This window comes from Aythya fuligula, chromosome 3 (assembly GCF_009819795.1).
Source record: "Aythya fuligula isolate bAytFul2 chromosome 3, bAytFul2.pri, whole genome shotgun sequence".
NCBI lineage: Eukaryota > Metazoa > Chordata > Aves > Anseriformes > Anatidae > Aythya > Aythya fuligula.
The window spans coordinates 54,860,684-55,149,041 of NC_045561.1; the positions used below are offsets into that span (position 1 = coordinate 54,860,684).

The 288,358-nt window shown below is 40.4% G+C and overlaps 5 protein-coding genes across 10 annotated transcripts in view; 4 read left to right on the forward strand and 1 right to left on the reverse strand.

Moving 5' to 3' along the window:
- The first annotated feature begins 20,838 nt into the window (after nucleotides 1-20,838).
- Nucleotides 20,839-79,484, forward strand: SNX9 (sorting nexin 9). 2 transcript variants are annotated; one of them, XM_032184066.1, is made up of 18 exons: nucleotides 20,839-20,987; nucleotides 36,989-37,075; nucleotides 39,424-39,498; nucleotides 40,451-40,573; nucleotides 52,139-52,322; nucleotides 53,097-53,250; nucleotides 54,649-54,733; nucleotides 55,633-55,758; nucleotides 56,031-56,148; nucleotides 58,772-58,902; nucleotides 60,263-60,366; nucleotides 64,167-64,270; nucleotides 66,943-67,020; nucleotides 72,158-72,234; nucleotides 73,264-73,353; nucleotides 74,728-74,842; nucleotides 76,248-76,339; nucleotides 77,811-79,484. In XM_032184066.1, exons 1-18 carry the CDS (start codon nucleotides 20,976-20,978, stop codon nucleotides 77,856-77,858), a joined length of 1,803 nt encoding a protein of 600 aa, XP_032039957.1. In that variant the 5' UTR covers nucleotides 20,839-20,975; the 3' UTR covers nucleotides 77,859-79,484. The 2 variants fall into 2 exon arrangements, with proteins under 2 accessions (XP_032039957.1, XP_032039958.1); XM_032184067.1 differs by having other exon boundaries at nucleotides 53,100-53,250.
- A 15,497-nt stretch (nucleotides 79,485-94,981) lies between these two features.
- Nucleotides 94,982-157,621, forward strand: SYNJ2 (synaptojanin 2). Of its 3 annotated transcripts, XM_032183936.1 has the most exons (27): nucleotides 94,982-95,254; nucleotides 103,009-103,095; nucleotides 111,350-111,620; nucleotides 113,730-113,955; nucleotides 122,364-122,447; nucleotides 124,176-124,237; nucleotides 127,061-127,157; nucleotides 130,719-130,891; nucleotides 131,298-131,379; nucleotides 131,596-131,745; nucleotides 131,849-132,014; nucleotides 132,607-132,798; nucleotides 135,138-135,222; nucleotides 135,863-136,003; nucleotides 138,558-138,750; nucleotides 140,350-140,508; nucleotides 140,760-140,916; nucleotides 142,960-143,077; nucleotides 144,865-145,083; nucleotides 146,248-146,326; nucleotides 147,540-147,708; nucleotides 148,062-148,214; nucleotides 150,767-150,901; nucleotides 151,998-152,110; nucleotides 152,858-152,966; nucleotides 154,324-154,526; nucleotides 156,459-157,621. In XM_032183936.1, the coding sequence occupies exons 1-27, from the start codon at nucleotides 95,134-95,136 to the stop codon at nucleotides 157,251-157,253; spliced, it is 4,539 nt and encodes a 1,512-aa protein (XP_032039827.1). In that variant the 5' UTR covers nucleotides 94,982-95,133; the 3' UTR covers nucleotides 157,254-157,621. The 3 variants fall into 3 exon arrangements, with proteins under 3 accessions (XP_032039827.1, XP_032039828.1, XP_032039829.1); XM_032183937.1 differs by lacking the exon at nucleotides 94,982-95,254 and having other exon boundaries at nucleotides 103,035-103,095; nucleotides 111,460-111,620; XM_032183938.1 differs by lacking the exons at nucleotides 94,982-95,254; nucleotides 103,009-103,095; nucleotides 111,350-111,620; ... (1 more) ...; nucleotides 122,364-122,447; nucleotides 124,176-124,237 and adding an exon at nucleotides 124,251-124,512.
- Nucleotides 157,622-160,480: 2,859 nt separating this feature from the next.
- On the reverse strand, nucleotides 160,481-182,036 carry SERAC1 (serine active site containing 1). Of its 2 annotated transcripts, none has more exons than XM_032185218.1 (17): nucleotides 182,015-182,036; nucleotides 180,802-180,890; nucleotides 179,421-179,457; nucleotides 178,979-179,115; nucleotides 178,604-178,693; nucleotides 177,247-177,378; nucleotides 176,619-176,740; nucleotides 174,497-174,625; nucleotides 173,239-173,352; nucleotides 172,485-172,647; nucleotides 169,417-169,567; nucleotides 168,421-168,562; nucleotides 167,466-167,566; nucleotides 165,325-165,422; nucleotides 164,544-164,726; nucleotides 163,962-164,105; nucleotides 160,481-162,401 (listed from the first exon to the last, which is right to left on the reverse strand). In XM_032185218.1, the coding sequence occupies exons 2-17, from the start codon at nucleotides 180,887-180,889 to the stop codon at nucleotides 162,265-162,267; spliced, it is 1,968 nt and encodes a 655-aa protein (XP_032041109.1). In that variant the 5' UTR covers nucleotide 180,890; nucleotides 182,015-182,036; the 3' UTR covers nucleotides 160,481-162,264. The 2 variants fall into 2 exon arrangements, with proteins under 2 accessions (XP_032041109.1, XP_032041108.1); XM_032185217.1 differs by lacking the exon at nucleotides 182,015-182,036 and adding an exon at nucleotides 181,621-181,981.
- Nucleotides 182,037-182,097: 61 nt separating this feature from the next.
- GTF2H5 (general transcription factor IIH subunit 5) lies at nucleotides 182,098-185,523 on the forward strand. Its single transcript, XM_032185293.1, has 3 exons — nucleotides 182,098-182,154; nucleotides 182,303-182,399; nucleotides 185,129-185,523. Exons 2-3 carry the CDS (start codon nucleotides 182,365-182,367, stop codon nucleotides 185,307-185,309), a joined length of 216 nt encoding a protein of 71 aa, XP_032041184.1. The 5' UTR covers nucleotides 182,098-182,154; nucleotides 182,303-182,364; the 3' UTR covers nucleotides 185,310-185,523.
- Nucleotides 185,524-199,580: 14,057 nt separating this feature from the next.
- Nucleotides 199,581-288,358, forward strand: part of TULP4 (TUB like protein 4) — a 147,016-nt gene continuing 58,238 nt past the window's right edge. The window contains exons 1-2 of one of the 2 annotated variants that reach the window (XM_032184291.1): nucleotides 199,581-199,645; nucleotides 226,408-228,699. In XM_032184291.1, the coding sequence (XP_032040182.1) occupies nucleotides 228,448-228,699 (252 nt within the window). In that variant the 5' untranslated portion in view covers nucleotides 199,581-199,645; nucleotides 226,408-228,447. Of the gene's footprint in view, nucleotides 199,646-206,116; nucleotides 206,167-226,407; nucleotides 228,700-288,358 lie in introns of those variants that run through there. The other variant, XM_032184292.1, reaches the window with a different exon arrangement.

Here is a 288,358-nt window from a genome sequence, read left to right on the forward strand (position 1 = left end):
GAGCAACTCACGAGCACAAAGTTAGAAGACAAGGAGAAGAAAATATCTATTGAATTAATACTGCAATATGAAATAGCTCCTTTAAAAGTGCTGCATGCTTTGGTTCATATTATTAATATTATGAATCCAGAAGGTCTGATGCCAGATTTTTCAGTCCAGATTGGAGCATTTACAGCTGAGATCAATCCTCTCAATGAGGGAGTTGCTCATGGAAAGAGCAATAGACCTCAAATGTGGTGAATGGCAATGTTTGGAAACTCACTTTTCTGAAGTGTTACTTTATGTGCAGATAAAATGCAAAAACATGATCGCTTTACATATTTAACATATGACTAATTTAAATCAGAATAATCTGTCAGATTCTTGATCTAAATAAAGCTGGGTTGTTTGTATTCTTGGTTCTGGCCATACGAGGTGACTAAAAGGTTATTTGTTTATCCTCCTGCCTTTTTCTTCCAAGACACTTTTGACTGTTTCCTGGTTTTGTTTAGTAGAAGCATCCAGTCCTGTCACTGAGCTAGCAGTCACGGACGGGTGTCATGCTATATTTATGCTTTACGCAATATTCATGTCAAAAAGTCTCAGTCTGGGCAGACCCAATGTCAGGAGAAGATGACCCTGAAATAAATGGAGAAGTCCCAGAAAGCTGATCTTTCCCAAAAGTGAGTAATGTCATGCAAATGGAAAATGCTGGTCTTAAACAACTCAAATCCAGCTGAGTGAATCTGATTAAAAACATCAATTTCTGGACATATAAACTAAATAGAATATGAAACATTTTGATTAAGCAAAGAATCAGAGGAAAACTGTTACTGCCTTATTATGTCTTTAAATGCATCGGTATCAATTATCTGATGTTTTTCAGTATCTACTTAAATGGACTGCAGTATTCAGAAATATGTTCTAGAACTTCTATCCAAAATTACTTTTTGCTTGAATCCAAGCTGGAAATTCCATCCCTCTTGACTGTCCATCTCAAGATCAAATACAGCGTTTTTCCTGCAACTCTATTTCTCCTGTCCAGCTGGCTTTCTGTACTGCTTGTTTTTTCTGATCTTGTATAGGTCCATCTGTAGTGTTGTGACTATACATTGCACTCTACATAATCACAGGAGAGTGGCTCTCCAAATCTTTTTATGTTTGTAGTAAAGTATAAAGTCTGAGGTTATCTGAGGACACAGCTAGAGGAGAAAAAGGCAAAAGAAGGAAAACAAGTAATTTCAAACACAAGATATGATTACCAGTATATCTTAATTCAATTCATGTCATTGTGGATATACAATTTTGGAAAGAGCTGAAAATGCTTCTTGTATATAGGGTACCATTCTTCTTTGGATTTAGGGTACCCTTACTCCAGTATCTTCAGTATTTGTGTGCCCTCTGTCATTCTGTACCTGCTTCTCAGTGTTACACTGTTAAACAAAAAAACATACTTAGTTCTTCCACTGAAAACAAATGCTAATCATTAAGGTGTATTCTCCACTTATTTAACATATCAATAATTGTAATCATCTGCTTCTGAAAATGTATATAGTATTTACAGCCAAACTATTGGATATGGGGAGTGACACCAGCTGCAGCACAAATTATTTCAGAAAAGATTGGACACTCTTTCACAAATAACACAAACCTGCAATATTGATAGCACATTTTCAGGAAGCAGAGCTGCATAAACTACTCTGCTCTGCTAAAATTTGGGCAGGTGGCCTGACAGGGGATTCTGTGAAGCATGCAAGAGGCCAATGTTCTTTCTAGTCATGATGCATTCTGACAAGAAAGATAAAAAATTTGATTTAGGAACCAGTTTTCAGGAAATTCAGTCTCTGGTGTGCAGGTTGGGATACAGAGCAGAAGAGTACAGCAAATCAAAGCAGTATGAAATGTTACATGCTAATACCTATGTGTGGGTTTTAATAATTTATGTTAAAAGCATTAGTGAGAGAGCAGAGAGGGTTTGCTCCTGGATCCATCATGAAGTGGTTTCACAACTCTCCTGAAGAAAGAATAAGAGCTACTTCAGCCCTGACTTCTGTCCAATACTTTTCTGGGGGCAATAGTGAGGTGGTCCATCACACACAGGGCAAGGGAATGTCCTCAGCTGTTTCAGAGGATGGTGGAGGGGAAAAAGTTGCCTCTGACCAAATCTATCTAAATTCATCTGTACTTACTGTCTCCATAGTAAGTTTTACAATCTCTGTAACAATGTAGAGATAACAGTTCAGTCCTAATCCCTCTGGCATATTTACCCTAAGGCAGACAAGGAGATTAACCTAAATCTAGCATGATATGATTAAAAAAATAACTATATCTCTCCTTTATTTATATATTTATTTCCACAAGTAAGAAATACAGTTCTGATGAGTGGAGAAGGTAGGAAAAGGAAATTCTTTTTATAAAAAATAGAGGTCTGTTAATTGCAGGATGTCATCCATCTTCTCAGGATGTGTCTGACACTGAATTTCCTTTACTGACTTGTGAAAAGAAATACCTTATCAAACATCCTGAAGTTTGCTCCTGCTTGGTCTAATTATGTAATTTGCTAGTAAGGGTGATTCTGTGATAGATAATTAAATATGCAAAGGTTATGAAACCCCTTGAAGATCTTTTACAAAATAAGTTTGTAATTATACATAAAAAGAGTTTGAAACAGATGCATACAGATACAGCACGGAAGGTTGATTAAAGGTATGTAAATCATTATGGTGAGATTCAAGATTTGTTAGAGATTGAGTTGCGTTGGTTCATATTCTCACTGCCTCTACTGGATGCGACCTTGCTAGTTGCAGGAAAAAAAAAAAAAAAAAGCCCAAGTATCTGTGTTAAATATATTCCTTCTGATGAAAATCTAATTATAATCTAAATTATATAAATTCTTGTTGTGTATAATAATTTCTGCTCCCTGCAAAGTATTTGGCCAGCATCATATCAGATATCAAAGGATGGCTTTTTTAAGATTTCTATGCACAGAGTGCAAAATGCTTTTGAAACCTTTTGTTTGCTTGTTTGTTTGTTTTGGTTACTGCTTACATAAAAGTTGAACCCCTTTGAAAATCTAAGTTTGGGTATATTTGAATAGTTTATGCTACGCTAGAAAAAAATGATCAAATACTTCCCGTAGATAATCTGCATGGAGTCAACTCTGCTTTACTCATGTTTATTGGATCATCTTCAGCACGAGTTTATGAGGACCTTACTGCAAGAATAGGGGACAGCTGACACTGTTCTGTAGATGAAGATCAGCACTGGAAACCCAAGGGACACCAGACCTGCACGTTTGCATTACTCCAGTATGCTCTGCCTCTCAGAGATAGGATCTTTCACTATGTTTTTCAGGCTCCTTCTGGCGTTCTTATCACATTGTCCTCATTTGTGGCTAGAGTTAATAGACTGTTTTGTCTGATAGTGGTGGAGGAAAGATTTGGCAGAGCAGTGTGATTCGCTCCATGAAGAAATTTGTCCAGCAAGTCATTAAATCACTCTCACACACACCCCTAGAAGAAAACATGTGATGCCCCCAGAGCCAAATATCTAGGGAGGATATGTAAATAACAAGCAGTGGAGAATCAATTAAGTGACTGCTGGCCCATCAGAGGTAAACAACCAAGAAAAGGAAGTTGCCTACAACTCAGAGCAAAGCATGTGATGAAATAGCAGCAGGCTCATGACTTAGGAATCCCTGAGCGGGTAATTTCAGCCTTTCCAGGCTGCAGGGGTGAATCACCAAATGTTTGTCTGGGTGGGAGCCTTCAGGTGACTGGAGGATGTTGGCTGGAGTAGAAGTGACCTCAACAAAGAGCTAGCTGGCACAGAGCAGGGGTGTTCCTAAACCAGCTAACCTGGTCAAAGGAGTATGGACAGGGCAACACCCTGCACACAGCTAGGCCTTAATTGCGGCTGCAAGGTTAGAACTAAGGAAACGTTTGTCAAGCCTTAGGAACGCAGCTCTATTACATGTCTGAGGCTAGACAGGCGCTGTTAGCATCCACCTCAACAAATAATAATTATATATGCTGCCTGCAATAGCAAAGTAATTTAAACTGGGATGAAACAAAGTTTTACCTGCAGCAGTGACTGGGTATGAACCATGAGGGGATTTTCACTTCTTTGCCATACTAAAGTCCTAATTGTGAGACATTCTTTTTTTTTTTTTCTTTTTTTTTTTTTTTTTTAAGCTTATGATCAAATTTAGTACCATCTCAAAATCAATAGAGTTGCACTAAGGATAGATTCAGTTGCCTTTGATGACAGAATGCTGTATCCTTCTTAAAACTGTAACATTTGAACAAAAGGTTGAGAAAGTTTGACATGCTCCAGAGTCTTTAAAATTAATATATATACATTTATTTAAATACCTTCAACAATAAGCTGTTGAAAAAGCAGATAAACAGCTAGCAGCTAATCAATCTATAACCTACATGAACTACATGAAGCTCAGAAGAATATTCTGAGCTCCAGGAGAATAGGCATCCCTATGGCAAGCAGGGAGAGGACTTGCTCCTTAATGGATTCTTGAGCCCTTCAAGACCTTGTTGCAGAGAGAAGTTCCTGTTGTCTGGGCAGAGCCGCTGCTCATGTGGCACGCCAGCTCTCTTGACAAAGAGGTCTAAGTGAGAAGGACAATGAGGAGAAACTGTGTTAATACATGACAAATCACTGCTCTCACTCACTCTTACAGGAACTGTAAGAAGTCGGAAAACATGGGATTTATTCCTATATATCTCCTACAGAGCCATGTAGAAGAGGAGGGTCCACAGACAGCTAAAGCCTAGCTCTGCAGCCTTCTGCAAAACTGGTTGTTCTGAAGGGCAATCGATTTAAATTTTATAAAAGGATGTCTCTGTCTGTTGACAGGCAATGACTGCCTGCTTGCTGTACCGAGACGTGCTCCCCACAACTAAGAGAGGCGGATCCATCCATCCAGCAGCAGCTCTGACTTGTGGTTCACATCAGGCTTGATCCAAAGGTTATCTACAGTCAGTAAGGTTGCGTGTGTCAGGAACATGACAATTATTTTTACTGATGAAATATTCGAATTAACTAATACTTTATTAAAAGACTTTCACAAGGGGGAGGGTATTTTCTTCTTGTGCCCAAGAAAATATATCATTTACAGACCTTAACCTTTCCCTGTTTGTAAAATTAGGCAGCACAGTGTGACCTCTATACGCGAATCAAGCTTTACTGAGAGGAAATCTATATGAGATTTCCCAGTGTCAGAGAAAATCTGTGCAAGGCCTTTTTGGCTACAGAAAGGCCCACATAATGTTTAAGCTTTAGAAATCAACATGAAGAGTGCAGACTTGAGCAGAGTGTGGTTTAAAAGTGTCTGAGCGGTGTCAGTGCCAGTACACCAGTGAATGGAGTTAATTCAAGGATTCCTTTCCTCACCAGGCCCTAACAAACATAGCCTCTATAAACAAACACTTAATGTTTCAGCTCTATTTATGCTGTCATGAAAAGATGGAAAATTAAACATAGGGGGAAAAAAAAGCACAAAGAAGCATTTTACAATTTCCTGAAATTTGAGAAAATGTAAGAAGCTTTATTTTGTCTTCAACTGCTGTTTAAGTGCAAAAAAAAGTAATTTTTTGTAGTCAGAAATTCTCTCTGCTTTAGTAAATCCCAATATACACATTCCAGCAGCTCAGGGAAAGCCAAAAGTGTTTGAAACTTGGCAGAAGGTTTTCCTAATGAACAATTAGCATTTATCTCACAAATAATATTGCTTTGTTTCAGTCTTATATAGGGCAAAAACAAGTCTGAGTTTTGAAAGCCTCCTCAAGAAATCATTACTGTAAACTTGAAAACATCCTTTGCACTTGAGAACAGGGAAAATAGTGTGGGGTGTGCTGGCTGTGCCCCCCTGTAATTCTCCCTCTCTCAGATGACCCTAGACAAAATGATGCTGCCTCCTAACCCAGCACCTACCCTAGCATTTTTCAGTGGCAAGAGATGAGCAGATCCAGTCTGAGTCCCTAATCTCTTGTGGGGACAAGTTATCTGCCAAAAGCCAAAAAGAGGTGACTGGAAGAGCGGAGCCAATACAGGGCACTTTGCAAAGTTGCTGCAATGCCATGGCTGAGCCACTCTCAGTCTTTTAGCACTTTGAATTTAAATACCACTATCACCTTCACAATTTTTTTCTTCCACTTACAAATTTTGCCATCCCTGAGTACATGAAGCCCCACAGAAGCTTTTTGTTTGGGAAGTATATCTATCCAACAGTATCATAAAGTATTACATGTGCATTAGAATATGTTTCCTTCACAGAGCTGGTTCATGATTTTCCTAGGTTAGAACCAAGGACCTTGATTTAGAGGTAGACTCCATCCACCTGCATTGACACTCATCAAATCCAGGTAGATATCTGGCTTCACTCTGGTCCACTGACATCTGTTGTGAAAGGTCTTGCTCTGGCTGTTGGATAGCAAAAAATAGTTTGTGGGATCAGATCCTCTACCCAATAAAACCCTTAATGCCACAGAGAAGACTTTGCAGACTGAATTGTGATTTCCTACAGGGGGGTCTGCAATTATGGGTGAAGCTTATTCACAGGTCCCCCCGCCCCCTTTTTTTTTATTTTAACTCTTTCATTCATTCGCTCCTTCTTGCAACTAAATTATACACCAGGAATTGATTTGATATTTTAACATTGTTGAACTTTTTCCTGTTTGATCAGCAGAAATACTGAAATCAGGAGGCTACCGATGGCCATCCCACATAGGTTCCATGTAACAGTATGTACCAGGCATTTGGGCTGGGCAGTATCACCCTTACTCATATTAATGAGCAGTTAAAACACTGACTGGGATGCCTGAGACATGAGCACGTGATCACTGACCTTAGGAAAGGTTGTGAAATCTCTTCTCTGCACCTGGATTAACTAGCAGGAAACTATTATTTAACTCCCCTGCTGAGCAGAGCAAGTTAAAACATCTTAGCAGTTTGAGAGGAAAGGTACTGTGGAGGGACAGTGGACTGCCAGGATAAAGTTATTAGGTTCCTCATCTTGTGCTGTGGTGTTCTGCAGCCCCAGGAAGGCTCTCTCTAACCCCAGAACAGGAGGCTTCCTCTCAGATGAGAGAAATTCTGAGTCAAGGTCTAATTACTTCTTTCTTTCTTACCTAGTTTCCTGTGGAGCTTTTCCCTCAGATCAAGCATTCTTAAAGCTCATTAATTATTTTTCTTTGGAATATATTACGAAAAAGCTTGCCTGGAAACCATTCACAATACATCCATTTCCCACAAAAAATAACCATTTGCTTGATATGTTTTCGCGTGTTTTTTTTTTTTTTTTGTCAGTTTCCCTTTGGAAATCAAAACAAACAAACAAACAAAACCTTTACCAACCAAAAAAACACCACCACAACAAAAATTCTCTGTCCAGCTTGGGAAAACAGGTCAGATGTGGGTTAACATATCCTTAACACCCCCAAACAACCTAATTTTCAATGCTATTTGAAACAGGTTTAACCTATCTCGGAGATCAGGATCAGTCTTTGTGTCTACCCTAGCTAGCTTGCTTTTAAATGTGACCTCCTTTTCTCATCTAGACACACATGCTCTTTGTCTGCTGGGACCACTCTGCTGTAAACCCATCCTGACAGCTACCTTGCTTCCCAGTCTCTCCCAGAGGACCAAGACTCTTCCAACTGGTTTCCTCGGACTGAAAAGACTATAATTAGCTGCTTCCCCCTTTTTCCTCTGTTTAAAACTGGCATTATACATTCTTCCTATCTACAGCAATCTCCTCTCCCATCCTGTCCTGCTTAGGAATATATGTGAAAGGAAACACTATGCTGTGGGAGTAAAAGTGCATTGTTTAATGAAGACAAAAATAGCAAATTTTATAGTAAAGAATCAATATTTTCTTCCTTTCCCATTAGGCTGTAACTTACCCTTCTGTTACCCAAAATGCATATTACCCTCTTGTTTCTGAAATATTACTTTCTCCACGTTTTTCTAGATATTAATTCCTTGTTTGCTTTTGTAAGTTGAATGTAAGCTCTCCTTTATTGCTGTAGTATATTGCTCTCTCCTATAGCTAAGTACTCACGTATCAAGTTTTCCTCTCTGTTCCTGTCAGTGGAGTGTCTTTTGAAAATGTAGATCCAGAAGCAATACTCCCACATTCAAAGATTTCAGCTAAGACTGTGTTTTAAAAGAGCTCTGTGGGCAATTCTGGGGTCTTATAATGGATTTGAAGCTGAGAAGTCTCCAAACTCTTATAAGCAAAGAAACTCTCTTACAAGAGTCCATGTCAATGTCAGAGATATCAATGTTTGTTTAGTGGAAATAATGTCGGTATTTAGTTTTAAGCTTCCCCCAGAAGAAAATACATTTGCTAAAAACATGCTACAAATTTATGAAACTCATCTTAGTTAAAACAAATTATGCAGCAGCTTTTTAGATTTTCCCTGCTCAAATATGCAAGTCTTAAAGCGTTCAACTCACCAAAAAATGACTGAAAAGCTATTTTAAGTTATTTCACTTGTCAGTTTATCCAAGTCAAGCTTTGTAATCAAAATGTGACAATTATCAGCATTCTTTTGTGATTCAGTACAAATGTACTCCTTTGTGATTTATTATAAATTTATTCCTTTGTAATTACTACAAAGGAGGAAATCTTTACAAAATAATTTTCTAGCTTTTTGTATAGGCTTTGGCAAGTACACTGTGTTTGAAAATAAATGTGCAGCAGTTCAAATAGCAATTCTGAATTACCATGAAAGCATAGCTGTTACTATGTGGGTTTTTTGGTGTTTTTTGTTTTTGTTCTTTATCTGTCTAGCTTGGGATATTTTGTAGGACATGTGTTCACTCTGCTAATGAAAGCAAAAGCCCAAGCAGAATACTGCAGTTTGAGATTTCAAAACAGGAAGGGGGTGAAATAGGAAAAAATCAGTGAAATTCCAGACCTTGGAATAGACCAGAGAGAACATTTTCCAAAACGTCTATGATCTAGATACTTGCAAAAGCATCTTTGAATAATTGAAGACTAGAGGATGGGAATTTTCTTCAGAAGAAAATGTTTCCTCTTTAATAAGTTATAAGATGCTGAAATTTTTCATGAGAGAATCTGGGCTGAGTTCATTTCATAGAAAGTAGATTTAAAATAAATAAAACTGTCAATCGTTCAAAAAATCCAATGTTTTCATTTAAAAACAACAGGCTTCCATTATCATAATCCTAAAACCAGAAACTATATAATTGCAGTCACATCTGAGTGATTTGGGCCTCGTGTCCTATGTCCAGAAGTGACTCCAGGTCACTACTCCACTGCAGGCACCTGAAATATGTGAATCCCTTCTGAACTTAGGGCCTACACAATGATAGTCCTGTGTCAGTCTTAGCCTTGAGAACCCCTAAATATTACTGTTCATTTCCACGCTTCCTTCCTGTTGGTTATACTTTTTGGTCAGCAAATCTGAAGTCTTCCATTTGCTGAATACCTTTCCACCTAGTCCAAAAAGGATTCTGAATATTTATATACGCTGATTTCCAAGTTAATTTCCCTATCAGAACCACAGAATAAACACCCATTTAAAGTTTTCTCTTTCAAACTACACAGAAGATCACATGCCAAACAAATCTTACTTATATCCTATCTACTGTGCCGCAGGAAATCTGGTTCCATCTTTTCTGCTGAGACTTTTGCCCTGACAGAGTCTTCAGTCAAACGTGAACTGGCCCAAATACACAGAGATACAGAAGCTGAATTTAAGCCACTTACAAGACAATGGGATGCCTGAGGAACATCATGGTGAATAAATAATGACTGTTTTAACCTTAGATAACTCTGGGAAGGCTTTGTTTGCCTACTGGCTACATTCACAATGTTCCAGGCAGCAGGCTAAAAAGGTGGGAGAGGTGGAGAAGGGCAATTGAGCAATCAATCAAGGACTTGGATAAAACACTGTCATATGAAGACAGCGAAAAGGTGAGGAATGTTTTCCTCAGCAAATGAGATAGTGGATAAGCATTTCCATATGCTGATGGAAAGATGTCCATCGGGGAATGAATATGGAAAAAGAGAATCTCCCTATATCATAATCCCAAAAATAAAGTGGATAGCTGGTGAGATTCAGATATCAAAGAACAAAGGTGATAAGGTTGCAAAGAACAGTCACCTTCTTGGTGAAAGAAAGGAAGTGTTGCAAAATAAACAATGTGGCTTCCCAAATAAAATTAATGGAGGGATTTAATTAATTAATGGATGCATTTAAGGAATAACTCTTCAACAGGAGATCATCTAGGATGTGAGCATTTTCATACAGTCTTTTGCCAAACTCAGGGACTATTCAGGGACTATACAGGTCATTTTTTTTACTCATTATCTAAACCCAAGCTTATTCCTGAGTTTTGATGGTCAGGCTCTCTGGTATTGTACCCTATATATACTAGTAAGCTATGTGTATTCTCTGTATACCCTAGGAAATTAAGTGCTGCTGGGAATGTCCCCAGACACTGGGGCTAATTGGCATGGCATAGCTCTCATCCATGCTCATACATACTCTTAGCCTTCACAGGAACGTGGCAGCCTGCAAAATGCCTGTTATGAATGGTCTCTGTAATATTATAATTTTCAAACTCTATCCACAAGTAGATTAGGAGAGTATTTATTAGCTAAGGGCAAAATTGAGCCAGGGAACAAGCTACTTGTTTACCAGTGTAAATGTCTGCATTTAACCTGCTAGTATGGACAGTCACAGAAGACCAGAGAACCTCTCTGACCTGTGATGATAAAAGGAGCACTGCAGAGGTTTGGTTCTGTTTAATTACTATTGGAACAGCCATATCCTGCAGTGAGTGATGCTCAGAGCGAGAACATGGGTCCAGATCCACAGATTTTGTGACTGTAGTTAGTGTTGTAGTGAGTGAGCATCATAGGGAGCGCTTCCGATGAAGTTATGGGGAACCCCCATGAGCTGTTCTGCCATAAGAACTGCAGAGTAAAATGATTTTCTTCTTGCTTGTCTGATGAGACACCTATTTGATTTAAACAGGAATACACATGACATCATTTTTAGTGAAGAAAACTTTTTGTGCAAGAGGTATATCAAGAGCAGCCAAATTGTGGTACAGGAACACAAAGCTGACATCAACAAGCAGAAAAGGCAACTTTCAACTTTTATTTTTAAATGACCTTCAGCCCTTAGTGCAGCCAGGGCACTTCCCCGTGTACTTCTGCCACAGACAGCTGATAATAAGCCTTAGAGAGCAAATTGCAGCAGCAGCATCCCTGCCAGGGCCCAGCCCTGTGCTGATTCAGGTCGTCACTGTGCCAGCAGGAATTTTCATCACATAGCCATTAATCTACTGATGCTTCCAAACACAACAGCATCTTCCCTCCTCACTTGAGCGAGCGGCTTACTGAAAGCCAGCAGCAGAATCTGCTGGTTTAGCTTTCTCACAGGACAGGACCATTCACATTACTTTGATGCTATGAAACCTGGACTCTGCTAAGCGGGTAGGAAAAAGAAATGCCCGTTAGGTTACTCTGAACCGTCTGTTGGCATTCATGTCCCAGAAGCCAACGAGTAAGGACAACAAATATAAAGGGCTGGTTATTTTGGAAACAAAATACATTGGTTCATGGGGGTACCTGAAGGAGGCATGCTGTCAGATGAGTGTAGTTGGAAACAGCCTGAAGTGTCCCTTCTCGCATCCTTCAGTTAAAGGTAACAAAAGTCAAGACTTCTTTTGAGACAAAACACCCATAGAAAGGACTTACAGGAAAAGAAATGAGAAAACTATCCCAGCATACCACAGCCAAGGCTGTAGCACACCCAGAGGCTTCTGACCAAGCACAGGAGCCAGCAGTGACTGCTGCAGGGCAGGCCACTGCAGCCCCAGCTGCAGCCATCCTGGCAGTCAGCTGAAGCAAGGGGAACAACAGCATCTACGTGGGCTGGAGTCACTGCTGCTGGTTCAGACCAGCACCTTCCTGCTGCTAAATTAAAGAAGCAAGCCTCTCCATGTGAAGGAAACATGTCTGCCTGTCACATACACAGGGACTGATCTGTCTGTGTCAGGGAACAGCTCTGGAGCCCAGAGGAACAACTTTTCAGCCCATGTTCCTCTCCACCTGTTCTTCATCCTCCTCCAGATCACACGACTGAGAGCCTGGAGAGTTCAAGCATACAAATCATCTGGCCTGGAGGAGAAGCCTGCAGTTATAGCTGCTTTTGTACAAGGAGGCTTCTGAGCAGCTGTAGCCTGAGGGAAAAACAACAAATGGTTGCTGCCAGCTGGGTCAGAGCCGCAGCTCAGCAGGGCCTGGCTGGGGCCGGCCCGGGAGAGGCGGTGGGAGAAGTGACCTGGAGGATGTGGCCACAGGTGGGTTTCTGTGTGGGGGACAAAACAGCTCAGCAGGTTAGAAACCCTGTGCAGACCAGCAAGGGAAGGCCCTGATTTTTGTCCTGCAGTACCATGCCAAGGCTTTGACTTGCATGCACAGTAATGATCTCAGTTGCAACCAACCCAGCTGCTGAAGTAATATAATGAGGAAAACTTCTCTTGCTATCTGGGAATGAAATAACCAAATACATTCCTTCAGCCTGAAGTACCCAAAATGCCTAGATAAAAATGCAGACAAAGAAGTGTAGCAATGTGATTCATTTAGTGGACGGGGCACAGCCAGGTAGAGAGCTTGTGGTCACGCTGCTCCAAAGCATCTGTCTGGATCATGGGGGAAAAAAATAAAGTGAATGCTACAAGTTCATGCTGGAAATCAAAGCCTGGAAATAGAAGATTCACAAGCAAAATTCCAAATAACAGTAGATTCCATGCCTCACTGCAGTGCTCAAAGGTTTGTTTGTTTTGTGTGTGTGTGTGTTTTTTTCTTTTTTTAAATGTCAGATTCCAGGCCCATTTCCTCTTTCATTTGTTATAATAACTTTAAAGGAGCATCCTTTCCACTTAACCCTTCTATGAAAACTTGGTCTGTAGCAACACGATTTTAATGTCGCAAAATCTTGGACTGACATGGCAATGACAGGCAAAAGACAGAAAACTTGTGATAAAGAACCCCTTTTGGGTAAGCACGTTATGGTAGACAAACAACGATGTGTTACAGTGAAAAATGTACAGGTGGGCTCAAGCAAATTAGAAAGGGTGCTTTGTGGTACAGCGGGTCCTTTTCATCACCAACATTTCTTAGATAAATTCATAGTGGTGGGCTCAAAATTTCATCTGTTAGCTGGATAGCATACAGACTTTATATATCTATTTTTAATATCTATTTGTATATTTATATTTAATAGATAAATTTATATAATAGATAATATTTATATAGATATTTTTATATCTATTTTTTTATGTCGAGACCAGCTGTGTTCAGTCTTTCTTCTTTTAAACAACACCAAAAAAAAAAAAAAAAAAGAGTAGAGCTTAGCTCTGAAAAAATTGGCTTTGTGTGGCTAACCACAAGCAAGGCACATGACTGAGTGCTACATCTGGTATGTCCCCCTCAAGTTCAAAAACCTTGGACAAGAATATTCTGTAAACTTAAAGAGGAAGTCTCGTTTTACAGAATGCATTTCTTGCTCCTCATTGAAGTAGATGTCAGATTTTTACTACCTACACCCCAAAAATTAGAAACTCTGCAAAAGAAAGCTGCAGAATTTCTCCGTCTCCTTTCTTTAGCCTCATTTTAAGAGTCAGATTTCCAGGAAATTTTTGTAGATTTTTGGACACCTGCCTTTAGAGGGTAGGAAAAAATACTTCTAGGGCTGGTTTTATTAATTTGAAGAAAAGAACTGTCAGCTAGTGTGAACATCTTGATATTCACATACAGAAAGATATGAAGCACTTAAATCCCTAGGGTATCATTTTTATTTTAGCACTGGTAATAAATGAACTGCTTGACTAGACTTGCTACTAATAGTGGATTTTCAAAAGGATTTGAAAACCTGTTTCTAAAATGTGTCTTGGAAGTGCCAACTGCAAGTTTGATTCTCCTTCTAATGAACTGTCATGTGCCCTGCAACCAGAGAAATTCTTAATTCTTTTTTTGCAAACCCAAATCTGAGGCACTGATTATAAACAATTACTTAGATATTTAAAATTTTCTGATCTGCCCACAGTCACATAATTCCTCAGTAAAAATGTAAGGTATGCAGCCTACAAAGCCTGTTTTGTAGACGATCATCCACAGGCTTTGCTTTTTCCTCTGTTGTACAATATCTTTACTAGGGTAATGTGGTTTTATTGGCTATAACTTGCAAGACCAATTCACAAAAAGTAGGGTAAAAAGGGACTTCAGCATTCCAAGCTCATTCCTTAAGACAGGAAAAACACCTAGTTATACAATAATGAAATTCATGAAGCCCTTAGTTTATCCCTTTTCTTTATTCCTTTTTGGGGTTGTCTGAGAAGACAGTTTATGCACTGGAGATCGAACGTGGGCTGATGTAAGAGAGAAATATATGGGCACTAGAAAGAGGCTTCATAACTCTTCCTCTAGCTGCAGGACACCTTAACCCTACTAGAGAAAGCACAGATCGCTCCTGACAATTAACATTAGTATGCATTTGCTTTCTTTTCTTCTTGACTTGTGTTCGTTAAATATGGGCATGAATCCTGGGGGTGTACTGATCAAGAATTTCATTGTCAATTATTTCTCAAGGAAACAACAGGTTACAGCAAGATTTAAGGGGCAATGGACACTAAGGCCTGGTCCAGTTTTTTAGTGATCTCACCATAAAAATGCCACAGCACTGAATTTTCTGTGTATGGAAACACAATAGTCTAGAGACCCTGAAATCTTCCAAATTTCCATAATGAAAGCACAAAAAAAATGTAATGAAGTAATAAATCTCTTAGGATTGGAAAGACACAGGCAGTCTGAAAACTCAGAATCACATTACCACAAAATGTCTGTCTGTGTCACAGGAAAAGAAGCATGAAGGCTGCATGCTGGCAGACTGGAGAACAAGTATTAAACGAAGGAAAAACTACATTCAAGACCCATGTATGTCATGTAGGCAAAATGCTAATTCTTATTTTTATAAAGGAGAACACCTAAATTAGTTTATTTATAGTAAAAAAAAAAAAAAAAAAAAACAAACATACTAATGACAAACACTTTTCCATAGGGTGTGCAGCTTTGTTGATTACTATCACACTGCAGAGCAAAGCGATCCTTACTTTGGTTTGATACGTACTGTCTAGTTAAATTGGGCATAAATGAAACACATATTGAGGTCCCCTAGGCCTGTGTTTGGTGAGCTTCCTACTTTTATGCTCTCTTGCAACCTGCAGCCTGGTGCTACGCTGGCAGGCTCATGGTGTGCCACTGCTGCCCGCTGTGAGAGCTCAGAAACCAGAGCAAGAGGGCTTGGATCTCTAACGTTAGTCCTGTGACCTTCTGCAGCTTTCTCCTCTATATCTGTAGTACAACTGGCAGCCTGTGCCTGTGTTGGAAGACAATCTGGGTGCCATCTTTGGCTTTTTAAAGTTAACGGGACCTTTAGATGTCCTCGCAGTCAGTAGGAGCACGGAACAGAACATGGTCCTCTCCTATCACTTTGCTAGTTGAGCTGCAGGTCTCTGATGTTCCACAGACTTTCCAACATGACAGGAAAAATACGGAAATAGGCCGCAGGCAGTCAGCATTTCTGATAGAGGGAGTCTGTACTGGTAAAGAGCGGTAGCCCTGCTGGTTCCTCACTTTTCATAAAGCTAGCAAACAGCAAATAGGAAACAATGTGTTTGTACACTTTGAATATTCTCTTTACCAAGCTGTATTCAAGTTTTTTGAAAAGCTGAGTCCAAAACCTATTGAACTCGCCAGTCATTGCGTTGAGACCCAAATGAATACAAAATATTAACAAAAAATCCAAATGCAGACCAAATGAAGTGTGTGATATGTGCACATGTATATATACGTAATATACTAACAATCAGTGTGTAGGCCATAAAGGAGTGCAGAAAGTAAGATTGATATTAGTGTTAGATGTTTCAGGTTACTTCATCTGTTCTGGCTTGCAGAAGAAACCATGACTTTTTAATATTTTTTTCAAAGCTTATACTGCTAAATATATATATATATATCACTGATTATTCTGCTACAAGGGCAGAAAAAGAGTAATAGAGCTGTAAAAAAATTTACTAAGTTTACAAAAAAAAAGAAAAAGAGAAAAAAAAAATGTTTTGCACACTGTTATCTAAAGGAGTAGATTGTCATGACCAAGCAAATGCAAAACCGTTGCAGTCATTGTCACCCATAAAGACCATGACCTTTGTGAGCAGCTTCTCCACCCTCCAAGAACAAAAAAAATCAAGCAATTGACAGTGTCCAAAAGCATATTGCAACAGCATTTTATCTCTGGAACACCCCCCCTTTTTTTATTTTTCAGTGTTTTCAGTGTAACTTTTTCACATCTTCAATAGTCAGCAGTTTTTACAATGGGTTTTTGAAAGGGAAAATTGAGTCCAGGAAGTCCAGCATGATTTAAAACTGTTGGTTTTCACAAAAATGTGTTTAAAAAAAAAAAAAAAAAAAAACACCCTCAGAGCACAGGATTTTAGCCTAGCATAGCTTAGTGTTTTCCCTCCAGCGTAAAGAAAATAGTATATTCATACACAATACAAAACCAGTCCTGGCTGTGAATTTATTAAAAATATAACTATGTCAAATCTAAACATAATACAGAAATGACCACATAGCATGCCAGAGTTCAAATAATAATGGTGCTCAATTGCCAGCTCTAAGGATACAAAACCTTAAAGTCCAAAGCAAATGCACAAAACACATTATTTTTTTTCAGAACTGCTTATTCAGAGAAAATTTTGAGACTGAAAAACTCAGAGGAATTTGGATACGATTCTGGGTGAATTCATCTAAAGCAGCATTTATGAGCTGGGGAATTCTTAACCTAACATCCTATGGTATTTCAAGATTGGCTGGCTTGCTGGTTTGATAGTGATTTTTCAGCATCAGCTGCAGAGTATGATTTAAAAGTGTGTCTGCAATTTCTGGAGCGTTGTTTCAAATGGGCACAGAATTCTGGCTGAGAGGCAGTAGTGCTTTGGTGCAGATATACTATATGATTCGAGAGTTTGGAGCCTTTCTGGCCAAAGACTCACAACAGAAAACAAATGAAAATGATCATATCTTTCCTTCAATTGTTTCATTAGATATATTTTTTCATATAAAATGTGCAGAGGATGCCACATTGTACAGATCAATGCACACAGGGTTCACCAGCTATGATTAGGTTTCATGTATATTTCTGTCCAGTTTCGGGGAGGGGAGGAGAGGGAAGATAGGAGGAAGCAGTATTTGATCCATATTGCTCTCTGGCAAACTTCTCAGAAATACCAAGGAAATAGTGTTAACCCAACTCCGAAACAGAAACTCTGGTCAACTGAGAGGAAACACAAGGATGCTCGAAGAACCTCCTGGGTCAGGTAGGTGAAAAAGTGTGCGTGGCTTCTGGAGATGAAAAATATCGCACTGTTATTTCTGATTTATAAATTAAGTCATTGTCTAAAGAGTTCATTTCAAGGCTTTGGGGATTTGAAATCTGTACCCCTTTTTAAAACAAAAACAAACAAGAGATGTATCAGGTGATTAAGGTAAACACCACAATTAAGAAGGAGTGCAAAAAGTTTGAAGTCTTTTTTAATTAATCCCTAGTCACTGTTAGGTTTTCCCAATCAACATAGTTAGAACTGGTTTTCATTCTTGAGTGAACAGCACATAGTGTGGAACTGATTTTATTGTCCACATCCCATTGATAGCCTCTCAACCAGGAAAGAAGAAAAATCACTTCTCACTTCATGAAGCACCTTTGAAAATGAAGGGCTGGAACAATATAGTCTCATGTGTTTCTTGCAAAGACTTTGACAGTATGTGTGTTTGACACCCTGCTCCATTTGCAAAGTTGATGCCACTTATTCATCCAAAGATAATTAAATTGTTCCATAAAATGAACACTGAAGAGTGTGAATTTGTCAGTGTCACCTGTCCTCCTGGGGGTCATACTCAATGCATTGTCCGGGTGATTGTAAGGGCACAGCCTGCAGCAGGGAGAAATCTAAGGTGCACTACCTCACGGCACCCTTGAGGCCAGTAGATCAGAGACACACAGACCATAGTTCTTTCTCCAGATGGTTTCAGCTTGAAGTTTATCAGAATAACACTATTTTTTCTCTTTATCATTCCCTACCAAGCTTGCATAAGTCAGCAGCTATGAGGACACTGACTTGCAGTGTTCTTGAGGCTACGGGCAGGCCTTGTCCAGCAGAGAACAGTGTTTGGCAAACATTCTCCGTATCCTTTCCCAGAGTCCATCTTTAATTAAAGAAATTTGCATACCACTGTTGGTAGGAGCTTTTTACTTCATTAGGGTCTGCAGCAGATCACTTCCACTGAACTCTGCAGCAGCAGTTGTTCCTGGAAATTGCTGCAGACAAGTTAACCACAAAAATACAGACTTAGTAGAAAATTATAGAGGGAATAGTAACAAATAAATAAGTAAATTAGGCTCTTGGTAAAGGATCTTCTTGTGTTGTTGATGTATTTTTTTCTGAGGTGCAGATATTTAACTATTAAAGCGTACTTTAGGGCTTTACTGCAAAGTGCATAATGAGCCAACTGTGTTTGCAAGCTGATAAGCTCCATGCAGAGCGCTCTGTTTCCAGCCTACAAAAATGCTTATGCATCTGAGCAACCCAGCTGAAGTCACCAAGGTTTCTTGTATGTCCAGAGCTAAGCAAACATCTAGCCTTAGTTACCTAGGACTCAGCCTGGTAGCAGAAAATTAGCAAATTTAGAAAGTTTTGGAAATACTAAGTGACCATTGTTGGCATTTCATTGTTATTTGGCCCGTTCCATTAAGCAATAATAAAATTTGCAGCTAGGAAGAGATGCATTTATTCGCAATCCAAAATGATTCCTAAGAATGTCTTTGTTAATGCAAGAATTAAGGGCAATTAATTGCAAACAGTGCAGGAAAGAAAACATCAAAATAATATTCTCAGAGCATTCTTTCACCCTGAACTTCAAACTTGTCAAGCAAGAATTATTTTTATGAGCAATTCACAGTGGAAAACTGTAAACTGGAGATTTCAGGCACATAGAGAGACTGAATAAATCATGGCTTTGTTCTTTATTCCCCAGAAAGGCAAGCAGTGCTCTGTTAAAACACACTGGTTAGCGGCCGTCAACCAAGCTTTTCTGGCAGTTATCCCGACCACAGGTGAAGAATGACACAGGCCCCAAAAGGTGCAAAAGCCACACGTTTTTTATAAATCACATACCAAAACATAGCATCTGGTAAATGGATAGAGGGTGCCTCACACACCTGTATCAGTTGGGGAACCCTAAATAAGAAGGAAGATGTCGGGCCTCTTGATTTCACACCTCCATCATTTTATAGGATTCAAGGTTCCCTTAACTACATACCGGTCCTTCTTGGACCTGCAGCCTGCTGCCACACCTTATGCCTGTGACCCTTCTCCATATCAGGTTTGGCCCATTTCTTGGTCTCTTCTTTCCTTGCTAGCACTATGGAGATAGCTATGCTTCCTTTAAACTCTGTGGCAAATTTAGATGTCACTCCTGTCTAGGATCTCTGTCCCAACAGCTCATACTATGAAGAAGGCCTCCCTCCAAGCAGACATAAGCAGTAAATTCTGCTCTTTTACCCAGAAGCTTCTTTTTTTCTGGCCCTAAAAATGCTGGAGACAAAATAAATCTGTAATTTCCACTGAACTTGTACTGAGCCCTGCAAAAATCCTCACCAGGTCACCACCAGGACCAACTTCACAATGTGCAATGCTGAAAAGATTGTTAGCAAGAAAGTGGAAGGGTCCCTAAGCGTAAAAAGGAAGCAGGGCTCCAGAGAGGTTTGCCCATGAAGAGATGCTGAAGTGGATGAAACATCAGGCTGGGAGGGACCACACAGCAAAACCGGTCCTCAATGCCATACCTTATATTAAAGGCTGCATCATAAAAGGTCTTTTGTGGTCCACAGGCAAAGGTTTTAATTTAGATACTGCTGTCATAAGGAATAAAAGGTTGGAACCATTGTACGCATTTAAATGAATTCTGAAAAAGTTAAATGAATTCTGAAAAAGAACAGAAGAAATCGGTTAATTAATTGGTTCAATAGTTTGAAAAGTAGTGGCGACCACTCTGGATTCTTCTCAATTCCCTATCCATGGATCTCTTGATGCTCTTTTCCACTGCCAGCAGCTGCTGCACACCAAGGCCCGGCCACACTGGGGGTCCTGGGTGAAGCACCTCTCAGTGACAGCTGCAGAGGGACAGTCACTGTCCTCACTGATGCTTCGCCAGGGGAGTTTTAGGTTGGATGTTAGGAAGAACTTCTTTACTGAAAGGGTTGTTAGACATTGGAAGGGGCTGCCCAGGGAAGTGGTGGAGTCACCATCCCTGGAGGTCTTTAAAAGACGTTTAGATGTAGAGCTTAGGGATATGGTTTAGTGGGGACTGTTAGTGTTAGGTTAGAGGTTGGACTCGATGATCTTGAGGTCTCTTCCAACCTAGAAATTCTGTGATTCTGAAAAATTTTTTATTCTTCGACATTTTTACTCAGAAGCCACCGAGGCACGACGACCCCACGGTCAGAAGCTTCCCGCGGCCCCTGACGGCCGGAGCGCCACCGGGCTTTGAGGCCAAATCCCACAGAAACGGCCAAAGCCTGCCTCCCCCGGCCGAGGGGGCGGCATCCCGGGAGCCCTCCCCTCCCCTCCCCTCCCGGCGCCGGGGCGGCTCCCTGCGGGGCCAGGCCGGGCACAGCCCCCGCCTCGCCCAGCGCCGGGGCCGGCTGCTCCGCCGCCCTGCGGCCCCCAGGCGGCGGCGGCTGCTGCTGCTGGGGGACGCCGAGGAGGAGCCGCCTGCGCGGCCCAGCGGCGGGCGGGCCGGACACGCCGGGCGAGGCTGAGGGGAGGCGAGGCTGAGGGGAGCAGCCGCGGGCCGCGGCGGTGACGGGGGAGCGGCGGCCATGGCCACCAAGGTGAGCGGGACCCGGCGCGGGAAGGGGGGGCCGTGAGGGGCGGCGGGCGGGGGGTGGCGGCCGCGGCCGGGCGGCGCTGTCCGGGGAGAGGCCTGGGGTAGGCCGCGGGGCTGGCCCGTGGAGGGGCTGCGCGGCTCGGTCGCTGCCCGGGCCGGGGAGGGAGCTGCGGGGGTGCTGCTGAAAGAGCCCTGGGTGTGCGGCGGGGTTTGGGGGTTCGGCCGGGTCCCTGCCCGCACGGACTCGGGTCCCACACAGCGCACTCTTTATGCTGTGTCTGGCCGTCTGAGTAGATGGCTGGGTGTGTTTTGGTGAACTTTCAGATGTGCAGAAGCTGGTCTGGGCTCAAAATCACGCAGTTAATTTTAAAAAGTATTAATACAGCGCAATTCTTGTTTTACACAGGCTCTAAGATATCGTTCATGTGTTTGTTTAGGATATTCTTAGAGTTCTATCATTGGTAATATCCACTGACTTGTGGGATGTGAGCGTGAATAACACGTAAACACCCTTAACCTACCTACAGCAGGTAGCACCAAAACACCCAGCAATATATATATATGTAACACACAGCACCCTGATATATATATATATATATATAACACACAGCACCCTGAGCAGACACGGTGCTAAAACGGCTCACAGTTCTTTCACCTGGCTCTGAGGTGCTGCATCCTCACGGGATCACACGAAGCCGTTTTGCCCTGATATTTGAAAGCTTTCGCTTTGCTTTTCACGGAATAAATTCTTGTGGTCTTCACGGCCTCGCAATAAAAGGTGCGTCATTTCTTACTTATGAACTGGGGCTGTATGGAAATCGGGTGGTGCGAGGCTTTTTCGTTCCACGTTTTGCAAGTTACAGCAATTTACTTGAGCTTGCGTGTTAAAATTGGGAAGTGATAGTCAAGACTTGGTATTTTTTTTAATGTTGATACACTGGTAACTGAGAGCATTGCTGGAGAGAAGCTTGCTTTATTTTCTGCAGGTTTCACCCAGGACTTAGATCCCTCTCAGCTGCTGTGGGTTTTACTTTGCTGAATTTGTTGGAATGTCAGCTATAATAAAGGATACATTTTTGCAGCAGTGTAAGGGGGTGACTGGCTCAATGAATAGCCTTTAGAAACTCTGCCAAGTAACAAGTTACCATTTCACTTGGAAATTAAGTTTTGCTTTTTAAATTGTAAACAAACTTGCCACCTTCTACTTGCTCTCCTTCCAAAATATCTTTGGAATTTAAAAGAAAAAGCTTATTGGAAATGCACAAGGAAATGTTAACAACATTAAATTGTAACTAGTCACCTGGAGTCTGAGTTTCTGAAACTTTTACCAGCATTAAAAACTATAAAAGCTTGTAGGGATAACCAACAATCAGACTGCAGAGGCTATTAGTGCTTCCTGAATTAATTCCTGTTTAAACTAGAATATACTTTCTAAGAAGGAGGGGGAGAATTTAGTCTTAATTTGAACGCTTCCCGTGCTGTAAAGTCCAGCCCTTTTTTTTTTTTTTTTTTTTTTTTTTTAAACCATCAACTCTCTTGCTGTTGACACTGCTTGTTTTGAAGCTAAACCTGCCTAGCTTCTGTTTCCAGTTTTATCCATTTTTATTTATGCCTGCTTGGTTTACAAAGTCTCTTATCAGTGTTGGCGTTTCTGGGGATGGGCAAGGAGAAACTGGGGGTTTCTTTCGTAACTTGTTTGTAAACTCCAGCTAGTTTTCTTGCCTCTCTCCTTGATAAACCATGTCAGTTGAGTTCCTAGAGTGCTCCAGTCTGATGTACTCTAGGAACTGAAGCACTGATGTGATTTAATCTCCTTGTCTCCTGCTCCTTCCCTGTGCGAGGAAGGGTCGTAGGCCCCACGTCCTCTGAAGGCCGTAGAGGTTGTTGCTGCTGTGAGCTGACCCAGCAGTCCCCACAGCTCCTTCTCCTTCCCTGCACTAGTCCCGTGCTCTCTGTGCAGGAGGTGACTCCAGCAAGGTGACTTGTCAGGCCTGTCCTCGAGCTGTTATAAGTTGCTAAAACAGCAAAAGATTACCTGAAGGAGAGCAGCGAGACAGTTTCATCCAGTTCCAGCAAGTAAAGTAGCTAAAAGTTTGCTCAGAGCTGATTAAAAGGTTTGGTGGTGTAAGGTATGTGTGGAGCGGGGCAGATTTTCATGGCGAAGGCTGCAAGTATAGCTGGAAAGTAAGAAACAGAGGATCTGAGGCTTCTCGTGGCAGTTCTTACATCAGCTGGAGCTTTACTGTAACTTACTTGGCAGTGGCCTTTCTGATTCCCTAAAGTCTTTCACAAGGTCACATGCTCTAAAAGCTGAAGCGTGTTTAAAGAAAAAAAGGGATTGTTTAGGAGATCCTAACTTCCACAGTTTTACAGTAATGTAACTGAACCTGACTTTAGAGGTAGGCCATTTCATATCCATGCTTAAGAACTGATGCATCAAGTTGCATGTGTTATTTTGGATGCTTCTGTCAGAAATGGAGCTGAGCTTACAAATTCCTTACTTTTAACTGTGTAATTGAAAGGTGAAAAGTTTCTGAGCTTTAAAGTATGTAATGAAGCTGAAACCTTTTTCAAAACTCAGTCACAATGAAAATGCAATACCATAAACGTGTTTCTCTGATATTTGCTTGGAGAAGTTGCGTTCTGAATGCTTCTGTTTTCCTTCTTGCCTTCCCTGGACTTTCCTCTTTCCCCAGCAGAATTAGCAAAGTCCCAACTCTTACTCACGTCCTTTCTTTTGGTTTTGAGATTCATTGCATAGGGAGAGCTAGAAATCTCAGGAAGCATTCTGCTGACTTTTAAATAACATGCTCCCTACCTTGGTCTATTTTTAGAGGCATTTGTTTAAAAGTGCAGGCAAGTCCATTTCTTGATAAGGCCGAAGTTTTGCCCTTTGAGAGGCTGGCGTTTCAGGAGCGGGCACAGGTATCAAAGGAAGCTGGCAGGTGAGTGCACTTTGGTGGTCAGGACAGCTCTTCTGGAACCTGTGCCACTAATTAATGTGCAGTAAGAGGTTTAATCTCAAAGCTGGAGATGAAATAAGAGCTGATGACCTCTAATTTCTAGGAGTTGTGCTGTCGAAGCAGGTGACATTGCTTCCATAAGATTGCCATTTCACCTGGAGCAATACACCTGTATCCCACCGTGATGCTCTTGGCTGTTCAGTGGTCTGTACTTCAGGAACTCAGTTTTGTCTGGTTCTGGTTATAGGACTGGGCCCTTTTTCGTGGGAAGAAATCTCTTGAGGTGAAAGCTATTAAGCGGGATATTCTGTTCTTAAAAGAAGATGTAGCTTAGCATTTTTTTAATACATAATATTTTATTGTTTAAGGCTTTTTGTCCATCTACTGACCTTGGAATAGCTTTTGTGAATGTCATTAACCAGGTATACTTGAATTTAGCATGGTTCTTTTAATTGTCTTGAGGGGAGCTCACTTTACATATGAGAATTTCAGATAGAAATAAATATCAGTATTTTAGACTTCAGTAATAGGAAGGGTTATCTTTAATTTTTCCATTCCTGTACTCATGTGAGGCTCACCAAAAGAAGCCTCACATTTTCATTTGTGCTGTCGTGAAGCTGTCTGTTTGTTTACTTTATGAATCAGGCAGAAACAATTCTTTGTTCTGATTTGCAGCTGGGAAGTGAAATATCCCTCTGCGCCCAGTGCTCCAAAATACCCAAACTTTGTGCTGTGCAAGTCTGCCTTCTGTGTTGTTGTAACTTTGACAGCAGTAAGTCTCTCCTAGGAAACTGTATTTTGGGAAAATGTTCAGTTAATCAATCTTAACGCTATCTGTGAGTTGGAAAGAACTTAAACTGCGCAGATCACTTCCTACCCTAGCCAGCATGTTCCACTGCTCAAATTCAGCAAAGTAAGACTTGATCAACCGCAATTTCATTCTGTGTATTTACAAGTGTGGGCTGTGACGGAACAAAACTGATTAGGTTAAATAGTCATTTCAGTTTAATGGTCTTACTCACATTAGAAGTTGTGGGTTTTGTTGTTTTTTTCTGCTAAGCTATAATTAAATAGGTATAAAAATATTTCATTTTATTTTTTTTTTTAGGGGCAATGAGAGTATGAGAGTGGGTGAAAATGCTTGGTAATGCAAATTTACTTTAAATACCTGATCTGTTGATATAGTGAGGTGTTAGGATGAGGTCAATCACACAAGAACTGACACTAAGACATTTTAAGATGCAATTTTTCTGTTCTTTTGCCTTCTGATCTTTTAAAAGTTCAGTGATAAGTGGGTTACTTTACATCCCAGCAATTATTAGTGCAAGGCTTCTTGTTTGACAGCCGGCTGTTGGTCTAGGAAGCTGGCGAGTTGATGGGGCTCTGTATGATGCTATGCTTGGGTAATGATTCCTCTGACTCAATTTTTCAAAGTTATTTTAAGCACCTGGGCATTGAGTCATCAGAGGCTCATTACCAGAGGTCGTCACTTTAGAGTATGATTACAGTAGTGAAGGAGGAGGAAATCTGGTATCAGATGCTATCGTGTTTCATGGTTCATCTGGTTTATATGCTCAGTGATTCAGATTTTCACGCTGGTCGAATTTTTCCATGTACCAGTAATGTTTGAGCAATAAGTCCTTAAAGTTAACTGGGGCTTGGTGATGAAGTTTATTTGACTCCATTGTTTCAACGTTTTTCTTTGGGAGCTGTCATCTCTTTGTTTTTAAACCTTTGTTTTTAAAGTCTTTGAAAATCTGCTTAAATTAGAACATCCGCACATTCTTCTGTCTATGAAAACTTCCTTATTTGATTAGGGTATCTGGCAAATTTCAAAAATCGAAGTTTACAGAGAGGCAAAGGGAACATATATGGGAATTTTGCTGTTTTAAGGATATCACTTCCGTCCTATATTGTATTTACCCTCAATTGCAACATTGCTGTTGGAAGCAGGCTTGCAAAAGATTGCAAAAGCAGGTAGCAGAGCCTGTAAAATAGTGGGAGTGATTTGTTTCAGCCAGCACTGCAGTAAAACAGATTAAATAATCCTGGATATCTAAACGTTAAAGTGAATAATCATTGCAGTGATCTGCATTTAAAGCTGCGAATTTTCTATGTCAAAGCACGTTTTGCAATTAGAAGGTCTTTTACCTTCTCTTTCAACTTTTCTCAAAGGGGCAAAAATCAAAGCTTGTGCTTTTACCTTCTTTAGATGTATTCCAGCTTTCTCAGCAATTTGCGATGAAAAAGGAGCTTCCCAAGTAACAGAGTTCAAATAGCGAGGCGTTCTTGTAGTAACTCAACAAGCAAAGCTCAAGTGCTACTGAGGAGAAAGATCTCAGCATCCTGCTCACTGGAAAATTGAATCGGAGCTCTGAGCCTTATTTTTTCCAAAACAGTAAGAGGAAAAGGGCACGAGGCACAAATTTTCTTGTAGGGAGTTGCCTTCGTGCAGGCTGCTCCAGCTGTTCGGTGGCCAAGAGGGGACCTTCAGGACTTTGCGTGGCGTGAAGGTCACACGAGCAGTCCTGGCCACTGCTCGTAAGAGGGTGTGTGCTCCTCGCAGGTCAGAGCAGTGCCTCTGTGAGCAGAGGTTTTGTTTTGCTAAGTTGGTTAGTGAAACTTGTATTTTCCTCCTGTATTTCAGAGCAGCTCTTCAGAAGGAGGCAAAGGGCAGAGCTTCCCCTGCCAATAAAAGCAGCTGCTTTACAGGAGGGTTTTCCAGTATGCAAAATGCGGCTGGAAGGAGGAGGGGGCCGCAGGGAGGTGCTGGGCCCTGCACCTTAGGGCAGGTCCCAGGGGAGTCTGAGCAAAACAGCTGCTGGTGGGGACGGGCAGCGGTGCCTGACCTGGGGTTTCTGCAACGGGACTTGCCCGGGTGAAATCATTCAGGCCCCTCTCTTGTAAAATGTGGGACTTTTGCAGCCTGGTGATAGGTGTTTTCTCCCGACTTATCTCTGGGTTGCTGACTTCTGCTCTGACTTGCCATCTGCGCCTCCTTGGCGAAGGAACTGTTGTGCTTGTATTTTGTGCCTTCGCGCGGTATCTCTGTTTATACACAGCAGGTTTTGAACTTGCTCTCCTTTTCCCAGCACTTAGAGACTGCAGTTCGCAATGTTCAGAGCAAAAATAGCCTGGCCTCTTCGTTCTAGTTAAACTCAAACGAAATGTTTGATTTCCTGGCTGGTAGATAAAAATGGCTAATTTTCAAGTAAAAAAAAAAAAAAAAAGCTATAAAAATTCTCTTAGGATGTCTGGTTCTCTCCTCTGTATGAGAGTTTTTCCCCTTTGTCACACAGGCAGGCGATGAGACCATCACATTTTTTGTCTCTGCCGGTTCTGGCATTCCACGAAGAGCCCGCACAATCGACCTTTCTGCAGCGCTGGGGCCATGACTGATGAGGCAATTCATTTTGTCCCAGAGCTTGATCAGAATCGGATCTGAGAATTAAGCTTACGTGTTTTGTCTCTTCTGCTGGATTAAACATCATTTTTCTTTTTTTTTTTTTTTTTTTAGCGACACAATTCTTTTAGCAGTACTGTCACTTCCTCCCTTAACAGCCCTGTATTTGTCTTCTGGAAATGGAACATGAAATGAAGCATCTTTCTCACTGCAGATACCTAGACCAGATTTCTGGAAGTTTGTGTACAGGAGCGGAATTGTAACTGCTCTATCAACAGCTCTGCCACCTTCTGTCAAGCTTCCAGGTTTTCTAGAAACTTGTAAGGAAGGAGCAGTTTAAGCTTTCTTTTCTGACCTTTTTTCATTTCTTTTACCAGTAACCTTTATAGTGACAGACACAGAGTTTCTGGGGTGTCCACTTCAAATCCATTCCTAGATAATGGAATGAAGTAGGTGAGCAATGTCTGCTTTCAGCACTGGCTGTTCTCCAGCTGGGCCTGGTGACTGAGCTGTGCGCACGTGAGCTGCTGCTGAAGGTGACAGGTTCGTAACTCCTGGGCTTTTCTGCAGTGTCAACAGAAAAGCCTAAAATAGCCATAAGCTGGGGGTATGTTAGAACCCATAAAACCCGATTTTATTTATTTTTTGCTTTTTTTGCTTCTTGAAGGGCTAAGAGATCACACAACATGTAGTGTCTTGATTAATGTTGGTTACTGAATTAATTTAGCAGAACTTCCACGCTGAGGATCTGCTTTGCTGCATTTTAATTTTTTTTCTCGGATGTCTTCAACTAGAATATTCCCGAGCACTGGTTTCCCAGTTGGTGTTATCAGTGTCTGGCCTTTTGGAGTTGTAAGGCTGTTCCATTCTGTGATTTACCTGGAAGTCGAGTTGTATTTGGAGTAGCATCATTTTAGCATGCAGGTTGGGTGCTCTGCAAGTTCTTCATTCGCATCGAGGTTGGCCTGTGCAGCTGGTGCATGGAGATGCACGACCTGTAATAGTGTGGTGAGTCTGCAAAGGCTTGGAGTTCATTAGCCTGCCTTGGTGAAACTTTGTGTCTCTCTAATTATTGGGATAATTACAGTTCTATAATCTCCCCTCACAGAGGAAGCACTCTTGTGTGACAACAGGCTGTCTTCGTGAGTAGGTCAGGACGTGACAGATTTACTCGTGAATGCTGCAGGCTTCTCCTCAAAACCTTTGCCTCTTCCTAGCTTTGTTCTTCAGGGATGGGGTGGCAAGGGTTTAATGCCGACTTCCACGGTCTCAGACTAACACCAGGAGTCACCATGGCAGGCTCCTGAAATACACAGTTAAACTTTGGGTCAGCAAACAGCTGCAAGAGACAGGGTAGTGATTGAATCTGGGCAGAGATTGTAATCACCCTTGAGATAAATGTATCCTGCCTAACATCCGTGAAACAAAGCCGTGCTGCACTCAGTCTGGTTGAGCGTGCTGGTGTAAATGGCATTAATCTTCTCAGATTGGCAGTTGTTTAGTTGGGGACCTGTTACAGGTCTGTATTCAGAAAGGAGAAGACGAGGCAGTGTGGGCATGTGGAACAGGGCACAGAATTGGTTTTGAGAAATGTCTTCTGACAGAGTTGGAGCTCCTCACTCGTGGTTAAAGTATTGCAATGCATTGTTACTTGATAACTGGCTTGTAACTAATGTTTTAAACTAGTGTGTTTTTTTTTGTCCTTGTTCAAGTGCTTAACCCAATAGAAGGCTCGGGTGTGCTGAACAGGAGTACCTAAGTCAGTATTTGAAAACATCTGTAAATCACATGGGTGTGATTCATGTATTTCTGCACTTGCGTTTCCCTTGCATCTGTGCTGCCCGGGTGCGTGCAGATCCTGCTGTCTGGTTCCCCAGTGCCCCATCAGTACATCAGTATGGGCACTGCAAAAGGTAACTGAGAGCTCCTTTTAAACGAATTTTGTGGTTAAAACTTCAAAGTGCATGGTGGCTCTTTTGCAAGTACCCCATCTTAATGCTGCTTTTAAAACTACTGAACTGCTTGTAAGCGATCCACAAGCTTGAAAATCCTGAAGCTTGGTCACGAGCGTGCAAATAAAACCCGCTGTGTTTTGCATTATTGCTGCTCGTGGCAGTGGTTTTCTACCCACCTGTGTTGCCAACTGCGGGGAAAGGAGCTATAATTCCCTTCAGCAGATCTTAAAATCTTCAAGTCTTACATTCCAACACTTGTTCGGAGATCTTTAGTCTGATACCTTTAAGTCCTTACAGTGCCTCAGAAGCTTTTAGCCCCAGATGCTTGGGCTGAGCAGTGGGATCCCTGAGGTGTAGGAATCCACCTGAGCTCTCAGCGGGAGCGCTGCCTGTCATGCTGGCCAGCAGCCTGGTCGTGTTGGCACCGGGTGTGCCGATGTTTGCTCATGGGTAAACAGCCATAAAGAAGTCCAGGGTCTGTACATCAAGAGTGAGGTATGTAACCAGAAGCAAGCAGGACTCATTTAACTGAATGCCTGTCTTCCCCTCTCTCTGAGAGCTGCTTGGAGTATTTGGAGGGGCTCCTCGGGTCCCTTGCCCTCCTGGCCTTCCAAGCTCAGCTATGGCATCCCTAAATTTTGGCTCTGCCAAAGCTGCATGCACTTAGCTTGGTCCTTTCACAGAACTAGTGCTCACTGCAAGGAGTTAAGTGGTCTCCCTGCCTTGTTTTTCTCATTGGGAAATGCCCTTGGATGTAAATAATCAGTTTTCCTCGGAAAGAACCCGTGCCAAGAGCCACGAGGAGCTTCCAGGGGTTATCAGCCGTGGGTGTGCCTGGGGAGGTTCATACAGCAAGCAAAGAGCCCTCTTTAGGAGCTCGCTCTTCCTTGGGTCTGAAGAGCCAGTCTGTCCTCACGCAAGGAAGGCATGAGTTGCTGAAGAAGGTTAATAAGCTGTTGTCCTTAAGACTAAAGAAAATGTTTTTCAAGTCTTTCTAGCACTTGTAATCTTGCCTAGTCATTTGTTTCTCACAGAAGAACATCAAGAAGTGGCTGTAAGGTATGCATATCGAGCCTTTATTCTAATCCTAAAGAGTTGTTGGTTTAAGCCAGGTGCATTTTGGTGGGAATGAAGTATTTCAGTACTGTCCCTTACCTCATAAACACTTCAAACTTTGCACCTTGTACCTTTTGGAACCTCTTTATGCTCTGTTAACCTTTCCCTTGGTTTACGAGGTAGGTCTTTTAATCCAGTGCCATTATTTAATTATGTATCTGCCTGAAGTCCTGGAGGCACGTGCAGCTTCTGAGGGCGAAGCAGAGTTCCCTGCCCTCTCCTCTGTCTGCAAGCATGTTTTATTAGCAGGATGAAATGATGCAAGTCCTCGTTTCTTTGCTTTTTATCTGTGTTTAATTTGCTCCTAATGTGATTATAGTCAGCGTTGTTACCTCCAAATGACTAGCTGCGGGCTACTGGACTATTTCAGAGTTGAAAAATTGCTCAGAAGAAAGCGAGCCAGCAGGCCGAGAGAACACTTTTCAGTCTGGATTTGCAGAGTAATGGGAGGATCCTGCAGCTGCTGAGGGGACTTAGGGTAACGATAGCAGAAGGCTGTGATCCCTGCTGGTCCAGAAGTGGAGCTCTTCACTAAACGATGTTTCACTTTTTGGATGAGTTTGTTTTAATTCTGATGTTGTTGAAAGCAAAAAGCCAATTGTGTGAGTAAAGAATTGTAGTGCTCAAGGGAGCTTTTTATTGAACAAGTGAATTTTAGCTTTTAGTTGCTCTTTAATAAAATTATAGTATGAAACAAATTTGAAGTTTAGTATGTAGTTTAGTTTCTTCAGCCTGGGTAAGTGGTGAGCACACCTACAAGAACAGCGATGCCTCATATTACACAAGCAATACGCATTTTCTCAGTCTCTGTATTAGTTTACATGTTAAAATGATCCTAATCTTTTATTTTCTCTCCTGTAGCCAAGACAGAGAGTAGCTACCTTTCCAGGCTGAGAGGCATAAGCACTTTCAGAGCCATTTGAGGTTTCTGCTTAGGCTGTCCAAATATCCACTTAACCCAGCAGTCTGATACAATTGTGATGGATGGACCAACATGAAGAGGCAATTTTGTTAAATCATGGCGCCAGGTGTTGCAGTTGCTGCAGTAACAAACTGCTCGGTCCTGGAGTACTCGGGGGCTTTTGGGTGAGCCTGGGTTTTAGGGAAAGAAAAGGGGGGAGAAGGTTAAATACAGCTAAACGATAGCCACTGTTGGAAGTACACTGAGGTGGGAAAAAGGGACATCTCCTACTTCATGTTCCTAAAGCATTTTTCTTGTTCCTGCGCTCTTCGGACACTAGTTGTTTTAATTCTTCACCTGCTGAACCTCATTAGGTTCACGTGGGCCCATTTCTCAAGCTTGTCCAGGTCCCTTTGGATGTCATCCCTTCCTTCTGCTGTACTGACTGCACCCCTCAGCTTGGTGTCATCTGCAGACTTGCCGAGGGTGCACTCGATCCCATTGTGCATGTCACTGCTGAAGACATCAAACAGCACCAGTCCCAAGATGGACCCCTGAGGGACACTACTCATCACCAGCCTCCACCTGGACATGAAGCTTTTTTTTTTTTTCTAGAAACAGCATTGATGGGAAAAGCAATTCTGAAAACATACCTTTTACTTTCAGCTGGTTTGGGATTTTTAAAGCGTTTTGCTTAAATTAGTAATAAAACTAATCTGCTACTTGCCAACATATTTATTAAAAAGGCTTTCTGTATGCTAATATCTAGTTAAGCTTTATCTCTGATCTCAATTCTTAAATCTGAGATTTATATTAATCTTTCTGTGCAACTGAATAAATGAGTTACTGCTTACAGCTGCTGAATCAGGAGTAGTCTTCGTCTTTTTGCAAGTTTGATGCGAGAAATTCTAGAGAAGGATTGGAAATGAAGAAGCATAGGAAAGAGAAGGAGCCAGTTTATTGGATCTTCTGTGCTTCAAGTCTGCCCACTATCATGGTTATTTAAAATTTAAGGAGTTTAGTTGAGAAGAAGAGTCCTAGCTCAAAAAAAAAAAAAGTCAATGCTTCTTTGAAGACATTTTGCTGGGCTTCCCAATTCATGATTTCTGCTTCTCTAGTGGGTTGCAGATTTCTTTGAAAAGATATATCTGCCCCAGTTACTTTCCAGAAAAGAAATAGGGAATTTTTCTATGAATCTGGGAACTGCTGCTACCAGCAGCATAGAAAGTAGGACACAACACTGGAGAGCAAGCATGAAACTGAAACCTATTGCTCCCATTGCTACTGTGAGGCTTTAAGACAAGTGGCACCCAGCAGGCTGAACTTGTGAATCCCTGTCCCTTGAGAAGTGCAATACCGAATGGCTGAAGCTCCGAATCATGTGCTATCTGCTAAAAGGAAGGCATGCGTTTATTAGAGGAATTTCATGCTTTGAACCTTTTATGGATATTTTCTTTGCACTGTGTGCTGCTGCCAGCTATCCTAGAGAAGATGTCATCTTGTGGTGTGAGTTTCTTAAACATTAACACGTGGCTGAAAACCATGACTGGCATAACAAGATCTCCTCCTAATAGAATGAAATCCTATCCGTGGGGAAACTGTTTTCAAAGATTAGTTCAAATTTTGTGTGGGTATCACTGACGTGCTCCAGTTTTGATGCTGTTCTCAAACTTGTGCTGCCGGTGGACTGTGCCTGTGCGCATCAGGATTGTCAGACCTGGGGGTAAGCCGCTCTTCTGCCTGAGCTCTTCTCACTGCTGATGCACCTTAGAAAAGGCAGAAAGCTTCCTCTTAGGAGAAATAGGAGCAACTGTTCCCACTCCTCCTCCGAGGTGCTGGTTCACTGGGATGCCTGTGGAGATCTCAAACTCACATAGGGCAGTGATAACGCGCTCCTTTGTTAGAATTTCATCTTAATGTATCTTGGAGCCAAATTCCCCCGTAATTGATGCTAAGCATCCTGACAGGCTGCCAGCTGCAGTTTCCTAGCCTTATGTCTGTTTGCAGAAATCAGTTGGCAAGTGGTCGTGGTTATTTTTTTTCTCTTGGAAAGCAAGGGGGTGGGAGGAGCAGAAGGTGTGCAAGTCCGACAGATGTAAATAATGGATACAACTCCACACTTGCAGAGGGACAGCGCTTTGACTAGTCCAGGTCCTGCTTTTCAATAGGAAGAAGCTTTGTAGTTTAGACACTATTAGTGCTAATAATGCTTAGACATTGTTACTGTAACTTTAAAAAGCTGGCAATAATTTAATACAAAGTTATGATTGTACATTAGTGGTCCTTCTGTATTATTTGGGATTGTCTTTGTTGTTTCAGCAGTTCCCATTTTATCGGCATTCAAAATGTCTCTAAACAATATCCAATGTATATATTGCGGTACCCAGGAGCTAAAATCTTTTTCTGGTTAAATGCTTTCTTCTCTCCATATACTTATGCTATTTTGCAATAACCCCATTCTAAGCTACAAATACCGCTTGGATGCAATATCTGCGGCTAGTAAGTAGGAAATGGGTTATTGCCAAACCACACCATTTTCCTCTTTCATGTTTTGGAACTGATTGTCAAAAAATCAGATAGGTGTGGGGCTGCTGCCTCAGTGCAAGGAAATGCCAGAGGAAGGGCTTTTTCCACTGCTAACAATGCACTTGTTAGATGGAGCGAGTCACTTATAAACTCAACCCATTATAATTTTTATAATAATCCAGTTTTGTATGGCTATGAATCCTTTTTCAATTTGTCAAAATGCAGTAAGGCAAAAACTGAGTTTGTACTTTCTTCCCTTTTGCTATTTCTCTTTTAACAACTTCTGAAATTGGAATCTGGAGCAGGTAAATTGGTAGACGTGGCACAAGGGTTTTATTAAATTCTATGTCTCTCGTGGTCTTTCCTTCCATGTGTGCTGAATACTTCCAGATTTCTCTGAATAACCTAATCTCCTTGGAGAATGAAATATTTGCACCTGATGTCTAAGTTATTAGACACAAATATTCTAGCTTTCCAGTCTGGTCAGTACTGTAGGGTGTTGAGCCACTTATCCTGAAGACTAAAAATCTGGGCATGTCCTGGTGAACTCCTGTTTCTGTGAACGACGCCTCAACTTGCTACTATCTTGTACTGCTTGAGGGATGTGAAGAAGGCTGCTTGCCCCACGGGCCAGATGCCCGAGCTGTGTTCAGGTTGTATAATGGGGTATATATGGGTAACCTGCTGCAAAAATGACATGTTCAACACCTTTACGACTTAATGCTGAGGGGAGAGGGCTGGTGAATGGTGCTTTTTACAGCCCTACCTAAATTGTTCCTGCAGTTCAGAAAGTGTGTTTCTTATCTTCAATGTTACTGCTTTGAGGAGAGTGAGAAGGGTTGTTTGTCCATCTGCAGGGAAGCCTGATTTTCTGCTGGGAGGAAAGCAGTGCTGTGATCCAGAACAGTTTTCTCCTGTTCATCGTGGTTTTGCATGGCATAATCCGAAAGTGCTGAAAGCCTCCTTTCCAAAGGAAGAAGGATAATGATAGGAAGCACTAAATGTGCTTAGGGCACAGAATTTTCTGAAATGTTGTGCTTCTCTAGTAGAAAGGACCAAGTGCTTGACTTGTGTGCGTCGCTCCTGATTTGCTTTGTCAGCTGAGCTACAGGATGTGCTTTTTCCTCTTTTGTTTTTATTTACACTGAAGTGAAGTATCTTGACCAGACAGAAATATTTCCCCATGATACTTATGAAATTAAGACATGGGGAAAGGAAGCTGTGTTTTTTCTGGTTTTATGTCAGAAGGGATGCCTGGAGGGGGATCATAACAACCTCCAGTTTTGAGGCTTGATGAATGTCTGTCTTCTGGTATCTTTTTTTTTTTTTTTTTTTTTTTTCCTATTATATAGTTTGCTTTTAACAGGAAATAATGATTTTACTGTGATATTTATGGCAAAAATGATTTGTTTCACTTTTTTTTTCTTCCCCTGACCTCCAAGTGTAAGAAGGCCCTCGTTGCTGTGGGCAGTGTCTGACGCTGTCAGTAATGCTGTCATAAACTTGGTGGTGGTGGTGTTTCTTTTTGGCTTATTTCCTGCTGGTAAAATAAATTAATAAATCCAGCTTGTGTAGGAGCTGAGGTAACTAAACCACATGTCGTGGTGATGGAGGTGAGGGCATAGTCTTGCTTCTTCCCAGATGTGCTAGGGAAATGGATGTCTTTCCTGAAATAAGCTTTCTGCTGCTCATAATCCTATATGAGCTGGTGGGGAGGGGGGTTCTTTCCTTGTGGTCTGTTCTGTGGATTTGGGGCCTGCAAAACCATGATTGCGCTACCAGTTTTAGAGGCCTTGGTATACACCCACAAATCTTTGTAACTTTGTTTTTAGAAATGACTTAGCTCCTAAACTTCAAGCTACTAAAGACTTTTTCTTGTTACTGGGTTTCTAGCTTCTTACTTTAGTTGCACAAGTAAAGCTGTTTGTTAGCAGCGTCTGGTAACACCTGTACTTTTCCAGCTTGGCCTTCCTGACCAGTCGTCTAGCTTTCTGGTTGCTGCTCTGTGATATGCAGCATTGGCAGCAATGGCATAAAATAAGTATTGATCACTTCTGGCGCACCTGGTTGACCTGACAACTTGAGATATAAATTATAAGGTTTCTATTTATAAGTTCTGTTAGTGTGGTGAGTTTTATTTCCAGGAAAGAGAAGCATAGATAAACTTTAAACCTGACCAAACAAGACAGCACGAAACCCTTAATCTAATATGAATCTTCCTTTAAGATGCTAGAGTGAACTATGGGTGATTTTTATCAGATATTCTCTGCGTCAATTTGAAGAGTTTGTAAGAAAATAGTCACTTTTAATTCCCGAGAGCCTTCTCTACTTTAGATTGGAAGGTAATGTAATAGAAGACAATGAAACGATAATTGGGAATATAACCTTACCCCATGCCACAACTCTGTGTATAAAGCAGCTCTGTTCTTTAAACAGAAACATTGACAATGTTGTCTAATAACATTTTTTAATGTTGTGCAATTGCGGAGTCAGTACACAGTAAAGACTTTTGTGTCTAAATACTTGAAAATTAAGTTGTTCTTTTTGTTTGTGTTTCTCCCCCCTGCCTGTGCCAGTATGTAACAGGCCCGCTCTGTTTGTGCATTTCGTAGAATCACAGTTCCTCCTGATTACTGAGAATCTCAAAACATCTCTGTGCATATTACTATTTGTGTGCAGCAGTGACTACTCATATGTGCAATCACTTCTGATTTCCTCTGTCCAAATTACTTGCTCTATGAAACAGTCCCCTTTACCCAAATTGGAGTTGGAATGTGTCTCGTAGGATAAAATATTAATTGGATTGTTTGCTAAAGTTAGATGCCTTTCCTTCTTCCCCTTGGAAAAGGCTGTACAGACAATTTTGGACAGGGCAGAGAACAGCAAGTTTGATATTGTGAATCTTCCAGGAAAAAAGTGGTCATCTGTAAGAGCTGTGCAGGAGATTTTTGTCTCGTAAAGTTTGCATTAGTGTTCAGTTTGGAGTTCTAATTTCAGAGATATTAGCTACCACTGTGCTGAGTTGCTCTTCGTACATCCAGCCCCTCCCCATCTATTTAACAATGCTGTTTAACGAGGAGTCTTCTGTGCAATCATCTAAATAACATGGAAGGCTCACTGGTGTGTTCTTTTCACTTCTAGGCTCGTGTTATGTATGACTTTGCTGCTGAGCCTGGAAACAACGAGCTGACTGTCAGTGAAGGGGAGATCATCATAATTACCAACCCGGTAAGAAAAATGACATGGAAACAGGGCTTCAGTGCACTGTCCTGACCTAATTCAGCAGGTGAAGGAAAAGATGTGCTAGGTGACTCCGTGAATCCCTGACCACCTTCCACTGAAGAAGCAGTACACAAACTAAAACCAAAGAATTTTCTAACAGTGTTGTGGAAACAAATGCAATGAGCAGGATTCTGGACGTCAGGGGCCCTCTCAGCCTGTGCCTACATGCTTTGCAATTCTTTGCTCTGCTTTTTTATTCTGCTCAATAGAGCTGAGTGCCAAAGCAGAAAGAGCTAATGATAGTGATACCCTTTACATCTGAGTGTTGTCTTTTTTTTTGTGCCTAGTGTTCCACATTTTTTGTTTATGTAGTCTTTCACATTTGCCACTTGAATTTAAATAATTCTGACATGCCAGCTCCCTTCAAGGCTTTGCGTTTTTTAATTAATGACTTCAGTATTCCAAGTTTCTTTAAAGAACTTGTCACAAAATTTCTAAATATGTGTTTCTAAATCTGTGCATTCTTCCATAATTAAACCAATGTGCACAAGGTACAGGGAAGGAGTGGGGAAAATATTAAGGTAATGCTACCAAGGAAAATTTCAATTATTCTTAAAGTATGTTTGAGCAGTGCTATTTGATTTATTAATGTCAGCGTGCTTTTATTATATATATTTTTTATATAGTTCTTACAATTGAACAACAGAAGTGTTAGTTGAATCTTCTGTGCTTCTGAATCTTTAGTGATATGGCTCAATGAATAGGCTTTCTTTTTGAAACAAACAAAATCCCCTCATCTGGATGCCAGATTTTGTTTATCTGGTTGCATAGGAAATGTACAGACGAAACGAATTTTTGAAAGAGCATAATCATGTATTACCCTGATACTTTTTAATTCCACTGACTTTAAATATTTGAAGCAGATATTTAATGGAATCTTCACCCTCTTGAGTAGGATGCTGTACTGTAGCAGAGGTAACCTTAAATAATTCAGGAGTTTTATGTCGTTTCACAATAAATAGTTTAGAGCTTTTAAATTCGCTTTTCCTGAAAAAGCTGTTTGTGTGATAAGACAATATGCCTAAAACCAAGTAAAAAATTATTTCATGCTGTCCATGATTGAACTGCATCATAAATTGCCACAAAGGTTCTAGAACTTTTTTGATATTCTTTTTCAATATAATAAGTTCATAGAGAGCAATGGAATAAGTCATGAAAATCCATTGTTGGAATGCTAATAAGTGCAGTGGTACAAATGTGACTTCTGGCGTAAGATGTCGTTACTCCTGTAGATTAACCAAACTAGTTGAATTTTTAATCTGAGATATCTAGTTCTTTGTGTTCATAAGTGTAATCTATTAGGTATATAAGAAAAAGCAATTGAAAGTTTGTTATTTCAATAACTGATTGGTCCTTACTATTTAAACTCATAAATACATAGGCAGACTTCTTTTTGTTATGTGCAGAATTATAGAGAATTTCTAAGTTAAAAAAAAAAAAAAAATTGCATAAACAAATATATCAGTTAAAAAGCAAATTAAGAACCTGAAATTCAGTAATTGCTGTCTAGCGTATGTAGTTCCAATTCTCAGCTTGACATGTAACTTGAATTAGCTTGACATGTAACTGTTTGAGAAACAGCTGGATTTTATTATTTTTTTTTTTTTAAACAGAACTGGCTTATTCTAGATAACATTGTCTTGGAAATGACTTTGCTTAACTGCAAAGTTCTGCAAAGGCTTTCTAGTGTATGTAGAATGTGTTTTAAAATAAAAAAAAAAAAAGTCTGTAATAGGTTGCACCACTGAGGTATGAACTGTTAGCTTTTTCCAAACTGATGCCTCTGTGGCATGTGTATCTGAACTTTGAGATTATCCTTAATGTTCTTGTGTTACAGCTGCCTCTCATCACACACCTTCCTTGGGTGAAGTCCGGATTATAGAAATGTTACCAGTAGCTTAATTCCCCAAGTCTCCTTTCTTTATAATCTGTTGAATAAAATGAATGCTTTGGGAACAGCAGTCTAATAGCTGTGTTTTGATGGTGGCTGTGCACAGAATTGGCTGTGCATAATGCAAAAATGATCGAGTGCTCAAAATTAAACTTTTTTTCCATCGTGTTCGTTAAACCTGAAGTCCTCAATTGCCATGTGAAACAAGCATTGCCTGTATTCTGTTTAAATGAGTATCTGCTTATTCAGCAGATTTAAGCGAGCTTGTTCATGGTCATATAATCAGACCTGTCTACTGAATGTTGCATTCTGCATTTGATAGCAAGCCAGTGCTCCCTTCTGAGTTTAAAGCATGCTGTGGAATTCATCTAGCAAAAGTATTTCCATATTATTATTTTTTTAGGATGTCGGTGGAGGCTGGTTAGAAGGAAAAAACAGCCAAGGAGAGAGAGGACTTGTTCCAACAGATTATGTTGAGGTAAGTGACTGCATCGCTATGCACTAAGAAGGCAAAACTACTGAAGAAGCAATCCTTCGGTTTGCTGATCAGACTCAATGCTCAAATGTGAAAAGTCCAGTGTTAAAGCTCAGAACGTAGAATATTATTGAAGCAGCTGTAGCTGACTTCAAAGATCAGCGCAAATATGTCATCTAAAGCTACTGTGCTTCTTCGTGGTTTCCAAAGAAATGCAACAGGAGGTTAACCACAGCGAATATCAGTGATATACGGAACATGAGCGATGTTGAGTTTGCTTCTGGTTTTGTGCCCCATGATTTTGGGCACAAAATCATCTACATCTGAAGACGCAGATGTAGAAGTGCAATGAGTAATACAGATTACACTGGTGTTGCTGTGGCTGACTTGCCACATGCTCATAAATCTCTAGAGTGGAAATGCATTTCTGGGGCTCAGAATATGGGACCCCAAATCCAGGGATTGTGTTCCCAGTCTCCAAGCAGAAATGTTAGCTACCTTGTTAATCCCTTGTTAATTTATAGATAGGTGTCTACTGCCACAAATATGTTATGCTATGATAATGCAAACCAGTTCTCCTTGTCATGGAAATAAATCCTCTAGATTTTCTTCAGTCAACTTCTTGTAAAAGTTACTATTGAATTTGAATTCAGGGTATATGCTGCCATCTTAACATCTAGTGTTAGAAGGTTCTGTGTAATTGGATTCACTGGAACAGGCTGCCCAGGGAAGTGGTGGAGTCACCATCCCTGGAAGTCTTCAAAAGACGTTTAGATGTAGAGCTTAGGGAAATGGTTTAGTGGGGACTGCTAGCGTTAGGTCAGAGGTTGGACTCGATGACCTTGAGGTCTCTTCCAACCTAGAAAATTCTGTGATTCTGTGATTCTGTGAAATTCTGTGATTCTGTGGATCAATGGAAGCATAAAAAAATCTCTTGCAACTTTTTCCATTTCAGATTATAACCGACAGTACAAAAGATGGACTTAGTTGTGGTAACTCATTAGCTGACCAAGCCTTTTTTGATTCCCTCTCTTCAAATACAGCTCAGACCAACTCGGCTGCAAAAAGCAGTAATCAGGTACGTCTCCAGTTTTTTTGGCAACAGTGGGCATGGCAGGTTCTGTTGACATAACTGCTTGCACTTCTCCATTGTGCTGTACCATATTTGTGAACCCTCATACAAGTACTAATTAAAATAATTGTGTTTTCCTTAGGGAACATTTCTGTTGAATATTAATGGTGTGTATGTCTCTTCAGCTACTGTCACTGCTGGAAAAAGGAACATTCTACCACTTACAAAAATAGAGCATTTTATTTTTTTTCCTGTCTGCAACCATTTAAATCTGTAACTGCCTCAATCTCTGTACCCCAGTTGTGTGTAAATCACTCTTGGTAACTTCTGTTAATATGCTTACCTTTTTAGGAAACCATGCTTTTCCTTTCTTTTCCTTTTCTGTTTTTTTTTCTTTTTAATTTCTACTATAATTGGGTGTTCTGTGCATCATCAACCAGTGATGTGTATGCATCTTGTTCAGAATTTGGGTAAGGTTTGTTTCTTTGATTAAAAAAAGATAAAGTAATCTCAGGCATTATTTCTAGTTTGTTGAAGAGGCTGACTGTTTTTGCTGGAAGACTGTTTTCTTTTCCTTTTCTCCCTTTTTCCTTTATTCATAGTGTTCTGTCCAGTGTCAATTTATCAAGCAGCAAGTATTTAGTTTCATGTTACGTATCCAAGGGCAGACATCATCTTAAACACAGGCTGTTTGTTATGGTCTACACAGTACTGCATGTCTTACACGTAGGAACAGTTAAACGAGTCAAAGTCCATAGGTCAATAGGAGAATGAAATCTGCTCTTTCTATCAGCAGCATGCAAAGGTCTCAGGTGTTGGAGAGTAAATGCTTTAGGCATTGTAGCAGCTGGGAACACACCTAGTTTGTAGAGCACTTAAAAATCAGTTATTAGTTTTCTTAGCTGTAACTTGCACCACAGGACTTTGAGATGAAGTGAGATCTCTTGAAAAGTGTGTGTTGACTGTCATGCAGAAATGCCCCGTGTAACAGTTCACTGACTATATTGCATTTCGTTTCTTCTTCTGTGTATTGAGCTAGGCAATGCCAAGAGTAATACAAGTCCTCCCTAACTTTTAAATAAAAGTTTCTAACTGTTCTTCAATGATCATTTGTAGTTTGCCTTGTTGTGACTGTCTAAAATAAAAGGTGGTAGAGTAGGGGGGAGATCCCAATGGTACTTGTAAGCGCTCTCTTATGACATCCTCCGGGCAAAGTCACGGGAGGAAAAGTTAAAGCAAAGGTATCTGTTTTGTGGGAAATAAAGAATTAATGTGTCTGTGTAGTTTTGGAAGATGAATTTTTAGAGGAGGGAAAAGCTTGAAAATGCAGGGATCATAGGCTCAGTAGTTTAGTGACTCTGTAATACAATCAAACTTGCCGTTTCTTCATAAGATTTGGAAGGGAGTAACTTCAGGTGAACAGCTTGTCTCATCTCTGTCAGTGCATTATTCTTATTTGTCTGATCCCTCTGCATTATTCTTCAAATGCTTCATGAGACAGTTTGGAGAACCTGTGTACCATGGTGTATTATAGTAAAATTGCTATACTGCTATTTTATGTTAGCACTATCCTACTGCTAACATCAATAGGAGGGAGGGGAGCCTGCACCTGGATGCAGGCAAGGTCATGCAAATGTGGGGGAAACTAATCAATTCTCTCAAGCTAGTATGTCAGGGGTTTCTGTTTTCCTGCTTTTTCATTACAGAAATGTTAGAAAAGCAGTAGGTCTTGCTTTTTCAGCTTCTGACATTCATCTGGTAGCCTGTTCCTGTAGTTTATTGGTAATAGGAATTTAATTTGTATACTGAGCAGTTGGCTTCAGCTTTTGGCTATTATGCCTTTCTCCCAGATTAGAGAGCTCTGTAGTACGTGGTATTTTCTCCCTGCGGAAGTTCTATGGTTAATTGCCCTCATGATTAAGAAGCTCTATCTGTTTGTTTCTTCACGCAAGAAGTTTTTTCTTCCATGAAAGGCTGCCTTCTGTGATCTTTCTGATCTTGTGACTCATCTGTAAAATGAAGATACTGGAATTTTATGCATTCTTCCTGTGTACATCACGTGGCTCAAACCAGAGGTTTAAAATTGTTGTTCTGGTATAGAAAAGCCTGATACACTAAAAGATTGCATGGCTCTTGTAGCATTGCATCAGGAGGTCAGAGTTGTTCAGCCACTGTGTCCCAGCTTCTTTTTTAGAGCCGTTGCCTGTAAGAATACAGCCTTCTGCTTTCTGGGTGTAGTTGTTTCTCGATGTATTACTCCACGCTCAGTTGTGTTAACATTTGCATTGTTTAATGTGAGTTTGTTCAGGCACTCTGGATTCAACTGTTCAGGCACATCTGGATTCAGATGCACAGTTGCAAGCAATTGACTTATTATTTTCAAGTTGATTTGAAGAGTGACTGTGTCAATATACAAAGTGCTTCATCTACAAATGCAATTTGCATGTTCTGGCTATGGAGAGCACAGAAATATGACAAATTAGTTGCTAATGTAAACAGAATTGATGAAGGAACTGCTACAGTAGTAGAAACTAAAATGTTCATAGGTAACAGTCTTGTGCACTGAATAAGAAATGTCAGCATTCCTAACTGCTGACATTTTGTTACCTGCCACTTTGTAGTAACATGGGATTTCAAGCTTATTACAAGAAGATTATATAAAAGCACTTGTAAATGAACAGGGTATTAGGATTTTTCATACTACTGCTGTATTAAAGTCACTTTAACATACATGTAATCATATAACATTCACAGCCCCCCAGTTTTAGTAAGGCAAAAAGACATCTTAATTCTTGAAATGCCTACCGTTCTTCTAACAGTAAGGGAAAACATGGACTGTCACACAGCCTTTCAGTAACAAACCTTATTAAAAATAGTAGATTTATTTAAGTAACCATGTTAGGTTATTTGGTTCCCTTTTTTAAGAGACCTGCTTTTATCAAGTAGCAATGCTGTATATGATACTGACCCTTAAATCATGACAGTGTTCCCAAATCTGTTTGGGGGGAAAAAAAAAACAAACTCTAACTTGTTCCCTGTATCTATAGCCATCCCCTTTTGCTTTCCAGGCAAACAACAGACCTTTGGTTTCCCTCTATGGCCCCTTTTTCTTTTTGGTGTTTAAAAAAGCAGAACATGTCTGTCTTTCCTTTTCCAAGATGTTTTGTTGTCATTCAGGGAATTATCTCCTGAGAAATAATTAGTAAGCAACACCTAAATGAGCTCTACTGACTTCTTTTTTTTCCACTGAGAAATATATAATGTCCACAGTAACATTTTGGTTTTATGCTATATCTGGGTTTGCCACAAATGTGAAGTGACAATAGAAATGGAGCAGAGGTAGTTCCTGAAGAGAAGGGAAGAATTTGGCACAACTTGGCAGTTTATTCTTCCCCAGTTAATTCCTGGAGTCAGCAGTGTCTCAGCAATAAATGTCTTGGTAGAACTTGCAGCTGCTCCTTAGGGGAGTCTCAAGCAGATAACAGAGACTCACACCCAGATAACCAGAAAGAGGTGAATGTTTCCAAGAACTATGTGTAGAAAACACTGGGGGAGATGAAAGCAACCAGAGGAAGCACTAGAGCTAATTATATGCAAACAAGGAAAAAAATTGCTGAATGTGACTATTTTTACTCCTAGTGAAGAAAAGCAGATATGAGATCTTAATGTTACATTTGCCCATCGTGTTCGTGCTTTCATATCTGAAAAGCCTTTGGATAATATTAGTCAACAAAACATAATTTGAGTAACCCGTAGCTGGCAAAGATGGGGGCTGTTAAATGGCTCTCCTACTGTCTTGACCTTGTAGCCCTTACACAAAGGAAATAAAGGAATGAAAAGTTCTTCTCCTCTGTCAACCCACTGTTCCTCTGAGTGATAATTCAGGCTTGCTAATTTGTAGTCATTTGAAACAACCAGTGAGTGAGTATATCAGCACTCTGTTTTTTTTGTTAGAATTGCATATATACATTAAAGAAAGTTACCTGTGAACTTTTCTGGTGTTAAAATAACATTGGTAATAATGGCACTGGAATCAATTTAACTTACTGTAACACATCAAACCTAAAATTTCTCGATTCCGATGAAGAACATGTGGTGGTTTTTTTTTTTCTTTGTGTGCTGAATTGTTTCCAGGGGCTGTAGTAACAACAGATATCCTTTTAGGCACTTTTGTTTAATATTTCTTATTGCAGTTGTGAGCAAAAGTTGTGAACAAAAACAAGCTTGCCATTTTTAAATGGTGTATATCTGACTAAATTATGGTTAAGTTGGCCCAAACTAGTTCTCCTTTTTAAGAAGCTAAGCCTTTTTTATTCTGAGCAGTAGTCTCACTAATGGTATGTAAACAAACCAGCTATATGCGTAAGAGCTGTGGATGTGGCTTCACAGTACTTTTAGATATAAAAGTAGTCCTTGTAACTAACCATAAGTTGTGTTTGTAGAGGAGTTTGTTCCCTTTTCTTGACGTTGATTTTTCTGATCGCTGCCAAGTCCACTTCTGTATACAGATGACTGTACAGCTCTTTCAGTTCTAGGTAAAATAGGTATTCTGCAAGTTAGCTTTTTTGTGAATTGCTGATTTGTCAGTTAATTCCAGAGTGACCTTGGTGAACCCATGTGTAGTGTGTCTTCAGATATGTTGTAGGCTAACTAACAAGGGCCCAGGAGTAGGTACAGGAAGCAATTAATAGAAACTTCTTGTTCATCTTGTCTTATCCGCTGTAAGTGAAACCACTTGGGATGGTTTCTCTCCCAGTTGAAGAGTATGAAAATATATGGACTGTCTTAAGTGCAGAAAGTCCTTTCCCTTCAGAATACTGTGGGACTTCTTTATGGGCAGGACAAATCAGCAATAGTAAAACCATCTAATTTGGTGTGCAGGAACTGAGGCAAGTCTTAAGTTATAAGGTGTGTAGGACATACGTTGTTGAACATGCATAAGGAGGACACTAAGAAGGCTATTCCCACAGTTATTCCCACAGTGCTTCATATCTTCTCCAATTCTTGCAGCTTAATGCAAGTTGTGGTCATTAATTTGTATACCATGCCTGCCCAGAACTGATATGAAAAGCACTAGATATTAAGAGTTAAGAAAATAAATATAATTTCAGTGTTCTTACTAGGAGAGCATGATTCTGATGCTGTGGAAATTGGCACGTGTGTTACTGCGTTCCTGGAAGAGCGTTTCCATTCTGACATTGCTACGTGTGTGCAGTGAGGTACGAGTATTGTTGTGAGAAATGTCTGACGCACTCATGTTTGGTTGAGTCCGGTCTGTCTTGTTAAACCAGTATGCTAAAATATAACATGTGCAGCTAGGATCACCGTGGAAGTTGCACTTGTAATTTTTGATGGACTTTGGAAATATGCTTCCCTAAATAATAAGCCTTAACTCTATGTAAATGTGCATTTTTGCAAGATTTTAAGCGCACACAGAGGTAACTTTACATTAACCATCTCTTGAAGGGTTTAGTGTAAAAGTTGTCTAAAGAAGTACAAGCAAAACTAGTGGGTTAGAACTGTTGGTAAGCCACAAAAATACCCAGTGTTTTATGCTAGTTTGCTGGTTTTCGCGATTAGTAACTTCCAGTTCCTGTTACAGATGACGACACTACAACATCCTTCATTGCTATGTGTAGTTTGAAATCAATGCGTTTTTCCCCACATCTAAGTCACCATATTGCACTCAGACCTGTATCAGGAATTTGTGACCAACTCTTTTTAGCAAAAACACCAGGCAGCTTATGACTTCCATAAAACACTGGAAACGCTGGTTTGCTTGCTCTGGAATGAAATGCATTTACATACTAAAAAATAACTGTCCAAAATAAGACAGTGATTATACCTGTCCAAATTATGGAGCTGTCTTTTTTTGAGTGTCCCAGTGGAATAAAGGCTCAGGCAGCAAGTTGTTTAAACTATAGATCACTCTTCATCTTCATCGTGCGCCCATACCATCAGGCAAAATCTGAATATTCCTGAAGTAATCTTCTCACAACTTAGTGTTTGCATGCTCTCTCGTAGACTTGTTTTCATTTCATTTCTCGTTTTGTGAGCTAGCCTTGTTGTGTGTGTGGTTCCAGCAGGCAGTATGCTGTTTCTGATTTTTAAATCTCTTCTTGCTCATTAAACGCTTCTTACTTTTAAGGTGATACCTTTAAAATTTGTAATTGAGAGTGATAACCTGAAAAGTCTTGGCTAGTCACAGTCTTCAACTCTCCTCCTCCAGAAAGCACAACACGGGAAACCCATGTTCTGTTACAAAATAAAATAAAATAAAGCCTTGTTTAGTCTTTGTAGCCTGACCTTTGGATGTCTAGAGAGCATCAAGGAGGAACAGGGAGTTTTTCTTCTGTTTCTGGCTTTGCTGTGACTGCTATTTGAAAAACTAAGAGAAATTCCTCATCTGTGTATTGAGAAGAAGCCGTTAGGGACTGAAATGAAGTCGAGAGAAGACAAGGATAGGGAGGTGACTCGGTTGGCGTTTACATATTCCTGTGTGGGTAACAAAAACAGAAGCGTGAGAGAACCTCCCTGAATAAACATATATGGGATTTTTAGTGACAAAGGTGAAGCTAAGCAGACTTGAGAGGGGGGAAAAAAATCGACTTCCTCTAAGCAGTGAGGGTGACAATAGACGTGCTTTTTCCCTTGCCTCACCCGATCACTGAGGTGTGGGGTGGTTTTTGCTGTTTTTTCCTCTCTCGAGTCTCAATGATTTATCCTTCTATAAAGTTCACACTCTGTCACAAACATTATTATTATTTTTTTTTTGAGTTAAATCAGAAGTTAATAGATGGAAATCCACCATGAAGCAACTTCTAGGCTACTTTGTCAGTGAGTAACTTCACAGATAAAGGAATGGGATTGGAATTGGGAAACGAACAAAAAATGACCTGCTTTGCTCTTTGAGGTATGGTGGTAACCCAGTTCTTCCACCTGGATGCGAGGAGTGGCCTGTGGGTGGCCCTCGGCTACGTATAATGTGTGAGCAGGCCAAGGCCAGCTCCTTTACAGGGACTGCTTTTTGGGAAAGCGGAGGCTGGAAGTGGAGGTGCTGGGTACTCGTTTGCTCTGGAAGGAAGGAAAGCTGACAGGAGCAGCTGAGGAACAAATATGTTCTTTGGACAGCATTGCTGCCGCCTTGCCAGCTGTGTCTGGGGGTCCTCTCCTGTGTTCATCAGCAGCAATGTTCCTGTAAGTGAGCCCATAAGGGTGGTTGTCCCTTAGCCAAGCCCATTCCCACTTTTTGTTTTTCCTGGAGGATTTCTTTAAGGACAAAATGCATTTAAATGGTGCAGTGGAAAAGAGGTCCTTCCTTCAGGGGTTAAAGAGGTGCCCACAATGCCAGGGTAATGATCTACCAGGAAATAATCCTGGACGTAAAGCAGCATGGACATGACAGCCACTTCAGTGTCTGCTGATGTGCACGCTTGCTCCATGGTAAATACAGCTAGTGAGCACAGCTGGGGGGTGGCTGCACAGCAGGCTTCTCAGCCTTCAAGTTCCTTCTTGAAGAAAGTAAGTTGACTTTTTTTAGGGTGACTGTCTGTTTACTCTTTGTATGTACCTATTCAGAGGCGCTGCTATCCAAAGAACTTGAGGTTAATAATGTCTGAATATGCCAAACACTTTGCCTTAGTCATGTGCATGAAGACATCTGTAAAACTGGACGATAGCAAAGATATCACTTCTTGTTTCAATCATGATTCACTTGTTGAAGATACTGACTTTCCATCTCCAAGCTGAGGATTTTCCTGTTCTGGTGGAATTCTTCTCCTCATTCATCTATAATTAGATCTGTAACGACACACTAGACTTCTCCCTGCCATCCCCCAGCCCCCCACCAGTAATGATCTGGTTCTAAAGTGAATTTTAATCCTCACTTGAAGGAGAACTCTTAAAATATTTAGCAATGTGTTGCCTCTATTGTCTTTTCCCCAAACAGCTTTTTTTTGTTCTATTTTTTCTCCTAGAGCAGTAGGAGTGAGTCAAGCAAGGCTGTAGTAGTATACCCAAGGGAAAATTGGCTGCCTTTAAGGAGTCTATCCTTGAACTTAATCTGTTTACTTGTTTGATGTTACCTTGAGGAGCAGAGATGTAACATTTCATTTGAAGGTTGATTACTTTCTTAACTGTGCATGATGTGGCATTTTCCTTTTGTGCTTTTGCGTTGGAGATTGCTTTATGTACTTGGATGTTAGGTGTGCTCTGTCAACCTCTATTGACTGAATAGTTTCTTGCAAGGACTTTTTCTCTTTTCTGTGCTGACTAAAGAAAGATCAAAGCATTATCAATTTCAGTTATGGAAAACTAAAGGTGTGAGAACTTGTAATTTAATCACTTATAAAATACTTGCTGGCTTAATTAAGGTTTGTTCAACTGGAGCTAAGCTACAGAAATGGTTTCTCTTACGGAGTTTGTCAGATGCTGAGATGTGCAGAACTGCTGAATGGAGCAGAGATTACCCCTTTAACAAATGCTGTGTCTTTGTACAGGCCGCCGTGGTGTTGTGGGGGACTTTGAGGATAGCAGGCTTTTGGATTGCTTAACCCTTCTCCACAGTTACTGATTTTTGGCTTCCACGTAGAAGTGTCCACAGCATGTCTCTATCTGGGCAAACATTTGACAAAACACAAAAGGAGACCTGTAAATGCTCCTCGGGACGTATTGTCTACATCCACATCCCTAACCCATCTCTCACCCTCTTCCCCTGTGCCTTTGAAAGAACTGTGGGCCTGTCAGCTGAAAGAAGCTGAGTGAGAACACCATATTCCACACCTTTTATAGCCTGAGAGTGATGTGCCTAGGAGAAAGAGCTTACCCCAAGCTTCCTCAGACACCTCAGAGGTAAAACTCTGATTCGAGTAGTTCTTCCTTATAGGCACAGGTGTAAAACATCTCAAAGAGTCGTTTGAGTAATCTACTTCCCCTTGCTGTATAGCATTTAATGTATATCAGCAACAGTCTGCAAGTTCAGTGTTGATCACTTCTGACAGTCATTCTTCAGTGCTGTACTCAGTATTAATATTATTGCCTCCCCCTTGTTTTGCAGCAGATCTTAAGGTTTGACTGCCACCCACTCATGTACCAGATTTCACATCAACCACAGAGAAGAGGAAAACTTTACTCAGCCTCTTGGCAATCATCCCACTTCTGGGCTTTCGGTTGCCAGTGATCAGTACAACATCTATCGCAGAAGTGTATGCAAACGAATATTGTGTAAACTATTCTTTTCTAGATGCTCTAAGTTAGGAGTGGGAACACTTTTCGATGTGGTTGAGTTCCAGCATGTGTCTTCCTTCAGCAAAGGTGAAGAACTCTGATGACATGTATTTTTTTTCCCATTATGTAAACTGGTATGAGGTGAGCATCATAGGATGAGCAGGCTGGTACCCCATAAGCTACCAGCAGCTTGTTTGTACTTGCTGAGAGTAGGCGTCAGCTATCCAAGAATTAGGTAGGCCTCAACTATATAGCTCCACTAGACTCCTAAGGAACAACGTGCCTATGTTCTTGCATCAGTTTCATTAAAAAAAAAAAAAAGCGTAGAAGCTGTCCAATAGCTCTCTCTCTGTCAGTTCCTAGAGACCCACTGCTGTCTGGTTTGTTTCTCTCGAGTCTTCTGAATGGCAATTTACCCTCATCTTGAAATTTAGGGCTTGATTTCCAGGTCCTGGGGACTCTGAGCCTGAAGAACAGGTGCTGTGCAGTATCAACAACGTAGGTCCAAAGCATTATCAAGCGTTATGGGTTTGGTAGCGTCTTTCAAATCTCAGTGTCAGGAGGCTTTGTTTTAGGGGAAACTAAAGCAAGAGCTCACATTCCTAAGGATAACCTCAAAGAACTATTGAAAACCAATGGATCAGCATAACTAAAGCTGTGTCTGATAGAAAAGAGTGTTTGTTTCTCTGAGTGGTGGATGAAGTGTGGTGTTCTTACTATCAAAACAGCTTTGACATTTGGTAGGATCAAGTAGTATAAAAAGAAAATCACAGGTGCAGCTGTTTAAGTTGCGTGTACGTTTTAATGGATTGAATACCTGGAAAAACTTGTAACGTTTACCTTCCAAGCATTTGTTTGTTGCGCAAACAATTTTTTTGCTCTTGTTGCTTATCAGAGAATGTTTCAAACTTGTGTAACACACCAGTTCTTACTCAGAAATTTGCAGAGAAGTGGACTTATTGGTAAGCTGAAATAAGAGTGGAGAATTTCGGTGAAGAAAAATGGAATGTAGAATAGCTGCATCTTTTTTTTTTTTTTTGTAAGAAATAAGCATTCAGCACTTCTGCAGGATTTGGGGAGAATAAGTTGGCTTTTAGTGGGAGTCTTGTTCAATCTTCTGGCAAATGCTCTAAGCTTTGTGTCAATGTTACAGTTTCACATAAGTTGTTAAAGCAATTAATTTATGTTAGGAATCACTTCTTTGATGTGCTGCTTCATGATACAGACAATGCACTGGATTTTGTAGGCTTTGAGATTTCTTTTTTTTTCCTCCCTTACAAAACACAGTTCCTCCCTCCGCTGAACAAGACAAGCTTTGTAGGCTTTGTTTTCTTTCCTTCCCCTTCTCCTCCTCCTTCCTCCTACACTTTGCGTGGGGGGTTTTGATTTGGTTTGTGGGTTTTTTGTTGTTGGTTGGTTTTGGTTGTGTTTTTTTCCTATTTCTGCCACCTAGTCTCCTTCAAACACTTAGTGCACAGACTGTATTTAACTACTTGATGCTTTTTCAAAGTGTAGTGTTAAAATGAGGTTGCAGAGCAGGATGCTAAGCTATTAATTCAGTTTACTGACAGGTAGGCCTGAAAAATCAATGCAGCAGTTAGAGACACATCTGCTGTATGCTTTTTCCCTGAGGTTTCCACCTCCACAGCAACACCAGTAGAAGGGCATGTGATTACCTTCACATGCAGATTATGCGGAGGGAGTGGGTCTACACAGAGATGCTAGACTGTTTCACGATAGGTTTCTGTTTCCTTTCCTCATCTTTGCTGTAAATGAGGTAAGCTCTGACAAGGACACTGGGCGAGTTGCTGGCCGTAGCTGATACACCAGTAGCGATGGTGTGGGTCTTTCGCTTTTAGTAAAGCTACTAATTTGCTTTTGATAATATAAACATTCAGTACAATACTAATCCTTGACTTCGGACGTTTTGGTTCAAGCGTGCTAATTAGCATGTGAACTCTTAAGTACATAAAACCACAGACACTGTACTTCTGGTTTTGGTATAAAATAATTACCATGGGTAAGAGTGCTTCTTCACACTGTTGGCTTCAATGGCTTAAGTTCCCTAAGGAGATGTAACAGATGAAAAAAGTTATTGCTGTGTACTAGCATCCCATTGCTGGAGAGCTGATCGGTTCTTCCAGGTGCTAGCTGCATTTAAGAGCTGTGTAGCTGGGAACATAAGATTTGTCTGCTGCTACTGAACCAAACAAGTGTGAAGTGCTCAATGCAAGCTCACAGCCTTATCAGCAGGAGATCAAAGACTGCAGGGAGAAAGTAAGTGGTCTTTATTCACTTCTTCAGCAGTTCCTTCCTTACCTTTTGTCTTCTGTTTAAACAATATAGGCAAACAATGCCAGTGATCCTTGGTCGAGCTGGAATGTTGGGAAGTCTGGGAACTGGGATAATGGAAACTCTGGTGACAGCTGGGCGACGAAACCTGAAAGTGCAGGTGGCCAGAGGAACAGTGCTTTGAATAACTGGGATACAGCAGCAGCATTTGGTCATCCCCAGGCATATCAAGGACCAGGTGTGCTAATAATACTTTTATTTTTAATAAATTAGGTGGACAGTAGATGTGGGAACTGCCTCATCTTTCGTAACTATAGAACATTTTTTACTTAAATACAACAATAAAAAATAAATACTTTTCCTGGTAGCAAATTACCAAGTGGATAAACTGAATACTAAAATAATGCTTTTCCTTTAATACTTTTAAAATTAATTTCGTTTTAAAAAAATCAGATCCACAATAACAAATGTCTCAAACCTGTATGGAAATCTGGCAAGCCAAAAAGTCTTGAACAACATGCCTGAGAATAGATCATTTGTGCACAACTTGCATTAACTGGAACTTAAACGCCCTTGAATTTGTACCCTCAGGCCTGTGAAGCAGAAGTCTCCAAGTCCTTGATTTTTGGGAAGTATCTAGAAGTAATCTATCTTTCAGAAGGCTCCTCACTTTTTTTGTAGTAAAGACCTAAATTAAGAGGAGAGCTCATAACTGGGGAATACTAACCTGGAGTATATGAATATGTAAGACCAGTGATTTTTTTAATTTTTTTTTAACACACCAGCATCTCTCTTTAATGTCTACCTCCCTCCTCCCCCTCCAATGGATTTCTAGTGTAGTGTTTTGCAGCATGTATTTGATGGGGATGATGATAACTGAAGAAGAATCAAAAAATACAAGGTTCAACTAGCTCATCAGTATTATTACATTGTTGATTGTGTATGAGTGCTGAGGAGGTTGCTTCTGCTTTTTAAAGAGAAAACATTTAACTTTTTTCTTCCCCTATGTTAGCAGCTGCTGATGACGATGATTGGGATGATGACTGGGATGACCCAAAATCATCTTCACCATCTTATCTTGGTTACAAGGAGACTGAGTCGTCAGAGGCTGGGGGTCCTCAGCGTGCAAACTCTCGTGCAGCTGCTATGAAGTTACCACTTAACAAGTAATGGAAAATGCAAGATGAATGTGTATTTAATGAATTGGAATTTGTAGAGTTGTATAAATGTATTCCTATTAAACCTTATTGAAATATGCAGTGTACATCTTAGTTTGGGGGTTAAAATTGGAGGTGGATTCAGCACTGACTATTTGTGATCAGAGAATGCACATTCATGAAAGCCTGAAAGTACATGACAACCTATTTTTGGAAATGTTACACAGGCAAAAGATGCTTTTACAAGTGCTGAATTTCTGGACCCGCTGATCTTTAAATTTTTAATTATATTTAGCACTATACGTGCTTAGTGAAAATGAAAGGTGATAGATGGCATGTGCATACAGCAAGACTAATCAGGCATGCTGCTACAGAATTATTGAGCAATTAGTGTTGCTAGGAGTGGAAAGATTGTTCTGCTGTCTTGTGAGTATCAGCCCAGGTTGATTATTAAGCCATAGGAAGCTTGATTTTACTTTTGGATTGGCAAATATAGATAAAATCTTACAGTAGCATGAAGTTTGGTCTGTGTTATACATTATTTTATGTTACAACTTAATGTTTGTTTATTCTAAAATTACTGTTACTCTGAGAAGTTACCCTGTGGTAATCTTTAAATGAATGAAAGCAGAACAGAAAACAGTTGTACAACGATGGTCTCCCCAGGTACATAACTAAAATTAATGACTGGTCATGCAGAGATGGTTGATTTTGTTCATCAGTGGATGTTTTATGCAGTCTTGCAAGAGTACCTCTCCATCATTCTGACATTTTCTTGTTGCAAACTCATTTAGTTTGACCAGCATAAACACGCTTTAAGAGCATTATTTGTCTGTAAAGCAAGCCATACGTCTAGTGTTTCTGCAAGCAAACAGTAGGTAGGCAGTACTTCAAGGGCTAAGTATCTTAATTAAAAAAGAACCACTGTTTGCTTTCTGTAAAGCTTTTTACAGACTTTAAGGACACTATGGTGGTTTTTATGTGGTTTTATTTCAAATTATTTAACTCATGCTTAGAAGTACTTGTTAAATCTACAATGGGTTGTTCTTTTGGATGATTGAATTCAAGTTGTCTGAAACAGCAAGGTTTGCATGTGTGTGCACACTTGCAGACTGGGCTGCAATGAACAAAGTGGCAAATGCTGCTTCATGTTCTGCTACTACATTTGCTCTGATGGTCTGCAGAGCACATGTAGCTACTTCTGCCCTTCAAGAAGTGGGCTGCATTCTGTAGATAAAAGCTGGCAGTTGGTAGCTCAAACTGTTCTGCTTTTTCAGGGCAAATAGTTGATAATCCATGGTACAGTTTTCTACTCTTAAGAAATGCTAAACTTTAATCTTAGTGGTTGGGAATTCTGTACGTGTCAAAAGGGAATGCAGAGTAAACTTCTCACTTTGTTTTCGTTAGATTTCCTGGATTTGCAAAACCTGGAATGGAACAGTATCTGTTGGCAAAGCAGCTAGCAAAACCGAAAGAGAAGATTCCCATAATTGTAAGCTGTGTGTGTGTGGCTCTTGTTTGGTGGGTTGATTGTTGTTTTTTTATTATTTTTTATTGGGGGGGGGAGGGGAGGAGGTTGAAGAGGGATGTGAAGGGAAGTGGTGGTGGTTGCTTTTTGCTTTTTTTGCTTCTGTTTTTTCTTTTAAATCTCCCCACCCTTCCATTCTTCCCCATGCTAATTGTTAGGCTTAGGCTAGTCACATGAATGTGGGTTAGGAGAAATGGGTGTTTAACCCGTAACAAGAAATACAATCATCATCGTGAAACTACAATATTTAAGCATTTTAATGTCGCATAGATAACACTTCAGAGTATCACTGAGAAGTTTTGTCAGGGTCTAGTCCTAACTCATTTCTTCTAAGTGTGCTGATATTTTTTTTTTTTAATTCTTCTTAGTTTTTCTTACCTACATTAATTGTGGTTGTGAAAATAAGCCTTTTTGAGGTGAAGGGTGCAGAACAAATGCATTACACTGTCTATCAGCTTTTTAGATAGTTGTCAATTACAGTAGAACTGCATTCAAAAAGGTTTGCAATATTCAGTCATGATGGCCAGGTCATCTTCTGATCTAATAAACAGACTGTTCTAGATATATGCTATTATAACGAAATGTGACTGAAGTAGCAATTTCTACAATTCACCGTTCCTTAATTATGTGGGAAAAATTGTAAAATACAGAGAACATGAACGCAACTGTGGTGAATTATCTTTGGCTGCAAGAAACTCTTGTGTTTCCTGATTCTCAGGCTCTCACTGAAATTAATGGAGAGAATTAGGAACTCTGTTTTCAAAATACTCTTAATTCATACTGAAAGTATTGTTTTCCTTGTTTGCAGCTGGAACAACATAATACGTTGAATTAAATGCAGTAATATTTGCAATTTCTTGCAGATCGGTGATTATGGCCCAATGTGGGTTTATCCTACCTCTACATTTGACTGTGTTGTGGCAGATCCCAAAAAAGGTTCTAAAATGTATGGTCTCAAGAGCTACATTGAGTATCAGCTGACCTGCACTGTAAGTGTATCTGAAACAGGATCATCTCTCTCACAGATATGGGTCATTTCTACATATAATAAAGCTTGTGTTATTTAGTAGCAGGGTTGTAAGTGATAGTTTTTAGAAGTTTTCCATTAGGAAAACTTGTAAAAACAGTTCTTCTGTATCTATAGACTCAAGGCTGTAAATCAAATTTTATTTATATTCCATATATTTACTGTTCCGGTCACACTTGTTTCATGCCACTCTCTCGATGCCTGTCAAAATTCAGAGTTGTCTTTCTTTTACAGAACACTAATCGGTCTGTCAACCACAGATACAAGCACTTTGACTGGTTGTATGAGCGTCTCCTGGTTAAATTTGGATTAGCCATTCCAATTCCATCTCTTCCAGACAAGCAAGTAACAGGTAAATGTTTCCCAGCTGTGGGTTCACAGGAAGAGAAATCAGGAGATAACTTCTGTTCAATGTTCAATTATTTCTTACTATTTGTGTTTTTTCCCTATTATGTTTAAAGAAGATATTAAAAAAAAGTACTGTTGCTAAAAAAACACTGCTACTAAACTTAGGTTTTTTATTTAAATAATTTAATTTTAAATTATTTAAAACTGGGCTATTTATTTAGAAACAAACAGTTATTACAGAAGAGAATACTTATTAGAGAGAAGCGATAACTGCTTATGTTCTGTATTTGCAGTTTGTCTGAAGGAATGATTTTGAGATTTTTGGTGCTGCTTTTCTTTTTAATTTGATTGCAAAGGTGTGCTGTGTTGTAGCACCTTTAAAACAAATCTCCCTGAGGAAAGGGAGCATCCTCCTACAAATTGTTCTTTGCTTGTAAATAAAATGTTGCAGTTATTCCTCGTACTGATTGATTTTTACAATTGTTTTAGAAAGCATCTTTCATTTGTACAGTGCTGTGCTCCAGTTTCTGCTCAAGCTGGATGGGCATCATTCTCTGAAGCCTATGGAAGTCTGTTCTTAGTTCAAGGAAAGTGGGATTGGACAACTTAAATGATCGTGAATTCAGTCACTGCAATTGAATATGCTAATGCCTTTGCATTTTCAATGGTCTCTAGCTCATCTTTCTACAAGGGGGTGTGGGTGTTTGTGAAGAAACAAATGAGCACCTGTACAGAAGGAAAGTGCATTACTTCTGCATGTTTCTACTGGTGTGTTTAGTAGCAGGATTTTTATAAAGCCTTTAGGACAGCCAGCTAAAACCAAACGTATGAAAAAGGGCATGTAGCCAACCATGTAGCTGTGAGCATAAAAAATGCAGCATCTCTGTCGTGTTTGAAGAAAGATAAGCATTGATGCAAATGCTGGGATAAATGCCGAGGAAACTGAAAAGTGAGGAAGTGACTTCCTCTCCTCCCCTTTGTTAGCCTCGTGTTTAGAATTCACCAATATCTTTAGACAAACTTGTGCATGTGGACTAAAAGGAAGCCAGAAGACCTGGTGGGGTCTGTACATTTCATTGTAATTATCTTAAGACTCAGGAGTTTGACATCTTAACTAAACTTTGCCTGTGGCTTTCTGTCTTTTGGGGTCTGTGGGAGAGGATAACTTCTCTTATTTCTTTTTGAAATGTTACAGGAAACACTGAAAAATGGTGTTTATCTTTCACACTTTTGAGGAGGGTTCTTTCTAGACTGTCTAGAAATGCCTCTTTCTGTCCACTAGTCTTAGCACTGTGAGACTCTGACCATCATTGCTCAGCATCATGATTTTGCTGGCAATTATATGCCTAATGACTAGCACAAAACTTCCAAATATTACTTACAGGAATGCTGCTATTTCAGTATAGTTGAAGGGTGGAACAAGGTACGAGTGTGGGTTATGTAATCTCTCTTACATAGCACTTGTTATTTTTTTCTAGTTAATTTGCAGGAAATGTACCTATACTTCATTTTTCACTAATGGTGTTCTTTACTTGCTAGTCATGCCAATTTCCATATTTGCAATTGAAAATAAAACCTCACCCTTGTAGAGCTGCTGCCATAGTAACTATACAGTAAAATTACATTGAAAGTATTGAAAGTACATGCATTCAAGTTTTGTCATCTGTGCTGCTATGGAAATTAGAAGAGTTGGTGTGCTGGAAGGATCTCTCATTCCTTTCAAATACATCTTGTTCACTCAGTGCTCTAGAAGTCTGATATGGTGCTTTTTTTTTTTTTTTTTTTATTAGAAGTGATTCTCTTAAGACTCTCCTAAACAATTTGTGTTAAACTAACAGGTTCTTGTAAATACACAGTGCTGAAGCACTACTGGCTTAAAAAATATTTTTGATTAGTGCTAAAATCTAACTGCCAAAAAATCAGTTACTAAGTATTACATGTGTGTATTCTAACCAGTTTATACATATGGTTCATTGAGATTTTTTTTTTTTAATTACTTTCAAACATTCATGGTAAATGAACAGGTAATAGACAGAATTATGTTTGTGGGAAGTATTATCTTAAAATCTGTTGTTTAAAATTGGACTGCTTACATACAAAGGCTCTGTTAGCTAGGATATGATGTCTTGGGAGGTGGGTAGTTCCTTTTTCTCTAACTCTTATGAAACTGACACTGACTAAGAATTTTTAAGACTGACAGAAAAATGCCTTCATTCTGAGTTTGTGCCTAGCTTTTCTCTTGAGTCATTTGACTATCTAATTTTTCCATCCACGTGTTTATTAATCTTTTTTTTTTTCCAAAAAGCTATTTGAACCGTGGGTGAGGATTATGTCCTTTTAGTGTTTCCTGACTATCTTTAAAAGGAGCAGTTCCCAGACTATAATCAATATGCTGCACTCTAAGGTTCTTCTGATTTGTCAGCATAATGTAAGTCAAGAACTTACTTCATGTAAGTTCTGCATCCATTTAATAACTCACTAGATGAATTACAGGATCAGTGTGTATAGATATCTATATATCTATATAGATATGCACTAAATGTGTGTGTTATGTTCACGTACATAAAAAAAGACAAGCCGGGGTTGTTCAAGTGGAAACGTAACAATTATTGTTCAATGTGTAACAGGGCGCTTTGAAGAAGAATTTATCAAAATGCGCATGGAGAGACTGCAAGCTTGGATGACAAGGATGTGTCGCCATCCTGTTGTCTCAGAAAGTGAAGTTTTCCAGCAATTTCTCAATTTCCGAGATGAAAAGGTAAGAAAGACTAGGATTGAGGATCTGCTCCCCCCACTCCCCTCCTTGAAACACGAATTTGGCTCTGTAACTGCCTCGTTTGTCTGCCCCCCTGTGGGCAGTAGCGAAGATCTGTAAACTGCTGGGCTTGGTATATTTAGCTGACTGATTAAAATCAGGCATAAAGTTACTTGTCTGAAATGCTCTATGCCATTCTAACAGATGTGCTCTTGAAAGTAGCTTTGCTGCCAGTCTTTAAGAACAGTTTGTGTCCTCCAGCAGAAAGGAAACACATATAAGAGATCTTTTGGCTGTTTTCCCTAATGCATCTCTGTCAGACTTACTAATTACTGCAGTCCTCTGACTGGTACTGCTTTGCTAACAGAAGCTGTTTTACAGCGGAACTGGCATGTCTGATCCTGTATTATACTTTAAAACAAACAAACAAAAAAATCCCAAACGCAGTTGTAGATGGAATCGGTGGTAATAGGATTATGCTGCTGTCTTATCTGATAAAAGAAGCCCTTTTGAATTCCTCCCTGCCTCCTCCCTTCATTTCTTTATGGGTTTATTTTTTTGAGGGATTTAGTGTTTTCACCTTCAGTAAATAATAATTTCTTTGTGATTTGAGCTGCAGCTCCATTAATAATTTAGCTATCTACTGATGAGGAAATAAACAGGAAAAATCCGTTCTTTTTTCCACAAAATAATTATACTAAATACACAGACATTCTCCTCAAAAAGTAAATGATCCTTGGAGGTTTTTAAGACCAGACTGGATAAAGCCCTTAGGTCACACCTGATCCTTTTTGAGCTGGAGGTTGAACTACAGACCTCCTGAAGTCAATTCCAAACTTGATTATTCCATTAAGTAAAGGTTTAATAACATAATAATTGCAGTCCTAATGAAGTGCTATTTGGATGGCCAGTGGAGAGTTGTATAATTGTGCTAGTTAATCAGTGGTTCTTAGCGTCTAACTTACGGAGTGATGTAAAAAGAACAGATGTGATACATCTGGAATATTTTTGTCTGTTCCCATTAAAAATTTAGTATGACAATTGCATACTAGTCTCATGATCATCTTGAGTAGGTTCTGATATCAGCACCATCACATGCACATACAGCTGAAAATAATTGTCCTTAAACTGTATTTCAGTAATATACAAAAAGGGTCTGTTTACCCCCAGAATCTAGAAAACAAAATGCACAAGGAGGGGGGAGGGTAACTCTAAGAAACATTGCCCCTACTGAAACTTCAGTTTAAAATGTTTTCATGTATGGGTGGTCTGTTGTCCAAGAGATTTCATTCACTGCTTGAGCACAGGTCCTTAAAGTTTGATGAACAACAGTGGTCAATTTTTAATTTTTTCATTCCTCAAGGAGTGGAAAACTGGAAAGCGGAAGGCAGAAAAAGATGAAACTGTAGGTGTCATGATCTTTTCTACGATGGAACCAGATGCTCCTGACCTGGACATGGTAGAAATGTAAGGTGGTGTTTTTTGTTTTTGTTTGTTTGTTTGTTTGTTTGTTTGTTTGTTTAAGCATAATGTGTTTGTATAGGCAATATATACTGATTTATTGTAAAACTAAAATAGTAAGTATGCACACATACATTCTTGTATTTGAAAAGGTGTTTATGAAGGCAGAGCTGAAAAATTTCTTGCATGAGATTTTCCTATAAACCCCTCCAAAATGTGGAATTCTGTGTGATGTCTCTGACTTCAGTGGCTGAATACTGATCTTAAAAATATTTATGCAAAACTAGTTGATGAGGGATTACTGACAGATCCCATGGAATTATGTTTTGTACTGCTGAGGGGCTATATTTTGTTCTTTAATCCTTCAACTGAGAACAGTTCTGAAGTGTGCTAGACCTGTCAGGTAGCTTAGGATAATAGCAAACCATCAAGGGAAGCAGTATTTCTGTGTTTAAAAAATAAACAAACTACTACTTGAGTAGAATATACGCACAGTATCTTTCTAACGGCTAGAATGTAGAGAAAGCAATTACAAATGAAAAAATATTTAAATGATCAAACCTCATTTTAAATGGGTTACTACAATTTTGGGTATTGTCCTGAAAGTGTAAATGGATATATATTTCTCGTGTGTGTGTGTGTGTAGCATACATGCACTGTGTGTAGTTCTCTGCGGTAGACCTTGGGTTCCACTCTCTATGGAAGACTGGATTTACTCTGCAACCTTTATTTCACTCCTTCAGGCTTAATCGTTTTTCTTAGAAGATATATGTAGTATGCGTGACACGCTTCCCTTGCTGTTGTGGAACACAAACACTTGGAAAATGTTTTGGGTCTGAAATAGTGGATAAACTAGTGGGGCAGAATGAGAAGTGTTTATAGCAGCAAAACAGTGGCATGCCTTCAAATGGAAATAGCCCAGCATATGGACTTTATCCAAGTGGTGCAGTGCCTTTTAAGGTACGTGTAGTAGCTGTGCTGTGGCAGTTGTGTACTCATAAAAAGGACGGATGTTTGTAGGTCACTTCCACTTTATTTCAAACTTTTCTGCTTTTCTCAAGTGATGTGCTTTAATTATCCCTGTGGTATGAAAGCTGAGGAGGTGAACCAGAGGGAGGAGTTTGTGCAGAAGGGTGCTTCTAGTGTATACCTATAGGCATACAAATTAAGTCCTTGTAAAACTTCATTCAGTGTGCCAGCTTTTTCTGTTGTTCATACACTGGGCTTGGGTGCCTGACACTGAATTGCACCTTAGGTATCTGAACATAAATGGCTTGAATTCCTCCTGATATACCCGAGGAAGAACACTGATCTGAACACTGGCAAGAAGCCCATCGCTTCTGTGATGCTGGCTGAGGCTGCCAGTAAGACAGGCTTCATGTAGTGGCATCACTTCACTGCTTCTAGGCCTGACCCCATCAGTCTTGTTACTGTGTATGTGGGAAACCCTCACTGCAAAACGGGGACTCCACCAGAGCCTGCTGGCAGGTGAGCTGTGCTGGGGAACATGACCAGCCTCTGTGCTGATAAACAGTCCCTGGGTGCTGAGGGCAGACGAGCTGCCTATGGGGAATGCTTGCCAGAGGGTTCTGGCTCCTGGGCTGGGGTAGGCAGCCTGGGGTGGTGCTGGGGGCCTGCCTGCCTGCTTTGCTGGGGGGCCGTGGCACCACAGACACACACACCACCTTCCAGAGCCTGGGAACCTCTCAGGGTGCTATTGGAAAACGCACGTAGGAACACACATTAATACAGGTATTGTCATTTGGCTAGTCTGCTCTGTCACTGATCCTATGCTGTTAACAGTAACAAAGAGGTGGTTGTACACCTTAACCAACATTTTTTTAGTTAGGAAGGAATAGTTAAAGGAGAGCCTCCAAGTTTAAAGGGTAAGGAGGTCCTGATTCATGTAATGAAAGAAACCTGAAAAGTGTACCTAAATGTATTTGGCTTAAAAGATAACTTCATGGTTTTCTTTACTTCAAAGAAAAGAATATTGTGACTGTAACATGCCAATGTTTCCCAAAATCAGCCCCAAAATAGGACCGCTTCTGTAATCACGTAAAGTGATGGCATCTTCTGGAAAAACAAGAATGAAAATAATACAGTGAGAACAGCTTGCTGAATCTTTGAAACTAGTCAGCTTTATAGCGTTGTTGGTATAACATAAGTATTTTGGAGTAAGCTTTTTCCATCTTGATTTTTTTCTTTTTTTTTTTTTTTTTTTTAGTTCAGGCTCCCTCATTTAATAGTTATTCTAAACTTGTGGTGTTATGCATGAAAAGAGAAAAGCAGCTCATGCATGAGCTTCAGCAGACAGTTTCATAATAATCTTAAACTCTTTGGCCTTTTTTTTTTTCTGTCACCTTACCTCTCTATTTTCTGTACAGGGGTTTTTGTTGCTGTTGTGTCAGGCTGGGAAAAGGAAGATGCAGTGATCTGTTTACTTAGTTTCCCAGAAGATCACTTAGAGCATCTCACTAATTCTAATCAAAGTAGATACAGTAGTGATAGTAGAGAAGACTGCATATAAATCTTGATGCTGCATTGAGGGCCTTGCTGGAGGTCAGTCAGGTGTCGTTTCTTTCTGTGAAACTGCACAATTTCACTTTGTTCACCTGGGTCATTCCATAGTCTATTTGGGTGTGCAACTGTGGTGTATTTTTGTGTCTTTCCTCCAATGGTTTGTTCTCTTCCCAAAGAGGATAACTTTGAATAAAACACAAAATAATATTTTTATAGTCTCAAAAGCCATAACTTCTGTAACTGGGCAAGCCAACTTGATAACAGTTCCTAGGTGAGAATTCTTCAGTGTTGAATAGTTCTTGAACGAGAAGATGCTATTTACTGAAACAACTTTGGCAGTCCTTTGATCATGATACCATTAAAAGAATGATTTGCTACTGGGGAGACTAGGGTAAGACAAGGGCTTCTTGGAAAGTCCAGGTTGTTTCTGTGCAGGTAACTCATCAGGCAGAGTCACCAGCTGAGGGCAGGAGGTGCAGGTGGGGCTGTGGGAGTTTGGGCTGGAGCTGCTGGGACCCCGACTCTGGGGATTTGCTTAGGGTTGCCTTGTTGAGAGAGCGAGAGGCCAAGGAGCTGTCTCGTACAGGCTTTGGTTGAGAGCACTTGTAAGATCTGATGTAGTTTGAATAATTCACATTGAAAATTACAAAACGTGTCTAGTTTTCTTTTGTAAAGTTCATGAAGTATTGCTGTGTATTCAGTGCTACATTAAGTGGAAAAGTTTTGGTAGCTGTATGAAAACAGAGGGGTAGAAAGACGCATGCAAATAAAGAATTCTCTTTTGAGCATAACCAATCTTTTCCTCTCTAACTCAACTGAAGACAGCAGTATTGTGAGTACAATATGTATGCTTAAGTTTATATTTCCCCAACTATTGTGACTTGTATTCCTGTCAACGTGGGGTGCTTCTGCTTGTGTTTAGGGATGCATTCCCTTCAAATCGGATTTTGCTGCTCTGTTCTTTGATCCCAATGTGGTGGATGTTTAACTGCTAGTGTTGTTTGTTTGCTTGCTTTGTTTCATCTCCAAGGTAAGAATCAATAGTAAGAATGACAGTCCAGTTCTACACGTTTAACAGAGGGGGAGAAAAATAGAATGAAAAATGCCTGGAAGTGAAGATGGAAATTCTGTCCTCAGTGAAATGACAGTGATTTCATGGAATGTATTTCTTTGATTTTTAAAGCAGAGTTGACACTCCTAAATATCTCAGTGTTGTGTTTAAAGTTAGAGTAACACATCTGTTTAAACTGCTTTCTGTTTTTCCCTTTTTCCAAATACTATAGAGAACAGAAATGTGATGCAGTGGGTAGATTCACCAAAGCAATGGATGATGGAGTTAAAGAGCTGCTGACAGTGGGACAAGAGCACTGGAAGAGGTGTACAGGGCGTAAGTATTCCTTCTGAACTCAGCGGTGTTTTCAGTCTTGTTTTTCTGATGTGGGTTTTTTTTATATATGGAACTTGAAACACAGCTTAAAACTACAGGAAATCCTAAATTATTATGAGAATCATATGTCTTTCTTGCTGCTTTCAGTGTCTGAAAGTGTAAGTTGTGTTTTGGTTTGTCTTTTTTCCCATAATAGAAATATCTGGTCCCTGCCCATAGTTTTAAAAACAGTATAAGTTAAATAATTCTAATCATCCATGTAAAATCCTTGCTGTACCTGTTCTATTATGTCATTCATCTGCATTCTAGTGACATGGGCAAAGTAGATCGGTCTCTTTGATCAAGTCATAAAAGGTTACACTTTATTAACACCTTATTCTTGCATGCCAGGAGGAGTAATCTAAAGATGAAAAGAGTTTAAAAAGCAGAAAAAAAAGGAAAAACAAAAAAATCAAGAAACTTGATTATAACTTATCCTTCAGCCCAATTCTTTTTCTTTTTTTTTTTTCTCTCTCCTATCTTGTCTCTTCCTTTCTGCAGATATTTAGGGTTGCAGAACTTCACACCAAGTCCCTATGACTCTGCCTGGGCTCTAATTTCCTAGTCCACAGCAGTATTCAGTGTTTGTGGCCACCACAAGGCAGCTATTGAAAGGAAGCAGGTACTACAGCTGAGGATCATAATAAACACTTCATGGCAGGCTGTAGTGTCTGGCTACCAAAGACCCATCACATAAATCTCCTCAATGTTTCCCCCCACCCCTTTTTGTTTTGTTGCTTCTCCTTTTTAATTCTCACGGTAAAAAATAAATAAATATATATATATATATATATATATCCCCAGCCTAGGAGTAAGTACATCTCCTGAGCTCTCTCTTTGCCACTACCTGATCTTACATTGCAGTTGAATATCTGGGGCTGACCAGAAGGAACGGGAAGTGTAGGAGCTCAGTTTCTTCTAGCAGTGATAACGTTAGCACTTGCAGGATACAGTTTTAAATTATTTACACTCTCCACTTGATTAAGAGTGTAAATAATGTAAATAATAATGTCTTCTACACATCACTGACCTTCCTGGTTCTAAGGTCAAAAATAGGCTAAGCCTTAAATCTCTTATCTCACAGGACGCACAGCTCTAACACAGTACAGCTCTCACTTCATGAGGGAATCACTGAGGGGAAAGCAAAGGGCAGGGGAAGGAAGAGGGTCTCAGAAAAGACTAGAAGAATAGTGTTGCTTTGCAGTCATGGTAGAAATGACCAAAACACCATAGTTAAGGGATGGCTGTGACTTGTGCTTACAGTGGGAATTCAGTATTTTGTTCACTGCTAAAATCTCCTTAAACATAAGGCAGTACTGCTTTCTGTATGGAATGATTCTTCCAATAGCCACAGCTAATAATTAGCTTGCCTAAATACAGTAAGTCAAAAGTGATAGTGTTGGCAGTTATAATTTTTAATATATTCATACGGAACAGAAAAAGGAAGACTTGCAAATCTGGACTTGCAAAACTGAAGAATTTCAGTAGTCTCTTAAAAATTTAATTTCCATGTCAGCTCTAGTCACAACTCCTAGTCAGAATTATTTTTGGCACTTCTTGAGCAATACTTATGTGCATTCCATTCGATAATATTTAAATTGACTGACAATGGGAACTTCTAAAATGCAAGTGAGGAAAAAACAGGATGTTTCTTCACTGAGGTTATGGCTGCAGATTCAGTAATGAGTTAATGGCTGATAACAGAGCTTTAGGAGTCTGAATGGTACTTGTTCCATAAGGAAATATCAGTTTTCATAATTCTAGCTTCTGGGAAAGAATTTGATACAAGATGATCAATAAAATCACACTTTTTTTTTTTTTTTTTTTTTATGTTAGGGTCCCCCTGAAAACCCGATTATGAGATTCTGGAGCAACTGAAAAATGCTATTTACCCAGACAGCATATCCTGTGAACACAGATGTCTGACAATAAAAAATAAATTATTTTTTTTCTACTGACATAGGTAGTTTATAAAAAATAAAATAAAATAAAAACAACGACAACAAACAAGCTGTTTTAACTCTTCAGATTGTTTTTTTAGGCCTCTTAGGTGGTGGTAGTCAAAATGTTAATAATGAACACATACTCATAAATCAGTTTATTGACTTCATTGTGAGGAAGCAAATTATGCGTGCATTTTTAAAATTCACTTTATAAATCAATTTTATAATTCAGATCCCTGCATCAACTTTTATTCCGTGATAATCTTGGTTTCTATCAAATCCATGATTTGAGGAGAGTTTAGGTATTATGGGTCTGTATGATAATCCCCTCTTTAAAATAGTTAGATTTCTGCTTCATGTCACTGTTGCCCTTTTTTTATAGGGGGTGGGGGAGAAGAAATTCTCACTGCCTAAACTGGAAGGCTGAGCTGGGAGTGCAGTGAGATTTTTATAGCATTCACACACTGTTCCTCAACTATTTGTGCCTTTTGAGAATCCAATAGCTTTATCCAGTTTTGGAACTTGTGTAGCAGGGAAGGGGGGTGAGAATGCAACTGTAAACACTTCACTAGCACAAATGTACTAACTGTTTTTGACATCAGCTTCTATTAAGTTTTGGAAATGCTACAGACTTAATCTTGTGTGTTTTGCTTCTGTTTCCCTCTTTTCCCATCCCTTTATCCCTTTCAGCACTACCCAAGGAATACCAGAAGATTGGAAAAGCACTGCAGAGCCTGGCGGTGGTCTTCAGCACTAGCGGATACCAAGGTAATTCTTACAGCTTCATTTGTACTTTACTTTGCAAAAGATATTTAAATTACGTCATGCGACATTTTTTGGCAAAGGTCTTAATGCTTTCCTCTTTGAATTTAGATGTCAGTCGTGTTTCTGGAAAAATACCAAAACCATGTATATTACAGGGTTTCTTATATTCTAGTCTGTGGTCTTGTTTTGTTTTCTCTCGTTCTGTAATCATGTGGTGGGTTATTAGTGGTGGAGTTTAGTTAGATCTTACTAACGTGTAATCTGCTCACTGACCCGACTGACAAAACATGCTGTAGTATTTTTGTGACCTATATTTCTGTCATATCAAACAAAAAAGGAGAAAATGCAGCCTTGAAAATAGCTGCCACAGAACTACTTGGTTACACAGCAATTCCACACAAGGATGGAAAACTTTTGTATGCCATTATCTGAAGTGAAGGGTTGACTACTGTAGCCTTTTCTTGTCTTTCACCCTTCTCTCTTTCTTTGAGAGCCCTGAAACAGAGCTTGTCACATTAGGTATGAAAGCTGCGGGAGAGAAATGGAGGAAATCCGTTGCAGTTTCTTTTTGCAAACTTCTCAAAGTTCTAAAATTTAGTCTTTAAACAAAGTTACAATCCTGCTTTGTTATGCTAAATTCTGCCACAGTTTTCTAGTTATCTGGAAAACACTTTTCGTATCCTAAAGGAAGCGACTTGGGTCTGTTTTCTCTGCGATTCTTAGATCAAATACATTTTTTTTTTCCTAGATTTAATAGCAAAATTATTCTAAAATGTAGCATAGAGGCTTACTCTGATCTTCATATCTTAGGACTTTTAGTTAAACAGTACCTGTTTTGACTACCTGTCTATCCCTTGCTCCATACTCTTAAAACTTTTTGCCCCATAATCTATATATTAAAATGCAACTAGTTCTGAAAGTCAGGAGCTCTGCTGCTGGAAATGGTGGAAAGAGACATTGTACTCCTTGTAGTTTGTTCTCATCTTTGTCCTGTACTTGCTGAAAACATTACTTTTGGATGTAAGAACCAAGTAGTAGACTTGCATGCTTATGTATCTATTGTGGGTTTGAAAACTGTAAACTTCAGACAGAGATCTGTGCATTGAACGGACTGTGCAAGAGACATAAACTCCTGGATTTAAACTGATGGATTCAACTTTCCTGATCTCAATATTCAAAGGTGGTACTGGACCTTTTCCTTCAAACAAAGTACTATCTCGGCTGAAGATGGAGTGTGTTTTTTTCTGGGCTGTTGTTGAAGAAGATTGTTTCCTTCAGCCATACTTAAAGGCACTGAGTTCCATTTCCCTTAGTAGCTGAATCTCTTCATCTTCTTCTTTGTAATACTGACTCAGATACCCATCTCCCCTGTGTATATTTACCTTTGAGGATTAAGTTCTCAAAGTTTAAGTGTGTAGGTCATTGAAGATGACAACGATTGATTTGGTTACATGAATGATTTCAGCTACTGGTAGCTGACTTCTAACAATGTATCTGGTATGTCAGGTGGTTCGTTTGCACAGTTTGTGTGGGATGCATCTGTTGTCCTTACCTCTTTCATCAGTGCTGCCTGCCTGCTCTGCAAAGCCTGGTGTGGTGAATGTCTACTGCCTTCTCTCCGAACTTCAGCCTGAAATGTTTAAGATAGCACTAGTCTAGAAGGGCTTGTTAAACTGACTCTGTTACACAATTTTTATTATGCTGCTGAATGAGTCTTATCAATTTGTTCCCACCCACAGTGCATATAAAAAATTTGGCCCCAGTATTTGCAGAGTTAAGGGTTAAGTACATTTAAAACTACTAATGACACATTAAAAGTGTCTCCTTTTATTTCACCATGGGCCTATACACTGTCAAGTCTGTTTTAGGCACAAGTGCTTTTTAAGTGTGGTCCTGGTCCCAAAAGCATATTGGACGGTTCCAGAACATGACTGGAAGTGTCTCGCAGCCTAGCACTACATTGCCTATCTTATTGCATCGTGTGATGCTGTGAGATTAATGCAGCATGGCTTCTCTTCTGTGGTGCCAAATCTAGGCGTCTTCTATACTAAGAAAACCTGAATGGGTATGGAATGTCATTCAACCATAGTGAGATCTCCTAGTCCTACATCACCCCTCAAGCATTTTCTTGGGCAGTTGCATGCAAGTTTCACAATCATACCAGTTAGCAACAGGCACATCTTGCCTTCTGTGCTGCTTCTGCAATGAATGATGTCTATCTCAGATGTACTTCTCTGCAAAAAAATCTTGCTACGTGGTGTTCCACCGTACATCAATCGTAATCTTTTTTCTACTCCTGGTTTCTCTTCAAACATGCTTTGGTGGAGAGAGAATGGCAGAAAAAACTCTTGCCAAAAAAACAATCTGCTATCCTAATCAAGCCTTGCAGATTATTAGTTCCCTCGGTATGCTTGGTGTATTCCCAAAAAGGTGATTACCACTGCTATTTATCAACCAGTTAAACTGATAAGAGATGCTCCTCAAAACATCTCCCTAAGACTCTTCATACTTCTACATCTTCCTTCATCTCCCTTGTGTCAGCATGCCAGCTTGTGAAGCAATGAAATTATCAATTTCTCCTTGTGGTTGAGCTAAAATATCTGTAGAATATTATCAGACATTTTAACTGGTCTTTTTACAAGTGTCTTTAACTGATGCTTTGAAGCCCTCTCTGTTTCTCTTGGGGATACAGGTAAGGCACACTGCTCTAGTTTTGCTCTAAATGTCAGTAGCATGTTGGTTAGGGCTTTCTGCTTTTCTGTTGATGAAAGAGCCCCTGACATCCTGGTACAGCCTTGCACTGGGACCCAGCTCAGTCTTCATGGTTCAAGTTAAGCAGCCCATTCGAAGCTTCACATCTTTTACAGTTCTCTAGAAGGTGAGAAAGTTAGAAATGTGACCTTGTCCAAGTAATAAGACTCTTAGCAAAACCCATGCTGACAACATGTACTGGGAGCAATCTGCTGGTGGAATTCAAGTTGCTTTGATGGGTGTGTGGAGTGTATGCAATCACTTCAAAAAGTGGCATGGTATAGAGAGTGACTGACTGAGCATGGCATGACTCTGAGGATACATATTAAAATGTGAAGGATGCAGCAAGTGACAGGTGAAATCTGGCTCTTTAAGGCTGCCCTGGTGTGACCTGAGAAGTAGACTGTAGAAGACCAGGATGCAGCATGAGGAGCTGCAGATACTCATCTGCCACTTGTGTGCCTGTCTATTGTTGGGATCCATTGTCTGGAACAGCTTTTACATGTACTATCAAGGGTACACTTCTGTAGGAGAGTGAACACCTCTGCTAGTACTAGAAATTCTGAATAAATTCTGTTCCTTCTGCAAGCTGACTCTTTGCCCCACTGCCCCACATGAGAGAGATTTGGAGGGTTTAACTAGATTCTTTGCCGCTGCAGTCCCTTGGGTGAATTCTGCACACAAGTGGCGAGTTACTTTTTCTATTCAAATACTCTTCTTCCTTCTTTGTATTCAGGTAGGAGAAGATATTTTCTTTTTACGGCATTACAACATGAATAGCAATGTCTAGACCAGTCTGGTTTCTGAATCAAGCTAAAGCCATGCCATGTTTTTGTCCCCAAAACCTAGCAGTTGCCTAAGCAGCACTTAAGCTAAAGACAAGGTTTCATGGTTACTTCTGTGTAATTCCAAATTAATGAAATTTCTCTACCTGATTGAAATTGATCTGATTTTTATTTTTTTTTTATAGTTTAACAATGAGAAGATAACTTCCAAATTCTGCAGTTTTTAGGTCTCACAATGAGATTTGTTCTTTTTTCTTCTCCAGACAGGCTTAAATAGTAGAAAGCCATTTTCTAGTGATGTTTGTATTGTTGGATTTACTAGTGCTGAGGATCAGTAGCTTTTTCTGTCAAAGCTTTTGGCTTCATAAAAACAGTCTAATGGAAAAAATTGATTGAAAGACCTGAAGCAATATTTAGTCATTACCCTGTTTCCTTTAGGACACGCTAAAAAGAAAGAATCCTGTATAATAGATCTTCAATAGATTATTTTCTTTGTCATAGTAAGATAATCTATTTTAATGTTCAAACCACTCATTAAAGAAATCAATGTTTGGTAATTTTCAGTTAAGTCACTGATTAATGTCTACGGAGTGAAATCAAAATGTTCTTAAGACTATTAACTGTGCCAAATACCAGAAGATGTCTGAAAGAGTAACTTTTTCTTGAGCTAATATTTGGTATCTGCAAATTACACCTTCCCCCTTCTCCACCTCAATTTGCTTTCCGTACTGTTGACCGCATGCTTTGGACAAGCTAACAAGGATGGAAAAAAACTGTGGTGTTTTGGGAAGGTGAAGTGACATGAAAAAACAAGAATGTAAGGCTTGTTTCCGTCTTTGTCCCACGTAGCCATGTCCTGCTAGTAATACAGTGTTATGAGCACTTGTGGTGTTGTCTAGCTTAGGATTTGTGGTGATGTTTGTATTTTTAGATGTAGCTTGTGTGGCCTTTGCTTTATTTCACGTAACAACAAAAGTAAGAAACTCATTTTCAAAAAGATTCTTACAGAGCTTGAGAACGTTATCCAATAGTTCTCTAAAGGCTGAAAAATTCTGCTGGCAATGAAAAAAAATATGTTATTTGAGCCTCCTTTTCCCTCTCTGGCCTTTTAATAATTATGATCCAGGACTGCTGAAGAGCTTAAGGTTATTTTCACTGTTCCATAGGGCATTGTGGAGAATTTATTGCTTATCAGGTATGAAAATCATTTGTTAAAAACCTGAACAGTGGATCTCTTTGGAGCTTTGGTCTATTTTCTGGTGTCACCCTCCTTGTATTCCCTTCCTTCCAATTCTGGTAGGCTTCCTATTCTCCCCTGTGGGGGAATACCTGTGTATTTAAACTACATATAGCTATGAAATGTGGAGCTGAATAGTGCTACTATGGTAGAACATGTTACAAATAGTCCCCTCAGCATTCGTTTTGTACACGGTCTTAAGTTTTCCTCCTTTAATGGTATAAAACCAATATTTTTGCGACCTCTTTATTATTCCCAGTTATAAAATGGCGAGTGGATTTTATTATTACAAAATAAGCTGTTTTAGAAACTTGCCTTGAATCAAGATATGACCTTCTGTAATATGAAAACTGATGTTTATTTCTAGGGGAATCTGATCTCAATGAAGCAATAACAGAAGCAGGAAAGACCTATGAAGAAATCGCCAGTCTCGTAGCAGATCAGGTATAAGCATTAAGAATACATTGACATAGTGTGTACAAACATACCTCCTGTGTGGATAGCTTCTGACTTGTTTGTTTTTCTTTCCTGTTAAAACCTAATAAATGCTGATGCTGCAGACCACTTAAGTGAAATTACTGTTAATACTTTTAAATGCACCCTCATCTTCTCTAGTATGTCTGCCCTGGGGAGAAGTAATGGGAGGGTATTTTTCTTGGATCAGAAAACTCATATTCTGCTTTCTAAAACACAAAATTGTTTGCTTTCTCTTTAAATGTCCTTGTTTCCTGATGTCAGTGAACTATCTTCATAACTGATACAACAGAGTGAGATTTAATCAAGGATAGAGTTTCATTTTTTCTCTGCATTGCCCAAATATCTACAGGATCCAGATCTTGCTACTTTTCATTGTCTTGACTTGCAATTGCCTGCTTCAATAACAATCTGTCTTAAATAAAACTTGATTTTATGTCAGTATTCAAGTTAAGATGAGTGTTTACAGTGTGTTAAGTTTGGTCTGGCTGGGATGTTAACTCCCCTTCTAAGGAGGGGCAGTGAGAGAGCGGCTGTGGTGGAGTTCAGCTGCCTAGCATGGTAAAATCACCACAGTCTCCAAAATGTAGAGCCTTTTAATTTGCATGTTGAGTAAGTTGTTCTTAACAAGCTTTCCAAGTCAGCAACTAAGAAGATGTACCAGTGCATGTACACGTCTGTATGTGCAAGGACATTATTGCTTGAAATTGCCATTGCTAGGACTGGTGACTCCAATAAAACATTGAGGTAAAACACCTCACTTCATAAGCCAGTGTTAAATAAAACAAAGATTGGAGGCATCTGCTCTCTGATGCTCAGTGCCTAACTCCAAAAAGCTTATATCTCAATAAGGACCTGTTTAACTACAGAAAAATCTGCAATAAGCAATAGAGATTTTTCTTCCCTCTATTCTTTCCTTCCCTTTTTTGGCATCATCATTTCTGTGTCTGTGTTATTACTGTCACGGACATTTTTACTAATGTGTACTTTGTTTATTAGCCGAAGAAAGACCTACACTTTCTGATGGAAACAAATCATGAATATAAGGGATTTCTTGGCTGCTTCCCTGACATCATAGGAGCTCATAAGGTATGTGAGGGTGCCTTTCCCGGAAAGGGTTGGGCAGTGGGAAGATCTGCATAGGGAGCAGCAAAAGTGGTGGTATGGATCACTGCATGTGTGTGACAGCCTGGCCCCTGATTCCAGTCACACAGAAAGTTTCTGTGAGACTGGCATGTTCATTATTAAAATATTTGGGGGGTGGGGAGGAGGGGAAGCTAGAACTTGTCTCAAGATTTGAGGATACCTCTACTGTCTGCTATGGTAGAGCACTAGAAGCTTCAGGGTTTTCTCCATGAACGCTTTGCGTGCCTACATGGTGAATAGCAGTAGTAAAAACTTCTAGTATTTAGGAATCTTACGTGGTTATTGATACCAAAGCATAGTGGTATTGTAGGAAAGTGTGTACACTTGCACAGTTTGCTTACTAATACGTGATAATCATGGACTGCCTAGAAGTGTCTTAATATTTAAAAATATATATATATACTTTGTTCCCTGTACTATGAAAGTCATCAAATAATAAAACAATAAAATTGGCTATTGTGTCTAGTTTTGAATATTCTGATTTTCTATTTTTATCCTAGAGTTGTCCTCATGTTCATGTGCTCACTGTATTATGTTTCAGGAAACTACAAATACTTGAAGTATTAAACACGTACACACAAATGTTTTTTCTACTACTGGAAATATTAAATGTATAAAACAACACATTTTTGCAAGACCAAAAACAAAAGCATATCAAATGTATGTGCATTCTTTCTTCAGGACTTTAATGGTCCCCAATGGCACTGAAAACCTTTTGAGGAAAGTAGTATAAATAAAATGCAGAAAAAATGTGTTGAAAACCTGAATCACAAACCTTCTCCTAAGAGATATGTAAACAGATATTTTTGAATATTATTTGGCATGAAGAGGAAAGTGCAATATAAATATATTGTGAAGGGGAAGGCATTTCTTTTTACCCTTCTTCCTTGTGACATAAGGATTTTCCTGAATCACATTTATATATTGCAATGAATTGTAGTCTCTTGGAAAGCAGTGCATCTTTTAGAGGTGTTTGATAGTTTGAAGCTTTTGGCATATCCTGTGTCAGTCAGCTGAATTTTGCAACCTGCTCCTTTTTTCTGTGTATATATCCTTGTGTATTACTGCCTTTATCGATCTTTATTTCTCGGTGACTGTGTTTAATGCCTGCGTTTTAAGTCACTTCTTGCAAGTTGTTAAGACTCCTGAAAGCAATACAGTAAAATAACAAACCTTGGGTGAACATATGGGAAGGCTGAATCAGTCATTGCATGCATACAGTGTGTAACCTCAAAATGTTGGCCAGTGACATTTTTGTGACTATAGAGACATTTCTGTTGACTACTCTTTTAATCTTCCTGCATTTGCTTTCTACAGGGAGCAATAGAAAGAGTGAAGGAAAGTGACAAATTAGTTGCAACCAGTAAAATAACACCACAAGACAAACAGAATATGGTGAAACGTGTGAGCACCATGGCTTATGCACTACAAGGTAAAACAAATTTTGGGGGTAAACGGCAATATTGTAGACCTGAAGGGCATCTCTTAAGTAATGAACTTTGACAGAGAATCTTTGTTCTACCTGGAAAGGTAATAATAGCTACGTATTATTTTTTATTACGTTTGTTTTCCTAAAATTGCAGTTATTTTACTGTCCTGTCCTCCCTCCTTAAAAAGTTGCAGTTCCAAAACATGCATCTTCTGCACTAGTAAAGTGACGTTTGAAATAAAAACGCCCTGGGCTACTAGTTTTTCATTTTGAAATGTCAGTGAGTCTCAAAGAAAAAGCACAGGCCCTGATGCAGGAAGCACTTCAGCACATGCGTAAGTGTTTTTCTGACTCATGGTTTAATCAGACGTGATCCAGCTGAGATTAATATTCTTGTGGATAAGATTTCATTTCCTGGATGTTCTTTGAACTTTTCCTCTTCAGGTTAGAGATGTTGTAAGTGAGATTCAATAGTCTGCAACTGGAAAAACGGGGAGTGAGGAGTCAGGGTGCAGTCCTGCAGGATACCAGGCCCATAACTACATCCTGGGTCTTCAGTGGGATTACTCATTGCTAAGGGAGTTCTGTCTTCTTTAACTGACTTAAAGCTAAGTTTTTAGTATTTTTACAGGATAGAGTCAGAGCAGAACACAAAGCCAAATAAAGAAAAAATAACAAAAATATTCCCCTTTTCCTTCCTTTTCTTCCCGGGCAATGCAAAAGGACTTCACTTAAATGGTAATCACGAGAAAAGACTTCCAGGATTGTTGCAGTCTCAAATATTTCTTCTCTCTCTATTGATATCTCAAAATATATTCAATTTTTTTTATTTCGACCATAAGCTGTGATCTGACAAGAGATGCAGAAAGTAGTGAAAAGAGTTACAGATCCAGTAATGCAGTTTCTCAGGTTCATACTGAAACAGTAGCACTCAAAAATGGGTCAAACACCACTGGCTGTCCCCTCTTTTTTTTTTTTTTTTTTTTTTTTTTTTTTTGAACATTTATAGCTCTGCCTTATAACAGCTACAGCCTTGGAAATCTGAGGGCTGCAGCTACCAAATGCTGATTGAAAAACTTCAGAACAGAACAGTTACATTCAGTAGGACAAAATCGTGCTTGTTTTCTTTACCAAATCTTTGTTTGCCAGATTATTGTAACAAGAACCTGGCTTTATCCAGGAAGTCCCTGAATTTTAGCATGAGTAATTGACACCCTACCAATTTTATGAACAGTTCTATCATAACTTGAGTATTGCAGGCAAAACAGATTGGAAGCACGAGAACAGTAAATACACTGCCAGGGCTGGACACTGAGCTTGTTGCACACTAACCAAACTGAACTGAGTGAAACTATTCCTAATTATGAACGCTTCTCTTAAATAATTTGCTTTCTGGGTCCAATTACAGCTGAGATGAATCACTTCCACAGTAACCGGATTTATGACTACAACAGTGTCATTCGTCTTTATCTGGAGCAGCAGGCACAGTTTTATGAAACGGTAAGATGTAGTAGTTCAGTGCCATTCTTCTGGCACATACTGTGCTGCTACTTTTATGAGAAATACTCACCGTACTTAATCATCTTTTTGTATGAACCTCTCCCAGAGAGCAGATATTTGAAAAAGAATTGTAAAAGGGGAAGAAAAAAAAAGACCACGTAAAAGAAGAATGAATTGAAAAAATATTTTCGTGTAGATGCTATTCCTATGTGCATGGCTATATGATATGAGATATTAGCTTGGTGTTTCTGGATGTGGGTTTGTTCTTTTTTTTTTTTCAATTCCAGTACTAAAGTTACAAAGAACTTGTTCTAGTTTTGTGCACACAGATTTTTTCAACACTGAGTTTGGATAATTTGCTGTAAGTAAGATCTGTAGCAATGAATACAGCAATAAACCATTTGGGCGAAACTTCTGTCCCATGGGTTAGAAGGACAAAGGGAAACCTCTGAGATTTAAAGTCTGATGCATGGATGTGTTGGGTGAGGGATCTGAGCGGTTTAGTGACTTACTATGACTCAACTCTGAGCACTAAACCTACAACCTTAGTTCTCATTTAACATTGTTCTTATAGCTGTTATTTGTATTTTATTAAATGAAACTTGAGAACAATTTTTCTAATGTGCTAATTCCAATGTGACAGTGAACAGCTAAATCTGTATAGATCCTTGTTTGGTGCCCATGTTGTATGTGGAAATAGCAGCACGTCTGCTTCCTGTGTCTCAGTATGCAGGTAAAAAGCTACAGAGAATTTGTACACATTTGTAATGACCATTGGTAATAGATCCTTAGCTGGAGGAAGAGCTGCATCAGACTTGGAGCCAGGCCAGAAGCCTAGCTTCACTGCTCTGCTCTACCAGTGTTAGTGCCATGACATGAAGAGGGATGTAGCTTACAAATACGAGAGTTGGAGGAGGAAAAAGGACTACTACTTCAGTTTTCCTCATACGTGAGTGCGCCTGGGATTTTGAACTAGAATATCTGCAGTAAAACAAATAAAATCAGTTATTTTCATTGTGAGAGCAAGTTGAACTGCTGGAGGACTGCTGGCAGCTTGTAAACTTGTATCAAAGACAGGAACACTTTTAAGTCATTACCAACCACATTTATTGATTACATACTTTTGCTGAACAGATGATTGCTTTCCAAGACCAAAGCCATGCATTACCACAAACTAAACAGTGCTTTTGGTGACAGCTCTGACATTTGGCCTTTTCAAGAGAAGGCAACAGCAGGTCAGAATTGGAGTACACTGACTGCACAGCACTCCCTGCTCAGATGCCGTGTTGTATCTGGCAGTGCTAAGAGAGCAGCTGAATGTAGTGTTGTCGATCTTGTACACATTAAGGGTACTGAAAGACTACAATTTTTGGAAGACAAGGGAACAATCTGTTTAATCTCAGCCTGAAATCTTGTTTCTGCATAGGGTGAAGTGACTACATATTAAATATGTTCTGTTTCTTTGTTTCAGATTGCACAGAAGCTGAGGCAGGCACTCAGCCGCTTTCCTGTGATGTAGAGAGTAACGAGTAGCCAACAATGAAGAACAACCCCGAAGTGCTTTTCTGATTTGGGGGCAATGCCAATAAACTTGTTAGCCTTTGCCAGCCAAAAAAAAAAAAATAGTTGTGGGGAAAAAATGAATTATTTAAAATGTTTACTTTATCAGCCTCAATCCATAAGATAAGATTCTTTATCTTCAGTGCTCTCCCCTTTGTATCATTATTTAAGTAAAAACAGCTAGAAAATGCTGTCAGTTGTAGGGATCTAAATCATCTAACTGGTATGTTGCCATGGACTTCATGAAGACTTGCATCTATCAGATGTTCTTCCAAAAACCCTTCATCAGTGTCAGAATTGCAGTTTTAAGTGGGGAAGTAGACAAGCCTCAGAAAATGACTTTACTGCTCATTATGTTCAATTTTGCTTTCTAGCAGTTCAGTAGCCAGGAGGAATTATATTTGTATGTTTCTGGTACATGTTCATAATAATCTCCTGAACAAACACTTGTTCTAGATTTTGCTTCCCCTATGCAGCCATGGCAGGGGTCATAATGAGAAGTCCCATTATGACTTCTAGTAAATATCATCCCTAATCCCCTTTCTTCTTTTCCTTATAACTAAACTTTCTTCTTGTGGCACAGCACCTCAGAGCTTATGTCAAGGCTCTTTCTTTCTTGCTATGCACTGTGTAAAACGATAAAGTACAAACATAGAGCCATTCAGGATGGTGTGAAAAACAGTTTTCCATGCCAGCATTTTGACACCCACGCAATGTTATGCCATAAGGCACTGGTGTTCCTCAGTGCTGTACCTCTTAGAGAGTTTTAAGTGTTTCAGTGAAGGGGGCACTGTCACACATAACACAAACTGATAGGAGTCCCCAAATTCCAACAGAGCTCAGGTTTTCACAAAGCAGTATGGTATGCTATTGGCTTGGGTTTACTTTTGTTACCTCCTGATGCAAACTAAAAGGTGACAAAGGTACTGAAGAATGTCAGTTATCACACAGACTCTGTGCTGTGATCATCGTCTCTTATCAAGTGCCCCGCTGTCATCTTTCTTACTACTGAAATATCACTTGAGGCCTGGGCTTTTTTGACCAAAAACCCCAGCCCCAATCCTGTTCAAGATGGGCACCAACTACAGTAATTCATTTAATGTCATAAGCAATCAGAAAAGCCAAAGTGCAATTTTTGCTAAAAATGTGCCTAGAACGTAAACATTTTAGCAAAAAGCTAACTTTAAAGCAAAGGCATTTTCCCACAAGCCATTCTAAGTGACGGGTACAGTCTGCTGGCTGAATAGTTGCCTTACTCTATTTCGCATTGGTGTTATTTTTGTGTGCTAGAAGGAAAATCTAGGTCTGCCTGAATAACCTGAAACCAAAACAAGCAAGACTTAAGCCTAAGTCCAGATGCTTCTCAGTGTCACGGGTCTTGTTCACGTTTTATAAACCTTTGTCTTTTCCCCCTCCCAATTTTAGTTGTTTGCTTCCAAAATTCCATAGCGCAGTGTTGTTTGATACAGCCATTTAAATATGTACAAATTGTAAAGAATGTGTATAAATGTTTTACACCAAATGTAAGATCTGCTTGCATGTAGAAGCAGCTTATATAATAAATTGTTACAATGTGTACAGTAAATTCTGAAATCACTTTTTCAAGCCAGCATTTTTTTTTAGCTTTTGTATATTCACTTTTTGGTAAGGAATTCTCTTTGTAACAGATTCTCAATTTGGGAGGGGGCACGGGGGTAAAAGACTTTTTTACCAATCTTTGAATAGCTCTGTATGCACTACAGTTGAAGGTTCTTTATCTTGAATAGATTGTTTTGGAATTTAAGTGTAAGCTGTGCGTTCCCAGTGCAGGGAAGCTATGATAGTAGCAACTGTGTCAGAGATGCAACATTTTGGCAAAAAAAAACAAAAACTGTTTAAGGACTTCTAGTAAAAATGAAGTAAATGATAATAAATATTTATGTATACCCACAAGACTATATTTTTTTTTTTCTTTTAAATCACCACATTGCTTTTTAACAGGGTGAGGCAGAATGAGCAAAACCTCTTTATAAGCTTTTCATCAGCTTACAGGCACTGGCTAGTGGAAGAATGAGAAGGCATCCATGTGCCTTCCCTAAAGCAGGCACCAGAACATAATGGTGTAATAGTGCTAGTTGGCTGCCAAACAGCAAAAGCTATGCGTGTGTTGTAGGATTTCATTATTCAGGTCAGCCCAGCTCGTGGTTGATGGAGCCCTCCTGACTGCAAATAAGTAGGAGAGCACAGTGCTGCTGTGTATTCCTGGCTTTGTGTCAGCGTGGTGGTGACCCAGAATAGAAATTAGGTTGTCTTCGGTAGTTGTTTTTTTAATTAGACATGAATAGTGGCATAGTTAAGTTGAGTGATTTGGGAGCAACAGAAAATCTTCACTCTGAAGACGCAGTCATAAAACAAAAACAACTTAGAGTAAGACTCGAGCAGTACCCTTCAGTATTTCATTTGTCATAGCTGAATAATTAATCTCTGGAGTAGCAAAAAGCCTTAAAACTGTTTCCTGATTTACGCTTTTCCTGAAAGGTGAGGCATATCCAAACAGTGACACCATCCCAATGACTGTAAAACATGTCAAATGCCGTAGCTGTTTGGTTTAATTTTATAATTGTTTATTCTGTTACAAAGTTTATCATTTAACAACAAAAAATTAGCTGTACAAAAGGAAGTGCTGCATGTATTTCTTGTCTGCAGCAACACCTACCATGTCAGGAGTAGACTGCAGCAGTAGACTGTTGTTACAAAGTATGATGACTTTTTTTGGAAGAGTACTTACTGTCTATTGCAATTAGAATATTCTTTCATGTTATAATGAGGCTTAGCTTTGCATGAACACTGAAACTTGGACATTACTGAGCAATTTGTTTTCAATGATGAAGTTCTTCAGCAAACATTACCTTATCTCACACTTTATACTGTACATTATGATGAAATATTATACATGAATTTTACTGCTACCAAAATTGATTTTGTACAGGGCAGCATGATGGTTCAGACTAATAGCCTTGTAAAGAAAGGAAGTGCATCTCCTGGGGTGTAATTTGAAATAATACCAGGCAGTCTGGATGGGCCAAAACCACTCCACAGCCTTGTGGTATGCATCCATCTGCTGGAAGCAGAGGATGGCAAGTGTCCTGCTACTGCAGCTTCTGCCTGCCTCTACTTCATGCTGAGATGGGTGAGCACGTGCCAGGGGAAGGTGAGTTATCTGCAGTTTTACAGGTAGTTGTTTTCTCCACTGAATGTACTCTCCACGTTTTTCTGCAACTTTTCTTGTGTAATTAGCACTAATGACACTAATAAAATTGCAAACAAGCATGGAACAGTAGAGGTAATATGTTCAGCAGGAAAAAAAAAAATAATCTAAAGAATCCCTAATGAAACCAACGTCAGAGAATTAGAAACATACAGACTGGATGGAGAGCAACCTGTATGCCCCATACTATGACAGTATCAATTACAGCCAGACTATTTTAGAGGACACGTGAGTCACAGATGCACACTGTGTATAACACAGAGATTCCAGAACATGCCTTTTCAGTGGGCCAGCATGTTACCACTTCGAAAGATTTCCCTTGCATCCATCACTTATCTAAGTTGTACGTACATAAAATGCTACCTTTAAGCTTTTTTTTTTTTCTTCAGCTAGACAATGTTTAATAATTCTTACATATTAGATATCTTACTTTATCCCTTCAGGAATCTTTTTAGCATAAGCCATCCTGTTTTAGTAATTTTTTCCTCGTATGAATGTGTATCACCTCTCTTCCCAGGGGTGCATGAAACAAACAAAAAGGAGTGTACTTGAAACTTTTCTGTGATACATACAGTGAGATCTGTCCTCTGCCTTGTGCAAGCACTGTTATTACATGCCAGAGTGAGGACTGTAGTTCTCACCTTCTGCCATCTCATCACTTTATGGTATTAAATCCTGTGTTGCTTTGCTACACTGCTGCCTGGCTGGGTGACTTCCATATAGTGTTCAAACACGACAGAGCTTTGTGCATTAAAACAAATGAAACGTAACTCCCAGCCATGTTTCCAGTTTATGATACTCAGTTCTGTCGCTCTCTTCAACCCAGTCCAGCCTGAGATTTTGTTTTTTTTTTTACCTTTTGATAAGTTTATTAATAATTATATTCCAAGTAAGTCAATAAGTCAATTTTAAGCTTGTTTTATGTCTACCTGGTAGTCATCGTATTTAGAATATGGTTTTTTTTAATTTCTTATAGCACTTGAATGTGAGAAATCTCTCAAAATTAGCACTAAAACCCTTCTGTATTGTACTTCTATACTCCCTGCTTTTAGTTTGACTGGAAGATTAGTCTGAGGAATTTGACTGTTTACATTGATTCCTCTCAACAAACTCAGATTAGCTTTTTTTTTTTTTTTCCCTAATGTTTTTATCCTATGGCTATTTGCACATCAATTGTTTAAGTATTGTTCTAGCATCCTTGGTGTACTGAATTTAAGCTGATGTAATTTATTTGTTTCATAAAGATACAATGTGTTTACTTACTTTTTATTTCTGGGCATTTTAATCTCTCCTAATTGGTCATGTTTTCTTAAACTATCATAGATAGATTGTGGAGACTTCTAAGTACTACATGGTTGGGTTACTTTTCAGTTTTGATCCTGCCCCCAAGGCACTGGCCCAGAGGAAGAGGACACACAATGTATCTGTGCACGTATGCAGCGAGGTGCAGTGCTTGTGCTAGGTAAGGAGGCTGAGCAGTCCCAGCAGGCTGACAAGACTGTGCAGCAAGCGTGGCAAAGAAAGGCATCAACTTGGAAAGCAGAGCTGCCAAATGGGCTAGTAACCAGGCAGGGTCTTTGACCACGTAGCAGAATTGGTAAAAGGGAAGGGGGGCTACAGAAGAGAGTACTTGTCATCAGGCAGCTCAGAAGAGGGTTGGCCACAGCAGTGGAAAAGCATTGCCTGAAGCACTTGGACAGGCAGAGACTGTGACTCTGGAGTAAAATAAATAAATAGTCTCTTTTAGGGTTCTGACATCCTTTTTAGGGATGCCTGAAAAGATTTTCCCAAAGGCAGGCCAGAAGCAGTGAGAGATGGGGCAATGGTTAAGTTAACTTTTAGCTGTACGGGTGCCTGCCAGAAATAACTATGCTTTGGAGCCCTGGTGCACTTTCAGCCATGATACATTTCTTAGGAAAATTTTGTTGTGTTGCACTACATAGAAGGGGTGTGCTTAAGCTGTTGGGATAAAAAAGAAGGGGTGTCCCTGGTTCTGGAATTGTGGAGAAGGTGGGTTGTGTACACAGAGGGGTGACATCAGAAATGCTGTGTGTATAAACACAGCACTTGGTGCGGGGAAGGAGGAGCACGGCCTGTTACCAAAACCAAAAGTATCCTGGGACAGAAAGGTGCCTGGGGCACCTCCTCACCCTCTCTACCCCTTCAGCTGATGTCTAACTCCAGAGCTCCTGGTGGTTTGTAAGGGTAAAGTTTCTGACACAAGCAAAAAGTACCTCTTAAATTGCCTGTCACCGTGTCCACCCACATCCAGCTGCAATTATATGATGCTTTGGTGACTAATGAAGTTGGTCATCCACAGGCACCTCGAAAATAGCAAGGCAGCAGACTGGAGTTTACATGATAGGGGCTGTCAAGAGCATGCTCTTATTCTTTCTGTGCTAAAGGAGAGGATAGAAGGACTGAAAAGGGGACCTTTATAAGTTGAGGGGGTAGCCTTTCATTTGTAATCAATTATAGTAGAAGATCAGTCTGTTCAAAAAAATTGTTACATTTGTGGATGAAACGGGATGTTAAACACAATGGTACTTCTCATGCAGAAGTTAAGTATCAGGCTTTCAGATTTGTGATGACATCAAGATAACTAGGTTACTTAAGGTACTCAAGGGCAGTTAAGGTACTCAGTGTTGCACTCTATAGCCCTTTGTATAATAGAATGGTGGCATCTTAGAATCATAGAGTCATTAAGGTTGGAAAAGACCTCCAAGATCATCTGGTCCAGCCATCCCCCTACCACCAATGTCACCCACTAACCCATGTCCCCAAGCACCACGTCCAACCTTTCCTTGAACACCCCCAGGGACGGTGATTCCACCACCTCCCTGGGCAACCCGTCCCAGTGCCTGACTGCTCTTTCTGAGAGGAAATGTCTTCTAATTTCCAACCTGAACCTCCCCTGGCACAACTTGAGGCCATTCCCTCTAGTGCTACCACTGGGTATCTGCAAAAAGTGGCCGACAATTTCAGGTAGTTGTAGAGAGCAATAAAGGTCTCCTAGGACTATGAATTACCCTAGGAAAATAATCAGGTTAAAATGATTTATGATTAAAATATTTCTGTTTCAAGCCTAGCTCAACAAATCACAAACTCTTTGTAATGTTTGTAAATCTAGATAGAATTAAGAAGAGGTGAACTATCTATGAGCTGAAAAAGGTAAGTAAAATGCATCCCTTCGTTCTGGTTCCTCTTTGCTTAATCCTTTTTTTGGGGAAGAGTACCTCCCTGCTCCCATGTGATCCTTGTGCATTGTCTGTGCATCTAGCCCTTTCTGGACTTGTGAAAATTTCTTGCATGCCTAATGTAAATTGCACTAGATTCACTTTGCTAACATCGCTGAGATCCTGTGTCTCATAGGGCAGAAAGATGTCATTGTTAGCACGTTCTCACCATTCTGTGGGGCTGTCTTGAGGGCTTTGGTTAGGCTTAAGGTTCCTTATCATAATACCCAAAGTTACAACTGTAGGAACCTGAAATATTTACTGGCAGTTCTCAAAGCCCCTTGAAATGTTTATACGAGAATCCTCCTCTCCCCACCCACTTCTTTCTTAGCTGCCACTATAATTTCTAATGACATGCTGGAAGCACAGATCTTCAGAAGCCCAGAACAAGACCCCCTGTTTATCCTCTGTTCATCTATTTTACTATTTTTAATGAAATTCTTTCCAAGCCAGACCCAGGGTCTCATCAAATTTGGTGCATCCAATAACTCAATGATTCACCAAGTTAAACTATTGCCAAAGAGGAAGGCACCTCAGAAGTGAGGGCTGTACGGGGGTCAGTGACAGCTTTCTAACTGATGATTCATTTGTGAGCAGCTGACTAGTATTTCTAAGCTCAGATTTTGTTTAAAAACTAAACAGCTGGAAGAGAAGTAAGAAGTTAAATATAGCATCTGATGCACTGTAATAGCAAAATACAAACCACACAACTTGCTCTTGCTGTTGGGGGGAGCTGTGGAGTTTGACCCTGCCCCAGGAGGTTCCCTCTGATCCTGCTCCACAGGACTGCATCGCTCAGGATTCATCATGCCTATGAAGAAAGCTGAGAAGGAAGGAAGCTCTGCGTTTGTCTTCCCTGTTTAAATAGCGACACTTTCCTGGCTGTTCCCCAAATGCACCTACCAAACGTACAGCAAGGACTTTTTTTATCTGAAGCAAACCTTTGGGAAGAAGGTAGGCATAGAAAGCTTCTTCCCCAGCTTGAATGTACTTATGTTTACTTGGCAATAGGTAAACTTTTCTAGTAAGAACTAGTGCCAGGCTAGCTGCTGCTTATAAACACAGCCTTCACTCTTGGCAGAAAGGAGAAGAGAAGGGGATTTAAAAAAAAAAAAAAAAAAAGCGTAAACCAAATCCACACTCGGTAAGAGGAAGTTGCTAGCTAAAGATAAAGAATGCTATGGTGCAAAGTAAACCTCTAGCAGGGCTGTGTGGCTGCTATTCTAACGTGGTGCAAATCCAGCATGAGAAAAGGGCAACCTGCAAGGGCTGCACTGGTTTCAGAGGGGATCGAGGGTCAAGAACAGTTCCCAGAAGAGTTCAGAAAAGCTGTGCTTGTAGGTGCTGTCTGGCACCCCTCCTCTTTGAATGAGCTACTGCATTCATTTTGTAATTATCTGGTGTTAGTGTCTGTAATATAAGTGATTAGTAATAAACCTTTCTCTGGCATGGGGAAAGCCAAGGCGGACATGTGTCACCTCTGTCTGCTTCCCCTCAGCCCCAGGACGCAGAGGCACCTGAGCTGCCCCATGTGCAGCCAAAGATCCTCCAAAGCCTTTGGGCTGTGCTCTGCGCCCTGCAACAGCGGCTGTGCGAGGTGGCTGCTGGCCAGGTCAGCCTTCTGAGGAGCAGCTGCCAGGACTGAACCAAGCTTTAGTTACCTTCTCATTTAGGAGGCATTTTAGGCTCACAGAGCATCTCTGCTTTTATTCGGGCGCCCTATGAGCTATCTGCCTCAGTCTTTCCATGTGGAAAAGCTCTGCACCAGTCCTGGCCCTTCTGTGTCGTTTGCAGTAAATCTCCAGGCTCAGACGAAGTTTATTTCCAATTTCTGGAAGGAGTAAAGAGAGAATTCAGCTGAACTCCTACCAAAATATGCAGAGAAAGCTACTCTGAAAGAAAAGCACATGAAAGCTGTTGTTCTTTTTAAAAACCACAGGCAGCAATCGCAGGGATGGCCAAGATGCTGCTCTCCCTGTGTCACTAATAACAGAAAGTAAAGACCAGAGGAGCAACTGGACAGAAAGCAGCAGAGCACAAAGCAGGGAGAAGGGAGGACTAGTGACAAAGAGTAAGGGTAATGGCAGTGGAAGGAGTGGGAAGCTTTTCCAGCCACACTCACGAGTCCCCTTTCCACTCCCCCTTGCTCTAATCATGCTGCTGGGATTATTCTGGCCTGCCCAGGTGCTGTGCTCACCCCTTCCCACACAGGGTATTGGGAAGTCCTGAACTTTTTGGCTTTTTGGGACCAAAAGCCAGCAACTAACCTGGGAACAGAGTGCAGATCTCAGGGAACAATGGTTTCTCACCCCCCTTCTGCCCTGCAATTTCTAAGCCCCATTCCCTGGAGTAAAAGCAGGATAACAGCCTTGAAATAAGTTTAGCTGTAATTCCTGCAGCTTTTAATCAGCAGGGTCAGGGAGCTCAAGACTAGCCTACCCACCTATGTGGGGTAAACACTTCTGCCACATGTGCTGTGAGCAGTCCTCACACCAGCAGGGATTGCAGGAGGACTACAGACAGTGCAATCCAGGCCTTGTGCACTCTGGGGTAGGAATGGATCATCTTTAGACAACCTCAAACTCCCCTTACGCTTTGTATGTTAACAGCAGCCATGGCAAGGGTTAAAAGGACAAGCAAATCTTTCTACAAAAGCAATGCAAAATCTTTTTTACTGGAGCAGAACGGGACACCTAAACAAACAGCTCACATTGTCAAAAACAAATACTGACAAGCAAGCCAAATGAAAGCTTCTCTGCTCACTTGTACCACAGTCCATGGATTTAACTGGTGCATTAGGAGTAATACAGAATACCAAAACAGTGGTTCAAATAACTCTAAACCATGGTATTTCCTCAGCACTTCTCTCTTCTGGTCTGTTCCCCTCACTCACACACTCTGTGCTATTTAGCCAGGCCCCCCTTCACAGCAGTGCTGACAGAAGCAGCAGCTCTTCCTGAAAAACTCCTTCCCTTTGAGGAAAAGCAATGCTACTCACTCTGCACTCACCATGTAGATGCAAATAAACTGCAGGGCTGTGAAGTATCTCGGCTCCTTATCCAGATTGCTCCTTCTCCTACACAGCCTAGCACTTCTCCAGTTTACAGCTGGTGTTGTACTGAGGAACCCCATTGAGGTTGCTGGTTTGAGCTGGTTCGCGTTCACTGTCACTTCAGACTCCTCAGTCTAAATCAGTTTGTCATACAGCTGCTGACAAGAAGAGGAACACTTGAGATTTATTGCCCAACGCCATTTTTACAAGCCTTATAGAAATTTACAGAAAATATTTGGGGGAAAAAAAAAAAAAAAAAAAGTAGTCTTTCAGGTAAATGAAAATGTTCTCCTTCCTTCACATTAATGTGTTATTACGCTGCCTCTTGCTCCGCTAACTCTCTGGTCTGAAACTCATCCCAAATCAGAAAATGAATGGGCAGGGCTCTCTAAATCATGAGGCATAAATACCACACAGCATCTGTTTATAGAATGAAATGAGAGGAACAGGCTAAACTTGAACTTAAAAGCACCACGTATGTTGTACTGGAAACAACTAAAATGGAAAAAAAACGTTTACACAATGTGATGATAGGAGAGAGAAGCTGCATGCACAGGACAGTTTGGGTTGTTTTGCGAGGGTGACCGAATACATGGCATTTTTCTGTGTGGCTAATATCTGGTATACAATCAGATCCGGGTCCATTATCAAAGAGACTGTCTAGAAATCCTGTATTATAAGGAATAAGCAGCAAAAAAACTCCTGAACCTTGCACGTAAGGAATGTTTCCCATCAACCTTAGGTATGAGAATTGGGTTTCTGGATTATATGTAAGATTTGGGAAAAATTACCCTAATCACAGAGATAGGAGGCTCCTTTTGTCAGTGGTTGCAGGGTGGTGGTACTGTTGTGTACGGTTGAGTTCTGCCATGCTCCTGGCACAGATCACTGCTGCCACATGCTCTGTTAAAGGAGTTTTAAAGAAAGACCTCGGAGACCTTTCTGAAGAAAAGCACAGAAGAAGTAAAAGTGCTGATAATATATTCATCCACACAAGAGGAAGTATGAGTCAAATGACAGCGGTACACTTTTCTGCCTTGCGTTCTTTGAAGTGGGTTACTAATTCTTTTGGAAAGCAGCGAGCTCCTGCACTCTTGGTACAAATCCATGTCTCACAAGGTAAGTGCTTAGCTTCTAAAAACCTACTGATGTCACGATTTGATCGCATAAAAGCGGTGCTCTCCAAACAGACCATTCTCTTCTCCTCCCTCCCCACCCCTTTTTTTTCCTAAATATTTGAGCAAATCTGAATTTTTTGTCCTATTGGAAAATGCTACAAATGTAACTAGTAAGCAGTGAAAATAAATGCAGTTAAAGTACTCCATTATCTTCACAAGTGTTCAAGCAACTCCCGCTAATGCTTATACATTGAAATTCTTCGAATATGTGCTCCCTCAAATGTCCAATTGCACTGAGGGCAGACTGCAAATAAGCTTTAAATAAATTAACGCTAATTAGAATCACATATTGAGCATGGAAGCTCCGTTGCCCTTGCCCTCTCTTCCCAACCCTTGTTTTTAAGTACCTCATCGGAGGACCCATCTGCTCTTTATACTCCTCTTTTCTGATGTGCAGCCTGTGCATTGCCCGATGGAACAACTCATGGAAGATTCTTGTGTTAACGTTATTCATTTACACATGAATCTCAGTGAAAGAGAGCAGAAGCTAACATTTTCTCAAGAAATCACATGCTGTGCCATGAAAATCATCCCTGCGTATATGAAACCCTGCTGTGACTTGACTGGCTTTATTTTCTCCTCAACTTTTCCAATTTGGTATGACTTGGTTAGTCTAAAAAAAATAATATACAAGCTTGTTTTCTGCTCTTTTTAATTATTTACATGTACATTAATCTTCTGTATCATAGTCAGCTTCTAGTTATATCTGTGCCTTTTCTACCCTTGTATTCACCTGCTTGTCTGGCTAGCTGTAACACCTCAACAGACAGTGAAAATCACGGATTTTAAACCGCCAGGAAATCTCTACTCTTCCTTCTTACAAATATGGAGAATGAATAGAACAGCTCAATTCTTATTTAGGATTGAATTTAGGCATGACTTTGCTGCATTGGGCCAGCCAGCATTTTGTCTCCTCCTGTACTCCGTAACACCAGTATGTGCCGTATACTAGAGAAATGCCACACCAGGCAGTCTGCGATTGCATCTTTCTGAAATTTTCTTCATAGTTGGATGACGGACAAGAGGAGGGCCTCTTATGCCTTATCACAACTATACACCTTGATTTGGGTAATCACAAATCCACTATCGCTGTTCACGTTCAACAGAAGTGTGTACAATTTGTCAGAAGATAAAAGAAGACCTTTTGCTCACCAGAAAAAAGTGCCAAGTTACATGTGACATCTCTGTCCGTGTAGATATTGAGCAGTTCACTTTAAATCCAAACTTTCTCTTTTACCAAGCATCTTGGTTTTCCTATAAGGAGTTCCAGAAGTCTAGGCAAGAAGCTGTGGAAAACTTTGTGGCTTCCTAGTCCTTTGAACATGAGAGAGGAGTACCTACAACTAATCACAAGCATGTCAGTCTGGAAGAAAGAACAACATTTCTATCTGGGTGTCTGGTCACTATTACCGCCTGAAAAATGCCGCCTGCCTAATGCTGCTCATCTGCACATAGTTTTGGGATGAAGAACATTAAGCTTTAAAACAGCTGCTCTTACTGAAAATAGTGCCTTAGGAAAAGGCTGGTCTGTGCGAATGCAGCGCCTGCCGCGCTAGATAGAGCTCTGGCTTAGCGCACACAGTGAAACTGCAAGTGGAAGAGGGGCTGAGAAATTCCTCTGACCTCCCACCAACACTTCACGCACAGCTTTTTCATTAGCAGCCTTTACAAAGGGTCAGCACTCCACCAGAGCATCCCTCGGCCACTGCTGGTACAAGTTTAAAGCCTGAATTCGCAGCCCAGCCTTCTGCCCATCCAGGACAGCCTGCGGCCGGGGAGGCTGAGTCTAAAGCCAGTTGGCTCCCAGTCCACCACCTTCAGCAGCTGAACCCGTGATGTTTGTTCACTTGGCGAGTCTCACCCAAGAAAGGTGCTGTGAGATTTAGCCTACTCACCTAGTTAAAGCTAGGCATATGTTTAAGTGTTCTGCTGAACTGGAAGAGCAGGTCTGCTTTATTAACCCACCCCTCTCCCTTCCAAATAATTGCTTAAAGGGTAACACCGATACAAAAATATTAGTATTAAGTTTCTTTTTCCTGCTGTAAGGATCACAGACTGCAGGGGCGAGGAGTAAGGGATCCTCATTGGGAAAGGCTGTAAACGAGTGGCATGTGGAAAATACTGCTGCTGTCTTAGGTGCAGAAAGTGTCTCTGCATCACTCCTCTTACGCTCCTGGCAAGGTCAAATGTTCCTTGTCAGCTTCTAAACAGACAAATAAAGCATGCTAATTTATCGCGTGTGCTTCCTACACTCCCCAGAGTTATTTTAAAGGAGATGTTGTTGACTTTGCTGAGAAACAGTGACCTAGCTCCAAGCACATCAAACTGTTTCTGTAACAAAGTACCAGCTGTCTTTGCACACAAAGTTCTTTACACAGGCAAGACAAGCGTAACCAACGAGAATAGAAACCTCTTCCCTCAATTTCACTGGGAACGTAAGAGGTGACAAGAAAAACCCACAGCTACATTCAGAGCAACACTGGAGCGCTTCAGCCTCCAAATTCTTATCTGTGGCAAATTCAGCTTCAAATAACTCACTCCAATATCAACCAGAAAATGTGAAAACAATAAAAGGCTTTGCATACTAGCAATGCTAACTTATTGTTTTGAATGTCATGCAGGAAAGGCTAGGCTGAGATATTTCCCCTATTTCTTCTTTGCTCTGTGTAGTCACAAGTTTCTCGGAAAAAGGCAAAACCCAAAATATTTTCCATGACCTTGCAGGCGCACACATTTCCTGAGGAATTTGTGACCACTAAGGCCATTTGTGACCACATGTCAGGTGGCTGTAAATCTCCAGGAAATGCCCTCACAAATAATCTCTGATATTTGGTTTCAGAGCTTTAAAAAGAATTACCATTGCTTCTTTTTCCACACTGATTTTTGTTGGTTTCTACTGTATTTCAGCATTTTTTGCACAAGAGTCCCCCTGTTTGCATAGATCACTCAATAGCTCATAAAGACAAATGGGTTCATGGACATTCATCTGTTCCGTGCCCCAAAGCCTAAAATATGGAGCTCACACGGCTCTTCCAGGCACCCTAGCAGACAGCTGGGCATAACACAGCCAGCTCTCCCTGGTTCTGCCCCACTCTGATTTTTAACACCTCTGCTGTTCCCCTTCTGTGCCCTTCTGACCAACGTACGTGATCCGTGTCTCTGGACCGATGTTCAAAGCCACCAGCTAACCAGCACGCAGCACTCCTTGTCATTAAGGTGGTTATCCAGGCCTCGTAAACATTCATTTCCATAAGGACCTAGGAGTGGAAGTCATTAAATGCATAGCATGTTTCAGAGGTAAACAAGTTGCTGGGGAGGTGAAGGGACTGAAAATAAGAGCGAAATGAGTAATGACTTAGAAGAAAATAGGAGTGTTCAGAAATCACAGCTGTCCATAGCAGCTGGGGTAACATCTGAATTTCTAATTACAGCAAAGAACTGGGCTTAAAAATCTGTATAAATACAGTGAATATATTATATTCAACACACTTTGCCACAGGTGAGTTAACAGGAAGCAAACTTTATCAGCCGAACACTATCCTACCACAGAGGCTAGCCTTCTAACATATCAGTGCTGCAATTTTGTTTGAATTGCCTTTCACATAACTGCGGTCAGCAAACAAGAGATCTTAAAAATTCCTCCCTGCCTGATAGGGAGATAGATAGAAGGATTTCCCTCCCTCTCCTGCATATACAGGACTTGCAAATGGAGTTGGAAGGAAAACAGGAAAGCAAAGGAGTGTTACTGCTGTCAAGAGATAATCCACTCTTCAAACACTCCTGCTTTTCCCTGCATGCAGAACAGCTGAGTTAGCCCACTGACCTGTTCCTTCTGTCAGCTAGAGGCAGCAGAGACATCAGGTAAATACTGAGAGGCAATCATCTATGAGAACATTCAGACAGATAATGATGCAAAATATGTGTGGATGCTCAGAGTTAGAAAAGTGATTAAAAAAAAAAAAAGATGAGAATGTGAAGAGGGTCAAAGAAACTGATGTGATGAAACTATCTGAGCAAATGATTAAAGGAAAGAAAAAGTTCACTAAGAAAGGAAGATGAAATGAAAAAAATGCCAAGGAGTTGATAAAGGTTTATGGCCCATGTGAAAACAGCTGTTCTGGGAAAGAGAATGATTTCACCTGGGGGACTCCTCAGCTCAGGAATTAATCAGTTTCTATGTTAGTCACATACAAAAGCTCCATGGCAAAAGACAGCTCAGCTCCAAACATCAGCTAAATGGTGAGCCATTAATCTCAATATTTTCACATAAATATGGATTTTTGTGTTGAATGACGGTTGGTTTGGTTAGATGAAAAGATTTTGTCTGCCATAAAACACAGCAAAGAAAACCTTTGCATGCCCCCTTTGTATATCAATCAAGCCCCTCATTGTCCTTGGAGGTCTTCAAAAAAAAAAAAGACATGGTTCTAGGCAACCTGCTCTTGGTGACCCTGCTTGAACAGGGGCGTTGGATTAGGTGGCCACCAGAGGTCCCTTCCAGCCTCAGCCATTCTGTGATGTTTCTAAGGCAACTGACCTGTGAGATACCTAATTAACTGACTTACTGCTTTTTCAGTAATTGTGGCATCACTCCTTTAAAAACACATCTTTCTGTACTTTGGATGTTTGTACCCAGAATCCTCCAAAAAGGTCTGATCATAGCAGGTTAAAAAGGATTCTGTTAATGAGCTTTGTCACTCATGCTGCTAAGGGGGTCCATTTTTCCACCTTCATCTGAGTTTTCCTCTCACATCTTCATTTCCTCACATACAATTGAGGTACTGAAAGCAGTATTATCCAAGGTGCACCAGTTCTTTCACTTCCAGTATTTTGTTCAACAACTCTGACAGTATGCTTTTTTATTAATAATCCTTAATTATGTGTTGTTGTGGTTTAACCGCAGCAGGCAGCTAAGCACCACCCAGCTGCTCTCTCACTCTCCCCAGCTGGGATGTGGTCTCCCACCTTTCTCATTCTCTTCAATGAGAAAGGTAAAAAGTGTGAGAACTTGTGGCTTGAGATAAAGACAGTTCACTAGGTAAAGCAAAAGCTGTGGTGTACAAGCAAAGAAAAACAAGGCATTCATTTGCTCCTTTCCATTGACAGGCAGGTGTTCAGTTCTCCAGGAAAGCAGGGCTCATCATGTCCTGGTTTCTTGGGAAGACAAACACCATCACTCTGAATGTTCACCCCCTTCTTTACCCCAGCTTTTATTGTTGAACATGACACCACATGGTGTGGGACATCCCTCTGGTTATTCTGGGTTCCCTGTCCCTCTTGTGTATCCTTCCAGCAAACTCTTTGTGCACTCCCAGCCTCCTCGCTGGCAGGGCAGCATGAGAAGCTGAAAGATCCTTGACTGTGCAATCAGTGCTCTACAACAACCAAAAACATCCGTATGTTTTCATATGTTATCATCACCAACTTCATAAAAAATCCCAAACACAGCATTCTACATGCCTCTGTGAAGAAAATTAACTTAACTAGGAGAATGATATGTTCTTGTGAGTTGCTGCAAAAAGCACTACTAACAAAACTGCAAATGAATTACAAACATGGGCAAGAGAGACACGCCAGTGCCCTCAAAGTGATGGTTTGCTTTCATAATGGAGTTTAGAGGATGATGAAGAATCATTCCTCAAGGGCAAAAGAAACATCAAAAGAGACTTGTTGATGTTTTTAAACACAGAAGTGAATGATCCAGGGCAACTTTTAAAAATCATATGATGCAGCTGTCTTTGGCAGCTCTAGTTATTTGAGCGATTCTTTCAGCATTTCATCAAAAGTAAGCACATTATGAAAAGGGTTCACAAGTAAAGAGATTCCCAGTGTGCTTTTTCCGTAAGTCAGCTGTAAGAAAGCCGTCTCTCTTCTGTTTAAAATTGTGTGTGATTAATTTGCACTCTTACAACCTCAGAGACCCCCAGACTTGGGGCAAGCTGTGTGCTCTCACTCATCACGCTTGTTTCACCCGTGTATAAACAGGATTACTCTTTCTGATGGAAAGCACATCGGATCGCTTCCCATCCGCACGTCCTTGCATGTGTGTGTGCCTAACCTACTCGGTCTGTTCCTCATGGCTGAACTCCGCAAGCCCTGAGCCCTGCAAACTTCATCCTCGGCGGTCTCGGCGTGGATTCGTGACAGGAATCCTGCGAAACTAACGAAAAAAAATTGAGTATTTTTACACGAAGGGGCACTGTTTTTGATGGTTAATCACACCGAAGGGGACAAGGGCGCCTTGCGGCCCCCCGAGCCCTGCTGCCAGGGGGCGTTTCTGAGGCGACGGGCGGGCGGGGAGCGCCTCAGCGCCATGGCGGGGCAGGCCCGGCCGCTCCGCTCCGCCCGGCTCGTCCTCCCCGCCCCGGCGGCTCCTACCTGTCCCCGGGGAGGAGGAGGAGGAGCTGCCGGCAGCCGGAGGGACAAAGTTGACTGTCGAAAGTTTCCGAGGGACCGTGGGTGGGGAGGGGAAGGAAGGGCGATCCCGGGAGCGGCAGCTCTCCGCCGTGTGCCGAGCCCCCATGGCGCTGAGCAAAGGGCTGCGGCTGCTCTGGAAGCAGGAGCCGGGGCCGAGCGCCCTGCTGGAGGCGCGCAGCCGCCGGGACTGCCTGTTGCTGGAGGCCGGCACCGTGGCGGCGCTCAGTAAGTGCGAACAAAACAGAAAAATAAAAATAAAACGAAAAATAAAGGGGAAGGTGTCGCGGTTGCGCCTGGTTTGGCACGCAGCGCTTACCTGCGCCTGCCGTCGTGGTGCGGAGGGGGGCTGTGGGGCTGTGGGCAGGCGCCCCCAAGGAAAGGGGTGAGGCTCAAACGCTGTTTTTTTTTTTTTTTTTTTTTTTTGTAAAAAAGCTGTCCGTACGTTGTGCTTGGTGCAGGAGAGCTACGGGGCATGAGGAAGGTGAATCAGATCGTCCACGGCAGGCTGTGTGTGGCAGGACACCCAGGCCAAAATGCCCCATTTCCAGCTGTTAGGGGTTATATCAGTGGGGAGAGCCAACAGGGTCTGTGGGAAGCCAAATATTTGCATCAGAACAAGCTCCAGGAGTGCCAATCTTCTGACCTGTCCTGATAAAGATGTTGTTATTGTCACAACCTGCATGTTTTTAATTGCTATGGGAATGCTATGCTGTGTGATACGTTGGGGGTTCAGTTTCTTGTTAGATTCATTGGTAGCGGTGGACATTAATGTGCAGAAAAATGTTACATTTTTCTATATGTTTTGCTGTCCAAGTTTTAAATGAACTGTCAAAGTTACAGTTCTGGTAGTACTGACCAGCATTTTACCCACTTTCCCTGGTCCAAAAACGTGTGGACATTAAAACTCTCCATTGACAGCAATGAATTTTGATCTTTTGTTATTCTGATATAAATCCCAAGCAATTCCACCGTCTAAAGCCAATGTGCATGACTAATGCTGACAGACCAGCCTTCATCTAGCAACCACCAAGCCATTTGAATGACCAGTAGTTGGGAAGATTATTTGTAACCTTACTAATATAAGGAATCACCAACATGAAATAGATGTTTCTTTCACGCTGTTGCTATCCTCCATCTAAATAGCCGTAGCTAGAAGTGATTGGAGAATTGATACAGTCTTTTTAAAAATACACGTTAATTTGGTACCTGAATTTTGAAGTAATGGTCTGTGTGGTGGCTAGTGTAAAAGCTTGTTTCTCCTGCCTTTTGAAAGTCCAATGTCACCTCTTGAGATAACTGTAATCACTTATGCCTTGACATCCAGCCTACTCCATGTTAATAGCTTTGTTATTTTAATTCATCTGGTTTCTCTTCCTGCCTTGTTTTGTTCCTGTACTGTAGGAAGAGCTAGTTTGTCCAGTTGAGCCTGCTTAATTCATTTCTTCTCTTTATGAAGCAAAGGACCAGAAAAGGAGGGAAAACTGGCAGTAGGTATTGTGATGGTAAATTTACAAGAACTGCAAAGAGGAAACTCCACAGTCAGGGTGACAACAGAAACAACACAAATTCTGTTTTGACTGGCTTTGGGTTGTTACTGGCCGTAAAACACCTCAGCAGAAGATTAACATTTCTGAATAGTGATGCAATATGATGGCCACGCAATTTTCAGTGAAACAGTATTTTTAAGGACAGTAGGTATTTTTCCCTTCCTCTTCTCATGATGACACTGTAGGGTAAAACTTGCTGTTTTGAATTTAAAAGTAGATTTTGAAAGAGGCTTTATTTTGAAACCCTAAGGCTTCAGTCCTGTCCAGAAGGATGGGTGACAGCGTAAACAAATCTTCCAGGAATTCGCTGAAGTAGAACATCAGTGAGTAGCTCCTGTTACAGAAGAAATTTACAGTTGTGAAGATTGAGGAAAAATTGCCGTTGATTTAGAAGCTTTTGCTTACACAAGGGGGAATACAGGTACAAAATGCTGTGCTACTTTCAACACATTAGTTTTAACACTTCATAGATGAACTGAACTCTATACTAAAGCCATAGTGCTGAAAATATAGTTATTTAACTTTATCATAGCAGGTGAAATGAAATCAACAGCCCCGTGCCTCTCCCGCGGCCTCAGTTGCAGGTAGAGCTGTGTGGTTCCCTGCTAGTGCGGGGGGAAATCAGGGCATGGCCTTGCGGGGCAGGGACGCAAAACCAGGAAGTGGCAGGTATTTACCTACGGACCATTATTGCACAGAAAGCCGTTTCTGTGCTGTGTGTACGGTCAGTGTTTACAGTTAGTTTTAGCTTTGTTATGATATGTACAAATATGTCACTGAGCGGGGTTTTTGAAATCAAACGTTAATACTTGTGTAAACATATTGTGAATATATTTCTGTGTGCTATCAAAAACAGCGAGCCCTACAGCGTGACTCATTTTACTCTTATGCCAGGATATTTATGCAACTAGTCTCCTTATTATGTTTGTATTTCTAAAACTTACTACAATTTTTAAAAAGAAAAAAATATATGATTTTTTTTAAAGAAAAAAAATCATATATTTTTTTCTGTGGTTTAGTGATGTTCAAAACTTTTCCTGTTTGTGGATTCCTACAAATCTTGTAGTAGAAATAACCTACTTGACAGAAGCCTTGCCTTTCTTTATTACACTGTCAATGTTTCTGTGTTGATATATGTGATGTACAACAGGAACCACGTGGTCAGGTTCTAGGGACATGATTTAGGGGCTTATCTCTATGTTCCTGACTGCCTGCAGACCCCAGGAGTGGCCAGTACAAACCTGGTATTTTTATTTTTATTTTTATTTTTATTTTTATTTTTATTTTTATTTTTATTTTATTTTTCTAAGTCCTTTCTTCTTTGGCTGTGAATAAATATACTCACATACAGGTATGAAAACATAATCCCTTACTAGAAACAGTATTTTCAATCTAATATAGAAAGCTGGTGAGCTGAGCTTTCCAAAATGCCACTTTTTTGATTTCTTTGCAATGTTTTCAAGCAGACAAAAAATACACTTTCTAGGAAATATATATGGTAAATATATTGCTTAACATTTTGAATATCCAGATTCTCTGAACTGTAACTCTGCCCACAGACTTCTTCCCAACCCTGTATTGCTTGATGTGTATGCTATTACATAATCCAGCCTGACTTGCACAATGCCTACCTAGCTTGGACTGGATGTGGATGGGAAGGCTTTAGCAGTGAAAGATTATGAACGTAAATGAAAATACAACAAAGTGCTTTGGGTTTGTTTGAGGATGACAGAAAACAGGAGCTGGAAGCAAGTTAATGATATGAACTCATGTAACACCAGACGTGGGATGTATTTCTACGTTATGGTACTGGACATAGTAACAATTTTTACTTAAGCGTTTTTGTGTACAAAATTTGTTTGATTATGTATTTATTCCTTCTCATAAAAAATCACACCACTGTCACCAAAATGCTGAAAGAAGCACAAATAAAGGAAACAAGCTCCTTGATAACCTTGTCACGTCAATCCAATTGGACTCTACAAATACTTAGAAACACTTCAGAGCATGTATGCATGGCTGTACCTGCGGCTAAGCAGGTGTCTAAATATTCCCAGAGTCAAGCTAAAGAAAAAAGGGAGAGACGGCATCTGTAAACCAGTCCCAGGCTTTTCTTTATTAAAGAGCTCTTTCTGTGGTTTTACCTGGAAGTTGTAGGTGTTCCTGTGTCTGTCCTTAATGTTAGGCTTGGACTGGTGGTACCTCTCTGCCCCCTTCCTGCAGTCGTGGAGCTTCCTGGGCACCACGTCTGGTGGCACCTGCTGAAGCCTGGGGGATCAGCCCTAAGGAAGGGTTGGATAAAGGAAACTGCATATGCCCAGCCAGTTCCTGCTAGCCATTAAATCAAATTTGCAGCCCGTCTGAGCAGGAAGTCACACTTGGATAGCAGGTATCTGTCTTCTCGTGGTGTTTTCCTTTGGCTCTGAAATATTTTACGCTTGGAAAAAGGTCACTTTCAGCTGAGATTATTATAACTTGTTTTTATTGAATTATTGTTCACCTTTTGTTTTGCAAGTTAGTAATTTCGCCTAAGATGCTAACCTTATATATAATTTACATCAGGAGATTTTAAATAATTAACATTAAAAAAGCGCTTGAGGAATGCACGCAGCATGCATTTCTCTAACACTGTTATGAACACACAACACGGTTGTAATTAGTGCAGAAGGGTGGATTCTCAATTATATGTTTAGTGGAAGGAAAGATTGCTAAAAAGTGTTAGTGGGAAGCTTTTAGCAAAGTTTGGTAATTACCAGGTGTACTCTGTAGTACCTGAAGCCATTATTAAGCAATAAACAAATGCACCGTGTATTTGGAAAACTCAGCTTGAAATTCACCATGAAGATGTCTACTTACAATAACTTCTGTAGCACCCAATTCCATTAACAATATATACATATATATATATATATATATATATATATATATTTCCGTCTTTTTTTGTTTGAAAAAGGAAGGATTTTACCTGTGAGTAGAACGTAGTTAGACCTCCGTTACTCATCCCAGGTTTTTAAGCAGACGGCACTCGTTGTCTCTGCATTTCAGGGCTTTTATGAAAGCTGTTACAGAATGAAAACTCTGACAATGGAAACTTCAACAGAAGAACACATAAATATTTTTTTTGTTACTGATTAGAAAAGAGCTTTGTCTTGGGACATACCCAGCTGTCAAATGTTGTCACTAAGGCTGTATTTACAATATTGTTCAGCCTTGTCCAATATGTTTTATATTGTCCCTGTGTGTCAACAATCCTGTAGTATTTTTTCCCCTGAACTCTGCTCTTTGTTCAGCGAAGGCAATAGCACATAGGCTAGCGTTGTTCTGTTTCTAGTCACTCACTTTCTGTTGCTGTCTCTATTGTCGTAGCATTGCTTGCAAATGGTCTAGGAGATGTGTACGGCTAGGTTTTGGTGAAACTTGAGATTTCTTTTAGAAATTTTAAAGATTTTAAAATAGTTCTTCTTAGTAATAAACTATGAAATTGGCTCAAGCCACGTGTAATGTCCTTTAAAGTCAGGCTTTGGTCATCCTGTCAGTGTATCACTTTTTATACTGGTTGTTGGGGATTCTCCCTCCTCCTCCCTCCAAAAAGACGAAGATGGGCTGGGATACATGTGGATCCACCTAGGGCTCCCCAGCACTTGGAGGGAAGGCACTGTGCTCTGACCTGCCCACCATGAGGACATGCAGTGAGATGGGGCTGAGTTGGGGGGCACGAGGGAGGAACGAGCCCCCCAGGCCTCGAGGGGCCATTTTGGAGGTCGTGCCAGGGGGCACCGTGCCTGACCCCTGCTGCACGAGGCCTGGGCCCTGGCCCAAGCAGAAGGGCAGTGATCAAAGTGATCTCAGGAGTTTGTGAAGCACCTGGGTGTATAATGGGACTGGAGTCTTCAGTTTCTGTAACAGATTGTATTTTTTTTTCCACACAAAATTTGGTCACTGCACAGTAACATACTGTGGGCTGTCTGCTTGCTGGGTGAGGCCTGAGGAGCGCGCTGCTCCCCAGGGGACACATGGAGGTGGTTGGGGGAAGATCTCTTTGTCTCTTTTTTGGTTTCTGAATCCAAATTGTTTCAGGGAGCAAAATGAACCCCAGAATAAACAACAGGATCTGCTATATGGTAGAAATTGTGGCCAGAAAGAGAGCCCAGCAGAGCCCAGAGCTTTGCATTGGGAGCCAGCTCCTCTCTTTCAGGCAGCTTCTCTGGTACTGATGCTCTGACCGATGCTGCTGGGCTGGTAAATCCTCCTTTAACTGGTCTGTCCAGGACACAGCCTGTTTCTGTACCGCTGTCAGCAAAACCCAGCTGTTTGTTTGTCTGTGCAGTTGGAGAAGTGCCGTGCCAAGAGCTGATGTGCGTATGATGCTGCTGCCTTGACCAAGGAAACTTCGGTGGCTTCTGTACGTGCCAGTGTCAGGTGCTTCTTGCCATTAGCTGCATGACTTCTGTGTTGCTTATTTCCACAAATTCTGTTCTTTTGGATCCTGTGGTTACCAGGCATGTTAATGGCCAGCTTTCCAACTCGTAATTTTATTTTGAAGAGTATCATTGTGCTTTCAAGATGTCTCTTAAATGCTTTCAGGTTGTGCAGAGCCTGCAAGTTTGCAAGGTCCTGCATTAGTCTGAGATCTAAATCTCTCACTATTTCTGTCATTCTCTATTTCTTCCTAAAAGTGGAATGTTTGGAGCAAGAATTTAGTGTATGTTTTTTCTTTTTTCTTTCAAACTATAGAGTTTGAAAGAGGGGAACAAATTTAAGAAAAATATCAGTATCTTTTTGTTGCTTTTTTTCTAGTTACTGAATATGACAGAGAGAGAGAGAGAGGGACATTACTTTTTTAACCTCTTTTTGCCTTTTTTTTAATACATAAGGAAGGCCTGACAATCTTTTTTATTTCTTGGTGAGACGCTCTATCTCAACTGCCCTTGCAGAAGTTTTGTCTGAAGTGAGCTTTCAGAGTCTCAGCTCTTAAGAGATGCTCTTACTGAATATTTGAACTGTTGCTGTCCAGAGGTTTACATTAAACAATAAAAATCCCTTTATTTGCTTCCTGTTGCTTATGTTTTACTTCACTGGCGTGTGTGGTATCAACATTTTGCTGGGTTTGTGTGATTCACTCAGTGTTTGTAAGGAAGCAAAACAGATTGTGAAAGTCTGGTGGCAAAAATAAAATTGAGAAAAGAATTAACAACTCTTCCTTATTCAACACAGATGCAAAACCAGAGACAAATGCGTTTTCATTTCCTTTGGGGGTTGCCTCTACTAAGGACTCCACAGGAATTGTGCAAGTAGAAGTGTGCTTGCCTTCACTTCAAAATGTCAGAGAGAGATGAGATACTTATTTCTTTTCCATGCTTCTCACTGAGCTACTTGTCTCTTGATATTTGTAAATAAAAGTCTGCTTCTTTGTTTACTGTCATCCATTGCGAGCAGTTCAGCTTGTCATTTATCGTCCAGGGGGTTTTAAATTTTTTTAACTGCTGAAGTTTGCAAGGAGCACAAGATTTTAAAGTGTTAGCTAACCTCCGAAAGAACCATGTTTCTGTTTATTTGCAGTCAAGAAGTAAACGGATGTTTGAGGGTCACAGTCTTGTTTCACCCATTCATGAGGCTAAATTTGCTCCTCATTAGGAAATATATACAAAATGCAGGCTTACTGGTTCAGGAAGCACTTTATTTTTGCCTTAAGTAGCAGTGTACAAGCTTGGGCCATGTTCTGGCTTAATACTCAGTCAATCTAAGTGTTCAGTTCATGCCCATTGAAGTCAGTTATTGCAGAAATACACAAATCTTACAACGGCATTTGATCCTCTGATTTTATTTATTTATTTTTAAACAGTTAGTTCTTACTTGATTGAGATATAAGTTTAGTTCCTCTTAAAATCAACATCCAATTTGCCTATATCAAATTATATTATCTTGCATAAAAAAATCTGATTCTGTTTGAAATTAGGCTTGGAGAATCTGGAAACAGAAACCATCTCGTACATCAGGAAAAGATGTATTATATTTTAGCTTATGGCCAGACTTTTTTGTTGTTGTTGTTGTTGCTCTTGTTTTTGAACAGTGTGAAGTTTAAATGTGTTTATACATTTCTTTATACATTCTGAAACTGGTGTGGCATCTGCTAACATCTCCACTGTAGAATTAGGGCATTACTAATAATTATGTGTCCTGGAAAGGTAGTGCGTGCCCTTCTTTTTTCTAGGCTGGTGGGAGGAGAGGCTATACGTTTCTGTCCCATTGCTTTTTAATGTTCTTAAACATTGAAACAACACATGCCGTGTTCTCACAGCATTTTAACCCTACCTAAGTAATTTTGTTTTCTGACTGAGATCAGCTGGGATGGACTGATGTAGACTATAGCAATCTTAAGATTTGATAAGGACCAGAACACTAAGCTTTGCTGTCTTTTGTTTTGTATTGCAGCTCCAGAAGAAAAGGATGCAATTAAAGGACAATATGAAAAACTCATGGATGCTTATGGCTGTTTAGGAGAGCTTCAGCTTAAATGTGGTAAGTGACCATCTGTATGACTAAGATTATTTCACAGAATCAGAGATAAATCATTATAAAAATGTCCAGACAATGCTGGCATGCTGTAGCACCAAATGGCTAAAGATGTCCAGTTCCTTAACATTTCAAAGCTAATTGCAGCTTGTTATGTGTAGTCTGGAAGAGATCTACTTCTTTTTCTATGCCGTGCCAAAAGCATACTGCCAAGTGATAGTCTAAGCGTTTTTGGATTATTTTTTTTTTGCTTTTGTTTTGTCTGACGTTCTTAACTGCCTGAAGATAATTGTCTTTTTCTCTTTTTTTTTTTTTTTTTTTTTTTTTAACTGCAATCGTCCAAGGCAAACCATGGTTTCTCACTTTTTTTTTGAAGGATCATATTTAAACAGTGATTAATCATTGCCATCTGAAACTGCAGATTCTTAGTCTTTGCTATAATGCCCAATTGCCTTTAATTGTGTAATTCACATGGAAAAGGGCTTGCAGAAGCAGTCCTTGAACTTCAACTAATAAGCAATATTTATTGTCATTACTTCAGTTTTCTGTACAATTTGGGAGTCTTGATTTAGCAAAGGATTTGCTATTACACAGCCTACAGGAATTTTAATGGAAATAGCATGCTTTAGGCACAGGACTGCAGTCACTGATTCAAAGGTAATAGTACCTTGCACAGCAGACATCAAATCCAGTGATGAAAAGGATGCATTAAAATAAAAGGTTAGTGGTATTAAAACACGGTATAGTTCAGACTTTTTCTGCGTTCATTAAGGAAAGCTGTATAAGACTTGATCTCATGGTCTTAGAGTAAACCTTAATTTTGACTTGGAGGAATGACAAGATTGATTTTCATATAACTTAGTACTTAATCAAGGAATCTGCCGAAGGCAACGGTGCTGTAAGCACTGGCTTATTTAGACCAGTACATGTAAATGTATCTTTTTATAGCTCACCTACCATTTTATGGCTCAAGGAATATGATGCAAGATTGATCTGAAGAGGTGGCTGCAGTCTGAAAGACTTCTGTGTCATAACTCTAGGCCTGTCTAGTCTTTTAAATGAGTGTGGGCTTTTTGTTTGTTTTGTTTCTTGTGGAATTAATTAGGCATTTCTATGGAGATGTATATCAATTTGTTAATGCAATTAAAAATGGAGGATTTGTGCTTGTTTTTTCTTGGCACTTGGACCTGTTTTTCCTCATAGGAGTCTAATTAATCCTGTTGTAATAGCAAAGGAATGCAGCTATTGAAGTCAAGCTCTTCAAGCTACAAATGAGAGTAGTTTCTTGTACGTGATGGGAACTAAGTATCTCTGGTTTTAGTCTTCATATTAGAATGAATTATTTCAGTTGGGGTATGGAATATACTCAGCCTTATCTTTTCTTCTTTTCTCCTTCTATTTCTGTGTTGCCATGTCCTTGCTTCTTTTTGAACAACGCCTGCTTAACTTCAGCGCCTGTGAAGCGTGAATTTTTTCTTCTCTGAGCTCTGTCACTGTACCTTTGTCTTGTCCTACTGTTAAATTACAAGTCCTGGTACAGGACTTCTTTTGGAAAGGATTTTTTAAAATTGTATTGGTAATTGGTTAAAAAAAAGTTTACTGCTGGAGGTCAGCTCCTAATTTTGACTGAGCGAAAAGTCAGGAGGGTCATGCTGTAATGGTAAGCAAAGGTAAGCAAACATTTTCTGCTGCTGAACATGTTTAAAAAAGCACAGATGATTGCCTGCCTGCTATTTGACCAGTAAAGAAGTAGCCCAATTTTTTCACAGTCTCAGTTAGTTTTTCCATCTTGCTCGTAAGTATATGCCATCCCTTTAGCTGTTGCTTACAGAAAAGATTAACGCTACCAAATATATATTTGTAATATAACTTTTTGCTTTCTTAGGTAATGTATTCTATGCAAACGAGGGCATAATTGGCCAGCTCTTCACTGACCATCAGTTAGCAGATACACTTTGGCCAGAAGTATCACTAGTCTTCTTTTTACAGCTGGAAACCTGCAGATCATAAGTACTAAATTAAGTGAAAATATTTGTATAAGTACATTCCACAGGGATATTAAAAGAGCATATTTGTAGAGCAGAAGGGGAGACGTTTTCAAGACATGAAAGATGTCCCTGAGCACTTCAATTAATCTGTAAATATCGCTACTTAGGAATCCAAATAAATCACATTGTATGCTTGCCAGAATAGATCATACTTTTCACAAGAAAGTAGATGAAATATGTGAAGCTGACTCACAAAGTTAATGTTTCCCAGCAGTGATAACATTCACTTCTATGTACTTCTGTCTGTTAACATGACTCACTAAGTTCTTCTGCTTTCTTTTGTGAGATGGATGGCAGCAGAATGAATTGTACAGTGTTTCGGAGCTGTATCTCAGCCAAGGTTTTGCTGCCAAAGAAGATCTTGCAGTGGCAAATACGTTTTAAGCAAGAGCTGACTTTGCAGCATTTGGTTTAAACACTGTGAAGTCAGGAAGGGGTTCATATATAAAGCAGTATTTTGACAACATCACCGCGTAGGTTGCGTTATTTAATACAGTTGCTGTGTTTGGGGAGGTGCTCTGTATTAACTTGTCTGTATATACTCTTGCTTTTGTGTATACAATGTGTTTGATGGTCTAAGGGAAGAATTCTCAAAGGCGAAAAGGACAACTAAATACCTGTTTTCTATTCCTCTTGATCATTTCCTAAAATATAATTTTAGTTAGGAGAGGTAGAAAGAGCATTTTTGAGGCTAAAACTGTAGTTTGGAAAATCTTGGTTCTTTTTATGATTCTGCTATAGATTTCCTCAGAGATTTTCAGCCTGTTGCTTAGAATCAGATCCTCTGCATCACTCTGTGGCTAATTTTGAAGGGAGCTGAGAGGTGTAAATACTTTTGAAAACTGTTTTTCAGTGGACTATAAAGTGAAGTGGAGATATGTGGGGAGTGACGATGAAATGCAGTGGAAACGGAACATGCTGAGGGAACATAAGAAAATGGCATGGCTGTTGGAAGGGAGAAGGAATAAAAATTGGAGTGGATTCATTTATAAAAGGAAAAGGCTGTGGAGTGAAACATTCACAGTTAAAAAGGACAAAATAAGAATTGGATATTGCCTTTTCACTGTAGCTCATAACGGGCAGCTCTGAAGTCATCCCATCAACTGCAGGGGAAACAATTGGCTGGAGTCATGTAGACAGGTTAAATACAGAAGCTGCAGCTTATTAGTGTAGGTGTGGCGTACCAGAACCACGTTTCCTGTGGCAGGCTTGCTGAACTTCCATGAAGGCAGTTGGCTTCACAAGAGCTTTTAGAAAAGAAGAAAGGATACAAGTTATTTTCGTCTTGTTTCTCTGCCAAATATTCTCCCTTTTCTGCCTCCCTTGTGTAACCCAATGAAAGGGCATTCAGTGCGTATTGCTGTGAACAATACATTTCTAACATTTCTTTGAAAGGGTTCTTTACAGATGGTAGTGGTGATTTGTAGCTGTAGCAGGGCAAAGTAATGAGCTTGGTCACAATACATGAACATTTATATCCATATATCTGAGATCAAAATTTGATCCATAAATAAATTTTAAACGTTTTTTTTTCTTCAGCACTTTCAGTGGCTCTTGCTTTTTCATAGGTGTATTGCTATGGAAAGAACGGACAGTAAGGAGCACTTCACTTCTTGCTCTGATATTTTTCAGAGATTTCTTTAAAACATTCAAGATAGTATCCCAAGGAAATGAGAGACATTTCTGCAGTTATGATCTTCTGTTGCAATTCTTATGTTCCTAAATATCACTTTCATCTATGTGAAAGTTTAGGAAAGCTAATAAAAAGTGGGACTGTACATTAAATTGTAAAAGGTGGTGTTTTGTTTTGATTTTTTAAAGAAAAGATATTTGATTTTTAAGGTGAGGACACAGTAAAGAGTCCACAGCTGATATGGTTGTTGGTACAAAGTCAAGGGTAGGAGCCACACCTGGAGCCTCGAGCACTTCACAGGAAAAAGGTGTTCTGGGATGCTTTTCATTGACCTTAGTGCTGGTCCCACTTATTGTGCACTTTGCAGCTGTCAGCTGAATGCAGCATGCTTTCTGCTACTGTATGGCACGTTGACATCAAGGAAAAATTACCATAAATTTCCTCCCAGTATCCTTAGTTACTTATTTTGTGATAACAGTTGTGGGTTTCTGTTTTAAGAAATAAGACTGGAGTTTCGTCTGTCTCCTGGTCCAGATATGCAGGGAGCTCCTGAGAGTAGGAAGCTTTGGTTTCCCTCCCCCTTTTTTTAAAAATCCATTCAGCTATTGATGTTTTGGACAGAACAAACATAAATACCCTGCATGCTATTTAACTCCTTGCAAAGGTTGTAGCCCCATATGTGCTTCATAATGCTGCTGCCGGGTGGATCTGACTGGACTGTAGGAAGTATTTTTGTAGTGACTGGTGTTAGTATGGGACTTCAAGTGCTACTTGCATAAGAACAGCTTCACTGGAAACTTCAGTAATATTCTTAATGCAATGGTAATGAGCTGCAGTTTTGAAGAAGTTAAGGCTGCAGGAATTAATGGAACAGTCTTGGCTGTTTTAAGGGGAAATACCTTCTAGCTTTAAGGAATGTCTGGGTATTTCAGTTTTATTTATTTCATTAAAATTGTGATATTTTCAGAGTTAGCTCAGCAAACCCAATTCTTTTAAAAAATCCTCTCTTTCTCATGCTGTAGCCTCACAAATCCTGATACCGTAGGAAATTTCACATTGTGTTGAGAGCAGGAGATTTTTTGTGGGGGAGGGTTTAGGAAGCCAGGAATGCAATTTCTTGCATTCTTTTGTGAGATTTACTGAATAATAAAATTGAATTGTGTAGGAACTAAAAAAATTTTTCAGTAAATTCCTGTCAGCTAAAAATGTTTTTTTCCCTCCATTGAATGAACAATTACCAAAGAACTTAGCATGTGCAATTCTTAGAAAATCAATTTTATTTTGCTTCTTACAGAAGTTACTTACACCAGGAACAGCACCTGTCCTGGCTGGAGCAATTTCCCCCTGTAAATTTCAGCGCATTTAGGTAGGGTTGTGGTTGATACTTCTGTTTCCATGTTAAGTAGTTATTTTTCAACGGGAAATACTATGGCCTGTTGATGTTTACATACCAGAAAAGAAACCACAGTGACTTTTTAAAGTTTAAATTTAGATGTAAAAGGATTGGTTTATTTGTTTGATTGTTTTAGTATATCCACAATGATAATCAGACTTTTGGGGACTAACAAATAAGCAGATGCATTTGCCCTATGCCTGGTAACGTTAGGTTTCTGCCATACGAGGTACTGTTCGGATATGTAACACTTCTGTTTTTCCTTTGAAACAGCATTTTCAAGCTGAGAAAATGCCTCAGTGAAACCACGAATGGCTGTAGCTTGGTTCTCATTTCCATCATAAACTTGTCCAATGCAGTTATCAGGATATTTAAAAACATTGGCAGCCTGGGTCAAAGGGAGAAACACGGGGGTAAGAATGTGAGAAGAAGTTTGGGGATTGAAAGAAGAGACCCCCATGTGTAAACTGAGGTGCTGGCAAGCACAGAGGAAAGCTGTATTTTGCTGTGTACGGCTGCATAGTTTAGTGATAAGGAATTTCTTAGGGTTTAATTGAGACATGGTTAGAAGGTGGATAGCTGAATAGTGTTTTGGTAGCATTGATTTTGCCCTGTTATGCTCTAGGAACAGGAAAGGTTGACCAGAGCCCTGTCTCTGGTCAGGGCCCCTTGGTTACATCTAAGGAGTGAATGAAGAAGGGGCAGGACACAGGTTTGAGCACTGTCAGTAGGATGTTGGGATGAGGATGCTCCCTATGCCAAGGGCAGCATGTGAGGCCCTTCCTCTCCTGGACAGTGCAGGGAGCACCTCGGCTGATTCCCAGGGATGCTGGGGTGAAGGTGGTATCAGGGGAGGGGGCTTGGGGCTCTTCTGAGGCTGTCAGAGACATTTGTGTTAGGCTGGGGCTGTGATGTTGTAGGGTTTTTGCATTCTGGCTGTCGTATAAGCATATCCGGAGTGGTTTAAGCAAATCAAAGGGGTTGAAATGATCTGAACACCACCTCAGCTCACAGAGCAGTCTAGGAGGACAGAGCAGGCTAGCTTTGTTGTAGCTTAAATCCATTTGGCTCATTTTCTTCAACTTTTTCTCCCTATGTCCTTTTTACCCCATTTTATTTTAGTGTTCTAGGTTGTAAGTGTGAGGCATAACACTGCGCTCCTTTGCCAGCCCGTCGCTGTTCTAAGGTGTCATGAAAAGTAGGTGAAGGATGAAGGCTTCTCCATGATTTGCTACTGCTTTCCAAGTCCTGCAGGTGGAGTTACTCTGTGGATGTGAGGGGCTACTGCAGGGTGGCAGGAACGACTGTCACAGCCTCAGAAAGCGGCTGGTCTCCTCACGCATCGGGGACAAAGCGGCAGCTCCTTAGCTGTGATTTCTCTTTTTGAGCTCAGTAGCTAGTGGTTTGGGGGAGGAGAGATGCTGGACCTCTGCGTGCGTAAATGTGACTCCCTTTCTGAGGGTGAGTAAATAAGTGGAGGAGGTAGTGAAAAGAGTCTGGAGTCTCTGCCAGGGATTAGCAAGCTTCTAGGTAAGGCGATATCAAATCTACGTATAGACTTGCTCATCTTTTCCCTTATGCTGTGCTTTTTTCCTACACTGCCTTCCTAAACTAAGGAATTGCTTTGTTTAGACCCAGTTATTTCCTTCTGGCTACAAGCTCCTTGAAGGACAGAACCACAGATAATGAGCCCACCAGTACTAAGTTTTAGTATTCATTGGCTATTTTAATGTTGACTTTCCCACTCCCTCTCTTCTGAATCCTCTAGAACAGGTCGCTGAAGCCAAGGAGAGCACAGCAACCCCTTGTTACAGAAAGAATTGTGGTGAACAAAGCTTTTTGATAAACACCACCTACACTGAGCTTTATGAAAAACCGAAGTCAGCAGAACAGAATGAATAAGGTCTAACCTCCCACCCTGTCCTGCCGTCCAGCCCCGTGTGCCTACACAAATATTCTGGCCCTGCCGAAAACCACCCCGACTTCAGTTTCGGTAGCCCACCTGCGATCTGGAAGCAAGGGCTCCCCTGCTGATGTTTCAGGAACAAACTAGTTGTTGCGTGAGAGCTGCTCTGTGCTTTTGGACTTTTTCCACCGTGGAGTGTTGAAAAGCAGTCCTACAAAGCGTGCCCTTAGGGCACGGTGACAGGCTATTGGCAGGTCAGACCTTGTTTCTGCTTTGGCAAAGTAATAAATCTTGGCTCACTCCTACCTTCTCCTACTAACTGGAGTGCCTATGATGGCATTGTGTCTGTACAAGACCAGTTCAAGTGTATCACAGAATGGTTTGGGTTGGAAGGGACCTGAACAATCATCTAATTCCAGCCCCCTTGCCACGGGGATATTGGGGGTGGAATCAAATAGCTTCTTCCAAGTAAAACTAGTGTTGTAAGAACAATCGTTCTGCTGCTTCTCAATTACTGTATCATTTCAGGGAGAAAGAACAGAGGTTGAAATCCCTCCGTGTACTAGAAATCTGGTGGTGGTGGTGTTCTCAAGCTCCAAAATTTGTCTTTTAGTTCTGGGGCTCTGGAGTTCAGCTGCTTCGTGATTTCATGCTTTCCTTCACAACGGCGAGAGCTAGAATTGTTTCTAATGATGCTTGAGGTTGTCGGCTAATTGCATACACTCTGCTTTGTGACACAAAAAAGTAAAATCTCAAGAACTGATAATACTGAAACTTTTTGAGTGGCTGAACACGGCTGGTTTAAGAGGAAACCAGGAAGAAAGTTGAGTGCTTTATATTTGTAAAATTCAGAAGTCAGTTGAAAGATACATAGGGAGGTTCACAATTTATCTCATAATTGATCAGAGTTCTTGTCTTTTCCTTGAATCAAATCCAGTGAAAACTGTACGTTCTCCAGGGGGTGAAATCTGATTTTGAGTAGTGATCCAATACAGAGCTCACCTGAAGTGGGGAAAAATGCACTCTAATAGAGCAAAGGATAGAAATGTGAAAATATGTGGATCATTATGCAAATTTTCTCACTTACCTGCAGTCAAAAGGAACTCAGAAATGTCAATGAGCACTGGTGATGTGCTTGTGGTTTGTATTCTGTATTCTTTTTCCTGAAGCAGAGATACTGTCCTCTGCTGGAGCCCTGTCAGCATTACATATGGCAGGACTGATTGGAAATGACAAAGCCTGTGTCCTCCTGTAACCCTTCTGTAACTATCGCCTTCTAGGTAATGCTCGGCTGCACTTTCTGGTCCTGGTGACAGGCTGTACGTCGGTGGGAAAAATCCTGGACGCTGAAGTTTACAAAATTACTGCAACAGATTTCTGTCCTCTCCAGGAAGAAACAAAGGAAGAGGAGCGCGTCACTGCCTTGAAGAAAATACTGAACTCTGGGATGTTCTATTTCTCCTGGCCTAATGCAGGCTCAAACTTTGACCTGACTGTGCGAGCTCAGAAGCAGGGTGATAACCACTATGAATCTGGTAACTCCTTCTTCTGGTTAGTACTGCATGTTTGTACCAAAGTCTTCTGTCAGCCCCATCTGTATGTTAGTGGTCACACATTCTCAGAGAGAAATGACCAGGTGTATTCCAGGTGTGCCACCTTCCATTTCATTGCCATGTCACTTTACAGGGCCTGTGGCCTTACTGAATTCAAAAAGGTAGCTTCTATTTAACTAAAATTAATCTGGCAGTGAAATGCAGTTCTTATAACTGGATTTTTGTGTGTGTGTGTGTTTAAGAAGAAAGCACAAGGTTTCTTGTTCACAGTGCAGAAATGTTTCTCTATGTGTTGTGAATAGTTTCCCTTGTGGTAATAATTTGCTTTAAAGGTTACCTTTTAAAGTAACAGTAACCTGCACTTGAACCGTTCATAATCACATCATCTGTAGACATATATTTTTTTATTTTTTAAAAGAGTGTGAGTTTAAAGTCTGCGTTTCAATCTCTTAATAATGTGCCCTAGTTTTGTGTTGAAAGCATCAATATTAATATGTTAGCAGCTCAGTGTAAACATATGTTGCACAGAAGGAAACTCCAGTGATCCACTGCTTTGCAATTCTTACTTTCTTGTGCTTACAAAGCAAAGGAAAAGTATTTCTTGTAAATATTATTTAAGTGGAAAAGAAAACACAACTGCTGGGTTTTGTCTCTATTAGGTGGGTTCCCCATTAAATAATTCAGTTTGTTTGCTTTACAAGTTCTGGCAGATTTGTTTGTTTATTTTAAACAAAAAGGTACGCAGGAAACAGCTGTACTGGAAACAAAGGAGGGCTGTATGGTGCTGTAGGTGGGAAGTAGCTGCCCAAGTTTAATGTGGGTGTACTGCTAGAATGCGTGATATGTCTTGTGGCCTAAAGTAGGTGAATATTAAATTGTCCAAAAAGTTCATAACAGGTGATAAATAAACATGAGAGGGGCAGTTCAGTCAGGTTAAATAGTCTTTCTACCTTTCTCTTACAAGTGGTAAGATACAGAGTTTTGAGTTTCACTCAGAAGGGAGATAAATAAAACTTGAGCGGTGTTCCAGTGTAGAATCTCCTAAGGTGACATCTCTTAACAAAAAAATAACTCTCTTACCTGTCCAATCTTTTGAAATGTTTCATCTCGGAAGATAAGTATTTGAACTTCTCTTTGCTACTTCTGACTAATCTAGCAGTACCTCATGAAGAGCTTCCACATTCCTGTGTGTTGTAGAGCAGGCATGAATGGTGATAACGTCACATTTAAAATGTTCCAAAGAAAATTGTGAGGGATTTATGTGATATGAGGAATGTTAAACTGAGCAGCAGATTCTTGGAAAAAGCACAGTGGAATAAATGGTTACATGATGAAAAGCTTCAGACAGCCTTAATTATAAGCAATACAACCTGTCTCTTAAACGAACTGCAACAACAACAAAAAAATCTACTGGAATTTGTCTGAGTCCTCACTGGGACTTGCTCTTTGAATAGAGCTAGGAAAAGGAGGTGGAAGAGATACCAAAAATTGTTTTAGAGTTGCTTTTTTTAGTTACATATTTAGTTTAAAAATGTAGGATTGACTTGCACCCTGTCAGAGAAACACTGTACTCTAGAAGAACAATTCTTCAGGGGTTTTCCAGAGATGTAGTAAGTCTTGTATAGATCTGCTGTTGAGCAATAAATGTTCATAAGAGGGATTTTCTTGGCCCTCATCTGTGACTAAAGTCACATTTTGAAAAATGAGATGAGGAGTAAGTCATAATAGAAGAGACCAGCATTTTAGGTTTCTTGGGTTGTTGATTTTAAAATAAATTGAAAGTTAAAACAGACATTCTTAATTTCAATAGCACTTTTTGTGACATCTGGAGTTAAATGAGGCAATGTTTGCATAAGCTGAATTATAAGGCAGTGGGGCAAGGAGAGCAGTTTGGCAGTAGCTGAGCTATTAAAATTTGCCACACTCTTTTCATTGTAGCAGTTCACAAACATTTCCTACTGATATTTCCTCATTTCGGATAAGGTATAACTACAACAGAAAAAGGATCACAAAAGCTTGCTTAAATTAGTGATTGTTGTGGGATGGGACCATGCCTGTCAGTCTTGCTTTATTGAGTATGCCATATGTGTGATGTTGAATTTTACAGGAACCAGCTACTGCACGTCCCCTTCAAACACTACCAGGTGAACTGCTCTGACTGGCTGCTGAAAGTGATCTGTGGTGTAGTGGACGTTCGCACTGTTTACGCTTCCCACAAGAAGGCAAAAGCCTGCCTTATCTCTCGGATTAGCTGTGAGCGAGCCGGTGCCCGGTTTCACATTCGAGGGGTCAATGATGATGGACATGTGTCTAACTTCGTTGAGACAGAGCAGGTAAGCAAATGTATCCAATAGCCTTGAATAATTCACTCCACTCTAGTTGAGCTGGGACAGGGTTTCCAAAAAGAACTAAAGGAGTTCAGCAGTTTTTCCCCCAAGACTATTTAAAATATTATTGCACAACAGACCTATTTATGCCCATTAAGCATTTCTTTGCAATCTGTTCCTTTTCTGTATTTCTGGCCTTTCCATGCACAGCATTTTCATTCATACTCTTGATTTTTTCCTGAATGTGAAAGTCACGGCCATTTGATACTGTGGTGAAATATAAACATGGGTTTTTGAATTACTCAGAGAGCTGTGGGTGTTAATTCATGTGAAACCAACGTGTGTAACAAGGAGGTTCTTGATTACAAGAGACCTGCTTAGAAGTATCAGTCATGAGGCCCATGTGTTAAACAAACGGGTGTTTAAAAAGCTATTCCAGAATAAACGTCATGCTTTTATACATTCTATGTATGTTTTGAAGTATTGTTTTACTAAAATTTGTCATTCTTCCCATGCTAGAGGACATTGGCGAAATGTTCCCCCAGTGCTCAGATATATCATACCAGGCAGGAGAAAGCTGCCCAGAGACAGAGCTGTGGTCGTTAGGAGGAAAGTCATCTTTGGCCAGTAAAGAAAACAGAGGAAAAACACAATCTTCTCACAGTCAGGCAAATTTCAGTGCAATTCATTTTGGAACGGACTTTGCTTTATATGCCCCTTTAATTTGTGGGTCGGTTCCCTCAGAGAGAGATGGTATGGCACAGGTTTTGTAAATTTTTGGTAGAAACCTTATTTCCAGATGAGGCTGAAATATATGGGTGAATTACATCCAGCAGGCTCCCTTGATTGACAAAGCAAAGCAAAATAACACAGAGGCTGTTGGTTTTACTGTACGTGGTTTAGCTTACTGCTTTGAAAATGAACAAAAAGCACTGGACCCTGGAGAATCTGAAATCTTTTGTGCCAGCTGAAATGAGTGGTTTCCTTTTTGAACAGAAACAGAAATTACTAGCAGTCAGAGCCATCATACTTAATATACGGAAATAGATGTCTCCATAAGCGGAATAGATAAATGGCTGGGAGGAGTTCTCCACAAAGGGCAAGGATCCACTCATAAAATCTAGTTTTCAGTGTCTTCTGGGCAGCTCTACAAAACTGTGTATGGAGAATAAAATGTTTTTCTATATGTATGCGTCTGTATATGCATGTACAGGTACAATTGAAGTAGATTACTTAGGGGAGGCTGGTAAAACCTCTCTACATGACACAATTGAGTGTGGCATATTAAGCTAGCTGTGTCTTTACTTGTTCCAGGAGAGTTAGAGCTGTGTCACTGTAGGACTGTCTGATTGCTGAGGGTGACGACCTGCCTCCAAAATGTCCCTCCTGGAGCACTAGTGTTTCCTCATGTCAGTTCTGTCACTTATATATCTCTTCTTTTCCTGCTTTGCCTGTGTTTTCAGTAGGCTGGCCTGGCTGCTTTCTACTTAGTGTTCGGGCTTCCATGACTTGTGCTTGTTGGATGCCAAACTCTTCCCCTGCAGCGTTTGGGTCTCTAATGCCAGCCAGGGAATTCTCTGCTAACAATTCTCTTTTGTGCCTCTGCTCCAAAGAAACTTCAAGTTGACTCCTGCAGCATCTACATCTTTATAGAAAGTCATTGTATTGGAAACAGAAGAAAGGACGTGTGCCATTTTAACTAATAACTTGCTACAGTCTGCTATTTTAGTTGAGTGCCTTCTCACGAGCATTAGTGCACAGTGCATTCCACAGGATCTGAAGAATGTTCTCGCACTGAAATGCAAAGGAAAGAAAATGTTAAAGAAGGTTGTCAGCTTTCTTTCAAGTCAGTCTCACATTTGTGGCCCTACAGTTAACAGTTATCTAATTATAGGAAGTACTTCTGCAATCCTGCTCATGGGTTGGGTCAAAAGTTGCTCATTCTATTGAACTACATTCTTGGAGTACATTATGTTGCAAATGATTAGCATGAAAAGTAAGTTGGCCTTTGCATCACAGCAGAAACCCTGAGGATTGGCTCCTGGTGAAAGGCAAAGCAGCACTTGGTTGCTAATGCTTCCCTTTGCTGGGGCTGGGTCAAATTCTTCATGGGAGCTGCTGTGCTTTGTTCCAATTCAGCCAGGGGCTGCTGTGAGGTGGGAGGACTGAAAGCTTTTGAGCTTTGCAATTGGTTAAAAAAAAAAGAGCAAGAGTGAAATGGTTGTAGGGTGAACGGCTCGAGTAGGTTGAAAATGATCACAAGGCTTTGCAATTTTAAAGGATTGTGTTTTCATTTTTTTTTGGTGTTGTTTTGTTTTTAAAGAAGAAAATAAGTTTGCTGTTGCTAGTGGTGATAAACACTAGCTCTACCAAGCGAAATGTCCTAAGAAAGCAAAGCTGGGCTAACCACCGGGATGCCTGAGATCTAGTTCAAGCTGGCACCCTCTTAGCTGAGGAAGGAAGAGTCCTAGAATAAACTCTCTCCTACTTTCATAGTAGACTTCTGACTAATCGCCGATGAGGTAATATCTTGGCTGAGTAACATCTTGTTTCCATTTGCTGCGGCCTCTACAGTATAATGGCATGCTGGCTGTGTGCTTTCAGGGATAAATAGCACCCTAGGATTTTGAAAAGCCAGGACTTTTCCCCCCTTTATAGGAATTACTTCTAACGTTTTGCTGTTTTTAGAAGAGGGAGAAACAATTAGTCTTATCTCCAGGCAGCTCTTTTATGCATGGATGGTATGCTTTTGTCTCCCACTGAGTTAGCCTTGTGGCATTTCAGCTCTGCAATGAGTCATTTTTTTGTGGGCTCACTTAACTGCTGTGACTCAGAGTGTTTGAGAAGAAGGGGGAAAAAGCTAAATATCTCACTTCACTTTTGCTTTTCAAAATAAAGCACCAAAACAAAGAGAACCAACAACCCTCTACCAGTGGATCTCTTGATCATTTGATCATTTGGCTTGCTTCTTTACAAAGAAAAAAAGGAAAGAAAAAAAAAATGTAGGAAAGACAAAAATAAAGCATGAAGGGAGGGCTTTTTGGAAATCCCTGTGATGTGTACTTCCAGCTTTGTTGCCAGTTTTAGAAGAGGCTGCCATTCTATTACAAAGTGCAGTGTTGCAGATAATCCTCAAGTAAAGTTGTAAAATCAGTTTCCCAGTGATAAGTTAATAAATTTTTGCTTTGTTCATGTTTGAGAGGTACCTGCTGACAACAAAGTTTTCTTTCCAGGATTTCTCCTTTCCCATCACCTCCGCAATCAATCTGCCGAGTTGAGACTGTATCGCATTCTTTGAATTCTTCTCTGCTGATAACCTTGAGAAGGCATGCTTGCCTCATTTAGTTTTGTGCCTGACACTGTTTACATTTCTTCTCCTTCCCCAGTTATTCTCCAAAGAGTGGGGGTAAGCTCTTAATATCTTAGCATATGACGTAAGGGGAACAACTCTAATTTAACAAAGATTAATGAATGCTTTCATTTGTTCTCCCCTTCATGGAACTGTTTGATGAAGCATTTTAAATGGAAACCTTGACAGACATCAAAAAGAAATCCCATGAATTTGGATTAACCTTCCCTTTATACCAGTTTGAGAAAAAGTGTTGGACACTGATTAAGAAAAATGATCCCTATTTCACAATAACTCTTAGAGCATGTTGGATAGCTCTCCAGGAGAGGAATGGATGCAATCATGTGGTTAATTTATTTTCTGGATCCAGTCTTACTGTGGCCCCAGGCAGGACAAAGAAGATTATTTTGGCAAGTATATCATTGGATCCTGTGGTCTGAGTTAAAGGGACTCATGGAGAGGTATGTTTAGGCCATCTGTTATCCATGCTCTTTGTGAGTTGTGTGGCAGAGCTCGAGATCTCAGAAAAAAAGCCATGTGAGTATGTGTTTTGACTGTGTCCCTTGAATATGTGACAAATTCTGCCACTAGAAGTTGTGATTGGATAATTGTTTCCTTCTAATGAAGCTGGGTGAGAGAGAGAGGTTGGTGAATAAATTATCCTGAGCAATGAATAGGAGCAGCACACTGGGATTAGAACAACGGCTAGATGAAATAGATGTTTGCTTCTTGGTCAAAGCCAGTAAGCAGTACCTGTACATGAAGCATGAGCTTTCACTGTGCACCAGCAAAGGTGCTTGGATCAGAGGGGTGAGGTCTGCCTCTATTCAACTGAATATAAAGGGTGAGAAACTTGTCCTCCTGAGTCGTCAGCAGCCTTTAGGGTCAGAGGAAGAAGCCACAAAAAGAATCTAAGATGGCAGGAGTCAAAAGAAACACATGGCAATTTCTAACACCACAGGTCAGAGGACAGGGAATTTATTATCAAGGCAAAGAGGTCCTCCACATGGGTTAAGCATCCAATTGCTATTATGTTGTCTGATTGGAAACTGCAAGAAACATGTCTGAAAATCCATCCAGCTAAATGGATTGGATTGTTCTGTGGGCCAAGCCCTTTGAGATCAATGAAGCAGTCCTCCTTCAGTGTTTTGAGGATTTGATGGAAATTAACATTCTCCCTGGGACAGGTAGGCAACAGCTTGCTGTCATTTTGGAGGTTAGACAAAAGGTAAGATTCCACAATTGGGTAGTTCTTTGAAGCCTAAGGACAAAGACATAACATTAGCAGTATGTATCAACCCTAATGGCAAAGTGTTGTCCAAAATGTAGGTGATTGTTGTTGAATGCTTAGAGGAAAACCCATGTGATCTTCTTGGATGTATTTTATGTCTGTGACTTAAGGAAAATAGAGGACAGGAAAATTCTGGAAATAAACAATTGTTTAAGAAGGAATAGTTTCTTTTCTTAAAGCACTGTTCATCTTCTTCCTTAGAATAAGAGAAATGGAACTGCCAGGGCACAGGGCAATAAAGTCAAAATTAGAATGACGAAAAATGCAGAACTGACAGATATGTGGTTGTAGAAAACAGTGTGAATGATCAAGGGTTGGAAGAATAAGATAAAATAAATTCTATACTTACCCATGCATAAATGCTAGAATTACATAAGCAACAGAGTTGAAATCTTTTATTTGTAAGTGTAATTTTAACCTGGATGTATTATCAGTGCTAATTTAAGAGTTTAAAAAGTGTGTTTTATTGTAGTGTATATAGGTGTTGAGACAATGTCTGTTCCTGAACTGGGAAGTCCCCTTAGTCTCAGTCTTTGAACCTGCTCCGTTAGGATGTCTGCTGATGGGATGGTTCTTGCCACTGTTATTGTTAGGGTCAAGGGATGTGCATAGCAGAATGCAGTGTCAGGATCAGGGGTCATGTTCCTTGTAGTGGTGAATGAAGGATAATGGATATTGCTGAAATTCAGGGAAGGTTTGCACGGTTGTAATGCCTAATAAAATGTTTACAGTCTGTTTAGGAAGGAATGACTTTCAAAAATGGTGTTAGCCTCCCACTCATTAAAAAAATACTAGGTCTTTTTCCAACTCACTAGCAGCTTTGAAGAAAATAACTTTGGATTCATCTGGGTCACAAGAATGAGGTGAGAGAATTGTGGAAGACCACAGAACTGCTCCAGAGAACAGAATGAAGAGTGCTGTAAAAAAAAAAAAAAAAGTGCTAATGTGGAGAATTTTCTTGTGAGTGATCTGTACTGAAGAGGCCATGCTCCCAGTTCAAAAACCTCACCTGAATTGCTAAAAGCTACATGTTAATGTGCATAAATATCTCACTTTTTAACAAATGCCTTATCATCATAGGGGAGTTCTATATTAGACCTCATCCTGACAGAGGACCTCCATCATTCACATTAGGTTGTGGGCATCGTGTTTTTACGTGACAGAAATGATTCACACGTAGTTTGAATAATTTTTTTTAGTTCTCCAATGGACAGCTTAATAGAGCAGAAAACAGAAGAGGTAATGGGTGAGAAACAGTGAACAGAAAACGTGAATAATAATAGAAACAAACATCTGTTATATCTGACAATGTTGAATCACTGGTAAATGGAACTATGAGCAGAATATAAATTCTATTAATGCAGAAAAGCAGAAATGTTTGGTCAGTATTTTTCTTCTGCATTTGGCATAAAGAAGTCAGGAGATGTACTCACGGTCTATAAACTGTGATGAAATACTTGCCATTAAAATATAGCCCAGGAAGATGTTAAACTTCAGGTATTAAAATTAGAATTATTATTATTTTAACTCAGCTGAATTTGCAGCTGAGACTTAAAAAAGAGATATTTGAGCTGTCAAGTTTTCAGTTAGTTATGGAAACTGGGATACTCCAGAAGATTGTAAGGAAACTGAACCTCTGTGGTAAGCTGTTTGAGTGGCCAGATTGTACTTCATGTGAAGCTTTGCCTGTAGTCATCATCGTAAAGTGTTAAGATTTTGTTTCAACTCATCACTAAGGTGATTATTGTCAAATTTTGAAGTGAGCCAGTCTTATCTGGTCTTTGTGTAGATTCAAGACCAGATCCGTGCTTAGTATGAGTCAGGAAAATGCTGGGGCTGTCAGCGGAGGGGCACAAATTTACTTTACCTTAGAGTTGTCTCCTGAGGGTCCATGACTGTGCGTGAAAAGATGATTCAGTGTTCAGAAGTCACTGACTCACCTTCTGACAGCCTGTCTCAGTGAGGAAATGAAGAGGAAGAAGGTGGGCCTGCTCGCTCCTCCAGCAGTCCAGCTGCAGGGTGGTCATGGAGCCAGGGGCTGGCCTTGATGGTCCTTGTGGGTCTCTTCCAGCTCCGGATATTCCAGGATTTCGATTCTGTTGTCTCTTCTGAGCACAGAAATGCAAAGGAAGAGTGTTGCCATGGTAATTAGTTCTTGCATTCAGGTACAGGCAAATTTAAAAAAATTTTGCCATGAGAGTGTGTTTTAGACCCATATTTCTGAAGCTGTGAGGTAGGCCTCGCAGGGAAGCTTCTGTCAGCAACAAATTAATGTGAAGCACCTGCCCTCTCTTGCAGGAGTTGTAGGAGGATGAGATGCAACATAGAAGAGTTCTTAATTCCTTGGTGTGAGGAGAAAAACATACAATTTTGCAGTACATCTGGGCTAGCTGTCATTCGAACACTATGTCCTTGGCAAAGCCACTTAAACCTTTCATCTTAGTGAAATCGGGGCAATTGTGAGTGCTCTGCAAAAATACTGTGAAGATAATTAGATAAAACTGGTGGCAGGATATTTAAATATTTAAATACCTACCTCTCTAATGTAAGTACATACTTCTTTTCATATGTGTAGCTTTAAAAATTGTACGTTGGGGGTAACATCAAGGTCGAGGTTCAGGTAAATGAACCTCGTTTTTCTTGAGCCACCCAACCAGAACACCTAGTGGCAAATCCCAAAGCACAAGCCCCAGTAAAGCGGTATGGGAGCCCATTTTCATGTTCTTTTCTATTTTTGGGGGATACCAGCCAGCTGGCAGCTGTTGTGCTAAATGATATGATGCAGTTGGAGAAGCAGCTACCTGGGTGACCTGTATGGATACCGTGCCTCGCCGGGGCTGCAGAAGACTCGCTGCGATGCAGGAGATAACAGGGATGCGTATCGTGTGTCGCCTGTGGAAAACAGCCAGGATTCCACTGCTAAGTATAGGCCAGGAGAGAGAGCCAGGCTTTGCACAGTTGCTCTGTGGTTATGCCCTGTCTGAAGATAGTACCTTTTGTGCTAAGTTAACATATAATGCAGTGCTTTGCTGGGGGGTGGCGGAGGGGGAAGGTAAAGGGGAAATTGTCTTTGTACTTTACATGAATTTGATTAGAAATCAGTTTGTTAGCTGTGATCATAAAAAAATATAAAGGGAGAGGTTGAAGTCTGGTCTGGGAATAAAATGGAGAGTTTGGAGCCTCTCACTAGAAACCTTGTTGAAGAGAAATAGATCACATACTGTTCGCTGTATCTCAGGATGGGAGTGGCAAAGCTGCTGGTTTCACTGAGAGTTGTTTGGGCACTCTGACATGCAGGACATGCAGTGAAATAAGAAATAGTAAATAAAGCAAGGGATAAGCTTATCCCACACCTGACATTACCCATCACCGGTCACAAGGAGCAATGACATTTTGCAGTTCAATTTTTTGAGGGAGACAGAGGGAGACTATGTCCTGGTCTTCCCGAGTCTCTTCACCGGTAGATCAAATCCATCTTCATCGTGGCTGAAAGATTCCTTCCACATTGCCAGCAGTGGTGTTTTAAATTCTCTCTTATTTCTGGTGAGTAGTGAATTGAATCTGTTGTGATGACATGAAAGCAAATACGGTGTGCTTTGTTCCACTGTGTGTGAGACTATGGAAAAGCGGCTGAGCGGTAAGGGGATACAGTGAGATACACCGTTTACTTTTTTCACCCTTCGTGTTCAGTGTCTTAAGCTGTCATTTGATGAAGAAGACACAGACTGATAGCTCTAACGGGAGAACTCCTTCCATTTATTTCATTTTTTTCAGACAATTTACTTGGATGATGACGTCTCTTCCTTTGTGCAGATCAGAGGTTCTGTTCCACTGTTCTGGGAGCAACCAGGGCTTCAGGTAAACAACTAAATCAAAAAGCCTACCTTGCTTACCTCTCTTGCTACTTATAATTTAGAAGTTCCATGAAATTTATGTACTTTTTGAAATAAGATGCAGAGCTCATTCTTTGAAAATGCTGAACTACTTCTTTTTAGGTTTACTTTGTAAGAAATTATTCATGCTTAGGTAAACAGGAAAAAAAAAAAGAAAGAAAGAAAGAAAGAAACAAACACCAACAGGCAAATAGCTATAGTTATTGAGGTTTAACATTTTCATGTGTTTGTGTGCCTCTGCAGGAAAGTCTATGTAAGGGACTGTGTCTTGATGTCCTAAACTGAAGGTTACAGCAATGCCTTTATAGTATTTTTTTATTTGATTTGGAATAACCTTTCATTCTGAAACGCCTGGTTAGCAGGAACATTCTGCTATTTCGTGATACTGACCTGCAGAATAAAATCGGAGTCTCTATCGATACCAGGAGTACTTTAACTTCAAGTAAAGTATAATGTTTGGATGGTGTGTTTGCTAGATTTTGATCATACAGTAATGATGATCTGATCTTCTGCAAGGCAAAGTTGTGGTGTTTCATCAGGAGATAAATGCATCAACTGTAGCAAGTTAGAGTCATCCTAGCATGCTTCATGTACTCTGAGCAGAGGGATGAGCAACTAGACTGAGTACGCACATGTATGCTTATGTGTTAGTGGAGAGAAGATGTTATATAACTTTTTTCTCTTTAGATTCTTCAAAGATCATTTGATACTTTTTTTATTATTAAATCTAGCACTTTAGAACCATTCAGGACCACTGGGTTTAGTACAAAAGATGACTAGAAGCTCTGTGTTCCCTCTGTTAGCACCATCCAGGGCAATACTTTTTTATAAAGGAGGTTTGTCCCTGTGACTGTGCACGCTTCCTTCCCATCTAGTAGCTGTATCCAGCACTGTTGTTCTCTATGTTATGAAGTCAGAGAGTTTTTTCCCCAAATATTTTTGGCTTGTGTGCAGCATCTTTGGTTAAACAGAATTTTCAACTTTTTAGCAAGGACATGATCTGTATTTTTGCTTAATCTGGATTAGAATATGCAGCTGTCATTTATGTTGGTGAATACTAGTAACTCTTACTCCTTGGGTGGGAGTGTGCTGGCACTGGTGGTGAATATGGTGGTGAAGAATTGCATAAACCAACCTCATGAAAAATAAAGAAAGATGATGGTGTACAGGAAACAATACGTGATCTTAAAAACAATTAGCAGTGTAGATTGATGGTACGGGATTTTAGCCATCAAGTTTTCAAAGGACTGTTCCAATAATTTTTAGTTTCTGTAAATAACAGAACAATGAAATAATGCAGTACACACAGTCCAGGCAAATGGCATAACTGCAGCCTTGTCTGGTGACTGAAGGGCAGGAAGAGTGCTGGGCACACAGCATATTCATGTGATATACAGTGTGGGATATTTGCTAGAGAAAGTTGGCAAGGGGATATGATTTATTTGGCCCTAAAAAAGATGTGTAGATATCCCTTTGCTTAATAATAATCCTGTTTTCACTTGCAACTGTAAATGTTGTTGTCTAATAAAAGCTGTGGCTTTTGTGTTAAGTATATTATGTGTGTGGGTGTGTGGAGTCTGTTAGGGGTATCTGGTGCTGTTAAAGAAATGTTTTCTTTGAAGGAAAAAGGGAGACATCTAGTGATTTAGGACTTCAGCAAATTTCTCTTCTTTCTTTCCATTATTTTATTTAGGTGGGTTCTCATCATCTAAGGCTTAACAGAGGCCTGGAAGCTAATGCTCCTGCCTTTGACAGGTAAGCTTCATTCAACTTTGGCAATAACACAGCAACCTGGTATTTAACCAAGATTCCACAACTTCATGCCTTCCTAGTAAATCCTCAGAGGTGTGAAACATCCCTTATATGATGTAGCTGATCTCCCAGGTGTTGCAGGATTACGTGGGTTTACTTTATTTACTGACTTATTTTTACGTGTTTTCTTTTCCTCCTTCAATGCTAATTGAAACAATTTGGTCTCCTACCTTCTTTCTGAAAAACCTGAGAAATGCTGGGTGGTATGAAAAAGAAAGGTCTGTGTAACTCTTTGTAACATTTCAACAAATGTGAATTCACACTTACAGTATGCAGAGCATGTGTTCTTCTTTACCTCTGTAAGCCAGGCAATTAAAAATAAAACACTGCTTCCAAACCATTCAGGATTTGCTTTTCACTGTTGCACTGCTACACAGAAATAACAGCATGTTATTCTCTAACCAGTGTTGCATGATGCTGTCATGCTGATGGTCTGCTTTACCCAGAGACTGGCTTGTAAACCTTAAACCATTAAGACTGTGTGGCAGCTGGAAACAGTAAAAAATCCATCTGTCAGCATGATTTCTTGGAATATCTGACTGAAATGCTGTCCTTTAAGGACAAACTCCCATGGACATCAGTGAAAACATTGCCTGAAGGATTTGGCCTCTTGGAATATTTCAGCTTTTAAGTGCCAGGTCATGTGATTCATTTCTGTTTTGTTCTGGTTTTGGCAAATGAGATCTTATGTCCAAGCTAAAAAGTGCTTTTAGATGAGTCCTCTTAATTCCGTGGCTCCATGTACTGCAACTTTTACCAAACATGATCTTAGGAACTGTTAATAGTTTTGCAGCACAGAAGGACCCCAGACAGGGACTGGAATCTAAATGGTCTACGTACCATAGCAGTCCCTGCTCCAAAGGGACTTAGTCCGGGTTCTGAAAGCTCTTTTAAGACTCATAAATCCTACTGAATTCAAATGTGTTTGAGGCTCATGATCTTGCTGTCATCTGGTGCCATGTTAAGTTGCTCTGCCAGTTTCCTGAATCTTCATCTTAGAGGGTTGCATTCCACAGCAGAGATAATCCCTGTAAGAAGAAAACAGTGACTTGTTAGCATCCTCTTTGTGCTTCCCAACAAACTGGGAGTACCTTAGCAAGGAACAACTCTTTAATGCCATTTAGCTCGGAGTATTTGATCTCCGTGACCTCAGTGCAACTGGTGAATGAGTTTCTTCTAAGAAACATGAATGTGAGGATCAGCTCACGCTATTCTTTCTTCTCCCTGTACACAGAAAAGCCTCTAGGTGAAGTTAAGAATCTCTCTGCTTACAGAACTGCAAAAGACAGTCCTTTGGAAATGGACAAAGAACAGGCAACTACTTATATGGAAGCAGGCACCGAGACTTAACAGCCTGCTACAGTGTGTTGGAGTGGGTTTAGCCTGTTAGATTTTCCATCTGATAGGTTAATGTGTTGAGAAGGCACTGTGAGAGGGGAATGGCAATCTTGTTAGTGGATCTTTTTTCATCCCCTCTTCCTGATAAACCCTTGGGGAGTTCTTCTCATAGTACTCAAGCAGATGACCTGAGTGTCAGCAGGTTTGTTCTTCAGAAATAACGTAAGTGGATAAACACGATCTTGATGGTGGGATGTGAGGTGTGCAAATGTACAGGAGGAGCTGGCATGCAGAGAACTGGCTGCAGAACCAGAAGCACAAATAAGACCAGAGAATACATTTTCTGTGTTTCTTGAAACATGTGCTGCTAACTTTTTCTTTAATTTCTCAATTTCCATGTTTTTGTGGCTTATTTCTGGTTATAGGATTTAAAGATGCATGCCATACTATGCGTGCTTGCTGACTTTCTGACACTTGGCCATTACTTGTCGCTTTGCAGCATGTAGTAGTTTTTCATTTGTGTGGGATATTTTATTTTTCTTATCCATCTTCCTCTTAAGTATCACTGTGGTGGTAGTATGTGGCATAAGATGTCTTTGAGATCTAATTGTTTATTAATAAACTAGCACAGCTCCTGTAGCTCATGCATACAAAATTGAAAAGAATGTGCTGAGGAGAGAATGGGTGCCTCTGTATCTGGCTAAAAGCTCTTGACTTGGGAGTCTCTAAGTGTCAGGCTTTGAGAGGCTGGCGATACATGCCAGATGAAATACTACTTTATGCTTTTCCTGTTTGTGTTTGTCCTGAAGGATCTGGACCAGGCCATTTGGCTAAAGGGACCTTTGGTCTGATCCACTGTAGCAGTACTTCCGTTTAATAACATTCCTCCATAATTAAAAGTAAGCTGCGAGTGACTATTTCAGGGTTGCAGTAGCTCAGAAATACTTGAGCCCTGTCACCTATGAGATGTTCGCGCCTCTCTGTCCATTACACTGGAGTCCTAGACCCCATTGCTGCCACTGGCTCTTTGTTGGCTCATCCCTAAGATGCAGGACAATCCCTGTTGTAACATGTTTTCCTCTCTGGTTGTCTTTCCTGTGCAGCCTCCAGGCTGAGAGCCAGGAGGTGGGTGCAGGCAAGGACAGTATCAAAGCTAACAGTGACATAAAAGATCTGGGGCCTGCTTTCTAAGACGCTTCTTTATTTATAGCACAAAATACCGTGTTCCTTCATTTCATGCTTGCACAACTTGCACTTTAATAATTGATTGCAAGGAAACTGAGGAAGATGTCTATAGCTGCTGTGGCTGAAACCTGCTAGATGGAACAACCAACGATCTCTGTTTCTGTGGTTTGAAAAACGTAGCAGGCAACGTTACATAGTTTTGTTCTGTATGTTCTGTACTTATTATGGTTACTTTTGCTGTAGGCATATGATGCTTCTGAAAGAGCAGTATGGAAAACAAGTGATTGTTAACCTGTTGGGAAGCAGAGGAGGAGAGGAGGTGCTTAACAGAGCTTTCAAGGTAAAAGCAATGATTTATTTTTATTTTATTTTATTTTATTTTATTTTATTTTATTTTATTTTATTTTATTTTATTTTATTTTATTTTATTTTATTTTATTTTATTTTATTTTATTTTATTTTATTTTATTTTATTTTATTTTATTTTATTTTATTTTATTTTATTTTATTTTATTTTATTTTATTTTTTGTTAAACTGCTGACTTCTTGAGCCTCCATGTTCTGTTCCCTTTCTGGACAAGTACATGACGAACACTACATCTGAAGAAATTATGTTCTCCTTTATCTAATATCTAGTAAAGAGAGAATGATGCTTCATAGTCTCAGGGGCTTGATTTTCAGCATTTTCTTCTTGCTTATTTCCTCATATGTTTGTAGACACTCTCTTCAACCAGACTTTTTTTTTTTTTTTAATAAACAAACAAACAAAGCCATAAATGTCCTAAGAAGTAGTGCACATTTGGAAAAATGAATTGTGGTCAGCTTTGTCATCATATGTAGACACCAACGCAGTGAGCTGTAGTCGGGTGCCTTATGGGATTGTCAGAACTAGCACTGGGACAGGTTGCCCAGGGAGGTGGTGGCGTCACCGTCCCTGGGGCTGTTCAAGGAGAGGTTGGACCTGGTGCTTAGGGACATGGTTTAGTGGGTGACATTGGTGGTAGGGGGATGGTTGGACCAGATGGTCTTGGAGGTCTTTTCCAACCGTTATGATTTGATGATTCTCTGAACTGCTTTGGGGCCAGTCCCTGACCCTACTTTACTAAGAAGAAGCTCTGATTGTAATGGCAAACAGCTCTCTAGTACTGGTTGTGATGGGAATTAACTGCCACAGCACGAAGTCACAGCCTGGTGTATATTGAGAGAGGTTTTCCTTCCCTCTAAATGTCCCTAGGCACAACTAATACCTGAAAGCATCTGGGTTGTCTTTTCAGGATGTCAGGCATTGTGTAATTAAAGCTGCATTGAATTTTAGTGCAGGATGGCCAGATTTTTAAAACTAACGTGTGCTTGAAGCTAGGGATTTTCACTCAGTAGGATTTGTGCAAGTGCACAGCTGCCTGTATCTGCCTGGAGGCTGATGGCAGTCTGCTGCCGAGGTGCCTAATTGCTTTAGAAGTCAGACCTAGGTACTTTGGAGTATATCTTACAAAGAATAATATGAAGGATGTCTTTAAGTACACGCCTATAGTAAGTGTTACATTTATTTATCATTGGTAAAGACTGATACAACAGTTCTGAGTTCAAATGTTTACTCTGTGAAATTAAGCAAAATGAAGATTCTTGTTAAGTAATAGTTACTGATTGTTTTACCTCTCTATTGGAACAATGTACTTGACACAAGGAGCATTTTAATGGCAGTTTTTCTGCGTGACCATTTCCTCCTCCTCTGAAAGAGCGAGTAGGAATCACCAGCTTCCCCATTGAAAAATGACTCAATCAAGGTGCCCCCTGTATGGAATACGGCCACAGACAGTGGCTGAAGTTAGTGAGCCTATGAAGAAAGTACAGAAATGAAGTCAGGTCCTAGCTTCTGATTTCAGCTTTTTACTTAGTTTCTGCTTGACACAGCTAAGCCTCTATAGCCTATTGGTTTTGTTCTCTTTAAAATAGTTTTTATAGTTTATTTTGGAAAAACATCGGAATTTAGTGGTAAGAGATGATAAGTTGAAATAACTGTAAGGATACAAACCTGACGTTGCTTGTAAATTTAATACCAATATTTTATCAAGTATTTCAGTTCTCGAAAACAGTGTTCTGGTCAGTATCATACAAATGGAAATTAAGTCAGAAATAGGACATTTCTGGAGTAAACACCTTTCATGCATTCATTTCCTTTAAATAAAGATCTGTTTTAACTAAATTGTTAAAATTTATTCTTTTTCTAAAAAAAAAAAGAAAGCACTTTATTGGCTGAAAGGGGTTAGATTGACCTCATTGGGAAGTGAAGATTTGCACCAACTGAATCCAATCAACTCTTAGTCTTTTCTTTACCTTTGTGATTTAATGAATGAATTATTAGAAAGCATATGTATTTTTTAGTTTGATTTTAAACAGCTCAGTTTAAAAATAAATAAATTATAGGGAAATCACCAGGAAGTAAAACTTTTCTTCTTTCCTGTCATTAGTTTATTTCTTTGTTTCTCCATCTTCCCTTGTATGCTTGTATTTTTTACTCTTCTCCCAATGGTTGCTGCAATCTTAACATGCCTTATCTGAGTTGGTTCCAAATATCAAAATATTCTTGCAATTACTGACAGTGCTACTCATTTTACATGATCAGAATGCCTGCACTACCGTTAGGTTATGCGACAGAAGCAAATGAAAAAATTGGAAATCCCCAGCTTAACTTCAGCTATTACACAAATCAACTGTTACCAGGCCAGACATCAATAGTGTTCCCAGTAATGCTGTTCTTCTCACAAGCATCACCCATAACAGATGTAATTATGTTTGCAGTAACAGCACTGCTGTAGTGTACACCATGATTTACACTGAGGATAAATGCCATTGTCAAGTGCATTGCTGGTGGCTCTAGCAGTGAGTTGGGGTGTTGACAGAAACAAAACAAATTCCAAGTGTTTTCACTTTTGTAAAGTGTAATGAAATATATTTTACATTTTCCTCTCCAAACATCACACAACACCTTTAGATTTGTTTCTGGAGGGAAGGTTGAAGGGCTAACTTGATACAATTACACTGGTGTAACTGCTGCACCTACACTCTTAACATAATATCAGAGTGGTTTTTGGTCTTAGTGGTCTAAGTGGAAAAAGGATCCATCTCTTGAGATGAGAACATGCAGATGGGAAGGGCATAGACAAAGGCTTATATAGTTAGAGTTAATATAACAATTCTCACTGGCTTTGCCGTGAAGAGCAGGATGTATTATTGTCGTATCTATTACAGATACATTAATGAAATTTGTGGTGATTACGGAAATGCATGTGAGATCATAGAAATAGGAGATGAAATAATGAGGCTATTTATGTCTCTTCTTTCACTTTTGTGGTTTAACACAAAATTTTATAATATGTTTCCTGGGACATCATTTCTCTCTTATTTCCTCCCCAGTCACACTCCACCTAAATTTAGGGCCACATTTTCTCATGTCTTGGCACTTATGGAACGGTTACAAAATAAACGTGTGCATGGTTATGTTCACATACCTTAAGAAGCTCTGGACATCCTTCCTATCAGGGCCCTTGTCCTGAGTTGGCCCAGATCACCACTATTTTTGTACAGAGGCAGTAGGCCACTGCTGCAGGGCTGCCACCAGCCAGGGCACAGACAGCAGCAGTTCTGAGGCAAACTTTGCAGCTACAGTTCGAGTTCCCTTGCAGGAAAATTGGGGTCTAACAAACCAGTTTACTTTTGGAAAGAAAACAAACAGGGAATTTTCACTGCTGTTTCCATGTCTGGTATTTCACACTTGTGAACTTGTCAAAATTAAAACTGTGGTAAGCTGTCTGAGTTTACCAACAATGAAAAGCGTGCTGGCATCAATCCTTATGCTGTGGCTTGAGCAGGATTTTTTCTCCTTCTTTCAATTTTTAAACAGAAACTGCTATGGGCCTCTTCCCATGCAGCAGACACTCCCATGATAAACTTTGACTACCACCAATTTGCAAAAGGTGGGAAAGCTGAAAAACTGGAAAATTTACTGAGGCCTCAACTGAAGTTGCACTGGGAAGACTTCGGCATCTTCGCAAAGGGCGAGAATGTAAGTCCACGGTGAGTGTACCCTGCCTCTGTGTCTAAGCATAGCCAGGCATCACCCCTTCTGGCCTCCCCTGGTTCATCATCGTGTTTGGACCGTGAACATAAGTGACCATCTTGAAGTATAATCTTTAGATGAAGTGTAACCTTGATGCTAAATAGATTATTTAGCTGAACTGCATCTGCATTGTTTAGAATGTGGAAAATTGCCAGTACGTGCATTCGCTGACACTGTGTTGCAGACGTAGTCAAGATATGTAATGGAATACACTGTGCTTGCACTGTGAAATTGTGGGTGGGAATAATCAGGCTGAACACTTGATGATCTTGTTCAATCAACTCATGATTAGATGTTATTTTAAAAAATATACCTTTTTTTTTTTTTTTCTCCCCTCTCTCCTCTTTTGTTTGGTTACTGAAGTCTGCAGACAGGGACTTTTCGAATGAATTGTTTGGACTGCCTGGATCGTACTAACAGTGTACAGTCCTTCGTTGCACTGGAGGTGAGTTTGTCACAGGACCTTTCATGATGCCCCATGCTGTGTAAGTTTTCAGTTCCACAGGAAAGACAAGAAAGGGGGCATAAGCCTCAGTGACACAAGTCTTTCTTGCCAGCTCTGTGTTACCCAATGATGTTGGCTGGAATATTTAAACTGAGAATAAAAAGCAAAAACATATTAAAAAACGTTTTTTGTTTTTGTTTTCTGCACCAAATCTAGGTCCTGCTTACTCAATTAGAGAGCCTGGGATTGAACTCTAAATCTATAGTTGAGCGCTTTGTGGAATCGTACAAAGCAATGTGGACTCTCAACGGCCATAATCTGAGCCGAGTGTTTACTGGCAGCCGTGCCCTAGAGGGAAAGCACAAGGTAAAGAAAAATGGCAAAGCTGTTTCCTCAGAAGTGACTGTAAAGAAAAACATCTGATTTACTCTACATTGTCACTTGCGCTGTTGCTCTTGGTCTGATGTAGGTTGGGAAACTCAAGGATGGAGCCCGGTCAGTGTCTCGTACCATTCAGTCAAATTTTTTTGATGCAGTAAAGCAGGAAGCCATCAAGCTGCTACTTATGGGTGACTTCTTCAGTGAGGAATATGCAGACAAAGGCAAAATGCTTATGGACCACACTGCACTGCTGGGTAAGGCCAGTGTAAACCCTCCAGTTTTCTTTGTGTCTGTTTTTGACTGTCAGATATAAGCAATTGCATCCTTTTGAGAAAATAAAAATAAAATAAACTACTTTAAGGACTTCTGACCAGGGTAGAGAGCCATGACAGTGCTAGTTTTGAAGATGTGGTGTGAGGCTCTGCTACTCTTCACCTTTACCCCCACTCTAAATTACTTATGGCTCAGATTTCAGTCGTAAGTTTTGGCTTGCTCAATCTCTGTAGGCCAAACTGATAAGACTAAGGGAGAAAAAATAATTTGTTAGGCCACTGCTGAAAGAAGTACTAGAAAACATGCTGAAAGTGAGTGACCCATCTTTCACAGATACAACTGCTTTGATAGGGTGCCTGGTTTCCAGAAGAGGAATTGATGGCATCAGCCCCAATTATCTTAGAGTTACTGCCATTGTCACTGGAGTCAGTCTTTAGCTTTTGCGTTGTTGCCGCTAGGGTAATGTCATTACTTCACAGTGACTTACATGTCACTGCTGGCTGTATCGTTCCTTTCCTTTTGCAGCACATTTTTGTTTTACATGCCCTTTTTCTCTCTCCCCTCTTCCATCAGTGACGCCGAGTATTTTGAAGGCCATGTCAGAGCGTCAGTTTGAATTCACAAGCTTCAAGCGTGTTCGTGTTGCCATGGGGACCTGGAACGTGAATGGAGGGAAGCAGTTTCGAAGCAACATCCTCGGTACCAGCGAGCTGACAGACTGGCTGCTGGATTCTCCTAAGCTCTCCGGAGTTTCTGAATTTCAGGGTAAAACTTTGTTATAAATGGCTCAGTCTTCAAAATAGGATTATAATCAAAGTTTATAATTTATTAAAGGAATAGAGGTAAGCAAACAGCGCTGGGTGCACCGGGAGTCTCCGCTCCACCAGGACGCACACCAGTTACATCAAGTAGCTGATTTTTATGCTCCTAGACTAATACATATTCATTACTACTTCTAAAAAAAATAGGTTATTATAATTACCTTCCGGGATCCAGTCCCTCCTACTGGAGCATGCGCATCAGTCTCCGGTGGTCCCCCTGTGGGTCTCTAGGGGTCTTTCATGCTGAAGGCTCATAGTCTTCCTCTCCAAGTTTTTTTCTTGTCCTTCCCCTTTGTACTCCTTGGCAGCATGTCAAAAGCTTACACAGTGTCCCCTGCAAGTTTTGTCTCCTAGCCGTCCTTCAGCTTCTTTTTTCTTCTCCTTAATCTCCTGGCCACCTGGCCAGATATCAGGGGCTTGCATAGTGTCCCATTCAGAAGCCATAACAGTCACTAGTTGTTAGCAGTTGTTCTGAAACCCCCAGACATCAGAGACTTCAAAGAAAGAACATACAAACACAAATAGCTCTCTTATTGACACTTCATGAGTAGTTAAAACATTCCTAACAGGCCATTCACAGGGACACTCACATCTATAGCAGTGCTAAATCAACCACAAAGAAGACAAAAAAGGCTGTAACTGTTAGAAATAAGAGTTCAGAATAACAAAAGCAAATAGGCTCATGGATTTGAGGAATATTTCTGAAGATTTGGTAATTTGACTATAATGAGGGGGAGACTGGGACACTGGGAGGAAAGGGAAGAAATGTTCCATACTGACACGAATCAGATGAACATATATAACAACTTCAAAGTCAAAATGCACAAGAAATACTTGCATTTATAGGAACAGCAAGTTGGGACACCATATTTGACCAGCTGGTCCTTAGAAAGTCAAGACATCACCTTGGATGGCATTTTCTGTCAACCCTAAGGGATGTATTCAGCTCCATTTGGACTTGTCCAGCCTTCCCTCCGCAGTGGAGTGGTGTGTGGAGGGCTGCTTACAGTCAGAACAATCTGTGGGTCTATATCAGGTGATCTTGTTTTGAACCTACAGCAGGTCAGAATTCAGAGATCTCTTTCATGCCATCATGGGGTGTATCTGCTTATTTTTAATCCTGTGGTCTTTTTTATTCCTTAATTTCTCCATCCTGGGTTCTTCATTTTGAGTGGGAGCTATGTACTTAAGCGCCCTCAGAATAATATCTCCTTGGTCTTTATCTGAAGCTAAGAAGGCAGAGTTAGGGTATGACTGTGCAAATGGTTGCATTCGTGGTAATGTCAATGCAGTTCATGCATAAATAGTTAAGTGTTCACAAACAGATGCCCAAAATTACTAATGGGAAGTAAGTAGTTAACGTGACAGTGTTACATTAAGCCAGTTTTAAGCCAATAAGCAAGGCTAGCGGGCATCTGCTAGTTTGACACTCGTACCTGTACAGAGTAGTTGTATATTATACTTCTCTTTCGGGTCTTATTTTCTGAGGCTGGTCTGACTTCAGTTCCTATGGTTTTCTACCATTCACGTGTTCATGTTGAATTAAGTTACTGTTATCTTGGGCGTATGGCTGTTTAAACAAACAGAATCTAAACCAAACAAAACATCCCACAACCCATCAAGCAATGGACAGACCTGACGGGTCAACAGATATGCTTCATACTATTATATGAGAGCATTTCATCTTTGGTGTTTTACGTGGCAATATCCACATGTTTGGGCCAGGGAAGGCAGAGACTGTTCTCTAGAGTGACCTAACCCAGGAAAATAAGGAGAAACTTTGAAGGCTTCCTTAAAGTCACAGATAAATTTACTAAATACATTGAGAGGGAAGGGACATACTGGGGTATGGGCAGTAAGTTCAGTTACTTAGGAATCAGTGTCAAAAAAGAAAAGGAAAAGGATAAGTAAGTTAGGTGAAAAGTGGGTGAAAAATGGTGGGTGGTGAGATGTTGGGTCTTTGGTACGTGTGGGGTGAGGGAGAAAGAACAGTGAATATTTTCTCATCTTAACACTGCTACAATATAATGCTCTGTTCTGAACCGCTTCCTGCGAGAGAGAGATGGAGACCAACTGGTGGGAGAAAGGCAGGAAAAAAAATTCAGAGGAACTGCAGGGGTTGTTTGTGAGATTAGATTAAAGGAACAATGAATATGTATAAGCTTGGCAGGGAATACACAAGATAGAACTACAGGAATGATCTCTGACAGAAATTAGAAAACAAGTCGTTAGAAGAAACAACAAAATAGTAACTCTTGTGGGACTTTTCCCCCTTCTCAACAGATGATGACAGCAGCCCTCCTGACATATTTGCAGTGGGATTTGAAGAGATGGTTGAATTAAGTGCAGGGAATATTGTGAATGCCAGGTAGGTTAAAAAAATAAATAAATAAATAAATAAAGCCCCCTGTTCTTCAAAAGAACCATCCAACAAAAGCCTCCAGAGTTGCGCTTCGTCTGGTCAGGTACACAGAATACTTCCTTCCAAGTCTGTTGCATGTTATCATAGCTAGAAATATGTTTAACAAATGGCACTGGGACTGTGCTGGAAGTGCTATTTCGGCCTCCATATAGTAGGACACGCTGGTTTTTAAGTCTTTTAAATCTTTGCGTTGGCAGAGAAGGATTCTGATGTTAGACATTGTTTTAACACTTGCCCTTAAACCCCTGTCTAGTATTGGAAAAATGTGCTTGGTGACTCTAAACATAACTGACATTCGTGTGGAAATTCTAAAACGAACAAAATGTCCCTGTGGCTAATTGTATTTGTGAAAATTATTGCTCAAGGAGTTAAAGGCAAAGCCTGAGCTTGGCATGCCAGCATATAGAGTAGGTTGTGATCCATGAGCTGTCTCTGACATACATCCTACAGCACTTCCAGCTCTGGAGTCAGCATGTGTAGAGCCTAATGGGTTGTCTGTAAAACCTAGAGTACAGTTAATCTGCTCATTTCATTGATTGTACGTGGTTTCTTTTGATTCCATTAAATGATTTTTTGTTTGTTCCAGTACAACAAACAAAAAGATGTGGGGAGAACAGCTTCAAAAGGCAATTTCCAGGACTCATCGCTACATTCAGCTGACATCAGCACAACTTGTTGGTGTTTGTCTTTTCATCTTCGTACGGCCCTTTCATGTCCCCTTCATCAGGTAATAAAAATAATTAATGAAGTTTGCATCTTCAATAATGTCTGCTGTTGCAATTTGGCCTAAGAGGGCAGGAGTGACTTTTCAGCTTAACAGGAATTGTACAGACCCAAATTCCAGCATGGGAGAGACTTGTTTCCAGGTAGCATGTTTGGCTGGGCATGCTCAAGGTGTGCACTTAGGGTTCACTGTCTTCTTTGGGAAAAGAATGACCTGACCCAGTAAGTCCAAGAGTGTTCTGAGCATCAGGTGAAAGCACGTGCCTGTTTCTGCCTGAAGAGCAAGCTTTTACTTTCTAGTCCTCTCCTTATTGCTTCTGTGCAGAAACAAGTCTGCTTCCAGACTTGAAAAGAATGATGGAAGAGGTGGAAAGAGGCGGTGAAGGGAGAGAGCTAGTTTTGCCCACTGACATGTTACAGAATTGAGAGCTACAAGAGCCCATTAAGCATTTGTCTCTACCAGAGTTCATATGAAACAGAACTGTGTGCCTAGTTAGGAGGGTGCAGAGATGCTTGTCCTCAGCTTGCTTGCATTGATGTCCCTGGAGCCTGACCAAACTCCTCTTGCCCCTAGAAGATTCCCATTTTTATTGAAGAGGAAAGGTAAGAGTACCAAGCCACAGGGATTTGTGCATAAAATGCCTTTGCCATGGGCAAGAATTATTCACTAACTGAGAATTGGTAGGAAATGAGTAATTAGCCAGATCTGTCCTAAGGCATCTATCTGTCCTGGAGTCTAGAGTGATCTAAACAGCGCTTTCCATTCCACATTAGGAGCACTGCATTTTGTGATTAAAATTTCAAGAGATGCCCTCTCTTCCCACTCATCTCATATCTACGGAAAAGATCAGTGCCGAGCTTGTGCAACAGCAAGTGCTTGCTGTAGGCTAGGTAGGGTAATGCCATCCTGGTAAACCTAATGGTCTTGCATGGCTGTGTTCACAGTTATATTTCTTCAATTTCTTCAAATTTCTTCAATTGCTTCATACTACGTGAGTGTAATCAAACCTAACCTGTGTGGTTCTGTAGCTCTTTCATGTCCAGAAAAGGAAAACAAAAATGATCAGAAGTGCAAAAAAAAAAAAAGCTTCTGTACTTACAGAGATTGAAGAGATTCAGGCAGAAGTTGGAGAGTAGAGAAATAAAATGAGAGAATGGCAGAAGTTCATACAGCACTGAAAGGACTGGGGAGATACAAGCAGTTGAACGTACACTGGGTTATCTCAACGTAACCTTTGCCATGAATGGAAGTCAGATAAATATCAGTCAGCAATTGGATAGGCAGGCAGCAGGAAGGGAGAACTCCTTAGAGTGAAAAGACTGAACACTTGCTTCTTCCAGAGCACTCAAAACCCAGCTTTTCATAGAAAATCTTCATGGTCCTCTTTTGCCTCCCTGAGGGTGTCTTCTGGTGGTTTTCTGCAGTCAGGAAAGACAGGAAAATAAAGAGGAAAAAGAGAAAGGAGGGTAGAAAAGACAGGGAAAAGAGATACAAAAGATGGGGGGAAAAAGATGAAAACAAAGAAAGCACAAAGAGAGCCTGTCACGTCTTGCATCATTCAATCATCAATCAGTGCCTGACGGCAATGACTTAGGGTTTTTCCCCTTGCCCCTTGCTTAAAGCCAGTAGTACTCTAGTCTAGAGCTACTTGACTTCTATCTGGAAAGTAAAATTTTCTCAATGGGAAGGACGTATACGTGGTGCTGGGGTTGATTTACAGCTGTGATCTCATCATTTGCTTATCTGATCAGACAGGCATGGTTTATTCTTCAAGTAGGCTGTCTATCTGAGAGAAATTATCCTACAAGCAGGTGGCCTGCTTTGCCAAGCAGGTCACCTTTCTCCAGTAAAGAGTCTAAGTGTATGCTAATCATGACAGTGAAGTACTATGTAATTAGCAACGTGGAAGACCTAAGCAATTTGTCATCAAAACAGAACTCATCTTAGGAGTTAGGTATAAACAGTTGTATCCAATAATCACTGATTTTATTGTATCTGATTTAGCAAATTATGGGTTATGATCTGCTGCTTTTTAATTGACTGAAAAATGTGGCACCAGCTGTAAAGTTGGGTTTCAACACATAGGTACACCAGTTGAATTGTTAACTGTCTGAAAGTGGATTCCCATCTGGTCAAAATTGTGAAGGGGAATGTGATGGTAAAATTAGTTAATGTGACTAAGATCCTGATAAAGATAAACTTGAAATGTATATCCTGCGGAAGTTCCAACCCACAATTTCAGAAATAATGTTTTGCTGTATTGTTTGAGAAGAGGGTTGGGTAATATAATTTCAAGTAGTTTTATTTCTAGGCTATTATATTATACTTCATTTGAAACTTCAGTACATGAACATCATCAAAAAACGTCACAGTCTGAAAGTTGTGCCAAACATCGGAAAGCTTTCCGTTCAGCCATCAGTTCATGGAGGGAAGGGACATGGTACTGTAAACAGGCTTTAACTTGCTGTTGTAGTAAAAGTTAATTGAATGTTTGTCCCTGCAGCCATTTACTCTCCTCTCCTCTCTCTCTCTCTCTCCCCCTCCCTTTTTTATACAGAGATGTGGCGATAGACACTGTGAAGACAGGAATGGGAGGAAAGGCTGGAAATAAAGGGGCAGTGAGCATTCGTTTTCAGTTCTACAGTACCAGTTTCTGCTTTATATGCAGTCACTTAACTGCTGGGCAGACTCAAGTGAAGGAGAGGAATGAAGACTATAAAGAAATCACGCAGAAACTCAGCTTCCCAATGGTAAGAGTCGGTGTACATATGCTGAAAACATGGGAGGTAAAGGCTGTATCCTTACATTGTGAATGTTGGTCTTATGCTGTCTTAGCACCCAATATGGCACTCCCTTTACAGAAGTTTTACACCTCTCAAAAAACACAGGTGCTGCAGTGCTTGGAAAGTCCTGGCCTTTGCAGAGTTTTCAAGCTGATCCTTCCGGACAGTGAGGCTTAACTGACATCTCTAAGGCCTCGTGGATGATATCTAGGTGACTGGTAGAGGCAGAGAGCCTGGTATTGGGAGCTCTTGCTGGCACTAGTTAGTAGGGGTTCCTAACAGACCATCCGTGCAGCTCAGTACATCAGTGCTTTAGCTCCTGCTTGGTGTATCAGTTCTGGGTCACTGACAGGGGTACGTTCCATTCTCTTCATTTTGTCCTCTGGAGTGTGTCACTGTCAAGGAACTGCTGGCATTTCACAGTGTGGCAAGCAGACACTATTGGTCTGTATGAATACTTTTTCCTTTGAATGGTGTCAAATCGATGACTCTAGTGTTTTATTTCACACTTACCTCCTCAGGCCATCAATTACCCCATGGGATGTGCTTCTTTGCCTCCCTTAATGTTGGTTGCTATAATCTCCACAGTGTTTTCTTTTCTAGACCCCTTGGGAGAGGCCCTAAACCAGGGAGGGAATGGACCAGTTTGTGTATTCTGGGTAGTCAGCAGAGAAGGGCATTTAGGTTGCAAAGCATAAAATTTTAACTCCCTGTGGTTTGCAAGGTTTAGAGACCTGGCACATGCAGCATATTAATTAGTTGTGTTTTATGTAAGAAACAATACTGACAGTTTGGAAGTCCTGCATAGAATATCTGTTCTAGATGGTCATAAAGTTGTGCTTATGGTAGTTTTTCCTTGTAATCCCTCATTAACTGTTTTATGTCCTCTGCCCTTATGATAGCTAAATGTACCTCGTGTGTATAATACATATAAAGAGTGCCCTCTAGTGCTATGACAGCTACAGCTCTGAAACATTTCCTTTATGAATCCCTGGGTTTTAGGAGGTTCATAGATTGAAAGAAAACGACTGGATAGAAAATAGGATGTTAAACTTAGGACTGGAGTGAATTTTTATTAATATTTTATTCTAATACATTTTCAAAACTATGGCATGTGCACCGAAGATCAAATTTGGAGTTTGTTTTTAATTAAGATCTTTGTTGCTGAATGTGCCTTGGTACATGTAGCAAGCGCATTTTGAGTTTTATTTAGAATAAATAAATATATACATGTGAAATGTGCTAGGAAAACAAACAGATTTTTTTTTATGTATATTCATGATAGCTAAACTGTGAATTTAAAACTGATGTCCCAGTTTAGATGTACCTTCAGAAAACAGGGGGCAGAATCTGATACTCTTGTTTACAAAATTCATCTCAGTGGGATGCAAAAGTGAAGTAACTAGTCCTTTCTGAGACGAATTTTAATACGTAGAATATGGTAAGTATGTGGTTCAGTATGTAGTAATCCAGAGAGACTGAGTTGTACATTTCACTTTAAAAATTGTTTTCTTGAATGTGATTTAACATAAATAACATTAACCATGTTATTTAACTGTAAACTAGGGACGGAATGTGTTCTCACATGACTATGTCTTCTGGTGTGGTGATTTTAACTATCGCATTGATCTGACATACGAGGAAGTCTTTTATTTTCTCAAACGTCAAGATTGGAAAACGCTTCTGGAATTTGATCAACTGCAACAGCAAAAATCCAGTGGAAAAGTAAGGCAGCATGTCTCATTTGCTTATGCTTTAAAGTTATCATTTTTTTTTTTTTGACTACCTGTGTGTTGGCTTGCTCTAATTCCATGAGAGAAAGAGAAAGACACATTTTCAGACATTTGTTTATAGCACATGAATGTAGTAATTTGTTTAAAAGTCAGGATGTTGTTTGTTCACAAGAAAATCGATAGGTCACAATGGCACCTACCTCATCTATAACTTAATCAAAGAGATGTTATTTCTTTTCATAGATTTTTAAAGACTTCCATGAAGGGACTATCAATTTTGGACCAACATATAAATACGACGTTGGCTCTGAGGCTTACGATACAAGTGATAAGTGCAGAACCCCAGCCTGGACTGACCGAGTTCTTTGGTGGAGAAAGAAACTGCCTTTTGAAAAAACAGGTGTGTAGGGTCTTTTCTCCTTCCTTATTTGAAAATTGTTTCAATTTTCATCCAGAAGCTGTGTAAGGAAGAGGGAGTTTGTGAACTCTGGGCTTTGAGAGCTGTCTTCAGATGTGTCTCCTAGGCCTAGTCAAATTGCTGTGGCCTTACTAAAGCAGCTGTTATTTCAGCTTCATTGGAATAACTTGCAGAGATAGAGAGCCCTTTATTCTTGAGTGTGTGAACAAAGACTTCATGATACAGACTGAGAAGGTGCTAGGAGCTAGCTGAGGAACTGAAAACAACCGAGCTGTGGCAATCTAGAAATTACTGTGTTGCTTTTCAACAGAATTATTACTCCACATAAAGTTCCCATGCTATAAAGGCTAGATTCATAGTTTGTCTTGTCCTCAGTAGTTGTGTAAGCACTTTTCTGTAACTTCTTGTGCCTTGGTAACTCCTAGGAACATTTCTGCTAGTTTCTGAAGTGGAGGGAGATTTCATTAATTAGTGCTTATAAAGTACTTGGAGATCATATGTGGCCAGCACATCAGATGTGCCATAAACAATTTTCATTTCTTATTCAGAAGATACAATAGCAAAGTGAGAACGTATTTCTTTGTGTGTCCAGGGACAGTTTTCATAACTGCTCTCTCAGTCTATAGGTACATCTGTGTCCAAGTATTTATAAAGTCTGCACAACTTCATATTAAAAATGTTATCACTGGAGAAGTAATTTGGTTTGTGCCTGCAGATGTGATTTTTTTTCACATGTTAGGGAGCTACTGCCTGTAACCCAAGTCATACCACAAGCACTTCTAATTAAGCATAAAACTACAAAGCAAAATGGAGAATACGTGTTGATATTATGTAGAGTTATTCACACTTATTAAATAAAAAAAATAAAGTAAAACAAGGAGCTTAAACCATTTATAGAGGTGTAAGGAGATATAATGAAGTTAGAACAATAAGTGAGCATCCCTCTTGTGCAGGCTGTTCTTATTTTAGGAGAAAGAAAACCCTTCAGCATTTTCAAAGCTTGTTCTTTATTTTGCATGGCAAGACCAGCCCCTGGGATGACTTCAGTTAATGGAATGCACACAGAGTGTGGGACCCATCCAGCTGCTCTGCAAGAGCCCACTCCATGGAGTGGGGGCAGGTTCCTTGCTTTGGAGCTCGTAGGCCTCCCACAGGCAGCTCATGTGGGGATATGACTGTTCACCCCTCTGCCCAGCCCTGCTAGGGTTTTCTAATCAGTTTGTCACCAGAGGTCTCTTTTCTGCTGGTGGCAAAGCTCTTCTGCCTCTCAGCTCCAATTCTTTTCCCCTGCTTTTTTTTTTTTTCTTTTTCTTTTTAGCTGTAGGCTAGAGGACTGTTTGCTTTCTAAAAGGAAAGTGCAGCCCCAATGTGAGTGATTAGGGAGAAATGCCATATTCCATGTTAACTCATTTTCAACTCCTCAGGCAAGAAATACAGTTATCCATTAGCCCAAACAGTGACCTAAAACCTTTTATTGTCATTGACAGCAGTGTAATACCTCACTGCAGCATAATGTCTGGAGCACTTGCTGTCACCTTAGTGCATTGCAAAGAAAGTATTTTTAGTTTGGATTTGCATGAGGTTGATTTTTCCTTTTCTCTTCACTGCCTGCATACTGTTCAGGTATGCAGCATGTTTCACAAATACTGTGTCTGTTTCCATGCTCAGTAAGAGGCCAGGAGGAAAAATACTAATATGAACCCAATTGTGCAGGTGATTGACTGAGGGGCGTTCAGATTACCATTTTGCAAGTGTCTTAATCTAGTGATCACCTGTCTATCTTATACTCCTTGTCCTTTCTGTATTTTGCTTTCTATTTCCTAACTTATAAATCTTTTGGGATACAAGCTCTTTGAATGGCATATGCTGGAACAACTAGGGGAAAAAAAACAAAACACAAAACACAACAACAACAAACATACCTCCCACTGCTAGGGTATACAAAGTGCTTCCTAATAAAATATCTCTTCACTGTTAGTAAAACCAGCTTTAAGTGTGTTTGAAATTCTGTTTTGTGCTGCACAGCTGGAGAGATCAATCTTCTAGACAGTGATCTGAACGCAGATACCAAAGTCAGGCACACGTGGACCCCTGGAGCCTTGATGTACTACGGGAGAGCGGAGCTACAAGCCTCTGACCACAGGTAAAGCCCTAAGCAAATAAGTGCCCCAAGGCTGGAGTGTGTCATACCCAATAGTACCTTCAGAGTGAGGGATGGAGTCTGATTCTAACATGCTTATTACCTGTTCACTGTCCTGTTTGCTTGGACTTTTCTTTTGGTGGGTTTTTTACTGTGGTGGAGAGTATCTGTGGTTCTGTATTTATTTCTGCTCTAATCTCAGCAAGGGTTGGATAAGTTGCAGCAATGGAGTAGTAGTGTTAAGCTTCTGGTCTTCCCTTAGAAATGGAGGTTGCAGAAGGAGGTGAAAACAAAGACCAGTGCCTCTGGCTGGTCCGTATCTCATTAGCTTCTCTTTAGGGATATGAATGACCCCTCTTTGGTAAACTTGTTACTGCTTCACTTCTGTGAAACAAATTCTCAAATAAATACACCTTGCAAGTGCCCTAGTGTTCAGAATAATCTTTGTCATGGCCCTTCTAGCCCTCTGGAAGTCCTGCGATATTGTTCCTCCCAGCAGTGCTCGGTGACCCACCGTAACCAGCTCTGTGCTCCTCATGGCGCTCCCGCATGCGAGGGCTGTTCTGTGTTCCTCCAGCAGTGAAAGAACACGCCTCTCGCAATCAATTTCTCGGTGTCAAGGCTTTGACATTGCTGTGCTCGGCAAAGCGCGGTGGAACTGCTGCTCTCATTATATAGGACCCTGAGGATGCAATCTGTGAAACACGGCTCTTGTACATTGGTTTTCTATCTCAGCAAACTTGACCGCAAAAAGTGCTTTTTAATTACAGTCAGCAGGTTTGTTTTCCCAAGGTTTGTGCTGGAAGAAAAAGGCTTAGCTACATCTTTGTGACATATGGAAATGCATTGTGATTCACTGTGTTTGTAGAAATAGCTAACTTTCCTATATACCTTTTTTTTTTTTTTTTTTTTTAATAATGAATGGTGTAAAGCTGAGCCAGAGGAGGTTCAGACCAGATATAAGGGACAATTTCTTTACAGTGAGGGTCATCAAACATTGGAACAGGCTTCCTACTGAGGTGGTTGATGCCCCATTCCTGACAGTACTCAAGAGGTATTTGGATGATGCCCTCAATAATCAGCTTTAACTTCTGATTAGCGGTGAAGTGGTCAGGCAGTTGAAGGTCCCTTTCTACTCTACTCTACTCCCACATTATACACATAAAGAATTCTGTCCTTAGATTTTGGACGACAGACACCTTTACGTGGCCGTGTCTAGCAGAAAATAATGCATTGCCATCCTGTTCTGCAGGTGCTTTGGGAAACAGTTGCATAAGAATGAGCAAAATATCCTGATATTTTTTGTCTAGGAGTTACACAGAAGTGCTACAGACAATTGTTACTTGAATTTGTCTGTAGTGTGTCCTTACTGTTACACTCAGCTTGTGCAGGACTGGTGAATATAATTAATTGTACTCGAGGCATGGTTTTTTGCTGCAGGAAAAATGAAACAGTCCATCAGACTCCATACTTCTGGGCCATATTGCCAGCTGCAGTGCTTTCTTGCTGTCAGACCTTAAATAATTTGTTCTGCCTCTCTTTCTGTTTAGAAGATAATCATCACTTCCTTCTAAGGTATACCAGGCTTAATTAGATATTTGTAATGAACTTTGTCATTGTGGAGTTAAAAATGAGCACAGATACATAGACTTTAAACTATATAATGCTTGTCCTTCACACAACCAAATTTTTGCATGTCCTACTGTTTAACATTGTTTTTAATGTTCTATGAGCATCTCCTATTGGGTGATGTTAATTTTAAATAAGCATTTTTCTTTTGTTTCATGTAGGCCTGTGTTAGCTATTGTAGAAGTGGAAGTTCAGGAAGTTAATCAAGCTGCTCGTGAGAGTGTTTTCCAGGAAGTGTCATCTTTCCAGGGACCGCTGGATGCCACAGTAGTGGTAAATCTGCTGTCACCAACGCCGGAAGAGAAAAATGATTTTCCTGAGGATTTGCGTACAGAGCTCATGCAAATGTTTGAGGATTATGGCACTATTGTTCTGGTCAGGTAAATGTGGGATCTGAGATGGTATATCATCAGCATTCAAAAACACAGACCGGCAGTTGCCTTTTTGTCCCGACAGAATTAATTTCGCATTAGAAAGTAGTATGTGCAATTCCTTTACTGTGTGTTGAATTCTTCATTAGAAATTAAATACACATGTTTTGAGTATCTTTTACCTCTCGTCAGCCTGTTAAAGAAAGGGTCTACCAGCAGTCCTGTCTGAATGGAAGAGAACTTTATTCAGCATAGCACCGCAAAGCAGAGGCTTTGATGTGAGTCATCACCTTTAGACTCAGGCCTCATTTACGGGCACTGCTTCTGCTGGCCTTGCTTCACTTCCCTTGAGGAGGTCTGCTGCCTTCCAGTGCTCTTTCACACTCACTCGGATTTCCTGGCTGGCTCTCATTTCTTCTGGGGGTTGTTTTGCTTCTTTTGGGTTGTTTTTGAAGAGTATGGAGGATGCCTCATCCTGCAGAACACCGCAGAGCAGTTTAGTTTCATTCTGGTTGATTCAGTACAGGTCTCCAGCATAGTTATGGGACTTTTATTTTTGAGATACACAGGCAAAGCTGGACAAGATCTGAAAGGTAAACTGGAAAACAAGACCAGGAAATCGTTTTGTTTTATTTGACCCACTTATTGATAGAGAAAAATGATGACCATCAGGTATCATGAACTACTAAATATAAGTTGAGGGTCCAAAAGCAGCCTCACAGGAACAGCAGCACCACCTTGCTTGTGAAGGAACGGAGCAAGAAAAGCAGATTCTTTGGTTTCTGTTTTTGTTTTAAATTGCTTGACAGCTTGATGGGATACTAATCCTTGGGGACACTGCATGCTCTCTGAAGTGAGACGGATGCAGAGCCAAGGAAGGTAGTACAGAGGGTGGTTAGCAGCCTAGATATCCTATCAATATCTGCTGAGGTGTTAGCACTGCTGCTTCAGGGACAACCTGGTAAAGGGCGTGATGCTGGGGTCACACAGGAGAGGGTGGGGGAAGAGGAAGAGCTCAGCTGGAATTCACAGCTCACTTGCTCCTCCTTGAAAAATTGTGAGTAAAACACAGTGAAAACCAAAGAAATCACTGTACTGTGGTTGCATTTAAGGCTTTTTATTCACTTGTGAAGTGAAATGTGCTGTTTTCTCTCCTCTGCCTTTTTTTACTAGGATCAGTGGAGGTCAAATGCTAGTGACGTTTGAGGACAGCCAGTCAGCGCTTCGTGTTATGGATATAGATGGTGTCAAGGTAAGACCACCTCAAATCGTAATTTCCTACCAGATTTCTCAGAAGTGGTTACCTAGAATGAGATAGTTTCTAGCTAAATCAAGTGACGTTATTTTAAAGAAGCACAGTGCTTACAAAGTCCTTAGCTTTTGCAGCTGCTGAGGCTTTTAATGAAATATTTATTTCAGGAGGGCAGGAAATGACTTTTCTTGGAGCTCGCAAGCAGTGCTTAGGAACTGGGCTGTGATAACACTGCAGAATACATGGACTTGGTCGTTGTTTTGGCACTTGAAGCAGTTCTCTAGAGGTTATGTGACTCGATACTGTTGCCAAAGCATCCTCACGATTATTGTTTAGAGATTTTTGTTTCTCTTAAGTGTACGAAATAAACTTCTCCCAGGCTGGAACGAGGTGATTCATTGCCCTCCACGGTAAACTCAGCACTAGCTGTAAGCGTTTACCTTGTCGGCCCCTGCTCTTCCTTCCCACACAGACACTACAATTCATCAGCCCCCTCATTCATGCTGCCTGTGTGTGGGGCTGCACTGTAAACTTAACACTGAAGTAATGGATTTAACCCTTTGTTCTTCTTTCATATTTGGAGTTTCATCTTTGAATTGGGCCCATTTAATCAGTTAATCTGTAGCAGAGAATCAAACACAGTTGCACGTGTACAACGTGTCAAGAGACTCAGAACCTAGACAGGAACTTTCCAAATGAATGTGGCTGCCAAAGCTGCTGTTTTGGATACACCTTACCCCAAAATGTCGTGAAGCAACAGATATAAGATGCTACAATCTTAATCTGTTCAATAATATACTTTACATATGCACAAACCATCGTATCTGGGATTTCTGAGGAGAGTCTCTCCTTACAGATTGGAGCAGGCAGCAAGTTTCTGTGTGTTTCAAAGCTACCGACTCAGAAATGGAAGCCTCCCACACCATTATTACTATCACAGTATCATTTTGATGATAGCTGATGTTTCACCTATTTCTCAAGTAATTCCCTAATGCAGCAGCACGGCTTTTGAGCTTTGAAGCTAATTTTCTTTCAAGAATATTGTTATTACAGTCTGAAAACTTGGTTATAGGGGTAGGAAGTGTGCTTCCTTTTCGCTTATCTTCTGAGATGGAGCTTTAGTTATATCAGTTTGTCAGCACTTGCTTATTTTGTTCAGGTGTACTTATTTTGTGAAATTGCTTGGAAAAGGGGAAACAATTTTGTGTTTTAGGTCAGAGGCAGAACAGTGAAGATCCGACCCAAGACCAAGGACTGGCTAAAGGGACTTCAGGAGGAAATTGCTCGAAAACGGGAAAGCATTGTCCCCATGTCCCCCACTGCAAACTCCTGTCTTCTGGAAGAAAATTTTGACTTCTCAAGTTTGGACTATGACTCAGAAGGTGAGAAGCAGGTTCCTAAGCTGAGCTGTGAGAAATTGCTTTGGTGACTTTGATTGCACAGAGCAGGTACAGTAGGAGTGCAATCAGGATCTTCATTTGCAATAAAACCACACTTCTTAAAAAGAAGATTGTAATGAAAACCATGCTTAGGATTGTCCTAACAGCTTAGTGTTATAAACTATATTAGCAAATCCTACGTGTGGTACAGTGGTCTGTGTAGAAACAAAATGTAGTGAAGTGCAGGTTACGAAAAAAGCCTGCCCAACCTGTATATTAAATTAATTCGTTGATAATAGGGAGAGATGGAGAATGCATTTGCTCATTGAATCTGTGGATTTTATGTTTTAATTCAGGTGATATAGTGGAGGATGAAGATGATTATTTAGATGATGCTTTGTGTCAACAGTTAGAAGCAGACTCAGCAGAAGATTTGCCTGATGGCTCTGGACACTTTGCATCCACAGCTTTTTCAAGCAAATCTGGACAAAACCCACAGCTGTACAAAGGTAAATTATGTACATTCCTTAAAGTAAGACCTGAATGCTTGTTGTTTGTTCTCCTCTTGTCTGTATTCCCCTGTTCGTTTATATTTCGACTGTAGGTCCTTCAAAGATAATGATCATCTTTTTGATACATGTCTGTACAGTGCTCAACCCCTATCAAGTGTGTGACTGTAACTGAGGCCCTCAGGCAACAAGAACAATACAAATAAAAAAGCTTAGATTCTTCTTCTCTTCAGCCCAGGGCAAAGTAGTAGTGCTTAGGAATGCTGGTTTCCTTTTAGAGTCATGAGAAAATAAGTCTTTTTATCCATTTGGTGCTGTTATACAGCACTAGGGCTGTACAAAATACAAAATCATCCGTACTTTATTTTCTCATTGGTGAGGGACAAAGCAAAATCAAGTGAAAGGATTGCTGTTGATTTGGTGATGGGCTTTGCTCTGCCCTTTAAGCAATAGATGTGGCAGTGCAGTCTGGAGTAAGCTGGACTCTCCAGGATGTTTTGTTCAAACTGACTTCAAAAGAAGCCTAAAATTACTCCTTTGCTTCTGTTTTTATTTCTGAAGAAGTCAAGGTTCTTTGCAAATGTGTTGCCCTTTTTATCTGGTCACCTGGCTTGTTTGCATATTACTACGAAATTCCATGGTAAAGGGAAGTTAATGCTCTGAAGAGAACACTGATACAAACTGCAGCAGGAACTAGCCACAGCAGCAGTTTCATTACGCTGGGGTGCGATCAGGACATGCTCTACCGGCCAAGCACAGACAAGATGGATCACACATTAAACACTTCCCCAGTGATTCAGGAGCTGTCCTTCTGCACTCTCACAGAAGCGAGCTTTATGGCATGAACCTGCAAACTTTCATACCTTCAAAGGGTGAGTCAGAAGCAGAGTTCACAAAGATTAAATAAAACTGCTCAGTTGACACCGACAGATGTCCCAAGCCGTCCCGGTGATGTACAGCTCTCCTGCCCACCTTCAGTCACGTGCTTCGTGAAAGGAGGGAACAGACCCAGAAACATAGCCCCGAGCCAAGGAGTGATCTGTTGTTATCAAATACAGCACAAACAATCACTTCATGTTACAGGATGAGTTGCCCTCCGAGCACCTCTGGCCTGCTCTGTGATGATTCATTACACCACAGAGCCCTGCAGTGATTCTTTTCACCCACGCTAACTCTTCTCCACCAAAGATATCAAAAAGTAAATAGAGGCTGTAAAGTACGGTTTGAAGGAGGTCAAGGTTGGGGTCACGATCTCCCACAAGTCAAAATATGATACACTCAGTCCATCTTGGAAGTCTCTGCAATTTCAGGTGCCTCCATAAAGCTTCCAGTTCTACCCGAGTGTCTCGTAATCAAAGGTATGGTGATTGTAGAGCTGGTGTTAGATGCAGATGGAAGCTGAGGACAGGAGCACAGCGGGGTGTGTGTGTGTGTGTGTTTCAGAGGTCAGAGAATGGCCTCACAAAACTGATGTTCCCGGGAGCCACTGCCAAAAAGCAGCAGTCTTTTAAGGGGGAGGGGATCGAATGGCGATGGCTGACGTTTTTGTCTTCTGCTCAGTGTTACTGCCAGAATTTCAAGCTGTGCCTTTGGGTGTCTGCATGACTCCCTGGATCCTACTGGTGAGGCCGTATCTGCTGCTTAGAAGTCCAGAAAATGCAGGGGGAAGAGGGGGGCAGGCTGGGCAGATCACAGGCTGCGTCTCTGCGCCTGCCAGCCGGTGCTGAGTGGGAGCAGGAAGCCGTGAGGCAGCTCAGCACTCCCTGCAGAGCACGGCTTTTTGAAAAACGGGAATTTTTGTACAAATGCCTAAAGCGTGAGGGACTGCTGCTTCTCAGCTCCTTCCCCATCCTCTCCAAACCACAGGGACAAAACGAAACCCAGTGGATTTATGGCTTTGTGGCCCTAGGGACCATATCTGCATGGCTGGGCAGGGAAGGGAGGTGAGAGAGCCCTCCGTGCAGCCGACTGGGAGAACAAGCAATCCCTGCTCCTCTCCTCTCCAGCTGTCAGAGGGGCTTAGGTGGGATGAAAAGGCAGTAGTCTGATCAGTGAAGGTGCAATCAAGGGCTGTCACGTTGAGGCAGGTGTTCCTGTTACGAAACAGTGCTGGGAAGCAGAGATGTGATGAGTGAGTGATTCTGACAGGATTTTCTCCAGCATGAAAACAGTTCTGAGCAAGGAAAGCTGCCTGATCTTCAGAGGGAACCTCAGTGTTCAGGGAGGAGGAGCAGGGAACTGAGTGTGAGGAGCCTTCTCGTGGCTGCACATCGCAGTTTGACTGCTACCAGTTGCTGAAATCCACCTCTGAAAAGCTGCCAGTGTAACGAGGTGACCACTAACCCTGAAATCAAACGCGGGCAGCCTTTTTGTCAGTGGCAATGCTGATAAATGTTGGAAAAGGAGAAAGAGAAGTAAACATTTGACACAAGGGTAGATGTTTCTTGGAGTGGGAGACATTCGGGGGAGCAAAACAGTACGAAAGGAGCCTCCCCGATTTGGTGCCTTTCCTCTGTCGAGTATCTGATAGACCTTTTCTGTGATTTCCCCAGACGACACAGCCCTGGCTGACCTGAAGCAGGAGCTGGAGCGAGGGGGGGAGCGCCACCACCGCTCTCCCAGCAGGTCCCTCTCCGTTCCCAACCGGCCTCGGCCGCTCCAGCCGCCGCAGAGGCCGCCTCCTCCTGGTGAGTGCCACTTTCTGAACAGGGTGATTTCCCCAACCGAACAGGTTTTTGCCTGCCATTGCGGGGTGACAAAGCAAGTAAAGTTGTTCTGAAAAGTCAGGCTGTCCATACGCTCCCTTCCCAGTCTGTTTCAGTCCGACTACGGCTGCAGCTAGCACTGAGGGAAAGGCTGTCCTCAGGACAACAGATGCTCCACAAAGAAAGGCCCTTGTGCTAAATTTAGTGAGGATGGAGTGCCCTTTCTAACTCATCACTCAGCCAGCTGACCAACCACTTTGCCACAATAAAAATAGTACCATTATTTATCCCTGCTGGCTTCAAAAGTTATGTTTTCTTATAGTTCTTTTGTTTCTGACTTAATTGTAATCTTCTTTCTAAAAGCTTTGACAAAATTCTTGTTCTGCACAAGCATCTGTCCTTTTCTGCTCAGCAAGCAGTTCCTGCTGGTTGTTGTGTTCAGTGAGGCAGGAGGAGAGTGGTGCTGTTTACCCAAGCTCTGCTCACCTGAGGGGCCATCAGTGCTTATGGCTCCTGTTTTTATGGATGCATCTGGATGAGTGATGGTTGCTAGATCAGCATGATCATATTGGCCTTCTGCATGACACAAGCTATGCACTGCCTTTTTTTTTCATCCCCAAAGCCTCTCTTCTTTACATATTTTCCAGTCTTAATTTAAAAGTTCTGTCAGTCTCGCTGGTATCAGTACTTCTGTGCCTGGAAGGCAGCATTAATGCCCAGCTGAGGTACCCAAATTGTTAAACGAAAGCAAAGCTAACTAGGAAATTGCCTCCTGAGACAGTTCAAGATTTCATCACTTTATTTTTTCACCTGAGACTAAACCAGTAGCAGTTTCAGCCCATGACTCCTCCTAGATCAAAGTGTTTTGCTCTTGGCACCAAGCCAGAGGGACTCAAGGTCCCTGGTGTCCCTCAGGAAGGTCTTGCCTAAATGTGCCCGTCGCCTGGAGGAGCAGGAGGCTGACAGCATCTCCTTCATTTCCCAAAAACCCCTTCAAAGAGCATGGGGTTTGCACCATAGCAGGTACGACATTGTGCCAGCTGCTGAATCTCACAGGCCGTTTTTGTTCCTCTTTCAGCTGGATCATCAGGCAAGAAGTCCTCCTCAGATGGCTCCCTCTCCTCAGGAACCCACGCCACCTGCTCCATCTTGGCAATGGCGAAGCTGCTGCCTGGAGCCCCGCAGCAGCCGGTGAGCCCTGCCCCTCTGCGGCCACGTGGCACCATCCCCACCTCCCCATCCACACAGGCACCGAGCATCACCCACACGATGCGCCTGTCATCGTACAGGGAAGGAAGTTATCACTTGCCCGAGTTAGAAAAGCCAAGAGGAATGTGTTGTGCTGTCAGACCAGACTGCAGGACCTGCTGCACCCCAGAAAGAATGTATTAAGCTGACAAGAATTAGAAAGGCCAAAAAGGGGGAGAGAAAACGGCACACAACCAGGGCACTCTTGATTTATCTTAGGTGTTGCTTTCTGACAGATGCTAACTTGCATTTAGAGCACCGTGATAATGTGCTTTAAGTCTTTTCTTACCTCTTTTGGATGGGCTACACGAGTGCCTAGCATGTGGGAAAGGTTCCCCATCATCAGTAAGGCTGCCAGCCTGCTCAGCAGGGAAACCAGGACCTGAATGTGGAAGCAGCTGCCCCCTCCTCTCTTCTTAGGTGGAAACCCTTACACACTGAGCAAGGGATGGCTGAGGGGCCAGCTGTGGCCATAAGCCACATGGATATGTGTCTCCTCAGCAGATAACCAAGACCTAATACCTGCCAAAAGACAACCCAGCATTTTCGTAGTATTTATAGATTGTTAAATAGCCACAGGCAAAACCAGAACTTTACAGGTGTGTGAGCTTAGCTGTAAGGTTACAGGTGTACCAGAAAGAACAGTTCTTTCCAGATGACTCATTCTTTTTATTTTTTTTATTTTTAAAGCCTAAAGTCCGGACTGGGATAAGCAAACCTTACAACGTCAAGCAGATCAAAACCACCACAGCAGAGGAAGCAGAAGAAGCTATTAGATGTCTTATGGAAGCTAAAGGAGGTGAGCACAGCTTCGTAACGGACTTCCAAAACTCTTTAAATAAAGAAGTCTGTAGGTGTGTTTATCTTTCCCCTGTCATAGCCCAGATGCATTTATTTCTGTTCAGCAGCTCAGCTGAACACTGACACACACATTCTTGCAAGATTGTGCTCAGTGTTATCTGTCAGGTTTGATAACGCTAGCCTTTTTTTTTCCTAGATGAGTTGTGTATTTTCTTGTAGAACCTGTTACTAGGAGCAGTTGGGTTATTTATGTCCAGACCCAGTCTGAAAAACTGAAAGATAAAGGTGGGATCTTCCTCAGCTGCTTGTGTTACCTGCGAGTTGCATAAGAGATATTTGCTGCTCCATTTATTGCATGCTCACTATTCCAAGCAGAATTTACAGAGCAGGTACAGCTGTGGGGGAAATAACCTGGGTTCTGCTCACCGTTGAACAGGAATCAGAGTTGTTACCTAGATAGAAGCTTGTGCCACTTTTAGCTTGAGTATCTGCGCACAGGCTACTTCATGTATTAGGATCTGTACCAACGCCCTGGAGATAAAAGGGCAAATTAGAACAGGAAACAAGGTAGAGCTTCATTTCTGAAGCTCCAGCCCTGTGAGCACACCCTCCAGGGCTGGAAGTAGCCTTGTTTTTGCTGATGCACATAAAAGAAAGAATGCAGGAGGTTGCTATGTGAGCTTGCAAGGCTCTCTGTTTACAAGGAAAAATTGTCCCTTTTTGTTCGTACATACAGCTAATGCAGCCTGGAACAATCCCATTTAATTAGAAATTTAATTAGAAATATCTTTAAGGCATTTTGATGTTTGTTCCTCAGAGAGCGCCGTGCCTTTATCTCTGAAGTCAGAGATACTCCCTGTTAAGTCTGAAATTCACGTGAAGGGTTTCACTCAGCTTGTGTAAGGAACCTCACCTGGTCAGCGTCACTTTCAATTGCCTGTGCCCTACCACCAGGCAGCATTCACAGTTCTCTACCAAGTGACCTCCAAGAGGTGCTCTGTGTTGTTCTCTTTTTGATCCAGATCAGGAAACCCGGGCAAAAGGAGACTCAGGCCTTGAGCCCAGTAGGGCAGTACCCCCAGGCAGGGTTTATCCGCTTGGCCAAATGGTGACACAGCGCTGCTGTGCTGGCATCAAGCATTTCCAACAAGGAAGGTTTTCCTTAACTGCTCTTTACAAATGTAAACATTCTAGAGCCAGGCTCGCTAAGGTCCATTTTTTTCTAAACCCTACATTCCCTGCCTGAGCACTGTTCCCTTCAGGCATGCACATTTTGGAAAACACGATTGTGAAAGAAATCATCTTGATGCTATATTTCTGATCAGGCCAAGCCAGTAACTGGTTTTGCTTTTCAGGATTACAGGAAGATGCGCCGAAGCCTGCTCCAGCTAGAAACCAAATGTTGACCAAAGCCGAGCCTCTCCCCGGCATCACAAAATCACCGTCCTTTCCAGGGGCGCAGGCAGGACCCGCGCTTGTGCCCCACCGCCCGCCACCCAAAGTTCCAACCACAAAGAAGCCAGCCCCGCTGCAAAGGACTGCAGTCAGGATGGAAAACGTGAGTTGCAGCCAAAGGCATCCAGCCTTCGTTACACAGGACAAAGATGGCAAAAGGGGTGGGCTGTTAAAGTTTTTAGGAACCCTGTTATATAAGGTGTACCCAGTGCTTAGTCAACGGGCACTGAAATGGTTTTGTGCACTGCAGCCTTTAAGGGCAAGTCCCTGTCTCTCCCCTTTAGAGACAAACATCATGTGGGACAGCATCAAATGCTTTGCACCCATCCAATCTGATGTCAGGTGCTCTTCCTCTGTCCACCAACACTGTAACCCTATTGTGGAAGGCCACCAGATCTGTCAGACAAGTTACTTCTAGGCCAATGCACCAAAAATTGCCATCATCTCATTTGGGAGCCATCTCCCAGAATGCTTTTTCTCTTCTTGTGTTTCTACTCTGATTATGAAGCATCAGAACCATCTTCACAGCACATGTATCTAGTTGTTTTAGTAAAATTGGGAAGAAAGACTTCCTTGCTATACAAAGAATTAGTGTTTCAGTCAATCTCAACAGTTCTATTTTTTCTTTTTGAGTTATTTCTGCTATCTAAAGACTGCAGTTCAAGTCAGAGACAAAACTGCTTAGAAATCTCTGATTTTTTTTCAATCCCAGCACTCTTTGGCTGAGCATTAAATTCAAGCACCGAGCCTAGCTGCCTTACTAACAGGGAGAGCAGGGGTATACATCTGCAGGATAGAGCTCTGCCATGAATCCCGAATAGCGAGAGGCAGCTGATGTGCAGGATTTAAGACTCATCTCTTCTTTATCAGTGTTCGCTTTTAATCACGAGTGTTCTGCTCGGTATCGTGGCAGCTTCCTGATCCATAGACAGTTCTGCATCCTGCTCAGAGACATCCAACTTTTCTCACATGCCTTATAATGGGATTCAGCATTTCACTACTCAAGAGCTGAAGTTCTTAAAAATACTCACCCGTAGGCGTGGGTTTTTAATCTGTCAGGTCTCTACAGTGGCTGTATTTCTTCACCTCCTAGGGCTGCTGAAATGATTGTTTAATAGTGAAAGCCATTTAAGTACCAGAGCAGCACAAATGTATAACCTTTCAGATCCTGCCTTTGACAGAACCTCAGCAAGCTTTGTTCCAGGTTGGTAGGAATCCTGCCTTACCTTCCTTTGCCAAGGCATTCACCCCTCTGTAATGGAGTTTGTGCCATCTCCACTGAGCAAAATCAAAAAGAAAAAACAGACACCAGTGTGTGCTTTTTCCTTAATCATTCAATACAAAGGAGTGATCCAGTTGTTTTCTATTTATCTTGTCCCCACTCCCAGGGCACTCCTGCAGAGTGCTACCTTGGTGTTACTTATATGAAATCTCTTGCAGGAATTTCTCTATTTCAGTTTGACTCTGGTATCAGGCTTACACGTTCCTCCATCCGCGTCCTGTATGTGAATACGTCTATCCAGCCCACCTCTATTTCTATCGTTCAAACAGCCACGCACTCAAAAGCACGTGTTATTGCAGACAGAAATGACAGGGGCTGTGGCATGACACGAGCTGATGAGCCCCCGTTAATATAGCCCCCCCATGCATTCTTGCTTAAATAATATGAGTCAGCAGGGAGATGTAACAAATAACTCCTCAGAACTGTGTCAGTTTGGCCTGGAGCTAAATCCTGACATGAAAGGGAGATGGTCACAGAGAGATTTTTCATACAGGGAGCGAACAGGCTGTAGGATCTTTGTCCTCACACAGCACTCTGTGCATGAACACTGGTCCAAGGCACGATGGCTGAGGCAGAGCTAAGCAGGTAGAGTTTCAAATCGTGCTGCCAAGCCTCCTCTTTGTACTGCTTTTTTTCTTCCAGAACTGTCAGCTTTTCTCGGTAACGCCATAAATAAAACTTGTGCTCCGAGTGACTCACAGTTCAAGGTACCATTTTTGTTCTCAAACTTCTGGTTCCTTTCTCCCCCCTCAGGCCACGTCTACAGCCGAGCAGTGTGACCACCAGGCAGCACAGAACCCTTTTGGCTCGACAGAGCCCTGTCTCGAAGCCGCAGCTATTCTCAGTCCGACCAAGATTACTCCAGTCCCCAAGCCCAGAACAGCACAGCCTGGGAAGCCTCAGGAGAGCAGCGAAAAGCAGCTCCCTTCGCCAAGCACGGCCGAGGCCAGCGCACTGCCTCCGCAGGGCACAGCCTTTGTCCCGAAGGTGCCACCGCGAAGAAAGAAGTCGGCTCCTGCAGCTCTGCACCTGCAAGTTCTGCAGAGCAGCGACAACCCGCTCCTGCGAGGGCTGATGTTCAACTCCAACAACAACAACCCTGGGCTCTGCCCCCAGCCTCAGAACTCCGCCATCCTCCACGCTGCTCCCTCGCAGTCCGCCCTCCTAGCCCCTACGTTCTCTGCCAGCCCAGAAATCACCACAACGAAACAGCTGGCACCAAACACTGAACGGATCGCAAACCTTCAGGGTCCTCCTCCTCTGCCAGGCCAGCATGCGCAGCTCCCAGATAGCAGCTCCCTTGCAAAGAACATCGGTCTTTTGGACCTGGACTCTTCCTGCTACCTTTCCCTACAGGCAGCATCAACGACTTCTTCAGCACAAACTCCAGAGAACTTAAAACTCCCTGGCTCAAAAGATTTCAGCCACTGGGTTACGTTCAGCGATGACGAAGACAGTGGTGCGCCGTCAGAAGGGTTCGACAAACTGCTCAGCTCAGAGCAAAACAAAAATGCCTTGGTGAACACAAATAATAATTTAGAATTGTAAAGTTTGTCCCCTTAATGTTAATCCCCGTAATTATGATGCAAAATAAAAACCTTTTGCACAAAGCTCCATTAAGGAAATGCCATCTGTCCATGCCACATTTCATTGCCGTGTCTAAAGACAAAGGTACTGCCCCTGGAGGGAAGTGTACAGAGCAGCCTAACGTCACCTACAGTTTGTTTGAGAAGTTCTTTATTCTAAGTTATTTCTCTTTATTAATCCATCTTAAGGTGTTTTATTTCAGCTATGAGTCATATGTTAGAACATGTAATGATATATGGAAAAAAAAAGATATTAAGAAAAACATTTTCCTGTAAAATATATATTAACCTATTGCTGTCACCTAAAATAAAGCACCCTTATCTTGACTAGCTAGACCGCTACCGTTATTCTGGAACAAACGTCCCTAGGGGGAATGCGCAGCAGCAGAACTTAGAGCAGTAACCCCGCTAAGTTTCCACTGGGAAAGGCTTAGGCGTTGTCGTCCTGGTGATAACTGCAGACCTTGCTCACTCAGTCCAGTGTTGGAAACAGGAGGTGAGTGCTATGAGCATGGGAAGCAGAACTAGAGTGGTGTTGCCCAGACATCAGCCCTGCAGCCTGTTTATTCTGTACCTGGGAAGAATCTGCCACCTGCTGCATGAACCTCAGCAGCTTTTCTCGAGGTTTTGGTAAGGACACCCCCGGTGCTAAATTGTCTGTCAGCTGCTGGAGCTGTGCAGGCTCTTACCTCGCCTGTGCAGTACAGCTGGAGAGCAGAGGGGCCACTTGTTTGAAACAGGCAGTGAGAAACGATTGCAATGTCTCGTGGTGATTTGTTAATTTAATAATAAAAGATCTTGATGCTTCGCCTAAGGAGAATGTTTTAAAGCAGTAGGTATGGCTAAAAAAATAAAAAACACTCTTGTTTTCAGATTTTCTGCAGAAAAGCTGTATTAAAAGAAAGTTCTGGGTTTTTTTTTATTCCCTGCAGGAAAATTATATGACTTGCTCTCAGTTGCTTGGAAACTGGGATTCAGCCACTTCCCTACTATTAATACCTCGCGATCTCACTGCCGTGACCAAATTTTGAACACACGGCATCCTGTAAGAGAGGATGCTGCCTCTGAGCACCTGCCTTCCTCTGCTCTCTTGCTCCCCAACACCGATAAAACCCAGAGCTAAGCTCCTTACAGATGTGCCCGTTTAGCACAGCAGCCAGCTGGTGAATCACGAAGCGGCAGGACAGTCAGCTCCCTACAACACGACACAGCCCCTTACCCTCCTCATCCTCCCCTTAAAACATAGCGATTATTTATGGACACAGTTCAGTATGAAACACTAAGAGCAATAAAAAAGAAAGAGTACCTTATATGACCACAGCCAGCATCTTCTGCAAAGATAATTAGCAGCTCGAGGACAGCCAATTTACATGGTAATGAAAACGTTAGCAGGAAAGCCAATTAAAGTGGATTTACACAAGTCAAATAAAATCTACTTCATTACTCTCTTTGACTAAGGAAAATATCTGCCCTTTACCATTTTCCCTTATGTCTGTGTATGTGGCAAGCTGCCCGTTTGACTACAAATCCCTTTTTTCCACCACCGGTGACAGCACACGCTGTTCAATCACAGCAAACCAAGGGGAAGTGACAGTCCAGCTGAAAAGGACAGAGCAAGGTATGAAGAACCTGCTCCCTCACTGCATTACCCCTCACACTGTGCCCAGTACCTCAGCCAGGAGCTTTTCAGAGGCAGCTGCTTGTGACCTGGGCTCTGGTTTTAACGTCCAGGACAAGGGAAGCAAGGCCAGGCTTGCTCTGCATTTGGGAAACCATCACAGAAGACTCAGGCTGCAGGAGGAGAGGATTCTTTCCTGCTTGTTCTGGACTAAGCCCGGCCCCACCACAACGTGAACAAATGCCAAGTGACCGACATTGTCCGTACCTGCTCCCCTTTTCTTCTCTTGAGATTCGTCTTCATCAGCTTCCTGCTCGCATCATGCTACGGAAGTGCCATTTCCACCAGGTGCATGATTTCTGGGAAATCACCTCCTTTTCTGTGGGCAGCACAGCAGCGCTGATTTTTGTAAAAGATACAGAGAGTAAAAAACCTCCACAACAATCAGTGTGGTCACACACACAGAAACTTGGGAAGTAAAGAAAAGCGGGAGCTTTACTCGTTTTGTTTGTTCTCCACAGTATTAATGTAACTCATGACATTCTCAGTAGCTGTTAGCAAAGCCACTGCTCGAACTGCAACCAGCAGAGACCAACGTAAGCTTTTTATACTGCTGGTCAGTGTTGACTATTTAGATGCATACTTTGCAGCAAGAGCAGTGTCTCATTTTGGAACCGCAGAGCAGTAAGATAGGGTGGGTAAGAAATCTTCCTTCAGCACGTATACTTTTAATGCAAAGCATCTTTCTCAACTTTCCTTTAGGGAGAAAACAACAACCATATTTTACCAGCTCCTTATAATCTGATGGGCTTTGTAGGTAGGTGATCACTGAAACAACAGCAAAAAAAGGGAACCAAAACCGAAGTATTTTTTTTAGAATTTCGTCTCTAATAAAACTGTATTTTTATTGTTCCTTTTTTGGGTCCAAATTTGACATTTTCACCAGAGTGAAAAGTTGTCCTTTCCTTGATAGCTACACTGCCTAGCACCATGAAGCACAAATCACCGCTTGCACTACTGTAAAAACAGCAATTAAAAATTTGATTACTGTTGCTACCAGAAATACCAGCACAGGTACACAACAGTGCCGGACAACCCCAAGCAGGAGAGCTGACAAATTCCTGTCAGCGTTCCCTTCCTGCCTTACCATTTGTGTCTCAGCGCAGACAGCTCCCACACACCTCCTAGCCACACCTGCAGCTGGGTGGGATTAAGGACAGTGCTTGAGGTGTAAGAATCCGCCCAAAGGCTCTGTGTTCTGAATTAACACGACACCAGAGAAGCACAAGAGCTTACGGGTCTAACAGGAAGTGAACAAGAACACTGCAGCAGACCTATATGGCTCTACGGCCAGTGACTGTACATGATTTAGGAGGCACTTTTGCAAAACCTAAAAGCACAACTGCAAACCTGCTCAGCCTGGCAAAACACCAATGATGAACTGTACCCCTCAATGCTCTTGCCTTTAGACAAAGGGTAAGCATTACCTTGCTCCAGCACGAGACCATCACCGAGAAACACTGCAGGTCTTTAATAAACATGAACACGAAGCAGAGCCATCTTTTCACAGATCGTTCACCTTTAATACATTTTGTGGCATGTCTAATACATTTTTAAAAACACATTTAGTTACTGTATGTGGAAGAAACACCCTCAAAGTTAGTTTTAAAAGTTGCACATATATACACACAATAACAAAAAGGAGAAAGTTGTCTCACAAGTTCCAGTTACAAAACAGAGATGCATTACTCAACAAGATTAATGTTATGTCATTGATCTGAGTCCCTCGAAGCCACAGAACTCTATTAAAATCAATACAAGACTTGTCAGACTGAGCACAGTTATTAGAAGCCCTGTCTATTGACAATGAATTCAACGTACCTCTTACTTTGTGAATACAAAGTGTGCCGATATATTTACACGCTGAAGTCTGAACCACGGTGTAAACAGGATAAACCTCTAGAAATTAGGGAAGATTGGTACATTTTCTATTTGAAATACTGCCACCTAGCGTTCTTTCCTGTATCTTGCTTAGGGGAAAAATGCTCTGTGCTAGTGCAGTCCTGCACCTTCTCTGTACTGCTGTGAATTTTACTGTGCAGCTGCAGCAGGTCACAGCTCAACTTCCAAAGATGCATTTTCAAATACTTCTGAGCACTCGGGTCCAGGAGGATGCTGTGAGAAGAGCTGAGGGGGCCTCAGAACCTGGCAGGACTGCAATGGCCGCTGACCCCTACGCCAAGCCCACGCAGAACTGCAAGGAGCATTGCACACCTGGCAGCTTTCAGGGCCATAATTCCTAGGCCAGGAATATCAGATCCATCACATAAATGCTAGAGATGTCTTCAGCCTGTCATCAATGCAGGCCTTATTTAACAACTCATCAGCCAGGGGAGCACAGCCTAATCATAGCCTATGCTTGTCTTCAGAGAGAGTTGGGGGTGGAAGGGAAGGAAGGAAGGGGAGCACAGTTCGGCTAGCTTCTCTTAACTATGTTGCAAACTAGCTGTGCCTTTAAAAAAGTGGCTGAGCAGTGCCATTTTTTTCTAAAAATAATTATTTCTCATCAGTACTGTTAAGGTATCCTTAACATAAAGTCAAATAAGACACCACTAATTCTTTTGCTGTATCTACACCAGTAAACAGTTGGGCCTCCCAAAACCAAACGTTTGGGATCCTCTGCATTTTCACCAAGGCAAATTACAAAAATGCCTGTACTTGGGCCACTAACCAAAATGCTGCCTTCACGCACTTGGATCAATGTCCTCAGGCTTCTGTCACTCTATTAACATGGGCAGTAAACCAAAGCTTGAAGACAGCCACGTGCTTCTTCCCCCTTTTTACTCAACAAATAGCTATCTCAATTAATTGTTTCTGATTCTCAACGTAAGTCTTTAGTCCCAGATATATGTTGACCTTAACGAGACTGCCTGCCTTCAGAGCAACCTTTCCTGGCTAAAAGGAGATGCACAGGCACCCTCCACAGTCCAGTTATTACTCCAGAGGGACATCTGTATACTGAGTGAAACTTAGCTTCCACTGCCTCCCCATCCCTCCTCAGCCAGATTGCTGGAGAATTTGCACACATTCTGTCAACAGACCATGGTTACTCGAAGCCACTCGCTTTCTTTTTGCCAGGTTTATGGGAGTGTCTTTCAGTTTGTATTTCTTTTGAATATATTTTAGAAATAAAGTTAGAGAGGTCTCTAAGTTGGAGACGTACTAAAAATTGTTTTAGCAGCAGATACTACTGACATAGCATCTCTGGGGTTGTGCAGGTCTTCTAACAAGTGTTAGGAGAACTTACTGTGGTACACCAAATAGTGGAAATAAGCAGACAAGGATGGCAAAAACCTCAGTCTCCGAGGTCTGTGGCTAAAACATCCTGAATGAACTTCAGTGTCCGCTGGTACAGGAAAGCATTCTTGTTCTTTGGCTTACAAATATTAAGGTGATTCACATCCACTGGAATAAGGTCTCCAATACCTAACCCTGGGAGAGAAAAAAAAAGAAAAAAAAGATGAAGAAAAAACTACCGAAGTTTGTAAGATCACCTAGACTGAAAAGCACATGCTGCATTAGCATTTTATCTCTCAAAAGCAATTTCTCTTGCCTTCTGTTTAACTAGCTTGGCTCAGTTATTTTTTAAACATGCTAAACGCATCAACACATGCTGTCAATAACCTGATAGGCTGCACATTGCTGCAAAAGCCACACTGGTAAACCATTAGGTCCGGAGTTCTTCTGTCTTTATCAGGAACTCAGAGATGTACATTTCTCCATACAGACAACTTTGAAGAATCAAAGCTTCATTTAGCAGCACCCGGCCACTGGTTAAGTCCTAACTGCACTTTAAGCACTGACACGAACAGGGACAGGGTTTAACCCAGGGTACCCACATTCTGAAAAAGTCTAAATCAATACTGTTTTTTACATTACTACTAATTGCCCATATTCCTTAAGAAATATTGTGATGCGGAGACTAAAAAGAGAACTGGAGTGAAGCTGAAATATGCCACAGATCACTACACACATTTCCAGGGAGATTAAAACCTTGCCTTGCTTGGCTGTAGAATACAAGCATTCCATTTCCACTGGCAGATCTTGGGGCACACTATTGCATTGACTCTTTCCTGACAGCTATCGCTACTAGTTTACATTTCACTTAGGTTGCTGTAACTGCCACATTCCAGTTTATTATCTATTCATTCAATTTCCTGTGAAATCCTTCATTTTGCTTGGAACTTTGTATTTTAAGCCACACAAAATTACTCTGGAGCAGAATTAAGGTTTGCTTCCATGTGCACAAACATGTATGTAAGAAACACTGAGTATATGGCTCATCAGCCTGATTTCTGAAAAAAAAAAAAAGAGTGGGGTATCACTGAACTACCACGAACCCTAAAAATACTTTGGAGAGAGCTCACATGCTGCACTGTATCATCTCTAGAAGAGAAATATACTACAAAATCATTAAGCACACAGTGCAATCTTTTTTTTTTTTTTGCCTACTAAAGGCAAAACAGCTGAGAGAAATCTTCAGGAGGCAAACTATGTTAAACCACGTTAATTAACCACCTCAAATATGGAAGATAAAGGCTTCTAAACAATGAAAAGCAAGTTAGTGACTTTTTATTCCTATATACAGTTTGCTGATTTTCATTGTTATTTTTAAAAGGAGAAAATAGCTGGAATTTTTGGGAGCTTCTGAAACACTATTCAGCCTCCCTGTGCAAGGATAAACAACAGTTACTCATTATCATAAAGGCAAGGAATACACCAGTGTAACATTAGACCAGCTTTTTGCAATAAGCAAGCTTTACTGGCACTTGGAACAAAAACCAAACAATTGGTATTGTAAGACACAAACACAGCTTCCCTCTGATCTCAGCTGGAAGATTGTAGTTTAAATTCAGCCAGAATTTTAAACAAATAAACAAAAACCACAACAAAACATAACACGTGTATTTTTCTAGGTCTTTCTCCCTTAGAATCCTTCCTCATAATAAATGCCACATGAATATGTACAAAAGTAAAGAAAAGTTGACTTACTTGCTGATTCTAGCGGTACGACATGCAGTTTTATCATGCTGCCTATGTGTGTGGGTAAGGTTTCGGCAAAACTCAGCACTGGAAATTTCTCATCTTTGGCAAAAGACAGGAAGTCATCGTTCAGCTCTTTAAGGGCAGGTGAATCTGAAAAAGAGTAACATAATTTTTGCAGTGGTATCTTGAACAGAAGATCAGAACTTTTGTCTGAAAGACTCCATTCCCAACCAGATATTCTGGAAAAAATAAAGACTCCAGTAAAAGGAGTAGCTTTTTATTTTTTTTTAATTTATTTTTCCAGAAATCATATGCAACACATTGTTTACTCCTGCATTGCATGTAATCTATTTAGGATTCTGAAACTTAGCACGTTACCTTGCTAAATGAACTGACTCCCTTTCCCCTCCCCCACATCTGCCATCAAAAAAAAAGTTACTCGTCAATTCAACACAAACATAAACATAAGGAGGGTGTTTGTTGGGTTTAATCCATTTTTTTTCCTGATAGCATGATAAAAAAATTGATAAACATCAAGAACAGATTAGCACAGATCCCTGCTGTTAAATGGAAGCAAAGTGAGCATACCCTTGCTGAGTTCTTTAACCTCCACAGAAGGAAAGAGAAGATATCTGGCATTTATGGAATATTCAGCCAGCTGGGACCCATGGTGAGGTACGCTATAAAATATGATTCCTCTTGTGTTGTTTACAATTTTACCCATTTCTGGATTCTTGGAAGCATCCACCAGCATCTTTTTGACTAGAAGACCTGGCAACAGAAACTGAATTAATGCAGGAATTTAAACCACCATGAAAATAATGATCATGTTATATTATCCATGAAGCAACTAAAGCATATTCTTGCCTCAGTTGATTAGTCCTTGGTTTGTCAAATCTGTAAGATTAAGTCAGAAACAACGACTGAGACATTAAAATGAAATGTCAACGAATGACGCAAATCCATTTCTACCAACTTTTACGATTCGCTTTAAGCCTGCTAATGACATTTAATGTATGCCAGATCACGAAGAAAAATTTGCCTCTGAATTGCAACTTATGTGGATTTCAACTCATTAATTTTGTGTTTTTAAATCAACACAGTACAAACAAACAGGAGAAAAATCCATTCGGAACGTGTGTGCTACTGAATATAATGCAACAGGAAATTAGAAATCTATTCTGCATTTTCAGATCTTTGTAATTTTTTTTTTTTAACCTAAACTAAGTTTAGGTAAAAATCTAGGTTTTAAACCTAATTTCACCTAAGCTATTCAAAATAATTGCCTTTCAGACTGAATTTGGTAACCAGCTTATTCTGAAATGTAACAGCAGATATGTACATTCTATCAGACAGGCAAGATACTCACCACCCATGCTGTGTGACACCCATACTAGGGGTCTGTCTCCAATCCCAGCAGCTCTGAGCTTCTCAAGAAGCTCATTGCTCCTGTACGCAATTGACTTCCTGTAAAGAATAAAGAAACATGAGCACAATGAAGCATGAGTTGAATAGCAACATTAAGCAGAATAAGTTTTCAGTGCTGCAGGTTTATGAAAGTGAATTCAGTAGATAAAACGTTAATCACTTAATTATTGTTAATACATTGAAAACTAAAATTGTCAAAAACTTCTGCAATGTCAGCTTCATAGGGATGATAGGAATTTAAATACATTCAGCTTCTTGGTCTTGCCAGAAAGTGTTATTTTAATTTCATTCACTTCCTTTAGCTTTAGTTCTGCAAATCTCTTTTAAATATTTTAAAGGCAAGTATTTACACAGTTTTACAGAATAATGTTTTAATTTTACAAAAGCATCATCAATGCATAATAAACTTTATCCTCTGAACCAAGAATATGCCTAATATCTGACAAAAAATGTACTTTGCTAAACAATGCTCAAGTTGTGGAGCAAAATTATTCAGGAAATTAATAACTAATCACATGATCAACCATTACATTTTTAAAAAAAATCAAAGATGATGTCTGTAATACTTTTCCAAATAATTATCTCTAAATTCTTTGTACTAGAACAGGATAAAACCATAATGATCTCCACTTTGTAACTGATGAAAAGGATAAGTAAGCTACGTGTTAAAGGTTGAAAATGAATCTTCTGTGATAGAACCACAACAAAACTGATCCCAATCCCCAACCTAAGCTTGAAAGGGTGAAATCATCACTCCTTCTGTGCATGATTACTGTTACACTATGCAAGAAAGACACTTTGATAATGGAAACATCAGGATATGGGGGCAACCACTGTGCAAAGCCTAATTCACTTCATCTCTATTGGTTCTCAGCATTCTCACTAGAAGTAGCTCTAAGATAACACATACGAGAAGGACACTCAGTTGTTTTTTCAGCTAAGTAATAGGCTTTAGGATAGCTGAGGGACTTAAAAACCTCAGTAAAAACTACGTGTTTGTTACTGTCACTCTTCTGCCTGATTTCAAACAGAGTTATTAACAGCCACATCTTCCTTATTTTTTCCTGCTTATGTGTTTACTTCCATTCAATAATTGCATCATTTTGTTGTGTATCATTAGGGAGGAGGGTATTAACAAATGCCAAGCTCTCAAGCTCTTACACACATGGTGCTTTCTTTCTCCCTTTCACAAAACGTAATTAATTTTCAGATTCTTAATTTGTCAGCAATCACACATGTGCTTTTATGGAAGTCCATGAGTTGAATCTAGTTACACACTGATGTATCTGCATAACAGATTGAAGGATTCAGATTAGGATTTGATTCAAAGATCACTGAAGTCAATTACTGAGTCTCAAATCCATTCAAGCCAAATCATCTTTACAGGCTCAAAGTATTTTTATTTTTTTGACGTAACATGTTCGGAGGTAGTGTCTTCCTCTAATCTATCTGGTTCCTGGTCAGTAAAACACAATTCCTCTGTCAAGGGCAGTGGTTTTATTACACTATCAGACCAAACCTCAGCGTGAGTTTGAGATTTAATCAATTATTTCTTAATTTGTGTCTAAAACTTAATTTCTTAAAAAATCCTAGTTTAATAATGTCTAAAACACTCTTAATTTAAAACAATCTTAAAACAGTTGCTGCATTTCATCTGTCAAAGACTTATTGGAATCTCTTTCCAGGAAATAACATTTCTTGAATAAAATAATATGCTTTGTTTTACCATGAGTAAAAGTCACAGTACAGCAAACTGAAAGACAGTTGGGTCATTTTTAAGTTTAAGAAATACTCGCCTTAACATGCAAAACTGATGTTCTATTTACATCTAATAGAATGGTTTGGTGTCTGCTCTAAACATGAAGCAGAACAGGCTGTCAGAAATTAGGAAGTTGCATCAGTTTAAATCATGTGGTTAAAAAGCTCACATAAACATGACTGTACCCTAGTTTTTTCCAAGCTTGATTTTCAAATACAGCAGGAAAAGTTAATTTTACTGTTTCACCCTAGGTGAAACAAAGGATTAGCTTTATGGGTCTCCCTCTGGATCCCCCTCCAAGCTGCAGACATTTCATTTGTTACCTGTGAGGCTCAACAGGACATTTTGCTTTCCAGTCACTCAAACGCGTGTCATATTCCACAGAAATGATTCTAAGGGTGGGACAGTCTGAAGCCAGCCATGTCTAAATTAAAGAAAAAACACCAGCAAAAGGAGCTTATAATTGAAGTACTTAAACTCTTGCAAGCACTTTATAAGCAACGGAGCAAAGTTGTTATTATGAGGACAGCATCAAGCAAGATTTCTGCTCTTCATTAAAACCCAAATACATCTTACACCTACACTATTACTCTTTTATTGCATTCTGGCAAACTCCAGCCAGCTCCTTAGCCAAAAGTTGGCAGAGGATGGAGATGGATTAACTTGTGCATTCCTGGCTCCATCTCCTGGGTGACACAAAAATTACAAAGACTACGAAAGAATGATCAGTTCAAGTCTTAAAGAGGTACTTTGGTGGTTATGCCAACGTGAGTTGCTTGAAGCAGTAATGACTTACTTACCAATCATATTTATGCAGCAATCTGCACACATTGAAATACTCACACACTGACATAAGAAAACATAGTTAACTTGTTTAAAGATGTAATTTTTTGTATCTTTCCAAGCAGTAACATTCCATCAAAAAGAATGAGACCATGAGGTAGGTGGACATTGCCTCCTGTTTCACCAGCAGAATGATGTTGACACCCCTAACTTTAGCAGGGATTTTCCTTTGCAAGAACAACCTGCTCAAGATTTCAGCTTGCTAACAAAAACGTATGAGGAACTCAAAAAGTGCTACTTGCATAACAGATTAAAAGTCATTTGATTCAAAATAGACAACTGCCAGACAGCGTAATTCTAGATTGTCTGGATCATTTCTCCTTAAAGAGAAAACATCAATTGTATGTGAAAATGTGTGGGTTTTTTTTTTTTGTTTTTTTTTTTTTTTTTTTTTTTGTTTTTTTTTTTTTTTTTTTTTTTTTTTTCCTTTTTTACCTTTGGCCAGCACTGGCTGTACTCCTCTTCCACTTCTGAAGCCTTTTTATCCAAAGGCTGGTCAACATCTTGCTGTCGCCAGGTTTTAAATGCTGCTCCCAAAAGACCGTGAACAAAAAGGATATCTGCTCTGATGGGCTGACTGATACAGAAAGGAACTTTTAAAGAGATGCGTGGTACATATTCTTTCAGCAAATTAAATTTACACAAAACATTTAACCTAAGGGGTACCAAAATGCTATTTCTAACACCATACATGATTACCTGTCTTATGAAATATGACATGTTGTTCATGATATTTCAAAGAGGATACTCAGATCAAGACAAACAACAGGGATCCACCCAGAAGAGCTATACAGAAAGAGGTATGGAAAGTACCAACCTCTTATTTCATATATTTCCATAACGAAAAATGCCGTTCTCTGCACCTACTATTGATGCAGCTTAGTAGTTCCTGCTTTGTCATCAAATTAAGACTTTCACTAACTGACTCCCCTGTATTCAGTGAGTAGCACCAATGACCCAGGGAATAATAGTTACTAAGTGACATACCACGTTGGAGACTGCTTCAGTCCCAGATCAACAATCACTACTAAAAGAAGCTGATGAACAATCACTATTAAAAGAAGGTGAGGCTTCTTTTACTGCAGCCTAGGCCAACGTGCAGCTGCCAGGAGAATAATTGCAGGGCACTGTGACTCAGAAGACAGCCAGTGCAAAGGTTAAACGTATGCAAAGCAATAATTCATCTCATGATTCGTGTCTGGATTTTCCAAGCAACACAATAATACTCCTCTCACAGCTATGAGCTGCTCTAAAGCACTTCCATTGTTCTCTTATTTGAGGATCTAAATCAAAGTCACCTCAACCCACTGAAAAGCCAGAGGAGCAAGTGACAGGAGTACAGCTGCATTCTCACTCAACTCTTCTGAAGTTTTAACTGAATGTTATAGCAAGTAACTAAAAGTCCAGCACGCACAATTTCTTCCGCTTTACCTGCTACGATATTGTGGATGTAAGATGTAAACACCATCTGGATACTTCTCTTGTACTGTGTCTCTGTCTAGATTAGCCAAAGCTCTGGATGCATGAGAAGACTGAATGACATGTGGGGATTTCATTACTTCAGCAAGCACAGAAACCCAACCTACATTGAAAAAATAAAGCAGTGGGTTAACTAATTAGAAACATCAGCCAGACAAGAGAACTCAAATATCATCCTTCAAAAGCAGTAATTGTGAAAATAGACATTAGAACATAAGAGTGGTAATATCACATCAAATTATTTCAACCCACTCCTCTTTACTGCAGGAAAGCCAGCGCTAGGTAAGTGGAAATGCTACTATTAAAAATCCAGAGTGGTGAGGAGGCAATGTATTTTACTACTGCTCAGCTTATGATCAGAAGCAGAACCTCTCCTCCAAAGGAAAATAAAGTGCATCAGCAGGTCAGCACAGTAGTCACAGAGAGAGAACAGATCTCAACTCTCTTTTTGCAGGTAAGATGCAAGAAAGACAGCAAACAGAAATGTCCCCAAGAGAAAATGAAACTTGAATCACAGGAAAAAGAAAACAACCCACCGGAATCATGGCAGGTGGAAAAACTGATGCTTGCTGTGAACAGCCATTTCTAATTTTAAATACCAGAGTGTGCAAAATTTGTTTAGGGAATTAAAGGGTTTTATTATTTACTATTCTAACAATAATATACTATTTATATTTGTCAAACATAAGAGAATAAGTGACAGAAACTTTTGAATACATTCCTCAAAGTTTTAAGTCATAGCTAACTCCAGAAAAAACAGACACTTTATAGTATCTCACCTAACAAAACTTACAGTTTCTTAGATATGGATGAATATGTTCATAGACTACTGAGAAATGCAAAGGAATATCTTTTACACAACCACACACACACACACACACACACAAATACAGCATTTAAATGTGTTAAGAGAAAACTGAGTCAGATTGATTGTATGGATCTGTGATGAATGAGGAAAAAACATTAAAACCTAGGTAGACAACAACCAACAAAATATTCAGAGCACACATCCACACAAAATGGGAAAAGGGTGAAAATTTGACATAAAATTTTTTCATGAAGAAAAATTTCCTAAATTAAAAATAAGCTTGCTCCTAGAGTGGACTGAAGAATATTTTAAGTGCTGCCAAAGATCTTGCAGAAAACATCCTCAGCAGGGGATAACTGGGTAGATAACTGGGTAGGGGTTAGGCTGCAAACTAAAACAGCTGTGAGAACATGATGCACAAGCAGCAGGACATGAAGGAGCCCACAGGCACCAGAAGTTACACAGGCTCATCTCTGTCTCCTACCACTGTAACGGTTCTGGTTTCTCACACTCCAACTACCTCACGGAGAGACAGCAACGCTGCTCCTGGCAGTCCCCAGGTTCCCCTGCTCTTTCTCTGCCTCTGCTTTCCTCTCCACCACGGTGCAGTCTCAGCATGAGGACTGAGCAGACTGGGAAAATCACCTCTCGTGATCTGCTGACAACTCCTCATTTGATGCAGCCCATGACCCTGTTGGCTTTTTGGGCTGCAAGCGCCCACTGCTGCTTCACATCAAGCTTTTCATCCACCAGTACTCCCAAGTCCTTCTCCACGGGGCAGAGGTTCTTCCTTCCCATGCATCACCCAACAACAAATGGCAAGTCTTAACGGCTCATCATCAGCAGCATCTAGCTGCTCATCTCTGGAGTCCAGTTCAGTCTAAAATTCTGTTTATACTAACAGCTTTGTCCCACAGACCTCCTTGCTCTTCTGTTTTGATCTCTTCCTCTATATATATGGTTTCATCAGTCACCACAGTAACATAAGAATGGTCCTACAGCTCACAACAAAGGCCTTTGCAGTCCCAGCTGTCCTCTAAGACAGCAGTAATGGCAGTTGTGGAAAGATAAAAGAACAATAAAAGGACAAGTAGATAATGCTGATTTTCCACTAAAACTTCTCAGCTTTCTGCAGTCAGCTCGGGGTTTTCTGAGATATAGACAGCATCTCTGCATTTTTCTTTCCATTAATTTTTCTAATCAATTTTTCAAAGCTCTGCAAGTCTTCAGCAACCACAATATTTTGTATCAAGTTTGAGTTTGGTTATATGTTATATGGAAAAAAAAAATACTATTTTAAATTATCAGAAGTTAAAACAAACAATGTAAGAGAGTCTTTGGTCCTGCATTACAAAAAACAGCAGATGATCGTTCCCCCTTTGCCTTCTCTACCCCAATGAGCACTTTACAAATCTTCACCATATTCTCCTTCAGTTTTCTTTTCCAGGAAAAGTGTCTTTGTCATTTGTTCTTTACACCACAGACATTGCAAATTTTCAGTCATCCTCATTATCTTTCCTTGTACCTCTGCTACTTCTCCTTTTTGCAAAAATGCACACCGTGGTTAAGAGGTAGATCCCAGCCTGGATGCATACAAAAAGCAGAATATTTATGTTTCCCATTTTTCTTTTTATTCTTTCCTATCAAAACATAGGGAATTGTTTGTTTGGTACAGAACAAGAAGGAAGAACTTCACTCTAATCTCTAAGGGTTATTAATAGAAGGGGCCTCAGAGCAAAGCTTACCAGAAGTTACTTGCCTAACAAAAGCAAGGGAGAGTGGGAAGCCATGTTTTACTTTATTCCAAAATGTGAGGACTACAAGCTGGTCCTTCATGAGACTAAAACACTGTCATTTAAAATGTAATATCTATAAGGTAGATGATCTGTGAGAGTAGGAAATTCAAAAGACTTTTGCTAGTAACCTGAACCAAACATCAAAAATGTCCAAGTTTTCACCATTCATTAAAGACCTCTGCAGCACTGACATTTATTGGCTAGACAGCATACAGAAGTTTTTAAATCGACAGTCTAAACTATCTGGATGTTTTGTGTAAAAACAAACAAACAAGAGAGACACACACACAAAACATATATAGAAGACACACCATTAACACAGTCCTTTGCATTTCACAATAGTGCTGAATCCACTGAAAAATTTAGAATAGAGACGTAGCACTCAGCCTGCTTGCACTTGCTTTCTTTCCTTTTACCTGCACGTACTATGGATGAATGAAGGCGTTCATCCAAAGCCATATTTCCAATAATACGAATTATGTTCCTCTGTATTTTTGCAGAATCTTTACGTAGTTGGTATATCCTCTGTAGCAGCTGAAGGCCTCCTTGAGCTTCAATTTTGTCACAGTGAGAAGAAACCTGGCATCATATAACAAATACAGCAATAAGTAGATGCTCTGCAAAAGGTTTCTCTGTGATGCTTTTAATACAGGAAATAGGGAGCTTTTAGGAGCTGATGCCATACACAGTCCTTACTACATAAAAATTCTTATTAATCTAGCATTTATAATGTCGTAGTCAAAAAGGGAGTAAATATTTTAATATGTTAAATTACAAGCATGCTTTCTACAGATTGACAACTTGAAAGATGCTGAGCATCATCGCTCTACTCTCCTCCGGATCTATGGGAGACGAGATCGCCATCCACTTGGCAGCTGAAGTAAAGTTCAAGAGTCTGAGCAGAACAATCATCTGCACTTGTTAAAGCACTAAGTCAGCAGGACTTACGGACGTATGCAGACATATTACAGGGGAACTTTTCCAGGCTAATTAGAAATAAAAACAGAACTTACAGATAACTTACCCACATGATTCATATCAGTCTCAGTTGCCTGAAAGCTCTTACAAATAGATGAGGGGTAGGAGACAAGAAAGTAACTCCTTCCCAGTACATGGGAGCCTTAGAAAGGAGTGTTTATAAATGTAGATTTTCAGTTGTAGAAATATTACCTTAGAATGTTGCACTAAAGCTTGCAAGCAGAAGAGTTCTACTGTCTCCGAAGGAATTTTACTCAGTGTCTCACAATATGGAAGTCCATTTCCCCCAAAACACCATAAGCCTCCCTGAAATGAGTATCAGTAAAAATGATAACACATTCCAAATGGTTACATAAAATGAGCATTTCTAAAGTAAAATGTTAAGTGTGTAATGATCTATAGAAATTGCTACAGAGTGCTCAGCATATACGCATTTTTAAATGTACAAATTATACAGCAGCATGCCATAAAAATGTCTATTTTTAACTGAAAATATTAAATAGATTTTCAATCAGAAGCCTCTATAGTCTATTAACTTCAAAACATACAATAAAGGGAGAAAAATGTAGGATTTTATTCACGTTAATGAATGTCATCTTTTGTTTGCTTAATGGTAAGGAAGAGAGATTCAGACTTCAGCTAGACTTCCATAGTTTCAAGAATGAGAAGAGGAGGAAAATAAGGTCTTCAACACTTAGCATAGTCTCAGAAGCCCAGTCTGTCTCAATCACGCAGTAGGAAGATCAGCATAACTTTGAGAAAGAACAATTTTAAGAAAAGGTTGGATGTGGCACTCAGGGACATGGTTTAGTGGATAATGTTAGTGGTAGGGGGACAGTTGGACCAGGTGATCCTGGAGGTCTTTTCCAACTTTAATGATTCTATGATTTTTTAGGACAGTATGATTATGCAAAATGTTTCCAAGTGTGGCCTTACCAGAGATCTTTTTGTAGCAAGAGCCCTTGCTGTGTAAACAATAATAGAATCTCAGTGTAAAAATATTACATATTGTTTGTGTCATAGGAAAGAAAGAGTTCTTGCACTCTGAAATCTCTAAATAAACCCTGTTAGACATCGTTATTACAATATGACAGTTGAATCTTCTTAACAAAAGAACAAACAACGGTAAGATGAAATGTGAAACATCACTTTATGAATACTGCAAAGGGAAGGAAGTATTCTGGATAAAATGCTGAAATACCTGCTTTATGGAAGGCTTGTAGATAAAGATATCATCTCTTACTAGACCAACTAGTGTAGCTGGGAAAAATAAACAACCTTTCAAACACACTGACTGTACACAGAAGAGATTTTACTAAGTAGTAACGTCACAATGTCTCTGTATTCCTCTTCCTCTTACAATGCTCAAAAATAAGGAAATAGGTTTGTATCTTTGAGCTCTGCAGGAACAAAGAAACCAAATAGTTCTGTTCTGCAGATGGAAACTCACCCTTTGAGCAGCAAGAGTCTGACTACTTTCACGTAAAGCAAGAGATGTGAAGTACTGGACACATGGATCAAGATCGGTCTGAGGTAAAGACACTAATAACAAGCGAAGCTGATCTTCTATGAGATAATCCTGTGAGAAGTAAACATAAAATAACTGTTAATTCTGTCCAAAGCATGAAACAAAACATGATACAGAAGAACAAAAAGATCTTAAATAATTCAAGCAGCTAAATTAATATGGCCTGGACTTCAGTGCTCTGCAACTTGGGTTTAATAGTTATACTCCTGTAAAAACTTTGAAGAATGGTAATTCTAAAACCAGACAATTGATTGATAAAAAATAAGATTTAAGCTTCATACTTTGGTGGCCTTTTTCTAGTAAGTGTGGAAGGGAAAAAGAAAGAATGGGATGCTCTTGGCACAATAAGCTTAAAAGTTCACCCATACCTACACAGTAATTTTGATGCTGCTGTATTAAAATGGCTGTGTAAATTACTAGTCAAAACTACAAGCACTACTACTATTTTAACCTTCAAAATATTCATACAGGTACTTATTTAGTAATCCATTGTAGGTGACAGGAGAACAGATTCAACAAAGTAATTTTATTTGCACACAGACATAGAACTTCTAGTTACTCTAATTCTTGCTACAGAGATGGGAGATGTGTCTGATGTGCAGAGCAACACTTGCTGACAGAATGATTTCCTTCAACTACCTAAGTAACAGGTTGGTATCTGTAACTCCAATCACCCAGCAATCATACTGCTGTAAAAATAAAGCATATACACAACCATATACTAGTATAACCTAGTACCTCAGGACTGACAGGTACAGATCCACCATCATGTAATGTTACAGAAATAATAAAGGAAAAAAGTCACTACCAATCAAAGCTGATTTTCAGAGTTTTATTGTCTAAAATGTACAGGTATTCTATGACAGTGATGGTTCTATGATTCTCTTCTATGACAGTATCTTAGGCTTCTTATCTTAGGCTTTGTGTGCCAATTCTGTGTATTTAAGAAGCTGACCTGAAGCCAGGATTGCTCAAACCATCATATATACATTCTTAGCGATTAATATAAAACCAAAGCAAGGTCAAATCTATGCAATACATTGGTAGCCAAAAGCTGGGAAAAAAAAGAGGTGGGCCTATAGCATGCCTAGATATAAAGAAAACAAGTCAGGTAGACATCACTGTACATAAAGAGGATGGGGAAGAACTGTATCTCCAACTCAGAGTCTCTGAAAGCATTCAGGAATTTAAGACAGGTAACTTAAAGCTGTTCTAGACATTAGAAATTTGCTTAACTGATTGATCTGCATCACCGTATCACAGTACAAAGCATTTCTGCAGCTAAAAATCACACTAACTGAACTTTCTGTTGGAATACTATTCAATTAGATCTAACAAGGACTGTGATAAATCAGTTAAAGCTTAGTTCATAGTAATAACAGCAAAGTTCATCTCCAAGCACTTTCTATGATTTCTAAATGCAAAAATAAGTAGCTTAAAATATCAAAAGGAGACAGATTTTTTGGTGAAAAGCAGGTGTTACTATATTGGTAACTCAACACGTTGGATGAATTTTTCCAGGCAGCAAATTTGCCTTGCACCTGCACTTTGCAGTCATATGGTACACTCAAAACGGTTTCCATACCTACATAGCCAAGGTTACAGCTGCGTGCCAGAGCACTATTCAGAGCACCACACTAGCACAGAGAGGATGCAAGGTCCTCCAGGAGTGCTCTCTAGATGTAGGATTCTGTCAGAATCAACAAGGCAACCTGAGATGACTTAATATAATACTGCTTTGCATTGCCTGTCAGGTACAGACAGGCAGAGCATGCATCAGACTTGTTGACTGGAACCAGCTTCACTGCTGCTGAACGTGTAATTTTCTTTGACGGTATGTCTGAATAATTGATCAAACCCCCGTTCCTAGCTTGTTGCATCACACCATTCACTAATACAGATATACTCCAGAGGTGTACCACTATATTATAGTTTTGTGTTTTGGTCTTCATTTCAGTACCAATTTTCTCCTCAAGAACTCCAATCAGTATGGTCACAAACAAGTAAGCAAAAATCAGTTAATACCTACATTTCATTTACTTACATTCTTCGTTTTTGGCAGTGATGGTGGAGGCAGGAAAAAGCGAAGATCGACATCTTTGGATCGAGCCAAACCTATGGCAGTCCTCTGATCACAGGCTTGAGCAACCGTACCATACTGATAATCTGTAGTAAAAGAACTTCAGTGTTAAGGTTAAAACTGACTGTAAAGATGTCATTTGGTTTTAAATGTGGTTTCTGATCCATTTTGTAACTGTACTTGAAAACAGAATAACATCTCTACAAACTACTTAAATAAGCTCTGATTTTGGAGTCACGAATTCCAAAAGGTGAAACAGCAGTTTCTGTTGGGTTCACCCAACAGAAAGACCCAAGAACTAACAAACGGGAACTGCTCTCCGCCACCAAGGCAACATCATTCTAACTGGTGATTGCATCTCACTGGTGGGGAAGCAGAGAGAGGCCTGCGCTGCCGATACATACTCTGTATGAGGGTATTAGGAAAAAAAATTGCTTCACATGTAAATAAAAACACATTCTAGACCAAGTTACAGAACATATTACCCTCCTCACAGCTACCGGCCTTTTTTGGTGTTGGCAGCCGATTTGCAGGAGCTAACTGAGACTCGTTGAGTTTCTGAGCTGAATTAAACTACATCAGCATACATTACCATGCCAGTGAGTGTTCTTCGCCAGATCTTGTACAGCCTGCAGTCGGACCTCTTTGTTTTCTGACTGAGTCCTTTTCAAGAGGAGCCATAAGGCACACTCATGATCTTCTCCATCAAATGTACTGAAGTGTTCTTTACCAGAAAAGGAATTAAAACAAAATTATTATTATTAAATAGCATTTTAACAGCCATGTTTCTATTCATTGAATAAAAACATCCGTTCCTTCTAATATTTCAATATTAGCTGTTAACAATAATTTGTAATATTTTAACATTAAACTGGTACAATAAATGATGACAGAATTACAATAGTAAAATGCTGATCTTTAAATTATAATAGGATGTTTTTAATTCGGTTTAATGTCATCAACCTGGTATTCTGTGTATCTGCTACATACACGTACTGGCTGGCACTCACCAACCAGATTTACCAGCTTCCAGTAAGAGCTGAAAACGGTGAGCAGCTCTGAGGCTCTGACCTTGAACAATTAATTTCATAGCACTATACTGGAGGTACTTATTGTTATAACCATTTAACAGATAGTTACATGAGAATAGATAGTATGCCTCAGGAGCAATTTCTTAATTAGAATTGAATTTCTTATTTTAAATTCCTCTTAAAAAACAGTGACACATGCCTTTATAAAAAGACCATGCTGCTTTTAGTTAATGTTGGCAATTCTGATGAAAGAATAACATGCTTTTTGAAAAGGAAATTTTAGCAATTATTTCAACTCCAAAACACCTTTCATAGAATCACAGAATGGTTAGTGTTGGAAGGGACCTTAAAGATCATCTAATTCCAACCCTCCTCCCACCAGACCAGGTTGCCCAAAGTCCCATCCAGCCTGGCCTTGAACACCTCCAGGGATGGGCATCCAAAGCTTCTCTGGGCAGCCTGTGCCAGGGCCTCACCACCCTTACAATATAGAATTTCTTCCTAACACCTAATCTTAATTTACTGTCTTTCAGTTAAAAACTGTTACCCTTTGTTCTATCACTACACTCCCTGAAAAAAATCCTTTGTATATGACATTTGGGTATCAAATATTAACTTGGCATCGTAAGCTTCAAATCTCTTCTGAAACAGAAAAGCAATCTCAAATTTCTTCTACAAAGCTCTTCGCAATCATCACTTTACTTACTTAAAGAAAAAGAATGGTTTCAGTACATATAAAATCAATATTATGTATTAATACAGGAAGTTATATTAAAAGCTATTAAATAATATTTCCACTGTTTCAAACACAATATAAAATGCTAAGTTTTTAAGAAAAAATATTTTACCTTCTAAAAGGCTTAGGTTTTACCATTCAAAATCATAATTCATGGATAAAGCTGTGCCTTTAATACCTACCATTAAAAGGTCTCCAGAAGAGTTTAGCTTCTGCTTCTAGAATTTTCCTCACTGCTTTATGGATTTCTTTTCTGGCATGGTATGTGATCCCTACAAGAGTATTTTCAGGTATTTTTATTTTTTATATATATATATATATGCATACATACATGTAGCTATAATGTAGCTATAAAGTACATTATATATAAAGTGCATATAGGACTATATTAAAAAAAACAGCTGGCAGCTTAAAAAACATTAGGTGACATTGTGAAGGATATTATTTTTTGTAACAGATCTCAAGAAATATATCTTCCTTGATATAAAGGTGAATTCCAGAAATAATCTATTCTCTTAAAATTTTATTTTTAGATTCCGAACAATTACGTATCTTACCTTGATATTCACTTGGATTTAGAGAAGATGTTCGTATATATACATGGGATTTTAGTTTTTCTTGATGTATAGCTTGAGTATCGATTTGGAGTAATTTCTTTAAGGACAGAACTTCATATGTAATGAATACAAAACCTCTTTAAATAAAAGAGAACTGTACATGAATATTATTTAAAAAAGAAAAACCACCGCAAAAATGTTATCATTTTATTATAAATCATTCTTTCTTCAAAAAGATCAGATTTTACCAAATACATGAGTCTACAAATTATTTCAACTCAGCACAGCATAGAAAAAAATGAAATAAAATAATAATTACCAGAGAATATGCTTCAAAACTATATTCTATCATTACATAATAGTCACATTTTTTGAAAGTAACATGAATTAAAATTTTAACTGTATACATAAGTTACATATAAACTTGTTAGTTACAACTTACCCTAGTACAAGAGATCCAGTTACCTTTGCAACTTTTCCTTGAAAAATGAAAAAAATCACATCAAAGTCATGTGTATCATCTCAATACAAATAGTTAGCATTTGACCACCAAACAGTAAGAATTTCAGTAATTAAGAGTAAGATTGTTAATGTTTTTCTATTTCTCTATGGCTTTCGGGAAATCTCTACCTGAATTTAAAAATAATGAAAATATGATTCAGTTAGAATTTCCTGCTCTCCTAAACTCAGCAATAAAATGCATCTCATCAATGCTATGTACTTTGAATGCTATTACCTATTCATTGTCTAGGTACAGGAATTAACAGTAAAAATTCTGTCTATATCACTAGCATTCACTTGAGACTCCATGTTATTTTAAGTTCACTTTTCCTTACATTACTTGGGTGTTTCTTCACTATATGTGAAAAGCCCTGCAGAATCACCCTAAGAAAATATATATTTCAAATAATTCCATTAGGAAAAAAAAATTATAAAGGAAAGAGTTGAATAAATGCACGCCCCTTGCAGCAATCTCCCTTTAAATCCAAAGATTCCTGTCAGGTTTGAAGTATTTGTCCTGGACAGAGTTCAGCTGATTATCTAGATGTAAGGATCTCAATCCAGAACAACTCTATTAATAACAGTAGCAGCAAACCCAACAGAACATATCTCACCTATCATGAAAAACTGATTTTCTTCAGCAAGAACTGGGAGGTTTGCCCCATACCCACTCTCTGCAGGTTCTGCCTTTGCAACGCTTTAAGAATATTGGCATGTAGACAAGAGGCAGCTACATGCTGAAGAAATAGCTGGCAGAGAGGGTTTGAAGAGGGAGAAAATAAATAAATAAATGCAGTGCTTCCTGTCAAGCAGAAGTGGAAATGTCCTATCTTTTAGTGCTGGAAAATAAACTTTAGAGTTGTAAGAATTCTAGTTCTATACAGAAGGCACTAAAGAAAGCAGAACTTAGCAGAGAAGATTGTAGAACTAAAATCAGTAAATAAGGAGAAAGAAACAAAAGACATTGAAATGTTGATTCAAGGGTTGCCCTGTGACTAACAGTTTATAGATACAATGGTTTCATTGCACTGTAGGTTAAGAAAAAAAGAAAGAAAAAAAAAAAAAACATGAAAAATTAAGTTTAAGACTGTAATTTGGGGAAACTCTCATCATCCATGTAACATCCTGGTATCGTTATTGCTAATATTGCTATGCGAGGTTAGAAGCAGACATCCAGGTCAGGCAAATAAAAGCTTCTGATCATAAATTATGCAGAGCTTTAGATCTTTTTGTAGCATTTAATTATGCACAGCAGTATGCCAATACAGATTTCTTCCCTTTTTATTAGCACCAGTGAACGATACTTACAAAACTGTACTTACTTATGTCATTCCAGGGTAAGGTTTTTTGGGTGGGTGGACCAGAGGTTATCTGTCTACAGCAAAATATACAGTAAGCAGCCACTGACATTCTGTTAAAAATAATAATAATTTTTAAAAAGTAATTATTGATTTGAGAATTACAACAGAAAACCTGTCGTAGTTTCCCCCCCCCAGTCTTTTTACAGCAAAGGTCACAATAATAAAGGTTGTAATAAACAGCAAAGGTCATAAACCAAATTTATGTCATTTTGCTCGACATAAAACACTCTAATTAAACTTGTCTAAAAACTCCTGAATTTAACAGGCTGCACTTCAATCACAGAAGTCTACAGCAGTGTTTCATGCAATTACGTGTTACTGTTGGTATTAGTAAGTATGCTTCCCCAATTAACTTCTCTTTTCCTACTTCTTAGTAACTCTCCCTTAAACACCAGATATGGTCACATCTCCATGAAGACAGCACTCGGTATAACACACATTTTAACACAGCTCAGTAACTGACTGGTTTTAAAGGCCTGATTTAATTGATTCTGTCTTAACACATGTATTACTTTGAGTCAAAACGCAGTCAAAATCTATTATTTTGACTTCCTAGGCTCCAAGAACATAGTTTTGTCATTAAAGGGCAAATCAGACTAACATTTATGCGTTTATTTTGCTGACAGAACACACTTCAAGAACACAAAAACTCCACAGTTAATGAAGGCTTCATTTTAACCTCTGTGCAGGGAGCTCCTGTGGAAGCATAGCTGTGAAGCATTAAGAAACAGGGCAATTCAATTTAGGCCTTTACGTTTTATCTATAGAAGAAAAACTTACCTAAAGTTACAAAAACATACAGGTTTGCTTTGGCTACCGACAACAACAACCAAATGGTGCGTGTTGCTTCTGCTGGAGGCTTTGCCCAAATCCCTAACAGCCTGAATGAATTTTCAGTGCAAGAATTGCTCGGAAATCCACCGGGAACGTTAAACATTTACAACAAATCGCAAAACACACGAATCTGTTGCTGCGAAATTGACATTTTATCAGGTGAAATCTGAGCGTTCGCATCGACGCGCTTACGCTGACGGCGAAATACTACGCGAATCTGCGCAAACAGGCTTAAACCACGCCGCTACCGATATTTAGCACACTTAGCCAACGATTATGTTGAAAATACGGGTGTTCATATATCAAATACAGCCTGCATTGCCCCCCGCCCCCCCGCTACCTTCCGCCGGCCCCGCCGCTCCCCCGGCGCAGCGCCGTGACGCCAGGAGCCGCCCGCCCGCCCCTCACAGCCGCGGGGCGAGGCCCGGCGCCTGCGCAGTGCGCGCGCGGCCGGAACGGCGGGGACGTGCGCGCCTGAGGGTGCGTGCGGGGCGGGGGCGGGGGCGCGCGGGGGCTGAGGGCGCTGCACCCCTCAGAGCCGCCTCGCTCAGGGCGGGCGGGTGGCGGGGTGCCGGGTGCGACCGCGGCTCCTTTCTCCGTCTCCATCTCCTTCTCCTTGTCCCTCCAGGCCGGCCCTGCCTGTGTGAGCCCAGCCCGTGCCTCCCGGGAGCCGTGCGAGAGCCTGCGAGGATGGTGAACGTGCTGAAGGGCGTGCTGATCGAGTGGTGAGGGCGCCGCGCCCTGCCGCGGGGTTTTCCTCCCAGGGTTTTGTTATTTTCCACATAAACGCTGCCTTTCCGCTGTTGTTTCTCCACCGTCACACTTTCCTCACACGTAGTGTGTGGTGGTTTGGCGCCTGGGCCGTGTGTCGTCCCTTTAGTGATTCTGGAGGGGAAATTATATAATTTTCCACCCTTATTTTCGTTAATTCCAGCCCAAATTCCACGCAGGGCTGGTGTGTGGCTCTGTAGGCCATGCTCTAGGAGTAGCACTCGTGTAACGTGTACCAGTCAGCTGTTGACACACGCACAGGGCATCTATTTAAACACAGTTTAGACTAAGGATCTGGTAATTGCTTGCCTCCACATTAAAGGAGGGTTTTGGAGGCATTACCTATCACTACATGGCATAATATATCTGCTGTATGCTTAAACTGTAAACATATTTACAGGATATAACAGCAAAAGGGCAGAAGCAATGGTGTGCTTGCTGTATTAACTTCCAGGCTGACTGGACGTGGGCCAGCTCACGTCTGGATATCTCATGGCTGTGTGTGAGCAGCTTCAGGCCTGAATTTTACCATAACAAAAAGCTTATCTGCTCAAATTTGTCCCCACTGTGGGATGTTGACAAACCCAAACACAAGAAAGTGTCTATATGACTATGTAAGTGCTTCGATGATTATGTAAAGGTGCCCAAAGCAGAATTACTGACCAACAAAGCAAGAAGTTTTAATACCCCACACAGTTAGTACAGTGTTGTGTGTTGCACCTTATTTGTTTTTCATATACTGAAAGATCAGTCTTCTTGTACAGCCTCATGGCCACTTTCCTGTTAGTGTTAGAATGGAACTTAATCATCCTCCCTGGAAGGGAAAGGAATCTTCTATCTGATAACAACCCTACGCTGTTTGTTATTACAGTTTCAACAGGCCCTTGGGAAACCAATCTTTGTGTTGGATGTTTCTTGTTTTCTCCCCGGCATTGCATAAGGGTAGCCACTGACTGGGCACAAAGTTCCATCCTAGAAGAGAATGCAAGATTCTTGCAAAACTGTCCTCTTGTTTACGCTTCAGATATAAATTTTTTACAACCCAAAATTTTGAGGGTATTCAAGAAAACAAGTAGGCAGAGAGTGGGGAAAAAAAGATGCTTCTGAATGTTTAAATCACACAAACAAAACAGTGAAATGCTGATACTGGGTAGGTCTTTCTCGATGTTATTCCAGTATATAGCTAAGCTGTTCTTGGGACAAAATATAAAGGGTTATAACCTTCAGATACTGAACAAGGTCAGTGTTTGTCCTGTAGTATACTTCTACTGGCACTGATTACAGCTCTGAATGTTGATTATGTAAAAATCAGTCTGCGTATTGCCTAACATCGGACTGGTCATACCAATTAGGACAAGTGCCATCTAGTACCAGTAGCATGTTGGTAAGATACAGCTGAATGAAACAAGCAAAAAGAAACCTCCCTGCACCCGTCAAAAAGGGGGTGTGGAAGAAGGCTGGGAACCACATATTTCTAGTATCTGATTTTTCTTAAATCTTTTGTGTCATCTTTTACTTCTCTTCTTACATGCCAGAACACATAAAGAATAACTTTGCTAAAGAAGATGGAGATTACAGACTTTCACATTCTCCTTGCCTCAAAATTATTTTGTACTTTACGGACTTACCTTGTTTTAATCATACTTGTACAAGTTTGAGGCTAATATTAACGATTGCTTTTTGAGTTGCTGGTGGCTGAGCATGGAGAGGGGTTTGGTTTCATAGTGTATGGCTTTATTGTCGTATCTATCTTAGGTGAGGGAATGTTGATCCTTATACTGCATTTAAAAGAGACAATTGACCAAGGAATTCTTTTGAGATGGCGTTGCCAATTACTACTTTGCCAAAACAACCACATTCATAATTTTAAAGTGTTCTGAGCTACCCAACTGCAATTTCCTGCACATATTCATGCTCCAGTTATTGCAACCCAATACGAAGTGTTACCAAATCCCATTCCTTTCCTGTTTTGTTTTTTTTTAAAAAAAAAAAAAACTGAAAATAATATTATGTCTCAATTCTTCAAAATTGCAGTGGATCAAAGCTTATATTTTGAAGCTACTTTTTCTTTATCTAGCTGCTCAGTATAATGCATCCATCTCAGTTATGTAATTTGCATGCTTCTGAAATGTTCTCTCCTATACACTTACATTTAACTTCCAAGGTGATATCATGAAAAAGAAGAGACTGTTAGTTGGAGTGGTAAATGTACAGTTCATATACGACCATGTGACCACTTGCTTTCTATGATATTCTACTTCAAGGTGTTTGTTCTGCTGGGTTTTGGTTACACTTACACAAAAATGTGCTTCAAAGTGCTATTTCTGAAAACAGAAATGTAAGTTTAAACTCACCTTGTTAAGGTGAGGCTTTTTTTTTTTTTTTAAGCTACTTGTGTAAATGCAATGTAGTGGCACTTCTCTGCTAATCAAGCAGCCCATTCTTTTTCGACATGGTTATAAATTATGTTTTTATCTCTACAGTAACCAAAACAATTTTATTTCCAGAGAAACAACTGTTTCAAAAGCTTCATAATCTTATTTTAAGATTGTGAGCAGCTCTTGACGTTAGTGTTATTTCCCAAACAACTTTCGAAGTGTCTTAAAAGGGTGTGGGTTTTTATTTGGTTTTAGCTGTATCTTATTGCAATGAGACAGAATCTGATGTGTGTTTGTCTCTACAGCGACCCAGCAATGAAGCAGTTTCTGCTCTACTTGGATGAGTCAAATGCGCTGGGAAAGAAGTTCATCATACAAGACCTGGATGAAACTCATGTCTTTGTTTTAGCCGAGTTGGTTAACTTCCTCCAGGAGAGAGTGGGCGAGCTGATGGACCAGAACTCTTTTCCTATTACTCAGAAATAAAAAGGCTGGAGAAATGAGACTACTGCCAGTTTGGGAATAGTGAATTTCAATAACTTGGGTTGTTACTGTTTTAATAGATAAATTATGGTTAGTAAGTTCTACCTGAAAGTGGCTATTCTAGAAAACTGATAATTTTCAAAATATTCTTGAATTTTGTTTCTCACTTTGAAAGATTATGGTATCTTTATTAAAATCCATAAAATGATATACTTGAGGTTTTGCATAGAGTGTTTTTTTGATGCATGCTTTCCCTTTTTCCTTTAGGATTATCTTGTTAAATGGTATGACCCAAAAATTAGAGTGGTGTTTCAGTTTTGGAATGCTATATGAACTTTCCTGACAAGTTATATTCCTGTGGAATTGATGAAATCTGGTTATAGTGTGACTGATGGAATGTAAAGAGTATCTGTTAAAGTATCTGTGCTTGATGGAACATCCCTGTAAGTTGAAGGTACGGTCAGAAGAAATCGGATATTGTTTTAATTTAATGAGTTTTATACATCAAACATTTCTGTCAAACATTTTACAGATACCTCATAATAATTGTCTAGTTTTACTAAGGCTATGGTTTCTGTGTTCTGGGTTTGGGGAGTTCTGGTGGGAATTTAGGGTTTTGTCAGGTAGAGGCAAAATCTGTTACCCTGCATCATAACATATGAGTTGTAAACTGATTAGTTCCATCAACAATAGCAAGTTAAAAGGGGAATGTAAATTGGAGACCAGTCCTTTAGATGTCACTGCTTGTATTTTTTTTCACTGAAGCTACTACCTAATCGCAAGAAGCTATGTGAACAGGAAGGAGAAAATAAAGAATTCATTGTTCTATTTACGAAAAAAAAAAAAAAGATTTATATATATTTTTTGGTTCAGATGGTATGTTTCTCCTCTGTTGCTTGTTTGATAAAACCTACAAAGAAAAGGCCTCATTTTTTTTATGCTGATAGTTTGCATCTGTAACTCACTAATTTAAACACTGGCTTATTCAGTAAGTCAGCTAGTGCATGATGATAAAGCCTGCAAAGATTTCTGGCTACAAATATGACAGATACAGGTTACAGAAACAAGAATAATGCATTATATTTTTTCTTTCTTACCCTGCTTCCTATTCAGAATATCCAAATGTATTGGATTTATGAATGATCATCTATAATTGAAAGCCTTCTAGGACATTGCTTCAAAAGAAAGCGTGGTTTTCAGAGCTGCTCATCGATGTTGGAGAGATGCCATCTTCCCTTTCAGGGAAAAAACAATTGTAAATAGAATGGCTTTTTTAAGTAATAGTGGTTGTTGGCTTTTTTAATCTGACTCTCACACCATTGCATTTTTGGTTATCCAGTCGATAGCAAGGTGTTTTTCTTCTTTCATTTGAGAATTTTGAAGCTTCAGGAGAAAAATTTTATTAGATGCTTTTGATCAAAAAGCTTTCTAAAGAAAGTTCTGTAAAATTGCATATATTTAGGCTTCCATGGAACAATGACTAATCCTATAGAATTGAGCTGTTTGTAATTCCTGGAATTGTCATTCCTGCCCCTTCTTTCCCCCCATCTCTCTGTACAGAACAATGGATTTGGGTCCAGATTGTTTCATCTTTCCCAAGTGAATGCTTCCCTGCTCATGTAGATCAAGAAGCAGCCATGTGTTTTTATTGAAATAAAAAGTTGAAATTTGATAGCTATACAAATGAGGAAGTGGTCTTGAAGAGAGAATACGGAGAGTATGACGAGAGAGTTTATGGTTCCTAAACTCTTTCTTGGAACTACTCAGATACTGACCCCATAACTGTAATTTTGTAGAATGTTCTTTAGGTGCTTATCAATAGTGTGTCTTAACATTTTATGATAATTTAATACAGTTTATTTAAGTGTCTTATCCTTTCTTTGAAATCCTACTTTATTTTCTATCCAGATTTCAATGAAAGGTAACTGATCCTTCTCGTCAGATTACATTATTTGAAAAATAACCTTTGAATTACACCTATTAAACTTGTCTATTTAGCATGAATAGTGCTACAGTTGTATTGTGATTTTTCATTTTGAGTCTGGTAAAGTTGTTGCAGTTCTTGTCTTTTCTCATGGCTAATTGTACGACATTGTTATTGTATATAGTTTTGGTTATATTTGCTTTGGTTTTCCAGCAATAATTGGCATGTATAATACAGAGGGGTAAAATTTCTACCCTATATAAACATTTATGCCTGCCTTCTTATACCTTTTTTTTTTTTTTTTCCCTAGTAAACAGGCATAGGATTTTTAACTTCTAAACCTCACAGTGAAGAATTTCCTCCTTACGTCCAATTTAAACCTAATCTAATCTCTTTTAGTTTAAAGCCATTTCCCCATGGCCTGTCACTTCACTCCCTGACAGAGTCCCTTCCCAGCTTTCCTGTAGGCCCCCTTTAGGTACTGGAAGGCCGCTGTAAGGTTTCCCTGGAGCCTTCTCCAGGCTGAACAAGCTCAACTCCCTTAGCAAGTCTTCTAAATGCTAATTTAACATTTCTATCCATATCTAGTGAAGTTTTTGTTTTGTTTTGTGTTTTGCTGGTATCCGGCCTAGGGTTAGGCCCTGCCTGAGCCTTGGAAATGGAGCTGAAATGACAGACTTCTTTGTTGCTTCCTGGTGAAGCAGCACACTTTATCTTGATGAGCTTTCACTGCTAGGGGTTGAGGTGGTGCTCAACATCCTGCCTTCAGTCTGAGCTGAAAGCCCCTAGAAAAAGGGAATTAGAAAACAAGACTTATGAGGAGCAGCTGAGGGAACCGGGATTGCTTAGTCTGGAGAAAAGTAGGCTTAGGGGAGGCTTCATTGCTCCCTACAACTACCTGAAAGGAGGTTGTAGGGAGGTGAGTGTCTGTCTCTTTTCTCAAGTATCAAGTGACAAGATGCAAGGAAATGACCTCAGGGTGCGCCAGTGTTGCGAGGACATTTGTTGTCAACGGAAGGAAGACACAGACGCTCAATATGAGTGATCAGTGAACTTCAATTTATTGGATAGCTCAGTCGTCTTTTATCTAATTCAATATAATTAGCTCATACATATTGCAAAAGCTAAGCTCATGATTGGTTAGTGCATTTCTCTATTTTATCAGCTAGTTTCCCACCGAAATAACACAGTTAGTATTTTCCCAGACCACCAACAGATATCATGTCCTTGTACCTGAAACCTCCCTGAAACCTCCCAGAACGTACATTCCTTCCCAGGCCGCATTTAAGTACTTTCTCAGGCTCATATGAGCTGTGTTCGATACTTTGTTAACTCGCGACCTCCTAGTTGCTCAACATTCACATGGCCTACTTCACTTAACCATTTCTCCACAATTCCCCCGTTTTTATTTTGGGCTATAAACACCTTCTCTGTGAGTCGTTCTAGTTTCCTAGATAAGCAGCTAAAGACTACCCGTACAGCAATTATAATCAATATAATTATAAGCAAAAGGCGAAGTCCCTCCTTGATTAAGTAAAAAATCCATCCCCCTACATTTCCAAAGACAGATTTAAGCCAATCATCAAACCAATTATTCTGTATCGTAATTTTTTGTGTATGATCCATTAACCATTTTAATTGATTGTGAATTGATTGCCCATGATCAGAGAGATTAAAGCAACACCTTCCTTCTACATCTTCACACCCATGTCCTTGAGCTAATAATAAGAAATCAATAGCGGCCCTATTTTGTAATACAGCATGTCTTATGCTCTCCCTATCTTGCGACATTTCAGAAAGAACTTGTGTTGTTACATTTGATTGTTTTACAGCCCAACAAGCAAGCTTATTAATGTTAGTCAAAGCATGTGCAGTTCCCACACCAGGTACCAAAGAAGCAAAGAATCTTTCTGCTGGACCCCACAGTTCTACACCACCATTACAGTCAGAACCCAAAGTTTTTAGTTCTCGTTTAATTCTTCTGCTCCCTGTCGAGTTCTTCCACGAGTGCAAATCTGGAACGAAAAGTGTGAGTCGTCCTAGGTAACACGGACCCCCAAAAGCACTAGCTGGTATTCCTTGCCATGCACGGTCCCCACAGATTAAAAACATACCAGGTGGCAAAGCTTTGGCCTGACTTTGAAACCAGATCGAATTGGTGTCACCTATTCCATACGCCCCAAATGGTACACTAATGTTCCCGGTGTTGTTCCATCCACAGTAATGTCCTATGATTTCAGCCTGTACTATGGCAATAAATGCGCTCTCACTAACACAGTACACAGCACACTCACACCCAGAGCACACTTGCACACCCAGAGCACAATTGTACACCCAGAGCACAATTGTACACTCAGAGGCCTCTTGCACATCTCACTCTCAATCATACCACAACCTCAATCATACCACAAGAATATAATTTAGAATGATAAGCAAACAAACAAGTATTGCCTCTCATTGTGTTCCTCCTGAAGTGACTTGCAACACTTTGTTTTAAAACCTTACCCTTACACAAATACTTTCAACACAAAATACCTGGACATTTAAGAATAACACATACAATTATTAACACTCCAGTTAGTATCCCTTTTGCATTGCAAGGTAAACCTCTTATAGAAAGAATGCCAGAGAGAAGCAGCACAGCCGCCGCTGCTTCCATGGTTACGTCAGACAGGCTGCAGGGTCCTGATGTCCGTCCCTCTGCTCTGTGCCGACTCGCCACACGGTGAGGGTCGGCTGCCGTTCGATTCCGCGGAACTCCGAGTGCAGCGCTGCTCGTGGCGGTGACTGAGGGGGGGGAGGCTCCCATTGCCCCGTAGCCCCCTGAGGCAGCGTTATCGTTCTCACTGAAGGCGGCAGTGGGCAATCCCCAGCTCCAGCACTTCCCGGCAATCCCAGTCGCTCTGTAGCGGCAGCAGCAACTCTCTGCTCAGCCTGATGTATAACTAAGGCGTTAGTGACTGCTCTCCAAGGCTTCAATAATTTTTTAGCAGCCTTATTTTCATCAAACAATTTGTCCCCAAATTTACGCCACTCTGTTTGTTCAAAAACTGTATCAGGATTGATAAAACAACCCTTAGCTACCCCATATGCTAATAATCCTGGTAAATCCTTTTTGCAGTCTATAAGCTGTGTGCTCCGCTTTTCTAAAAAGCATTTGAGCAAATCATACGCCGCTTGTCTCTCCATACCTTTATATACGTCGGTACCGTTGCAGCCTTTGCAAAGACCTCGGCGACGCTTTCCGGCGGGACCCTCTATAGGCTCATCCCGGGTGCGAGGACTCCCTTTCCGAGCTGCGGGTGCGGGGATTCCAAGTTTCTTGTCCATTCACCTTTCAGACCTCGGATGCAGGGATTCAGCAATTTATAATCCTTTTCACCTCCTGAGCTGCGTTGCAGGACCGGTCCTTGTATTCCGTCCAACCGTGGCTCGCAGGTACAATTCCAGCGCAGGTTCAACTCCAGCGAGGTCCCTGTTCGGGCGCCATTTGTTGCGAGGACATTTGTTGTCAACGGAAGGAAGACACAGACGCTCAATATGAGTGATCAGTGAACTTCGATTTATTGGATAGCTCAGTCGTCTTTTATCTAATTCAATATAATTAGCTCATACATATTGCAAAAGCTAAGCTCATGATTGGTTAGTGCATTTCTCTATTTTATCAGCTAGTTTCCCACCGAAATAACACAGTTAGTATTTTCCCAGACCACCAACAGATATCATGTCCTTGTACCTGAAACCTCCCTGAAACCTTCCTGAAACCTCCCAGAACGTACATTCCTTCCCAGGCCGCATTTACGTACTTTCTCAGGCTCATATGAGCTGTGTTCGATACTTTGTTAACTCGCGACCTCCTAGTTGCTCAACATTCACATGGCCTACTTCACTTAACCATTTCTCCACACACCAGGGGAAGTTTGGACTGGATGGCAGAAAGAATCTCTTTGTGGAGAGGCTGGCCAAGCATTCAGACCGGCTGCCCAGGGAAGTGGTGGAGTCCCCAGCCCTGAAGCCTTTTGAGAGATGTGTGGATGTGGCACTTAGGGGCATGCTTCAGTGGTGGACTTAATAGTGTTAAGGTGATGGCTGGACTTGATGATTTTGAAGGTGTTTTCCAACCTAAAGGATTCTATGATCTAGCCTAATGGAGGAATAGCACCATAGGGCTATCACCTAAGGGATGCTTACTTGAACTTCATTTGTTACCTTCTAATTACTTATACTTAGAAGTTCTAAAAAACCTTGTAAGTTCACTTGGTTGTGTTTTTTGATGTGAACAGTTGCTTTTGAGTAGTAATTAACTTTAAACAGATTGATCAGTATCACTTTCATAAACACAAATGCAGATTGTAATTAATTTCTTTGCATGGTATGAACACATAAGACCCCTTTTCTTCCCTCTAGTGCAACAGTAAGCCAAGGGAGACTAATTGTCCAGTGCAGTAACGGAGGAAAAAAAAAAAAAAAGCAAACATTACAGAGAATGGATGTAGGCATAAAGATAAAGAAACTGTTGAAAGAAAACTGAGAGAACCCAGATTCAGGCGCTTTACAGCTAAGCTGTCAGTGTTTCTTCATAAAAAGGTAAGCATCTGAATCCATGTGTAATGGAGAATGATGAGGCTTTTATTTGATTTAATGTGCTTCCATGTATAATGATAGTTTGGTTTTTGTTCTGTGTAGCACAGTGCTAAAAGCCAAATGGCTACAATGTGGTGTGCTGTACAAAAATTTATCCAAGCTCTGTACATTAAGAAAAAAATTTACAATTTTTGCAGAATTGCAGGGTATATTCTAAAGCATATCTTGAGTCTTTTTTTTTTTTTTTTTTTTTTTTTTAAATGCAGCATAGTGACAGATTTTACTGTTTTTTTTTTTTTTTTTCTCATTCATGTTAACTCTGTGGGGCCACCTCAAGTATGTGAGAATAAACTAGAGAATGTGTTTTATGCATTGACAAGATTGTTTACCGTGACTTGTAGATAATGGGATTTTGTGGCACCATTGAAATAGCTTATTTTAACTTTTCTTAGTTGTCATCATCACCATAAGTGTCCAGTTTCAGTCAGCCCCGAGGCTGAGCCTGCAGAAGTAAACCTCTAAAAAACGAATCTAAAAATATATTGATATAATCTGTACATGTAAAAATACATATACAATCAGAGGCTGAGAGGTAATTTTTGCTTTTCCAAACAGACAATAAGCCATTGAAGAAAAACAGTAAGCTTTTTGTAATAAATCTTTTTGCATTTCCCAATTCCAAAGCAGGTTCTGATCTTCTCTCCCCACTGACTAGTTCGTTATCCCACAGATGATCCCATTAAAGGTGGCGGAGTTCACTGTGAAATGAGGCATTACTCAGTGTGGCAGAATTGGGTCTCCCTGTCTGTTCTGTAGTTCAGACTTTGGCAAAGCTGACAAAATTAAGATACAATAAATTGGAGAAGTTTATAATGATAGATGAACAAATTTGCCCCAAATTAAGTCATCTTAAAGACATTATCTTTGGTTTTATGACTTAGAACTGATGAGGAAAGGAAAAGGAATAGGCACGCGGATAGAAATAAAATGCGGAGTCTTTTTTCCTGTGTAAAAGAATTAATATTTTACCCATCTTTGTCTCACATCAGAAGAGATTTGGGATTGAAGGTTTAACAATTCAAAGGCAGACCAGTAAGGGGAGCTCTTACCAATATTTTAAACTGCTCTTTCTAAAATTGCTGCAGCATAGGTAATGGTAGGTCACAGCTTTATTGTGCTTTGAAACATTAGTATCTTTCGCTCTGCATATGCTTTAAGCTAGAGATGGACAATTTTAACTACAAAGGATCCCACTAGGAAGATATTTGTAGCCAGGGAGTTTGGAATGTAGTCCCTAACTCTGAAATTTGTTCAATGTCTAGTTATCTAATGTTTTCTTTCTATGCTTAGGTGCAGAATCCTGCCACGTTATAATGATGTCTGAAAGTTGGTCTTCCTTTCAGACATTACTACTGGTCCGAGTGTCTCCGCACCACTTGCCTGCCTTTGGAGCTGCTCTGTATTAAGTTACGTCATTTTTAGCAAGTGTATATCAGAGGAAGACGTTGCTGATCCAGTCAGAAGTACCTTCTATGAAGTTTTTTTATTTTCTCACATACAAAATGCATGTGATTTTAGGGTAGCTGGGTTTTTTTTGGTGCGCGTACTTACATAAGCTATTTAACCATACTGTATTGCAGTCTGCACTGGGGTTTTCTGTATCCCCAGGGTGTTGCTAGTAGTACATCAGAATGAGGCATGGAACATTTTCCCTGATTTCCCCCCAAAGTAAATAGCTTTATTGAGTTTGGCTTACCTTTATATACAAGTTGGGGGGGGGGGGGAAAAGGTCACTTATGTTCCCTAAAAACCAGCAGCAACTACGACAACAAAAACTTTGAAAAACATCTACTGATTGAGTTTTAATATGAGGAGGAAAAAACAACAACAACAAAAACTAATATCTTGGACACTAGTGGTTGTATTTTTCATGTAGGAAAAAGTGGTAATTTTCTCTGCCCTACTTGTACAGCAGTGATAAGCAGATGAATTGCAGAATAGAAACTGACTATAAAATTGCTATTCAATAAACATTTTTTAAGTGAAAAATGTAGAGTGTTGCTAGCTCTTAGCTTGTTGTGCTTGAGCAATCTAGGTGTTAGTGACAACAGCAAGTATAAAGTTCCAGGAAGAAATGTCATTTTAAAATTAATAGCTGTATTTTACTAAAAGAAAGACTAATAATACATATGCAGGAATGAATTTGAACACATGGAAGAAAATCCACCCAAAACTGAAACACTGACAGGTAATTGATCTCCTGTTTAACTAGTCTCCTGGGAAGAAAACAGCAAGCAATATTTCTGGATGACTATAGATTGAAGGGGCTGACAGCTAGATCTACAGTTGTTCATTTTTCCATAACAGCAAAGATGGACCCAGTTGTAAATTACAGGGAGTTGGGAATAATGCCTGTCTTTGTAGAAGTGAAGAGATGACTTGCAGACAAGAAAAGTGTTGCAAATTTGTGCAATGTTGGCGTAGCTCGTAGTGACAGGTAAACTTACTAAGCAAACCTCTGTGATCTGTCAGCAGTGTTGGTTGTATTCTTGCTGTTATGAAGGTAAAGGGTGAGAGCAGGAGATTACACTCAAAAAATAATTCCGTATCAAAACAAACAAACAAAAGCTTGCAATTAACTAGAATTTAATTGGTTTACAGCAGGTCCTGTATTTATCATCAGAGCCAACACATCATGATGACCGTGAGAGCATGTTTTCTTCATGCTAGGTCTATTATTCTATTCTGTTTCTGTCCTAGATGGGACTGCTTTTCTAAGTGGAATGATAATGTAGTTTTGCTCCATATTAATCTCTGGTTTCTCCTACAGTGGCAACTTTATTGGGTGTTAAATATGTTTTGCCTGCATGTGTTGTGTGTGTATGACTAGGTATATAGGTATCCTAGAACTTAGGGATTCAGCAGCAATGAGCAACCTTTCAATAATGACAGCCTTCTCCCAGTATCATCAACCAGTTTGAAATGAAGATATGAAAGAAAAATCATCTCTCTTTAGCTGTATTGTGAAACATGCTCCCTGCATTTGGTTTTGCTTACTGGTTGGTCTGAACTGAGACTAATTATATCATTTAATTTTGGGAAAGTTTTAAAGGCTGTATAAAATCAAGAAAAGGGAGGCCTTGTTCCTCAGTATTCAAGGGATACTTGAAATGGACATTGTCAAACACAGCCAATGTGACAGAGGACTCGTACATCTTTGTGATGATGACCAGGTTGCCATTTGGGAAAAGGCAGTTGCAAACAACATTTGAGAAGACCAGGAGAGTAGGGATGAAGTGCAAGCAAAGCTCAACATATGAACAAATCTGTGTGGAGGATCAGGGAATGTGAAGATTTGTGATCTTGTAAATGTTTTCCATTTTGGCTTTGAATAGCTTTGTTTTTATTTTATTTTTTAATGTCATAGAATCATAGAAAAATTAAGGTTGGAAAAGACCTCCAAGATCATCTTGTCCAACCATCACCCTACTACCAATGTCACCCACTAAACCATGTCCCTATGCACCAGGTCCAACCTTTCCTTGAACACCCCCAGGGACGGTGACTCCACCACCCCCCTGAACAGCGCGTTCCAATGCCTGACTGCTCTTTCTGAGAAAAAATGTCTCCTACTTGTTCTAATTGTTGCAGAGCAGTGCTTACATGGAGTCAAGGACTTTTCAGCTTCTCACCATGCCCTGCCAGTGAGGAGGCTGGGGGTGCAGCAGGAGCTGGGAGGGGACAGACCCAGGACCACTGACCCCAACTGGCCAAAGGGGTATTCTGTACCATACGGCCTCATGTAAAGAGATTTCTGCCTGCTTAGTCTCCTGTGTGACAATAAGAGTGAGAAGCTGTAGAGGGTGGGAAGGAGAGATTCTGAGGGTGTATCTGTTTCAGAAGGTGGTTCCTAAAGTTGTTTGCTCCAAGTATTAAAAATCTTGTCAATATGTAGAATTACTCTACTTCGTTTCTTTCTTTAAATGTACTATGAAGCATAAAACTGTGGAGGTGCTGGAGAGAAATTTGGTTATTTATATTGCTAAGCACAAGAAGCAATAGTGAAGGAGCCATTCATGTAGTGGATTTATTCATTATCGTCATAGTTACAATGGAGATCATAACCAAAACAAGTCATAGGAGCAAAGAGAAGACTGTACAGAGATATAAATGGCATAAATTCAAGACAAGTAGTCAGACATTGGCAACATTTCACCTTTGCTCAAGCTTGAGATTAATCACTTGTGCCAGTATTTCAAAGTTTCTACTAGTCAGGGTGCTTGCCTTGGGACATCTGGGGTAGAATCATATGTTAAATTTGCTGGAAACTTGTACGCAGCATAATCTTGCAGTGCGTTCTCCTACTGTTAAATCTACAGATTGAATTTATTTTATCAGTAGAGTTAAAAAGCTTAAATAATCACGTTCATTTATAGGACTACACACAGCAAATGTAGACATCATGCTGTAACTATTTTATTTATTAGGAACTGATATTTGAGTTTGCAACCATCTCTGTATTTGTTTTTTTTTTTCTACTATGCAGGGTGATAGTACAGAGGATAGTTATTTTGAGCTTTGGTGATAAACTGTTGTTATAATTGTGGTGCTTAACACCTTTTGATATCTTATATGAGTATTTTGATGACTTCTCTCTTACTCTTCCATATTTTTAATGAATTCTGGTTTTGTACTTCAGTGTTGTCAACACTGAATTAGGGAAAAAAGGATTGGTTAAGTTTTGCTGTGCCATCTTCTTGGACTACTTGTGAGACCACACTTTGAAATGATATGAAGTTTTGCAGAATCTGTAAATATGATATGGTTTTCTGTCGATTTAAGCTTAAAAAACATACAAATTTGTCAGCCATGAAAGCACTTGTCTGAGAAGGGTAGGGACTTTAGAATCACTTCAATCAGCTGCTATTTATTTTAATACTTTAATGTGGGCTTTGCTGAGAAAGTTATTAATATAACTTTTTTTTTTTTAATATTCAAAGGTCTTACTTTCAACTAGGGTTTCATAATACTAAACTTAGGGGTGCTAAGCTGATGTAGCAAATGAAATAGGCAAAAAATAGATGGTGTCGACTTAATAGAGTAATATATAGACAGAATCATGTCTGTCTTTCCTGGCCCTTCTCTGTGTGCATTTCAGGTTTAATTTATATTTCTTCAGTACCAGTGATCACAACTGTATGCAGTATTTTAGGTGATGTCTTCACAGTACCAGTGCGACAGCATTTATATTCCAGATCTCTCTTGGAAAAAAACTCAATTGATACTCCCCTGGGAGTATTGTCCTTTTTCTCGATCTCTTCAGATTGATGCCTCATGGATATTCTGTTATTGACGGGCCGGGCAGATACAATTTTTTCTTGTCTTCTCTTTTCAGCTGATGCTTTCAGTTTAAAATTAACACGTTAAAGTCCTTAAATTCATGGTTTTGAACTCTGTACTCCTATTCCATCCCTTTTTTATTACTCTGCTTCTATGTGCCATCTATTCTTTTCTGATACAAATTCTGATTCTAATCTGTTTTGTTTCTCCTCAGGTTTGTCTCATCAGCAAATTTTATTGGCATACTCATGTTTTTGCTCTAAGGTCAACTAACAACTATTAAACTGAACAGTATTATGGTTGATTGTTCAGGGACTCTGTAGCATCTCTTCAGTGTGCTTTCTTTTGAGCACAATCCACTACCATCCTTACTAGTTTCTCTTCCTTGCCATCTGTACTAATCCTCATCTCTTAAATTTAATTAAACTCACCATTTCAAATGCTGAGTTAAGATATATACATGAATATATCTACCTTGTTTAGTAGAAACAAACATACAAAGGCTGCAGTTCTATGCAAATCAGTCTATATTGCTTCTTTTTCCCGTTTACTGAAGTGTCTTGTTCTTCCCTGCAAAATGTTTTTCAAATCCTTATGTGCCATTTAAACCAGATAAATAATTCTGAATTTGCCCTTGTTGTTCCCTTTCCTGAATACAGGCACAATGTCTTCTCTTATATATACTAGGGTTGGCACACTTGGTTTAAAAAACAAAACAAAACCAAAACTGTTGCTCCTTGTAATGCATCAGTTCTTTCAGTATCCTGGGATGGTATCTTGTTTTCCCTGTTCCAGTTACATTAAGCTCCTCAAAGAGGGAAAAAAATGCACGTGGAAGGATGGAACTGCTTCTACAATGAAAATGCAGCAGGAGGAAACAGGAGCAAATGCTAGTCAATTGGAGGCTCTGGTTAATTGCCAGTCAGCCTGGCTATTCTCAGCTACTGAGAAAATCCTTCCTCTTCTGGGGGATCTGCCCAGGCAGGCTGACCTGTTTCCTTCTCTGATCCATTCATTCCCCTCTGATAGAGGGAAAAATGTGAGGTTAGTTACATCAAATGGAAAGTGCCTTTTAGAGTCAGTGTATAAAACAAATAAAAAGGAGTTAAGTTTTAATGTGGAAAAAATATGAGTAATTTGTGTTTGAAGCAGTGACCAAGACTGTCTGTGAAACTCTTCAATGCACTTCTATAAACATTACAGTTTTTGTCTTCTGTTTTTGCTTTGGAAGCTGAGGGCATTTCTGAACTGCAAGGATACTCCTGGGTTCCAGTCCTTCAAATCAACGACTTTATTTGAGCTTGCTGTTACTGTGTTTCCGCATGTGCTGTAGTCCCTCCCTGATCTGGAATCAGGACTTGTTGACTCCTACATGCAGAGGAAAAAATATGGGGCATTGCTCCCCTGTTGCAAGGTTTAAACATAGCCTCTGGTTCTTGTTCCAGAGACTTGTGCACATCTGTGTGAATTTGGTTTTGGAAAAAGAAGGTATTATGTTGATGGCATGAGCTCCAGGGATGGCGAGATAGTCAAGCTTCCTTCCTGTGTATTTTCTTTCAGTCCTCAGTGTGTACTAGGGTACAGGACGGGTAGGAACGCTGCGAGGTAGCACTCAAAGTCATGATCATAGTTTATGGTGGCTGGTGAATAAATACCAAGAAGAGCTTTCTCCTGTGATTTTTGAACCCAGCTGCAGAGGACTTCTGACACAGCTGAGGGTAGCGACTAACGGGCAGTGCAGTTACTGGATGCAGCAGTTCCTGTGCTGCTGGGGAAGAGGATGGGAATACAAAGGTGGTTAAAGCTGCAGTCGTGTTTTGGAAACCTCTTGGTGACACTTTTAGTGTCTATTACCTAAAATCCTGAGGCTCATGACAGACTCGTGACCTAAGGCAGGAGCTGATAAACAACCCAGTGATAGCAGTAAGTGTTTTTATCCCCTCAGAATTTCACGCTGAGCACCAGAACAGCCCGTTTAAGCCTGCCGGTCAGGGCGTATCCCCTTGGTCGCTGCTCCTGTGGCAGCTGTGGCGGCGGTCGCCCAGGGCCCGGGCTCTCCTCAGCTCACGGGCGGGCGCTGCCCGTGCTGGCACCCTGGGAAATGGAGTCCCAGCTCCCCAACAAGCCTGCCTTCAGCTGCAGGGCCCGACCCGCTGGGCCGCCTGTGGCAGCTGCCCCCCTCCTGCTAAGCATTGCTCCCAACGCCCCGCTCCCAGCCGCGACCCCGCGCCCGCCATTTTGGGCCTCGGCGGCCCCTCAGCTTGGCGCCCCCCCATGCCCGGGCCGGAGGGGCGGGGCCGCGCGGGCTCACGTGACGGCGGGGTCACGTGGCGGGGGAGCCGGGCCCAGCCGCCGCCGCCGCTCCGGGAGCGGCGAGAGACGGAGCCGGGCGGGCGCGGGGCGGGGACGGGACGGGACGGGGACGGGAGGGGGCCCGGGGCTGCGAGCGGTCCCCGCCGCCGCCGCCACCAGCACGACCACCGCCTCTGAGGTGAGCACGGGGGGCTGCCGCCGCTGCGGGCGGCTCCGCAGCTGCCGTCCTTTTGTTCCGGTGGGCGGCCCCGGGAGGGCAGCCGGTGGCGGGCGGGGGGCTCGGCCGTTAACTGCACCCTAACGGTAACGGCAACGGTAACGGCAACGGCCGCGCCGGGCTGGGCGGCGGGCCGCCGGTACACCCCCTGCACCCCCCATATCCCCCAATATCGCCGCTAAACCCCATCCCCGGTGCCCCCCCCCGGTACCCTCCGGTGCCCCCCGGTGCCTGCAGGGGTTTCGGTAAGGAGAAGGGGAGGCCCCCGGTGCCGCTGTAGCCGCTCCCCGAGGCGCCCGTTGAGATCTGCCCGGCCGGGTTAGGTAAGAGCGCCGTGGGAGCGAGGGCTGGGGGGTGAAGCCGCTTCCTAATGGCTGGCTGCGAAAGGCAGCCCCGAAATTGAGGGTTGGCAGCCTAAAACGGCCCTTTAGGAGAAGGCAGAGCGGCAAGGACCTGCACGGAATCTGCAAAAACTTGCTCAGGAAAGCGGGGCTTTTCCCACGCTATTGACACCTTCGGAGACGATTATAAGAGCCACTCACCTTTAACTACTTCTGTTTAACCTTAAATACTCAATTTCTCTTTAAAAATTGTATTAACGGAACAGATTCCTCGTTACATCCACATTTCTGGTCAGGCTGCTTCAATAATGCCATCACGGGTCTTTCCGTGATAGCAAAATCCCGGTGGTCCCTAGGGACGCCGGCTAACAACCCGATCCTGGAGAAACACCTCCCTGCCAGCAGCTCCCAGCCTGCTGCCGGCTCTCACAAGGAGGATTTGCACGAGTGGACCCTGTTCATTCTTCATAGGCAACGTGAATGTCAAGTGAGGTAGAGTTGTTTCAAGAAATTGTGTTTTTCCCCCTGGCCTCCAGTGGGGTTTTGTCAGGAGGTGGCTGTCGGTGTTTGTGGGGTTGAGGTGAAGGTAACAGGTGTGTGTGTGGATAGACATTTTAAGAATTGAAAACATCTTGGAAAACCGACAGCTCAAACTGTTGACTGACTCAAACTGAATGACTTTCATGGAAAGAGGATTTTTTTTATTTTTATTTTTTTTGGTACAATGCATTGCTGCCTCCAGCAACAGCCTGTGGAATTTGTTCTCACCTAGTCAACAGATGTTTAAAACCCTTCAAGTATTTATCTGTTCTAAGAAAGCCCACTCATTTTGTGAACTGAGTTCAGGATGGCTTGTTTATTCAATGTATTGTATCAGTAAGATGATGAACGGATTTAAGTGGTTCTCTTGTAGGTTTCCAGCAAGAAAATTGTTGCAATGTAACTTCCCTTACCTTGCTGAATGATATTTTCATCACAGAAATGATTGGTTCTGCTGAACTTCCAAACAAAAGTAATTTTGTTTCTAACTAGCCTCTAGGAAAAAGCAGTACTTGTTTTATGTAATTATTAAGCATACTTAAAATACACAGCTTTTAAAAGTACTTTTCATTAGTAGGTCTCAAAACACCTCACGAAAGAATTCAGTGTAATTATTCTTTTCTTATCTGAGGGTAATTATTCGTGTCTTATCTAGTGCTCATAAAGAGATCATTGTCTGCCTATGATTGCTCTAAGAAACCCTATAAAAAGGTCGAACAATAAAATCAGATTTCTTTATCACAAAAAAAAGATAAACTCACATTTGTGTTGTATTTTTTTCTTCTTAATGACACCTGAGGTCATTTCATACTGTACCTTCCATACCAAGGTTGGGAGCTAAGCCTGTGCTTTAAGTAGAGCAGACATCTCTGCTTAATCTCAGAAGAGACTCTGCAGAAGACTTAACCAAATTCATTGGTGAGTTAGAATGATTTGGGGTAGGTTTCAGTTCAGATGCTCAAAGTAATCGTGGTGCATGCCTTCCATTTCCACAGAGCGTGGCTGCAAAGAGGGTTTGTACAGATGTCTTTTGATACCTGTTAGAAAGAGGCAGGTGTGGGGATTTTGTGTAGCCAGAATCTTCCTATTTTTGTGGTTTCCTTCCTCTTCAACGTGCAGAGCTGGTCAGGCACAGTGATTTGGAATCTCGCATTTATTTATTTTTTGGGACTGGATTTCTTCTGCTTCAGTGCCCTATTTTTTTGTAATGCATCTGGTAGCAGAACAAACCTCTGGTACTAGAGGTCCAAGGTACGCACTCTAAAATTGTTTTCCAACTATGTCGACCAATTTCAGTGTGCAGATTATTATCACTAATTATATTATGGGTGCATTTTAATATGCAGTTAAGTTTAAGACTTTAGATCCCCTATACTAGTTCGATGGTTTCTTAAATAGAGCAGAAAACCATTCATTTGTGCTCTAATGCAAGACAATAAAAGCATTGTCATTTAGGGAAAAAAAGCATAAGTTAGGAAATATACAAAAGAGTTGATATTGGAAGTGTTATTGTTTTATTTGGATGGGAACTCCTTGTGATCCGTATCCCAAAACAATAGCTATGTAACCTGGGTCTAAGCTCTAGATCCTTTGTTAATGGGGGACTATGGCTTCTCTACTGTAAGGAGACATCTGTGGATGGCCTTATAGGTGCCATCAGTGATTTCAGTTGACTCCATGTCCAAACAGGGCTTGCTTGTAGGCAGAGTGGAATCTAGACTCATTAAATCTGCATGGATTCAGATTACTTGAGGTGGGGGGGGGAAAGTTCCAAGAGCTCCAGTTTCCAACAGGAAACTTTTCTGCGTATTTTAGTTTTCATTTTGTGACACAGCATCTCTGCTCTTGGGTGTGTGGGACCGTTATTTTCATCCTTGCTTGTATACTTGATCGGTTATTTCTGTGTTATTTTTAACTAATGCCTTTGTTTACACCATTTCACAGTACTTAGAAGTTTAATATCTTTTAAATGGTCTATAGTAATAGTTTTCACTTTGTGCTTATACCTACAAAAGCCCTTAGTGCTCCTCAGCTGCTCATCAAATCCTACATATAGCTATAGTACATCAGAGCTGGTCTGGAGAACTTCCCACTGGAAATCCGAGCTGCTTGCATGGCATGGGGGTCCTGGTTCATTTGTGAATGTTGCCTCCCGCACAGTTTCAGAGCTAGCAGATCCCGCTGGGAGTCGTATGCTCTCCTAGTTTCCTGGGTTCAAATCCTCCCCAATGTCCTTGTCTAGTGCAGAACTCTTTTTGCAAAAGATGCATTTGAAGATTAACTTTCCTATTAGAATATAAGAGATTTAGTGCTTCTCAGTACTACTGTCAGTCTGTCCTGTCGTTTGTCTTTTTTGCTTTGTACATGTGATGGAATAGATTCCTCTCCTTTGAAGACGTTCTTCTCATTAAATATTTTCCAACGCAAATATCTTGACACCTAAACTGATTTCTAAATAAAATCTTCAAATATCTCATTCATTAGTTTGAATAATAATTGCAAAGTAAAATTTAGAGGAAGGCCAAACACATCTATTCACCTAGCCATTTGAAGAAAATTACTGCAAATACTTTCCTGGTGTTACTTGGCACCATTTAAGCAGATGAAAACTGTAGGAAGGACTAATGAGTGCTGGATACAGCATGAAACAAAAGAGGTGTTTTGCATGTATACTAAAAATATTGTCAAAGAAGTGCGTGGGAAGATAAGCAGGAATAAAGTCATTGCGAAAAGCAGAGGTTGGTTGCCCACTGTGGTTGCGGTGGGTCACAGTCTGCAGGAGGCTCTTAGTTGGAAAAAGACCTCAGCTGTCAGGGTGCTTAAATTGGGAGGGGGCAGCATGAGGGGTTACACGTGCTCATGTTTGTGGTGGGGGGTGTCTGCACAGTGGGAGCCCTGAGCTGCTGGGCACCTAAATGTCACTTGTAATGTTCCCACTGCCTGTCCTCAATAAAGAACAGGTCTCCCTGTCTCAGTGGCATGGTGGAATGACCTCTAGGAAATCCTTACATTTATAAATAACTGAAAACCAAAACACAACCCCAAAGATCTACCTGTCTAATATCTGGCTAAAATACATGAAAGGGAGGTTGACTAACACGAACCCGCTGTTGCAGACAAGATAGGCTGTGGATAATAGTTAACGTTGTATAAAAATATCAGAAATGTTACTCAGAAAGCTATTTTAGGTGTTAAGTAAAACTTGAAAGGGGGAGTGATTTCAGCTAAGGGAGAAGGAGGAAGAGTTATATATTTGTGGTGTCTTCCCCTGCTCTCATGAGTGATGTAAGTATATTAAGAACTGCTGCTGTATAAATATCTTGGCTGCCATACAAGTGCCCTACATAGTGTTTGGAAATGAGGGAATTGAACAGTGTAGGTGTTGAAGCAGCTTTAGATATTTTACCTTCCTTTCTCCCGTGCATAGGAATACGGACCAAAGAACAGCATATGAGCTCAGACCAAAGGTGTTTTCTACATCAGTGCCTTGGTTTTTGACAGTGGAGGATGGCAGATGCCTAGGGAAAAGTATCCTGGGGCATGCAGGTAGCTGGGTATCTGAAGGAAGTATCACCAGCTTCTAGCAGGATATAGGTTAGGGGTCTCTGATTTGGTACTTAATCATTTAGCTTTTAATATTTGTGAATTTATGCATATTTTTCTTTTATCCTCAGTCATCCTCCCAAAATAAGGCATTCCTGAATAATTTGGAAACAGAACAGTGTGTAATGAAATGGCTCTTTCCTAGTAGTCATTACTTGAATTTTTACTTCATTTGTAAAGGAAGAATGATGTAAATCGCTGTTTGGATTTGATTTGTTTGTTCCAGGCTTAGATTGCTCTGGAGACTTCCTAGCACCTTCCCTGTTTGATGTGAACTTATCCCTGGCTTGGATTTTTCCTTCCTCCTCTTCATTGTTGGTGTTTGTTAGTAGATCTTGAAGGATCTTTTCACTGATGCCTTAAGGCAGAGATCCTTAAGGCACTGTGTTCTTATTTTTTAATGTGTCGGAATAGAAAATGGCTCCTATTGTCTGGGAACTCTTTGCAAAATTAATTAGATGAAGCAATAAAGGTAGGTGAATTCTAGGAGAGAGATTTAAATAAATGCATTTGAATCTTATAAAGACATGGGAAGCTATGCAGTGAAAATCTGCTGTCTTGGATGAATGATCAAGGGATAAAATTGAACAAGCTTATGTTACTAGTATGAGATTTGGAACCGTTTGCAGCTTTTCCAAAGTGCAGATAAAAATGGGAGAAGAGATGTGGTTCTTCTAAAGATACCTATAGCAAGCCCTATTATGATAATAGGCCACCTCGAGCAAGAATAGTCTGTTTCTGTGAACCAAAAAAAAATCTGTGCAGCAACAGGGCTCTATTAAAAGCAAACACAAATCATAGGATTAAGTGATTAAGTCATCTTCCTCTGAGTTACAGACCTCTCAGAGGTGGATTCCTTCCAGATTTTGCCAACCTGCTGAGGAGCTATTCTTGCTTTCTTTATAGCAGTAGAATACCTCTGTGGAACATATATTAAATCCAATATACATTGTTCCCAGGGCTGCAAAGAGAATTTGGGGGTTTGGAAGTCTTCACTGTGGTAAGATCGAGGAAAGTACACTGTCTAAAAACATATGCCTTGAGTTCAGTACTAGTGCCTGTACAATATTAGCTCCCCTCTTACATTTCCAGAAGATCAAGCACTTCTTTTTTATTAATAAAGAAACTGGCTTGGAAATTGTTCTTTCTTCAGAGGGGAGAACTGAGAGATCACTGACGTAAGAACAGTGTTACAGCACTGGAGGTGAATGAGAAGATTATATTGGGAAGTCTCATCATAGTTTTGCTTTCAATGCCGTGTTGGGGAGTTTTGCAATTGTAGTTAGTAATATACAGAGCAGATGGCCAGCACAGTGGTTGTTCTGGGCTAAAAGTGACCAGTAATGCTTCAAGATTTCGTAAAAGATAGTGCCCTGTTTTCACAGGATGCAAGAGTCTTTAGTCGCTGTCATCGGGAGGTTGAACACTTGACTTAATTCACTCATCCCTTTTCCCCTTTGGAATGTGGTGTAAATGCTTCTGGTGTGAGGAAACTTCTACTTGGTTTGGAGAAAAAGTATTTGTGATTTGATTGTCTAGTGTTGCAGCGACGGAACGAGCTCTTGCTGGTTTTAAAATAGTATTGCTTATTGAAGCTCTAGAAATACTGGGAAAGCTTTGTTCTCTGGTTTGCATTTGAATGTGTTCTTCCTTCTTGTCCAAGGATGAGAGTGAAAAACGAGAGTCTTCATTGATGGAAACAGCCTGTTTTCTTCATGTTGGGCAGAGAATGAGCACTCCTAAAACAACCACGGGACCTTTGCGTGGGAAGTGATAACCTGCTTGTTAGAATGAGTCTCCAGGAGAAGATCTTTTACTCGTAAGGTTTTAGAAAGGAAAGATGTAATGGAACAGATGCGTCGTGAGGATTTGGGTTGTACTGATTTGCCTCCAGCTGCATTGTCACAGTTTTGACAAATATCACCTGATGACTGAGTGTCCGAACTGATGTGGAACTGTCTGTTTTCACTGGTGTTTACTTCTGCTGTGATTTGTTGGGTATGTAGACGAAGATTTCATTGCTTTCTGAGCCTAACGCTTACGCAAGCTCTTGGAATTCTCCCCTGGAATATTTTTTAAGAGGCTTGCTTTACTGCCTTTTTTGCTGGCAGGACTAGTGTGAAAGCATTCAATGAAAGATCTTTAAGTGCTGATAATGTTCAGTTCTGTCTCCCTTTTGATTACCCCAAATTACATTGTTGACTGCATTTTTCCATACATAGGGTGGTAACGCTTGATAAAATTAGACCTGTGAAGATGCAGGTGGAATTGGGAAAGCACCAGAGAATGTACTAAAGAGTATGTGACTTCTGAGCTTGTGTCCTTAGGCTATGTGCGTGTGAGCTTGTTCTTGTGTTTTGTGGTGTTTTTTTTTTTTTTTTTTTTTTTTTTTTTTCTTCACTGATTAGGACAATTTCTTCCCATCTTTCTGGTTAAGAGTTCTGACCCCATTTCATGGTTTCCTTCCATTGAAATTTACAGTTTTGTGTTATGCTAGGAGAGAATATGTTTTATAATTGCTTCCTTGTTTCTTCTACATCTTTATAGCAAATGCAGTCGGGAAAGAAATCTCATTTTGTTTCAGAACACCTCATTATGTTAGCTGATCTAAGGATCTAGCTGGAAAGTTGTCCCAGCTTAGAAATAAATAACAATTGCATGCACACAGACTTGGCTGCAGAGCGAGATCTATTTTTAGAGAAGGGTCCTGTCCTATTTTCACTTAATTTTAACGATGGTGAGTTTTACCTTCGTTTGAGACATCCTAATGACTTTTGGGTCTTACCCAGGCCTTCCTAATAGGTAAGTGTGTGAGTCCTCTGAATCAGATTTCAGAGCCGTTTGTGTAGGGGAAGCCCCGCTTATCTGCCAGATAACCTCAGGTATTCCAGTCATTCCTGGGCTATGTCCGAGGCGCTGCCTCTGCTTGCCTGCTGTTTATGGAGCAGTCTTGTGACTGGGAAGCCAAAGGCAGGCTGCAAGAGGTTGCTGCCACATAAATCTAATGTATTAGAAAGCAACTACAATCCCATGTAGAACAGCATTCTGATGAAGTGTTTTTTCTTTTTTCTTTTTTCTTTTTTTTTTAATGAACCTGTGTTAGTTGAAGTTGCCAGTTACATTTGGGTTTTATTTTCTGTTGTCCATTGTTGGTGGTTACAGCGGCAGCCTGGGACTGCTTTTCTCCCAGTTCTGTCATGAGCTGCTGTATTGCCTTGAGGTGCTTAATTGTCTTTTACTCAGCTGTATGCTATTAGAATAATGTTGGTTTCTTACTTCTCCTAGGATCGCTGAGGCTAGCATAGCACTTTCAGGACACTGGATAAAAGATGTAATGTTCAGGGTCGTGTTAAAAGAAACCACCACATAGTTGGACACAAGTTGAACATTGACTCAGCTGAGGATGAATAGGCTAGGTAAAGGTTAAAAAAAGGTGGAAAAAATATGAGAGGGTGAGCTATAAATACCGTTATGCAACTCCTTATTTCCTTTCTTTCTTGGTGATTCTTGGGATTGTGAGCTTGCACGACGTCTCTTACTGTCTGTAAACCATCAGACAGAGCGATGATTCTGTGAAGTAATGATTATTTGGAAAAGACTGGCCAAAAAACGCATCCAGTGTGAGGCATAACCAGACATCTCTGCTAAAGCACTACTGTAGTTGAAATACTCCTCCACCTGTTTGTAGCAGATAGCGAATCAAGGACTGTCTCTAAATTAAATGCAGTGTGTTGTGAGCCCTGGGTGGCAGCAGTGATGAGCCTGTATGATCCCTCCTTGGCAAGGGTGTGCTTGTGACAGAAGGGCTGATTGGGCAGCTTAGTGCATTTCTCTCTCCTGTGTAGTAGGAAACACGGTTGTTGACTATTCAACTTCTTTTTATCCATAGAGATGCCTTTTGGCCACAGGTTTTTGGGTAAGGAGTGTTTTCATTTTTCACCATTCTTGTGTGATGTCTGTGTTTGCTGAAACAGAACGAATAAAGCAGGGGTGCTCTTTGCTTGAAAAATCTCATTGTACCTGCTTAGCATTGTTTCTGGAGGACAGACTCTTTAATTCCTGTAGCAATTTTCTTTAATATTTACTCAGCTATTATGCCTCAGATTTATGTTTGAATAGTACTGTGTATGATATGTGAAATACATTTTATCTTTATCATAGATAGGTTAAGGCCAGAATTAAGCATTAAGGTTATGTAGCCTAAGCTTCTAAATGGGACTGTCTGCATTTATGTGAAGGAGTTGGGTGTTAGTGGAAGCAGTGTTGTGTTTTTTGCATCCCCAACCTGCCTTTCCTCCCTTCTAAGAGAGTAATTATGGGATTTTCTATTGTCATTAGACTTAAATTCATGATCCGGGTGTGATGCTTGTTCTGTCATGTAGTCACATATTATTAGGTTTGATATGTTTGTTCTTTTGATATGTTTGTGTTTTCCTTCATTCAGTTACAGGTAGAGACCTTGCAAAAAGGAGAATTGTACTTGAAGGCAACAAGGCAAAGACAAAATTTCCTAAGTCGTGGAGAGGAGTAAGAGAAGGCAAGGAGGTCCTTGCCTCTCGTTTTGAGACTTATCAGTGTTTCACTGCAGATGTTTGTGTAGAAATGGGAGAAACTAAATTGAGTTCTCTCACGGTAATTTTCCTTGCTAGGTTTTTCAGATTGTGGTGCGAGGCTTCCTGGGTGTCTTGCCTTGAGCTGCTTGCCTGCTGTCTTTGTAAGGTGTCTTGTTTACCTCTTTTTTTTCCCTTCTGTTTTTTGGGAGACTTACTCTCTCACTCTTCAGAGGTTTACTTGCCTTCTTTGAATAGCTGTGTGAATTCAGGGTTCTCTCAGGGGCTTGAGTTTGTCAAAAGATGATACCCCTGTCATGTTTCTCGCCTTGTCCCTCTGCATTTTTGAGATTTTCTTTCAGGACAAGCTCCCGTGGCTGTGCTATTGATACTGTGCATTGTTCCTCAGAGTGGTACTGGTGAAGGCTTTTGCTGTCTGTACTCTGATGTTTGTTAGGTGGCCTGTACTGTAGCACTTCAGTCTTCTCTTTCAAGCTTTTCTTGTGGGATGTTTCAAAGCTGTCCATTCTGAAGTATGGATAAGTGCTAACAGGGAGGAGTAATAAAAACCCGTGGGAGATGCTGGTTTCCATACCAAATACAACTCTCAGAAGCGCACAGCTTATTGGGCAACAGTAAGATATCTAGTGCACTTTGCAGCACGCTTGCTGTGAACTGACAGCCAAGGACCTTTTGTTCAGTGTTTTGGAAAATTTCAGGCCCAGAACTCTACTGTTGACTTAGTCTGAGTATGTTTTTGTCTGAGTAATGTTTTGACTATACATACATACATACATACATATATATATATATATATATATGATATCTGCATATTAAGTGTGAAAACCTCAATACGAGAAGAGATATCAGGATATATATATATATATCTGCTGCTCTGAAAATCCTGATATCTCTTCTCGTATTGAGGTTTTCACACTTAATATGCAGATATCCCCCACTCTGTGTTGTTTGGAGGATCAGAGGCTTAGGAAACGTTATGATACTTCAAACTTGGAGAGCTGTTTGCCCGAGCATCCATTCACGTGGAATATCTTCTGCATATTTTTTCTGATATTTACAAACAAAGTAAGAAAAGGCTTAAATTTTCTTAGAGTAATTTGTTTAGTCTGTTTGATTTTGTCCTCTAAATTTTGAAGTCCTTGGTGATGAGTCTAATTATCAACAAGACTGATCAAGACCAGCATGATCACTCTCATGCTGGTGATAAGTTTAAGTCTGCCTTGGGACAGTTGCCTCTTTAACGTGATGCCAGAGGAAAGCCTGAAATTGCTGCAGTATAGCAGCCTTCCTTATCAGCCAGAAAAGGAAAGTTTATTACAAGTGGCTTGTTAGATCCTCAGTATTATGGAAGTTCATTTTGTATAGTATATGGTAGTCAGAGCATCCTTCAGACAAACATTGTGGTTCTTTGTGGTTATGAGCAAAATCATCAGTATCCAAGCGTGTTTGGACCTTGAGCATGCGGGAAGATGTTTTGCTGAACCTATGCCTTGATCAGCTGTAAAGGTAATTTCGTACTTTCCACTGCTGGTTTTTGGTGCATGTATGTGTTGTACAAAAATAAAAATTAAGATATTCATTATATGGAGTTTTGGAGCTGGGACGGGCATACTGTTTGAGAAGAGGTATTTGTTGGTTCTGTCCTGTTCCCCTGGCCCCAGCTGTGGTATATGATTACAGCGATAGCCAAAAATCATAGAATTGTAGTGATTCTGGAAAGTGCCTGGAAAGAATCTAGCACGAGGATAAGTCTCCTTTCAGGTGTTTGCAATTTGTGTTCATTTTTTAAAGCAAACACATTGTATACTTCTATCAGTTGGGTCTTTATTTAAATAACATGGAAGGAATCACTGCCATCTTAATTCATCAGTATTTTATCTCTGTTTTGCTTTTTTTTTCCCCCCAATAACATACTGCCATCTCCCTATATGAATGTAAAGTGTCTCATTTATCAAGACAGGATTATCTTGCTGGATTTTATGAACATGTCATTCCTCATGTCAGGTGATTTAACATTTCATTGGCACGCTCATAAAAATTGCTTCAATAATTTTGATTGTTTTTACTTCTTTGAGTGTAAGAGCGTCTTCTAAATGTTGTTGCTAGAATGAAGGGCACAGATTTTTTCCCCACCCGTATCCCTAGGAAGCTAATGCATCATCCCTTATATTAGGTGGCAGATGACAGTGTAGTATGTGATCTTGGCATGTTTACTCAGCCCAGGAAACTGATACCATGCCTGAAGTCTGATTCAGAGCTTCAGCACCATGGCTTCAAAACAAGATGGCATAAATCCCATGTGTTCATCTTTTTATCCTACTCTTCTACAACAGGCACCTGCTTGCTCCCTGTATGGCCTTAATTTATTGCCCCAGAAGGAAACTTGCTCCTTGTGCCTCTGCTGTCCTCTGAGGGATTCCCTCTGGCTCATGGGCGCTGCCTGATGGGTGATTCTGTGACCTGATCTCTGTGGGAAGGGAGCAGATTAGTCACTGCTCAGGTTGGAGCCAGCTTCTAAAGATTGGCCTTACTGCTGCCACATGACACTGCAGAGCTCAACAAATAATTAAATTTTTTCTTCTTGTGTTTGTGCAAGTAGATTGCTTTGATTTGGGGTGGGGGAGAAGGTGGAAATACCAATTTCTGCTTGGCCTCTCTGTTAAGTGTCTGACAAAAGTGATGTTGATGCCATGTTCATCCATGTGAAACTGTGCATATGCTGAGGTTTGAGATGTGAAGAATTTCTCCCTTCCTGGTTTAAACAGAAAAAACAAACAAACAAAACTAATCAAAACCCAAACAAAAAAAACACACTAATCTGTCTAAAGCCCTTTAGCAGACAAATTGTGCTGAAGTCTGGCTGTGACAGTCTGATATTTCTTTTCCTGCTGTACCTGGTGGAGACTATCACCACTCCACTGCTGATTCATTAGGAGAGAATTTGTGCCTGTGTCTCGTACAGTTCACTTCAGAGTTTGGCTTTTTAGCTCAGCCTTATCTTTGTTGCCAGCTTTTAAACTGAGATTGAGAACCTTTTTGTGTTGTGGTGGCAAAGCAGTTATATGTCCTAAATGGAAGAGGAGTTTTTTGTAGTCCAAACTTCTTTCATTTTATTTTTCTTTAGGATATGTTAGAGGGCATTTGCAGAGCAGCTAAGAAGGGATACAGAAATACATGTATTCTAAGTGTTAATTTATATCTAAGTTTTGCAGTAAATTTAGCCTTTAGCATAAGTCATTAAATTTAATTAAAATAGCTTTGCTAAGAAGTATGACGTCTATGTATTGCTTGACTATTTTTTGTTGAATTTTTAAAGTATATCAGATCACCAAAATGAGGGGAATCATGGGGTAAATATTTGGATTCAGGTTGCTGAAGGGGCATATCAGCTTGCAACAGATTTTCTTCAGTAGGCACAGACAGAAAATTGTGTGTTTATTTCAGTGTAGTTTTTGTGAATTTTTTTCTTCAAAATGAGAAAGTGTGAAAAGGCTTGTTTTAAAAGTGTAGCAAAAATGAAATGTGATGTTGAGATCTAGTAGTTCTGTTAGGGATGTGGTGTCCAGAAACAGTCACCTCCATCTACTAGCTAAAGATAGTGCTTCTGTTGTTACAAGACAAAACAAAACCAAACTTAATTCAGTTTTTAATGCAAAACATAACAAAGGTATATGCATCCAAAATGTCTATGTAGTTTTAGTTTATAAGTAACATTGTCTAAATCTCATAAAAATTAGGATTTGTGTAAATGGAATTGTATTGTCCTTTGAAACCAACCTGACACTTGCGAGTTTGCAAAATGATCCTCCACTGTAATCCTTTACAATACTGCAACTTTTTTTTCCTACCACCAGCATCCATGGTGAGACTTGATTTGATGGTCGGCAGTGGTAATTTCTTCTTCTAGACTGGGTCTTGTAATGCTCATGAGTTTCTGTGTGTGCTTCCAGTGGTAGGGGTGTGCCTACGGTGTATGTCAGTGGCACCCACATGGCAGTTCAGAGAACATCTGGCCCAGAAAATGGGAAGGAACATTTACTGTTGATTAACATCAAATGTGAAAATTATCAACCTGAATAAATGTGTTTAAATTATGTAATTACTTAAATGGGAATGCATAATGGCATTCCAGTTAGCAAAAAGAAGTTATCAAATGTGGGGTGTAAGCTATGCTTATTTGCAAATCAGCATCCGTTTAAGGTTGCTATCTAGCAATAGGCTTTCCATCAGAAAAGAGAGGAGCAGAAATGCAGGAGCAAAATTATATATTTAAATCAAGTTTCCTTGCTTGATGATTTAAATAATAGCCACACATGGATATGGTAAATCGTTTTGAATTAACCTGGCCTGAGTGTGAACCGCAGGAGAAGCGTTTTGGCACACAATGTGTTTCACCAAATGTTGATGGATATTTTTAAACAGGAGAACAAAAAGCAGAATGTTGGTTATGGCTTTTCCTGTGAATCTAAAACAGGTAAGTTTCGAAGCTAGATGGAAACAGGAAAACATCTGATAAACTGTTCTGACTGAGTGACAGGGTCATAGCACAGGCTGGATGCCGGTAACAGTAAACTCTTGCTGCTTATTTTGATGCTGTCTTCTACTTCAGTGTTAAGGAAGATGCTCCATCTCCATCCCTTGGAGAAGGTCCACTGTCCAGCTGAACTGATCTAGTATCGTGCTGTTTCTGAAAGGTCTCCCCGCATCCAAGTCCTGTGGGTCCTGCCTGCTGCAGCTCCGATGCTCAACTGCCCCTTCAGTGAGTTGATTCAGCTCCCTTAGCTCAGTTAATTCTCCTCACTTTATTTTCAGATGTTTATTTTCTGTTGTTTTAAGGTGCTGAGTCTGCCCAAGGAGGAGTCAGGCAGTAAGCAGAGGGATGAGGAGCAACCAAATCTGGGAAAACAGATTGGAATAGATCATGGGAGTGTTGGAAGTTAAGAAATCTTTGTGACATTGGCTGCTTTGAACAGTTTGCTTTCCTGGTAGGACTGTGCCTTTAGTTCCTTCATCTGCTACAACAGGAATCATGCTTGAGTACCTTACAAGATTGCTAAAAAGATTTTGTAACATGTTCATTCAAGACATTGTAAGTACTGAGAAAGGGCTTATAGAAGCAATTCCGCTTTGCTGTATGCTGAATGTGCTGCTATTTTGCTGTAAAGAAATATTCCTTAAGAGATATTACAAAGATATTGAGTTACCACAGATAACAGCAATTCTGCTGTCCCATGTCAGCTGTGTAGTCACTTAAGGAGGAGGAACTTCAACATCTGTAAACTGGTGGATTCCAAAAGATAGGGAATATTAATAGATGTCACTGCCAAATTTAAATGAAATAGTTCTGAAAATGTTACAGAACTTTGTGTGTATTTAGGAGAACATTTTATTTAAAAATAATGGGAGAATGTGAAAAAGTGAGCTGTTTGAGTGCTGCAATAAAATAAACTAAGAATTAAAAAGCCAGCATTCTGTCACTTTGTTGTGAAGCGCTGTGATAAATCGTAATTAAAGATAATAGTAAGGCCTCATTTGCTCTCAGAGCAAATGTCTAGTGCCCTGACATAGAGACAGAGAAATATTTTTTTTAAAGAAAGTTTTTCTGCTGCTGCTGGAAAAGGGTGAAGTGCTCCTAGTATTAATAATGCTGTGGGAAGAGCAGGGCTAGCTGCTTGAATCATTGAGGGTTGCTATGAGAAACCCAGTAGTGTTTCCATAGGGCATACCAATGTAATTATAGAAGCTTGCTTTGAAAATTGATAAGGCTTCAGTTATTTCTAGCTCTGCTTCAGAGCAAATAAACCAACAACAGAGCTGACCTGTGTGTATCCTGATCTTATTTGCAACTGCATGAGGGCTTACAGAAGATAGACTTGAGTTTGCTTTAAGTCTGCTAGAGCTATGGCTGATTTGGGCACAGTTCTGAGAAGCAGTAATGAAAGATATTCGCTATCCACCCAGAGCTGTTCTTTGTACTTGCCTTTTGGCTCTTGCAAGGAGAGCAGCAGATCCAAGAGTCACAGAACACGTTGTATGAGGGGAATGTTATGAAACTGTAGGTGCCGTGCTGCACTCTGCTTAAAAATGCTGATAAATTTAAATGTGGAAGCACTGAGCAGCAGTAATCCTGTGACATCTGTAAGGCTTTGTGTAGGAAACAAACGGTGCTTTAGTGTAGAGCATCCCAATGTATGTGCTCCCTGTCCCCGTGGGAGGCTGGCTGCCTAGCAGGGGATGCTGCTTGTAATCAGATCTCTGCAGCTCAGCGTTGCTCCAGCACGTTGGTCTGTAATCTAGTGATGCCTACCTTCATTTTACTGTTCCTATTGCTCTCTGTAAGACGGACTTCATCTGAAATGAAAATCTCTATGCACAGAAGTGGAAACTAAAGCTTGTGCGTTACTTTTATAAAAACCCACGTCAGTGGGTGTGATAAGAGTCATGGAAATATCAATTTTAACGTATGCAGTAGCATTTTCCAGATGTGAGCTTTAGTTTCTCAAACTATAATCAACAGAGGACGTGGTTTTTTTTGTTTTTTTTTTTTTGTTTGTTTGTTTTTTTTGCTTCCATCAGTTACAAGACTTCAGTTGCTAATATCAGCTGCAAAGAAATCTGATGGACTGGATATGATGTTATCATTTTAATGGTATTTTCCCTTTAAAAAAAAAATCCACAAATGTTGTTAATGCTGTTTCTTACATTAGAAATACATATTCAGTAGAAATAATAAAAATATTTTATATGCAAGAGACTCAAATGGACCAGACAGGCATTGTGGACCACTCAAAGCTGTCCTGAAAAACCAAGAGTGGAATATCTCTCCAAAATTTCTTTCCTGTTTCCAAAGAGAGTTTAATCCTCGTTCTACACTTTGATCATTCTTCAGAGCAAGAGAAAGAGAAATAGTTTGTGTGAAGCTGGCCCCTTTAATATTGTATATGTGTTGGCATCCTTTGGGTTTTATTTCCTTAAAGACGTTGTGGATGTACAGGGAAGATTAGAATAGTTGTCTTTTTTTTTTTGCGGTTATCCATCATTACATTGTTTTCTGCTATTCTTTGTGATATATTTTGGGTGGATTACTGTCATAGTTACAATGTGGGGAATATGTGGAAGATATAACTTACAAACTATGAATCTGTCAGGTGTATTAATTTGTAAAATTATTTGTTCCTATATGATAATTACCTTTAGGGATTTGCTTTAAAAAAAAATGTTGAAAAACATAGCGGAACACTTATCCTTTTGCTATTCACGTTTGTTAATAAAGGTATAGCTCGTATTTTTGGAATATGCTGTTTCCTTATATTCTTCTACGATTTTGCAGTTAATGCACTGAAAGGCTCATTCAGGGAACGCTGAGTTGGTTACTCTTCCTTCTTCTCTCAGATGCTCCTAGTAGTCTTTCCATGTTCTACTTTGGCCAGCCACACAAGCGTATCCCCGTACCAGAGAAACGCATTGCAGTATGGATGCATGGGGAAATTGCAGTGGCGGTAGTACCATTGTTGCTGCGATGGTCTATGGCTATAGGCAAGACAGGGTATTTAAGTGTAACATCTTTTTATTACATTGCTTTAGAAAGGTAGGCTGATTTCAGGCAAACAAATGATTTTTGATTCTGTGCAAAGTATAACAGTTCTCTCTTTTTATATTTTTTGTGGTTTTAATCAATGAAGTCATCACCTGTATCAAATATTATTTGAGGTTTTAGAACCACCAAGTAACTAGATTTTTTCCCATATTTATTTATTTTTAATTCTTTTAGGAATGTAACTTTTGTATTCTGACATGGTAATTTCTGTTCATCAGCCTTGTTTCGTGCTGTAATTCCATAGAACAGTAAGTGGAAAACAATGGCATTTTTGTTGTTGGGGTAGAAGTTCCCTGAAATGTCATTTTGGGGTATCTGATTTCAGAACCTGTGCGTCAGCTTTATGAAATACTGTATTGCATATTTTTGTCTGCCCTTTTTGTTTTGTGCATCTGTCTACAGGAGATCATATGTAATGGCTGTTTTAAATAAGTGCTGTGGTATAGACTTCGTTGCAGTCTACTTAGTAAAGATAAAAAAAGCATGTAGTTTTTTTCCAACTAGCCTCCTATTATTCTGGTCTGTGGATAATACATAGTTAATGGAGAAAGTATTATGGTGTCATAACAGCATTAGATACTGAAGTAGTATACCATCTTATGTTCCCTCAATCTCAGAAGAAGCTTGAATATACTGATCCTCCTAAGCCGTAGAATTGAACTCCTGAAGATGTTTTCATGTAATTTGTTTTAATAGACTTTGTGAGCTCAAGGGGACCACTGACACTGTGAGATTAAGATGTTACTTTGCCAAGCTGCTTACCAGAAAAAGCAGCAGCATTTTCCTTGAGCAGTTTGCAAGCAGACTTTTCAACATAGAAGAGGAGCCTACGCTACAGATGTGGAGTTTCGTAGTGGGAACGGTCAGGGTGGATTGTGTGTTACTAGTTTATTTATTCCCTCTGGGTGTTCTGCTTTTCACCCTTTAATTATAGACATACAGAAATATAATTGAATATAGTAAATATTATGTTTTTATACAGATGTGGAGCTGTTTAGTCAAGTATTTACTAAATAGAAAAATAACTACAAGTATCTAGTAATTCTAGGCGTAGAAAGAAATCTTAAAGCCATCTGACATATAATATTTTCAAGTCAAAATTATTTATGAAGTAACCTCGGATTCCTTTTCTTTTCCAAATTGCTACTTTTGGCTAGAACTTGTAAATGTGATGGAATCCTAAGGAATTTATTATCATGTTCAAAAAGAGAAAAGGGCAAAAAAAAATGTCTGGAAGCTGTAGATTTAGCTGTTATGATGAATCTTTTGATTTTTACACTTCCTAGATTCTGAAGCTGGGCTTCACCAGAAAATCTCACTAGCGTAGATTAGGTGAAGATAATGAAAAGTATTGAGAGTGTTGTGTAGAAGAAGAGAAATAATTGGATCCAAGAAGTTGGCAGTTACTGTGTTTATATAACTTCCCAAGGAAAACAAGTGAAAATGAATTAAAGGACTAGTTATAAAGCAGTGAGAATATTACTTTTACTTTAAAAAAAAAAGTCTATCTACAACATTTCTTTCTTGATGAAATCTGTTTGTTCCAAATAATATTTTCTATAACTTTGAGATTATAAATAGAAGCAAGCACTATCTGATGGTTGTAGTTATGAATTATATGAAGTTGGAATGTCTTGGGATGCTGACATGTTAAGAAATGGATATATCAATACAACTTTGAATGAATAAATTTTATATTAAAAATTATACCTGTCAAAGGCTTGCTTATTTGCAGATTGACAAAGCTGAATGGGAAGAATTGGCATCCCGACTAAATTTTAAGTTAATTCTAAAATAGAGTTTTATAAACAAAATTGAAATAGTCTCTTTTTTACAATGACAGCATTTAAGTGAAATTTTTTAGAATTTCTTTTAAAAATAACTAATTCCTTGAATATGCTTTTCCAGAGTTTCTGGACATCTTTGTTCATCTTCATCTGTGCTAATGTAACACATTTGATATCATTTTGAATGATAGAGCTCTTTGCAGCTGTCGCATACTGCCATGTACCTAAATCTTCCGTAAGTCTAACAGGAGCACTTGGCCAGGATGAAGAGAGAATCACTCTGTAAAGGTCTTCACAGTTATAAAAACACTTTGACACAGGACTGCTGTGCCAATTTACGTAGGTGTGGATCTCCCTTTCTGGCAGATATCCGGGAGAGTATTCCTGTGCATAGAGAGAGGATGCCTGCTTCTTGCTGGCCTCCTCGCCTCCGTTTGTAGAGGTGACCAGTCAACACTTGGCATATTAATGGAGACAAAGCACTTCAAAACCATCATTCACCTCCCTGGGCACGTATGTGCACAGCTAATCTGATGCCCTCCAAGCGTTGCTAGCGTGACAACTCACTTCTGTACTCAAGTCTTTGCTGTGTTGCAAGCACTCATTTAAAGATCCCAGCTTTTACAAAGGCCTCTTCAGAGACTCACTTCTCAAGTTTGCTACAAGGCAACCAGTCTTTGAGTCTGTCTTCATGATGTGATATTCTTTTAACCCAGAGCCAATTGCAAATTGCATAAGCTTCCAGAACCCTGAGGAGAAAATGTGGAATGGAAACAGAAGGGGGCAGTTAAGGGGAGGAGACGAAGTTGTTCCTTAACTTTGGATCTCTTATGTGACGGTAGGGACCTTGAAGGAGGTCCTCTGCATCTAGGCCACCAAGCAGTGGTTGTGAGATGGATGCAAGTCCTCCAACACAGGCTGAAATGTTCAGTTATGGCACATTTGAGGGACAGTCAAGACTAGAACAAAGTTTTTGATTACCCCACCCAAAGACTGAGAAATCAGAACTCCTTGAGAACTGTTCCTCTGATCTTGTATTTAAAAAAAAAAAATCCATCCCACTCTGTGGGAAGTGCCTTGCTTCACAGCTCAAGTGGAGCAGCAAGGGGCTGTGCGGTGGGAAGCTGGTACCCACGGTCGGCCTCATGCCTGTGATTCAGCTTGCAGCATCACCCGGAGCTCCCTCCCTGCTGCAACGTGCTGCACTTGGTCTGCTCCACACCACGTTAAGTAGAAACCCACTGTTTAAAAAATTTCTGACTGAAACACGTCTTGCTGTCCAACAGAAATCTACTTTATGGGGCTCTTCTGAGTTTTTAAAAACTGGTGGCTCCTGTTGTTTCCTTCAGTCACCTCCCCCTCCTGTTTTTTTATTATTTATTTTCAGGGTTGCAATGCAAGTGTCACATACAAAGGTGTATTGGGATTTTGGGGGAGGATAGCAAAACTTCAACGTATGTTCATAAGAAAGTGCTAAGAGAGCCTGTGGGCAGATATTGGAGATAATTAGGAACTACACAGAACTGCTGCAGGCTCAAGGGATGTTTGCAGGCTGCAGAGAGTTCCTCAGGGAAAGAAAGTGCTCTGTAATTACAGGCAAGGTCAGAGTAGTCAGTTCAGTGGAAATGGGGCTCTGGTGAAGATTTTTTGAATGTCATTAACAAGACAGTTGTTTTCACTTTTTAAATGATCGTCCTCTGCAGTACACATTGTGTAAGTGTTCTCTGCTGTGAAGATTTTGGCCCTTTTTTGAGAGAGATGATTCACACTTGGAAGTGAAGGGAATTTCTTGGTCACACTTTACATCTCTATTTGGCTCTAAAGATTTTAAATGTGTGCTTCAGTGGTGTAAGTCTCCATTTTCTTTAAAAGGGTAATATGCTTCATTGGTACATATGAAACAGATCTTTCAACATCTGAAGTGTTTCAGCCCACCTCAGGTTATTCAAAGGTGAGACGGGTGTCTTGGCCTTTGCTCCAGGACATTTTGGTGGCCATCTCAAATTCATCCCTTGATACAGACTTTTGATTTCTTTTCTTCTGAGGCTAATGCATGAGTTTAGAAACCCTCTGTGCCCAAATTTTATCCTAGAAAGCATTCAAATGGCGACACCCGTTGCAAGTTCTCCTTCCCTCTGTTTCTCCCTTCTGCCGTATGGCTGCACCTTCACAATTTTACCAGTGCAGCTGAATGTGGGACTGTGCTGGGACTGTGTCGGGGGTTGATTCAGCTTGAAACAAAAAAGGAAAAGTGCTTAAGTATGGCTCAAAGTGAGCAATCTAGGCCACTGTGGACTCTACCTCCCACCCTGATCTTGCATCAGGAGGATGCTGCTGCACGTGTGTGGTCAGTTGATTGAAGGCACTGATCCAGGTGGAAGTCAGATACTGTTTTAGGAGGATGTGTATTTGGCTAGCTCAGCTTGCTGAACTGTTTGGTTGGGAGGGTGCTAGCACCTCTGTGAGGAGAGGCTGGAGGGGCCTGGGTTGTCGCAAGGGAAGGGGAGAGTGGGACTGAATCCAGCAAACCAGATTTATGTTGGTTAAGCTGTTGTGAAACTTCATGTCTGAGCCTTTGAATTAGATCCTTTCCCTGATGTAGTTCACGCTGCAGCGCCTTGAATGATTGTCCTGGCATAAATGAGGGCATGGTGATGTGTGGGGGTTGAGAAAGAAGTGGTGAGGAGAAGAAATGTCTTCAGCTTTTTGCAGCTGGGAGTGTTTGACCAGTAACAGATTAAGTGGACTTGCAGCAGGCCTTTCAAAAACAGGTATAATAGTTAATCGGCTAAAGTAAGTGATTAAAAACAAAAGGCTAAGTATTATCTCTCTTATATCTTTTGGTAGTTTCTGTTTAGTTCAAATATCTTTAACTTTTGGCTGGGGTGAGACAATTTTGCAGTGCCTTTATCTCTTTCAAGTTCTCATGAGCAACGTAGCTGCTTGTCTACCTCACTTCCTCCAGAGGCCGGGTTTTAATAATTCACTGTCTTTCATGTCTTCAGGCCCCCGCCTTTTGGAGAACATGTAAATTTGGCAACTGCCAATTATTAGCTTCTAACAGTTTGCTTAAGAACCCTTGGTGTTTTTCTTGGAAGTATTTTTCCTGAAGGCATTTTTAATTTTTTCTTGCTTGTTCTTCCTAAGTGTATTTTTGATGCAACCCCCATTGAGTCAGATGGTGTAGCATCAAGTAGCAAAAGGGAGACGTATCTAATAGTTCTAGAGATAATACAAATGTTGCCCTTATCCTTCATATAAGAGAGCTGTGCCTGAGAAAAGGTCTTCCCCTTTTAGAAACGTATACAGTGTACAAATGCTGCTGCCTTCCCTGTTAAAAGAAGCCCAGAAGGTCATTCAGCACAGCAGCTATGATCAGCTATTAATGTTTTTACTTGGTGGAGGAGGTGGTTGTGTGTCAGAACATTGCATTGAAGTCAGTTCTGTCAGTATTCACGATGAATGTCTGCTGAGCAGCCGCTAATACAAGCTTCATTTCTCTCCATCTGCCAACAAATACGTTTTTCCATCTCTTTTATTTGCTTAACAATACATCACAGTGTCTAACTGACAGTGCAGCGTCTGCATTAATGGACTGGCAGTTAGGATCACAGTGCCTGGCGTTGCACCTTTGCTGCGGATGTGTTTCTGTGCAGCTCTGGTGGGGTTACAGACCTCCTCACATCCCCCGTTAGCACGGCTGCCTGTCCTGCCCTGCCCGTGCAGCTGTCTTGAAGCAGGGGAGGGACATCTAGAATTACCCAGGCATGAAAGCTGTGGAGAGAAAACCATTTAAGAGCATACAGAACAAACATTAAACATCATCTGACTTTTCTTCTCTCTTCCTCTACCTAGGAGTGAAGACCATTTTACAGCCTTATTGGTATATGTTTAGAAATGTCCTCCAAATTGTATGTTACATAATATGAAAGAAATACGGAACATCAATGGCTTATAGTGCAATGAAAGGTGAATGAAGTAAGGATAATTAGGGGAGATGAGTGAAAGAAAAGGAAAAGCACTAGTTACTCAGTTCAAAATTACACTTTATCCCTATGGAATTGGCTCTTTTTTAGTAGGAAAAAAACCTTACCCCCAAACCAGTTATTCTTCCTTCCATGTACTTCAGCCTTGTAGCAACCAAGTAGTTCAATTTGTTAAATAGTTCTTATTCCTGTTAGACAGGATTTGTTAATTTATTTTCCTTTGTAAGTTGGGCTATGTAAACAACCAAGTGTGTCAGCTGGCCATCTCTCAGCTCTGAAGTGTACGGCCCATAATAGAATGACTGCACTATCAGAAGTGCCACTTGTGTAGTACTGTGTTCAGCAGTAACCTTGAAGGTTAATCCCACAGTCGCTGTTTGATAGCTAGTGGGATCATCTGCCATCAGCTTGTGCAGAACCATTTGTAGTTTGATCCTTCAAACCAAAATACAGTTTTGTGGTCTCCCTTTTTTTAAGTTTATTTTTTCCCATTTTCTCAGTGTCTTGCCATCTTTATGGATTCTGATGTATATCTTTTCCCATTTTAGTCTGCAAGGGGAGGGAAAACTTGTTTCCTTTGACCTCATGCAAGTTTGACAGGAAGGAAATTTGGTCAGGCTGAAAAAGCCTGAAATCTGGTAGCCTGACTTTTCACCTTTCAAAGACTCTGTAGCTTACGGTTCTTTCCATAAGACTGCTGGGTGGTCAGAATCTTAAAAATGCAGCCTGTTGTGGTCGTGTTTTTTTAAAGATAATTTAGATATCTTGTGTACTTACTTACCTGAATTTGCCTTCTCTGCTTTCCTTCTTTTACCAGTCTCCTTATATTGTCACCTTCAGATGCTCTGCTCTGAAGCTGCGAAGAGTGAGGTTTTCAATAAACATGAAATGCTGAGGAGCTTGCTGCAGTATTGGTACACTTGGCTGTGCATGACTTCTTTCTGTCAACAAAAGAGACACCTCAATGAAAGATGCATGAGAACAAGCAAATATTTTTTCTGGTTGTCTAACTGGCTTAACACTTGCACTTTATATAAGTTAACAGAAGCACTTAGGAGGTAAAAATGATGAGTTAAATATTGACACTGAAATATGAGAGCCACTGTTAATAATTTTTTATTATTTTTAACTTAAATTAATATCTGAATTCATTCCCATAGTGTGGGAACATAACTTGTTGCTGGTTTTACATTGAAGAAAAGCTATATTGGCAAAGCAAAATTGAATTAAATAATTGTGGATCCTTTTTTTCTTTTCCCGGTGTTGCAGGCCTAATATGTTTTTGTCTCATTAGGTATCTCTGCCTAAGAAATGTTTTACATCAGTGGGCTGAGACTCAAAGCAGTATTGAAGAATGGTTTCAAGTAGCATCTCCCAGAACAGAAATTTTAATCTGCCCTTTAAGTGATAGTAAAAGTACGTTACTGCTATTTCTTGATATTTAGTGTCTGACTAGTGCTAGAAATAACTTAACAGTTAAGAAATAAAGTAATTCTTCAGGATCTAGTGAACTTCCAGGGTTGGTCCCTTCCCTGCCCTGAAGAATAGTTGCGTAAAGCCTGGTTATAAAAACCTACAATTGGAAATTTAGTTGGAGCATTTCATCTGAAAAACTAAGTTCTCTTTATATGGGAAACCCAACCTGAATTCTTACTAGTGGTAAGATTACACAAGCAACAGCTAGCTCTTATGTAATACTTCTTATTGTCAGTTCTTCCACATGCCTTGCAACAGAGGTAGTAACCATTAATTTGTGTTTTATTGTGGGGAAAAAGAAGGCAAAAAGCTTGCTTTGAACTAGTGGAACAGAGCAGGACTGTGGGACTGCTGTGATGGCAAAAGAGAAGGGGTGTGTGTGTCTAAATCAGATACTGATCTTCTTGGGGGAAGACAAGCATTTAAATATTTTAATTAGCTTATTTCTTAGGAATTACCAAGTGGGTGGAAATGAAGGAGAGGGGAATAGAAAGAATTAAACCTTAATGTATTTATGTAATCTAGATTTGGCTTATCTTTTCTGTACTTAATGCAACTGCCTTAGCAGTTTGTTTGTTGTTTTTTTTTTTAATTCGCCTGCTGAATTCAAATGCAACATAAAGGAAGTGTTGACCCTCACTGATTTAAACAAACGTCCTGTCTTGTAGGCAGGAGAAAGGTATACCTTGAAGGAAAGGTATTTGAATAATAGGTGAGTTTGTTCATTTTGTAGTTAGATTTTGTCGTCTCTGCCTGTCCAGCTTTCCTGCTGCAGTTAAAAGTATTTTAAGAAGAGAATACTTTGGTTTCTCTAATCCTAAAAGTGATTGCAAATGAGACTCAGATGAGAGAAGTCTGCTGGCCATGATGTAGAAGGGTCCTTTTCTCAAACTTGCTGATTTTCTATGCAGTGACTGAGGACAGGAATTGCATACAGAGGTTGTGCAAAGCCACTGGATCTACACTTGTATTTTAAAATCCGCTCAAAGTTACGGTGTTTTCACAGTTCAAACATTTCTGTTTACTTAACTCATACTGCTCTTACTGGTGTTTCAGAGACTTTTTAATAAAAAGTGTTGTTGCTTCTCTGTAGAATAAAGTTTGCATCATAATATAGATGCTGCTATTACAAAATGCTTACTCCTGAATGCAAATCTCTTCATTAGGAAGATGCCAGTGGGTAGGGAAGTAATAGCTCTGCTTTTCCAGATACAGGATCAAGTTTGTTTATAGGATAAATGCAGTTTTTCTTCAGACTATTGTGTTCTGATATTTTTTTCTTGAATTTTCTGTTCTGTGAACTTTCTTTGGAGTGCAATTGAAAAGCGCTGCAAATCTGGGAAATCTAAATGGCATTTCTTACATCCTCATCGTGGTATGATGAGGAAAAAAAAAGGTAACAACTACGATTTTTAAAACTCATTTAGTTGTAATTTTGAAAAGTCTGAAATGACTAACCAAACCTCATGGATAGTTTTCCTGGGAAGTATACTAGCCAAATTGTTTTGTAAACCATCGTATGGCCTTGCCTTGTTATCTACCTATCTATCCAGATCTATTTTAAAAATTAATATTGGTTCATCGATGCTAAACTAAAAAAAAGTAGTTATTTAAAAGGTGAGATTAATGCAGTGTTGTATGTAGTATACCAATTTTACAGTTCAAATGAATGTGACAAATGCAATTCTTAATTTAAATGAGTTCTCTTTAGCAGCATCTGTATAGATGTAATAACTGTTCATCTGCACTTCAGATATATCTCTGGAGTATCCCAGACACCCTTTTGTTTGATCTCTTCTACTCTAGTTATATGCTTTACATATAAACAGAATTGGGATATTTTTTTCCACTTTTTCAAATGGAGAATTACGTAGGATTTGAGTAATCTTTAAAGTCCATCTGTATTTACTCAAACATCTAGACTTTAATTTTGTAGCATGTTAGACTTCCTGAAAGCAGTAATAGAAAGACAGATGACTGCTTTATTCGAGACTGTTAAGTTTAACACACTTCCTTGTGGTTTGGAGCATCTCTTAGATGAAAAAGGGCTCAGAGGGCCAGGGCTGTTCAGACAGGAGGGGAAATCTTGAGGGGGATCTAATCCATATCTATAAATACCTGAAGGAAAGGTGCAAAGAGGATGGAGCTGGGCTCTTTTTGGTGGTGCCCAGTGCTGGGATAAGAGGCAGTATGCACCACCAGCTGGAGCACAGGAGGCTTCCCCTGAACATCGGAGGCACTTACTGTGAGGGTAGGGTTATCAAACACTGGCACAAGTTGTTCAGAGATGTTACAAAATTTCTGGACACGTTACAGATGTTACAGAATTTCTTGGAAATCTTCAAAAGCTGCCTGGATGTGGTCCTGGGCAGCCTGCTCTGGGTGGCCCTGCTTGAGCAGAGGGTTGGACCAGGTGGCCTCCAGAGGTCCCAGCCAGTCTGTGAGCCTGGTTTTGTCTCTTGGGATCTAACTCTGTGTCTGTCCTGCCGCTGTCACCTCCCTTCCCAACCCTTGCCCCACAAAGTTGCGATCATTTCCTAAGAGTTTTCACCAGTGACTGTGGCCAACGTTTTTTTTCCTAATGTATCCTTCCTGGATACATTTCATTAGTTACACATATCAATTGTGAAAAAGAAAATATTGTACTGTGTGTCTGAATATTACATGTATCTATATACAACGTTGATATTTTATAGGAGCCCTATATAAAATCCTTAAACATAACTCTTAGAGATACAGGAACTACTGTGACAGTAATCAAAGTTCTGTGGCTTATTTTCTTATTTTTTCATTTTTTCTTGTGTGTGTGCCTTGTCTTTCAGAGTTGGAAGAACACAAGGATTCCAAGCTTTGAATGTCGGGCATCTTACAAGATTACTGCAGCTAAGCTGAGAAGGCAGATGCAGCTCTGAGTACCGGATTGATTGAGCTGGTGTGTACTGCATGTACATGAAAACGCACACGTCCTTGTCATCACATAGACTTACTCTTGCATATTCCTGAGAGCTTTGCAATTGATGAAAATTAATTTAAGAACCAGATGGAGCACCTTTCCAGCACAGGAATCGGTAACCCAAGGAAAGACACCTGCCAGTAATGTTCAACTTTCCCCATGGTCTTCACGGGTGAAAAAAGTTTGCAAGAAGAGGAAGAAAAAACACACTCCACACAGAAAAGGCCTAATAAATACCTCCACAATCTAAATCAATAACTGTGAGGGAAACAGAAGAATACCAAGGGCAGAGGAAACTGATTTTGTTATTGCAGAGAAACCATGTATGATCTTTGGCACATTTTGCTTTGGCCTCAGTAGTTTGTGAATGGACTAATAAATCGTGACCACATGTTGAGTAATGATGACTGGAAGTAAGTAAATTGAGGAACTATGGGACAAGTCTGGGCATTGAACTGAGCAAACCTCGTCATCCTTCTTGAGTTAACCAGGTCATCGCCTTGCATATTCTTTCTCCCTCTCCTTTTTCTTCTTTTCACTTAGTGTGGTATAAATACTAATTGATTGAGCTCATAAATGTTACTCAAATAAAACGATTGGAATACTTCATATGTTTCCTTCTTGTACAGCTGCAAATGTTGTGTCTGGAACTATGAATCTGTGCTGTAGACAAGCATCAAGAAGGAAAGATCCGATCAAACAAGCAAGGAAAATACCTAGAGAAATAGTGAAACCAGGAAGTCAGATTTTTAATGCTGCTTCTCTTTCTTTTTTAGATGATTATATTTCTTCCTTCCGTGAATTTTAGAAGATCTTGAAAGAGTGCTTACTTGATGTGCTTTAATTCTGGCATTTGTTTTTTACAGTAGGACGAGAAGTCTGTGATTGCTTGTAGCAGAAAAAAGGGAAAAGTAAAGGAAAACGAGCTTGACATTTTAGCCTGTTTTGGAGGAGAGACAACTTCACGGTTCACCTGAGGCAAACTTACCTGCTTTGAAAGCTAAAAGCTTTAGAGCGTTTTTGATTCCACTGTAAATGAAGAGGGGGTTTCTTTTTCATTCGTGTGTGACGGCAAAAAGTGGGAAAGCAGGCAAGATAGCGTGATAAACGGTTCAGGCTGTGTTGGGTCTCTGGTGGAAAAAAAGTGCTGCAATGAAAATTGGATTGGCTTTGGATTGCAAAAACTTTTGAGTCCAACAAGCAGTTCAGTACCAAGAGGGATTTCACATCTGGCCTGGCACACCAGTGCCTGCACAAGTTTGGGTCTGTTGTTTCGCACGGTTTGTGTGCCTTTTTTTCCCTTTATGCAATCTCTTTCAGCTTTAGCAGCAGAAATACATCAGATGGAAAAGATATGCCAGAGGGCAGCTTGGAAAAGATGAATGTCATATATATACATATATATGTATGTGCGTGTGTTTAAATTTCTGCAACCGAACTTTTGAAGAAAATCTGACTGGAGGAAATCTCAAAAGCCTTAAGTTACTTGAAACCTACACATTTGCAACTCTTTGTCTCTGGAATTGCATTACGCTAAACTGGAATCTCAGGCTGTATAAAGATTATATCAAGTTGAGCAAAAAGATGACTTAACCATTTCTTGAGCGCCTCTTATGAAGTAGCTGTTTCTCCAAAGGATAAGTGCACCCTCACTCTACAGACTCAAAAACAAAAATGAACCTGAATTTTTTTTTAAGCGTTACTTTTTCTTAGCCAACTGCCATCATCTTTTATAGAGGAATTTTTCACTATGCATTTGGTGGATATTTATAAACACTGACCCCATCCTCCTCCCTTTCAATGATCTATCCCAGGTCAGTCCTATCAATAAAAAAAAAAAAAGTTGATTTAAATTTTGTGCACTAGACACATTACTTTCTTATGTCAAAAAATAAAATATTTAAAAAGCATGTTTGCAGCAGTGGAACATGGGCCTGTTCTTTGCAGCGATTCCAACATCCTCTGCCTCTCCTGGAAAGGGAGAGTTCCCAAAAGTGAGAAGGAGAAGCCCGTGTGCAGGAGGCGGTACTATGAGGAAGGCTGGTTGGCAACTGGCAATGGCAGAGGAGTTGTAGGCGTCACTTTTACTTCCAGCCATTGCAGGAGGGACCGGAACACCCCTCAGAGAATCAACTTCAATTTGAGGGGCCACAACAGCGAGGTAAGCAAACCGTGTGTTACGATTTAACGATTGAGTTTGGAGCTGGCTTTGGAAATTATAGCAAGAATTCTTGTAGAGCATTTCTGCTTGTAACCTGGTAGCGAGGTGTATGGAGGAGGCTCAGGACTAATACAAATGTGTTTGGAGGCTTTTTTTGATAGATTGAGAAGCTTGCGGCTTATGGTGAGGATGTTCTTTGGAAGCAGGTCTGGAGTTTGCCCAATTTCCAGGCAAATTCAACAAATGCATTTAAGAGCATTAAAAACTGTGATAGCTGACTGCTTTTGCATAACATTAAAGTCTGGCTTCGAAGACTAATGGAAAGGCAGAGGAGTGAGAGAGGAGCTCAGATAAAGCCTGCCAGTTTTCAGAAACTGCATACCAGGCTGTCCTGCAGCAGGCGGCAGTGTCATGGTAGCTGTCACCTGCAGGAAAACTTCAGCTCGTTAGTAAATGGAACAAATGGGACATACCAGAAAAGTGACAAGGTGCCCTGCAGTAACGTACTGTAACTTCAGGATGCAAGGCATTGTCCTGATTACAATGATGCAAAACCTCTTAAGTGTATTTTTCTGAAAGGGATAAATCTGTCGGTAGAAGCTGCTATTTCAGCAGTGCTTTATTGTCTTCCAGGCACCTGTCTGTTTCTCTGCATAATGCTTCAAGGGAAGCGTCAAGGATGCCCAGTAGTGTACAGGCTGTTAAGGGCAGGTGTAAGGATTCTTTTTCTTGCTGTGTTAACCCTGCGTTTTAGTTAAGCTATGTTTGCATTGGATGTGCTCTTTGAAAAGAGTTTGTCTGTATCAAAGCTTTGCTTCTAAATCTGCAGGAGGAATGACATCATATATTCTGAAGTTAAATCCAAAGATGCAATGTTCTTTTTCTTGTCTTTTGTGCTACTTATTTGTTGACTGTAATACATCTTGCCCTTTCGAAATAAGCAGCACCTAAGGTTGAGGGGTGGATGGGTTTGGTTCTTCTGTTAATAGCAATGATGATTCTGTTTTTAAGGAAAAAAAGACTGAGGGGTAATTATTTAGTCTTAAATAACTACTTCCACACATTTTGTACATAGGTATGTATAGACTGGAGTGTATTGTATGTTATATAGATTATGTTTATAGATGAGAGACAGATTCATGTACGTATTTGTATGGAATACAATAAAAAAAAAAAAAAAACTTTCAGGTGCCTCTTCCTGAAGAGAGAAGTGTTTTAATCTAGTAGTCTGCTTTGGGCCACCTTGAGTTCTCAACAGGACTTTCAATTGTAAATTTGATTTTGTTTTTGAAATGCGAGATGCAAAGATCACTCTTCATTTGTCCTTATTTTCTTCTTCTGTAACTGTTCTGTGAACTGGACACCTATTGTTCTGCTTTTGCATAATATGTGTATTGGAAATAACAGGGGAAGTGCTGTTTATGAGAGTGTAAAGTCTTGTTGCAGAACGTGAAAATACAAGGGCAGGCTTAAGAACGTGCCAGTTAAGTGAAAAAGATGCTGATGTGCATGCTGCCCTCTGGTTTGGGCTAGTTTTGCCTTGCTTATGCGGCCGGCCATGAGATTCTCTTTCTGGGTTGCAGCATCATTGCTCTGTGGATTGAGCTGTGCTGTTTGTGCATCCTTTCCCCTCAGTGATTGACACAAGAATCTCAAATGGAATGAAAATGTTCTGTATGATTTTTTTTTTTTTTTTGATTCGGGCTCTTCAATTGTGCTGAGTCAAGCTTCTTATAAATTAAAAGGGTCGTGTTTCTGTAAACAATCTTCCTGGTGGCAGCAAATGTATGAATGACCAGACTAGAGACCGCTAATTCACTTCTCTGTAACAAGGCTGCTATGGTGGTGTCAAAAATGTGTGCTACCTAAGGAAGAAGGGAAGTGGCTTTTAGAGCAACTAGCTTTGTGGTGAGTCTGTGGCTGCTGTCAGATTTTCCTGCTGCGATACTTTTTGGGCATTGGTGTAGTAATGCGAGATGATTTGTTATAAAACACTCCTCACCAGGCTTAACGAGTGTTGTCCTGTCTCATGGAATAATCCTACTGGTTTTCCTAGGAAAGAAACTGAAATGCAAGGGTTGGTACTTCTTGTACGTTCCACTATTTACCTCTAAGAAGATAGTTACAGGAGGAAAGATGTTTTCTAAAGAAACAGTCTGTTGAAAGATTCTTTAAATAAAATGTTGAACAGTGCTTATTGCTGATGTTTGCATGAGTAGTAGTACATGGTTTTCTTTTCCCTTCTCATCTGAAACAGGAAGCCAACAGCAACCTTGTCTCTTGTGTATCACCTCGTGCAATGAAAAATGCTAATTTTACAAGTATGTCCCGGTGTATGTGTCCAACTAAAGTTACATTTGTTGTACATCCCTAAAGGGTGTCTTTGACTTAAAAGTGTAAGTGCCTGTGTATTTCACTGACCACTTGTGGGATTGCATTGTGTTGTCTCATTCTCAGAAATGATGATTTACATGTCTGTATATTTTTGTTACACTAGCTTTATCCCAAATAAATTTTTTTTTTTTTTTTTTTTTTTTTTTTTTTTTGCTTTTTCTGACATGCGTTGCTGCTTCAATATCAGTATGCATTCAATTATAAAGAATCAAATGCTGTAATGAACAAGCAGGAGATGCGAAAACACAAGCTAAATGCTTTCCGTTTGGGGTATAATTAGTAATATGCTGTGGGCAGAGCAGTACATTGTATTTCAGTTTTAGGGTGAAAATCTGGAAAAGGTAAAAGCAACGCTACTTAGGGGCAAGCACATGAGCCTGTTTTTTAAGCAGGTTATGAAGGTGGATGCTGGTCATGTATTTTTGTGACGTTTATATGGTTGCTGAAAAGATTCACTGAAATCTTTTGGTCCACAGCTCCTGTTTTGCTATAGGTGTGCTGGTACAGACATATCAGACCAAATGAGAAAGAAGAATCTCCAAGACTGAGTTACTGACAGGCATGTTGCAGTGGTGGATTCGCATGATTCATCACATCAGACAGTAATTGCCACTGAAATGCTTGGTAGTTTGAGCCAGGGTTGTTTTTTTTTCATTTGCTTCAAGGTTGGTTATTAGAGTTGGAAGCTAGGAAGTGGCTGCTATATGACTTTTAATTAACAGCCTGATGTTTCTGTAGTTTCTTGGGAGAACAAAAGATAAAAATAAGCATATTCCATTTGTTCTATGGCAGGAACTGAGAACACCACATTTTGTGACAGATTCCTTTTATTTAAAAAAATACTTATAATCCTGATTCTCATTAACGTAAGGGTAAACATTCTAACAATTAAAATTGATGTGTATCAGAGGCAGAAATAGCTGTGCTGCGGAAGGAAGGGGAAATGTGTGCTGTGCAGCTGTGGCTGTTTCATGTGCAGTAGGAGCGAGCACCTCCTGTCATGGTAGAGGTCATGGTAGAGGACGTGTCTTGGGGCACGCAGTGGATGGAGCAGGTAGGAAAGGCCACGGAGGTGCACGGTTCCGTTTGGCTTTGGAGCATTTCCCTTGGCCTCTGAGAAGAGACTGGTGGAGGTTGCTGGTCTGGGGGTTTCTTAAGCCTGGGAGAAAGGCTAGAAGTCAGGGAGATGTGCCCACAAAGCAGCCAGGGAGCTGCTGAGGTGTGGTGGCCTAAAATATTTGTTCCCCTTCCCTGCATGTGTAAACACGGTGCTGTGCAGGAGTTGGAGTGAAATGTAGAAGTCTCTGATTTTGACCCGACATGGCTTCTCTTGACTGTATTGGGAAACAGCGTTAGAAAAGTACTTGAGCACATTCCTATTATGACTTTTGTCTCTGTAATAAATTACAGATTAAATGCAAAATACTGGGTCACTTCAGCAAGGTCAGGGTTTCATCTGGTGTGACCAGTAGGTTCTGAAGGCTGAACATTTTTTTATAATACTACCTGGTCCATCCTGAGGTCTCAAGAGAGATATTTCCGAGGAGGTCTGTGAAAGATGGTTGGAAGAAAAAACACCCTACACCTTATCCTCAGTAGACATCAATTAGCTTTACAGGGATTTTTTCTCCCAGTGAAAGATTTGCAAGATGCCTGCAAATCAAATTGGTTGGATGGTGCTGTTGTAGGCATTTATTTTAATGGATTCTGTTGTGTCTAGTGTATTAAGATGCTAATGGTTCTATGGCACTTGATGTTTCTTAATTATTAGTATTTTAAAATGTTTTGCAGGTGTATATTTTTCATTGTGCGAACTAAAAAGTCATCTTTGATGTATTCAGTAAGATTCAGTATGCTAATTGCTGGACTGAAACATTACCAAGAAGTGCAAGAATATACAAATTCTGATGCAGTGAATTAAGTAACACGCTGAATACATTAGCAAGTATGCGTAACAATTTTTACTGTAAACATAAAGTGAAGTGCTCATTTCTTTGACTTTCTTGGAGTGTCCAAGTGCATGACTGTAGCTAAAAAAAAAAACACAAAACAAAACAAAAAACAAACAAACAAACAAACAAACAAAAAAAAACACAAAAAACACCCTGTTTTGCGTAGCACAGGATTTAGAAGTGAAAAGGGATGTAAATGTATCTCAGCTGAGCTGTCAAATGAATTATTTTTAGTTACAGCTTTTCAAAGGAACACTGCCCTTTCAAAAAATATTCAATAAATGCTGCTTCTCATACTACTTCTGTTATGGAAGTCTCTGGACAGTTCTTGGTTTGGTTTTGTTTTAGAATGAAAGGAGGTTACAAATCCTCTTTTCCTGTATTACAAAGAAAGCTTTCCTTTAGTCTGCCTACCTTTTGGGGGTTGCGTGCAAATGTTCAGAGCAATTCTAGTGGTACAGGCTCTTTTCCTTAAGTTAAAACTATTTCCTTAAGCATTAAAACTGAAAACAACAAATGAACCTTTTCAGCAGTGTTTATTAGTTTGTAATGTTACTGGTAAGAACATAGGGAAAAATACATTTTTTAAAAAAAACTTTAATTGTAACTGGCATTTGGATCTTGACTGTAATTTCTATTATGGCTAGAAAAAAAGGAGTTGACTTGTGGGTTGACAGCATGGGTACCTCGTATCAATCGCTGTCCTCAGACATGTCTGGAACAGCTGCCATTTGTGAACACTTAAGAAATGTTGAGGTAGAATGAGGTAGAGAGATGCTGTAATGATGCCTTTTGGCTAGAGGCGCCCCAGTGGTACAAGGCACACGCTGATGTAAACTGCAGTGGTACTGCAGATCTTCTCTCCTGCTTTCCTGTCACTGCACAGAGAAGACAGGACAAGGTGTGCAGGCAGAAATACTGCCTTTTTGTTAAGGCAAGCTGGTATAATTGGAAAAATAAGGTATGCTTTTGGGCATACAAGGGCTTGTATTTCTGAAAGCTTGCCTGGTTTTTACAACACTGCTAGCTAATACAATAAAAGTTGTGAAATCTGTCTACAAACCATGTCCTTCCTCTGTCGTCAAATGGTTGTAGCCACAAAAAAAAAAAAAGAATATAGTGCTGCAGAGAGAGGCAGAATTGGTGCTTGTGTGAGAAGGGACCTGCAGGAGAACGGGTCCTGTGCCTGACTGGGTTGGTTCTGTTAACTTTTTGCTTTGTGACTAGTATTTGCTAGGCTTTTCTCAGTCTTTACTTGCACAAAGGACAAACACTGCGATTTTATGCAGGCTCCTTTTATTACAACTTTGTCTGAACTGTCTGTGTGGGCTTAGGCTGTGTGCTTTTAATTTCTTAATGCAAGCATTAAAAGAGCTAAAATACATTTTAATCCTCTTTATTAAGAGGATTATTTAGTCTTTACCAGTATTTTAAAATTATTAATTTTAAATCAAACTTCTGATGGAGCTTAAATATGTTCCATGGCATGCAAAAAGAGTCTTTCATAGCCTTTTCTTTAAGGTTAATGATGAGAAACCCTATATGTGTGGTAAAGAGGTGAGATTACTGCTCTGTTGATGTCTAAGCATGGTATATGAGCACCTTAATAAAAGTCACAACTCAATATGTAATTGTGAAGGCCTTGTGTATGTACAGGTACAGGATCTGCTGAGCATTTGAATAGTGGCAAAATCAGGTTTTATGATAACATTTCTGAGCCATAATAGTCATTAAGGACACTGCTTTGCTTTAAACAGTTCCCAGAGGAATTCATCAAATTACAGATAGTCTGAACAGATAAGATACCCATTACGAACTATAAACATTTCACAATATAATTGAACATAAAGCACCAAGTAATTGCTTGTCAAGTGTAGACAGAATGTAGTAGGATAGACAAAAAAAAAAAAAAAAATAGGCACTTGTCCTTGGGCAACCAGCATCTCTGCTCTGATAGCGTCTTTTATGAACATGTGCACAATTTCTGAGGGAATTCAGTATTCTTTTTGCATTACAAGTTTCTTTGAAGAGAAGTAATCTGTTTGTCTAACAAATTTTACAGGAAGTAACAATAATTAATTTTAATTGAGAAATCTTATGTTTGTGAATTTTCAAACGGAATTGGTAGTCTTAAGATTTCAGTATAGAATTGTGACAGTCCATCTCTGGGTTTATTTGAGAAATGTGTGTATTGGAAAATTATCCCTATATATCCCTCTTTTTCCTTTTTTTTTTTTTTTTTTTTTTTTTTGCATTTTAAGGAAATTAAATTTACACAGATGACGTTATTGACAAAGAAAACTGTAGCTTTGTTTAGCCTAGTCAGATTGTAATAGAACTCGAAACTACAGTTGATTTGTTGCTATTTGAGATGTGCCAGCAGGAGGGAGCTTAAACCACGCACCCTGATGAACAGCAGGGTTCCCAGGTTGGTGGTGGAGGATGTGCATTGGTGGAGCCTCATTTGGCATTTTTGGTAGCACTCTGCAGACAGCAGACGTCTGTCTGTAAATCTAGGTGAAAGCCTTTGGTTCTAAACTGGTGGAGTAACATCAAAAACCGTAACTCTTGAAGGCAGGCAGAAAGTGATACAGATGCAGAAGTATGAAAAGATGCAATTTGACTTTGGCTAAAATGAGAGAACAAACTGATGTGCCAGAGGAGGCAGAGAGCATCTTTCTCGGGATAAATCCAGATGATATTCTAAGTTGTCAAGCACAGTCAAAATCCTCATGAGGAATTAATGGTAGAGATGATTAAAATGCAGAAAGTCAAAGCTGTTGGGTGTGAGGATAACTTCACAAGGGAAACAGAATTTGAGAAGGAAATTTCTCACTAAGCAGCTGAAGAGGAGAAGAAACTGTTCACATGGCACAAGAACCAATAAAACCCATGCCCCTAGGAAAGCAGTTTTTGTAGAAGCTGCAGAGTGTAAGTCTGTTGTAAGGTATATAAATCTGCAGCTCTGGGTAAAATGAGGTGACAAAATGCAAAACATAGGCAGGGGAAGATCTGACTTCTGGGGAAAATTGTGTCACACGATAGTAGTGCCCTAATTACTGCATTGGCTCGAATGTGTGTAAAATAAGAAGGCAAGAAACTGTTCTGTCAAGGACAGACAAAATAGAATTGCCAATAAATCTGCAGCCAGCACATCAGCACTACCTTGAGTAAATATGTGCACGTACGTGTGTGTGTGGGGGAGAGAGACAGAGATGTAGCTGGAGTAGAACCAGTCTCAGAAATGTCTTGCTCCTCAGTTCAGAAGTATTCAATGAGGAAGCTGTGCTTTCAGCTGCTGCACTCAAGTGATAAGGTTAAATACCTTGTTAATTAATAAAATGTGTTGCTGTGGGAGGAATTGTATTTACTTTTGAGACTGGATGCTCAAAATGTGGTTCCTTGAAATACAAGGACCTTAAAAGTATGCAGAGGACTAAGTGGCTATGAAGGGCTGCAGTTTGCAAGTGCCTGTCACTTCTTGTTGTGGTTACAGCGTGAGTTACCGGAATATGCTTCATGACCAAAGTGGACCAGTACTGTAGCAAGTGTATGAAATGGAGGAACATTTGATGTTACATTACTGGCACAGACTGCTTTACTGTACAAAGTGAGCAGTTAGCATAAGTTATGTTTAGCAGTGCATAAGATAAATGCTTTCTCACGTATGTCATCTTAACAAGTCTACTTTTGCCTGCAGACACCCCATTGATCACAGATGTTAAAGCAGGAATTGCTCTTTTCTCATGGAATGCCATCAACCCTGTATAGGATTTATTTAAATTTCATTGCATTTCCAGAATTCTTACTCCTTCCAGAATAATATCCTGCAGTTTCTTTGGACTTAATAGTCCTTTTACTAAATAGGGAGTGTAGACCCTGCACTCCTCTTGTGCAAGAAGTCTGCATGTCATAGGGTCTTTTGAATATTAGCAATATTTAACATTTAAAAAAATTAAACATTTTAAAAACATAGTTTTTGTTTATTGATATATATATATATATATATATATATATATATATATTAGAATATATATGTTGGTTTTGTCTGAGGGAAATCAGAAGTCTTCTTCCTGGCCTGTATTAGATATACCATAGCTGCAGGAGCAGGGAGGTAATCGCTCCCCTCTACTCGGATCTGCTTAGGCCGCACCTCAGGTGCTGTGTTCAGCTTTGGGCCCCTCAGTACAAGAAGGACATCGAGGCCCTGGAGAGTGTCCAGAGAAGGGCTACGAAGCTGGTGGGGGGTCTGGAGCACAAGTCCTGTGAGGAGCGGCTGAGGGAGCTGGGGTTGTTTAGTCTGGAGAAGAGGAGGCTCAGGGGAGACCTCATTGCTCTCTGCAACTACCTGAAGGGAGGTTGTGATGAGGAGGGGGTCGGCCTCTTCTCTCAGATAACTAAAGATGGGATGAGAGGAAATGGCCACGAGTTGTGGCAGGGGAGATTTAGATTAGATATCAGGAAAAACTTTTTCTCTCAAAGGGTGGTCAGGCACTGGAACAGCATGCCCAGGGAGGTGGTAGAGTCACCATCCCTCGCGGTGTTCAGGAAGTACCTGGAGAAGGTGCTATGAGATATGACTTAGTAGCTTAGCTGGCAGTATTGGTGATAGGAGGATGGTTGGACTAGATGATCTTGTAGGTCCTTTCCAACCTTGTGTTTCTATGATTCTATGAAACTGTTTCAAATTATGGAAGGTTAAGGTTAAAATTTGTCCTCCTGTGTTGTAAATACTTACTACAGAAGAAATGCATCCACATGGAGGGTTAACAACTTAGAACATCGTCATTTTGCCAAGTACTGCTTATTCAAATTGTTAGGTGTTATAGTGCCCATAACCTCATTCTGTTGATTTAAACACATTCAAATTAGGCTTTGGCACCTTACTATTATGTATTATTGAAGGCCCTACATGAAACTGGAATCTCATTGGGGTAATCATGGTAACAGTTCCAGTAGTCCCTTTCACTTCATACATACTCAGCCAGCTCACTGCTCAGCACCTGAAGAGTGAGGAAGGAAAGAACTAAGCTTTCTGTTCCTCTTTGTTGCTTGCTCAGCTGTCTTGTTTTGAATGAAATAATGCCTGCTCTTCCTATAGCCATTCATATACTTTCAGTGTTACTTTCCTACAAGTTGCCCATTTTTAGTGTCGTAAAGACTCAGTGGTAATGATAACCGAAACTAAACACCTTTTTGATATATATATCCAAGATGAAAACTATCACTGTGCAGGAACAGGCATTTTGTTACTTCACTTGAGATATTTTATTAAGGCAGTTTCTCAGAGTGCGGCTTTAGTACTGAAAAGCAGAGAGATTTAATACCAAGTGTATCTGTCTGAAAATGATAAGACACACTTAAGCTATTTTAAACTTGGTATTCTGGGGTAGCAGTTATTTTTAAGTTTCTTGAGGTCCTTATGTTTGTAATTTTTGGGACAGAACATTAAAGTTTTCAATGCCAAAGCTGTCTTGTTTCTTAGGTTGATTTTTTTTAATACAACTAGTAGTATCAGAAATAGGTTGCTATTAAAATTTTCTTAAATTACAGTTGCAAATAATGGTAACATCTGGGTTTTGAGCATTATTTCTACTTACTCTTAAAGTTGTAAGCTTTCCTATATTAGTAATTTCCTGTTGGAAAATAGAGAATTTTACATGATGAGCATCCATTATTATTTTTGTTGTTTTTATTCAAGTAGGGGTATTTTAACCAGTTTGTTATAGGGAACTATATTTAATTAATTATTCATTAAATGGTAATGTCCATAAGAACAGCGAAAGATAACAATTTAGGTGAATGTGGGAATGAGTGGGACATGAAAAACAGAGCAACCTGGAGGGTTGGGTGGGAGTTTGGGACTGTTTGGATGTAAGGCACAGGAATAACTGGAGGGGAGAGAGTATAAAAGCCTGCTGTTTCTATAACAAGACTTTCTGCCAGACCCTGGAGTTGGACCTATTGTTCCAAAGTCCCAAATTCCCTTTGTTTTGTGCACAGCTATCAAGTTATGGTCAGAATAGCTTTATCTTCTGTAGTGAGTGATCAAAACCAGAGACGACAACTTTAATAGCTGTTAGTTAAATGTAGATAGTGGGTATCAGTCCTGCTTGTCATTTTGTGGATTGATGGTAGATGTCGGGAGTAACATGAAGGTTTTCTTTCTTTTGTAAAGCTTAAACAATTTGTCAGATGTCCACTGTGTATCAGGATGATTAAGCTATCAGAAGTTACGAAATGTCAGACTTATCTGCAGTTGATTTACCATGTCAATTCGTTTCTGGTGTTTGTACGTACATATTATGATTCAGTTTTTAATTATCTGACCACATCCTTTTTTTTCTTGAATTCTCGTCCATTGAGTGTGTGGATGGTATCTGGTAGATGAGGTACGGTTTACTGAACAAACTCTATTATTTGCTTCAGAAATCAATAAATATGCAGTGAAGGACACGGACTGCTTGGGGAGACATGAAGTCATGTGGTCAAGGCAGCTGAATGTTGTTGTGGAGAATTGGGTTCTTGCTGATCTTTTCACCATAACCAGGATGTATTTCTCATTTTCTGAGTAATGATTTTAACATCTTTGGAGCTGTGAAGATGAATTAATTAATTTTCTCTTATGCCCAGATATTTTATCACTCCACACAGCCAGCATTTCTTGGTCTTAAAGCATTTACTTCAGTCACTCCATCTTGGTATTCTTCTGGGGATCTGATTTCACAAGCCAATTTTAAAGTAAATGTTCATGACTCATCTTCAGAGATTGGTCATGAGTAATATTTGGCCCCACAGCACGTGGGCACCAATGCAATGCTTCTGTGGCATATATCTAGCTAATTTTGAGGTATTCCTTGATGATCCATGGCTAAGTTTAAAACTTAGAACTTTAGGCTTATAACAGTCAGAGTATGGAGATTTTTTTTTTAACTTATATTTTATATTCAGCTTATTGTGATTCAGTCGCAATAAGTCTGTCAGCTCCAAAATTACCTGTTTGGAGCTTCAGAACAATTCCAGTGATGCAGATCGCGCCTGGCGGAGGTGTACGAGTTCTTGCTAATGGGAGGTTTTAGTAACCGAGTTCAGTGCTGATACTGACGACATCAGAGCTGTTAGATCTAACTCGTCCTGTTGAGCTTGACTCTTAAAGTGTTCTTTAAAAATGTTGTGATGTACTTAATGTGCGGCAGCAGTTATTAAGAGTGCGAATCAGAGATGGGTAATTGAATCCGAAGCGCGGTGGCGTGGCTCCCTTGGGAAGGCCAGGAAGCTGGAGAATGTAGGGTTGCCTGTGGGGAGAAGCTGCTTATTTTCAGTTAGCTCAGGAGTCCCTGGAGAAATGAGAAGGTTTACCACAAACTAGCTCCATCCTTACCAGTGCTGCAAATGCCACGTTAGACTGAAAATCCAGTTGAGCTCTTAATCCTCACCAGTAATCAAGGTTTTGTAGATTAATGTAGGTCAGGTCTCTTACTTCGACATGGGTCTTCAGTGGGTTTAAGCAGACGCGATGGTATGAACTGTTTTTTATAATAGCAAAGAGATTCCTTTGTTTGTGGGAACAACAAAAGCATGTATCCTTTTTTTCCTTACTACCCTAACTCTGCAGTGGTAACTTCTTACTTTGAATGTCAGCAGAGGTGAGCTTTGAATACACATGGGGTGCAAATTTACTGAGTAAAGAGCTGCTATTGTTAAATAAATCACCCTTAAGGCTGGAGGTGCATTTTAAAGCCCTTATATTGCCAGAGTGAGGCAGAGGCCCAAGTTCAATGCATGCAAGCAGTAGAGGAGGCTTTAAAAAGTGGGTAAAGCATCTTTTTAAATGTTCTTCATGTTTCCAAGTGGTTATGGAGGGGGCTTTTTGGGGTTCATTGTCCAATGTGATGGTGGGTAATTTTCCAAATTATTTGGACACATCCTCTCTTGTAACAATTCCACTGTGCTGTGGCATTTGTGGGTATCTTGGCTCTGACAGTATGGATTTAGCTGTCTTTATTGCAAAACTAAGTTATTTTCTAATAATTTTCCATAATAGAGAAGGGTGGGTGGTTGTTATTTTTTTTTTTTTTTTTAACTATTTCCATTGCCAGTGCTCATTTTAGTAGGCCATGTTGGGTTATGTAAAACATTCATCTACTCTGATAATGACAACTCTTTTATTTTGGTTTGCAGCTGTTTTGCATATTTTTTTTCTACCTCTAAGAAGAGGAAAAAAATGAAAGAAACAGATAAAAAGTTAGATTTTTTTTTTCCCCCAATTTGAAAATATTGAACTTAAAAAATATTTTTTTTCAAAAGCTATGCTACTCAATCCTCTTGATCGTGGTAATTCAGCTTAAAGAAAGGCTGCTTTCTTCATTCACTACTTGAAATAAATAGGGAGGGGAAACCTTGAAATACTTGAAATAAAATTGAAGATCTTTATTTTCCATTTCTGCAAGCCAGTAATAATTTAAGTTGAAAGTAAGAGACCTGTTTTGAAATAAAAGTTAGTTCTGAAAATTTTTAATCAGCTGAAAACTTTTGAAACGGGACTAATCATGGCAACCACACAAATATCTGATGGAAGGCTGTCTACCAATTTGTATAAATGTCTGGATGACTAGGACAAGGCTAATAACTGTGGGATCTGTTCTGAAATTTCCTGTCACTTCTCGTTGTTTTTCAGTAAGAGTTGTTCCAAGGGATCAGGCGTGGTGTTTTAATCCACGCTTCTCATAGGCAGCAGTGAGGGGAGTGATGTATCTGGACCAGTGATGCCCAATCTTTCTACCCAAAGAGCTGTAGGCTGTGCTCTTTACTGTGTTCTGCTGAACGTGCTGGGAATGCCGAGCCCTTGCATTCATGCTTCGTCAAGGCTGTGCTAACGAAGGAGATGTGACCGCCCTGCTCCCACTGGCAGGGATGAAGTGTCGTGCCTTACACAGCCGCAGGAGCCAGCCACTGCATGTGTGATGGTAGAGCTCTGCTGCAGCTGCTCTGTCACTGGAGACCGGCTCTTCCTGTAGCTGGACAGTAGCAGAGCATTTGGGTTTGCTTCCCCCATTCTGCAGGGTTTTTGTCACTGGAGGACCCCACTGGTAAGAGACTGAGCCAAGCTAAAGAGCAGAAATGACCGAGGCAGGATCTGTCAGTCACCATGATGCCGAACTGTCTGACATCCAAAGGCTGTTAAATGCTGTGGGTATATGACAAACTCTAGTACAAATAGCATGCTAGATCTTTCAGAATATTAATCTGTTTTATGATCTCCCTTTATTTATAAAGCTATATAATAAAGTGCTCCGGGGTCCTTTCAGATGAAAGGCATTAGATAATGGCGCCTTTGGATGTTTACCTCTTGTCTGGGTCTTTGAATTCATTTATCACTGAAATGCTCTATTGCAGCAACTCTATTCTTGCCCGTGTGTGGTGTGAAACCATTTGAATGTCATCCTTATTTATCTTAGCTCATTTCTTAAGTTTCCTATTGTGAGGCATCTATGGGCTGAATTAAAACAGATATGAAACACTAAAACCAAATCCCTGCATAAAACTGCCAAATAAAACACAACCAGGCAAGATTAAAAATAAAAAATAAGATAATCGGGCACAAGGACAAACTCAACAGACCTCTTGCAAACCACCCACAAAGGGATTAGTTCCCAGCTACCCAAAGGAATGGGAAAAACACGGGTAGCAGCTAAAAGAGTGAAAGGGAAGGGACCCAAACCAGATAAAAATAGCTCTGCTGAAAGAAACAAGACTCGCAGTGGAGGCAGCCAGAAAAGGACAAGAAAAGAAGGGCATGGTGAAATGTTAGGCAGAGATGCAAGTTGTTGCACATGGCTGGAAGCTGCCTTGCGATGCAGGATGCTGGTCCTGTAACTGATGAGGAGCAGGCTGGCAGCTCCCTGCCCCTTTCCTTTAGGTTGTTTTGCCTGCCTAGGAACTGCCCGCTGCAAGGAGGGGGTTATGGTGCTGGTATGAGTCAGGAAGCTGCTTTTCTGAAACGCAGCTCTGCTTTCTTTGGCTGGATTTATGGTATCAGGCCCCTTATTCCACCCATCGAGCACAACAGACCCACCTACCAAAATGTTTTGTGTGGAAAAAAGATGCTTCCTTTTGAGGTTTTGGATTTTTCCGGTGTTGCTGATTTCTTCTCTTCTTTCCCCAGAAAACCATTTGTTGCTGTCTGAAGGCTATGGGCAAGTGAAGACCAAGTGCAAATGCTTCTCTAAAACATACTATTTTTAATCAAGTATTTCTCCACAGATAGACCCTACTTCTTATTATATCATTTAAATGAAATCTGTGTTGGTGCCGGGTCTGTAATCTGAACTGTAGTACTTCACCTGGGCCGAGTTGTTGTCCCAAAGCAGGTTCAGTTAGTGAGGGCTGGAGGAAAGCCTAACACGTGGCTTGGCATTTTTGGTAGGATCCACCCATTTCAAAACAACACACCCTGAACGTTATGCTGTTCCTTTATTAAACCTTCTGGCAATCTACGTCTGGTTTCTGCTTTGCATAGTTGCTGCTTTATGGAATTCTTACTGACTGTTATTTTTTCCACTTGCCCTATTTAGGTATGTATTTTAACGTTAGCAATAATAGTAATAACAATAAGTATCTTTAGTTCCACTGCTGGTTTTTCTCAAGTAACATTCCTGTAGTTTCCTCTCCCTCTCTCCCCCCTTGCAATAACAGCCTTTTGCATTAAAAATATTGTAATGTTTTCAGTTGTTACCATATTCTGCCTTTCTCCCTTCATTCCTTTTAAATCTGTTTATGTGAAACGTGTGCTTGGGAAAGCTGGAGGTTGCTTGTTTTCATTTGAAACATACGTTAATTAAAATAGCCAAGAGACCATAAAGGAGCAATTTCTGTTGCATCAAGCAGATCTCTGACTTTATTGAAGCTCTCTTTGGCCCTGCGGCTGTCTTCATAAATCAAAACTCGTCATACCCATAGGAAACCCCATTCTGTTCACTGTAGCTTTGAGCACAAGGATTGATGCTATCTATGCTCAGCTCTCCAGAAGTGTGGTGTAAAAGGAGGATGACGAAATGAAGAGTCTCACACCCTTGTATGTAACCCAAAATTTAGCATGTCTCAATTCCTGTTCTTCACTGGTAGTGTTATGTGAAAAGTTGGAAAACTGTTACTGTGGTACTGGCTTGGAGCTGTGATGAAATACCCAAGTCTTCAGTCCTTTCTGATAAGCTGCTGTTTGAAAATGGAACAGCAATAGTCAAGGGTATTTTTTTTTTTTTCATTTTATCTGCCATTTTGGCATTTACAAATCCCATTTTTCCTGTATTCCTGGTAGTTTCTGTTCTCATTTTGGAATTCGAGGAGCTCTTCAGCCTTAGTTGGCAATTAGTGTCTGTCTGTCTTGCTGGCCTGATCCATCTCAATTACATCAGCTCCAGAGCCCATAGATATTTCTGAAACAGTTCTGTGCTGCTTTCTGGTGTGCCAACTCGACCTCCATTGCTTACTGATGGATTTGTTTGGGCCAGAGTCTTCTTCCTGGGCTTTCTGGAGGTAATGCGCTGACAGGAGTCTTGCAAGGTGTTAGGGTATTCGCTGTAACTGTGGTTTTGGGCATTTGGCCTGGTAAGGCCGTGCTGAGATGCGCTGTGGAAACAGGTGTATGTGCAGCTGTCTGCTTTGTTGCTGGCAATTGCAACTGGCAATTTTTAGAATTAATTTGTAGCTGCCTGCGTGTCTCCAGTTTGAGACAGGACAGCATGCAGTCCTAGATGCTGAAGGCTTTGTCCACAGCGGTAAAGAGCATCCATAGAGCATCAGATCAAATGTGCAGATGGCGGTGTCCTGCCTCTGGAAATGACTGGGACCAGCGTGTAGGAAAGAGCTTCCTGGGCCAGGTGCGCAGACTTTGTGTCCGCACCACTTTTCCCTAACCGCTCTTTTGCATCTGTTTAAAATGTTGAGGCATGTAATGAATTGTACGTTTTAGCTACGAGTTCTGTGAAAAAGGACATTCTTTTGTTATTTGAATATCCGTCCGTCTCATTTGCTTCAATGACCTTCATTTTCTGCACTGCAAAAAGCAGTAACAGTTGTTACCTATTTATTCCGTGCCACTCATTATTTAATAGACCTATGTGAAAGCCCTTTGTAGTGATTTATTTTCCTCATTTCAATAGTGCTAGTCTGTAGCTCATACAGAACCTAATCTATTCCATCCATTTGAATTTTCTTTTTTTTTTTTTTCCCCCTGTACTCTCGATGTGTTTTCAAGTTGCCTTATATCCATTTTAAGACTGGAGGCACAAGAAGTACACATAATAGAAACGAAAACCCACACAGTGGCATAATGATGGTTTCTGTTTTCCCTATTTTCTTCCACCCCCTTACAGCTGTGAATGGTGGCCAATGTAATAATGACAATTACCACTTATTATAGTTAGAGCTGATGCGTTTCTTTGAAACTGAGTCTAGTGGGGGACATTTTAACTGGTGATGGATAGAGGACCTGACGTGGACTCCCAGTACAGTTCCTACTTCTTTGTTCCATGTAATATTTGTCAAAACAGAGGCGACAAATGGTGATTTTTTTGCAGCATGAAGGATGGCTGCATTCAGCACGCACGTATGCAGATAAAAGATGTTGAACAGCTTCAAAAGCTCCCTCAGTCAGTCTGTCAGAGTCGCACTGGCAGACCTGGAGTGTCGTACGTACAGGTGGGAGCTGCAACTGAGATCTCTTTGTTCATGGGAGAAAAGGGAGTTTGGTTTGACAAGGTTACCGCTGAGAGGTGCTGGATTGCTTGGCTGTGACCACGTCTTCACAGGCCTTGCAAGACCTGCCCTAAATCTCTTCTTTTGGCAAGCTGTTTCCCTCCTGAAAGTGTGTGTCCTCTGGGGTGCCAGCTGTCCTGATGGCCCTGGTGCTGGGGTCTCCCCAGAGCTGTCCCCTGTCACAGCCACACCTCTGCTCGCTCTTTGAAGGGTCCCCAGGGAAGCTGCTTTTCCACCTAGGGGAGTTAGGAAAGAAAAGCAACAAATAAGGCAAGCGTACGTTGACTTCTTCCAGAATCAGTCTTCCTCTGAGACCCTAACTGTTTGGTGAATTTTGTGGGGAAGAGGCATGTGCCTGTGCTCAGGAAGCCCATCCCATGCAGTTTGGAGATGTTTTTTTAAACAGCATTGAGCCTTAGAACCGGGCAGAAGTTTCTTACCTGCTTGCTAGAAGGTTGTGAGGGCTTGACTGACAATTCAGAGAAGCTGTTCACTTGTTGAGTTAATGGAAATATGTATATTTGAAATAAGTGTGAGAGATGTTTCTCATATACAGAGTTTTTATTTATAAAATATAGAAGTAAGATAATCTTTGTTTTATTTGAAAAGTGATCATTTAAAAATGTGTTATGCAGGCAGCATTCTTGATTTGTCTCTCTTGACCAAGTTATAGGTATGTACCCTTTTGCAAACCTGCTTCAGAGTAATGCTGATGTACTGAAGCATTGATCTGTTTTCCACCAAGCAGTTTTGGTGACTGCCTTTATCTGAAAGCTCTAATGCATGAGGGGAAGATGTGTGGATCTTGTTAGAGGCGTACACGTTCCCAGCTTTGATCATGTTGGGTATAGTGGCATAAGGACAGCTCTGTTTCCTCATAGGGCTGCTTTATTCTGATTTCAGGTGGCAGATCCCGTGATCCAGTAATATTTGTCTACCTGGAGAATGATAAGCATTTTTGTAGGTTAGTAAGAGAGGTTTAATAAGAGATTAAATGCCTAATATCGATGTTATTGAATGGAGTAAAATAAATGTATGGAAATGATGTAACTTAGCATGTTCCATTGAGAACTCATTAAGATTCAAGGAGTAGGTGAAGGAGACAAGCATCTACAGACTCAAGCAAAAGTATAAATAAATAAAATTCTAGTAAGAGAAACTTGCAAAGAACAGAAAAAGACAATACTCAAAAGTAGTTAAAAGGATAAAACCTATAAGTCATTGTTTTGGGGAACAGAAATTTGACAAAGAAATTCAGGCATGAACGTAAATGAGGTTACTTTTTACTTAAATTTTCTTTGAAATATCAAATTCATCTTCATTTTCCTTTAAGACCTTGGAAAGGCTGATTGTTGTTGTTGTTGTTTTTCTGTTCTCTATGAGTAGAGAGCTGAGTGGTGCCCAGTGGCAGAACAAGAGGCAATGGGCACAAACTGGAACAGAGGAGATTCCTCCTGGCTATGGGGAAGCACTTCTTTACTACAAGGGTGATGGAGCAGCTAGCACAGGTTGCACAGAGGGGCTATGGAGTTTCCAACATTGGAGATCTTCAAAAGCCCATGGTCCTGGGCCACCTGCTCTAGGTGGCCCTACTTAAGCAAGCATTTGGACCAAATGGCTTCCAGAGGTCCCCACCAACCTCAACCGAAGCTTCAGACCTTCGGGTGAATTTGAAGCTCTATCTCCTTTAGCTGTAAAATGGATTTTTTTTTTTTTTTTTTAATAACACTTGATTAAACCTATGTTGTTATGGAGAATGCTTTACGGAAATAACCTTGGTGGGGTCTTGTTAGCAGGATTGAGTAGGTATTTGGTATTTATGACTCACGGGGATGCTTACTAATGTTTCCTTGATGGGATCTGCAGACTCTTGTCCAAGAAACTTTTTTTTTTTAACTAGAAGAACAAAATTAATTAGATTAATCAGCATCCAAATTGGATTATTTGGCAGGGCTTTGTGCATAAATACCTCAGTATTGGTGCATGATTTAAACTGATGATGACATTGATACTAAAATGTAAGGCACTTAAATTTAAAGTTACTTCAGAATTACTCAAATACAGTTTTAAAATCAATTCTTCAGTCTTAGCTGCAGGCTGTAGACAGCAGTATTTGCTTTTGATAAAGGATACAGACAACATTGATTGAAGGCTTACTGAGGGACAGAACTGTTGCAGGTTTGCAAAGCTAGACAGGGTAAAGCACTTTGGAGAGGATTCTAGAGGAAAAGCCTACTTCCTAACTTGCAGAATTAGCTTGTATGATCCGAGGGATGCGATCTATGGCTGACCTTACTGAATTTTCTATGAAGTTGGCTTGAAAAGGCAAGAAGTAACTTCCATTTGAAGGAAATCGTGTCTGCTTCTTTGAACTTCTTTCTGTGACTTGCATTTGTAATTATTGATACAGCTTGAGCTGAGTTGCAGCTTTTTTTCTAATGGCATAGTATGCTTTGATTTTAGTTGGTTGGTGTTTTTGCAGTGTTTTGAATGTGAAAAATGCTATGTAAGTGCAAAGTGTTGTTTATGTCTTTGGACCAGTGGTCTTTGTTTATTTACTTGGATGAATCTGTGCCCCAATTCCAGTCTCACTGTCACTTCATTTATCTTTTACCACTTGTGTTCCTTAGTATAGATGGCTTAGCCGAGACTCGAGGTGGATTTTTTTGTCATTTTTCTAAGAATCACTTAATATATATCACTTAATATCTCTTTGTGATTCTGTTTTCACTGATTTTCAAGGCGCTTTCTGTTTTCAAGGAGCTTTCAAGCCTTCAAATTGTGCCCCAGTGTTTTGATATAAATCTTATTTCTTTCCTTTTTTCTCAATTGCTATAGGTATGTTCTTCAGTTAGGAAAAAAACTTTTCATATGAAATGCTTTTATTTAATTTTAGTTCTGTGTGACACAGCAGTAATAAAATATTTTGTACCTCATTCTCCATATGAGAGTTTTAGGTAACACTTGAGTCTTCAGTGACTGTGAAGATTTATAAAATCTAGACTCTGCTTTGATGCAGAAATTACTGTTTCACAGGATACCAGACCTTGCTTCTCGTATGGCCCCACCACCTCAGTGTCCCTATAAATGATGGATGCAAATCCATCTGCAGTTCAGCTGTGACAGTCTTTGTCTTGAGGCATGCTACAAGATAAATTTGATTTCTATGGAGCCATTTAGTATTTCAATAGGAGCATTTAAACTCATGAGAGGATGTTGCTTTTGACATCTGAAGAACCAAATTTTTACCTTGATAGGTCTTTTTAAGGAAAGAAAATGCTGTGAAAGCTGAAGTTCTTTTTACTATTTTGAACAAATTTAGGTAAGAAAAACTAGCTTTTCATTCAATTAGATAGTACTTGCTTAGTATTTAGTTGGCCATTTATGAGGAAAGGTGCTGTCTACTGTTTTTACAAACCATACTACCCCATTGTGGCTTCTGTATTAGCTCATAAATGGAAAAAAAATCAAAAATTGAAACTGGTCAGCTGTTGCTACGTGGCTTCAGTCAGTTGAAAAAGAAATGGTTCTAGGGAATCTAGTGGATGTTTACTCCAAAAAAATGGTGTTAATTGTAACGACCATTTGCAAAAGGTATTAACGGCAGGAACTTTGCTTAGGAAACCTGATAAAAAGCATTGTTGTGGTTAAATGCTTTGACTTGGCGGGGACAGCATGAAGGAAGCTGGCTCTGGCTGCCCTGTTCTTGCTTTGTTGTTGCAGTGTGGTGCAAGAAAGGAGATGAAAGCCAGAGCTCTCGCTGTAATGAGGAAGAAAATGTCCAGCAAGACCCCGTTTCCCTTTGCCTCTCTTCCCATTCGATGGTGTTGAAAAGTAATGTTCCCACCAGAGCAGGGATCAGCCTTGCTTTTTAAGTGATGGCTTCCAGGAATTTCCAGTCGGGAGTAAATAGATGCGCGTGTGGCCAGAACTTGATAGCTCTTTTTATAGGCAGGATCTATTTTGGTTATGACCTATTTTTGTTAGTGCTTTACTTTCTTTAGCTCACTCGAGAAATGCAGCTTATTTTTCATCTGAGCTGTCGTTCAGTAGTCACATTTTCCATGGCTTTGGAAACCTCTGTTGAGTTGTTTTGGAAGTAAAAGGTGGTTTGTTTTGGTTTGGTTGATGCTTTTGAGCTGTACTAAGTTCCTGTTAGGACACCAAGCTCGTTGGTGATTAATAGGCTTATAACATCAGTTGACTTTAGTTTTTCTCAGCAGTCCTGTGATGGCTACTGCTGGTAAATTCTGTCATTATCTGCGGGGCTTTGGTCTTGGATGCTCTTCTCTAGGAGTCTAGTAGAAAACAAACTCAAATCAGTTGCTCTGGTTTTGGCAAACCTTATAGAAACCATTTAACCCAGGTTAATTAAAAAAATAAATTGAAAGTTACTAAAGCTAACAGGCTTATGTGGTCTCTTTGAGAAAGGAAGTAGATGTACTCTGCAGATCATCTGATTTTATATCAAAACAAAATTCATTTGCCACTAGTATTGATTCAGCGGTTTGCTAATGTCAGTGTGAACAGTGATGAGAAGTTCTTCAGATGATGCCCAACGCAGACATTCATAGTCTGAGCACGAGCATGACACAAACTGTAACACAGCTCATTGCAGAACCTGGTAACCTGGTCATATTTTATCCAATATACCCAATGTATATTGGATTATCTTGCAGTTGGGAAAAAAACAAACAAACAAACAAAACATTCCTTTTGTTCCAGGTGTTGAAATTGCCATTTCATTGAAGAAATGAAAATTGTAAACACTTTGGGAAAAAAAATAAAAATAATAATAATAAAAAATATATATATATATATATATATGTATATTTACCTCTAGGTATTGGTAATCTGTACATTGCTTCAAAGTACTAGTGAAGCACTAACTGAGGAGATACACGGAAGGCTGGGGCAGATGAATTGGTAGCAGTTAATGGCACCCTAGGGCTGGCTGCTGGTAGCCGTGTGCTCGGGTGACCAGATGCTCCTCTCCCAGCGTTGTCTTTCGATACTGTCGGAGCTCTTTGAAAATGGTCTCTCGTTGTTCTAACAAAAGACTGCAGAAATTTCACAAAATCAATTACTTCAGTATTTTCCTTGGAGGAAAGGGAAATTGAAGTAGCGTTTAATGCGATTGCTGAATTGACTACCCAAAGTGCCCCACACCAGTCCTTTACATGAGCAGACAACTCAGCAAGTGCTGTCATTTTTCTGCTTATGTATGGACTGTGGAGAGATGAAAATGGAAGTGCAATGGAGCTGAGTTATACCTATTAAACACGCTGCATAAAAATCTCTGAGGCTACGCTAAGTTCCTGGAAAATTAATACATTCGGTTAGGATTAGGGAAAAGAAAAAGCTGCTCTGCATAATGGCTGTTCTTGGAGGTGCACGCATGGGTGCGTTTGTTGGGTTGTTTCATACACTGCCTATGTTTTATAGCTTAGAACAGGTACAGAGATTGTCACCTGTTATATTTTGGGGGTTTTAGGACAATTTCTTAAGGAAGAAGATAAATAATGAACATTAAATCTAACCGATGAATTCATTTGTGTGGAGCTCGGTGAAAATCGATTTAGTTTTTGCTCATCCTCCTTAAACTTGATTTGTATTCTGCCTGTAGGGGAACAGTGCTGCTCTGCATTTTAGTACTGCAAAATAAGTTATTAATTTTGGAGTGTTAACTTGACAGCATTTCTATGCAATTACTTTCTCTTATGGATTGGTTGAGGTTCTTTTTTCTTTTTGCAGCCTAGTGTTGGGATGGGACTTACTTCAGAGCATGTCAGCACTGATCTGTATTCATCTGGAAGAATGGCAATTGAGTTGAGCACTGAGCTGAGAGCGTGGCTTCAGCAGCAATCCCAGCTCCTGCGGTCCTGGGCAGGCAGCCCTAAGAAAGAGAGCTGAATTGTGCTCTCAGCAGAACTGGGGCAGCATCCATGAAGCCAGTGGGGCCGAAGGCTGCCTAATGCTTCAGTATTTTGGGACAGCTATTCCAGTGTCTCCTTTTGGGCAGTGGTAAACTGGCCCCTTTGCACAGCCCATGTGGTGACAGCTGTGGGTGTGAGGAAGGGATGTATTAGTTTTTCTCCTTTTGTTGATGTACAGTGCCCAAGCAAAGCACAAGAACTGGCTTCACGATCACACAGTCTGTCACCTCACCAGGAGCTTTGAGGGTGAAGCACAAATTTTGGGTCAAATCTTGAGCCCGCCAAAGGCTGTGAAAATTATCGTCTGATTCCAGTAGAATCAGTCATGGTTTTGGCTTTAAAATAAGTAATGTATCGGGGATGAGATGCACATCCTCAAAGATATCCTGTGCAATAGTTGTCTTCCAGCGTTTTTCCTTTGAGAAGACCAGTTAGTATTAAAAAATGTTTCTCTAGTATTATATGATCTTTTATTGCACACAGCATATTAAGGGCAGATGACAGTTGTCACATTTGATTGCTACTGAAAAAGCAGCTCTGAATTGAGCTTCTTTGTGTCGTGATATCTTTAATCCTAACTGAGAGAAGAGTCCAATGCCCAAATGGTTTGGTGTGTTGAACTTGAAAGCATCTGTGCTGGTAAGCAGTCTTCTCACTGATGAAATGCTTACATTTTATCTAAAATAGAATTGTACTAGGCTGTTGCTTGGCATGTTGCACCTGTTCTAGTGTTGAAATGAGTGGGCATAATGTATTTTAAAAATTGTGAAAGAACACCATGACAGATGAAATACGGAGTGCACAAATGTCACAGAACTCCTGAATTAAATTGGGCTGTGTGACATGAATTCTGTACTTTATGCACAGGCATTGGGAGCTAGTCTTTAATTATACAACCACATAGTGGGTTTTCCTCCCTTTCATACTACAAGAATGACTGGTTTGCTTGCATTTATTCTGGGAGCCTCCAAAACCAACTTGTAATTAGCACTTGTAATAATAGATGGTGTTCAAAAGTATAAAGACCTCCTCAAAAAGTCTAGCCAGAAGTGCTAACTCATGTGAAGTGCAGAGTCACCACGGGTTGCCTATGATGTTGTAGAATGCTTTAAAATAATGTTTAGATCTGTGATTGGCATGTAGTAAGGGATTTGGTAACAAGGTGCAAAAGCCACTTGGTAGGGTTGTTGCATGTAAGCATGGAGATGTGTGTCAGGATTTGCAGCTGTGAAGAACCATGTCTGTTCCACATATGACACTGACAGGTGCTAAAAAAAATAATAAGAAAATTGTGTTTTCCACTCTCTTACTTTTAGAGAAATTGAAATAAAAATATCAGTACAGGCTAATGATGAAGCATCAGGCTGAGTCAGATGTTCAAAGGTTGGAATTGCCCTGGTGAAAGCCAGTAAAAGGCTTTAATGTCCTGCAAGTGACCTAATTTTGCAATTGTCTCATCTTGGAGCCAGTGAGACTGGACTGGGGCTGTGCTCCCTAAATGCTACAAAGCTCTTGGACACGAGAGCAGGTTTGGGAGGACAAAGACCTGTTACTCATTTCTTCAATTCACAGTCGTTTTCTGTGCGTGTGCTCTTAGCCTGCAGCAAATATGAGGTAATTGATGTTAGCTCATTAAACCTGCTCTTACTAACCAAGTTATTTATTAATGCTGATCCACGATGTTAAAGCCAAGATGATCTTAAGGGGCAAGGAGCTCGTTGTGCCCTTGCTGCTTTCTCTGCAGTGCTTAGCAGCTTCAGGGAGGGTCTGCTGAGCCCATGGAAAACAAATTCCTTGGGGGAAGGAAAAGGCACTGGACATTACTTCCCTTCAAAAGTCAGTTTTACTGTTAGGATTATCGTCTACTCGAGCTGTTCATCATTTCTTTCTCTGTTTGCTTAGCAGTTTGCGGGCACTTCAGTCTTGGGCACCGTAAACATTAATCTGCTAAGCCAGTCATTGGGGTTTTATGTGGCAGTGGTTAGGTAATAACGTGGTCTGTGTCTAGTTGTGAATGCCATTTGAAGGGGAAAGGAGAAGCACAAAACCACCAAATATTTTCAAGGGAAGTAGGAAAGAAAGGGAAGGAACGCTGTGGCTGGAAGGCGGTTTGATAGAAGCCGGGATCCTGCTCTGGTTGTTTCACAGGGTGAAAGAAATAATGACTATGCATTGCTACAGCCTGGAAAAAGGAACTCTGAGGGTACTTAAATTAAAAATACAAGTTTGCCAATAAGCTCAACTGCTAATGGAGCTAGCGAAGGTGTTATTTTAAGCCAGTGTAATCATAGGATAGATAGGTCAGGCTCCCATCCATTAGGGCTGTTTCAGGGACAATGGCAACATTTCTGCTATTCAGCAGCAAAAAAAAGGCTGTGCGGCTGAGTTCTTGTGAAACTGAAAAAAGATGAGCATGTGTGGTATTGGTTATTTAGCAGCCGTGGTAAATACAAGGTTCAGAGTAAACTCTTGTTGGTTTAGAGGCTCCCTTGGGAGCTGCATCTTTGGTGTCAGTTCAGCCTAGCCAGTCTGGTCTCTACATTGAATGTAGAGGATTTGCTTTCTCCAGTCTGTCTGTCTTTTTGTGATTAGACTGAGGTACTTTCTCAGTCATTTTGTTACAGTGAATTATTTCTGCTCTTCTCATTTGCATGGGGATTTCTGTGTGTGGATCAAAGGTATTTTTTATTTTTTCTTAGCTTGCTCCTTTACAGCCAGGGATGCTTCTCCCCTGGTAGTGGGTGACCAGAAGCTCTCAGGACCTGTGGTGTTCCTCACCATTATCTATGAAAGCTCCCAGAGGAGGCAGGCAGTCTTTCAGTAAGCAATAAATCATGGACTCAGGGCCATGTCCAACTGATCAGTCCTTTGCAGTGACTGTTTTGGCGATAATGTTTTTTTTGTGTTCTTTTTTTCCTCCCTTCATAAAATGTGAATAACATTAATTCCTTTTTGGCACCTTTTTGTTTGTGGATTTTAAACTTCTGGGAGTCAGTTACAGTGTATTTGCACAAAATCTAGCACGTTGGGATCCTCATCTTAGCTGAAGTCTCACTAACATGACTAGCAGCAGAAATAATAAGCACCATCCCCTATTTACCCCAACCCTTAAGACAAATAAGAGCTCCTGAGGTTGATGCTTGCACAAGACCCAGCAGACTGCTGAAGGCTTTATGCAGGAATATTTTTATCTCATAAGCTCATCTGAACAAAAGGTGAATTTACAAAATGTTGTAAAGAACAGGAACAAGCCTGACATTAAGGATGGAAACACTCAAACACTAAAGGTTCTGGATCAAATGTTAATTTTTTTGTGTTTAGCTTTCTTTTAAGATCAGAAATACATAGTTGCTATACATGAACTACCTGTCTTCTGCAGAGCTGTTTAGTAATAGGAGGATTGTGACTCTTACTGTGTTCTGCTTTGGATCAGGCTGATTAATTAAGAAAGACAGAAAAATTGATTGTAATGTTTTGTTTTTTCCCCCCTTGTTTATAGCGAGAAAATAAAAAGCAAATGTTATAGGTGGATTAGCAAAGCCATTCCCTGTGGTGTTTTCTTTCCCTTATGGAGGATGGTGGCTGTTTTTGAAAGAAGGGTCCGTCATCCTTCCTAAGGTTAGATTTTGTTTTTGGTTTTTGGGGTGCACAGGGACACAGCCGTTCATTTGTGGTACAGTTTGTAATGCAATTTTCTGCTACACAGCAGAAGTCATCAGTCCCTGATAGCTTAAAAAGAGCTGGGGAAGATGCCACAGCCATTAATCCTTAAACAGATAAATAAGCAAATTTTTTGAATGATGCATGAGATTTCAGGGAGCTTTTACAATATGTGAGGCAGTATTGCCCTACGATCACTTGGGACAAAGGAATGATTTAAAGCAAGATATTCAGCATTTTAGTAACCTGATTTCAGTTTAATTTATACCTAGGCTTACCTCCTGAGTTCTGAATTTTCTTGAAGTATCGCACCTGCTTATATCGGTATGTACTGTATTATTCATGTGTAACTGTGGTTGAATCTTTGCTTCACCCAGAAAGCCTTACAACATTTAAAATGAAAAAAACCTTCTGGTATTTCTACTGGTATTTCTGCAGTACAGGAAGGTCACAACTTGAAATTTGTACTAAAAAAGGGGGGAGGATGTATCTGAAAGCTCTCCTCCCTGTAATTACGTTGTTATAAATAAATCCTGAAATACTGCACTTAGCCCCTGCTGAGACAAAACGTTGTAAATATTTCATTTTCTGATTAGTAGTCCTTTCTCGTAATCTAAAATTCATAAATTTGCGGTTTATGCTTTGTCTCACTTTGTTACCGGCCTCATTTTTTAATTTTAAAGACACAATCTCCAGTTGAGCTGAAATATCAATTGTCTCATGAGTAGAAAGAGTGAGGCTATCACCTGGGAAGACCTTCAATGTATCTGCTTACTTGAAACACAGAGATAATCTGCTGCAGAAATAAAAATAGTCTGAATTATCCAGAGGAGGCAGAGGATGACACTACTGGATTATAGCACTGCTCATTTGTATGCAAATGTACTATCTTTCTCCCAGAATTTGATCTGTAAGAGCTGTTAATATGGAAGAGAAAAGGACGAAAGCCATTCCTGGAACTGATCCAGACAGATATGGGTTAGTGCTGGGTGGCTACATCGTGGTGCACGTATATGGGATTAGCTGAAAAAAATCTATGTTTGAAAAAAAAAAATCTACATTTGAAAAGGCCAAGTTGGCTGCTGTGGGAGAGTGCAGTGCTGCCTCTACCTCTGCTTAGGCTAATGGTCCTATATGACTTTAATTGTGACTTTCATTTGCTAGAAAATTTCAGTGCCTGGAAAATCAAGTGGTAAATGTCTTTTTTTGCTACTGAATGTTGTTGATTACCTGTGACTGAACATTGCCCAAATGAATGGAAACATTTTTGTGGAACAATTTTTTTCTGACTTGAATAATTTTTTTTTTCTACAGAAGTCTGGGGGAAAGAAACAGCAGCAAAATGTAGATACTCAGCCTTAGGGACTTATTTTAGAGCTAAACCTGCAAATACCTGTTTGCACATTTGAATCTTCTGGAAGCTTTACTGCTCTGTTCAGTTATCTGAATTTCAGGCTCTGTGGACTGAGTTCAACTCTTTTAATCTACAATGGAGTTTGCCAGGTGAAATTCCACAGCACACAAATATACCCAAATAACTCTGCATATGTGGTTGTGTGGTCTTCACATTGCATTCTGGCCATACCTAAGAATAGGTAGACTCAGGGATTTTCATTTCCCACAGTTTCTTTGCTATCATGATTAACCCTCATGTCATGAAGTAACAGCTTTGTATTTTGCTCTAACAAGAAAAAAGAAGGAAACAAATCAAGAAAAGGAGAATTAATGTTAAATTAAGGTTATTAGTCTGTCCTCAAATTTTCTTCTTCATATGTGTTAGGGCTCTTTTACTGCAGAGCTACTGTATTTCTTAGCTATCATTCTTTGGGTCCTTTGCCTTGCCCAGGACACATTGTAAGTGGTGCACAATATAAGCAAGAAGTTTTATGTACAGCTCAGGACATCGGTGAAGGACAGACCAGCAGCACACCTCCAGGCTGTGCAGCGTTGGGCAGGAGCTTTTGCTTCAGTGTCTGCATGCAGAACAGGCAGGGTGCGATGACGTGCACACTTGGACTCACCATCCCAAATTCATGTGTGCCACAGCTGGAACATGTTGCATTCTTTTAATTCAGAGATTTGCCTTCCAAATTTGTGACTCTTTAAGATGAATATTCTGAAATTAAATTTGAAGAGATTTGCAATATTTTGTCGATGTGCTTTAAGGCAAAACAGTATTGCCCAACGCAGAATACGATAAATACGTAATCATACAGGCAGTAATCTAAGCACTTCTAAGGGGTTGGCATTTCCTCATATTTGCATTATTATATGTTAACTTTAAGTTGTCCTCAGCATGTTTTTGCTTTTACCTCCAGTTAATCTTAATGAGTAGGACTTTCCGTAAGTCCCGTTATTTCCATAATAAAAAACAATTCCTTCCTAGTTTCCAAATTCAGAACTGAAAATAGAAAGTAGTTAATGCCTACTGTTCAGGAGAATAGCAAAAATGCATTTTGGGTATAAAATAAAAAGCCAGATGTAGTTCAAAATTTGTCCTTATGCTTTTCTGTGATATGTAAATATTTTTATGTGAATATAAAATAATTTATGAATGATGCTGAAAGAAAAAGATGAGCAGGAAGATAATCAGCTCCTGAAAACACTTTGTGTAGCTTTTATTTCAGTGCGACTTCAGAGAGGCTTAAAGCTAAAATATGCTGAACTATTTACAGGATGAACCATGGGGTATGTGAACCAAAATACAGTGCATGCAGAGTAGCTGGAGTCCATCAAGGTTTGGAATAATATTTTCAATGAACATATCCACTTACCCATTGCTAAACTGCTGAAGTGAGCTTGACATTGGCTGGTATGTGAATTGACAAGACCTTGTGAATGATGCATAGGATGGGTGTTAGGAGGTCAACGAACTGGTGGCTTGTGACTGATGTATGTGATGAGGGGAGGAGAGGTTAGGACAGCACAAGGTTAGAAGTGCCTTTTTGTGCCTCCTTGGCTTCAGGATCTTACCCATCAGGAATTGAAAGAAAGAAGAAAAAGGGCTGTGGTAACACGTATCTGGGCTGTGGTAACGTGTGGCAACACATTAATCTCATGTATTCCTTCATATATGCTATATGAAGTTATGGTTTGATGTCGTATCTCACAGTGTTAGGTTAAAAGTGTGGTGTGCTGTACAGATGCATCTGCATTAGGGGTTTTGGTAACACCGTAATGTCAACGGTTGTCTTGTAACAAGGCTTTTTCTGACCACCCTATTGACCTGACTGAGCTAGACCTTACTCATGAAGATAGTATAGAAGAGAAGAGGGAAATAACATTTTGTGTGTGTGTATATTCTGAGGTATCCCACTCAGTTCTATCTATATATCGCACTATGTTCTTTAATTCTCCTCTCCTTCAATATATTTCAGAATGCTTTTAAAGGTACGTAATCCAAATTGTCCTCCCTTTACTCATTGATTGCTTTAGAGAACTGTGTAATTGACACTCTTTCAAACTTCCATGGAAAGTAGAAAGTTTCTGAAACATTAACAAAGAAGGACTTTTGCTCAAATACTGCCTAGCTTGTATTCGACTACAGCTTATCAGAACTGAATAATGAAGAGCCTTACACTGAAAAAAAAAAGATTTTCCCTTTTCAGATCTCCCTGTTTTAGCCTATTGTAGCCTACACAGGTATGTTTTCATAGTGGTATACAAGGCTTGCCAATTCTTATGTAAATGTGTTTTTTTATTATTATTGTTAAAGTATCCCACACAAGTAATGCTAACTGCCAAAATCAAACCACTTCATGTTTTTGTGCATGCACATGAAAGGCATAGTTCTGTAGAGGTTTCCTTTATGCCCACCTATGTTTCTGGAAAAAAGCCTCCACTCAAGCACCAGTATTTAAATGGGATAAAGCCTCATTCTGCTGATTTTTTTTTTTTATTTTTTTTTTTTATTTTTTGAAACTGTACAGAATCACAGAATATTCAAGGCTGGCAGGGACAGATTGTCCAGTCCACCCCCCCGTTCAAAGGAGCATCAGCTGGAGCAGACCTGGGCATCTCCAAGAGCTGTGACTGCACAACTTCTCTGAGCTCAAATTGGGGTAGCACAATATGTGCTATGAAATATTGAATATTGGACAGAAGGTGAAACGAAGAACCAAATTTTACGGTTCCATTCCTTGGAAGTGTTTAAGCCCACATTTTGGTCTTGAAATTTAAGTTCAGGTTTAGGTGTGTTACTGTGCTGGAATACTTAGTAATGTTTATTTTCAGGTATAACTGGGTATTCCTGGGTATTCCTTATGGATTTTAAACCTAGTATTCAGTTGGAGAAATCAGATGGACGACTGTCAGTTCTGCTGTCTTATTCCATGCTTTTTGTTTCCCTAATGTCAGAGGAAAGGACTACCTTTGGGAACCAAATACAACAGCGTGTCCCTATGGGCTTTGGTCAATTTGATGAGTAGTGACTAGGAGTACCTTTTCATTTTGTTTGCTATAATGATACATAGAAACGTAGGCGACTATAATGTTTGCATATTAAGAGGTGTGATTTATTTATAACTTGTGCAGTAATATTTTTCATGCCAAATACATTTGCATAAACCCTTTGAAAGAACGATAAGGCTGCAGCAGGTTTGTGCAATAATCTTGTCATCCTTAAACTGTTTTTCAAAGCACTGCTTCTCAAGCTGTTATGTGGGATATTTCCATTGATTTTGCTGATGGCATTCCCTGTGTCCACTTACATTGCAACCACAGACAGACCTCTTTAGAAAAACAGATGAAGCGGTTTATATATAGCACTCCATTTATTCCTGATGAAATCAAACAGCCTTGTGGCCAGGACTTCAGTTAAAAAGAGCAGTTTATTGAGAAAGAGAATCTCTAAATAGAATAAAAAGGGTAACAAATGGTGCTGTATTCCCCTGCTGGTTAGTTTTTCAGTATCATATGGAAAAATTCCCTTTGAAATGGAAAGAATTCACCGCTCCCTGCTTGCTTGGAGGTGATTCACTTCTCCCCAAAGGTTTTGCAAACAAAAGAAAAAAGGTACACCCCATATGGCACAGAACATCAGGAACACCAGAGTAACCGGTGTGTAATATTCATCAGGCTTCCCAGTATTCATTCATAAGCAGAAATATATCACTGTTAATTTTAATTGAGTTTAAAAGACGATTTAAAAAAATATATACTTTGACATTTTACTGCAACTACTGAGTTTGGAAGATAAATGTGAGAAATGTTTGTTTCCAACTCTGTAGTCAATATCAGCATATGATGTGCTGGAAGAGGCACAAAGACCGTCATGATTCCTCATGGACAAAGCTCTGAACTGAAAGTACCCTTGTCAATGTCTGCATCATCCCCAATGTACATGATTAAATATATTTGCACAAATACTGGTGTGGGTATGCTGTGCATAATTACTCTACAGTGCTTTGCTGTGGGAAGAATTTTAGGATTGCCCCTAGGTCATTAGCTGGAAGAGATGCTGAAGTTGAATCCATGTTTTGTTGTGTTTTTTTCTTTTGGCAGAATGAGTCAGGTGATGCATGAAGTTCAAACCTATGCAATTAGTGTGTGAAAAGTCATCCGTTCACCTTATTAACTGTATTTTATCTTGAGGTGGAAAGGTTTGAATTTGTCTCTTGTATCTAAAGCCCTTAGTACTAGTAACATAATTGAATTGTCTGCTTGAAGAGTTTGTTCTTCTAATTGGCTTCTAATATAATTTAATTATTTTGAGTTCAATTAATTGTTATATGGCTGCATAATTTAATAAAAAAATAAAACTGAGTAATCCTACTGCTCTATAAATGTAATATTCCATCTTGTGTATTTATTCTGTCATTATTCCAGTTCATACCAGTCTGTGCATCTTAAAACTGATTTCCCATACAAAAAGACTTTCTCCCTGGATGTATTTCATTATACATTTTCTTCAGGTCAGCAGTGGCTTTCCACCTGTTCCTTTACTCTTTGGGTGACAAGTAATAGGACACAAGAAAACAGCCTCAAGTTGCTCCAGGGGAGGTTAGAGGTTAGATTAGACATTATAAAGGGGAGGTTTAGATTTGACATTGAGGATTTCGTTATGGAGAAGGTGGTCAAGCATTGGAATGGGCTGCCCAGGGAAATGGGGGAGTCCTCATCCCTGGAGGTATTTGAGAGAGGTGTGGATGTGCCACTAAAGGACATGGTTTAGCGATGGGACTTGGTGGGTCTGATTAATGGTTGGGCTTGGTGATCTTGAGGATCTTTTCCACCTTAGATAATTCTGTGATTCTTTGCTCTTCTCTCTGATTTTTAGTATTTGGACTATTAGATAAGATTTATCTTAAAGGGACATTTGATAAGGACAGTTGATTCAGACTTGGAACCAAACTTGGGAAATAAAGCAGGGACTGGTATTCTAATATTTTGCTCCAGATAGGAAATAAACAGACCAGGTTTCTATATTTATAGTGTGATTTAATTTTTTTCTAGGATCCTGGTTCTACTCTCATGATGTTTAGACTGTATCTTTCTTAAGACTCATCTCTCTGCCTCTTTCTGGAGTAGCCATGTAAGAGCATTTTAAGATTTAGTATTATAATGAATATAAAACTCCTGCTGAGTGCTCTGGGTCACTTCTTCTGTCTAGTATGCACATGTGAATAACTGAGGTTGAGCAAGAGCACAGCAGCAGTTAATTCTTTTACCTTTGGAAATCTTTACTCTGTTGTAAGTCAGCTGCAGTGGTAGCCACCATGGAATTGAGGACCTGTTCTGAGGAAGGTTGTATTCCTGGAAATATGCCCTATAAGTGGTGAGGGGGAAGCCTAACCAGCTCTGAGCAGGTTTGCTGTTTCAGCATACACTCTCCAGTATATGTTAATTTCTAGGCTTTCTGCAGAGCAAAGCATCTGCTCTCCCGTTGAGGACACAAGGGGTTTGCCAAGCAATCCTTATGTGGGAGGAAAGAGCGATCTGCTATATTTCGTGGTGCTCAAGGGCTGGCGTTTGACAGGAACACCAACGGGAGAATTTGGGAGGAGAAACACCAGAAAGCTTGAGGGGGAGAGAAACTGTATTCAAAACCTATCTAGGAAAGAATAGATGTCAGTTGAGAGGAGTTATTTGCCTCCTTCCTCCAGGTGTGACCTGTCTTCTCGCTGGTGTATATTGTTGGAAAGGACTGGCAGTCATCTTAATATGTTAAGTTTTCAACTCCCTGCTCTTCTGGTTGGGAATCTAGTTTAATTCTACCTCGTGATCCATAAACTTAAGGCTATTTTACTGGTTCTCTGACATTGAACAATGTGACGTTTTAAACTACTTCAAGCAGTGTGGATTTGCTTATGGCTGCGGCTGTAAACTCAAGAGGAACCTGTCAAGGTATAGTAGGCACAGAGGAAGGTCTTCAGCAGGGCCCTCTGTAGCCCACTCCTTTGTGCCCCATTTGCTGTGCTGTCTTTTGGGCTGTGCTAGACCTCTTCCATGTGGATTGGTGGAGCCCTTTTTTCAACCACAGGACACTGCTCTTCTGCTTGTCCTGAGCCCTCAAGCAGCACTTAGTTGTCCAGTGATACTACAAGTTGTATTTCCAAGATCTCATGTTCAGGCTTTCATTTAGAAATTGACTGACAGACTGCAGCTGCATCTAAGCTCACTTTGTTCATTCCTTTCCTAGTATAGAAGCGATTTCATTCTCCTAAATATTGTTTTTTATCTGTTTACCAACCCCAAAAAAGCCAGATATCAATGTGAACAGTACAATGTCATCTGTGTAGAAGACATGAAAAACAGACCCAGTGGCCGCCTGCAGAGATGGGACTGGAACCTGAGGATGGTTACTTCTGAATAAAGGGATTTACAATATTTGGGGGAAAACAGGATGTCTTTTTTTTTTTTTTCCCATTTTTTTTTCCCCTTAAAAAAAAAAAATCAACCAAACAAGAAAAACCCACCACCACCCAGCCCCACCTTCCTGGAGGTGTAATTCCAGAGCATGATGACTCAAGCTGGGCTCCGTGGCTGTGTTCAGCAGAGACCCCCGTGTGCTCACCCCAACACACATTCAGCTGGAGCCCAGAGAAGGGGCTGCTGTCAGTCTGATTCATCTGTCTGCTTGAAGTGTGGTTGTTAGTTTGGAGCTTTCCAATAGGCACAGATAATGAAAAGAAATCATTTTCTAGTTAATCATGCGCTGCTGGAAAGCAAGTAAACAACCCAAATCACTGCAAGAAACAAAATATACAGGGGGCACAGGCAAGAGTAGATAACTGGGAGAGATATAATTGCTGATAAAGGATAAAGTGTCTCAGACCTTAAGTAGATGGAAACAAGGAGGAAAATGCATATGCTGAAATTCATACTGGTTTATATCGTCAGGGTATGCTTTATAGCTGGAGCAAGAGCTTTATCATAAATTCAAACCAATTCTGTTTGGTCTGTAAGTAGCAGAATGAGGAATGACTCATTCCTCCTCTGAATCTGTGTACTGTTATTGCTACCGAAGGAATGTGCTGCCTGCCGTACTCTATGGGAATGCAGGTGTTTCCCCAAGCACTTTGGATGCCACAGGTCTTGCCAGGTCATGCTTGCCAGTGAGGAGGTTTGCTCTGGCTATGAATCAGCCTTCTGGAACACCCTGGCAAATGTGGTGTTTTTTATAGTGTTTAGATTAGAGTTCAGAGCACAATTTAGAAAATGGTAGTGGCGTAAAAGGAGAAAAACAACATAAAACACAGTTATCTCACTATTAGGCTAAATCAGCGTAGTCCTTCTGGACTGTGTGGTACAGGTCATGGGCTGTTAGAAGCTGATGACCCTTTGTGGAGGAGCCATTTCCCAAGGAAGCCTCTGTGCCTAGGTTGGAGCAGTGGAAGAGGGTTAAAGGAAAATATGAGTTATTAATTAAACTTCGACCATTTTTGTTCTATGCTTGCATTTCATTCATAGCTAAATCTCTCTTACCTTCCCTTTTTTCCTACACCTGCATAAGGATTACTGATCCATAGCTGGGTGCAGTTTTAGATGTCTTCTGATCTGTTAAATGGTCTCACTTTGAAAATACCAGGATCTCTTTGGTAGGCTAGAGGCAGTGGTTATTCAGCTGACTGTTACTGAACTGTTTGTTTATTGAGGGGGAAACCATGCTTTTGCCTGGTAAGGAAACACACAGATCTCAGGGTAAAGTCTTTGCGTATGTGCAAGCGTTCAGTTCAGCAACTTCATACAGCCATGTGCAACATACATGCAGCTCGTTCCTGGCTCGTGAATGAATCTAGACGTGACTCTCTGTAGGACGCTTCGGGATGAAAAAGGGTTTGGGATAGCTGCCCAAAACCCTTTTTTCTTTAGAGAAACAGTTTGCTGTTTTTTCTTTGCTCGTTTTCCTGAAAGTCTTAGATTGAATTTACTGCTTCTCATGTGATGGCAATAAAACTGTGATTCCAGTTCTAGGCTTAGTTACTCAGTCTCTGAATTGGAAGCTTTTTCAGATATAATGATGAGTCATTTCTGACCGTGTTAACATATGCGTTAACGGTTGCTCTAGCCGTACTTGTACACTAAGCTTTTTAAATTAAGGATATTCTGCAACCGCGCTTTCTGTTATGAACTGAAGACTTCATATGAACTGAAGATCTTGTGGGCCTCGCAGAAGATACTACCCAAAAAATCTGACATCTTTGAGTAGCTACCTGATTAAATGCAGTAGATTTGAAGACTGTAATGTAAGAATTATTCCTTTTAATTTTGTACAAATATTTTGCTTTGCCATTGCCTAACTTTTGTAAAGTAGACCTTCTTAATATATATAATATATATATTTATCACTATTCTGAGTTATACTATGGATATTTGAAATATGCATAGATTTATAATCCTTCAGGTATAAAATAAGTCTTTGATGGGACCAATCACTGAAACTGCAGTGTGAGCAAGTCTTTAAATTGAAGAAGGTGAGATTTTAAATTAGAGTACTAATGCATTTGTAGTAACCATTCAGACTGAAATGCTGAATTCATGATATTAGACCTATTTTTAATACCTACTCATGACCTGCAGCAAACTTTTAGACAATGTTCATCTCCTGATATTTGTTGGATGATTGGGTGACTGTATTGTGGTTGTGTTTTGATATGCTTCCTATCTTTATCGTGTCATTTGATGTTTTCTTGAAAGAAAATACCTCCACGCCTTATAGTTAACCACCTCTGCCTAATGAGTATTTTTTGCTCAAAAAGCAGTGGGGTGAGGGAGTGGGAGTCAGTGAGGGAAAGCAGCTGCTGGTCTTGGTGTTCCCTTGTGAGGTGTTAGGTATTTCTAACCGTAATGCTGGAAGTCAGGCAGACCTTTTGAGGTCAGCAACTTTTTCTCCCCTCTGAACTTGATTGTAAACTGCTCTGTAGTAACCCCAGCATGCTGTTTTATTAAGCAGGGCAGTATTGCTGAGTGTGGTTTTTGGTATCTGGAAAAAAAAAATCTTACTGCAGTGATTGCTGGATTTGTTTGTTTATTTTTTAGGCATGCTGTTGAATGAATGACTGCCAGTGCCTCAATAAGTTGCTCAGCAAAAAAAAAAAAAAAAAAAAAAAAAAAAAAAAAAGCAGTCATCTGGTTATTTGCTTAGCTTTGGAAAGAAAGGATTCAGTGTTGTTTTTATTTATAGTGGTGTAAATCCCAAGCCACTCTACTAACTTCATTGGTGTGGCTTTGTAGATGCTTAAGTGTGTCTGAGACCAAAAGACAGCCTATAATTTAACGTCAGAAAGACCCTTCAGAAATTGTTTTTAAAATTAATTCTTTTGCACTGATCTGGTAAGGTGAGAACTCTTCACGTTGCTTGGCATAGCTTTTACTTGCCAGCAAATGCTGAAAGTTTCTTAATACTTGTGCTTTGTGATACTGTGTGAAAGATGAAGTAAATCAACAGATTATTAATGTCCTCTTGTAATTACTTTTTGCTCTCTTTTTGTATTTAATTTTCCACTGAATGAAGTGTTCCTCAGAGTAATTCATATGTTGATTAGTTAAATGGATTATTCATGATGGAAAAAATTTTAATTGAAGGGAAAGCAAACACCATTGTATGTGTGTACAAATCCAAGCAATAGTTATTTGCAAAGCTTGTGTATTTTTAGCAGATTTACAGCAACGTTTGAGTGTTCACCATTTGAGGAGATGTCTCTGATATACTTCTGTTACCAGAGCTACACTTGCTGACTGGAGGTTTTATTTAGACTAATAGAAATTATAATTAAGCCATACATCCTCCTGAAACTCTGTGACTTCACTGTTTTCAAATTATCTAAAATAATTGGCCAAGTGGGCTTTGCATGCACTGGTCATGCTCTGGATTTAGTGTAGGTAATCACAGAAATACTGTTCTGGAAAGGTTTTCTCTCCATTTGAGATGATTGTCATCAGATGAAATGCTTTCAGCTGAAAATAAAGTTCTGTCCTTACTCTGTGGGATTTTCTGGCATCTCAGCATTTCTAAATTTCAAGCCAGCAAAGTAAATTAAGCTCTTTAGGAGCATGTTTTGCTAGAAGCCAAAAATATTTTAAATTGCTTGAAAAATGCAAAGCCCTCTCCGTGTTTACAGCAATGCAAAGCAAGGAGACACCAGGCTGATTATCCCTATTTCAGCCCTGTTCAAGCAACTAGTTACTAATTTCCTGTTCTGCATCCATCAGCACTTCTGACTTCACCCTCCTGTTGAAATAGTTTCCTCGTGTCATTTCAGTTCCAGTCGTTATCTAGCAATGTTAGCAGTATAATCAGCGTTGTTCGCAGTGTAGAGCAGGGCCCTGTTGGAGTCCCAGGGGTGCTGCCGGAGCTTTAAGCTTCTCCAGGGCACGGTAAGAGTTCACGCTTCCTTGCTCATGCTCCTGACCTGCTGCTCCCAGTGCTGGGTCAAGCACGCAGCGCAAAAACTGAGCGGACTACGGACAATTTATAGCAGTTTGGTCTTTGGTACATTATGTAAATCTGGACTGATTCCATTGATTCTGCATCAGAATTACATCAGTGAATTACATCATCGTAATTTAGATAACCTGGATCTATTATGAGTAGTTTTTACTGAATTTTTGTGTGGTCAGCTTGCCAGGTTTTAACATAGCCACAGTTGCAGTTTGGGATTATTGGTGCGTGATCAGTCATTGCAGCATGGTATTTACAAAAGGTTTCCTAAAATGTACTCTCTGAACAGTTAAGGCTTGCACAGCATTCTTACGGACAGCCCCAGATCACTGCTATTGACTGTATCTGGAACAAGAATGCACTTAAAACTTCACCATTATTCTGAATGCTGGCAAATATTCTTTAAAGAAAAGACGGTATAAAACAGGTGTGATGCGGTAACATCTGACCGAAGTCAAGGTACTGCTATGGTCACAGATGCCTGGAGTGGTTGGGCTGTCAGCTGTTAATGCTACTGCAGGCTGAACATTTAATATAATTTAAAGAGTTTGAAACTAGTATATAGAGTTAATGGGTTGGGCACTTAGATGTAGGCCAGTAGGTGGTGAAAGCCAGGAGTGTTCAGGAGGTAGCTTTTGTAATGCGTGTAGTTACTGAGTTCTCACCTGAGGACAGAAATTTCTTAATTTATTTTTAATTTATTTTTGACTTTTGATTCTGTGTTTTTATATTGGCTGCTGCTAGAGAGGACCTGTTAAGGAGAAGAATGTCACCATGGTTCAAAGCCTCTGATTTCTTAGTGCTCAGCAAGTAGATGAATCTTGGGGGAAAACAAACAAACAAACCAACAGAACCCTTGCCAGATGCAGTAGATGATATAATTGACATCATTGTAGTCACTTTTCAGAAAAGTGTTTTTTTTTCTCTTCACCAAACTTAGCCCAGCAAAGAGGGAGTCCTTACCTCTTCTTTCCCCTCCTCCTGCTCATCTCAAAATCTTCCTGTCTGGAAGTTAAATAATTAGAATTTTGGAAGGTTTTACTGTTTTAAAATGAGTATTTCTAAAGACAATAGTTGTATGTTAATAGTGTGCAAACCAGAAGCTGATACTGCTATGGCAATTTCGCTGAATATTAATAGGCAGATCTATTTTGGTACAGCTTTGTTTAGCTTGGAAAATCCATATTGTGAACTTCCTATGCAGAGGATGTATTTCAGGGACAAAGCATACTGAAGTTGTTATTTAGCGTGTGAATAATAGAGTGGGCACAACAGACACTTGTGCTGCTGCTCCTTGGAGTAAGTACAGATAGGGTTAACAGAGAATGCTTTGCTGGGAGGGGAATTATGCCTTAGTGTCCTGGGTGAAGCAGCAAGCTACTCTTAGGTGGAAGCCCTGCCTGTTACTGAGGTTGTCTGACACCTCTCGTTAGGAGGCTGTGTTTTACAGTGCTTACAAGTGTGTCAGCTGGAGCCACTTGGGCTGAAACTTTTATGAGCTGCATATCTAGCTCGGGATGATACTTTTTTTCTTTGATCACTGCTGTTATCTCTGTAACATGGAATAGGGATTTCTGTCTCCAAGCCTGTTAACTTGACCAATTTCTAACTCCTTGTAATCTTTATCTGTTAGATCTTTGAGGATTTGTACTTTGTTGAGTATTGTACTTTGTTGTGTGCTGGTCAAGTTGCATGTGCACTGGTCCCACAAAGTGGCTCCATGCGATGATACTACAGGGCTGAGGTTGGACTGTTTCTGCTTTGGATGCTTCAGCATTGAGACAACTGAGCTGAGGGTGGGAATAAGGAAAACGGAGCACAGTAGAGATGAAGATGATGTGCAGAAAGTTGAAAGAAGGCACCAGTGGGAGGGAGACCAACAGAGCTGTTTGTGAGGAAGACCTGTGGTGGTAGAGGAGAATTGAAAAAATACAGGAAAAGAGATGGGAAGATGAGCCAGAGTGTATTGGGAAGGGAAAGAAGGGTCTGAAATGGAAGCCCACCAGGGGAGTTCAGCAGGAACTGGCAAAGGGAAAAATGGAGGAAGTGATGGAGGGGTGGATGGTTCTTTGCAAGGACCTTGGGACACGAGGAGTGGAGGGAGTGAGATCAGAGTGAGGTCAGAGGATGATCTGGGGGTGGAGAAGAAATAGGATGGTGGCCAAGGACAGTTTGGATAGAAAGTAGCGGAAGAACCTTACAGGTTGTGTGAAAAGGCAGACTGTATCAGTACTAAGCAACATGGTCTGCCGTAGCTGTGATGAAACCCTGCATTCGCTGGTCTCTGTTGTCAGCAAACATTTATGAAGCCCACCAATAACATCTGCCAGCATTGTGTAGAGATGTGGGTCTACAGGGCACCAGGCTGCTGACGTTACGGGTTACCTATTATTGGTTTATATGGCAGAGATATGTCAGATCAACATGCAAGCGCCATTAGGGTAGGAAAACCTGGTGTTCGGAGTTGTCGAAGTGGCAGAATTCAGGTGGTTCTTTTGACCCAGTACAGCATACAAGAACCTGAAAGTATCAGAGCAGAATTGCTACTGCCTTATCTACCTGGTGCCATTCAAAAGTCAGTGTATGACAGCACCAGATCTTCCTCGTTCTTCCCATGCAGTTAATGACCAGAACTGACCACCGTGTTGGAGATGGTGTTTTGGGACTACGGCTGCAGGGGTATTAATCCACAGCCTGTGCCTCACAGACTGTATGATTTCAGACTACTGAATTCACCTTAATGTGCTTTATTTTCCTCATCAATAATTTGGGGATAATGATCTCGAACCACCCTCTGTAGAGGCCATTAACTGAATGCAGCAGTTTACGTAAGAGCCAAAGATACTGCCAGCCTTATTAATGACAGTTTTTTTGTATCTCGCTGGTGGCTATTTCACTTTTCTCTTTGAATCATTGTGTAACTGTGGTAGGATAGAAATGGAGAAGAAAGGAAGGACGTGCTGCGTGTAATAGGTACAGCGTGGCTGTGGCAGCTTTTGTCTGTTACCCAGACGTAGGCACGTTTCCATCGGCAGCCGGACTGGCTCAAACTTCATAGAGTCATTTCCAAGGCACACAGGCCTCCCTAGTGACACACGCAGTTTATATGAAATCGTTTCAAAGAGTCTGGCCTTATGAAGCAGTTGTGAATGGCTTGGACCCTGGTGTTGTGTAGCTGGTGCGGTAATGTCGCTTGTGCTGCCAGCGTGTAGGCCGCGGGGCTGTGTGGCGCCATGCGGCCAGGTGAGAGACCGGGCTGGGGGGGAGGCACTGCAGAACAGCACCTTTATGTTCCTAGTTGTTACACGGAAGTTTAAAGACCTTTATACAGCTGCACTTCATTTGAACTAGGTAGCATTTTTATTTCTTGTTTATTCTTGAACTGTTTACTGTTCACAGCTCTCTTCACGCACAGAGTGCGTCAGTGCGGTGCCATAGACTGTTAGGATTCTGGTTTACGACACACCTATATTTATGAATTTGGACTTGAATTCAAATGAGAATCTATTTCAAGGTATCTGGCAACAAACATTGAGAAGTAATTGTATCTGAGTATTTTGTGTGTTATATTTTGTACAATTGTTATATTTCCTACTTATTCATCTTCTCCCATCAAAGTAATCACTGAGGAACACTCTCAGAAGGTTTTTGTAATGTTACTAGTAGAGGAGAAGATGCTATCATATGTAGTATAAAGATCAAGAAACTATCTCATTTGCTATTAGTTTTTGAAGTAGAAGTCAGTGCATCCTCTCATCCACAGGAGTCTGAGCAAGTAGTCCGACTCAAAAGGCAGTGGGCTGAGGGAAGCTCAGAAGCTTCTAAGCTGTTGCTGTGCCACCAACTGTCCTGTCACATTAAGATCTTTGTCTCTTTCCTGCTTTTTGTAGTTGTTGTGTTGTACTTGAGGTCCAATGCTTGTAGATGTGAGTCCCTGCTGGAGCACAGCAGATTGTACAACTTCCTTCTGCAGCTCTGCATCTGTGCTGCTGCGAGTTTGGTCCTGAACCAAGCGTTCGAGCTCTGCTGTGAAGTTGATATGAGAACAGGTTAAAGCTCTCAGATGTTCTTTTTTGGGAACAAGCCCAGTTCTGCTGGTTTTGAAGAGCCATGTACTTGTGAACTTTAGAGTCTGGTATCTCTCTTGACTTTAGTTTTTCTTTCTGCCTCTTTCTTTAGTTGTCACTGTCCTAGCTCATCTTTGGTAACCTGTCCTTGTGAGGCAGAGACTTGGGTAAAATATTTTGACATTCTTTTGTCTTAAATCTGGATGAAAAGATGCAGATGCTGAATATTTTTCAGGGGAAAGAAAGTTCTGCCAAACATTATATCGGAGACGTATTAAATAAATCACATTTTATGTTGCATTTCCATATAGTGCTGCTTTACTGTGAGCAGGCTGTTACCTACATGCCTTATGATGCAGTTCTTCCTTGAAAGCCTGGCTCTGTGGCTGACTACATTTCTTACGATGTGCCTGCAGTTATGCTGAGGAGTCTTTAAAATTACTCTGCCAAGTTGATGTGCTTGCTGTTTTAATACTTCTCTGTGGTCATAATACTTGCCTCAATGCATTGTAGATTGAAAATAGTCACTAAGCTGTTCCAAGTCATTCAGTCCAGTACCGCAGAGTGCTCGTCTTTGTGCACTGACCACTTACTACAAAAACATTTTCTTTGGATCACCTCCTCTCATCTATTTTAAGGTAGGAGAGGGCGGTTGTAATTCCTGAATGCTATTCACAGCTCCCAAGTTGAGCACTTCTGTCCTAGAATAAACGCTTCCAGGGATATAGTGCAAGAAGCAACAGCAGCACTGCAGGAGTGCTGAGCTGCCCTTACCCCAGCAGCCATCAATCGCAGGGTACCTTCACCAGGGAACAAAATATGGTACTGAATGTCATGGGTAATGTTACACAGTGCTGCCATGAAGTGGACACCAAAGCACAGATGGTATATGCTTCTGGAAAAGAGAATGTAGACAGGAAAGATGGTTTAACTGCTATGGATTTGTTTTAGCAGGAGGACAAAAAAAGTATAAAGAAGGTTGTTGAAATAATCTTAGTATGTGATCAATGGAAGACCCTTAATTTTCCTTTCTCTTTTTAGGAATTACATTGCAATCCCCTTAGTTAGTGACTACAAATTAAATAGCAGTTCTTTATCACTAAAAAGTAAAAATAGAAATGTGTTTTATCAATTTTTCCCTTTGTTTCTGGAGCTCTGTTCTCATTTGCTGGGTAGTGATAGCTTCCTGTGAAAAAGACAGGAATTATGTATATTGCATATCCAGAGAGTCAGGTTGCTGGCTCTGAGGATCACCAGAAATGGTCAACAGTATTATGCAGCCTGCAAATGCTTGGGCTGTATAAGCAGGGATGAGGCTAAAATGAGAGTCATGTTGAATAGTGAGAGTATGCACAGCTTGAGTCTTCGAGCAGTGCAGATTTAGCTCACAGAAAGCCAATTAGGAAGAAAATCTCTTCACTGTGGATGAATTACCATATCCTCTAGCTTCGGGTCCATGCTGAGTGGGTGGCAAGTTAGCCTGGAACACTTAGCTGCCTGAAAATAAAGTTTTTGTAGGGCACACTGTGGAGTATATATTTCTGGCCCTCAACCTTTTTTAATTCACTTCATATGAGAGTTGTGCATTATTTATAGTGAATGTGGGAGATGGAAAGAGTACTGTGGGAGAAAAAAATAGACCTTTCAATCATCAATTCTGTTTTTGGTTGTGCTGCCAGTTTGGGGCAAAATTCCACCCGAAATAGAAGTGCTAAGATCCCCCCAAAATTCACCAGTCTCACTCATGATCTGAATGTTTCTCCAAGTATAGTTAGGAAAGAATCCTGAGGCATGTGTGAGCCTAGTGATGAGAACAGCAAATAATCCTTTTAACTCATAGATGCCTTCCTGCTACTTCGAATAGACTTTGATGGCCAGAGATGACCTCGGTGTCAGAAGTTGTCAAGACTACCGGGCTGGTAATACAAGCAGACACCTCAGGTTTGTGTTCTCCCACGCTGGGTGCTCCACGCCATGGGTCCTACCTCAGCAACAGGCTTGCTCCTGGCAAGGGGTGCAGAAATCTCCCCTGGGAGGTACGTGCTTTAGGAGCTATGCCATGCTCCAGCCTTCCTTCAGCCCTGCAGTTTACCAAGCCAGACAGAACTGGTTAGGAGTTGAGCTGAGTTGTGCATAGGAGGCCGTCACCATTGGGTGAACGTGATCCCCTGTGCTGCCAGCATGCGCTTTTGTCACTGCAGTGGTGCCAAAGTAGCACACATGCAGTTTTATGTACAGCTTTTTGGTATCAGAACTCATTCAAGAGGTTTATTATTCTGTGCCATGGTTCAGCAATGCTGAGTTATTACTAGAGATTATTTCTGTCATCTGATTTACCATGTGGCCACTTGCGCAGTTGCACTGGCAGATATGAAGGAACAGTAAGATGCGAAACAGGCGTGGGAATAAGCAGCAGAGATGGGAGCTTTGCCCACCGAAGAAAATTTATACAGCTTCTCTTCCCGAGTCTGCTCTAAAGCACGGCGCTTGGCAGCTCTGACTCGAGCAGCCTGGGAGTGGTTGTGCAGCACGGCTCCAAAGCACTGCACGGGCACTATCCAACAGCTCCACGTTGTTGTTGAAAGCAAATAGCAGTTCATACTGCTTCACGCATACCTCACGTTGCTCACGGCTGAACCAAGTTCATTCTGTTCAGTGCTACAGTAAAAATTACTTTAAGCATCACAGCCTTGATGTTTAGAAAACTATAGTTTTGCACAGTGCAGCTGTCAAGTCAGGTTACTATTATGGAAGGCAATGTCCTGTATTGTTAAAGAAAGTCACATACCATTTATTCTGAGCCTGTCCATAGTCTAATAAACACTTGTTCAGGCTAAAGAATGTGGAAAGGTGTGGTATGCTTATAAATAATTAAAGGATCAAGCACTGTGGAGCTTTCCTATTTTTTTAAGCACACGTTATCCTGTTACCATACCCTGCCTATTCTCCATGAAGGGAGACACATCATGCTGTATGTATAGATACTGTATAAATCTGGTGAGCAGAGCAAAGAGCTAGATTCAGCCTGAATCTAGCATTGGAGCTATTACCTGTCCTTATCTTGTAGGAAAGAGATCACAGGGAACCATCTAATTAATTGTCTTGCATTTCTTAGTCAAGATCTATAGTATGTCTTCACGCAAGCATTGAAAAGTCATGGCTCAAGCCCAAAATGTATTAAGTTGTCTTAAAAATATTAAATTTGTAAATCTTTCTGTCTTTTGAACTGTTAATATCAATTATTCTACTCCTGAAGACTGCAGAAAAATACTTGAAACTGTTTTCTGTTAAACTACAAATGAAATTTCTCTGTCACCCTTTGTTCTTTGAGACAAAACAAATGTGGAGAAAGTTACAATAAAGGTGTGAGGTTTGGGCAGGATAGCACTTCCTCACGCAAAGCCATGCACCAAGAGCATTTGTTCCCTGTATTGCTGCATGTGAGAGGAGCAGGGAAGGACAAGGCTCAGCAGTTCTCCAGCCACAGCAGATCCTTCACTGTCTCTCTGCCCTGGAGTCCTGCAGTAAGGACCCAATAACCTTATGGTCATCTGTGTGCACCTTGTATGGACTGGCCAGATGAAGAGAGAAAGGGAAAACCCTATTTTCAGAAGGTTTTTGTCTGTAGGACTCTTAAAGGAAAGTAAGCACTGTAAGATAATCCTACAACAGGGAAAAATGGACTAAATTCACAGTGAAATGCAGATGGTGGAGCAAATAGCCTGAAGTTGGTGAGAGAAGTGGTGGACCTACAAAAAGTGGTGGACACAAAAGGAGCAAATCAGCAAAGTAGAGGATTGTGGAGATGTTCAATTATTTATCAGTATCAGTCCTCACTGCAGATGTGCATCCAGATTTGTTGAGAGAGACCAAGACTGAAGTGACTAAGGTGTTAGGCAAAATACATTCATTCTTATTAGAAATAATGTAATAAAAATGTGAAACTAAATCTGTTAGAAGGCTCTAGGAAGCATCAGATTTACAGCCCATGCAGTCTATGCTGGTGGCTGGGAAATGGCCTGAAATGGTAGTCATGAACAGATCAGCATTCACAGTCTCCAGCCATTGAGATTGGCACAGAAGAAAATGGTGTCATGTGAAGCTGAAGTGGAGGAAGGCATTCTGAAAGATAAAAAATCATATGATTTAACTCATGTAGGCTCTTCAAAAGTTTAATTGTCCTATACAGATGGTCTGACAGAAACTGGTAGGAGATGGAAAGAAAAGGCACAGTAACTCATTAGCTTCTAACGGTGGTACATCAATCAATTCACCCTTTTAAACTGGTGGGAACTGGTCTATTTAGAATGCCACAAAACCACATAAGAGTAGGATTGTGCCGGCCCCGCTAGCCCTGCCAAAAGGCAGAATCCAGAAGTGTATAAATGGTGTCTGATTCCTCATCATATGGAGCTATGAGGCAGCCATACACCTTCCACAGAGGCTTTGATTTAAGGACAGAGCTGGACCTCAGAATAGAAAACTCCCCCTCGGTATGCAGCTGACTTAAAAAATGCAGTAGTAGAAGAAAGAGATGCTGGCAATTCTGAAAGTGTACCATTAAGGCTAAGACAAGTGATAAAGAATAGCATGGAGAATGTTACCAAAAGCAAAAGCCGTTTTATCAAGAACGCCCTCATCTCACCTCAAAATAGTACCCAGGAGTTAGTGGGAGTTCTGGGAACGCAAGCTGAAACTGAATAAAGATCGGGGAAATCTCGGTTGTGGAGAGTGGCTGAAGAAAATCGTGAGTGTTTGCCTTAGAAAGCAGATGAGTCAGAGGAGACACATGCTGAAGCTGAAAAAAAAGAAACAACAGTAAATGGTAATAGAGAAGATAGAATGGGATAGTGTCTGATTTATTTGTTTTAAATCATAAAAGTGAGTGGATATTTAGAGAAATGAAAAGGTGGCAAAATCCAAAATGGTAGAAGGAATTTTTTGTTCAGATCTGTGATTAAATTATAAAAAGTCACTATGGCAGTAAGTCGTTAGGCTGAGGAATTTAACAAGGTTTTGAAAGGGTTGTTTCAAGGAATATCAGAAGTATTTACAGCTGCCGTAATCCACGCTGACAAATTTTGAAGGGGATGTTAAGCCTCCTACTTGAGTTTTCAGAATGATCTCTAGGTACTAGGAATAAGTTTCTGTTCCTTTGCTGGGTGGTGGTGGTCTTTCCCAGGGTAAAGTGTCAGGAGTTCATTGCTGCAATTCATGTCATATTTGTATAAAAGGTCTGAAATTAGCTTTGGTTCCCAGTAGCACAAACTTCAGTGACAGTCCTACAGAGCGTCCTGTGTGGGTAATGCCTGAGTCCCCAGGAGCTGGCTGAGCGGAGCAGTCCAGGCCATCGTAGCTGTGGTGCCTGGCATCTCTGGGGTGACTAAACAGGAGTGTGTGGGTGTGCGATGCCAGAACTGCAGTAATGTCAGGAGCTGACGTGACTCTGAATTTGGGTAGCCAGTGTCGCATGGCTTTTTTTGGCCATATGTACATGATGTGTATGAGTAAAAACTCTTCGTCTCATCAAATGTCCTTAGAGCAGGAGCGAGTTCTGCATGTGCGCTCTGGAGTTCATTTCACTTACAGCGCCTCAGAGGCATGACAGAGGCAACTCTTGTCTCGACCTGAAGTCCTCAGTTAAATTGTTGAAAAGAATAGGCGACCCTAAACGAAGGAAGATCTGTCTTGGCAGACTACAAATGCACGTCTCCTCTGCAGTTACAGCCGGTGTGATTTTTCTGGATGTGCACTCATGCCGACATGTACGTGCGAATACATGGCAGTGATCATTTTTGTCGGGGTTTCGGTTGTATTGAGTAATATTTGTCCCTAAATGATTTTGACTCTGGGGCTGATACTTACTGAACGTCAGACAGTCAGCTCATGCTGTCCTGTTGTTTCACCGGATAGCAACATCCTTGGAAATTGTGCATTCATCTCAGTGTCAGTCTACAGCTACTCGCTGAGCTGTGCTTCTTCTTAGGCAACATGATATTTTCAGATCATTCAAAGGCATGAAAGGACTTTTGAAATCAAATCCTCTCTATAAAGGAAAACTATATTGAGGAAAAAAAAAAAGTAATTTCTACTTAAATGACAGAAGATAAGGTAATTCCAAAATGCTAATGGAATTTTTTGATATTTGGCCTTCAAACAACAACCATAACACAAACCTGATGATCGGCATCAGTAAAATGATAGGGGAAAAAACATCCTGCTTAGGAGTTTTATGAAATCAAAGGGCAGTATATTGTGCCTATGCAGTAATCATAGAATTTGGGGGAAGCTGTAAAGGCTACTTGTACAATTTCTGCCGTAATGCTGTTAACTAACTGGCTCTTAGCTGCAAATGAAGCTCTAGGTGACTGGCTCAGTTACAGTATCTCAGCTATCATGGTTTCCCTGCATAGGTCTCTGCAGTGCATGAGTCCACGTCAGACAGATTTATTTTTAGTGCCGATAAATCTACTATTTCAAGATCCCGTGAGGCCGTCAGTCAGGACGGGCACAGGGGTTGTCAGCAGCCTGCCTCTTCTGCTCTTCCTTGCTGTCTGCTGGGGTGCAACGTCCAGGACTCCCCGACTTGTGCTCACTCCCATTGACAAAGGTGTCAGCTTCGAACGGAGAGAAGTTTGCATTAAAAACAAAATTATTCTTCAGAGGCCGAATTTGGATTTGTCGCCATGTGCAGTGTCAGGAGTGTTGGCTGGGTGCCCCTTCCACGGCCCACTCAAAGCAGTGGGCAAGGTGTTGGCATCAGACATACCATGGGCATAAGCGGCTACAACAACATTTTGTTGGTATGCTCAGAACCATAAGATTAGCTCCCTTTCCCTTCAAAGAGCACCGGATGTTGAGTAAAAAGAACAAATAATTTCCACAAGGAGTCGTTTGGTCAGCTGCTGGTGCTGTCACCACTTTGTGGAATGCTTTTGGAAAAAGCGAATGACTCCTGTACTTCATCCATTGTTCTTCTATAGGAAGACCTTGTACTTTGAGGATGCCAGCACACTGATGTTTTGAAGCGTAAGGAGGAGCGCACACACAACAAACCCTACTGCAATGGCTGACTGCTTGCAGATCTGCATGTAATCATGCAGACAACTTGCAGGCCATCTAGGCAGCCATCATCTCGACCCCCAGTCTACAGATAAACACAAAAATTGTGATTTAATCATAGTTTATAAAGACACAGATCATTTCACCTTGCCCTCATGCACAGACCAGGGCGTTATTTTCCTTTTTACCACATACTGAAATAGTACATCTTTATTGCCTACCTGCATGTTTCAGCACTCAAGGCAGCTTTAAAGTGTTATAGTTCTATAAAACATTAAAAATACATATATTGTGGTGTTTGTTATTGATAAAATATATTTCTTAAATCTCAGCAAATGAATAAGAAAGTAATATTCTAGCAGTGTAATCACTGAATGGCAATAGCCATGTGTAGTCAGTTAACAACAACAAAGTAAGCTCCAGCAATATACTTTCTAATGCTATGTAAAAATGTGTATAAAGTGTTTCCAAAGCTTGGTTTCGTTCTACATTTTCTTTTGGAAGATTGTTCAGCCATTTCTTTCATTGCTGGAAGCTTTTCTTGATATTTAATCTAAAATATGGTTTCCTGAATATCATCCTACTACTTACAGTAACATTTAATAGTGTCTTCCTTTTTTTTTCCCCACATACTCCAGTAGTTGCTGACTCTTCTTATGACTCTGTGTTGCCAGTATGCGTATTTTTTGTTTTATTATTTTAATCCAAGATCTTAAAATCTTCAATTACTTACATTCCTTTTTAAACCCATTTAAGAATGTTAAAAAACAAAAACACGCACACACAAAACACCATTACTTTAAAACTTGTAAATTATCAGGAGGAAAGAAAGCAAAATTTTGCACAGAATAAAGAAAAATATTTTCTTCAGCCCAGTCTGAGGTAATGCCATTGTTGCTTGATGAGAGAATGTCTCGGTGTCCGTGGTTTGTGCTTTGAAATTGGACTTGGTAGAACTGTGGCAGTCAGAAAGAACGGCCTGGAGTGTGTGTGGACAACTTCTTGAGTTATGGCAGTGTTTATTTAATGATACCTGTGTTAAATGCATGTTGTGTATCCACAGTATTGAGTACTTTAATAGTGTTTGTTCCACATTTTCTTGCACAATCTTATTTTATTTCATTGTTCTTCTGATAAATACAAAGGTGTTTTTTCTTATTCCTTTTTTTCCCTCAAAGCCATCAGAAATAATGCAGATGGATAAATAGTAGAAAATTGGCGTTTGTAAAGAGAATAACAGAGATAATGGCTGAAGAGTTAAACAGAGAGAGCATGCCAAAGTGGAGGCAGAAGAAAGCTTTGTTGTGGGAGGGAAGTTGAAATGAGTTGATACAGAAAGTTTGGTAGCACAGCTGCTGACAGGCGAGGATAGCACCTGGGCATATATACTTCACTGTTTGAGACAGTTGTTTTCAAGCTGGTAGCTCTACCTCTTTAAAGGTCTTTGACAGAAATGTAGAAATTGTGAGGTCAAAACCATCATTTAAATAGCAATGTCTTTGCTTTGAAATGAATTGGTAGAAATGTTTTGCCTGGTGAAACTTTCTTAAAGATTCTCCTGGGAAAAAAAGAGCAGAACTTTATGTACTTCTCATCACTTTTCCTCTCTCTTTTTTGTGTGAACCGAAGGACAAACTATCTAGATTATAAAAATTACTTTGCAGCGATGCCATGCTTATATAAGCTAGGTGGCTCAGGCTTTTGGATGTGGATCAGACAACTTTCATCTCTAGTCTGTGGTTTGCGTACCAGCTGAACTGTTAGATGTTGAATATTGTTTCGCTTGGTCTCTGAGAAAAAGGTCAATTTTAGCTCAGTTCCTTTAAAACTGCATTTTACACCATAAGTATTCAGTACCTTTGTTAACATGTGCATTGGGTGTTGTCCTAGGCAGGCAGGTGTGCATCTCCTATCATCCTTTTGGCCAACATCTGGTAGCCTCAAGTGATCCTAACATCACATTAGGGCACACAGGGATTGCAGTCCCAAACTGTGGTTCAGCCCTCTCAAATGTGTTGAACAAATTTAGCCATTTTACACGTTGGAAGAGCTAGCCATACCTGCAGTGCTTCCTTAGTCTTCTTTTTGCTTTGTCTTCAAGACCAAAAACTTAAAGGACAGTCCTTTCCAATGAACTGTGTAGTTCCAGCAATGTGAGGGTTTCTTCTGGTTGATGTTTCTTTGTGCTACAGCAATAAAAAAAGAGCAGCAGCAATTTTTGCCTTCCAGGGTTGTCCGGTTTCTCTGTTGCAATTTTTCTCTCAGTGTAACAGATTGAACTCCTTATTTATTGCTCCCTTGTGTTCTCTGGAAAGTCAAATGGAAGTAAAATTATTGGTCACTTGGCCAGCTGCAATGATACAGTTTTTATTTCATAAGAAATGAAGACAAAGCTGTTAACAGGGTTAGCTGTGAATGCAGTCTGTACAGAATTGCAGGCCAGCCAAAGCAAGGGTGACATTTTCAAAATCTGCTGGTTGGCATTTCGTAGAGTATTGCACTTTCTTAGCTGGTGTTCATGTTGTTGGAAATCTGTACTGCATCCATTGCAAGTGAAGTGGGCCGAAGCATCTCAAACCTGAATCAGAGCCTCTGTGTTGGTACTACACAATAACAGAGTAATTCCTGGTAGGTATCTGCTATCTTATTTACAACAATAAGCTAAACTGAATGTCTTGCTTGTAAATAATACGTTTTTTAGTTATTCGTATAATGGTCAGAGCTGGGGATTGTGATAATTCAGAAACTTAAGAGATGGCTGCTTCTTCAAAGGAAAAGCTGAAAAGAGCCCAGGGAGATTCACTGTGCTTCCAGTGCATGCGTGGGTCATGTAGCTGCTGTCCCTGCCTCTCCTCGCTGGGGTCTGTCTGGTAACGTTGAAGATCTTCTGAGGTTATCCGAGTTGCTCATCCCTTTCTTGCTTGTAGAATACTGCAGCAGATACCTGAAAGTAATACATGTACACTGGTGTAAACAGTCCTAACCTTAGGTTCCTGACGAGCTTCATCAAGGAGAGGAATCTCTGCACAAAGAGAATAAAAGGAGTTTTCTCCCTGTGTCTCAGTAATAGTGAAATATATCTTTGCGGCTGAAATGGTGGGTGGAGGCTTGAGTCCACGCCGAGCTTGACAGCCTCCACCTTCATAAATAATGTTGCTGTAATAAAGAATGATAAACTCTTTATAAAACCATATTTTTGCCTCTTATTATAAGATTAATTAGTTGGAAGAAAAACATGAAGTGTACTGAAAGCATGGAGCTTTGTGTGTGTGTGTTTTGAGTGCAAAAGTTTGCACTTACGTCATGTATATATACACAGCTGGCAAACTGGTTGTTTTTTTTGAGGGTACGGAGTAGTTTTTTGAGACTCACTTCTTGTCATCCATAACAAAGCAGATTCACTCTGGCAAGGTTGCATAACTTTGTGCAACCAGTGGTCTCTGCTAGGAGAGAGAAGGAGAGACTCTGTGTTTAGGCTGTCATCTTTGTATTGGTGGCTAGAATGCAATGCATTTCCCATAGGCAGCTCTTCAAGTGCTTTTATTTTTGCCAGTAACTGAGCTATCCTGACCACGAGCCTTGCCAAAGTCCCTTACACACAGAAGGGAAGCATCAGAAGAGCAGGGGCCTGGCTCCCCTTCGTGGCGGTGAGGGCCAGCAGAGGACTCAGCGTGGCTGCAGTGCTGCTGGCTGCTCAAACCACTGCGGCTGGGCTGTCTGCAGCTGGGAAGGTTCCTCACCTCCCGGGGGCATTACTTTAAAGGGACGTCTGGGAACAAGGTCAGAAAATATGCTGAACTCTTCATGTGAAGCAGAAGATCAGAAGGAAAAAAAAAAAAAAGGTCCCTGCACCAAATCTGTGGGTGGAGATGTTCGAGTGAGAGAAGGGCAGCTTTTGTACAGCATAGGTTTATACCATGTAGCGACTTCTTTGGGGGGAAAAAAGTAAATTTTTAACTATGACTGCTTGGACTACACATTTCAGCTTGAGCAGACATATTATGCACTCTAAATAGTATAGTTATTTAAGGTGGTGGTAACTAAAATTAAAAATAAAGGGAGGTACAGCAGTGTTACTACCCAAAAAAAAATAATAAAAGCCACCGATTTGTACTCACTTCCATGGAAATTTGTGTGCTTTTTCCTGATGAGTTGGAGGACCAGAGCTGAGGTGGCTGCTTCACCAGAACTGTTGGGTTTGTGTGTGGGAAGTGAACAAGGGGCAGCCCTTCAGATTCAGATAGACTGTGTTTCATTTTTTACTGCATTTTCTAAGTCCGTGTCTGCAATTATACAGGCACCTGAAGAGCTGCCCCAGATGCTGCTAGCTGGACATCCTATGCACAAACCCACGCAGGGGCAGCAAGCTGGGGTTCGGGTGGTGGCTTCACAGTGGGTGTTGAAGCTGCTGTCCTGCCTTTGCGTAAATTAATTTGCTTAAATTTCATCGCTCTCACAAAAGGATTAGGAACTCAGTGTCTCTGTGGGTCATGCAAAGACAGCCCAAGCAGTCAAATAAAGATTATACAAATGCTTTCTTTTCTCAGTTCCTGTGACTAATTTTCAGTCCCTGGTATTCCTCAGATGGCTAGGAAAGTTCTACAATGGCACGTAACTCACTTAGAGGTCTCATGGTTGGACCCCTTGATCAGGATAATGATAGTTTAGCATTTCTTCGGCAATTTGGGATAGTAAAATAGTCCCACTTCAGCAGTGAAATGCCCAGCTATACCATTTGTCTCCATTCTGCCTTATAACTCACTTTAATTAGATTAGTGCACAGCTATTATCACCTGAGAAATGTTAATAGATTTGAAGTGCTGATCTGTGCTCTTATGGAAGTTCAGATTACTTTTACTTTCTTGTGTTTGAAAAAAACAGTAAAGGTAAAAGTGTTGTAGCTGTCAGAGGAAGGATCACATCTGAACAACAGTTTTTGACATGTGCCTCTGAATTTTAAGGTCTTTTATGTTTACACTGCTGGAAAAAAAAAAATAATAAAAACAACTCAAGCTTTTACTGCAGTTCTTAATGGAGAAAGTTCACCTCTTGGGAGATGGCCTGCACAGTTTTTGCTGCAGTCACATCCCATATAACACTGGTCTGGAGGACTGTTGCAATTATTTCAGTGAAGTAGGTGCAAGCTACGTTACATTCTACCCTGCAAAATCAGCAAGGGAATCATTGGCTGACTTCAGAGTATATATCTATTTTTGTCTAGAATAATGTTCTTGTGCATGTCTATAGACATAGGAAGTTGTAAGATTATATTTCACTGTTATATAAACACATTATCAGGAATTTTTAACCACCAAACTGCAAAGATCAAATAGAAGGAAGAATGCTTGTCCTAGACTCTTCACTGACTTTTTCCAGTGATTCATTACCCTGGGGTTATTCCCAAACAAGATAACATTTACGAACTAGATAATAAGGATTCCCCAAGTAACTGCTTTTGAGAAAGCTGAGTAGATCTATTTCATTACAATAGTTTTCAGCAATGTTTATTGTTATCCTGTCTTTGTGTGTGCGTGCAATTATTTGGTGATCCATTGTTTTGAAGATAATACTTTGTAGTTGATTGCATATTTTTAGGAAGAACAGATGGAATAAAAGCCATAGATAGGATCTGCTACAGGGCATCTGTGACTCTGCATCCAATGTTTTTTTTGAATTTTTACCCTAAGAAGGAAAAAAAAAAAAAAAAAAGTCTTGTGTAGTGGATTTAGGTTGGTTTTCTCACCCCCCCATCTTAGAACTTCTAATGAAGATGTGCGTTGTCTGTGAATTAATACATGGTAATAATGCATAGGTGGGTGTCACTAAGTGTTACTTCGTTCTTGTTTTTAGAGCTTGAAATCCATTTACAGGACTTTCTTTTACACAGCCCAAAAGTGAATGCAAATGTTGATGATGATAAGTGGTCTTGATTTCTATCATCTGCAAGTTAGCTTTACCAGACCTTAGTGAAATGAGCTTAGGGCTCATGGGCTTTTAATATAATGTAGGGTGAATAAGGAAAAATTTTAAATTTGGTGCTTTTTTTGTTTTCATATTTTGTTCAAACCCAAACTCTTGAACCCAAGGAACTCTCAGCTCTGCATGGTTATTGCATGTCTCATTTCTAACAGTGGTGGACCTTTCTTTAGTCTATCCTTTCTCTACTGTGCTGCTTTTATCTGTACAGAAACGAGAGCAAAGCAAAATCTTACGTCTTAAAAAGGAATGAGATGAAAGTACTATTTTATCCTTTGCTCATCCTTATCAACATTCAGCTTTGATTTATTTTTAGGGAACTTGGGATTGCCTCTGCACTTTTAGAGAGTGTGTACAGGCAATTAAATAGAAGTATCTTTCAGGAAAGCTTCAGGATAGGAAGACCCTTAATTAGAGACAGTGGTAGTAGTGTACATACTGCAAAGGAGCTTCCCTCACTGGAAGTGAGCATGGCATAGCTGTAAAAAAATAAAATAAAATTCCATGGAAACAGGCATCTTTTTTTTGTGAAAGAGCTTTTGGAACTTAAGGCTTCCTGAAACAGATAACAACATCTTGCCATCCACTTTATGTTCATATCACATCTCATTTCTATTTCTCGCATGCAACTTCCAGTTCTGACAAGCGATCTGACCGAGCTCCTCAACTGCCCAAATGCATTTATTGGTTATACCTTGGATTTTCCAAGCCATTCTGATTTTTTTTTTTTTAGAAAACATCCAATGTCCCCTACAGTTCTGGTTCTTTGAAGCCACAATTAAGCATGGTGATTCTGAAGTGGCAATAATTCCTTTGGGACTGGCTCTGTGAGCCTCTTCATTTGTAGGTGTGCAGCATTTCTTGTTTGGTACCTGTGAGGGATGCTTTCCTCTTAGGTAGGTGATCAGGTGTGGCAAATCTTTTTAACATTGGGATTAATACACTTTGGGCATGTATTTCTTGAGATTAAGTGTATGACTTAAGGAATGTAAGATTTGTAAAGCTTTAGAGTCTTTTTGAGTCCTCGTGTTGTCAGTTTACTATCAAGGCTCCTAAATGTATTCAGTGAGATGTTGACAGCCTAGGTATTTTTAAAGACTTCATACTCACGCTAAGTACATTTTATCCTCAAAGTAGTTATCAAACAAGTTTTTCTTGCAGTTGCCGAGTTGCCAAAATCATCCCCTAGTGCCTTTAAAGGTCAGACTGCCTTCAGACTGCCTTCCATTGGGGATTGGATGCCAGCCGTATGATACCTTTTAAAAATAGGCATATGTGGCGGGTGGGATGCCAACCCCAAGATACCTTTTAAAAATAGGCATACGTGGCATTCATCTGCAAAGCAAATAAACAAAACTTGCCGGGGAGCATCAACACTCTTCCCAGTGTATGAGCAACTCTGCTGTTACTTGCAAAGGGTACCAGCTGCTCGCATGGAGAGTGGGTGAATCACAGAAGCGTCTTGATCGGAAAAGACCTTCAAGATCATTGAGTCCAACCATCAGCCTGACTCATCAAGTCCCATCACTAAACCACGTCCCTTGGCACCACATCCACACCTCTCTCACATACCTCCAGGGATGGGGACTCCACCACTTCTCTGGGCAGCCCGTTCCAGTGCCTTACCACCCTCTACAGGAAGAAATTTTTCCTGAAATCCAAATCTAAAGCTCCCCTGACCGAACTTGAGGCTGCTTCCTTGTGTCCTGTCCATGTAACCTGAGAAAAGAGACTGACACCCAACTCTTTGCAACCTCCTTTCAGGTAGTTGTAGGGCGATGAAGTCTTTCCTCAGCTGCCTCTTCTCCAGACTGAACAACACAAAACAGGAAAGGGGAGAAAGAGAGAGCAAGGATGTCCAACAAGATGGCACATCGTTTCTTAAGCCTGAGGTGTTTCAAACACCTCAGGTGTTTGAATTAGTAATTAGTTTGAATTAGTGAAAAGTACTTGCTTTGGAGTAGGTTTTCACATGAAGCCAGAGAGAAGTCTGTGGTCAGAAGGTGCAGAGTTGGACCTGGATTGTTCAGGTCTGGTAGGGTCAGCACCTTATAGCTGGTCCAGCCTCCCCTCTGATTGCACTTTGGTTAGGTCCCCAGCTGGCACACGTGCCACACTTATCTTATTGATAATATTATACCACGAAATTAGGTTTCCAGTTAAAGGGAAGGGAAGGAAGAGTTAGCTATTTGGACCTTGTGAGGATTTCTCTGTATTTTTAAAACACTGAAGCTAGTACCTTTTATACAATCTCTCACACGGATCTTGCTTTATTTGTCTAAATAGAATTTATAGCAATTGAAGCTCCTTTTAGAAGAGCAGAGAAAGCAAGCTGACAGTTGCTGGCAGAATAATATACTTTTTTTCAAGTAAAAACTGGAATCCTGTGATGAAGCATCAGACCCTTAATGCAGGATGTGGAGTGGAAGCTGCTGCCCACTGCAGCAGGCGTGCCCGCGGGCTGTGGGCAGCTGCAGTGCTGTCAGTGCACATAGATGGTGACAGCAGTTTTTCCAAATGCCAGTGGCAGAGGTAAGGGTTATTGAAGGCCACCCCTGAAATATCTGGAGGCTACTTCAGTCTTTCCAGGAAGAAAGTTAATTTTCTTATTATTTAGACTAGAGGAGACAGAGAATTTCTTTCTCTGAAGATGGAGAAGGACTTTAACAGGGCCTGTAGACACAGAAAAGGGGCAACAGATGTAAACTGAAAGCAATTTAGATTGACTATTAGCAATTTTTCAGTATGAGAGTGGTGAGGCCCTGGCATAGGCTGCCCAGAGAAGCTGTGGCTGCCCCATCCCTGGAGGTGTTCAAGGCCAGGCTGGATGGGGCCCTGGGCAACTTGGTCTTGTGAGAGGTGTCCCTGCCCATGGCAGGGGGGTGGAACTGGATGGCCTCTAAGGTCCCTTCCAGCCCAAACCAGTCTGTGATTCTGCGAATTTGGATGGTGTTTTCTGGTAAGGAAACATCCGTCTTGGATAACATCTTCACCATCCTTTTGACTGCAGTTGTCATGCAGGCGCTGCTGTGAGCTGGCAGTTTCACTCAGCCCCTTCCCAGGCATTCCCTGTGCTCCACAGTGAGAAATCAGGATCTAAGCCTGGGTCAGCACGAATTGCTCCAGCTGTCACTGCTTTTTGCAGGAAGCTACAGAAGTCAGTATAACTGCTTCTGGAGAGCTCGAGCTCAGGAAAACTCTTTTGAAGCCAAGGAAAGGATTAGTGATGTTTTTCTCACTGCGTGTCTTGGTGGGCTGAGTTCTTCCGCATCAGACATGTCCCACAGATGCCTTCAAGCAGTACATGCTCCAAGGCATGAAGAAGATGATGTATGATCTTAATTTTTTTTTTTCTTGTTCAGTCTTTGACTTTTGATACAGTCCTGCTCCCATCTCTTCTCCTCCCTGACAAATTTAACCCCCAAATATGCAAAATTATCCATGGCACAGCTACTTTCCAAACTACAGGAAGAAAACCCCATTTATTTTTCTTAATGAAGCAATCTGTCTGAATGTTCCTCAATCGCCTTCATTAATGCCAGCTCTCGGAAAGCTTTTTCTGTGCTCTTCAATGGGAGCAGTGACTTCACTTTGATGTGCTTAGTAAAAATGATGAAAGATGGGGAAAGAAAGCAAGAAATTTAGACGCTGACTGTTCTAAATTTGCAGTTCTTCAGCTGCAGCACAGTGTTTGTTATTAATAGTAGTAGTTTTCTTCTTAATAATAATTCCTTTATGCGTATTGTACCTTGGAAACTGACAGCCACATCTGTAAAGCAAAGTGCTTCTACCTGGGTGTAATGTCTCTGGAAACAAAAAGTCAAAGCTCTGCGTGTGTGTGAGAGGCATTGAGGGTATCATTAGGGAAGGCAATGTAAGAAAAGTAGGATAGGAACTTGGGTGTGCCACCCCAAGAGAGGTAGTCTGTCTGTCTGTCTACTGTATCTGCTGATATTTTGTCTGGTACTATTAGTA

Excerpts from the sequence above, each read along its gene's own strand:
- SNX9 (XM_032184066.1), top strand. Across the intron at positions 54,734-55,632 it reads AAGAGAAGATTCCCATAATT|ATCGGTGATTATGGCCCAAT; the intron begins GTAAGCTGTGTG and ends AATTTCTTGCAG. Across the intron at positions 73,354-74,727 it reads ACATCATAGGAGCTCATAAG|GGAGCAATAGAAAGAGTGAA; the intron begins GTATGTGAGGGT and ends TGCTTTCTACAG.
- SYNJ2 (XM_032183936.1), top strand. The coding sequence starts at position 95,134 with ATGGCGCTGAGCAAAGGGCTGCGGCTGCTCTGGAAGCAGGAGCCGGGG. Across the intron at positions 132,015-132,606 it reads GGACCACACTGCACTGCTGG|TGACGCCGAGTATTTTGAAG; the intron begins GTAAGGCCAGTG and ends CTCTTCCATCAG. Across the intron at positions 152,967-154,323 it reads TCTTATGGAAGCTAAAGGAG|GATTACAGGAAGATGCGCCG; the intron begins GTGAGCACAGCT and ends TTTGCTTTTCAG.
- SERAC1 (XM_032185218.1), bottom strand. The coding sequence starts at position 180,889 with ATGTCAGTGGCTGCTTACTGTATATTTTGCTGTAGACAGATAACCTCT. Across the intron at positions 167,567-168,420 it reads ACAGCCAGTGCTGGCCAAAG|ACATGGCTGGCTTCAGACTG; the intron begins GTAAAAAAGGAA and ends TCTTTAATTTAG. Across the intron at positions 164,727-165,324 it reads GGTGTCACACAGCATGGGTG|GTCTTCTAGTCAAAAAGATG; the intron begins GTGAGTATCTTG and ends TTCTGTTGCCAG.
- GTF2H5 (XM_032185293.1), top strand. The coding sequence starts at position 182,365 with ATGGTGAACGTGCTGAAGGGCGTGCTGATCGAGTG. Across the intron at positions 182,400-185,128 it reads AAGGGCGTGCTGATCGAGTG|CGACCCAGCAATGAAGCAGT; the intron begins GTGAGGGCGCCG and ends TTGTCTCTACAG.